The following is a 287657-nucleotide window of genomic DNA, read 5'->3' as shown; positions in this document are numbered from 1 at the left end:
TCAGCTTTGATATTAATGTGTTTTTTGGGTTCATTGAGAACATGGTTGTAGTTCAATAATAAAATTATTCCTCAAAAATACAACTTGCCTAAACAGGTAAACCTGTTTCTCCATCACCAGTTCAGCTCTGATGATTCAGTAAGGTCATCTCCTGGTTTCGACAGCCGTTCTACAGCTGTGGCTCCAGCAAACATCAGCTGATACTAGAAATTAAAATCAAATGAATTCTAACAACAGCTGATCAAGCTTAAACGTGCTGCTGCTGTTTAGCGCGACAAACAAACAAGAGAGAAAAGCCGATCATTGATCAGTTTCATGACTGAAGTTTGAACAGGCGAGAGAATGACAGGGGAGGCTGTCATAAAGTTCAACATCAGTAACTTAGCGCGCACACAGCTGTATAGAAACTCCATCGTGCTAGCTACCACGCAGTACGAGTTATTATAACTGATTGTAAAAAGTCAGCACAACGAAAATAAACTACACCTAAACTCGGTTTATATCTGACCCAAATAGAGTGCAGGTCATAACTTCTTACCTGAAATTCGTTCACCTCACGCTCCGACCGGCAGCCGCCTGCTTCTCCTGCCTTCGGTTTCCCTGATCCACGATCTACCACCGGTCGATCGGCGGTCGCCTCGCCGCCTCGTTCCCCGCATGTTCTTTCTGACACACACCGGTGGATAGCTGCCCTCGGTTGTAGCTCCGCGTCAGCGACTACCAAACAACTCAGTTATTTTTTCCACATCGACCAGCATCTGGACAATCCACCGCCTTTCACTGTTTGTACCGTTACTAAAAAAACCCTCATCGGCTCATAAAAACGAAAAATAAGTCCAGCTATGACCCTGAGTCAAAAGACAGCCAGCTCGGTTAGCTAGCTACCTGTCTAGCTCTTTGCAGGCACCGAAAACATCAGAGCTAATATGGGATGTCTTGGTAACACGAGCAGATATTTGAAGTTTACATCTGGCCAATCCACCACCTTTCACTGTTTATACCGTTACTAAAATGAATAAATAAATAAATCATCGGTCCATATAAACAAAAATAAGTCCAGCTAAACACATACTGTCGCGAGCGACCGGTGTGACACGAGTTTCACCCGCCTCATATAAGCCAGCCTGGGTGCTTTTTCACGAAGGGTCGCTAGCGGTGCTAGCTAACTATGCTAGCGGCGCTAGCTAGCTAGCCGGCTATCAGCAACACATAAGAGAACTGCTGCTAAATAAACTACACCTAACTCGGTTTATATTGACCCAAATAGAGTGCAGGTCATAACTTCTTACCTGAAATTCAGTTCACCTCACGCTCCTGCCTTCGCTTTCCTGATCCACGATTGACCTCCGCTTAGCAAACACGGTCGATCGGCGGTCGCGGCATGTCCTTTCTGTCATACACCGGTGGATAGCTGCCCACTGTTGTAGCTCCGCGTTATAGCACCACCAAACAACTCAGTTATTTTTCCACATCCAGCTGTAACTCCGATTCTATGCAAGCATTTGCGAGAGACCGGGGAGGTGAAACGACAGAGAGAGTCCCTCGCTATCCATTTGCAGCCAAGTGCGGCAGCTAGCTAGGTAGCCAGCTAGCTGTCAGGCAGGACCGACGTCGTCAGAGCACTGTCGCTAAATATGGATGTCTTGATAAAAAGCAGATATTTGAAGTTTACACACCTACATTCTCGCCTGAAAATATCTTAAAAGTTTATTTTGTGACCTAGAAACACGAATAAAAGACATATAAACGAAGTGGTGGCCGCATTGTTCACTCTGTAGAGGCGTGCTATGAATTGTGGGATATGGAGTTTCAACACAAGGATAAAATCTTTTCGGCTGTACTACTCCCGGTATACCACTAGAGAGAGCCAAGACACCACAAATGAAGTCTGTTTCTATGGTGCCAAAAGCAGAATCTTTCTCAGGCCTAGAAATTGGCCTAAATTTGCACTAAATCTAAATATTTCAAAAACTATAAAAGTTATAAACACCAAAAGTCACACCATACTAGCCCAGCTCCAGCCGCACAAAATGATGTAACATATGTACCCTATTGTCAAAACTGTTTGGCAGAGGAGCGCGGGAAAATTTTCACTAAAATATTAATATTTAAAAAAACTATAATATTCATAAACACCAAAGTCATAGCACACCATTCCAGATCCAGCCGCACAAAATGAGGTAACATATATGAAGCTTGTCCAAAAACTGCGGGTCGAGATACACTGCAAAATTTCAGCGGAAAAAGGAAATAATAATAATATAATAATAAGAATAATAAATCCGACGAATAGTAATATGTGTGCCTCTTGGCATAGGCACACATAATAAATCTGAGGAATAGTAATATGTGTGCCTCTTGGCATAGGCACACATAACAATAATAATAACTAGAAAGCGAAAATTTCAGAAGAAATTTTATGTGTGCCTATGCCGCTGCTAATCTGTGTAGTTTTCCATTCATACGGCTACAGACAGCAAAACTCAGAAGAGCAGCCATTCTCCACCATGAATTATGGTAAAAACAAACACCGCTCGCGCCTCACAGATGACAGCTTACAGTTTTGGGTAAAGATGAGGTCACTTTGTACAGCCCGGATTTGCAGACGCTGTGCACACAGGTTCATAAGCAGAAGTCCCTCTGTACCACGGCAGACCCCGACAATGTTTGCACGAACACACTTTGAACCAGTACGTTATGGACCACTTTTCACACATGGTTGGTGTACCCTCCCAGCCAGCTGTAGCTTTTCAACTCACAGCCCGACACACACCCAAAAAACAGCCAAGAGAGCACAGACTACGCCCGAGAGGTGTGATTGCAGATGCCCCTCAGGTGGGTCCACCTCCCCTGCAGCGCACTGCAGACCACGCCCCGCCACACATATCAAACACGTAAAATAAATATTATGCACTTTGCATTCACTTTTGTTTTTTGTTATTTTACCCAGTGTTCTGAATGATGAACAATGTCTACAGCCAATCTTGTGTATTATTATACAAACTTGGTTGTAAGATTCAGATAACTATTTAATAAAAGCTAAATATTTTATACAGGGAGTGCAAAATTATTAGGCAAATGAGTATTTGTCCACATCATCCTCTCATGCATGTTGTCTTACTCCAAGCTGTGTAGGCTCGAAAGCCTACTACCAATTAAGCATATTAGGTGATGTGCATCTCTGTAATGAGAAGGGGTGTGGTCTAATGACATCAACACCCTATATCAGGTGTGCATAATTATTAGGCAACTTCCTTTCCTTTGGCAAAATGGGTCAAAAGAAGGACTTGACAGGCTCAGAAAAGTCAAAAATAGTGAGATATCTTGCAGAGGGATGCAGCAGTCTTAAAATTGCAAAGCTTCTGAAGCGTGATCATCGAACAATCAAGCGTTTCATTCAAAATAGTCAACAGGGTCGCAAGAAGCGTGTGGAAAAACCAAGGCGCAAAATAACTGCCCATGAACTGAGAAAAGTCAAGCGTGCAGCTGCCAAGATGCCACTTGCCACCAGTTTGGCCATATTTCAGAGCTGCAACATCACTGGAGTGCCCAAAAGCACAAGGTGTGCAATACTCAGAGACATGGCCAAGGTAAGAAAGGCTGAAAGACGACCACCACTGAACAAGACACACAAGCTGAAACGTCAAGACTGGGCCAAGAAATATCTCAAGACTGATTTTTCTAAGGTTTTATGGACTGATGAAATGAGAGTGAGTCTTGATGGGCCAGATGGATGGGCCGTGGCTGGATTGGTAAAGGGCAGAGAGCTCCAGTCCGACTCAGACGCCAGCAAGGTGGAGGTGGAGTACTGGTTTGGGCTGGTATCATCAAAGATGAGCTTGTGGGGCCTTTTCGGGTTGAGGATGGAGTCAAGCTCACTCCCAGTCCTACTGCCAGTTCTGGAAGACACCTTCTTCAAGCAGTGGTACAGGAAGAAGTCTGCATCCTTCAAGAAAACATGATTTTCATGCAGGACAATGCTCCATCACACGCGTCCAAGTACTCCACAGCGTGGCTGGCAAGAAAGGGTATAAAAGAAGAAAAACTAATGACATGCCTCCTTGTTCACCTGATCTGAACCCATTGAGAACCTGTGGTCCATCATCAAATGTGAGATTTACAAGGAGGGAAAACAGTACACCTCTCTGAACAGTGTCTGGGAGGCTGTGGTTGCTGCTGCACGCAATGTTGATGGTGAACAGATCAAAACACTGACAGAATCCATGGATGGCAGGCTTTTGAGTGTCCTTGCAAAGAAAGGTGGCTATATTGGTCACTGATTTGTTTTTGTTTTGTTTTTGAATGTCAGAAATGTATATTTGTGAATGTGGAGATGTTATATTGGTTTCACTGGTAAAAATAAATAATTGAAATGGGTATATATTTGTTTTTTGTTAAGTTGCCTAATAATTATGCACAGTAATAGTCACCTGCACACACAGATATCCCCTAAAATAGCTAAAACTAAACACAAACTAAAAACTACTTCTGAAAACATTCAGCTTTGATATTAATGTGTTTTTGGGTTCATTGAGAACATGGTTGTTGTTCAATAATAAAATTATTCCTCAAAATACAACTTGCCTAAACAGGTAAACCTGTTTCTCCATCACCAGTTCAGCTCTGATGATTCAGTAAGGTCATCTCCTGGTTTCGACCAGCCGCTTCTACAGCTGTGGCTCCAGCAAACATCAGCTGATACTAGAAATTAAAATCAAATGAATTCTAACAACAGCTGATCAAGCTTAAACGTGCTGCTGTTGTTTAGCGCGATAAACAAACAGAGAGAAAAGCCGATCATTGATCAGTTTCATGACTGAAGTTTGAACAGGCGAGAGAATGACAGGGGAGGCTGTCATAAAGTTCAACATCAGTAACTTAGCGGGCACACAGCTGTATAGAAACTCCATCGTGCTAGCTACCACGCAGTACGAGTTATTATAACTGATTGTAAAAAGTCAGCACAACGAAAATAAACTACACCTAAACTCGGTTTATATCTGACCCAAATAGAGTGCAGGTCATAACTTCTTACCTGAAATTCAGTTCACCTCACGCTCCGACGGCAGCCGCCTGCTTCTCCTGCCTTCGGTTTCCCTGATCCACGATCTACCACCGGTCGATCGGCGGTCGCCTCGCGCCTCGTTCCCCGCATGTTCTTTCTGACACACACCGGTGGATAGCTGCCCTCGGTTGTAGCTCCGCGTCAGCGACTACCAAACAACTCAGTTATTTTTTCCACATCGACCAGCATCTGGACAATCCACCGCCTTTCACTGTTTGTACCGTTACTAAAAAAACCAACCCTCATCGGCTCATAAAAACGAAAAATAAGTCCAGCTATGACCCTGAGTCAAAAAGACAGCCAGCTCGGGTTAGCTAGCTACCTGTCTAGCTCTTTGCAGGCACCGAAAACATCAGAGCTAATATGGATGTCTTGGTAACACGAGCAGATATTTGAAGTTTACATCTGGCCAATCCACCACCTTTCACTGTTTATACCGTTACTAAAATGAATAAATAAATAAATCATCGGTCCATATAAACGAAAAATAAGTCCAGCTAAAACACATACTGTCGGCGAGCGACCGGGTGCTGACACGAGTTTCACACGCCTTAATATAAGCCAAGCCTGGGTGCTTTTTCACGAAGGGTCGCTAGCGGTGCTAGCTAACTATGCTAGCGGCGCTAGCTAGCTAGCCGGCTATCAGCAACACATAAGAGAACTGCTGCTAATAAACTACACCTAAACTCGGTTTATATCTGACCCAAATAGAGTGCAGGTCATAACTCTTACCTGAAATTCAGTTCACCTCACGCTCCTGCCTTCGCTTTCCCTGATCCACGATTGACCTCTGCGTTAGCAAACACCGGTCGATCGGCGGTCGCGGCATGTCCTTTCTGTCATACACCGGTGGATAGCTGCCCACTGTTGTAGCTCCGCGTTATAGCACCACCAAACAACTCAGTTATTTTTTCCACATCCAGCTGTAACTCCGATTCTATGCGAGCATTTGCGAGAGACCGGGGAGGTGAAACGACAGAGAGAGTCCCCTCGCTATCCATTTGCAGCCAAGTGCGGCAGCTAGCTAGGTAGCCGGCTAGCTGTCAGGCAGGACCGACGTCGTCAGAGCACTGTCGCTAAATATGGGATGTCTTGATAAAACAAGCAGATATTTGAAGTTTACACACCTACATTCTCGCCTGAAAATATCTTAAAAGTTTATTTTGTGACCTAGAAACACGAATAAAAGACATATAAAACGAAGTGGTGGCCGCCATTGTTCACTCTGTAGAGGCGTGCTATGAATTGTGGGATATGGAGTTTTCAACACAAGGATAAAATCTTTTCGGCTGTACTACTCCCGGTATACCACTAGAGAGAGCCAAGACACCACAAATGAAGTCTGTTTCTATGGTGCCAAAAGCAGAATCTTTCTCAGGAGCCTAGAAATTGGCCTAAATTTGCACTAAAATCTAAATATTTCAAAAACTATAAAAGTTATAAACACCAAAAGTCACACCATACTAGCCCAGCTCCAGCCGCACAAAATGATGTAACATATGTACCCCTATTGTCAAAACTGTTTGGCAGAGGAGCGCGGGAAAATTTTCACTAAAATATTAATATTTAAAAAACTATAATATTCATAAACACCAAAAGTCATAGCACACCATTCCAGATCCAGCCGCACAAAATGAGGTAACATATATGAAGCTTGTCCAAAAACTGCGGGTCGAGATACACTGCAAAATTTCAGGCGGAAAAAGGAAAATAATAATAATAATAATAATAATAACTAGAAAGCGAAAATTTCAGAAGAAATTTTATGTGTGCCTATGCCGCTGCTAATCACTGTAGTTTGCCATTCATACGGCTACAGAGAGCAAAACTCAGAAGAGCAGCCATTCTCCACCATGAACTATGGTAAAAACAAACACCGCTCACGCCTCACAGATGACAGCTTACAGTTTTGTGTAAAGATGAAGTTACTTTGTACAGCGCCGATTTGCAGACGCTGTGCACACAGGTTCATGAGCAGAAGTCCCATTGTACCACGGCAGACCCGACAATGTTTGCATGAACACACTTTGAAGCATTACATTATAGACCACTTTTCACACATGCATTCACTTTTTGTTTTTTGTTATTTTTACACAGTGTTCTGAATTATGAACAATGGTCTACAGCCAATCCTGTGTATTATTATACAAACTTTGGTTGTGAGATTCAGATAACTATTTAATAAAAGCTAAATATTTTATATGAGAGTAAGAAAGAAAAGTATATCTTTGTGTCCACCTTTCTCTGTAATGCCCTAGCTCCCCCCCCCCTAAAAGCTTTGCTAGATCCGCCCTGCACAGTTACCAGCTGTCAGCTACACAAAAAAGGAGCTTGGTCTTTGTCTCTCAGAAACAACTCATAACTTCCCTTCAACTCATTCATGTCACCTAAAGTGTAAACCTGTTTCTCCATCACCAGTTCAGCTCTGATGATTCAGTAAGGACATCTCCTGATTTCATCTTCATGCTCCAGCAAACATCAGCTGATACTAGAAATTAAAATCAAAAGAATTCTAACAACAGCTGATCAAGCTTAAACGTGCTGCTGTTGTTTAGCGCGATAAATAAGAGCGAACAGCCGATCATTGATCAGTTTCATGATTGACGTTTCAACACGCGAGAGAATGACAGGGGAGGCTTCGTAACGACAGAATAAATCATAATGTTTTCTCTGAATGTGGGACGATTCCGTTTGTACGGCACGGCAACTCTATGAACTAACCCTAATGAATAAAATAAAGTCCAACGTCAGTAACTTAGTACGCACACAGCTGTATATAAACTCCCGTGGCATTACGATTGTAAAAGGTCAACGAAAATAAATTACACCTAAACTCGGTTTATATCTGACCCAAATAGAGAGCGACCGGGTGCTGACACGAGTTTCACCCGCCTCAATATAAGCCAAGCCTGGGTGCTTTTCACGAAGGGTTGCTAGCGGCGCGAGCTAACTATGCTAGCGGCGCTAGCTAGCTAGCCGGCTATCAGCAACACATAAGAGAACTGCTGCTAAATAAACTACACCTAAACTCGGTTTATATCTGACCCAAATAGAGAGCGACCGGGTGCTGACACGAGTTTCACCCGCCTCAATATAAGCCAAGCCTGGGTGCTTTTTCACGAAGGGTTGCTAGCGGCGCGAGCTAACTATGCTAGCGGCGCTAGCTAGCTAGCCGGCTATCAGCAACACATAAGAGAACTGCTGCTAAATAAACTACACCTAAACTCGGTTTATATCTGACCCAAATAGAGTGCAGTTCATAACTTCTTACCTGAAATTCAGTTCACCTCACGCTCCTGCCTTCGCTTTCCCTGATCCATGATTGACCACCGCGTTAGCAATCGCCTGCCCGGCCTCATATGTCTCGTTGGCGGCATGTCCTTTCTGTCACACACCGGTGGGTAGCTGCCCTCTGTTGTAGCTCCACCACCAAACAACTCAGTTATTTTTTCCACATCCAGCTGTAACTCCGATTCTATGCGAGCATTTGCGAGAGACCAGGGAGGTGAAACGACAGAGAGAGTCCCTCGCTATCCATTTGCAGCCAAGTGCGGCAGCTAGCTAGGTAGCCAGCTAGGTAGCCGGCTAGCTGTCAGGCAGGACCGACGTAGTCAGAGCACTGTCGCTAAATATGGGATGTCTTGATAAAACAAGCAGATATTTGAAGTTTACACACCTACATTCTCGCCTGAAAATATCTTAAAAGCTTATTTTGTGACCTAGAAACACGAATAAAAGACATATAAAACGAAGTGGTGGCCGCCATTGTTCACTCTGTAGAGGCGTGCTATGAATTGTGGGATATTGAGTTTTCCACCAAGCATTACCGTAACTTTTGAATGATTTGCGCAACCTTAAAAATTCCAAGGGCTCCTGAAAGCAGCGACGCTGTGCGCACTGTTGAAATTGTCATCATTACGGTAATCCAAATAAGGGTACACAGGCTGTACCACTCCCGGCATACCACTAGAGAGAGCCAACACACCACAAATGAAGTCTGTTTATTTGGCGCCAAAAGATGAATTGGCCTAAATTTGCACTAAAATATTAATATTTAAAAAACTATAAAAGTTATAAACACCAAAAGTCATAACATAATAGTCCAGCTCCAGCCGCACAAAATGATCTAACATATGTAACCCTAATGTCAAAACTGTTTGGCAGAGGAGCGCGGGAAAATTTTCACTAAAATATTAATATTTAAAAAACTATAAAATTCATAAACACCAAAAGTCATAGCACACCATTCCAGATCCGGCCGCACAAAATGAGGTAACATATATGAAACTGGAGAATAATAATAATAATAATAATAATAATAATAATAAATCCGACGAATAGTAATATGTGTGCCTCTTGGCATAGGCACACATAATAAGAATAATAAATCCGACGAATAGTAATATGTGTGCCTCTTGGCATAGGCACACATAATAAATCCGACGAATAGTAATATGTGTGCCTCTTGTCATAGGCACACATAATAATAATAATAAATCCGACGAATAGTAATATGTGTGCCTCTTGGCATAGGCACACATAATAATAATAAATCCGACGAATAGTAATATGTGTGCCTCTTGTCATAGGCACACATAATAAAACAAAGAGTGATGTTTTGCTTAAGTGTTGAAGCAGGCTAATACTGCAACATACCGTCTAATGCATGATCTGCGAGCAATATATGAAATCATTTTATTTATCTTTAAATAAACTCCAATTATGGAGACCTGAAGTCACATGCTTAGGGCACACCCTCAGGTGAAGGCAGAAAGCTACTAAACAAAGAAAAGAAGCCATACAAAATGCGCCACAGCCACAAACTAAGCATTCATATTCTTTCTAACTCTTAGTGAGCCTGAGTTATGACCTTGGCTCCCTGTTTTTCTGCCTCCACCAAAGGTGGGGGTGACGCTCCCGTGGCTCTTTACTATCACAAAGAAAAAAAGAGAGAGAGGCCCCTACTCTCTGAATACAATATTCTTTTCATAACTCGGCAGTATGAAATGTCATGAAACAGTGTAACTCACTCACAATAAATCAGCAGTATAGGATAATACAAACCTATCTAATAAATCTAATGATTTTCACATTCTTTTAACTCAGAAGTATGATGTGGCCTACAGCAGTATCATGATTCACTCATTTTGATTATAGGTATAATGTAATATATAACAGCATAATAATCTCACAACTGCTTCAAGCACATTTGCCTTTCTTAACACACGTGAGAGAAAGGCAACTGTTGAGAAAATGTTCTTTTGGGTGAGACAGTCCCAGAGGCCCTGCATGCAAGCTACTAACACACATACATGCAATGAAGAACAGCTTACACTACAGCCAACACATGTGCCTATATCCCTCATTAGTGTTAAAACAGGGAAAACTTAATAGTTTTGTTATCAAATGCTGAAGTTTATCCACTACTAACAAATAAACTCTCTGGGTTGCAGGACAACAACTTCAAAAAGAACGAGACTGGTATGACCAACCAGTGATGAAACAACAAATTTAGTGGTTAAGAGTCAAATTGTGAGATGTTTTCTGCTGATTGAATCATACAAGTGATTACTGAAGGAAGGAAAATTCCTTTTTTGTGCTTTTAAACGTGATCTTACGAATTTTAATATCTACCTGTGTTGTCCTGTCAACTTGGTGGGTTATGAGTTAATTATATTGTGAGGAAAAACAAAAAGGGGGAGAGAAGGCTGACACAGGGCCTGGCCCGGTGTTTCTCCCCTCTCTGAATAACACAGCCAATACAACATCATTTTCCTGTTCGTCTGTTTTTGTTTTGTTTTTGTTTTTTCTCTTTATGTTTAATTACAGGCTGCTTTGCCGGTCCTGAAAGCCGAAGCTGACCTGGACTCCTGCTCTCCCCTCTACCATCTCTGACCCTGACCCTGACCAAATGCTGCAGCAGCTGGACCTATAACAACAATCTAAAAATGTCAACAGTGCTACAGGAGAGCGATCTCATGCAGCAGAGACGGAGAGCGTTAAATCCAAGGCCCGTTTCACTACACGGGGGAGATTTCCAGACAGCTTCAGCTGACAGAGCTGTGACGAGACGCCCATTAAGCCCGAATGAAAAGTAAGGCCGAGCAAAAGAATGCTGACCTTGATAACTCTGCATTAACACTGTACAGGACAGTGACGGACCAACACGGATGATCGGGCAGCAGAAGAAAGGGCGTGCCAGAGACAGGAGGAGCAACTGAGGTCAAAAGGCACCTCAGAATGGACAAAACACAGAAGAAGAAAGGACTGCCCCAATTGGGGCCAAAACCAGGACAGACTGAACTTTGAGCAGCAGCAGCAGCAATGGTCGCAACCGGACTGAAAAGGAGGAGGGCAGGACCCCAGGACACGCTTCAGGCCGTGGTTTACCCAAAACACCAGAACAGGAAAGTGATAAACACGCCAACATACACTAACATACACATCTACACACACTGACTCAGAATGAAGAGAAACACACACCTGAACAGACGTGCACTTGTTGATTGAGTGAGAAATGACACACACACACATCAGACAATGTACACTCATCAAACATGACTGACGCCCTGAACGCCTTGAGACAGATCCAGCAGGCCCAAAATCAGGCCTATGTAAATAATACAAGTGACTGCCAAAAAGACTACTACTCCCTTTTCACTGTGTAATACTTTTTGTTAAAAACCAACGGTGCAATAGACTTCAATACTTGAAATACTTGAAATACTTGAAATACTTGCAATTCCTTTGTATTCTTATTCTTATTTATTCTAGTTATCCCTTTTAGTATTTTTACTTTTATTTTGTGTTTTTGTAACATGTATCCTGCCATGTCTAAAACTCATGATTAACTGTATAATTGTTTCCACTGTTGCTGCATACATAGCCGTGACAAATGATGATGATGATGACCCCGACCTGTTGGAACATGAAGACTTTGTGTGATTAATGATGGTGTGATAGAAATTGTACAACAAGATGTTACATACTGATATCTCACTTGAAAGTTATACTGACAACAGGAGGGAATGTCAATGGAAAATTGTACTTAGTAGTCAGTATAAGCTTTTAATGATATAAGTTTGCATATGATAGAATACTGTATGTTGACCTTTTGATGACTTAGACTGTTGTCCACTACAAGACTGTTTTATAAATTCTTTCTCACAGCGATAATAGCTGAACAAGCAGGAAGAGGAGAGCTGGACACTCTTATCTGACGCTCCCTAACGAGAAGAGAGGCCGCGTCTTTCTGTATCCCACAACACACATGCATACACCTGAACCACTCTTATCTTCACTCCCTACGCACTAACTTTCCTCTGCCTATGAATAGACGTATTCACTGTTGTATTATTTTTGTATATAAATAAAGACAAGTGCAAGAACAGAGCGCGCATCACAGGGCCCCCACTCTGGTGTGAGCGTTCTGTGACCGCCCTTGTATACAAGTGAAAACCACAGCGTCTGTGTGTGTTTCTACCCTTAGACTCTTAGCTGAAGAAGTGTCTTTAGAGTAAATCTCTTGACACTAAGACTGATATTTTGTAGTTCATAAATGTGATATCTGCCATTTCTTTTCCTTTCTCTCTCTCTCTCTCTCTCTCTCTCTCACACACACACACACACACACACACACACACACATACACAGTACCCTATAGACTTACCGCCACTGAAATCCTAAATCAGTCTTCGACACTGAATGGGTGGGAGAATTCCATCGACGTCCTCAATCCTGACAAAGTTAGGGTCATCTACACTGTTTATTTCCAATCACCTCCAGTTGAGCCATGAGTACAGGTGCTGGTCTTAAAATTAGAATATCATCAAAAATTTGTTTTATTTTGCCAATTCCATTCAAAAAGTCAAAGTTGTATAATGTATACATTCAGTCCACACAGACTGACATATTTCAAATGTTTATTTATTTTAATTTCGATTATAACTGACAACTAATGAAAACCCAAAATTCATTATCGCAGAAAATTTGAATATTACTTAAGATCAATACAAAGAAAGGATTATCAGAAATCTTGGCTAACTGAAAAGTATGAACATGAAAAGTATGAGCATGTACAGCACTCAATACTTAATTGGGGCTCCTTTTGCCTAAATTACTGCAGCAATGCAGCGTAGCATGGATCCGATCAGTCTGTGGCACTGCTCAGGTGTTATGAGAGCCCAGGTTGCTCTGATAGTGGTCTTAAGCTCTTCTGCATTGTTAGGTTTTGCATATCACATCTTCTTTTTTTTTTCTTTTTTTTGCATATCGCACCTTCTTTTTCACAATACCCCATAGATTTTCTGTGGGGTTAAGGCCAAGAGAGTTTGCTGGCCAATTAAGAACAGGGATACCATGGTCCTTAAATCAGGTGCTTGTAGCTTTGGCACTGTGTGCAGATGCCAAGTCCTGTTGGAAAATGAAATCTGCATCTCCATAAAGTTGGTCAGCAGCAGGAAGCATGAAGTGCTCTAAAACTTCCTGGTATATGGCTGTGTTGACCTTGGACCTCCATCCATCCATCCATCTTCATCCGCTTTATCCGGCCGGGTCGCGGGGGCAGCAGCCTAAGCAGAGAAGCCCAGACCTCCCTCTCCCCAGCCACCTCCTCCAGCTTATCCGGGGTGTTAGGCGTTCCCAGGCCAGCCGAGAGATGTAATCTCTCCAGCGTGTCCTGGGTCTGCCCCGGGGCCTCCTCCCGGTGGACATGCCCGGAACACCTCACCCAGGAGGCGCCCAGGAGGCATCCTTGTCAGATGCCCGAACCACCTCAACTGGCTCCTTTCGATGTAGAGGAGCAGCGGCTCTACTCTGAGCCCCTCCCGGATGGCCGAACTTCTCACCCTATCTCTAAGGGAGAGGCCAGCCACCCTTCGGAGGAAGCTCATTTCTGCCGCTTGTATCCGCGATCTCGTTCTTTCGGTCACTACCCACAGCTCGTGGCCATAGGTGAGGGTAGGGACGTAGATCGACCGGTAAATTGAGAGCTTCGCTTTTACACTCAGCTCCCTCTTCACCACGACGGACCGGTGCAGCGTCCGCATCACTGCAGCCGCAGCACCAATCCGTCTGTCGATCTCCGGCTCCCTTCTCCCATCACTCGCGAACAAGACCCCGAGATACTTGAACTCCTCCACTTGGGGCAGGAACTCGTCCCCGACCCGGAGTGGGCACTCCACCCTTTTCCGGCTGAGAACCATGGCCTCAGATTTGGAGGTGCTGATCCTCATTCCCGCTGCTTCACACTCGGCTGCGAACCGTTCCAGTGCGAGCTGGAGGCCTTCACCTGATGAAGCCAACAGAACCACATCATCCGCAAAAAGCAGAGATGAGATTCTGAGGCCACCGAAGCGAAAGCCCTCCGCCACTTGGCTGCGCCTAGAAATCCTGTCCATAAAAATTATGAACAGAACCGGTGACAAAGGGCAGCCCTGGCGGAGCCCATCACCCACCGGGAACGAGTCCGACTTATTGCCGGCAATGCGAACCAAACTCTTGCAACGGTTGTATAGGGATCGAATGGCCCGTAGCAATGGGCCAGACACCCCATACTCCCGCAACACCTCCCACAGGACACCCCGAGGGACACGGTCGAATGCCTTCTCCAAGTCCACAAAACACATGTAGACTGGTTGGGCAAACTCCCATGCACCCTCAAGTATCCTTGAGAGGATAAAGAGCTGGTCCAGTGTTCCGCGACCAGGACGAAAACCGCATTGTTCCTCCTGTATCCGAGGTTCGACTAGCGGACGAACTCTCCTTTCCAGCACCCTGGCATAGACTTTCCCAGGGAGGCTGAGGAGTGTGATCCCCCTGTAGTTGGAACACACCCTCCGGTCTCCCTTCTTAAAGATGGGGACCACCACCCCGGTCTGCCAATCCAAGGGTACTGCCCCTGATCTCCACGCAACATTGTAGAGGCGTGTCAACCAGGACAGCCCTACAACGTCCAGAGCCTTCAGGAACTCGGGGCGGACCTCATCAACACCAGGGGCTCTGCCACCAAGCAGTTGTTTAACTGCCTCAGTGACCTCGCCCCCGGAAATTGGCGGGTCATTCCCCTTGTCAGTGGTAAGACATTATAAAACACATTGAAGGAATACAAAACAGTCAGAGTTTTGTTCAGAGAACTACGTGCGCACGGGTGAGTGATCGGGTGATACCCACCCCGAGGCTTTGGAGTCAGCTTTATTTATACTCAAGCATGTTTGCGTCACAGACACATGTAGGAAGAGATAACATACCACTCCTTACACAAGCATAAAACATATACGTTCAACTGTCAGTAAGGAACTGGTCAAGCCTATCTTAAGGGCAACAGAAGCCAGTTGGTTCCTGTTCCCAACGGCAGACTCAGCTAACTCAGCAAAGGTGAGGTTTCCTGTGGCACCCTCCTTATGCCAGTCATTTTCTTAGAAGTCAGCAAGGCTCACGTGCATGTGTAGTGACAAGATACATGTAGTATAAAATATATGAACATCATTGTACATTCGCAAACCTATTTAGGGAAAGCATGTTATTTAATAAAACATTAAACAAAATCTCTTAACATTCCCTGCTGTTGTTCAAATATTTTTTACATACTTCAACTTCTAGTCACTTGTGTATACATTTTCAACCAGAGTATCATTTAGTAAAATTGATATGATCAACATTTAGGTTTGTTTTCACTTTGTTGACAATAATTAAAAATTGTCTTCTTCTTCAAAGTCTGTGTTTCGGTCCTGATGTGTAAGCAACATCATCGTCTCTTGGTGAAACGTAACATGTGGTGTGATGGCAGTTGCTATGAGTCTGTTGATTAATGCTCTAATGCAGGGAATACAACAACATCCACATAGAGTGAGTATTGCTGCAAACACAGCCATGGACACTAGAATTGATGACACCAGAGTACGGTACTTCCCGAACATATCCATCCAGCTGTCCCACATCGAAGTGTCGACTCCCGAATGTTCTTTCATTTTTTCATTTAGGGTCTTTAAACCCTCCAGGGCTCTGGTGAGGCTTCCATCCGCCGCTGTATTGTTGGGTATGAATGTGCAGCATTGTTCTCCAAACATTGAACATACTCCATTCTTTTCACTCAGGAGCATGTCCAGTGCGACCCTATTCTGGAACGACATTAGGGATGTGGCTCTCAGTTGCTCAGCTACTGCGTGGAGTCCGGACATGGTCAGATTGCCTAATCGCTGCACGTTATAGTGAACATAGTTTATTCTGTCCACGTTTTTGTTGATAGTGCACCACCAGCATACTGATGACTCGAAACCAGCAGCCACCTGGTCCACTAGTTTGTATTCATCTGGTACTCCTCTGGGGACTCCTATGGCGTCTATATACGTTGGATCGGGCTCGGGTTGCGCTGGGGCTGGAGCCGATCTTTTCTTCCGGCTTGCAAACCATTGTCGTTCAGCATTCATGGTGATGTCAATCACTGAAAGCTTTATAACCTGAACTGGTAGTAGGAGAGATATCAGGCCACACATTCCGGTCTTATTCCTGGGCAGTCGATCGTAGATTTGTGGATCTCCACACCACCACCAGATGTCAGCTCTGCTCACTGGGTTGAATAGGGGGTCCACGTCTGTGAGAGTCAGGCAGCTTGAGTCATTCAGCGTGCCTATGCGCTCACCTGGTCCGGTCATGTTGATACAGGTGTGATTGGTCGCTGTAACGTCTCGTGCAAATATAGGTTTTCTCTTCTCCGGTCCTGTTAAAGGAAAGATCTTATCCCACTTCGTGCAGTTGATGTCTTCTATGTTAGTGGAGTTCATGACCTTTACCAGGCATTGTTCTTCAATCGGCGCAGGTACTACTCTTAGTGTTGGTCGTGGCCCTAGGCAGACCATACAGTCATCGTTGGCATCTCGAGCTGCCTGTTCTGCCAGCAATAGCCAGTTATTGGAATGTCCTGAAATGCCTGTGGTAATTCTAAACCAGTCGTCGGCTTCCAGTTCTGGTCCGGCTATGACTACTGTGGTCATAGATGTTGAGAGTGGCCCTTTGGTCAAGGCGGGGCCGCTGCTTGTGACGGTGGTCGTATTGGCGTTGCTTTCTTCATTCCTGGTGAGGTTGTTACATATAGATAAGAAATGGTGGGGGTCTTTTCCACTCTTATATATGAACAAGGTTAGGTGGTAGCAGCTAGAGCTGCCCGCCAATGTTCCAGTGTGTGATGATGACGTCTGTGGAACCACATAGGTCCTCTTCTGTGATTTAGGTGGGTTTTCCAGTAGTGGGTGGCTTGTTGTGTGGAAGTTGACCACCAAATGCGTGTTTGTCTTAGTCAGATTCAGCTGTTTAGACAAATTTCTAGCAGATCCTTGTGTTGGCGTTGGTGTCCAGTCGTTTCCAGTATAGGTGAAGACTGTGTCCCAGCCTGGGTTGGTGGCATCTGAGCTTGACAGGTACCAGTCATATCCAGGCCACTGGCTCCCTAAGTATCCTCCGATATGGAATGAGTTCAGGGGAATCCATACTGTTGACGAGAAGCTAGTTTGGTTGTAACACAGGTACAGGTCTGCTGTGGTTGTGACCTGTGTTGCGGCCGTTTCGTTACAGGGGTTGAATCCATTCACCTGGCTCTTGATGGCCACCAACCACAAGAGTGTACATAGTACTGTGATGACAAGTGTCATTGCAGCACTTTTGGTGTCTTTAGATCTTCTTTGTTTTGTGAGTGAGTTTCTTCTCGACCCCTTGTCACTCCCAGGGCCCCTGGTGAGTAGACCTCAGCCAGAGGAGTGGGATCCCAAGTGTTGCCACTGATCACCCTACTCCCCACCGAGCGAACACCGGAGGTTAGGGAGGACTGGAATCTAGGCTGTTGCTCACTTTAGGCTGACGTCGATGAATCCTGGAGTAGTTCGACCTTCTTCGTGTGGCTTTGGTGGATCCAGGAGGGGCATTCAGCAATTTTGCAGGCTGTTGGTGTGGCCAGGAGGACTTGGTAGGGTCCTTCCCACAGTTTTTCCTCTGGAGCACTTTTATCAGGATCCAATCCCCTGGCTTCAACCTGGAAGAGACTGAAAAAGAATCACTCGGCAGTTGATTGTTCAAAACTATTTCCTTGTTTTCCAACAGTTTTGTCATCCATTCTGCCAGCGTTGTTTCTCTGTGGGTGGTATAAGCAGTGATGTTTTATGCTGAACCCTAGCGCTTCGGAGACTTTTGATATTACTTCATTTACAAAGTGTGTGCCATTGTCAGATCTTATTAGATTTGGTATTCCATATGTTGGGATAAAATGATTACACAAACATTTTGCCACCGAGATTGCATCATTTTTCTTCACTGGGTAGATCTCTGGCCACTTTGAGAATACGTCTATGATTACTAGTGCATATTCTACTTGTTGGTGTTTATGTAATTGGATAAAATCCATGTGTATCGTATGAAAAGGATGTGGCGGTGTTGGGAAATGGCCTCTCTTTGGCCTTAAATTTCCCTGTGCATTATGTTTTTGGCATATCATGCATGTTCTTATATATGCTTTAGCTGAGTTTCCAAAAATTAAAAATTTTTTGAGTAGAATTGTTTAGAAAGAATATCTACCATCCCTGCTGTTGACAAATGGCAACGCCCATGTGTCACTAATGCTGCTGTTTTATGTAGGGATTTAGGTAGAATAGGTTTCCCATTACACGTCATGATATCATCTTTCAGAATTGCGCCATCTTTTAACCACGAGGATTTTTCATTTTGTGGTGCCGCCTTTTGTTCGTTTTTAAGGACTTCTATTGGTATCAGGGAGCACGAGGTTAATGCAAGAACATTTGTTTTTTTTTGGGTTTTTTTTCTGTGCAGCTTCTTTTGCTGCTTTATCTGCAAAGTTAATTCCTTTAGTGATGTAAGAGTCATCTTTTTGATGTGCAGCACATTTGCACAGTGCTAATTTTCTGGGTAATGTGATTACTTCTAGTAATTTTTCAGATGACTGCCATGTTGTACTGGTGCCCCTGTGGAGGTGATCATACCCCTATTTTGCCATATTTTTGCGAAATGGTGTACTGCTGAAAAAACATACTAACTGTCCGTGTGTCTCTCTGTCTGTCTGCGTCCTTGACACAGTCAGCTCCTTTCATGGGCATGTAGTTCCTGTTTCTCCAGGCTAACCAAACTCTTTGTTGAACTTTCCATATAGCGACAATAAGTGTCCAACATTTGAGAGTTGTCTCACATGTGTCAGGTAAGACAAATTGGCTTAGATTTAAAATTGAAGTCACTGCATGGGGGCACTTTGATGATTAAAGTGTGTCCTAAAACAATGTCAGCTGACCTTTTACTGCCTCTGCTGCAGCTACACCGGCCTGCACACAACAGAGTCTAATTTGCAGAAGTAAAATGCAAGCAGACGTTGTTTTTCTCCAGATGCCTGTGTTAAAGGCTATTTCCAAGTTACTGAATGCTTCTTCTTCCTTTTTTCTCTGTAGATACAGCACTACATATTTTCTTAAGGCATTTTGGACAATTTCTATTTCGTTTTAAAATGATTCATATATCTCATACATGTTACATATGTCAAACTTCTAAGTTGGGAAAAACTTTGCATTGCTTACAGCTTGTAGCTCACAGCTCTAAAACTAGGCATCAGTAAATCATGTGCCTAATCATTTCGTGTCACTGTGATCCTCAAGTATGATCACAGATTTGTTTTTCAAACCAACAAAACAAACAAACAAAAACAAGTTGCTGATGGCATGAAGGCCTTACACACGAGGTGGGACACAAAAAGAAAAAGAACTGCTGTCAGAAACGGAGCAGAAGTGTGAGAGAAAAACTGAGATCACAGGCTGCTGCATGTGTGAGCTTTTAATATCATACAGCTTCTGCTCTGAAAAACAAAAAAATTAATACAAAAATAAAAAGTGTGTATCTTGCTCATTAGCTTGGTAGTATAGGTTTGCTCTTCATCTTAACAAAATCTCATCTAGGATGACAGGTTTACAAGCGGGTCAAGTGTCTCTATGCACTTAATTAGTTTACATATTTCCTTTATTTTCTTCATCTCATATGTCATTATACTGAATTTGAGCAAACCTTAAGCTTGATACAGATTACTTTTAACAATTATCCACCTCACATCACAACTGACTGAGGTGCCTCTTCATATTTAATATTATTTCATTATTAATGTTATTATCTTCTTATATAACAGCAGTAGTATATTACAATATTTTATTTGTGTCCACCAAGGGCTGAGGGTGAGCTGCAGTCTCACCCTTTCCCAAGCTGGAGACATTTTCCTTTTCACACATTTTCTTTGGCTGAACAATGACACAACCTTAATATACCTTATGCATCTCTCTATTTCATTTAATATGTGTTTGTGTGAATTATCTGGTTTCATGCATTCTATCCATTCTAGGCACGGTCGTCCTGCCAACTATATTTCATTATTAATACCAGTTTACCGGTTGTTATCCTTCTATTATCAATTTGAATACATTAAATAAGCTCTAATTTAACCTTTTGTTTATTCCATTTCATTCCTTTTTCCTGTGGATTTTTCCCCGCATAAGCGACGATGCCTCCCTCTGTTGTTACTACAAAAACTCCGGTTTGTGCTGCTTTGTTTTTCTGCACTTTTACTGCGTGCTCTGCATGCTGTAGGGCATCAGCTAAGCTTCCAGTATTTTGAGTGACCCAGTGTTTATCTACGTGGGCGCGGACTTTTGGGAGGAGGCCTTTTAGAAACGCGTTTTTTAACTGTTGTTCGAAAGGGGTGTTCACGCCCTCATCATATTCCAGACCTGAGTTTTGTCTGAAAACTGGCCGTAGTCTATCCAGGAAGTCAGAGGCAGACTCGTTTTCATTTTGCTTTGTTTCTCCTATTTTTCCATAATCTGGCCTAGGTGCCAGAATGGTTCTTATCCTCTCATAAACTGGGTTTAATGCCTGAATTAAACCATCGCCTCTTAAAGCCTCCCCGTCCGCCCCGTTACCTGTGTACTCTCCTCGGACCCGGGCCAGCTTCAGGCCCAATAAGTCCTGGAGCACCTGTAGCATTTCTCTGCCGTTTAACAGCCAATTGGAGCGTATTATGTCTACTGCGTCCCTCCACTGTTGGTGTCCCTCGTTTAAAGGGGGAACATCCTTTAACACATTTTTCCGATCCTCAGCTGTCCACGGTTGATATGTGTATGTGAACGCGTTCGGATCCCTGGGGATCACACCGTCGACCGCAGGACCAGTTACTCGGCCAAAATTGGGATTTGGTACCTGGATTAACGGAAATTGACCCAGTGTGGGTGGGAACAGCGGTGGTGGACACCCTAGAGTGGATGGGTTTTTATGTGCGGTTGAATTAAGCTGTTGCCTAGCTGCAGCATAGGGGTCTTGTGGTTTCACAAAGGGATTCTTTGAGACTGGGGGATAAAGTTTTGGTGGTTGCTCACTATCTGGGGGGGCTGAGGCAGGGGGAGGTGGCTGATAAGGAGGGGGTTTACTGTCTCAGTAGCTGGTTTTTCGCTCTGTTTGTTTTGCTTCTCTTTTCTCTTATCCTCACGCCTTTTACTTTCCTCCTGCCATGGTACAAAAAAGCTCACATATTCAAACGTTCGCAAATCCTTTTTCTTTCCGCTAGTTTTCCCTATTTCTTCCTGCAGGCACTTGTGCAGCTGTTGTATTGGGGCGGGGTTGGCATTCCCGTCCCAGACAGTGCAATTAGTTTTGTTTTTGGGGTTTCTCCATCTATCTGCACTTATTTGACCTGCACCTGGGTGTTTTCCCTCCATCCACTGTTCGTCGGGTGTTAATTCGGGTTTTGTTGATTTGTTGCCCATTTCTAATGTTATTTAGTCGATGCAATATTTATATTTTTATTTATTTATTAATACTATTTTATTGATTTATTAATACTACCAACACACACACTGTGAGACGTTCTGGCACTAGAGTCAGAGGAGGTTTATTAAGTCAGCCTTCTACCCTGAACTAAATTCAGGGCGGACTTAATTTTTATGCGTTGATGCGCAACCTTTCTCTTCCTCACCATTCAGTACTCACAGGAAAACACTAGGAGTAGTGCAGGAGCCTAGAGTTCCTATTCAATGAAGCACTTACTCCTCAACAAACATTCAGCGCGCTTTAAAAAAACAAAAATCCTATTTTTATTTGACACTCTCATTACCTTTCACTCCCGGAGTGAAATGAAACCACGAGCTACCAACCTCTCTTTTGTTGCGGAATGGGCCCACACAGGGCGAATTAGTCCGTCTTACACAGGCGAGCGTTTACGTGCGGGTCCACACAGGGCCCGGTCCACACAGGACGTTTTACAATAGGACACGTCTGTCCTTTTGGTCCACACAGGACCCTTCTACTTTGAGCAGTGTCAGCCTAAAAATCGATTATTCAACGCAAAGTGTTTCTGGCTGCTTTATATTCACCTTCAATGTTGCGCTGTGTTCTTTTTCCGGCGTCACCGAGTCCTGTCGTCGTGGACCTGTATAAGACACTGGCCAATAGGCGAATTTACGACTCTGGGCTTTTCCTTGCTTCGCTAGAAGCGGTGGTTTACAGTGCAGGTAGTCACGACGTCAGGATCCGGCGGCTCCGTCTGTGAATAGTTAGATGATATAAAATATCAATCAACAATCCGGCTCGAAGGACCAATTAAATGTCAGTGGTAAGACATTATAAAACACATTGAAGGAATACAAAACAGTCAGAGTTTTGTTCAGAGAACTACGTGCGCACGGGTGAGTGATCGGGTGATACCCACCCCGAGGCTTTGGAGTCAGCTTTATTTATACTCAAGCATGTTTGCGTCACAGACACATGTAGGAAGAGATAACATACCACTCCTTACACAAGCATAAAACATATACGTTCAACTGTCAGTAAGGAACTGGTCAAGCCTATCTTAAGGGCAACAGAAGCCAGTTGGTTCCTGTTCCCAACGGCAGACTCAGCTAACTCAGCAAAGGTGAGGTTTCCTGTGGCACCCTCCTTATGCCAGTCATTTTCTTAGAAGTCAGCAAGGCTCACGTGCATGTGTAGTGACAAGATACATGTAGTATAAAATATATGAACATCATTGTACATTCGCAAACCTATTTAGGGAAAGCATGTTATTTAATAAAACATTAAACAAAATCTCTTAACACCCCTCATCCCCAGACTCTGCTTCCTCCTCGGAAGACATGTCAGTGGGATCAAGGAGGTCCTCGAAGTATTCCTTCCACCGCCTGACAATTTTCTCAGTCGACGTCAGCAGCGCTCCACCAGCACTATACACAGTGCAGGTAGAGCACCGCTTTCCCCTCCTGAGACGCCTGACGGTTTGCCAGAATCTCTTCGAGGCAGTCCGAAAGTCTTTTTCCATGGCCTCTCCGAACTGCTCCCACACCCGAGTTTTTGCTTCAGCCACTGCCCGAGCCGCATTCCGCTTGGCCTGTCGATACCTGTCGGCTGCCTCCGGAGTCCCACAGGCTAACCAAGCCCGATAGGACTCCTTCTTCAGCCTGGTGGCTCCCTTCACCTCTGGTGTCCACCATTTGGTTCGGGGATTACCACCACGGCAGGCACCAACCACCGGGTCTGTCCAGCGTCCTCCCCCGCCACCTGATCCAACTCACCACCAGGTGGTGATCAGTTGACAGCTCAGCCCCTCTTTTACCCGAGTGTCCAGAACATATGGTCGCAGGTCTGGTGATACGATTACAAAATCGATCATCGACCTGCGGCCTAGAGCGTCCTGGTGCCACGTGCACTTATGAGTGAGCTGAGTGAGCTGATTGTGAGTTTCTGGTGTGTGAAGAAGTTTTAACATGGCACACATTTGGTTACATGAGAAGAAACTTATGTGATGAGACAACAGGGTTATGCTGTATGTTGTGTGGCTGATTGGATGAATGTTTGAGATTAAACTGGCTGTTGATTTGTCTTTTGTTACTAAGTTGAGCCTGCCAGTTAGGTTTGGTATGATTTATCCCCCTGAGATGAAGAACACGTGTCATGATTTAACAAGGCCTTTCTTTCCTTTGCTTTCCTTTCTTTTCTTTTTATTTTGTTACTTTCATGGTGCACTAAAGTTTTGTTTGATAATTTTTCTGTCATCTAAGTCAGCGGTCTCCAACCTTTTTTGCGCCACAGACCGGTTTATGCCCGACAATATTTTCACAGACCGGCCTTTAAGGTGTCGCGGATAAATACAACAAAATAAAACTAGTACCGGTACCGAAAAAAAGATTTATTCATAACACACGTGAAAAGACCCAGGAAAACCGAGTTAACGATAAAAACGATAACAAAATAATGCTGAAAACCGATAAAAACCCTGAAAACCATACATTTCACACCTGAGACTCAACTCTCGCAGCCCGGTACCAAACGACTCACGGACCGGTACCGGTCCGAGGCCCAGGGGTTGGGGACTGCTGATCTAAGTAGATCCGAACGTTGAATAGGAAGAACTAACTATAAAAATGATGGTCTTGCCAAAAATAAACTATTTGTTTTCAATGATCCCAAATAAGCCATCACAAGATTGGTTCAGATCTCTAGACTCATGTATTTCTAAATTCCTTTGGAAAGACAAACCCCCACGTATCAGCTTAAAAACATTACAAAGGACCAAGGATAAAGGAGGATTAGATCTGCCTAACTTTAATCACTATTTTTTAGCCAACAGGCTTCAGTTCATCTCTAGATGGTTTAAACACACCTTCTTAGATGAACCTTGGCTAGATGTAGAACAGGCACTATGTAATAATCTAGAAATTTCAGACCTACCATTTATCAGTTCAAACATCAAACGACTTGAATGCTTTAAAAGCATCAACATCAGCTCTTCTCTGACAGCATGATGGGAGTTTCTAAAAATGACAGAGTCCTCATTAATCCCATGCAAACGTACACCTATCTGGAATAACCCTGACATATTACAAAACAATAATATGATAAACTTTCCAGATTGGAGTTGCAAAGGAATTAAATACTTGGAACATATATTGGAAGGAACAGACTTTATTTCGTTTGACAGACTAGTTACACAATATGGGATCAACAAGAAACGATTTTTGGAATATCAACAAATTAAATCCATAGTAAAAAAGAAATTTATTCCCAGTGAAGCAGAATTACAAACACCACCAAGTGTGGTACATTTTTTTAATCTAAAACCCCCCAAATTATTGTCTAAAATATACAGAATGCTTTCTAAAATAGATGAGTCAATATCCCTTCCTATTGCAAAATGGGAAGCAGATTTATCAATCAGCTTAGACCAAAACCTTTGGTCTCAGATATGCTTAAAAACCTTTCAATGGATCAGAAATCCCAATTTGCAATTAATACAATACAAAATATTACATAGAGTGCACTATACTGGTCATAGGATGTTCAAGATGGGCTATACGTCTTCCAACAACTGCTCACACTGTCTAGCAAATACACCAGACAATTACATCCATGCTCTTTGGTTCTGTCCACCAGTTCAGAAGTTTTGGCGCGAGATATGTGAAGACTTATCAAAGTGTCTGAAATGCAACATTCCAGCCTCCCCTTTAGTATGCTTGCTGAGCAACTTGGATGAGGTCACTGCAGAAATAAACACAGCCCACATTGTTTTTACAGCCCTATGCATTGCCAAGAAAACAGTCCTCCTTAACTGGAAAAATAAAAATAATCTTAATTCTAATCAATATAAAAACCATCTAATAGATCACATTAGTCTTGATACAGCCTCTGCCACCACATTTGATCAATCCCTTTGGGCTCCTTTGATCGGCTTCATCACCTAGTGGGGTGGGGGTCATGGTTTGGTCCTGCCTTCGCTATTGTGGTTGATATGGGGGTAGGGACGGCCTTAGGGCGTCTGGGGAGTCCCTAGGGATGTTTTCCCTGGAGGGCCTAACCCGGGGGATGTGGCCACGGCCTGGTTAGGGGCTCTGATGGCTCCTAGATGGTGTTATCCTTGTGGCTGCGTACAGCGGAGATGGGGGAGGGTCTGTACTGGCGGACGTTGGTTACTGGCCTGGTGGCCTGGTTGTCCCCGGGTGGGTCCGGGACGGGCGTGGAGGCTTGGGGTCTGGGGGTGCTCCGCCCCCGGTCTGGGGTGCTGGCAGGGCCTTGGGGGCTTGGGTCCTGGCTGTTATGTCGCCGGGGCTGTGGGCGGGTGGGTGCAGGGGGGCTCAGCCCCAGTGCAGGGGACCTCTGGTGCATCAGCCCAACTGGGGGACTCTCTAACTGGTGGGGAGGCTGTTACATCTTTGCAGGTGGTCTCCTCTCTACAGGAGCTCACTTTGCAGGTGGGGGAGAGATATAGGAGAGGTAGAGAATGAACTCAACCTGGGTGTCTATTGTCTTGTGTAGTTTGGGAGATGATTGGATGATGGGGTGGGTGCAGTTTTCTCTGTGGTGGAGTCGGGTGGGCTGCCCCGGTGCTGCTGCTGTGGGCCCCAATCCGGATGGGCCTGGGCCCCCTTGCCCTGGTGGGTTCCAGAGTTGGGGGTGCTTACTGGGGTCAGCGGGGGAGCTGGCCCCAGGGAGGGGCCACTTGCCCCTCCCTTTCTTCCCTCCCCATCCTCAGCTGCCTCCCTCTTCCCGCTCTACCACACCCACCCACACACACAGGGCTTGGGGTGCAGATGTGTCACCAGGGTGCAGGGGAGGCACCCCCCCCCCCTCTGTCCCCTTCTGGCCACCTGTGCCTCAATTTTATTCTGCAACCTAGACATCCACATTACTCACACTCTCACATAACATATACATATAGGGCCTTGGGGGTGGGCACGTTTTACAGCATCCAGAGGATGGTCGGTGTATTCCAACCCACCTCTGGCGCTGGTGCCCTACCCTCAATTTTAATGCATATAGACACTGAGGGTTTTCGGGAGGAGCCGTGCTGCTCTCTGGCAGGAAGCACCATGCCCTCCTGTGTTTTAAATGCACTTTAGAACAGCACACAGCAACACTACATATGAGCGGGCGGAGGGAGGTTTGGGGTCTTCACTCACCCCGGTTCTGTTAGCCGTCAGGGCTGGGGGGCTGGGAGGAGGTGCTGGCCGTCAGATTGGGGTCTGGGATGCGGGGCCTCCCTGCTACTGCAGATGGGGGGCGGTCCGCTTGCCTCCACCCCAGAGAGAAGGGTTACACCTCCTGGGTCTAGGTGCGGCTTGCCCCTCTGGGGCGGGGGTACCTGGACCTGGGATACAGAGTATGTTTGGGGAGTGTGATTGTCTGTGCAGTGTCTATTTGTGTCTGTCTACATGTTGGGTAAGTGCCGAGTATTTGGTTGTGTATATGGGGGTGGGAATGCACGTTTGAGTCTGTGTGCGTCTGTTTGTCTGTGTCTATATGTCAGGTTGGGCCTTAGACTCTACCTCTCTGGGAACATCTCAGGCCCTCCAAAGTACGGAGGCCTATCTCCCCTCACCACACTCCCTGCCGGTGGCTGGTGCCCTCAGACGTTGGTGTGCTGGTGGTTCTTGTCAACTGGGGCTGGGCACTCATGTATGTACCGGCTCACTCCTGGTGGCCGATTGGCAGGGCCTGGCACCTGTGGCCCGGCTGGGCCCCTTCCGGGGGGTGGGGTGCCCTCAGGCCTCTGGCCTCTGGGCCTGAAGCTCGGTCCTCTCTGGCGCAGCCGGCTGTCGGGAGAGCCCGCGGGCACGCCACTGCAACCCCTTCCGGCCTCTGCTCTGTGGCTGCTGGGTGACATCTCGTTTGGGGGTCTACTCAGCTCTTCCCAGGAGGGTGGCACAGTTCCCCCCCTTTGGTGGTCCTCCTTGGGTCCTCATACTCTGGGGCCTCTGGATGTCTGGGGCCTGGATCTCCTCCATAGCTGCTTCATGCCCTGGGGGACGGGGCTATGGCTCCCCACACTCCCTAGCAGATCGTTACATGGAGAAACCTTTGGAATACAAGCGTGCCGATCCACACAGGTGTATACACGGGTGTTCACAGACACAAACTACACCTTTCTTGGCTGCTACCTCAAAGCACATTGTGCGCTATCTATCTTGCGTGCTGCACAACAACATTTAATATTTAGTATCTACTGTTATCTACTGCTAGCTAGTTTATTGTGATGGTGCTGTATTTATTATGTAGCTGTTTTTGTTTGTTTGTTTGTTTGTTTGTTTGTTTGTTTGTTGTCCCTTCTGTTTTTTCTCTCCATACAGGTGATCCAGGTGTTTTGTTTGTTTTCTTTCTTTCTTCTCCCCTTTCTCGCCATCTCTTCTCCCCTCAATTTTTCTTTCTCTCCCTCTCTTTCTTTCATTCTTTCTCCCTGTCCTATCTCCCAGTCATGTCTGTCCCGACTGTAACAACTGAAAATAAAATAAATACATAATTATAATAAAGGTCAATCAAATGGACCAATATGGCAAGGCCATGATGATCCAGTTGGTAAAGTAAATCCGCTTGGCATCTCTCTTGGCCTTAAGACAACAATTCTGATGGCTAAAGATCCAAACGGGACAGGGGGAAAAAAAAAAAAAAAAAAAAAAAGAATAGGAAGAACTACACAACGTTGTTGCGAATGGTTGCAAAGTGAGTTTCTCCAGAATTAAAATGGTCTCAGGAGAAAGCCACTTATCTGGGGCAATTACAAAATGAGTTCCTGTCCAAAAGGATTCAGCGAGGTAATCCAGTCTAAATTCTTTTTCTTTTTGAAATGTTGTTGTTTTGCTGAGGGTGGAAGCGAAATGCGACGATAATTTCCACTATCAGCAAAAGAAAGAATCGTTGAGTGAATGAATGAGAATTAAAAAAAAATGGGGAACTGACTGACTGGTTAAAGCTGACAAAAGCTGACAAGCCTGACTGACTTAACACCATTGTGTGAAGTTAACCCCCACCTGACAAAGGTGTGGCTGTATCTTTGTGTGTGTCTCTGTTGCAGGAACAGAAGGAGACAACAGGAGGAAACTTGGGTCACATGACTATGTGAACTCTGCAAATTTTACCTTTTTAGTTTTAACTTTTCTGTGTCTGTGAATTTACCAAGGGTGTGTTATTCATCACCTTGTGTTGCTCACAGAGATCACTGTGAGAAAGAGTGTATACACCTGCGCAGCGCTAACATCTACATTTCTTTTCTACAACAGATGGTTAATCATGTGATTTGATCATGTGATTTACAGCAGGACACAACTTAATGATGTTTTTCTACCACAGGATTACTGAGATTTTGTGTGAAGAAAACTGTGGTTACAGACTATATGTTGATGATGAAATTACACTGTGTTGTTGAGAAAATGTTGGAGAAAATGTGAATGTTATAGGGAAAAAGTGAATACAGTGTGATACTATGTTTGAAACCAGTGTTACTTCTTTTTACAGTAGAGTGTTAACTTTATGACCTTTTACAGCACCTCTGGAATCTGGATGGCTGACGCCTGACCACCAGGATGAAATGTGTGTTTGGCTAATGTTTGTTTTTCTTTATGAGTGCTTGTAAAGGATTCAGCACAGACAGACAAGTGACAATTGAACAAATGTGCAGTGGTTACAAAATAGTTAAATGGGGCTCATTATCTGACCACAGTTGGGCTCATGGTGAGTGACAAATTTAAGGAAAGTCATTGATTACAATGTGGAATGACGTTGAGATTTTAAATGATTTGGAACAAATTATGGGAAAAAGTAGGAGTTCAATGAGTCTAGAATAAACCTGCAATGATACTTGTCTCTGTGATGCTGAATACTTTATTACACTTATGAGTTGCAGTTGGTGGCAAATGTGAAGATGTTTTAACTTAAAGACTTTGTCTTCTAGGATACAGGCTCTGGGTGGAGCTGGGAGTTAAACAAGCTAAACATTTAATTGCTGACTAATGTTTTTACACAGGGTTACAGGTTGGAGTATGGCTGCTCCAAGTGGGAAACCCTGGAGATTGTTTTAGAGCGAATGTACAACATTCTTGTACATGTCTCATTGGGGAGTTGACAAATGGTGAAAGCCATGTGGCGAGAGGAGTGTCATTTTTTTAATTTGTAGATGTCGTGAGGTGCCATGACGAGAAGGAGTGGCTGAGGGGATCGTCCACAAGATGGGAGCTGAGGCCAGGAGAGAGTCTTCAGGAGGATCAGAGGTCACCTTCAGCACAGAAGACATCACGCAGAGAGCTGTGCTACTGGGCTTCCAGGAGATTGTCATGAGGAAAATAAAATGAAAGAGTTTCGACGTTGACGTTGATGAAGACAACTAAAGTGTACGACGTGCTCTGCCTTAAATCGTCCGCAGCGTTGGAACATGAGAACCTGAGGGATGAAGGGAGCGTGTCAAGCTCCAAAAGTGACAGCGCAGAGGAGGTCCAGCGATGGACTTGTGGTTCTGTGAACAGCACAAATTTCAGGTGACTGTGAAATAACTAACAGCACTTTTTCCACAAATGAAGCCAGTAACTTACTATCCTAAAAGATTAGCTCTAGTTGCTTGTGCTTTACCTCCATGTGTGAGATCAGTATGTGCAGCAACTTAAGCTGTACAATGTTTCAGGAAATAGTTTATTTCACCTTTTGACACTGTTAGTTCCACATGAGGTCGATGTCTACTACTACAGACTAAAATTACATTTCTGCTACCTACAAGACACTTGTTGTCAAGCTCTTTAATTTTGTGCAGGTTCCCCGCTTGAAAGGGATTGATGCATCTAGCACAGGTGTTTAACTGGATTTCACTCAATGACCAGCCAGATCTTTTGTTTTTCTTTTCCTTTAATCTTCTTTTCGGCCATAGTCAGCCATAGGTGAAAAACCTTTAAATACAAACCAAAATACAAATTATGTTTGTTATCACACATCTGAGAATATTGTGAACGATCCCAAACACATTTTCTTTTTTAAACACATCAATGCAGTGCATAAGCTTTGTAGTACAATATTTACTTGAGTATTTTTAAATGCTCAAATTATGTAATTCACTAACAATTGTACATACAACTTGAAAAATACTGCTTTCTATTAAAGTGCTAAATTAAATGACCAATCTGCATTAGAACTTAAGCAGTAACAATAGTATTAATAACCAGCTTCTCTTACCCATAGGCAAGCATTAATAGTCTTCCATACACAGACCAACAATAAACAATGGTACCACTCGTAAACAGCCGACCAACTCGCGGCACAATGCTAATGCTACGAAAGCTAGCGGCAGCCGCGATTCTTTAGCAGCTCGCTTCAACCAGTCTTTTAACATAGTCAGCAACCATTTCCTTACCGGCTGCCTCCCTGGCTTTGTAGATTCATCAGTTCCACACAATATCCAAGTTGGTGACAACTTATTGAAGGAATTATTCTGGGCTTTTCTCGTAAGTGGCAACTTCCTGTTGCTCCCCAGTTCGCCCTCTTTTTCCTCCCCAACAGAAACCCAGACACAAGATTAGTTCCGCCCTCCAGTCTATCACTTTTACTTTTTTACCTCAGGGCTTTCCACCTCCTACTCGGTTTGACTTGACACTTGTCTTTAATGTTACTGTTACTCTCCCAACCACACATAACCATAAAATGGTGCACAATTCTGAATCCATCAACCCTTTTGCCAACGAAAGAAGAGGGCACTTCTCATGAGTGTAGAGAGCACGTGGGAACATAGTGTAAGCCAAGGGATGACTTAATAGATGTGCCACTCGTTGAGGGAAAGGTTTGGTTTGTTGATGGTTCGTGTTTTAAAACAGCAGAGGGACAGGCTAAAACAGGTTTTACTGTAGTAGATAGTGAGAAAGTTATCTGTGCAGGACAACTAGCATGTTTCATATCTGCTTAAGCAGCAGAGATGCTGGCTTTAACGGAAGCGTGTAAAGCTGCAGAGAGACAATATACACTGATAGCCAATATGCATTTACTACATTACATTTCTTTGCAGTGCAGTGGGTGAGACGAGGTGTGACAGCCTCTACAGGGAAGCCCGTAGAACACACCAAACTCCTGCAAAATCTGCTGGAAACAATAATATTGCCCAGTAGAATTGCCGTTTGTAATTGTGCAACACACGTGGGGGAAAGATCCAGTTGCATTAGGGAATGCTTTTGCAGATAAGATCACAAGAGAGGCAGCTTTAGGAGCACACGGTGTTAACATTTTAGCAGTGCAACATCAGCAGACATGCAGGCCCACTCACCTACTGCAGGAAAACGGTTGTGGCTTACAAAAGGAGCAAGCTTGCAGGATGGTGTTATTGTCTGTGCGATAAACCAATACTGCCTTAGAATTTATATAAGACTGCTGCTATTTTGAGCCATGGGCTGTGCCATGTCTCAACAGGAGGGAGATGATGACAGCAGTAGATGATGGCAGCAGTAGTAGTGCAACATTTTTATACTCTAGGATTTAATACCTTTAAAAAAAAAATTTGCAGGTCATGTATGATATGTTGCAAGCACAATTCTCGGGGTAATTTGAGACCTAAGAGAGGGAAATTCCCCAGACCCAGTCACCCATTTCAAGTTATTCACATGGACTTTATAGAGCTGTCCAACTGTAATAACTATAAGTACTGTCTAGTGATAGTGTGCCCTTTTTCAAAGTGGGTAGAAATCGTCCCAACTAGGAAAGCAGATGCCATTTCGGTTGCCAAAGCAATATGTAAGAATATCATCCCGGAACACGGGATTCCAGAGACCATTTATAGTGATAATGGTCCACACTTTGTAAATGAAGTGATTGGATTAATGGCACAGCATCTAGGGATAACACTAAAACATCATTGTTCATATCACCCACAAAGTGCAGGGTTGGTAGAGAGAACTAATGGAACAATAAAGCTAAGACTTAGGAAAACAATGGAGGAGACAGGCAGGACATGGTTAGACTGTATAGAATTAGTTAAGATGTACATGAGGATTACTCCAACAGAGAATGGTCTGACTCTTTGACATTATATATGGTAGACCATTTAGAGTTCTAGTCTTCTGTAGTGATGATAGAAAAGCAGAAGAGAGAGCACATTAGCAGATTGGATGCTTAAAATGTTTAAAAGTAAAGAAGTCATGAGAACAAATGATCCACCAGATGATTCTGTTTCTCCGCAGGAGCAGAGTCTGAAGTCTGGAGATTGGATGCTGTTAAAGGCCATGGAGAGGAAGTGCTGGTCCAGTTTACGGTGGGAAGGTCCCTATCAGGTGCTGCTGACGATGACCACAGCAGTGTAGATTGCTGAGAGAAACACTTGGATACATCATGCGCACTGTAAGAAGGTAACACACTTCCTGGCTGACTGGGTGATGGTGAAAAGGCCAGGGTACAAAGGGGGGAGTATATCTCTAGGACCTCTGGTCTCAATCCTGGTGAAGAAACCAACGGATCCAGAACCCAACTTAGAAGGCTAAGGAATGTGCTGTGCACCTTCTTGAGCCTGTGGACCTTGAGTGGGTTGACAGGAGCGCACTGGGACAGAGCAAACCACACCCAGTACCCGCATGGGTTTTCAACCAACTACTGGTGGCAGTTTATGAACACAACTGCTCACATAAACAACGAGACCAATTGTTATGCTTGTGATGCCACTGTCTACACATTCTTCTGGACTGTGGCCATATAGCATCACTGAGAGCGAGACAGTTTGTTTGGTTGCCTTAGCAACACATCCAGGAGTAAACATACTTGGAACACTGCCAACTCCTCTGAACCTGAATGGAAGGTTGATTCGCTAGTAGCTGGGAAGGTGAACTGCTCTGGTAAGACAGACCTGCTGGCCTGACTCCAAGTATCTGATCCACTGCCGGACATTATACTGCTAAACAAACTGGCAGCAGGCCAGTTACCTATGTATATGAAGGGCAATGGATTAGTCCAAGTTGGAGATTTACCATGGAATTTGTGCAGCGTCACCTATTCTTTTTGTCCTCTGCAAGAAGGGATGTAAACAGAGAAGCCTTTTGTCTACATTTATATCATGAACACTTCTCTAAGCTGGTTGAGGTTTTGAGCCAAGAAGATCAAAACAGCTTAATCCAATTTCCTTTACAAAGCTTTTTCTGCAGTGACAACAGGACAGGAGAAGAGTTGTAAACGCAGATAATTCACCAGTTGACTCTAACCCCCACAGGATGCCTACAGTGAGAAGATTTGGGTGGTTGATAGGAGTCATAAAGAAGGGTGTTGACCAGGCTACAGCTTTGAAGTTAGCTGAGAGCCACATGGACAAACAATAAAGTCAACTGATGTGTTTGAATGCCTATGTCTGTATACAGTTGGATTGTAGTGACATATGATTTTTGAGAATGTTGATTCTTCTTGTTTGACTGTTACATTCAGTTGTTTACTTGCAGAAATGCATGATGAATCGCACACCAGGAGTAGATGCACCACAAGGCTGGATAGCTTGGTTAATGTCTGGTCCTTGGTGGCATCTTCTTTTGAAAATATTAACTCCTGTTTTTGGACTGTTGACACTGATTTGCTTATGTATAGGTTGCATTTTATCTTGTATAAGATCAATGCTAACTAAAATGATTTCTAATACATTTGTTAATTATGTACTTTTACAAGAATATGAAATGACTGAAATGAATGACATGACAGAAGCCTGTGTATAAATGACGCCTGCGCTGAAAATGTTAAGCAAGAGGTGCATGGCTGAGAATATACTACATAGGAATAATTTGGAGCATAAAAATAACAAAACAGGAGGGAAATGTTAAAGTGAATTTTTAAATGTTGTCATTTTTATGCTTACCATCTCTACATTGTTTTAACTCTGTGATGAAAGAAATTCCTTTGTCTCTGACTGGCTGAAGAGGCTTTTATTGCAGATACATCCTATCTGGAAGATCTGTTTCTTGTGATGTTGCTTCCTGCTTTTATGACCCTTTTGGTCAGCAGGAGCACACACACACACACACACACACACACACACACACATTCTCACATAACACACACACACACATTCTCACATGCATACAGATGTTTACACATACACACACATAGTGCCTTGTCTTAGAACCATTTGGGGGTTTTATGGTGGGCGTTGTTTTGCTGTGATGTGTATTGTGTGAACTGTTTTCCCAATAAAAGGCAGCAAGCGGAGGCCGTCGTTGGGGTCATTTTGTGGTAGATACCAACGAGGCCTCCCTTGCAAGTAAATCGATCGATCGCTGACTGTCTTGTTTTCTTCATGATGAATAAGTCTCTAAACCAGTGGGGCTTGTGGAAACACAGACCCAACAGTGTCTATGGCGGAGCTTCCACAGAGGCCAGCAGGTGGATGAGGGAAGGGGAGGCAGGAGGAGGAGAGACTCGAGGCGGCCACCGGTCGGAGCGTCAGGTGAACTGAACGTCAGGTAAGAAGTTATGACCTGCAGTCTATCTGGGTCAGATATAAACCAAGTTTAGGTGGAGTTTATTTTCGTTGTGCTGACATTTTACAGTCAGTTACAATAACTCGTACTGCGTGCTAGCTAGCATGACGAAGTTTCTATACAGCTGGGCGGGTGCTGTGATGTTACTGATAGTGATATGATATTGGTTTGGATATGTGGTGAGAGGGAAACATGAAGATGAAACCAGGAGATGTCCTTACTGAATCATCAGAGCTGAACAGGTGATGGAGAAACAGGGTTACCGTTAAGGTGGCATGAATGAGTTGAAGGGAAGTTATGAACTGTTTCTGAGAAATAACACCAGGATCTTTTTCTATGTAGCTGACAGTTGGTAACTGTGCAGGGGCGGGTCTAGCAAAGTTTTGCCAAGGGGCCAGGTAGGGCATTAACAGGGAAAGGGGGGCACAAAGAAATACTTTTCTTTCTTATTCTCATTTAAAATGTCTGGCTTTAATAAATAATTTCCTGAATCTTACAACCAAAGTTTTTATCTGATGTAAAATGTCTAGAAATCATACATATACCAACAAGACAGTGTACATCACTGTCACAACAGCGTTTGTTTTCATTCAAAGGCTTTATGGCTTTTCCTATAATACCTGGTGGGCTGGTCTCTAGTCAAAATGCCCTGGTCAATTTTTTTGTCCCAGTCCAGCCCTCATACCGACCCAGTACTTGTAATTTTTCTTATGCAGATGAGGCATTATTTCTGTACCATTATTTAATTCCAGAGGTTTTTAAGTTATTTTTTTGCACTTGTTGACTTGTCAAAACCTATATGACATATTTTATTTCACAATTCATTAACCGCACAGAGAAGGCATCGTTTAAATATGTTAAATATGTTTCTTTAAGCAAGTTCTTCATGACTGAGCTAAGTGTCCTCTTTTTTGGAAATCAAATTATGGTCACCCTACCCTACATTATACATGCTTCCCTTAGGCAGTATCATCAGAAGACATAGTATACATTTCCACTGCTATGCAGATGACACGCAGCTCTATCTGTCCATGAAGCCAGGTAACACACACCGATTAGTTAAACTGCAGGAATGTCTTAAAGACATAAAGACCTGGATGGCCGCTAACTTTCTGCTTCTTAATTCAGATCAAACTGAGGTTATTGTACTCGGCCCTGAAAATCTTAGAAATATGGTATCTAACCAGATTCTTACTCTGGATGGCATTACCTTGGCCTCCAGTAACACTGTGAGGAACCTTGGAGTCATTTTTGACCAGGACATGTCCTTTAATGCACATATTAAACAAATATGTAAGACTGCTTTCTTCCATTTGCACAACATCTCTAAAATTAGAAATATCCTGTCTCAGAGTGATGCTGAAAAACTAGTTCATGCATTCATTACTTCCAGGCTGGACTACTGTAATTCATTATTATCAGGATGTCCTAAAAACTCACTGAAAAGTCTTCAGTTAATCCAAAATGCTGCAGCAAGAGTCCTGACAGGGACTAGAAAGAGAGAGCAGATTTCTCCTGTTTTGGCTTCCCTTCATTGGCTTCCTGTTAAATCCAGAATTCAAAATCCTGCTCCTCACATACAAGGTCTTAAATAATCAGGCCCCATCTTATCTTAATGACCTTGTAGTACCATATCACCCTATTAGAGCACTTCGCTCTCGCTCTGCAGGCCTACTTGTTGTTCCTAGAGTATTTAAAAGTAGAATGGGAGGCAGAGCCTTCAGTTTTCAGACCCCTCTTCTGTGGAACCAGCTTCCAGTTTGGATTCGGGAGACAGACACTATCTCTACTTTTAAGATTAGACTTCAAACTTTCCTTTTTGCTAAAGCATATAGTTAGGGCTGGACCAGGTGACCCTGAATCCTCCCTTAGTTATGCTGCAATAAACATAGGCTGCTGGGGATTCCCATGATGCATTGAGTTTTTCCTTTTCAGTCACCTTTCTCACTCACTATGTGTTAATAGTAGTGATGTGTCGGTCGCGAACGAAACGGCTCTTAGAGCCGGCTCTTTGAAGTGAATGAGGTGAGCCGGCTCCTTATTGGGAGCCGTGGGGTTTTTTTTTCTTTCTCTCACCCTCTCTCTTGCACTTTTTTCCGCTTCAATCCGCACACGAGCCTTGTGGTTTGTGCTGGGCAGAGGGGGAGGGGCGGTAGTTACACTCGCAGTAGCACAGGAACAGAGACAGAGGGAAAGAGAGAGAAAGAGAGCCAGGGACAACAACGTCACATTAAAAAGGTATAGTAATCATCCACAACTATTTTCAGTTGCGGATGATAAAGGATTCAGAAAGTTTATTCATGCAGGCCCATATGACAGAGAATGTGCATCTTCTTTTTGTTTTCATACTTTAATTTATATTTAATTGTGTTGTGGTTTGCAGTGTTTTGTGTTGTTTTGCTTTAAATTTGTTTAAAAGGAAAAAGCTGGAAATTTAAATAGTTAAAAGTTGAAATGTAAATAGTTTTTGTATTTTATCCTTTATTTATTACATTTTATGTGGAGTGAATGAATTATATTTACGGTGGCCCCATAGAGACAAAGCACGTACAAACTCCAAAGCACAACAGAAGTGCTCCAGGATGCTAGGCGCAGTGTTGAGCTTTTGTTACCTAGTGGCTACACAAGCCAGGAAGTACCAACGACCGGATTTGGTGTGTGGTAGTAACAGGTAAATGAACTTTTTTTTTTTTTTTAAATTATTTGAATATATATGAGTGTTGGTGTATAACACTCATGTGGGAGCCCAGGTTATCTGCCATTATGCATGCAACAGTACCAGTATACAGCTTGCCCGTTTACTTCCAGCTCACACAAGTCTGACACAACTTTACTGAAAACTTTATCCACACCAAAGTATTTGCAGTCTTCCTCTAGACAGAGGAGGACCAAATGTATCCCAAGGTTAAATAGACAGCTGAAATGTTTTGCTTTCGCTTGGCAGATCCAAGAGGGTTGGCCACTTCCAAGGAATCTTGAAAAAACATCACCTTTAAAGAATCTCTTTTCCCTCTTTCAGCAATGCAGTGAGGCTTTCCAGAACTGGAATGTAATGATAATGCCTCTTCTGCCCATTATCTTCCATAGGCTGAACATAGTTATAGTGTGCCTTGTAATACTGTAGCCCTCTATGGTATGTAGATAATGAACCATTTTCAATCAAGGTTTCATACGTAGGACTCTGCTTGTAAACAGTTTGCTTAAGACATCTTAATATCTCAGCTGGAACACCATAATGTTCAAGTTCTTGAGACAAAACATTCATTGTGTACTCCTCCTGAATATTTCATTTCATTTGCAATCTCTGTAATTGTAGATGCTTGAACTAAATTTGCCTGCAATCTCAAGAAAAACAAAGCTAGATTCGTTGTATAGGCATCTTGAACATCATCATTCTCAACATCTTTGCTTTGGGCTGCATCAGCCACATCAGTGTTTTCAGTTACATTTTCTGTTACATGTGCTCCTTCACCTAGTAAGGGCTGTCTAACTTCACATATATGAGCAGGTGCTATCTGGGTGACAGTCCACCCTCTATGACACCTAGAAATGTGAGATGCAAAGGTTGTCTTTACATGAAAATATACAGTGCATTTGTTTACAACACTGATGTTTACTGTAGGAGCCCCTTTGTTGCACGGCATTTCCAGTAGTTTGCTTTGAGAAACTTGATGTTATGTACATTGAAATTAACAACAGGTAGCCATTTTAAATTAGTCTTCATTTGTTGATTGAAATATTTTATTTTACATTTTTATTTATATGTATTGTTATAGTACTTTTGTATATATAAACAAAAGAAAGAATAAAAGTTAAAAAGGTCCAATATTTCAAAGTCAACAAATGTTATATTTAATTTGGTGTAGCTCAGGAAACTCCCAACTGTGGAGTACGGCTTAGCCTATTTTCTTATGTGTTGGGGATTTGTGCTTCAGCCGGAAACCTAAGTCTGACATCATTAGCCATGTCTGGGCCCAAACTCTGCTGCAGGTCCATAAATCTAACCGGTGTTGCCAACTTAGCGACTTTGTCGCTATATTTAGTGAGTTTTCAGACCCCTTAGCGATTTTATTTTCTAAAAAGCGACTAGCGACAAATCTGGCGACTTCTTCTGGTGTGGAGACTTATTTATGACGACTTTTTGACCTGAAAGCGCGTATCGCTCTTACTCTCAACAAGCAGCGGGTGCTGGCGTGGGCACCTCGCCCGTTCCAAAGTGCTCACGGGCGGAGGATAGTCCTCCCTCAGCTGCTATCAGGGCAGGAAATGTTCACACCTATGCGTCCAAACTGCAAATGAGTCATGCATGAGCGAAGCTGCTGCTCCCGCACTGACTGTAACGCAGTCAGTTCTTCTCTTACTCTTATGCTGTTTTGTGGATCACAAGGTTTAAAACTACTTATAAACACACACACACACACACAAAGTAACTCCACCAGAGTGCCAATTTTGGGTCACTTTTGCCGATCCAAGCCCAGGTAAAGGAGCAGGGTTGGAATTGTGACATTAAAAAAACAATAATTGCGAAAAGGAATTTAATTTGTAGTTCTAAACAAACTCTAAATGCATTTAGGACATTTTTTACTCACTTTATGTCTCGTTCCACGATGTTATTTCTCTGTCCAACAATGTAGGTTACAATTATATTAGCATGACCAATTATGCAAATTAGGCAATGACATCATTTAGCGACTTCTAGCGACTTTTAAGACAACCAATAGCGATTTTCAAAACTGAGGAGTTGGCAACACTGAATCTAACGATCACTGTGGGATCACTGATAGTTAAAAATTGTCTAAATTCTTTCATCTGTAATAAAATGATCAGCGTTGCTGCTCTACCAGGTGTAACAATTAAGTTTAACATCCAGGCATCCATGAAAACAGAACTTATTAAATTTAGTTAGAAGTTAGCGGGAACCTAGCTCGCTAGCTTCCACCTTAACATGATATAGCATGTTCTCACTGAGAGATTTCTGAAACAAATTAAGACGTACAGCTCTGCTATCACTTCCAACATAAATGAAGACAGAAAACTAAACAGCAGTGACGTTTGTAGGGTTACTGAAGTTGGGCTAGCTGGTATATAATGATGTCCTACGTGATCGCTAGCGACACAGCTATGTTAGCATAACATAAACACAGTGAAGCAGGAGGATGAACGCTAACTTTTTTCCACTCAATAAAAGTTAACGTGAGGGTTCCTGATGGTTAGGGACAAATGCAATCGCATGGCAGGATGCTGTAAACCAGGGGTGTCCAAACTTTTTTCACTGAGGGCCACATACATAAAAATATAGGAGGGGCTGGGCCACTTACTAGAAATTAGGTATATAACCTTAACTGTAGTGTATTAAAGTTAGAAAAATCATTTAAAAGTGGTCAAATGTGTTATATTGTTGAATATAATTAAAGACAAAACTGCCTTCATCACAGCTTTCCATAAATGGATCTTTATTGATTTATTCAGAAAAAGCTTTGGTAGCTCATTCTCAGAACAGCAGCAGATTTCTTCTTGGACAGAAGATTTACAGCACAGAGAAAAAACAATAAAGGGGAAAATGGGACGGGTACATTTCAAGCTTGTTATTTAAATTCTTAGGCTTAGCAACACACCTATTTGAAACGATTATCAACATTAACAGACTGAACTGGACTTAATAACAGGAGTGCAAATAATTTTAGTAAATTATTCTGGTGAGTATCAGCTGTGCTGGGTATGTAAATCGGGCCATCCAGCCACGGTGCTGATCGTACGCCACTCGTGCCAAAAATCCAGACAAATGTCACCTGATCAGGGAGCAGATCTGCATCAGATGAGATCAGCTGACTTTGCGTGTGCATGCGCTGTGCACAGCGGTGTGTACTCTGTGTGTTAACAAGAAAAACGCATATAAGAAAGTGGTGCGCAAAAGCAGGGTAGTGACAGAATTGATGCGCATTATTGATATTTGAAGCATGTGTACCTGCACATTAACACACGGGTACTGTGGAATACATTTTTACTCACCTAAAGCACTCGTGCTCTCGTCCCCGCAAAAAAAAATTAGCAGCTGTGCGGTGTCTGTGGCATCGGTGCTCTCATCGCATCCGATGGAGTAAAAATCAAAAGCACAGCTTTATCAGACAGTTGCAGTTTAATGTTGGCAGGCGAGTCTTCAGTGCGTGGCACAACTGTATTTCTGGACATGCTGACGTTGTTGAAGTCCTGCACTTTTTCCGGGCACATTATTTCGGTGACTTTAACGAGTGTTTTATGAGGTCTCCATCTGAAAAAGGCTTGCCATGTCTTGCAATGAGTTGGGCAAGCTCATAGCTGCTATTGGAGCCTTTTCCTGGACCTTTTGAGCACGAAAAAAATACTGTTGCTGACCCCGCAGGAGAGCTACCCTTTGCTTTGATTTCTGCTCTCGCTCAGCACCAGTGTAGGATGCATAGGCCTGATGTTTGGTTTCATAATGACGTCGTACATTATACTCTTTCATAACTGCCACAGTTTCAGTGCAGATAAAACAGACACTTCCCCTTGAATTCTTTGAAGAAATATTCACTCTCCCACCGTGTCTGAAATTTTCTGCACTCACTTTCTACCTTTTGCTTCTTTGGTTCTGCCATGTTTGGTAACTTGGGGGTAAATTTCTTCTGTGATTGTCCTTTTTGGTAGAGCAACTGCCTTGATCAACAGCAGCTCCCCCTGGTGTTAAAACGAAGAAGTGCAATACACTCAAGCAAAAGTTGAAGTGCGGGCCATTTTCTATTCTATTTATAAAATTACTTGAGGGCCAATTAAAAATGGACCGCGGGGGCCAGACTTTGGACACCCCTGCTGTAAACGGACCAAACTTCAGTCAGGAGAACAACTAAGATAATCCATCCACAGTACGAGGTTAGTCATTAATATACTGCTGCATGGGCTGGGCTGTAGTTACATCGTAAGGTTTTAAAAACTGAGCTTTAAAATGAACAGTGGTAATAAAAACCGAGAGAGGCCGACAGTGATCACTGACTGTTTTTAGGGGCTTGAGATTAAATAGAACAAGATACAAAGCATTAAAACATGTTAAAAACACAAAATCCTTATTAAACGCAGGGTAGTTTGGGCCCGGAAGCAGTATTCATCACGTCATCACTTAAAGGAGCTGTGGGCCACTGCTGGCACTGTCATCTCACTGGAGGGCCAATGTGTTCAAGTAGTACAACAAACAAACAAGAAAACACCCACTAATATTTCCTAAAATGTAGTGTTTCGTTTGTTGCAACTCATTGTGAATGCAATTTTTTTCCCCCTCTTAACTAACTGAAGCCTTTCATTGAACTACCAAATAAACGCATTGGTCCTCTCTTTCTGGCCAGACATGTGACAGCACTTCTGCTATAACTTTGTTTATATTTAACAAAATAAAACTGCAGAAATAAGTGTTTTTGACTGCTAGGGAAAACTGTATTCTTTCCAAATAAATCTCTCAATGAACTAACACAGCCAATCCCTCAGCATGTTTGTATTCTCCTGTTACCTCGGCCAGGTCCGCGGCTCTGAACAGTGGTAAAAAGACCTCTGGCTAATAGATTAGATTAGATAAAACTTTATTAATCCCTTGGGTGGGTTCCGTGTCGGGCTCGTAGCCTGTGGGTACATCCACACGTACATGGGTATTTTTGAAAATAGAGATTTCCTGTTTTTAAAAAAATTCAGTCTGCACGTGCAGTTTTGAAAAAATATCTCCGTCCACTTGTAAATGCTAAAAACGAAATGTTGGCCAATCAGAAGTCTAGAAGCCTGGGAGGGAAAGACTGAACAGGGTTTTGTGCCCTCACAAAATCTTAAGTACTTCTGAAAAGTTTTTGTTTTTCTGGAAAGGCAGCTAATTTGGTGTTAATTTTCAAGTGCCTTCATCATTTCAAATGTTAATAACTAAAGACAGTATTTTGGTTGGTGTAGACACACAACTTAGGAATGAGCAAGATGCATACAGCATACATATATTTACTTTTAAAAAAAAGTAAATTTATTCAAAACCAACGACGACATTGGTGTCGGGATTTGGGCTGTCTGTGTTGAATGTAGAAGCCACGTCCAGAGTTCACTCTGACGCCTCTGTCTGTGTAAATGTAGGGACATGTATATGTAAGCGTGTAAAAACTGCAGATAGTCAGATTAACAGCAACAGTATTTTGTCTCTATCCGCCATTGTAGAAATTCAACAATATCGTTGCACACAGTGTGACATCAAAAATGGCACACACCTTTGAAGTTGCGTGAGTAAATCTCCGTATTCCTCGTCCACACCTAAATGCAAAGACTGAGTTTTCAAAAATCTCCACCTTGACAGGAGTTTTTCAAAATCTCAGTTTTCAGTGACCCAAAACGTCATTACGTGCGGACGAAAGGCCCAAGCATATAGAAAAAGTGTTTTAAAATATACCCATGTACGTGTGGATGTAGCCTGTGTTGTGCCAAAGTAGTTACCACCAGCAAAAACTATGAGAGCGCGCAAAGGAGCAGGAGCCACTTGCCCAGCTTCGTTTCTTTACGCTACTTGTCACTGATCTGCAGTCGTTGCAATACAGCACAAAAGCTGGAAAACAACAGACTTGATTCGTGAATGCATTTTAATACTAATTTCGTGACATTGTATTGTGCCATGCAGAAGACTATTAACCTTAAACTGTACACTGAAATAACCTGCTGGGAATCGTTTGTCCAGACAAAGATTTTGATAATATAATACTGTAAAATCAGACATGATCATGTCAACACGTCGCTCCCCAGTGAATTTACCCGGGGTTTACACTTCAGTAATGCACAAAGGAGTTAATTTTCTACATAAAACAGAGTATAACCAATAACCATTTCTCCCTCCTAGCAAAAGTTATGGAGGGGCACCATTTTTATCAGGCTGTGTGGCAGCGTCTGCCAAAATGTGTGCCCGGCTCCTACCCATCTATAATACACATTAGCAGAGTTTTTCTTTGTAAATGCATAAAACTTAAATCAACAAATAAATATACACGTCTTTGTCAGTAACAGGGCGGTTCTTAAATTTTCAAGTCAGTTTTGGCCAACCTTTGGTAAGCCTATGCAACTCCAACACTGACCCATTTTTCCAAAATCTTAGGTCACGTGGGTTTTCCTCGTCAGTTATGGAAATTAGTTTACGTTGTGTGTACAAACTGGAAACCTGAGTGCTTCTGAGCTAACGAGAAGATTATTTTACAGTTTGTTTTCGAAAAATAGCCAACACCACTATAGAGGATGGAACCAGAAGAGTATAAGAGTTTGGCTGCATATAAACTAAACGGTGAGTATCCAGCGCTTTTCATGAAAAAAGAGAAATTTCTTCTTCGAAAAAAGCTGCTATTTATGACATTGAAGGTAATAACAGCAACTTCTTAGTATTTAAAATTGCCATCAATACATATATTAACACACACAATGAAAAAATGTGTAGTCTTAATTAACAGATTTAATTAGCTTGACCTTTCTTTGACACAACCCACATTGTCTTACAGGAAGTTTTCATTTTGTTATGCTTTTGTTTTGAAGTCCATTAACCACTCTCTCTCAACTTCCTCAAGGCCTGAGTCATGGGCTGTGTCCCAATTCAGGGTCTGCACGCTTGAAGTACGCACACTACGCGTACTACGTACGGTGCGTACTATAAGTACGGGAAGTGCGGAAGTGAGAGGCTTGTGAAATGGGACGGTCTAGCCTTCGTCGCGCTGTTCAGGTTGCCTAGCAACCATGATACTAACCGCGAGAAATGTTTCATACAGCTTTGTGTGACAGAAATGAAGGAGAAAGAATGTTTTGTTGGTCATTCATTTTTGTCATGACATCACTTTGATTAGTTGAGACCACAGGACTGTAAAACATGATAGTTGGGCTTCATTCCTGTACTGAACAGTCATTTCAAGATTAGTTAGTAAATAATAATTAGCTCATGTTATTCATGAGACTAAAATCATCTCACTGTGGTAATGTTAATATAATATGGACAATATTATATGTATTGTCAGATTATATATATATATATATATATATATATATATATATATATATATTCGGCCTATGCAGAACAGCAGTGGGGACAGAGCATCTCCTTGGTAGATCCCGCACTTGATGGTGACTTGTGCTATGGGCTTGGAGTTGGCCTCTAGTGTTGTGTGCCACATCCCCATTGAGTTCCTGATGAAGGCTCTTAGGGTCCTGTTGATCTTGTACAATTCTAGGCATTCCAGTATCCAGCTGTGGGGCATTGAGTCATAGGCCTTCTTGTAATCAATCCAGGCTGTGCACAGGTTGGTCAGTCTGGTCTTGCAGTCTCGGCTGACTGTTCTGTCTACCAGTAGCTGGTGTTTTGCGCCTCTGGTATTCTTGCCAATCCCTTTCTGTGCCCCGCTCATGTATTGACCCATGTGCCTGTTCATCTTAGCCGATATGATGCCTGACAGGAGCTTCCATGTAGTACTGAGGCAGGTTATTGGTCGGTAGTTGGATGGGACCGGTCCCTTCTTGGGGTCCTTGGGGATCAGGACCGTTCGACCTTCGGTTAGCCATTCCGGGTGTCTCTCGTTAACTAGCAGCTGGTTCATTTGTGCTGCCAGACGCTCGTGGAGTGCAGTCAGCTTCTTCAGCCAGTAGGCGTGAACCATGTCGGGCCCTGGTGCTGTCCAACTCTTCATACTGGAGACCCTTTCTTGGATATCTGCCACTGTGATGGTTACTGGACCCTGTTCAGGGAGGTTGCTATGGTCTGCCCTCAGATCCACTAGCCACTGAGCATTGCCGTTATGGGTTGCGTCCTTCTCCCATATGCTCTTCCAGTATTGCTCCGTCTCCAACCTTGGTGGTGCTGTTCTGTTATTGTTCCCTTGCCACTGAGAGTACACCTTTGCTGGTTCTGTGGAGAACAGCTGGTTTATTCTCCTGCGGCTGGCCAAGGCTGTGAGTCTTCGGACTGGAGAAGTGTAGTCGGATGGTAACAAAGAGAGGGAAGGTAGTCAGAACTGAGGGGATTGAACTACCAGAAGGCAACATTGCAGACATAGAGGACAGTTACAAGTACCTGGGGATCCCGTAAGCGAATGGGAACCATGAAGAGGCCGCTAGGAAAGCTGCAACCACCAAGTACCTGCAGAGGGTCAGGCAAGTCCTGAGGAGTCAGCTGAACGGTAAGAACAAGATCCGGGCCATCAACACCTACGCCCTGCCCGTGATCAGGTACCCTGCTGGGGTAATAGGCTGGCCAAAGGAGGAGATAGAAGCCACTGACATAAAGACAAGAAAGCTCCTTACCATGCATGGAGGGTTTCACCCCAAGTCCAGCACCCTGAGGCTGTACGCTAAGCGGAAGGAAGGGGGCCGGGGACTGGTGAGTGTCAGCACCACAGTCCAGGATGAGACAAGAAACATCCACGAATACATCACGAAGATGGCCCCAACTGACAGCGTGCTCAGTGAATACCACAGGCAGCAGAAACCCAAGAAAGAGGAGGAAGGCGAGGAACCATCATGGAAGGACAGGCCCCTGCACGGTATGTACCACCGGCAGATAGAGGAGGTGGCTGATATCCAGAAATCCTACCAGTGGCTGGACAAAGCTGGACTGAAAGACAGCACAGAGGCACTAATCATGGGAGCACAAGAACAAGCTCTGAGTACAAGATCCATAGAGGCTGGGGTCTATCACACCAGGCAAGACCCCAGGTGCAGGCTGTGTAAAGATGCCCCAGAGACAATCCAGCACATAACAGCAGGGTGCAAGATGCTAGCAGGCAAGGCATACATGGAACGCCATAACCAAGTGGCCGGCATAGTGTACAGAAACATCTGTGCCGAGTATAACCTGGAAGTCCCGAGGTCAAAATGGGAGATGCCCCCAAGGGTGATGGAGAATGACCGAGCTAAGATCCTGTGGGACTTCCAGATGCAGACGGACAAAATGGTGGTGGCTAACCAACCGGACATAGTGGTGGTAGACAAACAGAAGAAGACGGCTGTAGTGATCGATGTAGCGGTTCCGAATGACAGCAATATCAGGAAGAAGGAACACGAGAAGCTGGAGAAATACCAAGGGCTCAGAGAAGAGCTCGAGAGGATGTGGAGGGTGAAGGTAACGATGGTCCCCGTGGTAATCGGAGCACTAGGTGCGGTGACTCCCAAGCTAGGCGAGTGGCTCCAGCAGATCCCGGGAACAACATCGGAGATCTCTGTCCAGAAGAGCGCAGTCCTGGGAACAGCTACGATACTGCGCAGGACCCTCAATCTCCCAGGCCTCTGGTAGAGGACCCGAGCTTGAAGGATAAACCGCCCGCAGGGGCGTGCTGGGTGTTTTTATATATATATATATATATATATATAAATATGTATATATGAGCTTGAACTCTGGATCAAAGATGCAAGTAGCAGTTATTTATATTTCCTATCACCTTAAATCTTCACTCAAAGACAAGTATCTCTGACAGTGTATATACAGATGTATTATATATAAGAGACAAACATTGTTCTTTCAATATGTTGGCATTACTAAATTTGGCTCAATGCTTACATATATGTGTAAAAAGAAAATGTACGAGCTGTGATAACTGTTTCTGATAGAATGAAGAGTAGACTGATATATGAAATATTCCTTTATTGGGTGAGAAAATCAGACCATGTCATAACTGCTTTAAGTCATACAGAATAGATATCAGAGCCTGAAACAGGCTGACTTCTGCTAAATGGGTCAAACTGGGCAGAAAGTCTACAAACACATAACATCCTTATAGAATATGATGTAAGACTATAGATCAACTTAGCTCAGAATATATAAAGCATATAAACAATTACAGCAATATGATGCAACAAACACAGCAGTGCTACTAATCCAAAATACTCAAAGCTTCATAGAACTGAAACAAACATTTATTTTTAGCTCCATTCTGCTGCTGATACATATGGGGCGATCGTGGCTCAAGAGTTGGGAGTTCGCCTTGTAATCGGAAGGTTGCCGGTTTGAGCCCCAGCTTGGACAGTCTCGGTCGTTGTGTCCTTGGGCAAGACACTTCACCCGTTGCCCACTGGTGGTGGTCAGAGGGCCCGGTGGCGCCAGTGTCCGGCAGCCTCGCCTCTGTCAGTGCGCCCCAGGGTGGCTGTGGCTACTATGTAGCTTGCCATCACCTGTGTGTGAATGGGTGGATGTCTGGATATGTAAAGCGCTTTGGGGTCCTTAGGGACTAGTAAAGCGCTATATAAATACAGGCCATTTACCATTTACTTTAGGTTTCTGAATATTAAACTTGTTGCTGCCTTTCATAGTGTGTAACTTGAAGGCCCTGAGTACTTTCTCCCACACTGAAAACACTGGGATGATAACATTATTTGAACATTACCTAATAAGACTGATTCAGGACAGACAGTTAGTTATGTTAAACTTTCCTAGCAGTCCTTCACAAACAGGGAACAGTCTGTCTATTCTCTCCATCTGTCAGCTGCTGCTGGCTCTTCCTCCTCCTCTTCCTCACACACTGCTGTTTGTCCTGGTGGATCATCAGGGGTGCAAAGCCTCACAGATGATGTGCAGCAGTGGGTCCCTCAGTCTGTCCTCACTCTGGACACTTGCAGTTGTCACACATGGAAATCAAATGTGTGATAAGCTGCAGGATTCAAACACAAGTGTAACTTATAAATACATGTTCATACTTTTATTCCACAATCAGAGAGAAAGAAACAGAGAGAGAGAGTGCAGGACAGACAGACAGGTGACAGTCTCAGGTGTATACACTGCTACAAAACAGCACAAGAGAAGGAGGATTTAGTGTTTGTGTTATTACGAGTGCTGAACAAGAAGAGTTCCCAGATGGTCCAGTGGACACATGTGTGACGCCTGTGATTAAAGCATCTTTCTTTCAGCTTAACGAGTGAACCGTCAGCTCGTTCAAACACACGTTAAAGTCTGTTTGGCTCGACACCACCGAACAGAGGCAGCAATATAACATAGCTAACATTAACAGTGCAGTGAATCCTGCTTGTGCCGTCATATTCAGGACTGCAAACCGAGCAGCATCACTGACTTTCAGCTTGTTGTGTTTGTGGATATATGACTGACTTTAATTATCCATAAAATCATCACAGTCTCTGTAAGATAAGGTCGACTATATGTATATATATGTATATATATATATATATATATATATATTGAGAAGTAGAGGCTTTAAAACCAAGTAAACGCTGAAAGTACAAACATCACTAATGTCACATAACTTTGCCGACATGTGGCCAACAGTAATGTTTTAATGTTCTTAAACATTCGCACATAAATAAGTGACATAATATTCAGTACTTACTTTTGACAGTTCACTCTTCGGCCGCTCCCTTCTGCCGTATTTTGCGGTAAAATTATCCACACCCACCGCCGTGCTATAAATTGTGGGATATATGGGACCACGAAGCGTGCACCGGACCACGCTTGATATTTGGGGAAATCGACGGCGCATTTGGAGTATACATTTGAAGTACACTTCGAATTGGGACAGCCGTCGTCGCGTGGCGGTGACATAATCACACTTAAAATGCGTACTTCAAGCGTGCAGACCCTGAATTGGGACACAGCCATGGAGTGCACACATGATTACGGCCTAATGATGTTCACCTGAAAGGAGTTCTCCAGTTATCCACTGCTAGTGAGCTAAACCATCAGATGAGAGTGGCAGGTGGGAGTGGGCTGACTTTTCAGTTTGATTTGATTTACTTAGTTTGTATATTATTTAACTGGACGGTTGTTTGTACTCAGATATATGTGTGGTGTGTTAGAATAACTGCAGTATTTCACTGAATGGGTTTTTTGTAGCTGGACTATGTCGGGGAAAATCTTTTTAATTTTATTGGTGGTGGTATGACTGGCATCTATTTAAGGAGGGATTTTTGAGAGACTGGGATGTTCATCTTTAGATGTGTTGCTGGTGAGCGTGTTAAACCGCCATAGAGCTCTGAAAAGCGACTGAAAGCTTGTGTGGTTGTTTTTTCCTATCTGGTGCCCTTCACATTACACTGCGACTGCTACACCATCACTTTATTTTTTTAGTTTCACTGATACAGTCTTGTGTATCATCTTTTTGGCTTCTGAAGTAGCCATACTGTCAAAAATATAGAGAACCAGTCCAATGGTCACCCCCAAATTATATCTCATATATAATGAATACATTACATTCAAGATGTATTGTCATGACTTTTACCACATATAGACTTAACATAGTTTATACAGCTATGATAAACTTGTATTTTTTTCTTACTTATGTTTAGCGGAGCAGCTGTTTTTCTGGCGCTACAAAGAAACAGACAAAACTATAAAGACCAAGGCAGTCTGTGATGCTGCAAACATGATTTTTTCATATTTTCATGCCAGTCCTACTGGGGCCCATTGTGGGCAAACAAAAACAAGAGGAGACATTTCAAAGTGTTTGTACTGCCCAGGGATGTCAGTAGACATCAATAATTGGGTCGGTACTCAAAAAAAACTCTGTGTAATTTTACTACAGCTAACTTATTTTAAGATGAACACAGCAATGTTCTGTATCTCTCTAAATAATTTATATAAAACTTGATCATCAACTGTTGTGTTTCTCAATGAATTGCTTTTGTTTTTGATTAGGTTTCCCGGTGCGCAGTTTGCCAGGCAGGTGCTGCAACAATTAAAAAACCAGCGGAATACATTTACTTATTATACTTATTTTCAAAAGTAATTCGTTACTTAGTTATTTTTTAAAAAACTTGATACACAACCTGAATACGTAATAAAGCATAGACCTTTCAGCCCAATTCTATTTTTTCTGCATCATATAAAATAGAATCAAATGGAAAAGTCTCTATTTAAAATTTGTTTTATTTGTTTTAATCTTTTAATTTTATGCACATTGCATCAAACAAAAATTAAATTACATGCAGCAGTCTTTGACTTGAAGAAATTGTTTACCATTTAAACCTATGTTCTGCATATTCCAGCATATAAAATAAACTAATGTTTTGTGTTTACACTCACTTTTTCAAATAGATGCAAGTAAAACATAGCAGAAATAAATAAAATCAGAGACTCAGCAGCTCTGAGTCCTGTCGCTCTTAAATCTACTGTCACCTGTTTAGCTGGAGTGGGGCGGGTGGAGGTTTGCCCACAGCGGTCATGTCAGTGGGGGGGATCCGGGGGTTTCTCTGTGAATGTCACATTCCCGTGGCAGCGTGCTCGGTGCTCGGTCAGACTGGAAGTTTAATTTTTCGCTTTAGAAAGAAGTTTTCTTCCCATGCAGAGCGGACGCTAATGTTTCTGTCACTTTTTATGGACTAAAAATCAAAGTAATGTGATTACTTCGACACGTTAAATGCAGCTTACTTACGGGAAAGTAACAGTGTCAATAGAAAATTGTAGTCAGTATAATCTTTTAATAATATAAGTTTGCATATGATAGAATACTGCATGATGACCTCTTTATAACTCAGACTGTTTTTGTTTCACTGTGACCTGTTATCATGCAGGGAAGGAGCAGTACCTGCTAGATAAGAGCTTAATAAGCAGTTTCACTTTGTACCAGGTAGAGGAGCCTCTCCTGGCACACGCACACATGCGCGCACACACACACACATATCCGCACATGCTCACACATCAACATTCCACTGAACAAATGTATTCACTGTTGTATTACTCTTCTTGTGTATAAATAAAGACCAGGGCAGTGGCAGAGTGCGAGTCCCAGAGCCCTCACTCCAGGTGCAGGTGCTCTGTGGCTGCCCTTGCATGCAAGTAAAACAGTGAGTTTCTCCTCTCTGATTCTCAGCTGAAGAAGTGTCTCAGAGTACATCTCTTGACGAACAGTAATCAAATTACTTTTTTGCAATAGTAATCCCTTACATTACTCATTACTTGAAAAAAGTAATGGGATACCAGTAACGCGTTACTTGTAATGCGTTACTGCCCATCTCTGGTAATCACTAAACAAAAAGTTTTAATGAATGTAACATTAGGTAGGAGTCTTGTTTTAAAGTAGTGCAGCATTGACAGTTCATGTCAATGCACTGCTATGTCGTTCCAAAACCCAGGGAACCTTTTAATGCAGTGTACATAAGTTCTTTAAATTGTTCCTCATCTACAACACCTCTTGGAAGATAAAGGCACACACTTATAAGGAAATCATCTTTCATAATACAAACAAACCCACTGGAGAACACTGTTTTTAACAAAGCAAAAACCTCTTCTCAGTTAGAGAACAGATGAGGGTAAATTCAGTGAACTGTTTACCTGGAGTTAAGCTGTAGTTAACCTATATACTGAACAGCTCTCATCAATGTACATTTGACAGTAACAGCGAGCCGCAAAATTAGAATTTATACATTAGTAAACAGACAAGACACCATTCGTGAGTAGTGACATTAGAATACTTTATTTGTTGAGTTTTGTGAGCAAAATGTGTTCCATTTGTAGGGAGCTATTGTACATTTACAAAATAAAAAAAGAAAAGTCAGAAAAACTTTGTTCATTGAAAACCTTGAGTTTCTCTAAACCCAGGGTTAAACTCAGAATTCCAGCTAGCGTTTGCTAGGAAAGTCCCAGTTTCAGTGTTTTTCTACTAGTCTTAAGCACTCAAATTGCTGGATGTTGTACGCAGTATGTTTATATGGCATACAAACATCGAGCGTACATACATATTTATCCCGCCCTGCATAGTAAGGCTGGTACTAAGTTCAGGAGTACCCTCTAACATAGGCTGGAAGTTGATAACTACTCCATACATTCAATTAAAAAAAAAACCATATGAGAATAACACATGAACAAGAAAGGGAGATGGGGTTCACCTATGTTAAATCAATCTGTCCCCACAGAAAGTCATGACACATAGTTACCAAGTATTACATCTGCATAACTGTTAGACACAATGACTGTAGAAAACATGGATGACGCAATAGTGCCTCCTCCCATTGTGCAAAAATGAAGCCAAAATATCCCGCTTGTGGAGGCTGCCATCTTGCAAATTTGGAGCCAGAGTCTGCGCAGTAGTGACTTGAGGTGGAGCGACTGTGTAACCCTCCCGCCCACACACCTTCTGGACGTGACCGCAAACACGCCCCCCTACACTTTTTACGTAGCCCGGCTGCTCCAGTTTTTTGCTGGTTTACCGCGACTCACGACTCGTTTAATTAAGGTAAATACAACCATGTCACTGTTATAAAAAAGACTCACAGCTTATCATCTTATAGTTCTAAAATCACTCTGTTGTTAATTCGTTTGCTAGATTAGCCGCTAGCATATGCACTGTGTTGGGGGCTTGTTGCTAGCTAGTTAGCGATGCTACACACCTGTTACTCTAATAGTCTGTAGAGTGTGCAGATGATCTCATCGCTGTCTAAAATTGGATAACAAAACCTAAGGAGTGCTGAATCCTTCAATAATACAGAGGCCCAGAGTTACTGTTAATATCAAAAATATAATGCTGTCCTTTGAGATTTTAACATAAGACTGTGAGTGTAATGGATCTAAAACTGTTTAAATCTTCAGAGCCCTCTACAGCCTGGTAACATGGAGACTTTAAAAACATCAGCAGAAGGTTTCAGTAGTGTAGAGTAATTTGTTCTTTTCATTTAATAATAGAGTCCACATTATATCAACAGCTACATTCACCCTGGGGAGAAACTAGTGAGGGAGACCATCAGGACCAAGCTGGGTTTCCTGGGTCCAGAGGTTTGGAGAAACTTCTTGCCTTTCTTTCATCACAGCTGTCCTGTGCCATAAGTTCTGTTGACCCACTCAAAAAGGCATCATTTAAGAAACACCAGGAAGACTGAAGCTCATCGCATTGATCAAGCAGGACTCATGATCTTCACCAGCAGCTCCCTCACAGGGAAATTTTCAGCACTCCTCCATAGGCCCGCCCCAGGAGATGGATAAACCCAGCATTTCATGAACACTGTGATGGAGACCTTTGGATGTGTAATGTTATAAATACTTGGATACTCCCCAGAGGCTCCAGACTTTTACATAAAGATATTATATTCAGTCCTGTAGAAAGTTATGATCCTCTCTCGTTACTCTGGTATGAATAACTCTGAATTACTTTATGGTAAATAACACACTATCTGCAAAAAACTGTTTGTAGTTCAACATACAATTGATGACCTTTGACCTTTGTTAGGGTTCAGAAATTGAGGAGGAAGACCAAAAATAATGACCACTGATCCTGCCGGGTGCAATTAGACGACATTTTAATGAATACACATGTGGAGTCCAACACTGTGCAGATTCAGTGTTGAACTGTCTTACAATAGTCAGAACAAAGACTTTATAGGGGTAAAATAGTACAGCCCCCCTTCTGTTGCCAGGCAGATCCAGTACAGCATACGTCAATCCAAAACCACAACCGTTCAGTCAACCCTTGACACAGTTTAAAGAACACCGTCTTCGGCTCGAACCCAGGTGCTTCCCCCAGCTTCGGTGTCGCTTATCTCTGGGACATCTGGTGTACTTCCTGGAACAGACTAACACGTACGCACCCCAACTTTGCAGTTACAGCAAAACACATCTTAACTTCTTACCTACTAAATGAGTATGTATGTGTATGTGTGTGTCAGCTTCTGCTGCCCTTTATTTCACCCTTCACTTCATCAGCTAAACCTTGTAACCTTTCCACCAGACAGAAGGCCAGCACGTACACAACTGAAACTATGTGTGTGTATGTGTGTCTCGTCCTTAAATGCTCTCTCAACTCACCCGTTGCACTTCTGACCTTTTACCAGAACAGAGGCTCATCCTTACATGTAATAACCTAACCGGAACTATATATGTAATCTACTGAATAAATGTTTTAATCAAGAGCCTCTACTGAAAGCTTAATCCAAAGATATAAATGCATAATAAAATAACCTGCTCTTAGCTTGCACTTAGACTCTGCTTTCGGTTTCACTTCCTGCAAAGCATGTAACTTCAAAAACATGTAACTTCCTGTCTTATTTTGGCACAGAGTTACTCTTTCACACTGCAGTCTGCATATAAACATTTAAGATTATAGATTCAACTCAACAGTTTAAAGTGGTTCTTCTTGGACCTGTAATAAAGACTAATATGATACCAATATGTTTGAACATTTGAACACAATATTCATAGTGTTATTAATAGCATGGTGCTGATGATTATAAAAATAGCAGCAAATAATAGCACCATAATATTTTACTACTCCGGACACTCCCTCCCTCGACCTCTGGACCACCAGAGGTCGCCATACACTATGTGGGGTCACTCCTCGGCCCATTCAGCTGCTCCCATGTCCATCCATGACGTCATGGACATCACGGTCACCGCTCTAACCCTCTCTAGGTGTCCTCTGGCTCAGCAAACCAGACAACCTCAGGTCATCTAGGTGGTCTAGTAATACGACGCCAGCTCCCACTTGAAAACACTTCATGCTTAAGTGGTCTCTGCTCCTTTTCTGGGTCCCTCTCTAGTAGAAATCTTCTCCTGTAAGGGATAGAAAACAAACAGCCTCTCTCTGCTACACCTCACTAATCTACTGTGTTCATCTAATGTTCCTTTAATTATTCAAAGTTGGTTCACAATATCATGTTCTGGGCTCTATCCTTTATATTAACTTTACTTAATCTCAATACTCTTTATGTGTGTGAGCAACGCTTTTAGTTCTATTAAACACACCCAGGGTAAAATATACACCATCCACATGTCAGCCTAAATCTCCGCTAGAAAGCACAATTCAAAATTTCTATCAGGATTTACGCCTCTTTTTGCTTCGAGCATATACACAACATGTAAAAGTTACTGTTAATGCCAGTTAGACAAGTTTCCATTATCTACAACATTTTGTTTCACCCGTCTCACCCCCACACGTTTCCTGTTCACTTATTGCATACTTATCTTTAACACCTTCTACCTCAGTAGTTGCTAAGCAGAAACAAAGCAACATGTGTTCCACCTTTGCCCTATAAAATAAATCTATGTCATGTTTGTAACTGTAAGCATGTTATGCATTCATTCACTACCCTCCACACCATTCCTGCGAGTTAGGAGCTATACAATTAAAAGCTATATCAAGTCTCCTCTACCCTAGAAATAAATTTGTGTAATATCTGTTTTAAAGCCTACATTATAACCACTTATCCTAAAAAGAAAAAAGAAATCAAACATTTTCTACTCCTAAAATCTTCACTAGTTTTCCCCCAAATTATCTAAGCATATCTTTTATTCCCACAGTTTCCCTTTAAGTTTTATATACAGCTTCTTATGAACACCAGCATTTTATCTTCTAAACCGAATTCAATTCATTTTAATTTAAAAATAACTTTATTTAAAAATAACAATTTCTGCCTCAATACTGCCATATCTAAATTATCAAAAAACCCCAAAATGTCATTAAATGATCCTAAAACCCATTTCAAATTAAACAAATTAAACCTTAAATCCCTCTCTTTTTTGACACATCTCATGTGGCAAAAAACTCAAAATGCTTCACCCAAGCTTAGGAAATTAAAACAACAAGGTTAGTCATATCATTTCTCAGAACAGCTCAGCAATCCTCCTCTCTGCTCCGGCCCTGCAAACCTGTATTTAAGGAATAAAATCAATTTAATCATCACGACCCATCTCCTCGAACTCCTTGCTCCTTCGAAATCTGGATCCTTGGAAATTCCTGGAAACAAAACCTGTACTTTACATTTCATACTCAACTCCCCCTTTATGATCCAATCTGTGTCATAACAAAAATAAACTTAAAACAGAACAGTTATCAATCATGTGTTACCTCAGTTACTGGTAACTTGAGTTACATCAAAAAATGTTTCCCTTTTAGCATTTAGCATTTTATAATGTATTAACATAATCTAACCCCAGTCGATAGAACAGAAGTTTTACTCAAAGCAAACATCAGCAACCCAAAATCAACATCCCCAGATTTAAGTCTCCCACTTGTCCTGCTTATGACAAAAGCAAAACAAACATAAGAAACCATCCCCTTTCTCCTTCTGGCATGACAACACGTCTGTCCACATGTCCACATTTATTCATTCCCTCTTTGGTCTAGTCACACACATTCACTCTCCTACATTCACACAAGATTTTTGCTATTACTGGAGCCTTCTGCACAAATAATCAGATACTCCACAATAGCAAATTGAGCTCATTTATTTGTTTTATTTGTTTTTCCTTCTAAAAAAAATAGTTCTTTATGCTTTTGACTGGATTGAATCGCTACAATCCTTTTAGACAGAGACTCACAACCAATCAGGTCTCCACCGGTAGACTCCTCCTCCGCCAATTATGATCTGGAAAGCCCACCTTATGTTCGTACTCGGTAATTTTATCAGCGCCGTCAGTTCACTCTCTTTCAGGCCTGCTTAGAACAAAAATGAGAAAAAAGAGAACTGATTATTAGCTCATCAAAGTACAAAACAAAATCACCTGACAGGTTTTTTCTGAGTGCACTACTACAAAAATTTTGGGCCCCTCTCCGACATATCCATGTTTAATCAAACTCCCTCTCTTGAAATAGAAACAACAGCCTCAAAAATCTGAAACAATCTCAAAGTTCACCCGTTCACTGCAACCTGGACCTCGTCAAAAGATCACAGACCGTTTGAACAATGTCTCCCTTCCTCACTCTGCCATGTTTTCATTCAGCCTAAGATATAAATTCAATTCAATTCAATTCAATTCAATTTTATTTATATACACAACAAAAGTCGCCTCAAGGCGCTTTATATTGTACAGTAGATAGCACAATAATAAATACAGAGAAAAACCCAACAATCATAAACCCATTACAACAACGTATCATCACTACATTATAAATTTCTTCCTATCCTAATCACTTGCTTTGATCAATCAGTACAAGAGCACTCCTAAGTCACTCTTTTAGACTACTTTAATCACTTTTCTTTTGTTTTTTCCATAACTCACTCCCCTGTCATATAACTTCTTTGAGTTATTCCTCAACTTCAAGCTTTAAGTCTATTTTATTAAACATTCACACCATTCTATCACTCATACAATTAGCAAGCTGATCTTCATTGCGTATGCTTGTGTTCTTAGCCAGGTTTAATCAATCTCTATGCATTAATCTTCATGAGCTTGTCTTTGTAAGGTTAATGCATTCTCTATTTGTGTGTGTTATTTTTGCATATGTGGCTTCGTAGTATTTCAGACTCCTTCACAATTCTCCAATTAAACAGTCAGTTTTTCTCCTTCCCCGAATTACTAGCCCAAACTTTTTGATTTCCCACCTTAAATAACAGCCCTCCTGGTCTTCAGCCAGGAGTTAGGGCTTACTTTTCAGGTTCATGGACACATCATTCTGTGAACAATTCAACCAGAAACTTGCCTTAATTTATCCATTGATGTTAACCTATAATTTTCTTCCGACCGCTCGAGTGGAAAATTGATCCAGGTCTGCTTGCCCCTGAAAATAACAAAACTAAGACATTTTCATTATTATCACAAGTGCTTAAACGACCCACTTCTCTCTCTCTCCTGTCACAAATACCAATGATGTCATGTGTATGTCATGAATATGAATATAAGCATTTTCCTCGTTGCATTTCATGTTAATTGAGTGTAAGCTGCTTTCTTCGTTGCGTGTCATGTGATCATGTTAATGAAGTGTAAGCTGCATCTTCATTGCATCCTGTATGGTGCTCTTCATTGCATTTTTATGTATTCATATTTAATTTATGCATCTTTTCACTGAGCTTTAGATTCAAAATATCTCACTTCTGATTTGTTTCAAAAATAATCTCACATGTAACAATTTGTGTATGTGTGTTTTCAATTCGTGTTCACCTCTTTTAAACGTGATATGGTGGACATCCCTAAACAATCATGAGTTCCGGCTTCAATTTTCAATCCAATTATACCCTGTATTCTCTCAGTCAAACTCGTTCGGCTTCACCTGACACTGGTCCTTTTCCTTCACAGTGTCCTGTGTGGCCTTCACATCTCCAGCAAACACAGGCTGGAGCAAACACAGGCTCAACTCAGCTGTTGTCTTCTTCTCTGTTTCTTTACAGTCTTTTCTTTTAGATTTATTCCCAGCATGGCAAATATGACATTCAGTGCCTTCAAACAGTCATGTCACACTGTTCTTCACCAGCAACTGTGTATGTTGCATCACGTGCTTTTTCATACTGCTGGACTATCAGTCGTCGTCAGTGTTAATGCTTTCACTTGCACTGTCTTTTGCCGCTAGTCCACGATGTTCTGTCGGTCTTCATCAGGAGATTGACTGTCCTTTAAGCTTCTTCTCAGGGTCCGGACAGAGTGACAGGTGAAGCTATCAACTTTTAGCCAAAAACTGGCTTATTTTTCCCAATGTTAATCTATCTTTTTTATCGGTTACTCAAAGTTTCATGTTGAGCGAAGTCCACCTGTATTGGCACACTAAAACATTCAATTAATATCCTTTTCATCTTTTTTTTATCTTAAAACCTCCATTTGCTTCATCTGCCTAGAGTTAACTTGTCTGTTTCTCTTCTCTGGGTCCACACTTGTCACAGTGAGTTTCCCTTTTATGGGCATGCAAAGTTCCTGTTCACTATTTCCTGTCACACACCACAGGCACACATATTTCCTGTTTCTGCAGACTCTGTCTCTCTTTGAATTTCACAGTCTACAAACAATCAGTAATTCTACTAAATCTTGATCTAAAAACAATACACCTTCATTTCACTCACACACACTTAAATAGAGCTCTTTCAAACATCAGAACAATTAACACTTCTTCACACACATCACCATTCTTTAGGTCAGTTTTGTAGCATCAGTCACACAATAATTTCTTAAGTGGGTGTACCAAGTGTATATACTTATGTGTTTTTGAACTGAGAGAAAAAGAAACTGAACCTCTCATAACATCACTCATGCATTTCTTGAATTAAAAGCACTTTCAAACTTTAAAACATCCTATTTTACATCACAAAAGAAATATATTTCACACCTTTTGTCACGGCTGGCGGGGTGAGCCGTGTGGTGTAGGAGGAAAGGGACCCAAAATGCAGGCAGTTGACTGGTGATGAGAGTGAAGTTTATTTACAGAAGTGGAGCGACAGAACAGGCAGTGAGGAATGACAAGCGACTGAAAGAACCTAGACTGGGAAAACTAAATGACAACCTAAACATGAGACGGCGAACGGAGAATGCAGAGAGACGTGGAATACACCGAGAAACACAGACGATCCGACGACGAACAGGAGCCAACACACACTATAAATACACACTAGGTAATGAGGAGATGACAAGCAGGGGTGGACACAGCTGACACTAATGGACATGATGAGAAGCAGACCTACAAAGTAAAACCGGAAACACACAGACTGTTTTACAACAAAACACGCAGGGACCTGAACGGGGCACAAAGGGGAGACACAGGTAGGGATGATAAACACGACAACAAACCCAAAGAATTAACACAGAATCAGAATAAACACCAAACACAAGATGAAACCAAAAAGGAACACAAAACGCTGGGTCAGCGACCCAGGACCATGACACCTTTATTTACTAGGTTTACTATCCTGCGCAAATTTGCGTAACTTCCCTAAACCCAATACCCCCTAGAATTACTGGCTTTTTTATTTTCTGGTGCAAGTCCCGAGGTGTTAAGCACCCCTGCTGAGATTTTCACAGGTCGTCAGCTTGTTTCTCCTACAGCTTTTGTTGTGCAAACCACCCATTGTCCTTGAGGCCTGGCACATTTGCATTTGCTCACTCAGAGTTGCTCAGATCCAAGGCAGGCCAAACCTCTGTGTTACAACTTTCAGAAATGCCTGATAGAAATGCTTCAACTTACTCATGAGATTTTGACCACATTTTTTGCAGAAGTCACAACTATACTGAATGCACGACCGTTGTTGCCAGCTGCAAGAAATGCTTGGTAGGGAACAGCTGTTCCCTACCAAGGTTCGTTTCAAAGTTTGAAAGACTTTGAAATAAAACAGACTTGTGTACCCATATATTGTGAATGTCTGTCTTTTGTATGTAGGTTGTAACACAGAGGTTTGGCCTGCCTTGGATCTGAGTAAACAAATGCCAATGTTGCGCACACACACACACACACACACACACACACACACACACACACACACACACACACACAGCAAATCTGCATTTATTTGTCCCACAAGTGGAAAATCTGCATTGTCATTGCAAAAAAGTGGACAGAGCAAGGTATAGAAAGTGCACTATACAAACATTTTATATATATATATGTATATATATATATATATATAGTTATACACACAGACACATCTATATCATATATACACACACACACACATATATATATATATGTATGTATATATATATCACCAGTGTGTGAATGTGTGCGTGAATGGGTGAATGACTGGATATGTAAAGCGCTTTGGGGTCCTTAGGGACCATAAAAGCGCTATATAAATACAGGCCATTTACCATTTTACCATATATATATATATATATATATACACACACACACATATATATATATGTATGTATGTATATATATATATGTGTGTGTGTATATATGATATAGATGTGTCTGTGTGTATAACTACACTTTATGCACATTATATAAGGTGTGGCTATATAAATATATAAATATATGTACAGCTCTGTGTATATATGTTTATGGACAGGCATGCAGGCAGGTAAGGAAGGAAAGCAGCCTTGCAGGGAAGGAAAAACTTGAATCTCTCATGGTTAGGGGTTGGGGGAGGGTGTGTTTGCACAACAAAAGCAGGAGAACAATGGAGCTGACAACCTGTGAAAATCTCAGCGGGGTGTCAAGAGGTGTTAAGGTCGGGGGGAATTTACGCAAATCTGCGCAGGCCAGTAAATCTAGTAGTAGGGACTTGCACCAGGGAAAAAAGGCTCAGTAATTCTAGTGTTAAAACCCTTCTACTCACCGCACTCACACACTTCAACTGTGACACTGAAACTTAGTCACTGATCACACATTCACAGCAATTAATTCAAACTCTATTTATACTCTCATAATAAGCAAAACCAGCCTCTTAGTTATAGGCATTTAGCAAAATTGGCAAACAATAGTTATAAAGCTCAATAACCCTCTAAACTGAAAGCAACACTCTCCATGCGCGTCACCGCTCCTCATTTGCATAAACACACACACCATTAGTGCACATCCGGCAGTGCACTGCTGACACAGAGACTTCTCTCACACAAAGATCTCTTATTTTAGATTTTAGGCCTTATCGCTCCTAGCAAATTTCGATGAATTTAACATAACGGCTCCAACCGATAAAGTCCCAGACTTTTTTGCAACCAATTCACCGGACCAGCTCCAACCGTTCTGTCCAGATTTTCTAGCCCTAACTTAATTTACAGGTAGCCAAACAAGCGCAGATAGGGGCTCCAACCCCTAGCAATTTCGAAGGTTCCCCAGTTCTTCCCGGCTGTCGACCGTACTAACCCTATTCGCCGATAGGTCAAGGGTCAGCGTGCTGCCCAGGCGCAAGCGTTACCAAGGAGAAAAGTGCGCTTCTTAAGGGTCCCAGACTCCTCGTCCTAAAGTAATTTAGAATAATTTGAAACAACAATCTACACCCAAAACAGGATTAAGATTGAGGCAGATCTCCCGTTGTGGACATAGGGGACTCTAACCCACAAAAATGACCATCACACGTAGACCAAATGACCAACGGGACTTTAACCCACACAATGACCAAATTCCCTATCACTCTAAGTTCACTTAGCAGTCCAACTGCTTGGCAGTCCAACTGCCTTAACTCTCTCAGCAGTCCAACTGCTTTAACTTTCTCAGCGGTCCAACCGCTTTAAAACCTCAGTACTGTACTTTATCACTTTCATTATCCTTATTTCAATTTCAATTCCCCTGAGATTTTCACCAAAATCAAAACAGACATTCATCAGTAATTTTCAGTGAGTAGACTTTAATTTTGTAATGTCCAATCTGGCACACTTTGGAAAATTCAACAGGTATGTGCCTTACCTTTGGATAAGCCGGCTTGTCTCTCACTTCTGACCACTGACTCGTATCTCTCCGTCTACACCTCCAAAATTCCCCCTGTCACCGGACGATGCCCCCAAATGTTAAGGGTTCAGAAATTGAGGAGGAAGACCAAAAATAATGACCACTGATCCTGCCGGGTGCAATTAGACGACATTTTAATGAATACACATGTGGAGTCCAACACTGTGCAGATTCAGTGTTGAACTGTCTTACAATAGTCAGAACAAAGACTTTATAGGGGTAAAATAGTACAGCCCCCCTTCTGTTGCCAGGCAGATCCAGTACAGCATACGTCAATCCAAAACCACAACCGTTCAGTCAACCCTTGACACAGTTTAAAGAACACCGTCTTCGGCTCGAACCCAGGTGCTTCCCCCAGCTTCGGTGTCGCTTATCTCTGGGACATCTGGTGTACTTCCTGGAACAGACTAACACGTACGCACCCCAACTTTGCAGTTACAGCAAAACACATCTTAACTTCTTACCTACTAAATGAGTATGTATGTGTATGTGTGTGTCAGCTTCTGCTGCCCTTTATTTCACCCTTCACTTCATCAGCTAAACCTTGTAACCTTTCCACCAGACAGAAGGCCAGCACGTACACAACTGAAACTATGTGTGTGTATGTGTGTCTCGTCCTTAAATGCTCTCTCAACTCACCCGTTGCACTTCTGACCTTTTACCAGAACAGAGGCTCATCCTTATATGTAATAACCTAACCGGAACTATATATGTAATCTACTGAATAAATGTTTTAATCAAGAGCCTCTACTGAAAGCTTAATCCAAAGATATAAATGCATAATAAAATAACCTGCTCTTAGCTTGCACTTAGACTCTGCTTTCGGTTTCACTTCCTGCAAAGCATGTAACTTCAAAAACATGTAACTTCCTGTCTTATTTTGGCACAGAGTTACTCTTTCACACTGCAGTCTGCATATAAACATTTAAGATTATAGATTCAACTCAACAGTTTAAAGTGGTTCTTCTTGGACCTGTAATAAAGACTAATATGATACCAATATGTTTGAACATTTGAACACAATATTCATAGTGTTATTAATAGCATGGTGCTGATGATTATAAAAATAGCAGCAAATAATAGCACCATAATATTTTACTACTCCGGACACCTTCATCAGGTTTTATTTAATTGTGTTAGAGAAAATCTCATATGCTCTTCATGCAGCTGAGTACATCACGTGTTTAAAACGGAAGCTGTGCAGGTCTGAGATCAGCAGTTTTGTGAACCACCAAACTGAGGTCCTGTTAATGCTGATATATAGTGACACAGTTACATGAGTGATTAATCCTTTTGACTTTTTGTCTTTAACTTTATCAATAAAGCTGCAGCTTTCACTGACAGCACATGTGGTACTTTAACCTTTGTACGGTTTTCATCAGTTCATTTCCAGTTAACATGTGAACATGTTGGATGATCTGTCTGCTGTCACTGGGTGGTGCTGAGGTCTGAATATGAGGGCAGCTCCTGTAATCACAAAGAGAACAGAACCATCAAACTCAGATATAAATTTTATCCCTCAAAATTGAAATAAAGCTGATTCTTCTGTCCTCACACACACTTTAATCCATAGTTCCTGATTAATGAGGAGTTACTGAAGTACAAGCTTTTTTTAAAAAAAATTTGATGTTACTGTCTTTACAGATGTGGCAAGAGACTGAAAACATGCTGTTGTTTGCACATATGTAATAATCAGCTCTACACAGGAGCTGAAGCAAAGTGCAGCCTGTTGCTTTACAGTATAATACTTGTAATGAAAGTACAGTAACAGTAATTAGTGACTGAGCAGCCCGGGGCGTTTCTCTTGATTTCTTTAGTCAGGGTAAATCCATTCCCCTTCACGGATTAGCTAAACAAAGTTTATAAAACAAGTTTCCCCAACAACTGAGTGCTCATTTTAGCTAGCTAGGTCTCAGGACCTAGCTAAGGACGGTAGTTATGGATTGGCTTACAAACACGTTCAACTTACCGAAAAAGTGCAGCGGGGCCTCGGGTCCTTCTGTCGGGTAGTCCAGTTTACTGAAGAACACCTCCGGCTGTCAGGTTAAAACAGCCCGTCGTGTTTTCGTAGCGTAAACGCTGGCCCTCCTCTCAGAGCCTACGCTCTATCTGCTACTCCCGAATAGAGATACGCAAGTTTCTCCGTGACTGGAGCTGCCAGTCAAAGCTTCTACGATGTCGTTGCACCCCAATTTAACATCACCGCTGTAGGAATTAGAATCAAACTTATGGGAGAGGAGACCTCTTGGACATTAATCAGCGTGATGAGAACTATTGATAACAAAAGAAAGAATCTATCGAAAAAATTATCTGAGAAGAATTAATTTATTTTAGTCTGACCCCAGTCCCATCCGCTAACATGGAGGAAGTGGGGTTTATGATGTATACTGCAGCCAGACACCAGGGGGCGATAGAGACGTTTTGGCTTCATTTTTGGGAGCTGTCGTATCGTCCATGTTTTCTACAGTCATTGGTTAGACATCTGAGGAAAACTGAAATTTGTTTTAAGATGAATAAATTGTTACTTTGCTTCCAATACTTGAAACATTATCTGAATATAATACATAATATATGGCTTGTCTCATGCTTACCCAACTCTTGTCATAACTGAACCATAAATACAAGTAGATACAGAGAACACAGTCACATTATTTTTAAAACCAAAACAAACTGTTCTATATACTAAACACTTTCAAGCTATACATTTTAAAAATGTACAATTCTGGAAAAGGCAGGGTGCCAGGAGCAATCCCATTTAGAAACACTGTGAACAACCCAATTTCATCCCAAAAGGTCACAAGTTTTAAGCACAGGTTTCCACCACAGTTTTCCAGAGTTGACTGTGTAAAGTAGTGCAGGATTGACACTTCATATCAACGCACTGCTATGTCTTTCCAAAACCCAGGGATCTTTTTAATGCAGTGTACATAAGTTCTTTAAATTGTTCCTCATCTACAACACCTCTTGGAAGATAAAGGCGTAAGCTGCTCGTTGGCGCTGCACGTTGTGGAGCATCCCTGACCCCTGATCCAGTGTTGCCAACTTAGCGACTTTGTCGCTATATTTAGCGAGTTTTCAGACCCCTTAGCGACTTTTTTTCTAAAAAGCGACTAGCGACAAATCTGGCGACTTTTTCTGGTGTTATTGGAGACTTATTTATGACGACTTTTTGACGTGAAAACGCGTATCGCTCTTACTCTCAACAAGCAGCGGTGCTGCCATGGGCACCTCACCCGTGCCAAAGCACTCACAGGCGGAGGATAGTCCTCCCCCAGCTGCTATCAGGGCAGGAGATGTTCACACCTATGCCTCCAAACGGCAAATGAATGAGCGAAGCCGCTGTTCCCGCACTGACTGTAACGCAGTCAGTTCTTCTTTTACTGTTATGCTGTTTTGTGGATTACAAGGTTTAAAACTACTTATAAACACACACACACACACACACACACACACAGTAGCGGTTTTTGATACGGGTGACATGGGCGGTTGCCCGGGCGGCAACGTGGTGGGGGGCGGCATCACGGGCATCGGCAAAAAAAAAAAAAAAAAAAAAAAAATTGCTCGTACTCATGCTGTCCTGACATCAGCCAGCGCATATTGGGAATGTCATAGGCACCGATCGGTTTTCTATCGCCCATTTGCGGGGAGTAAGGGCGCCCTCCGTTTGCGAGGTGCGCCTGCTGTTTGCGGCACAGGGAGGAGAGGGCGGGGCGGTGGGGGATACTCTGACCGGCTGGAGCGGCATCTAATAACCAACTCGCAAAATAAAACAAAATAAAAACAAACCAACAAACACGAAAACACCAGACATCATGATACAGACTTATAATTTCTATACACGAAAAGTGAGCGTGAGAGCCCTCGGTGCACCTGCTCGCTGCTGAAGTCAAAGTAAACTTTATTGTCATCTCCGCTACATACAGTAAAGTATATAGAGAGACAAGACGACGGGGCTCCAGTTACAGCAGTGCAAGTAAACAAACAATAAATATAAGAAGAGTAAGAAAATAAATATACACTTTAGGACTCGGGGTAAAGGGATCAATAACAATTTAAAATGTATAATTTACAGTTTGATGATTTAAAGTCTCACACACAACCCGTCGACAGGGGAGGGGGCAGCTGCTTCCAAATAGAGCACATTTTATTCATAATGATGTCAATCCAAGCCCATTATGTATTCATGATTTGAATCCTGGGTTGTGCAAAATCCCAGAAATACACCTTAGACAAAGTGAATCTGTGAACTAAGGTGTAGGTCTATTAGGATATGTTGTGGTGATCCTCGGGTTGAAGGATGGGTGTTCATACTGGAGTGCAAAATTAAAACCAATGGAAGATGGACAAGAAAAGTTCAAAGCCATGCTCAGTTTAGAAAAATTAGAAAAGAAGAGGAGGAGAAACGAGTAAAAGATACAGGTAAGCAGATGTGTCATTGTGGCAGGTCATCCTGAAACAATCAGAATCAGAATACTTTATTAATCCCTAAGGAAATTATGTGGGTTACAGTTGCTCCAAGAAAAAATGGTAAAAATAGTAACAGTAACAGACTAAACTCCAAACAATACATTATGTTACAGATTTTAATATTAATTAGTCATTGTCAATTGTTGATTTGTCCTGTTCTCATTGTATGACGAATTATGATGGCTGTTTGGTAGCTGTTTGCATACTATGCATACTCTCTCTCTCTTCATATGTGTCTGTGTGTGTTTCTCTGGCGAAATTCAGTATGGTTCCGATAACAGTTTTATGTTATTGTACAATCCTTAATATGTTTTATGTGTGAGTGTGAGTGTGTGTGTGTGTGGGTGGGGGGCGCCAGAGGGAGTGTTCGCCCAGGGCGCCAAACAGGCTAGGACCGCTACTGCACACACACAAAGTAACTCCACCAGAGTGCCAATTTCGGGTCACTTTTGCCGGTCCAAGCCCAGATAAAGGAGCAGGGTTGGAATTGTGACATTAAAAAACAATAATTACTAAAAGAAATTTAATTTGTAGATCTAAATAAATTCTAACTGCATTTAGGACGTTTTTTACTCACTTTATGTCTCTTCCACGATGTTATTTCTCTCTCCAACAACGTAGGTTACAATTACATTAGCGTGACCAATTATGCAAATTAGGCGATGACGTCATTTAGCGACTTCTAGCGACTTTTAGGACAGCCAATAGCGATTTTCCTTACTGAGGAGTTGGCAACACTGCCCTGATCATAAAATTCAATGTTGCAGGACTGTGGGAACCCGAGTGGTGGAAGGAAGTCAGTCCCAGTTACACAGAGCAGCAGATCTTCAAATGTGTGGTCCACCTCTTGCTCTGTTAAAATACATACAAGTAGTAGATAAACCTCAAAATGTATAGGTTAATGAACCAAAGATTTATAATCTGTTACACTATGTGACTGCATAGGTAAGAACAGCTGTATATTAGACAGGTTTGTAACCCAGAGTAAAATCTGTTTTACTAGATTTTAGTAATTTCCTGCACTTTTCCTGCCATTGAACACCTCCAACCACATGACTATGCTCAGCCAATCGGATGGCATGTAGGTTATAGTAAGCCTGTCCCAGCTTCCTCCCGTCCGATGTGTGGAGGCAAGCCAGGTGACAGAGGTGTTGCAGGTTTGTATTGGCAAACACTTGCTTTTCCCGTTTTAATGCATTTTTTATAACACCAACTATAACCTTATGCGACTTAGACGCTGATTACTGTCAGCCAGAGCCGTAGTGTTGTCGTGCACTGAACGGAATGGAATTGGTGAGTTTGAACTTTTAATTGACTGTTTGTGGTGCTACCAGCTGACGCTAATTGGCTGCTGCCGGTTCAAACAATTTGTTATTGAACAAATATCGGTCAAATCAAAAATCAAAATCAAATGTTTTGAAGCTATATAATCTGTATATAGCAGTTGAACTATCTTAGTTAAATCCTTATTGGTTAAATATACTATTTATTTATTTATAAATTGTGTACACAGGAACAAGAATAACTTACTGTATTTAGCTTAACTGGCTGACATTTCCCTATTATTCTTGTGATTTCTTATTGGGCCTGTTTATTTAATGCAGGCCAGGTGACCCTTTTTGGGTATGAAAAAGGATGGCGAGCCAACGAACGGCTAGGAGCAGGAATCATTCTGCATTGAAGCTTCCACTGGTCTGGTAGGAAGTTATCAAAGATGACGCTCTGTCCCCATTTTCCAATTACACTGATTTCCACAATCTTACACACCATTCCCCCCGTTTATGGACAATAGCACTTGGACAGCTCTTATGGACACTCAGATAAAACTCATGGACTTTCTCAGTGTGGATCAGTGTTTTCGATGTTGACGTGTGTTGTTTATGGGGAACATGTTTTTTTTGCGAATCTATATTGCTTAGTATAAGCTAGAAGAATTACTTACGGTTTTTGAGTAATTGAACCGCTGCAGCAGGAGTGATTATTTAAGTTTTCCTTTTCTTTTCTTGTTATTTTCTTTGGTTTTGGTTAAATACATTGTCAGGAGTTTTCCTGTTATGCAACTCAGGTCAGAATAAAACGCTCAGACAGGTTTAACGTGTACACGGTCGAGACTCAGGGAGACTCGCCTCTGCAGCAAAAAGAAGCAGTCTTTTATTAAAAGCACATACAGGAAGAGATACAGGAAGAGAGAAAATAGCTGCTGCGTGCAGGCTTCCTGTGGAGTACAGAGTGTAACTTCCCCATTTAGGAGTCTGCACAAAGTGTGACTTACTGAAAGAGCAAACATAAACATAAAGAGCAAAAGATAAAGTAATAAAATAAAATAATAATAAAAATCCCCAAATCCTGAAATCTTTTGACATTCCCACCTGTTGTTTGATCTTTCCTTCTATATATGTACATAGCAACCACTAACAGTGCATCAGTCTATGGCCACTTGTAGACATTTTTAGCCAAGACATCATAAAATAGGGGGGTTTGTGAGTATGTTATATCCAAGTGTCTATCTCATTATCATCTTCTTCATTCTGTGATAGGGTGATGTAAGCATGAATTGAAGCAGTTACCATTTTTGATACCATGTTCTTCAAACAAGGTATGACACATGAAGTAAACAGACACAACAACAGCAGAAGAACACCAATAAAAACAAGGCCTTTAATCAGCAGGGACTTCCAAGAGCCGCTTAAAAGCCACGTAAGCCAGTCTTCTGTGTTTGTGGCATAGTCTCGTTGTTGTGCATCCCGAAGTTGTCTGAGTGTTTTCAGAGCATCAGTCATGTTCGGTGAGTGCACATTATCTGGAATGTATGTGCAACATGTGTTGTTAAAAAGGATACATAGTCCGCCTTTCTTGGCGAGAATCATGTCCAATGCTACCCTGTGTTGCATTACTGCAATGCGCAGGGCGTCAATTTCCTGATCCTGTTCCTCGTCGATTTTACATGAAGCATTCAGAAAAAGTCCAAAGCGGTAGTTCAGAGTCTCTATCCTTAAAGCGTGTTTTCCTACCCCCACCCATGGGAAGAGTGCGTGAGTAACTTTCTGTCTGTCAGTCCAAAGTTTGAATTCCTCTGGGACATTGGAACCCCACACAGAATCATGCTGCTTGAGGTTCGGGGTGCTTCGTCTTTTCCTTGTTGTTGATGTTGAAGTTGATGTGGCGTCCATGGTTATCTTGAAAGTGTGGTCAGATATGAAAATGGGAGCGCACTGACCTGTCCAATTCCCAGGAAGGATGAAATAGGCCTGTTGGCCACAGATCCAGGCCATCCCTTGCACCCAGAAGGTGCCATTTGAGATGTTGTTGCTTTTCACGGGCCCTCCAGGAGCGTGTGTCTGTACTGCTTTGCAGTTGGTGGTGTTTCCCATTGGTGTGGATCCGTTCTCTTGGTGGTAGCATAGGCTGTGGCTCAAATTCCCATTGTTTTCAAGAAAGACTGGGAATGATTTAGCCTTACTTCTGTGCTTCACTTTCAGGTCAACCCAGAACCATTCGTCACATGTGCCATTTCGCAGTCCTATCTGGAGAGGTTCCTCATGGTTGACCACGATTCCCTGGAATAGATACCCAAGGCTGGCGTAGCTCGCGGCACACTTTGCTTGAATTATGTCCATTCCCTTCGCATACAAGGTGGCGTATTGTGTCGTTGGGGGCATGTAGGAGCAAACATAGCAGTCTTTTCTGGGTGTGCTGTCATGTATATATCGATACCATGCGTTGTTCATCCATGGGTGAATGTGGTCTTGTGTCTGAACGCTACTCCAACAGAGGTCGATTATCTTGTTAATAATTTTACCTCCTCTCTACGTACGACTCTGGATACTGTAGCTCCTGTGAAAACTAAAGCCTCAAATCCGAAGTACCTGACTCCGTGGTATAATTCTCAAACACGTAGCCTAAAGCAGATAACTCGTAAGCTGGAGAGGAAATGGCGTGTCACAAATTTAGAGGATCATCATTTAGCCTGGAGAAATAGTTTGCTGCTTTATAAGAAAGCCCTCCGCAAAGCCAGAACATCTTACTATTCATCACTGATTGAAGAAAATAAGAACAACCCCAGGTTTCTCTTCAGCACTGTAGCCAGGCTGACAAACAGTCAGAGCTCTACTGAGCCAACAATCCCTTTAACGTTAACTAGTAATGACTTCATGAACTTCTTCACAAATAAAATTTTTATCATTAGAGAAAAAATTACCAATAATCATCCCACAGATGTAATATTATCTACAGCTACTTTTAGTACCATCGGTGTTAAGTTAGACTCTTTTTCTCCAATTGATCTTTCTGAGTTAACTTCAATAATTAATTCCTCCAAACCATCAACGTGTCTTTTAGACCCCATTCCTACAAAACTGCTCAAAGAAGTCCTGCCATTAATTAATTCTTCGATCTTAAATATGATCAACCTATCTCTAATAATCGGCTATGTACCACAGGCCTTCAAGGTGGCTGTAGTTAAACCTTTACTTAAAAAGCATCTCTAGACCCAGCTGTCTTAGCTAATTATAGGCCAATCTCCAACCTTCCTTTCATATCAAAAATCCTTGAAAGAGTAGTTGTCAAACAGCTAACAGATCATCTGCAGAGGAATGGCTTATTTGAAGAGTTTCAGTCAGGTTTCAGAGCTCATCACAGCACAGAAACAGCTTTAGTGAAGGTTACAAATGATCTTCTTATGGCCTCTGACAGTGGACTCATCTCTGTGCTTGTCCTGCTAGACCTCAGTGCTGCGTTTGATACTGTTGACCATAATATCCTATTAGAGCGATTAGAACATGCTGTAGGTATTACAGGTACTGCACTGCAGTGGTTTGTATCATATCTATCTAATAGACTCCAATTTGTTCAAGTAAATGGAGAGTCCTCTTCACACACTAAGGTTAAATATGGTGTTCCACAGGGTTCAGTGCTAGGACCAATTCTATTTACATTATACATGCTTCCCTTAGGCAGCATCATTAGAAGACATAGCATAAATTTTCACTGCTATGCAGATGACACGCAGCTCTATCTATCCATGAAGCCAGGTAACACACACCAATTAGTGAAACTGCAGGAATGTCTTAAAGACATAAAGACCTGGATGGCCGCTAACTTTCTGCTTCTTAATTCAGATAAAACTGAGGTTATTGTACTCGGCCCTGAAAATCTTAGAACTATGGTATCTAAGCAGATTCTTACTCTGGATGGCATTACCTCGGCCTCCAGTAACACTGTGAGGAACCTTGGAGTCATTTTTGACCAGGACATGTCCTTCAATGCACATATTAAACAAATATGTAAGACTGCTTTCTTCCATTTGCGCAACATCTCTAAATTTAGAAATATCCTGTCTCAGAGTGATGCTGAAAAACTAGTTCATGCATTTATTACTTCCAGGCTGGACTACTGTAATTCTTTATTATCAGGATGTCCTAAAAACTCACTGAAAAGCCTTCAGCTGATCCAAAATGCTGCAGCAAGGGTACTGACAGGGACTAGAAAGAGAGAGCATATTTCTCCTGTTTTGGCTTCCCTTCATTGGCTTCCTGTTAAATCCAGAATTGAATTCAAAATCCTGCTCCTCACATACAAAGTCTTAAATAATCAGGCCCCATCTTATCTTAATGACCTTGTAGTACCATATCACCCCATTAGAGCACTTCGCTCTCGCTCTGCAGGCCTACTTGTTGTTCCTAGAGTATTTAAAAGTAGAATGGGAGGCAGAGCCTTCAGTTTTCAGGCCCCTCTTCTGTGGAACCAGCTTCCAGTTTGGATTCGGGAGACAGACACTATCTCTACTTTCAAGATTAGGCTTAAAACTTTCCTTTTTGCTAAAGCATATAGTTAGGGCTGGACCAGGTGACCCTGAATCCTCCCTTAGTTATGCTGCAATAGACGTAGGCTGCCGGGGATTCCCATGATGCATTGAGTTTTTCCCTTCCACTCACCTTTCTCACTCACTATGTGTTAATAGACCTCTCTGCATCGAATCATATCTGTTATTAATCTCTGTCTCTCTTCCACAGCATGTCTTTATCCTGTTTTCCTTCTTCACCCCAACCAATCACAGCAGATGGCCCCGCCCCTCCCTGAGCCTGGTTCTGCCGGAGGTTTCTTCCTGTTAAAAGGGAGTTTTTCCTTCCCACTGTCGCCAAAGTGCTTGCTCATAGGGGGTCATATGATTGTTGGGCTTTTCTCTGTATTTATTATTGTGCTATCTACTGTACAATATAAAGCGCCTTGAGGCGACTTTTGTTGTGATTTGGCGCTATATAAATAAAATTGAATTGAATTGAAAAATTGAATTGAATTGTGTCATGTCACGGAGATGTGAGTTGTCATGTGTCCATCTTGTCTGCAGGTGGTGTTGTTCATCTTTTTTCTTTCGGATGAGTGTTAATAAACTCACCAGGAGTGCAACAGTAGCCACTAGGAGGACGAGTGTCTTCATGATGACCAGACACACCTGTGACCTCTGATGAGTAGACTACTGGCAAGAAGAAGAAGGCGGGGTATACCCAATCAGCCCTCCCTCCACCAGTAGATCACCAGGAGTTAGGGGTGTCGGCGTCTAAACGTTTAGGTTGTCACTCACTTTTTTGCAGTGGCTTTGATGGATCCAAGATGGTCTTTCTGCTATTTTGCAGGCAGTAGGTGTGGTGAGCAGCACTTGATAAGGACCTTCCCACCTTGGTGAACTCCAATTTTTCCTTTGGAGTACTTTGATCAGGATCCAATCACCTGGTTTCAACCTGCAAGACACTGGAGAGATGTCACTTGGCAGTTGGTTGTTTAGAACAATCTCTTTATTTTCAAGTAATTTAGTCATCCATTCGGCTAGTGTAGTTTCTCTTATTGACTTATCTATAGGCTCACTTGTAATTGGTAGTGGAAATGGTCTTCCGTGAATGATTTCAAAAGGTGTGAGTTTCTGAGAACCTTGTGTCAGTCTCATCCACATTTTTACTAGGCCTACACACTCAGGCCATGGTCTCCCTGTTTCTTCCATGCATTTTCTCAGTCTCTGTTTTATTGTGCCGTTAGTTCTTTCCACTAGTCCGGCACTTTGAGGGTGGTAAGCACAGTGATGTTTGATGCTGAATCCTAGTGCTTCAGAGACCTTACTGATTACTTCATTAACAAAATGTGTCCCATTGTCTGATCTTATCAGAGTGGGGATGCCATATGTTGGAATGAAGTGATTGCATAAACATTTTGCAACTGAGATGGCGTCTGCTTTTTTTTACTGGATAGATTTCTGGCCACTTTGAGAATACGTCTATGATCACTAGAGCGTATTTTGAGCCTTGGCATTCATTTAGCTCAATAAAATCCATGTGGATTGTATGAAAAGGATGAGGTGGTGTGGGAAAATTGCCTCTTCTCGGCCTGAGGTTTCCCTGTGCATTATGTTTCTGGCAAATCATGCATGTTCTGACAAATACTTTTGCTGAGGTTTCGAAATCTTGGGTGTAGAAATGTTTAGAGAGTATATCTACCATTCCTCCCGTCGACACGTGAGTAGACCCGTGTGTCACTAATGCTGCTGTTTTGTGTAAGGATTTTGGTAGTACTGGTTTGCCATTACAAGTCATCAAATCATTCTCCAGCCGAGCTCCACATTTTAACCACCTCTTTTGTTCTCTAGTTGGTGCAGCTTTCTGTTCATTTTTAAGCACATCAAGTGGTATTTGCATTGAGGAGTCAGACATTAATGTGTCTATAGGTTGTTGTGCTGCTGCTTTTGCTGCTTGATCTGCAAAGTTATTGCCTCTAGTGACCTCTGAGTTGTCTTTCTGGTGTGCAGCACATTTACATAATGCTAACTGTTTCGGCAATATTATCACTTCCAACAGTGCCTTTAAAAGATTCCCATGTTGCACTGGGTTGCCAGTAGAGGTAACCATCCCCCTATTCTGCCAGATTTTTGCAAAATGATGCACAGCAGCAAAGACATACTGGCTGTCAGTGTATATATTTGTCTCTGTCTTCATGCAGTTGACAGGCACGTATGACGGCCGTGAGTTCTGCACTCTGTGCAGAGTATGAGGAAGTTAGTGCTTTCGCTTCTAAAACTGTGTCAACTGTGGTTACCGCATAACCCACACAGTTCCGCCCAAGGCTATTTTTGGACGCTGAACCGTCTACAAAGATATTAATGAAACCAGCCTGTGGGGTGCTGTGAAGGTCAGCGCGTGGTTTTGTTTCCTCATTTAGCGTCTCTATACAGCAGTGTGCGTCACCATCTTGCGAAGTTGGGAGAAGTGTGCTGGGGTTTAATCGTCCACACTTCTCAATCCTGATGTGTGACTGTGAAAGCAGAATGCCTACATAAGAGAGTTGTCTGGCATGTGTGAGGTAAGACAAGTTTGCTTGCAACAAAATGGAGGTCATAGCGTGCGGGACTTTGATAATTAATGTGTGTCCAAGAATGATATCAGCAGACTTCTTAACTGCCTCTGCTGCAGCTGCACAGGCCTGCACGCACGTGGGCAAACCTGATGCAACTGAGTCTAATTTGCATGAATAAAACGCAAGTGGACGTTGTTTGTCCCCGAAGGCCTGCGTCAACACAGCCTTCATGTAGCCTGCACCTCCGTCTACATGCAAACAGAAAGGTTTGTCATAATCTGGCAATGCTAAGACTGTATGAGTTTGGAGTGCAAGTTTTAGATTACTGAACGCTTCTTCTGCTTCTGGTGTCCATTCTATTTTATCTTTCAGTGCCAGATTTTTACCATAAATCAGGTTCTGCAAAGGCTGAGCTAACAAAGCATAGTCAGGTATCCAGCTTCTACAATAATTGCAGACCCCTAAGAAGCTCATCATTTGTTGTTTCGTGAGTGGTTTTGGAGCGTTTTGTACTGCTAGTTTTCTGCTGTCTAACAGTGTTTTCCCTTCCCCAGTGAGTGTGTGCCCGAGGTATGTGACCTTTTGGCTCCACAGTTGTAGTTTGTGCTGTGAGACTTTATGGCCCTGCTCAGCTAAATGGTGTAACACTGTCATTGTGTTTGCTTTACAGTCTGCTAGTGTGTTCCCTGTGATGAGTATATCATCCACATACAGGAGGAACTGTCCCGGGGCGGGGAGTGTGCACAGTGACATGGACCTCTCTAGAGCCTCTGCGTACAGAGTGGGGCTGTTCTGGAAGCCCTGAGGTAACCTCGTATATGTGTACTTTTGACCCTCAAAAGTGAACCCGAACAGATGCTGCGAGTCAGGGTGTAGTGGTACAGAAAAGAATGCATTAGATAGATCTATAACTGAAAACCACTGTTCCTTGGGGGTCACTTGATTCAGAATTGTATGTGGATTTGCTACCACAGGTGGGATTTGTGCTGTTACTTCATTTATTGCCCTGAGGTCATGTACTAGACGGTACTTTCCCGTATTTGCTTTTTTCACTGGGAAAATGGGCGTGTTACAGGTTATTTCAGTTGTTTTTCTCAAAATGCCTGCCTTTTCCATGTCTGCAATTACTGGTTTTATTCCTGCTTTGGCCTCTGTTGTGAGGGGATACTGTGGTTTTACTGGCCTGTAAGTTGTGGTGGTTTTTACTACGACAGGATCTGCTCCTTTAATTAGTCCTACGTCTGTTGGTCCTGTAGACCACAGCTTAGCAGGTAGTTCCTCTAGTTCTGGATGAGAACTAGAGGAAAAGAGTGTGTATCAGCCCTCACTAACTTCATGCATGTGTGCATCTGCGCAGTCAGTCATGTGGGTTGCTGGCTGTGTCGTGCGTACCCACCCTAATGTGTACCTCATACATCCTGTTCTACGGCCCTGAAGCCACCCTTCATGTGTTTCTTCAGTTTTCTCATATCTGTCCCTTTCCACCTGAGTAAGGATGTGGCCTAAGTCTTTCCAGTCCGTGTCGTCATTGCGTGCTGCTGACACATGTGGTTTTGGCATCCTGTTTAGCTCTTGTACCTTTCCTGGCTGTATTACAGAGCACACTGCGTTACCGCTTCGGGTAACATAGAGGTGTTGCAGTGTGAGTTTCTGTGGTCCTAGTTTGTGCACTTGTTGGTCATATATGGGGTCATGACCTGGGCTTTGTTTGTACCTTAAGGTGTTGTGGTACTCAGCAAAGTCTAGCTTTCTTGAATGGGTTGGCAAGTAGCGATTTGCTATACGCTGCAAGGGTTCTAATGGAGGCAGGTCTAGTGTCCAATAATAGTAGGGTTCTCCCTGTCCCTTACACACATTAAGCTGACGGGCCTCAGGACTTTGCTCTTCATGTAACATTAGTTTAGCGTACATGCCTTCTAGCCCTGGCACTACACCAATCCTTAGTTTCTCTAAAGCATCTCTCCCCAGAAGGTTGACTGGGCAGGATGGGTCATATATACATTGGTTTTTACAACTTCTGCCGCTTTCATTGTGTACTAGTAACAGTTCTTCTGTTAGTGATTTAACACTGGTGTGGCCTGACGCAGATTTAACTATCAGGGTGTCACTTGAGTATTTTAGTTTTTTGGGCTTTTGATTTAGCACGGTTTTACATGCTCCAGTGTCACACAACATGGTCATAAGTTGGCCATTCACATGGATTGTTACTGTAGGTTTGTGTTCAGAACCTAGGAGCAACTGTTCTATATTGAAAATTTCTGTTTCTTCTTTTATTTCCTGTTCTAGTCACTTACTCTGACCCTCTCCTGAGTCATCCTCCTTTTTGTACCTACAGTCCCTTGCAAAATGACCTTCTTTTCCGCAAATATAACAGCGATTGTCTCTCTCACCCCTTCGTCCCTTGTCTCCCTTATAACCTTTATAACTTTTCTTTCCCTTTCCCCTCTGCTGTCCTTGTCTCTGTCCTCTGTATCCACCAGCAAATGCTATGAATCCTGTCTCGGGATCCACAGTGAAAACACCTCCTTTCTCTTTCTTTTTTACCACTCGGGTTGCATGTTCTGCATACTGCAGAGCGTCTGCTAGGTTACCGGTGTTCATTGTTACCCAGTGTTTTTCAACGTGGGCTCTAACGGGGGGAAGGAGACCGTTTAAGAATGCGTTCTTTAGTTGCTGTTGGTATGGTCTCTCTGGGGCTTCTTCATAATCTAGGCCTGAATGCTGTCTAAAAACCGGGCGCAGCCGGTCCAGAAAATCAGAAGCTGTTTCGGCTTCTTTTTGCTTTACCTCCCCTATTTTGCCATAGTCAGCCCTCGGGGCCAACCGTACTCTAATTCTCTCATATAAATTTGTTAGGGCATTGATTAGGTCGGTGCTTCCTGGTGCATGTGCTACACCCCCGGCGTTTGAGCCGGTATAATCCCCTCTAACTGTTCCCATCCTTAAACCTAATAAATCTTGCATTACTTGAAGCATTTCATGACCGTTTAAATACCATTGCCTCCTGATCAGTTCTACAGCATCCCTCCATGGTGTAAAACCTTCATTCAGTGGAGGAACGTCTTTCAGGACATTTTGTCTGTCCGTCTGTGACCACGGACGAAAAACATGTATGTGTGGGCGGTCATCTTGCTCTTCCTGTCCTTCTGGCCCTATTATTAGGCCAAATCTAGGGTTAGCCACTGCTACCAATGGGTAGATACCAGTGGCTGGTGGATCGACTGTGTCTCCTATTTCTTCTTGTGGGCTATCTTTGAGTGAAAGTTGGTTTAGCATTGTCTGTGCTTTCACATAAGGATGTTGTGTATGTGACCTGGTTCTTCCTGATATGGGTGAGTGTTTAATGGGTGGTGCTGCAGCTGTAGCTGCAGATGTGGGAGGTGGCGGCGCATATGGTGGTGGATTAATACACATATTGCGAGCACCGCACTGTGTCTCGTCTTCCGGTTTTACTAAACTGGCGGTTAAGTTCTGTTTTTCTGACTTTTTATCTTTCTTCTCTTGTCTTTTCTTTTGGTTTCCTCTCGCCTAGCTGCTTCTACCTTCCAGGCCTTGAAATATTGCAATTCTTGCGAACGTTTCCCTTTCTTTTTTAGGTTTTTTGTTTCTGCTATTTCTTTCAAAAGAGCTTCCCTCAGTTGTGTTAATGCTGATGGGCTACATTTACCTTCCCAAGTGGGACATTTTGTTTTCTTAGGATTTCTCCATCTACAAGCACTAATTTGTCCGGCGCCTGGACATTTTTTCTCTAACCACTGCTCGTCAGCAGTGAGTTTTGAAGCTTCATTACCCATTTTAATCCTTTTAATTTTAATACTTTACAGCTACACAACTGCGGCACCTTCTCTGGCACGAGAATCGAGAGAGGTAGTTGACACGGCCTTCTACTTTCAAGCTATTCTTGAAAGCGGTGTCATCTTTACGTGATGAAACACGACCTGTTTCTCTCTTTTCACCAGTACTTGGGTGGCCAACAGCAAACAAAATAGTGGAATAGTTCAGCCTCCTTATTGTGCTGTAAAATCAACTTATTCCACCAACAAAAATAAAACAACAACAGTACCTTTTCAACGCGTACTACGTCTTACGGACCAGGTTTATCTAAAATAGCTTCCAGCCCCTTCCAGGCGAGCGTTTACTTCTAGAAACCCTACTAAAATAGCTTCAAGCCCCTTTTTCAGGCGAGCCTTTACTTTTAGGAATGCTACCAACCCCTCTGGGCGAGCCTAGACGTTCTACGCGAGGTGTCTCAGAGTGTTAATATTCACCTGGTTGCTGCCGGTCTCTCAGGTCTACCTCATTGACCCCCACCGCCGTGGACCACTTATAAGAACGCCGGCCAGAACCCGAACGTTACGTCTCTGGACTTTATATCCTCTACCTAGAGAGGAGCTGTCGACAGACTTCAGCGCGGGCTTCTCACGACGTCAGGGCTCGATGAGGCTTTCCTGTGGGGTCACACAAAAGTGCTGTGTCCCATCCAGCTCGAAGGACCAAGAAATGTCAGGAGTTTTCCTGTTATGCAACTCAGGTCAGAATAAAACGCTCAGACAGGTTTAACGTGTACACGGTCGAGACTCAGGGAGACTCGCCTCTGCAGCAAAAAGAAGCAGTCTTTTATTAAAAGCACATACAGGAAGAGATACAGGAAGAGATAAAATAGCTGCTGCGTGCAGGCTTCCTGTGGAGTACAGAGTAACTTCCCCATTTAGGAGTCTGCACAAAGTGTGACTTACTGAAAGAGCAAACATAAACATAAAGAGCAAAAGATAAAGTAATAAAATAAAATAATAATAAAAATCCCAAAATCCTGAAATCTTTTGACATACATGGTACCTGCAAAAGCATTTTGTGTTGTCTGTATTGATTAATTACTGCCCATCAGCTCCAGTAGCCATTCCTAAATCTTCTGACTAATAATAACCCAATATTTCACTTAATACCAAGCATGTATTAATTCATTAGCGCTTCAGTGTTACAGGTTGCCTTAATGACAATTTAGGAGCCATTTTTTTTTATAGAGGCTCAATTCACTTTGGTTACAAATGTAGGCCTTTAGGCAAAACCAGTATTGCAAGTCTTTGCAAAGCATTGTATAATGAAACCAAACATTTGCTCCTCAAAGCAATCCCAGCCTCCTAAGACCCAGCAATTCATTTTGTCCTCAGTCTGAGACCTGCATATCAAGCACCCTTTATGCAATGTGTTTTATTCCTTCAGTCCCGTCACGAGGACATCAAGTTTTACCAGAAATCTCAATGAAAATCAAATTATATTAAATTCTATTATTCTGTGAGCAAGCAAGCCCTAATGTCCACTACAGGGGACAGAAGATAAAACCAATCATTTTGAAAAAAGAATTGCTGCAGAATGTTTCCTTCAATTATAATACTTAAATTATCTAAAAGGTCAATTCATTTTCTCCTGTATCCCTTAAGAACCCAGACCTATTTCTACTTTCATGAAAATTACGGGGGTTGTAAGTTATATCAAATGACTCATATATATTTTTTCCCAGTATGCTCGATTTCCAGGCATTTGGCATAGACCCATCCTCAGATGGAGACCAATGAGTATTTCTAGTTCTTTAACAGTGGTATTTACATTTCTCAGATGGTTGGATTTTTGTACACTACATAAATTTGTTTGTTCCATTAACAACAGCAGCATATCATTTGTGATGAAGTTTTTGAAGTACTCCAGTGGAGTGTGGATCTCATCTGGAGGTTTGGCACATGGTCCCTTGAATGTGGTCTCAGGGGTTTCGAACGTTTTCTTTCTCCAGGAGAATTTTTGTCCTTTGATAGCTGCCTTGGGCTGCCCAGTGTCCATATGGCTTGAATGTGGCTCTGTCTCTAAATCACTTGAATCACAACTGTCTGAATCACTGGATTCACTTGATTCATCACTCTCCACGTCTTTGTGGGGGATGTAATTAGGGTCTTCAGAATCTTCATCTGAGCTACTTTCACATCCCTCATACTCACTGTCCTCTGCAGTGATAAACTCCAGCGCATCTTGAACATTATATTTTTTCTTTTTATCCATTCTACAAAAGAGTGAAAATGACAAAAAATGGGGGGTAACTGAAAAACGCCTCGACAAAGCTAAAGTAAAGTTCCATCACAAATGTAGGTAATTTAATAAATTAGTTATGCTTGAATTTAGTTAAATATGACTGAGAATTAACAACAAAGAATACATTTACTTAAAATAACTGAATAAGCTAAACTGACTAAGCAAATGATCAGTTTTTGTCTTTTTGTGACAAATATGTGACATCAGTTTTTTTTTAAGAAAATTTGGAGTTTAATGCCCGATGTGACATATTTGTCACAGCGATATTTAACAAATTGATTCTAGATCAAAATGTTTCAGAAATATTACCAAACTAGGTTACAAGTGACCTATGACATCTTATCTAAAGTTTAGAATTGCTGAATGAGTAAAAGCTTACCTTTGCAAAAAGAAAGTTTTTAAAATTAGCATAGTGGTCTCATTAGCTAACCAGGTGGACCAAGACTTTGAAAATGGTGTCTTGAACACCCAGAGTGCCTCACTTGTCACATGACTGAACTAGTTTGTGCAGTAGACATCACTTAGGGACTTTATTAGTTAAAAGTAAAAGTTAAACCATTATAAATAGTTTTTCTCTAAGTGTAAAGGGGCGGTGACACCAGTGTCACTGTGGGTCCTCAAGCACCCTTTATACATAACTGTTTTTCTTCTGCTCTCAGAAGGCTGGGGTTTTTGTGGATTTTGCAAAGTCGTAAGGTTTTATTGCTTCCAAGTGTTAATATTTCCTCATCTCAATTTTAGATTGCAGACTCTGTATCTAACATGAGATACCTGAAGTAATACACACAGAAACACAAACACAAATGTTGGATTCTATGTACACACCTTGAATGGCCATAAGCTACCATTCCCACTGAGAGATGGTGGCTTCCTCTTCTTAATGTTTGTTACTCCCTGCAGGACTCCAGTCAATGGTGAAGAGATTCTGGAAACCGTTCCTCGTAAGCTTATGTCCAGCATTTGTAAATACAGGAAGGAACTGCTTCCAGAATCTTTTCACCATTTGCCAGAACTGACCACATGAATCCATGTAATCAACAAACTGCTGGATCATGCTGGCAACCCTGTTGACCACAGATTATGCTGTCAATTCATTTGATTTTCAACCACATGCAGGACTTTCAAATGAAAGAAAAAAAATAAATACAAAATTCAAGGTTCATTCTGTTAATTTAACCACTATCGTAAGTAGCTACAATACAGATATCAGTTCAGCAGATTATTGATTTGTTTAAGTGTTAACTGTTAGTCCACGGGGCGGGGGGGCAGGAACACACAAAGGGAAAACTAGCACTGACCAGCAAAAAAAACTTTGTATTTGTCTAACAAATTGTTACCAGTGAAAGACAAAATGAGCTACAATCTCACCCCTTATTCTCTTAAGGTCCAGCAGTGTGGCAGTGAAGATGTCTGGGATACCACAGCCTGTGATCCAGTCCCCAAGGTGACTCTTCAACCCTGCCAGGTCTTGTGGGGTGCTGCAGTTGGAAACCTTGAAAATCAGGCAGCTCCATAAATAAAAATACATAAAGCGTTCACTAAGTGTACTTACATTACATTATTTTGTTTAAAAGATTCCACTAATGAAACAAATTGTTTCATGAAAATTTACCTCAACATGCACACAACTTTACCTTTTCTGTTGCATTTAATGTCATCATCCATGAAGATGTCTGTTGATACAGCGAAGGCCAATAGACCAAGCAGGCAGTTTTCCTGCTGTATAGAATTTATTGCTTGACAGCAAATTTTGACTGTAGTTGAACAAAAATCCAAAGTGAATTCTGAGCTTCTACCATAAGTAACCTGCAGGGAAAGTGAGTAAAAAATTTGAGTCATATAGTGATTTCATGTTTATGACAACAAATGCATGCTTTCTATTACTGAATTGGAGAGATGGCACTTTAAGTCACCGAAAAAACTCCCGCCTTGGGCCTCCATAATCATCTGCCATTTCACCCACAAATTCAGTATTTGGCAACATTTTGAGAGTGCCATGCAGGCACTATGGAGGATTTCCCGGCGTCAAGCAATTACGGCAAAAGAGTTGCTGGTGTCTATATGGGTTTGCTGGAAATCTTTGAGCACCGTGGCAACGTCCATCTCATTCTGAAGAAGGGGGGGGGAAAAAACACATCTGGTCACGACCACATGGTGAAACACATTATACATAGATACAGCAGTTATGGTGGATGTTGTTCATTACACATACATTGGAATCATTTTATTTGTGGGAAGCCAGGACAGCGTCATCCACATCAGGTACTTCAGACTCTGAGAGTCAATTTAAAACTCTTCCCTAAACAGAACACAGATGTGTTTGATTTTTTTAAAATCATGTACAAATATTGAAATGGAATGACTCATCTCATAATGTGATTTCACATTGTTTTACATTATGTACAGATACAGCCACTTAAAATTGCTACCTGGTCCTTGACAAGACCACGCGGGCTCCTTGGCCGGTCCTTGATTGTAATGATTGTATCCGTTTATGCGATTAGACTGAAATGGGTAAATGAAGAATTGTTTACTCTGAATAGTTTGGGTGGTTTGTAGTACCAAATTTCTGAATGGTCAAACTGACTAAAGTATTATCCATGTATTTTCAGCAAGTAAAAATACCAATATCACCAACTGTGGCACAAAAAGAACGAGTGAAGAAATGCCATGTAAGATATGTTGAAAAGCTAAACAGAAACAGAGGGAGGTAATCAAAAACCATGGGGGGAGATTCAGAATATTAGTTCAATACTTGTAACCCTTACATTTTCAAACTTCTTAGGTCTCCCCCCATTATAATTATTTGACTTTTTGATTGTCAATATTTACATCTGCTGTGTTGTTTGAGTTACAGTTGATGCTGAAGTTTTGGAATGTTACTTAATAAGAACCACCACTTGCCTGTTAACCTCTGGTTCCTGGAGGCCATACCTACTGTGGTCAGCTGTCTGGGTTTCACGCAGAACACTGCAGTGGAATAACAGCATCATATTTCATAGCAGGAAGAGCACCCAAATGCAGGACTTGGGCAGATCAAACTAAGGAACATAAAAGAAAAAAGTGTAGAAAAAAAAAATACATACTTCGGCATTTCAGGCTGCACAACTTGACCACCAGTTGAGTCCTCACTGACTTCTGTAATCTACAACATCACAGAAACATTACTACAGAGACCATCTTAAATCAGTAAAAGTTATTTAATGTATTCTCATAACTACTCTGGCTGTTATGGTTTGCAGAGACATGGACCTAAATCCCAGTCTCAGGGCAGACAGTAACAAAACTAATCTTTGTTTCAGTTTTCATACTAAATCCTAAACTCACACTATACGGAAAAATAAATCTCATCCTAGTCCACAAGTAATTACATAGGCAGGATAACAGTACACACAGGGAAAGTTACAGACTGTATGACAAAGGATATACAGAACTGTACACAAGTGATTTGTGGAATTAAAAAAATTAACAAATTAAATTAAACAAATGAGAAACTCTAAGAACATACAAGTCAAAGAAACCAAAAACAGACCAAAGGATGATTGCAGAACCACACAAAGGATACCCAAATAGAACCCGGGTAGGCAGAACTGTTAAGTTATTCAAGTAAAAGATAAGATGACAAAAACAATGTTAAGGAGGGGAAAAAAAGAATAAACTAGAAACGGAAAAAGCAAAACCCAGGAAACACCAGGGATAACACATTGGTTGGGGGGGGGGACAAAAACATTCTCACTACCCAAAAATTGTTTTATGAAACAGACAAACATCAGCCCATATAAAAATTTGTTCCACCAAAGCTCAATCATGCTATACTGCATTTCTGTTATTAACAGTGAATTAACTGATGGGGTGCATTATTTATACATTGCTGTCTCAAGTGATCAGATAAATGTCTCTAAACCTTTGGGGCATCACAGCATTTACTATTCTGAACAGTGACAGTTTCCAAGATAGCTTAGACAATTTTTTGGTGACTGGAGAGCCACTGAGTTACAATAAATGTAATAACAATAAATTATATCGCCATATCAGCCACCTGTGTGAAACATTTGAATACCTTTGGACGGATATAAAGATTAGAGTGACCCAGAAGGTTTCTGGTTCTAATTTCTCTGGGTGTCTCGTCTTTAAGCGGAAGAATGAGCCACTGTCCGTTCACTTTGCAAAGCTCAAATTTCACCGGTATCTCAGGCATGTTGTCCCGTAGTGCCTGCCTGAACCCTCAGCATTTAGGTTTATGGGAACGACCACCCGAGAAGCAGGAGTGCCATCTGTGAACAGATTTAAACCAAGTTATTCTGCCATTTTTACTAAACAGGTTTTTACTGATAACGGCAAAGGCAACATTGTCACATTGTAGCGTGTCAATGTCAATTTATTGGTCCAAAGAAAGCGCAATGAAAGGTAATAATCTCTAAAGTTGCTAAAGTTGTTAAAATTGCTAAACAAATGACACCATGAGAAGATAATTTAAACATGTGTTGCGCTGAAAGATATCACTCCATATAAGCACTGTTAAAATAAATAAGGATTACCCCTATGAGATCGTTAGTGGGTCGGTGTGGGACTCCTTATTACTGACACCTTAAATGTTTTTGGCATGTGGAGCTGAGGCCGGCAGGAAGGAGGTGGACCCAAAAGCAGAACTCAAACACAAAAGATGAACTTAAAGCTTCAGCTTTATTGCTGGAAAAAAAAAAAGTCCAAAAAACATAAGAGCACAAAACAAGCTAATCTAAGAGAAAGGGAAACTCGAAACAAAAACACTGGGAAAAGAAAACTGCAACTCCAGGAAACTAGAAAACACGGGGCTAACACTTGAAACGCGGAGAGACCTGAACACATGAGGAGGTACAACGTGACAAAGGGCAAAGGCAAACTCAGGGTGTAAATATAGTGTTATATCTAAATCTGTCATCAGTAATCAGTAATGATCATGTCTCACCTCTAGTCTTCTCTGTCTTACTTTCAGGTTTTCACCATGTGTTGTAGATAGTTCAGGAGGTTAACTCGACCAAGCAGTCTACTTTCGGGTACTGTTTAGAATACCAGAATAGGGAGGATGGTGTAGGTTTAAGTTTATTAGATTGATACATATATACCAACAAGGCAGTGTACATCACTGTGACAACAGTGTTTGTTTTCATTCAAAGGCTTTATGGCTTTTCCTATAATACCTGGTGGGCCAGTCTCTAGTCAAAATGCCCGGGCCCATTTTTTGTCCCAGTCCAGCCCTGGCAGGCTACATTGTGGAACAGATGCTACCGCTGCGTACTGTAGAGTGTCCGTCTTCAAAAAAAAAAAATTTATTATTTAAAGAGTTTAATGCACCGGAGATGCACCGGACCCAGTAGTCATTTTTACAAAATCTTTATTCATCTTCATTTAAGCATGCATTCTTCTAGAAGGGAAGACGAGGCCGGTGTCCCTCTGCAAAAATCTTCACCCCTTTGTCTGTTACACCCAGCTTTATAGAGGCGACCCCATCATAAATACCCCATGGTGTGCTGGAAACTCTGTATGTCTGTGTGTGTATGCACGAGCACGTGAGTGCCTGTGTGTGCGCGTTCCCGTGGGTATGTGTGAGTGCACGTGAGTGACTGTGTGCGGATACCTGTGTATGTGTGTGCACGTGAGTGAGTGTGCATATAGGTGTGGGAGTATATCAGTTAAAACACTGTGGGTGTGTGTCTCTTCCTAGGGGCCACAAAAAACCATCTCCCTTCCAGACCACAGTTATCAAGTTACGTTGAGACCCCCACCTAGGTATGCCCTGAGGAATTTCCACTTAACATTAACTCCTTTTTGTCTTAGTTTCACAGTTCAACTGGGGAGGGTCTCCTAAGATCTACTCCTAAGTTCATGACACAGTCAGGCCTTTATTTATCTCCAGGGCAGTGTCAGTGTCTCTACCATAATTCTACATTCTATCTAACACATTTCTAAACTTTAAAATAAGCTAAACATTTCTACAAGTCTCCCCTTTTATCTGCCCTATGGCAGATAAAACCACACTAAATCTTTCACCATAATGTTTTCATACTGTGACTCCCCATTTCCCAAAAGTGGTCTCCTGGTGTTAGACTTTGTATCAGATTCTCCCACAGCACGATTGATGAGTCTTACGAACAAGGCTCTGATACAAGGCACACAACAACACCCACACGTCACTAATATTGCAGTAAAAACAGTCAAAGAAACCATAATTGACATAATGAAACCTTTCCATTGCCCAAAGACAGAGGTCATCCACGCTTCCAGCAGGTTATCCACTCCTGAATGCTCATCCACCGTGGTGGACAACGTCTTTAGGCCTTCCAGAGTTTGGGTCACAGAGCTGTTTGGAGCTGTGTTATTTAAAATAAAAGTACAATACATATCCCCAAACATCGCGCAATCGCCTCCTTTTTCCCCAACATCTAACGCCATCCGATTTTGTACTGCCATTAAAGATGTTGGACCCAACTGTTCAGCAAGCCCTTCAACCGCGTACATCATATCCCCGCCATGAACTGTTTAAGCCCTTACATTTAATGACAGCACGAAAATCAAATGTATACTAAGCTGTGGACCCTTTAACGTGGTCCCACTCTATACCGCCATAATAATCAAAACACTCATCTGTTTTACCTGTTTCACTGCGTTTGGTTCGCTTCGCCGTTGCCTGTGATGGTGGAGTCGCCGGAGTGGATTCGGGTCTGTCTATGCGCAATTCACTTAGAGGAAAAATCAGAGTTACAATAGCAACAGTTATCACACCTAACACTACCGTTTCTCTCCACTTTCCCCTTAAACAGCCTAGAGAAGTTGACCTGATGTAAATGTAGATGAAAGGCTTGTCTGTTTACATCTTCTCCCTCGCAGAAGGCTTCTCTGCAGAGCATCAAATCATTTGTTCACAGAATCACAAGTCCATCGCTGGACCTCCTCTGCGCCATCACTTTTGGAGCTTGGCACGCTCTCTCCATCCCTCGATTCTCACGTTCCAACGCTGCTGAAGATTTTAAGGCAGAGCACGTCGTACACCTTAGTTGTCTTCCTCAACGTCAACGTCGACACTCTTTCATTTTATTTAAGATTTTGCTGTGCAGAGTCTCCTCATGACGATCTCCTGCGCGATGTCTGCTGTGCTGAAGGTGATCTCTGATCCTCCTGAAGACTCTCTCCTGGCCTCAGCTCCCATCTTGTGGACGATCTCCTCAGCCACTCCTTCTCGTCATGGCACCTCACGACATCTACAAATTAAAATGACACTCCTCTTGCCACATGGCTTCCGCCATGCGTCCACTCCCCAATAAGACATGTACAAGAATGTTGCACAGTCTCTCTAAAACAATCTCCAGGGTTTCCCACTTAGAGAAGCCACACTCCAACCTGTAACCCTGTGTAAAAACATTAGTCAGCAGTTACATGTTTAGCTTGTCTAACTCCCAGCTCCACCCAGAGCCTGTATCCTGGAAGACAAACCTGTTAAATCAAACTTCACATTTTCAACCAAATATAGATCATAAGAATAATAAAGTATTCAGCATAAGAGACAAGTATCATGTGCAGATTTTCTCAAATCATTAAATCACTATTATTTTCATAATTTGTCCCAAATCATGAATCATCCCAATTTATTCCACAATTTAATCGGTGACTTTCCTTCAGGCTTAAGCAATGTCACTCCACTCATTTTATCACTATGAGCTCAGTAGTGGCCAGCTAATGAGCCCATATTCAACTATTCCATAAACACTGCATCTCTTATTTGTTTTCTCATGTTACTTGTCTGTTTTCTGCTGAATCCTCTACATGCACTCTTAGAAAAACAAACATTAACAACACACATGGACAATCCTGGTGGTCAGGCGCAGGTCGACAGGTTCCAGAGGTGCTGTAAAAGGTCATAAAGTTAAGCCTGCTGTAAAAGGAATGACACTGATTTCAACACAGGATGTGTTTCACACTATTTTCACTTCTCCCCTGTAATAGTCAACATTTTCCCAAGAACACAGTGTAATAGCATAATCAACATATAGCCTGTAAACACAGTTCCCTTCACTCATAAACCCAGTAATCCTGTAGTAGAAAGAACATTAACCATTAGTGTGTCCTGCTGTAACTCACATAATCAAACACATGATTAACTCTCTGCTGTAGAAAAGAAATGTAAATGTTAACGTTGCGCACAAGCCCATGAATAACACACCCCTGATAGATTCACAAACACAGAAAGTGGCATTTAAAAGGTTAAATCGTCACGCAACCTAGGATGCTGCTGTCATCTTCCTGCTCCTGTAAAAAGAAACACACATAAATTCATCCACCCTTTTGTCCTGTCTAGGTGGAGGTTAACCTTGAGTAGTGGTCAAGTCTTGTCAGCTTTTACCAGTCAGTCAGTTTTTCCTCTTTCACTCATTCAGTCATTCATCCATTCTTTCTTTGCTGGTAGTGGAAACTATCGTCGCATTTTCATTTCCACCCACAGCAAAATGACATCATTTCAAAAAAAAGAAAAGAAGAATTTTGGATTGGATTCCCTCGCTGAATCCTTTTTGGGCAGGGACTCATTTTCTAATTGTCCCAAATAAGCGGCTTTCTCCAGAGCTCATTGTAATTTTTGAGAAACTCACTTGCAACGGTTTTCTCAACGTGTCATATAGTGCTTTAAGCAGATCTGCATGACGGGAATTAAAGAAAAGAAATTCACAAACAAAACTCTCAATGTACTGTTCAAAACAAAAAATAAGATAAAATAAAAATAACAGATAAAACTGAAAAACAAAAGTAAATAAAAATACAGAAGCCCGGTCTTTAGGACTTGTCCCAAAATATTCTTTTTCTAATAGGTGAAAACATACCAAGTCTAAGACTTGGTGCCATGGTAAAACCTTCCCCACACATCAGAAACAAAAAACAAAACAAAAAACAAAAAATCTGCTTGTTTCACTCATTTAAACTCTGGCTGCAGGATTCTGTTCACCCCTGTTATCATATTCCCCAAAATAATACTAATTCAGTCGTCTATGTATCACTTCTCAACCCACTCAATAAACCAGACAGGATGATGGTAACAGTATTGCCTACTTAAAATTGTGTTTGATTCTAATGAGCTTCATAGTGTGTGTGTGTGTGTGTGTGTTAGTCGGGTTAATACATTTACTATTTCTGTGCGTTCTTTATGTACCTTCCCCCTTTTTTCTGAAACAAAACTCCGTTCACTCCAAGTTTTGTTTCAGAAACATCTAAATGAAAATCTCTGTCATAGTCAGGCACAGCTAAACCCCAAATGCTTGCAGGTTACCATCGGCAACCACGCTGTGTGTTGTTAACCCCTTCTACCATTACCCTCTTTTGATGTGTGACACTTTCTGTATGATTGTGTGCTACCTCTAGTACATATCATGTGCATGTGTGGTGTTGCCTTTCTGTTTTCTCTAACAGTACACTTACATACCTCAGTGCTTGTCTTCCTCCCCCTTTTGTGGTGGTCTGGACACTTTGTCAATCCTCCACTTCCAGGCAGTCGTTTGTCTCCCCGGATTCCTTAACCCAATTTGATTCCCCACACTAAAACAGCATTCCTCTGTCCTCACCTGCTCCTTTCTCTCCGTTCTCCTCTCCCACTTTGCAGTCCAATGGCAGTCAGTTCTCTTCAGCTTTGTCCCGTGTATGCTCCCACTGTCTCTTTCATTGCCATCTTGCTCCAAACATGGCAAATGTCAAGCTCCAACAATTTTCTCAAAAGTCCTTCACACACAGTGAAGTTGCAGCTTGCTGGAAACGCATCTCCATTCATCCAATCAAGATGATGGATCTTCTCTTTCTGATGTCGTTTGCCCATAGCGCTGCTGGACCTCTCTGCTCAGGACTCTGGTATTGTCTCTTGGACTGCTGTCCACTGTTGATGTTCATGCTTGTGCTTCTGGAACTGCACTCTGTGTCTTCAGGGAGAGATTAGCTTCCTTGGAGCTTGCTTTTTCAGGATGAGGACGGGAAGCTGCATAACAATTCAGCCAAAAATTCTGGCTGGGTGTTTCTATTTTTTATTATTTCTAATGATCTTAACCTATAATTTTTCTTCCGACTGCTGCCCGTGGAGAATTGATCCAGGTCTGTTCCCCACCTGTAATCGACAGACTGAGAGACTTTCATTATTCACTGTGACTGAATATGTTTTCATCACTCCTAAAGCAACACATCTCCGCTTATTTTGTTTTGAACTCTATTGACTTTAAACCCCGAAAATAAAATTTTTATTCATTCTTAACTGCAAATACAAAAAATCTTCTTGATGTTGTTGTTAATTATTTTCACCCACAATACTCCAAATTATGTTTTCTTTTGTGTCCAGCAGGGGAAGAAGATGACCTGTAGTATCACTCCTTCCTCCAGTTGGAGACAATTTCCCACTCACACTTACACACTTTTTATTTTCTTTGTTTTCATTATTATTATTATTTTTTTTTTACCCCATTGTTTCACACCCACACATTAACCTGTAAACTCACTCCTCCAACCTCATTTTCCTTTCACCCCAACAGATCTCATACAGTCAGCAAACAAATTCTCCATTCATCCTTGAGTACTTGGTCACCTTTAAATGTCACTGTTAATTTTATCAATTTATTTATCATTACCTTAACACTAATCCACTGTTTAGTTTTTCTTTAGTTACTTTAGTTCATTTTCTCCTATTTGATCACTTTGATTTCTTAACTATTATTATTTCACAGGAAATCAACTAATCTACTTTTTCTCCCTTTTTGTCATCAAGTAATTCACACACACACACAGGCTGGTCACTCGCCCCCACCTTTCTTTCTCTCTCTCTCTCACACACACACATTTTACTCCTCCTTTGTTCCACCTGTGAACCCGCCCCTCGAGGCTGGCTCACACACACCTCATGCTTCTCACAGTCCCATTCAAACTTTCTGCGAGACACTTCCTCTGCTGTGATTCAGGACAACGCCCTGATCAGCACACAGAGCGGGTATGGTCCGCTTTTTAGAACTCAACAAAAACAAAATTATAAACTCACGATCTTCAGATTGCAGCCTTTAACCGCGATTTCTCTTTTGTCTCAAAACACAGTCAGATTCAATCCCCAATAAACTCAGACTACACAACAATCAGTGGCACGGCCTCCCGTCCACATACAGCACAAAAAACAATCTTAAACTCAAATCTCTTAGTTCCTACACACACTCACACATTTCCCCAAACACACACTTTTAGACGCGAATTCTTTTTGTTACTTTAATTGACTCCCGTACTTCAAATGAGATGCCGACTCTAACGGCACTTTCAAACACACTACACAGTCCTCCTTCTGCATCAGGCACTGGTTCAACTCAGCTCGGAATCTAACCGGCGAAAGCAACCGATCCTGGTTTTATGCATACTTCAGACTGTGACAGGGACCTCTCCCCGACTTAGTTATTTAAGGAGCCACGACCCCCCAGGTGACCATCCTGGACCTCCTGCCCTCACAGGTCTTCCTGACGCGTCCGACGGAAAGTGGGGCTGCCAAGCCCGTGACACGCCCGGACCGCAGCCGGACGACGAGGCCTTTCAGCCCCGCTTTCTAACTAATAGTAACACACGTTTCCTGCTTTAACGCACGGAGGACGGATCACAACACCGCCACTTTTTCCTAATAACTAATACGGATGAAACACCGATTCTACTAATCCGTAACAAGCGTCTCCTGCTTTAACGCACTGAGATTTTCTTACGGGGCGCTAAACATCAACCTGAAGTTCTTAACAAAAGTCTCTTGCTTTAGTCGTGCCGGGACGGACCTAGCCGCCGCTTTATGCTACTGAGTGAATTTACACTGAGATACGCTCAACTTAGCGAACAGATAATTTAGGCTTTAAACAATATGCATGGTTCGAAAATAAACAGGTCGTACTTACCTTTTAATCATGTGAGGTAGCTCTCTGTTCGCCTCGTTTCACGATCTCAGCTCTGCCAATTCCTCCCTGGGCCTCGAGCGAATCCCAGGTTTTCGGCACCAAAACTGTTGGGAAATCAGTTTTACCCCAGTTCTTTTTTTATTCCTCGGGCCTCCAGAGATGCACCGGACCCAGTAGTCATTTTTACAAAATCTTTATTCATCTTCATTTAAGCATGCACTTCTAGAAGGGAAGACGAGGCCGGTGTCCCTCTGTAAAGATCTTCACCCCTTTGTCTGTTACACCCAGCTTTATAGAGGCGACCCCATCATAAATACCCCATGGTGTGCTGGAAACTCTGTATGTCTGTGTGTGTATGCACGAGCACGTGAGTGCCTGTGTGTGCGCGTTCCCGTGTGTATGTGTGAGTGCACGTGAGTGACTGTGTGCGGATACCTGTGTATGTGTGTGCACGTGAGTGAGTGTGCATATAGGTGTGGGAGTATATCAGTTAAAACACTGTGGGTGTGTGTCTCTTCCTAGGGGCCACAAAAAACCATCTCCCTTCCAGACCACAGTTATCAAGTTACATATGTTAAGACCCCCACCTAGGTATGCCCTGAGGAATTTCCACTTAACATTAACTCCTTTTTGTCTTAGTTTCACAGTTCAAACTGGGGAGGGTCTCCTAAGATCTACTCCTAAGTTCATGACACAGTCAGGCCTTTATTTATCTCCAGGGCAGTGTCAGTGTCTCTACAATAATTCTACATTCTATCTAACACATTTCTAAACTCTAAAACAAGCTAAACATTCCTACAATACTTATGTAGTAATTAAGTTACTTTTCTGACACAGTAATTAGATAAGTATTTTAAATACAATATTGACTAAGTAGTTAGTAATTAGTAATGAATTACTTTTTTAAAGTAACTTACCCAACACTGGTGCCTACAGTTACACTATCCGGTCTTTAAGTGATGACATGACGAATCCTGCTTCCGGGCCTAAAGTAGTCTGCGTTTAATATGGCTTTTGTGTTGTTAACATGTTTAATGTTTTGTATTTTCTTCTATTTAATCTCAAAAAGCTCCTAAAAACAGTCTGTGATCACTGTTGGCCTCCCTCGTCTTCTATCACCACTAATCATTTGAAAGCTCAGTTTTTAAAACCTTACGATGTAACTACAGCCCAGCCCATGCAGCAGTATATGAATGACTAACCTCGTATTGTGGATGGATTATCTCAGTTGTTCTCCTGGCTGAAGTTTGGTCCTTTTACAGCATCCTGCCATGCGATTACATTTGTTCCTGACCACCGAGAATCCTCACGTTAACTTTTATCGAGTGGAAAAAAGTTAGCGTCTTTATATTATGCTCACACAGCTGTGTCGCTAGCGGTCACGTAGCACATCATTATATACCAGCTAGCCAAACTTCAGTAACCCTACAAACGTCACTGCTGTTTAGTTTTCTGTCTTCATTTATGTTGGAAGTGATAGCAGAGCTGTACGTTTGAATTTGTTTCCAAAATTCCGCAGTCAGGACATGCTATATTCTATTTAGATAGAAGCTAGCGAGCTAACTTCCTGCTAATTTCTAACTCCGTTAAATGTCATAAATTCCTTTTTCATGGATGCCTGGATGTTAAACTCAATTGTTACACATGGTAGATCAGAACGCTGATCATTTCATTACAAATGAAAGACTTTAGACAGTTTTTCAACTCTGTGATGCCACAGTGATCGTTTGACTTAGGGACCTGCAGTTTGAGCCCAGACAGGGCTAGTGACGTCAGACTTAAAGACCAGATAGCCCCCCTCACCATTCAACAGGCTGGGGAGGTGAACAGAAACAGAAGAATGTCTTTGATCCTACAGTTTAAGGCAAGGCTTACAAATTTAAGTACAATAATGGCAACATTTAACAATTTCAACCTAACAGATCTATTCGTTCTGTCTGTTAAAATGTACAACTTATATTTCTGGTTTTTCAAACACAAAACACAGAAAGCTAAAAGCTACACAATACAGTAATCACCACCAAAGTAGTTCACCTTTGTAGAAGAGAAGTCCACTCTTCACAGTCATTTTCATTTAGTGACATAAGAGAACGAATGAATTCAACCGCATACTGACTCTCCTTCGGAATGCAGCGCTTCGGTCAGACATGATTGTCCATCAAAAGTCCGCCAAAAGGCTGGGTATATGACATCCTGAACATTCAAACTATGGCGGGACAAAATAAATTGTTGTGATTGGATCAGCAAGACTGATGATTTTTATCCACCCCTTACCACGACCTGTGATCAGAATTTGTGAAAAACAATCACAGTCAACCTCATATTTATGTCGTCTCAATAAAGCAATGTGCCACTTTGAATACCCAGATGAATGGATGAGAAGATGTGTCTGCATCTCTGCATCAACACAAAACCTACATTTATAGACTGTAAGTACCCTAGTTATTCTTCATTAATGTTAAAAAATTTTGTAACAAACTCAAAGCGATGATTCTGAAACTTTACTTTGTCCTTTCAACTGCATTTAGCATGTTGGCTTTGTAATAAGCTAATAAATTTGTAATAAGTCATGCTAACCTTCATCCATTAATAATGTTGCAAACATTCATTTTTAGGTGAGACATGTTAATAAAGTGCACCAGATATTTGATATGGTACTCCATTTGGCCACTTACTTGATTGTTTGAAATAGGGTTTTGAGTAATTATCCTAGAGCAGGTTTAACAAACTGTGTCTAACCATGAACTCGGAGGAGTGCAACATCAAGTTGTAATTTCAATAAATTCATCAGAAATAGTGCCGTCAATTCTTTGGATGTTCATCCTGAATAATATGCATATGCTTTTCTTGTTTTTTTTTGTTGTTGTTGCTTGGTTTTTTAAAAAAACAGAATATAGCTAAATCCATTTTTGGTTAGTATGTTTCATTATTTTATTTTAAAATATATAATTTTTTAATACCATTATTGGTTTTAATCTAGTTTAAACCAAATCACTCCACTGGATTTAGCTACATTCTGGACCGTCTTTCTGGAATGCAGTAGCTAGCGAGCTGATTGGAGACTGTAACAGCCAATCGGAATTTGTTCATCCAAGTCTGTGATTGGTTGGTTTTGTGGCACACTTATAATGCTGTACAGAGAACAGAGCACGGAGCAGAGATGTTGAGAGCAGGAGCGACACACTGAGAGCAGATCCGCAGATGTCTGTCAGCACACAGAGGTCTTAGCAAGAGCAAATGCCAACAACTGAGCGAGAGGGGCTGTTATTGTGTGTCTACAAGAATCATAGAAAACACTGAAATACATTTCTTGCACGCAGAAATGAATTTTGTTCACTCAAAATGAATTTTCTCTCCAAAATGTAACATTTGCGCTTGAAATTTTTTTTACGTGCACTCAGAATAGAGGCACAAAAATAAAACCATATTGATCTACACACGTCTGTTGCTGCCACAGGAGTCACACGCTCGTACGTCATTGTCATGAGACACTCTCACAAACAAAATCACAATGGTTTAGTAACACAGTATGCTTACGGAAAAGTAACAGTAATCTAATTACTTTTTTGCAGTAGTAATCCCTTACATTACTCGTTACTTGAAAAAAGATTACAGTAACGTGTTACTGCCCATTTCTGGCCATCATAGGAAAAACTGTAAAATACATCTTTCCCACTAAGGAAGTTTGGGAAGTGATATAGATTATCTTTTCACTCACTGTTACGTCCCGGTCTAGGGGCACAGGAGTGCAACATAAGGATTTCAAAAGGAAGGTGACCCCACCCTGGTCCCCAAACCCATACCCAGAAGCCAGTTTACAAGTCAAGGTGGTTTTATTGTGACTAAACTGAAAGCTTTAACTCCAGGGTGAACAAAGGCCAAAATAAGAAACAAAACAAGCTTATTCAGAAAAAGGAGGTGCTACCTACACCCTGGGCAAAACAAAAACCAAGCAAAAGACAAGTGTTACCCCTAACTCCCTAAATGAATAAACAAGAAAACAGCACAGAAAATAATAAGGCAGTTCACCCCTTCTGCTTCAGTGCCTATTTACAAGAGAAAAGTATCTACAACCTATTAACAAAACTCAGCAATTTTGGGGAAACACACACAAAAGTTATAGAGGATTTGGAGGGCAAGGACAAGTCTGCTGCTGCTGTCAGTTGCTGCCAGGGGGCAACTGCTGGAGAGGGCTTTTTAAAACAGCCACTTAATCAGGAAACTAATCAGGAAGGACCCACATTTAAAGACACAGAACACACACACACAGAACAAAATCCAGCCACCGTGATCCAAAACATGGCCAGGGCTGTAACACTCACCATGTCATGGGCTTTGTAATTATGGACTTTGAAGTTCGCCTGAATAAAGGTTTGTCATTTGGTAATGTTTGCCTGCTGATGAGTCTACATCTTTGCCCTCATATAGCAATTCATGACAGTGACATCACTTATACGATTGTATAAACTTTTTGAAAGGATTTTTTGAAAAGCTTATGTCAAAATATTGAATGCATAAAATATTTCAGGGAAATATGTCCTGAAAATATAACATTAAGTAATTAATTGTTTTATGTTTTTTAGGTTGGGGACAATGCAGAGAAGCCTTCAGTGGGCAAGAGGAAGATTGATCAATGTAACTGCAGCAGATCAACTTCTTAGTGACTTGATTGAATTGATTCAGGAGGTCAGACTGTCTACTCAGCATGGCCAACAAGGTGAGCACATATTGTGGGGATTTCTTAACTCATCAAAAGCATGAAACAAATTAAGACTGTGTCTTAACCTATTTGCCAAGTACACCAAATGCTGATGTATTTTCAGGTTGTTTTGGATACCAGGCACCAGTGTTCTTGAACAGAGGTAGGGGTCGATCCCTTTACCTTATCACTCGGGAACAGCTTTCACTCCAGAAGTCATGTGGCTTTGCTGCACCTCAGATGGCAAATATTCTTTGAATCCTGACAATTAGAAGATGTCTGCGGTCAGTGACTTTTGAAATCAGTGTGACTTTCAATAGTTTGACACACACACACACACACACACACACACACACACACACACACACACACACACACACAGTTTAACCAAATGAAAAGTATTGTGAAAGTCTGGATATGGAAAAGCATGTGAATATGTGTGAATGTGCAACACTAGTCAAGTACTAAAATGCACTTTAATGGTCGTGATAAATGACTTTTTTTCTCTCATTTCAGACCGTTTCCTTTCAACCTTGCATCACTGTATGCAGAATTGACTGACAGTGCCTTGGATGAACTTGTGCAGGACATTGTCACTGACAATGAACAAGTTGGTTCAGGGGCTGTCAGAGCATCCCTGCGAGAACGTGGACTTACAGATAAGGACTGTTCAAGTGGGCATGTTATGGATAAATCCTGGAGCAGCTGCACTTAGAGCAGTTATGCGGAGACCAGAACAAAGATCATATCAGGTGGCAAGTCCAAACTGATTGTGGCACATTGATGGAAATGACAAGCTGATAAGGTAAACAAGCAAACAGATTTCTTGAACACTTATTTTGACCATATATCCTACCAGTGGCTGGACAAAGCTGGACTGAAAGACAGCACAGAGGCACTAATCATGGCAGCACAAGAACAAGCTCTGAGTACAAGATCCATAGAGGCTGGGGTCTATCACACCAGGCAAGACCCCAGGTGCAGGCTGTGTAAAGATGCCCCAGAGACAATCCAGCACATAACAGCAGGGTGCAAGATGCTAGCAGGCAAGGCATACATGGAACGCCATAACCAAGTGGCCGGCATAGTGTACAGGAACATCTGTGCCGAGTATAACCTGGAAGTCCCAAGGTCAAAATGGGAGATGCCCCCAAGGGTGATGGAGAATGACCGAGCTAAGGTCCTGTGGGACTTCCAGATGCAGACGGACAAAATGGTGGTGGCTAACCAACCGGACATAGTGGTGGTAGATAAACAGAAGAAGACGGCCGTAGTGATCGATGTAGCGGTTCCGAATGACCGCAATATCAGGAAGAAGGAACACGAGAAGCTGGAGAAATACCAAGGGCTCAGAGAAGAGCTCGAGAGGATGTGGAGGGTGAAGGTAACGGTGGTCCCCGTGGTAATCGGAGCACTAGGTGCGGTGACTCCCAAGCTAGGCAAGTGGCTCCAGCAGATCCCGGTAACATGCTGGGAAGATGCTTGGCTACAAGTTGAACAGCCACAAGGGGCAGTACCCTCCATGGAGAAGGAGGCTAGAGGGCAAGATCAAAGTAGCACGGAGGGAGGTTAGCCAACTAACGGAGCTGCAGAAAGGCGCGACAAAGAAGGTGCATAAGAAATACAGCAAGCTGTCCATACCTGAGGCCTTGGAAACGGCCAAGCAAAGACTCACAGCCTTGGCCAGCCGCTTGAGGAGGTACACCAGAGAGATCGAAGGCAGGAGAATAAACCAGCTGTTCTCCACAGAACCAGCAAAGGTGTACTCTCAGTGGCAGAGGAACAATAGCAGAACAGCACCACCAAGGCTGGAGACGGAGCAATACTGGAAGAGCATATGGGAGAAGGATGCAACCCATAATGGCAATGCTCAGTGGCTAGTGGATCTGAGGGCAGACCATAGCGACCTCCCTGAACAGCGTCCGGTAACCATCACAGTGGCAGACATCCAAGAAAGGGTCTCCAGTATGAAGAGTTGGACAGCACCAGGGCCCGACATGGTTCACGCCTACACTGTAAAAACGATAACTAGTAATTGTTGATTTGAGTAAAGTTTTCAAATTAAACTGACTTAGAAATAAAACTTTCCATTTACAACCTAAAAAAGCTTGTCTGCCCAACAAATTTCTTCCATTGTTGTCCTAACTAAGATTTTCTAGCGAGCATAACAAAGATTATCAACTTTTGAGTAGAGTTTTTGAGTCGAGTTGGGAACCGGTGGGAAACCCCGTAGGTGACTGGCACACGTCGTGGTCTGAATAAGTTTGAACTAGACCAAACGAGTCTGAGCAGACTGTGTGATAGTGGTTTGTCGATGTGTTCTGAACTGAAAACCTGCTAAGAAACTTTGAACAAACGTGGCCAAAATTGGATGAAAATTACAATTTTTCGACCATTACGGATTTTACCTGGTCTGAAGTTGGAGTGTATTATTTGACCATTTTTTGGACAGGTGCGGGAGCTGCCGGCCATTTGCCCTAGCAGGTAAGCTAACGACATCTGTTATTAGGATTTTCTACAAGCGCTAGGCTGCATACTCCTGAGGACCCAGGAGGGTGGAACGAGTAAAGCACTGAAAAAAAGCCAAACAATAACATATTTAAGTCATCTAAGGGACTTATATATCATGTTTAAGCTAGCGAAGGACCGCGCAGGGGGTTGAAAATGATATGCCAGGAGTTCGCTGTTCTCGCTGCTCTAGCGAGCCTTGAATCCCCAGCTAGCTATCGAAGCTGGTGGTAACAGACGTCTCCGAAAACGTAGAAGCATTTTTGCAAAAATGTGTTGTCTTAATAAACTGAGCAGATATTTGAAATTTACACAGCTACATTCTCGCCTGAAAATACCTTAAAAGTTTACTTTGTGACCCAGAAAGAGTAATAAGAGTAATATTAAAACTAAGTGGCTGCCGCCATTGTTTGAAACTAGAATCGGCTGGGCCGCGCTATGAATTCTGGCATAGGGTGGGCCACGAAGGATACCCATCCTTCAAAGCTGTGGAAAAGTATTGTATTGTTTTGAGAGCCTTTTTGTTGGTGGAGTATTGATTTTATGTACAATTCCACGGGTAGACGCGATCTGTACGGCCCGACTTTGCACATGCGCAGTAAGGATCGGGGAGTCCGATCCGTAACTTTTTTTTCTCGTTTTTTTTTCTACATTATATTGAAATGTTTCATTATTGCAAACATTTTCTCTCAGGCGGAGAGAGGTCGTGGAGTGTCAGCCTATGGTATCTGAGGTCCAGGAGAGATGACCTGCGCTGTTTTCCTCTGAGGAGGTAAGACTGTCCTAATTTATTTATAATTTAATTATTATTCAAATTGGGCATGATTTATACTTATATTGAAGTAGTACGGTATTTGCTGGGGTAATGCATTGGCCAACTTTATTATCTTGTGCTACCACTCCAGTCAAGGCCCTTGCCAGTGTTATATTGAAATCCTTACCCTGAACATTTCTGCCAGTACAAGAGTCCCCATGCTAAATCGAAATTGTGAAACAGAAAGGCAATCTCATAATTTTGACTTAGCATGTATTTTTTTTTCTTTTTGTGCTAGAAAAAAGTTTCTATAGTCTGAGATTGTTAGGGAAAGAATACTAAGGCAGGTCACAGAATCTGATTGGTCACAGATTTTGGTGCAACTTAGAACATAATATGTATTTTCATATTGATACTGGGTTTTGTGGGGGGTGTTTCTATTCCTGTGCAAAAGACGTATTCATGAGAGATTTTTGAAGTAGGTAGGTTTTGCTGTTGATGACACAGTCAGGCATATAACATGGTGCAGACTGTCCAAGACAGCTACCCAGGAATTTTCTGTGCTGAATAAATGACAATATTTTGGTGAATGTATTGTTTAGATATCTGAAGATTTCATCGGATCACAAGCAAAGACCTCCTGGGGACCTTCAATGCATCCCTTGACAAAGTTGTGCCTGGCCTGCTGAAACTGTACTGGTCTAAGAAGGGAGCTCTTGGTGAGGAGATGGAAGACCTCCTGGATAAACTTGATGAACAGGTGAGTGAAGTGCTCCTTTATCTGACATTTTCAGAAGAGTATACTTTTCTCTTAACAGAAACTGAAAAAGATGTTGGCTTCAAATAAAACACATCAGTGGATATGTCAGTAAAAATGAATGTCATGAGTCATTGCTTTGTTCTTATTTGGCAGTATTTTATTTAATTTGTAAAACGAAAGTAAAATTGTTAACATGGTGTTGTTATTGTTTTTTGGGGGGGGGTTGTACGTTTTGCGTGTTGCTGGGTCTGACCTGTGCTTTACTTTCATTACTATGTGAGTTCTGATTTTGCATTGTGTATAGTACACCATGTTACTTCACTAATTGAAATTCTTGTTTTCCACTGACAGTGTTGGGAAGGTTACTTTTAAAATGTATTCCACTACAGAATACTGAATACATGCCCCAAAATGTATTCTGTAACGTATTCCGTTACGTTACTCAATGAGAGTAACGTATTCTGAATACTTTGGAATACTTAATATATTATCATGCTGTTTACAACTACATGAATGTCCTATTGCTGTGATTTATTACTGTTACTGAAGGTCCGCGGCTCCGAAACGTAGTAAAGGGACCTCTGGCTAATACGTCGGGTTCGTGTCGGGCTGGTAGCCGAAAACTAGCTTTACTTTGTTGTCTGGGTCAACTTTTCTTGCGGGAGACAGAGAGAGGCGTTGAAAGGCTTCTCCAACGGAACTTATTTTTTCCGGAGGAAAACACGAACACAGTGTACAGTTGAGTCTTAATAGCTTACTTACAGCTGGGCTCGTCAGGCACTCTTCTTGGCTGCAGTGGTTATTATTATATTTACATGCTTCCAGCTCCCATTTTTGCTCCGTGACAGCTCGGACTTTTCCTTTCTCTCCCTCCCTCGCTCACAGACACATAACGTGTATGGTAGTCCATTCTCGCTGCAGCACGGACTACACTGCCCATCAGGCTACATGCTTTAGAGCTATGCCTGTAGCATTCTGCCTTTTAGCTTAGCACAACAACAACAACAAAAAAGCGCTCTCTCACCCAGGAAACACGCAGAGAGAGAGCGCGTCACCCTGTAACCATGGCAACCGTAACGCTGCCGCCTGGAACAACAGAACGTAGCTGTCAAACAAACCCAAACAGTCCTGACCCGCGACAATATGAAACAGGGAAGTACCGCCGTGTATTCCATTTATTTCAACAAAGTAACTGTATTCTGAATACCACCTTTTTAAACGGTAACTGTAACGGAATACAGTTACTCATATTTTGTATTCTGAATACGTAACGGTGGTACATGTATTCCGTTACTCCCCAACACTGTCCACTGAATACTCTTTAGACATCCAACACTGTGTCCAACGGGCACTGAGAGGCCTGCCCATTTTCCTCAAGAGAAGATGCAACAGAGGTTTTCCTGAAGTGCTTAGTAAGTACAAAAAAGTAATGCAAGTAAAACTAATTGCTATGAGATGTTTTTAAAGGATGAGTTTATCCAAAATGGAAATGTACACTTTCTCAGTGCAGTCCAGATAATTTTATAGTGGGGATTGCAGTTGTCATAACTCTCACTCCTTTTTTTCTGCTGAGCAGCAGCTGGGCATTGTTAGTGGTTGTTCCATAGCAGAAAATATTTTTGTACAAAACTCACAAGGTGGCATTAATTAAAGGAAAATAAGCTTTTTCTTCTTAAAACCTCCATGGGTCAAACGACCAGCATGGTATAGAGGTTAAAGTTAAAATCTTTAGAAATTTGTTTTGTCTTTAGTTTTTCTTAGCTTTCAATAATTCATATTTTACTTTTCTTCAGGACACTGACATTTTGGAACCAGTGTTGAACGGTGCATCAGTTGCCATCCTCACCATCCTACAAGATGACGATGCTGATACGTCTGTGCGAGAACATGCAGTTGTGTTGGAAGGGGACATTGTGCTACATAACATTCCAGATCTCTCTACTGCCCTGGCACACCTCTTTGGCCTTCTGTATGCCCTCAACATTGATTATCCAAAGCAGATGAGTTTTACCTTTGAAGCAATTCAGGCCATCTTATTTTGGCCTGGTCGGACAATATGAAGGTGAAGTGGATAAATCATTATTCGAAATGTAAATTTTAGTCAGATGAATCTGTATTGTTGAGAATATATGGTGAAAATTTGTCTTGTAGTATTTTAAAAGATTTGTTATAGTGTTAGTTTCCTCTTCATTGATGGTAACATTTCTAAGAACTTTTAACTTCCATAGTTCATCATAGTAAGCCTGTGTAAAATGTCAATGTCTGGGTACATAGGCAATCGTTTGTGGCACTACCCTATTTAATGTGCAATAGTTATGTTCAGCTTTTACAAGACGGTCAGGGTGTGTGTGCATGAATTATTAAGTTGCTGGACACTTTTCTTTTTTGGTTCTGGACTCTGGAATTTTAACGTCTCTGCTGGGGTGCTCAAAGCACCCAAAAGAAACTGGCAACACGTTTTTGTTTGTTTGTTATTTCTTTTCTTTCTTTCTTTTTGCTTTTTTTTTTTTTTAACAGAAATTCACCCTACTACCCATGACATTCTGAAATGTACTGAAAAGACTGTTGAACAAAATAAATAAGCTTTTAGATAACATTGAATTGTGCTTTGTTTTATTCTATATCTATTTATTAAGTGTTTTTTCAAGTATAATAACAACATACATTTTCCTTTGTTTATATAGGTAAATTTTCAACTCACTGGAGTAAGAATTGTATGATTACTCAACAAGAATATCTGTGTTTGGTGAAGGCAGAAATACATGGCATTGAAACTAGAATTTCTTCGTTAGACTTCCAGGATTATCCTAATTAGGTGAACAAGAAGATCCAAGTTGGCAGAACTTGTAAATCTTAGTTGAGTCAACAACAGTTGGCAAAAGTTGAGAAAACTCAAAAATCTCTTGCATCATGTTGCCTTGAAATTTTACGTTTTCTCAACATTTTCTTTTTTACAGTGTACTGGCTGAAGAAGCTGACTGCACTCCACGAGCGTCTGGCAGCACAAATGAACCAGCTGCTAGTTAACGAGAGACACCCGGAGTGGCTAACCGAAGGTCGGACGGTCCTGATCCCCAAGGACCCCAAGAAGGGACCGGTCCCATCCAACTACCGACCAATAACCTGCCTCAGTACTACATGGAAGCTCCTGTCAGGCATCATATCGGCTAAGATGAACAGGCACATGGGTCAATACATGAGCGGGGCACAGAAAGGGATTGGCAAGAATACCAGAGGCGCAAAACACCAGCTACTGGTAGACAGAACAGTCAGCCGAGACTGCAAGACCAGACTGACCAACCTATGCACTGCCTGGATTGATTACAAGAAGGCCTATGACTCAATGCCCCACAGCTGGATACTGGAATGCCTAGAACTGTACAAGATCAACAGGACCCTAAGAGCCTTCATCAGGAACTCAATGGGGATGTGGCGTACAACACTAGAGGCCAACTCCAAGCCCATAGCACAAGTCACCATCAAGTGCGGGATCTACCAAGAAGATGCTCTGTCCTCACTGCTGTTCTGCATAGGCCTGAACCCCCTCAGTGAGATCATTGACAAGACTGGCTACGGATACCGACTACGGAACGGAACGGTTGTCAGCCACCTCCTGTACATGGATGACATCAAGCTGTATGCCAAGAGTGAACGAGACATTGATTCACTGATACACACTACCAGGATATACAGCAATGACATTGGAATGTCGTTCGGACTCGAGAAGTGTAGTCGGATGGTAACAAAGAGAGGGAAGGTAGTCAGAACTGAGGGGATTGAACTACCAGAAGGCAACATTGCAGATATAGAGGACAGTTACAAGTACCTGGGGATCCCGCAAGCGAATGGGAACCATGAAGAGGCCGCTAGGAAAGCTGCAACCACCAAGTACCTGCAGAGGGTCAGGCAAGTCCTGAGGAGTCAGGTGAACAGTAAAAACAAGATCCGGGCCATCAACACCTACGCCCTGCCCGTGATCAGGTACCCTGCTGGGGTAATAGGCTGGCCAAAGGAGGAGATAGAAGCCACTGACATAAAGACAAGAAAGCTCCTTACCATGCATGGAGGGTTTCACCCCAAGTCCAGCACCCTGAGGCTGTACGCTAAGCGGAAGGAAGGGGGCCGGGGACTGGTGAGTGTCAGCACCACAGTCCAGGATGAGACAAGAAACATCCACGAATACATCACGAAGATGGCCCCAACTGACAGCGTGCTCAGTGAATACCTCAGGCAGCAGAAACCCAAGAAAGAGGAGGAAGGCGAGGAACCATCATGGAAGGACAGGCCCCTGCACGGTATGTACCACCGGCAGATAGAGGAGGTGGCTGATATCCAGAAATCCTACCAGTGGCTGGACAAAGCTGGACTGAAAGACAGCACAGAGGTACTAATCATGGCAGCACAAGAACAAGCTCTGAGTACAAGATCCATAGAGGCTGGGGTCTATCACACCAGGCAAGACCCCAGGTGCAGGCTGTGTAAAGATGCCCCAGAGACAATCCAGCACATAACAGCAGGGTGCAAGATGCTAGCAGGCAAGGCATACATGGAACGCCATAACCAAGTGGCCGGCATAGTGTACAGGAACATCTGTGCCGAGTATAATCTGGAAGTCCCAAGGTCAAAATGGGAGATGCCCCCAAGGGTGATGGAGAATGACCGAGCTAAGATCCTGTGGGACTTCCAGATGCAGACGGACGTAATGGTGGTGGCTAACCAACCGGACATAGTGGTGGTAGACAAACAGAAGAAGACGGCTGTAGTGATCGATGTAGCGGTTCCGAATGACAGCAATATCAGGAAGAAGGAACACGAGAAGCTGGAGAAATACCAAGGGCTCAGAGAAGAGCTCGAGAGGATGTGGAGGGTGAAGGTAACGGTAGTCCCCGTGGTAATCGGAGCACTAGGTGCGGTGACTCCCAAGCTAGGCGAGTGGCTCCAGCAGATCCCGGGAACAACATCGGAGATCTCTGTCCAGAAGAGCGCAGTCCTGGGAACAGCTAAGATACTGCGCAGGACCCTCAAGGTCCCAGGCCTCTGGTAGAGGACCCGAGCTTGAAGGATAAACCGCCCGCAGGGGCGTGCTGGGTGTTTTTTTTATGTGTATGTGTATATTTATATATACATACACACCCAGCATGCCCCAGGGAGTACGTCCCTCCCAGGACGTACCCTGGGTCCCTCTTTTGGCCAAAATATGTCTCTTACGTCTGGCGGCTAAGGTACGTGTGTTGTGTTGTGGAATAGCCTTTACCTGGTTCCCAATAAGCATGAGCGGAGCTCCCAATCGCACCCTCGCACATGTCCCTACGCTTCCCATAGGAACACGAACTAACAGAGTGTTTTCCCCACAATAATAATAGAGCCCACTTCTTGCCCATGTTCCAATTACCATGTTTGGGTCGCTTACATTATTGGTGGTTCGTCCCTGGAGTGTGACAGCACACCAAGTTGGGTCGATCTCTCCCACCTTGTACTTTTCATTATCTGTAGAGAACTTGAAACATCTGTAGTTATCTTGTTTTGGCATAAATGGTCCCACTGTTGTCTGCTTTGAAATGGGAGGGAAAAGCCTGGACAACAGAGTACAGTTGCCAGTAGTCACTGCACTTCTAGTTAGCTGCAACCTACAATCATAGCCCCACTCATCCTCTAAATGCAACGGTGCGGGCTCTGTAAACAAACGTGGCCTAGCTGAAACACAGGCAACACAGTCAGACACATGTTGTTCTCTAGCATTTTGAGCCACCCAATCAAGCCAAAGATTACTGTCCTTGAAACCGATGGCACGCTCAATCAAATCCTGCGGCTTCAGTCTAGAATAATCTCTTGTCAGAAGTACTCTCCCTTTTGGCTCCTGTTCCTTTTGAGCTACTGTTCCCGAAGTTACCGTCTGATCAGTCAGAATGGTGATTAAGCTTTCTGCGAGCGGCTTAGACTTTGGATCAACTAAATTTACCCTAAGCATATCATGGGGTGATTGCAGACCCATACATCATACGCTCTCCAACTACTCCTAGCTCCTGTACACTTAATGACGTCACACAAATCAAACGTGAATGAGCTGGTAGACCCTTTAACATAGTTCAACTCTATGCCATTATTCATGCTGAGACACTCATCACCTTTACCTGACACCTCGCGCTTTTGTCTTTTTACCGATCCCGTTTTGGCAACTACAGTCTCAGGAAGTGCTGTGCTGGACTGGCCTCCGTGTTCAGACAAGGGGTCCGGAGTGCCCTGCAAAATATAGACAATAAACAACACAGCCATAGTTAATATCATTGCATACAATAAACATGTAGTTGTAAGGAACATTTTAATAAGTTTCTTCTCATTACGTGTCTCTGATTCGTGTGTTTGCATCATGTTGTATAAGCTTTGTGTTCTGGAATGAAACTCCCCTGCCTTTGGAGTTCTCAACTGGTCACCGCTCCTTTCCTCTGGCGTGGCGACCTTCTAAGCTGCCGCTCTTCTTTCTTCGGTCTCCCAGGTGGACTACTGGTTGGCCCGTTGCACAGGTGAGAGGATTTATTCTGCCTCTGCTCGTTATCGTTGACACCCGTGTCAGTTGAAGACGAGTTTTCCTCTACCAAACTCTCATGTGCTGGCGCACACTGCGACCAATGATACCAGGTATCGCCTTTCCCTTTCAGTTGAACTGCTGTAGTTGTTCTGGCAACGACCTCATAAGGACCCGTCCAGCGTGGCTCCTTCCACTTGCGTTTGATAACCTTCAGCCACACTGCCTTTGCCTCTGGGGTCACCTGGTCCGCCGCATGCAGTCCAGAGGTAACCTGTTTTGTGAAACTGGAGACAAGACACTTCAATTCATCCCAATATTCTGCATGAGACCTGTTACTCCTTGTGGTGTGTTCCGCCGGGACCTCTGTCCAAGGTGCTGGGAATGGCCTTCCCGTCTGCAACTCATGTGGAGTGAATCCTATTGACTTATTGACAGAACATCTTATAGTCATTAAAGCAATCGGTAAAGCTGAAACCCAGTTTAACCCCATCGCTGCGCAGATTTTAGATAATTTGTTTTTCAGATTCAAGTTCATTCTTTCTACCTTCCCTTGAGATTGAGGATGGTACACTGTCCCAAACCTGTGTTTTACTCCCAACATCTTCTCTACTTCCTCCAGGTCTTGATTATTAAAGTGAGTTCCATTATCTGATCTAATGCGCCTTGGAAACCCATGCCTGGGGATATAATGATTGATTAAGCACTTAATCACACTTTTGGCATCCTCTTTTCGGGTGGCCCCACGCTTCTGGCCATCCTGTCAAAGCATCTACACACACTAACAGATATCTGACTCCCCCCTGGGCCCACATCAATCATGTCAGTATAATCAATCATAATTTCTTCTCCTGGCCTCTCTGGCAGGAGAAACTTACCTGGTTCTGGTTTTACCACTGGTTTTGGATTGTGTGCTCCACAAATTAGACATGTTCGGGCTTTTTCCTTTATCATAGCTGTTAAATCTGGGTGCCACCAGTGACACAAATTTCTCTCCATCTGTGCCACTCCCACGTGGCCAAGCCCATGTGCCTCAGTTATCTTCTGTCTGGCCAGTTTGTCAGTTAAGACTGGTCGTCCATCAACTCCTCTCCAAAGACCACCCTCTTTTTGGGCTCCTTTGCTCTGCCACACCTCTTTCTCTTCCAGAGAAGTCTCCTCTTGGGCCTGTCTGGCCTCCTCCAACATATTGATGCCTGCCTCCTCTTTAGCAGTTACCTGCACCATTTGCTGTCGTCCTTTATAGCCTGCTGCTTCCTTTGCGGCTTCATCCGCTTTCTGATTTCCTTTTGCAACCATGGTATTTGCCTGAGAGTGTCCTTTATATTTGATAATGCTCACCTCACTTGGGTCGTGCAGGGCCCTCTCCAGTTCCTCCATCTCCTTCCTATGGCAAATAGGCGCATTTGTTGCTGTTCGGAAGCCTGCTCTCTTCCACTGCTGGAGTTCCACGTGGGCTGCTCCAAAGGCATAGGCTGAATCAGTATAAATGTTCACTCTTTTGTCTTTGGCCAGTCTCAAGGCCCTACTCAGTGCAATGACCTCTGCTCTCTGAGCAGACTGTTGTCCCTCAATTCTCCCTGCTTCTTTTACCTCAAATTCAGTTCCTTGTTTGCAGACTATAGCATAGCCTGCTTTCAATCCTTCTTCATCCCGATGGCAGCAGCCATCTGTGAACCAATCCTCAGCTCCAGGAATAGGTTCTGCTTTTAAATCTTCCCTGACTTTCCCTTCAACTTCTGCTTTCTTAGCACAATCATGAGGTTCTCCTGATCCCATTAAATCTGCCATATTGATTCCTTCATGTGTAAATGTCAGATTTGGAGCATCTAAAACTTTACTCAGTCTCTGTTGTGCTAATGTTGTCATAGTGAACGCTTGCGAGTTCACATATGCCACCACACTGTGTGTAGTCAGAACTTTGAGTGGGTGATCTCTCACTACATGTGCTGTTTTCTGTATTATTTTGGCAACCCCTGCTGCATGCTGTGTGCATGTAGGATGCCTTGCTTCTGTTGGACTCAACCTTATGCTGACATACACAAGTACCTGTCTTTCTTTATTCAATCATCTTCCGGAAGAGAGAAACCTCTGCACAGCTCAGACGCCAGTTGCAAGAGTTCTCTAACATTAGAATCATCAGCTGTGACTTATATGGTGTTATTTTGGTACTTTACACATCACACAGTCTCGAACATTGCTTATATGGAAAATTCCTCTTTTCTGTGTCTTGATTTATTAATATGCCTTGTGCACTAAAACTTCCTGTTTTTCAGTCCGGCTGAGCACTTGTTTGTGAGTCAAAGGTGGCCTTGCTCTACAAGCCTTCATTATTAAAGTACATAAAACAAGATAATGAGCAGATACACATTAAAAATACTTCTTTTATTCCTAACAATCCCCCTTTTTCATTTCTCACTTGAGAAATGAACTAATTCCTAATTTATCACATTTAAGTTTACTTCAATACAATCCAATTGAATTTTATTTATATAGCGCCAAATCACAACAAAAGTTGCCTCAAGGCGCTTCATAGATACAGAGAAAAACCCAACCATCATGTGACCCCCTATTGAGCAAGCACTTTGGCAACAGTGGGAAGGAAAAACTCCCTTTTTAACAGGAAGAAACCTCCGGCAGATATTTTAAGCTGTGTGACAGCACCTTGCGTTCACACCGGGCTGTGAGCTGCCCTAAATCTACTTGCTACACCCCCTTTTCACCCAGTTTAATTTTTTCAATCCTAGTTTAAACTATTCCTGACTTCCCTCAGTGCACACTGTAAAGTGTAAAAGATACAATTAGCTTTCTCCTGGTAAAAGGTCCTACATTATTTTCTCAACCTTTGGAAACATCCTCTATCGAGTTAACCCATTTCATCTTTAAAACTTAGGCCTGATTTCTTCGCCCCCTTTAACGGGTAGCGCATATCCGGTCTGAACTCTGTGTTTGGGCAATTTACGAATTGTCGCAGGATTTTTATGTTATGTAAAGTCCCTCTCATCACTTTTATGCTCCCATTATAACCTATGTCTAACACGCTTTTGATCTTCTTTGCAATGTAAACAACTAGGTGTCTTTGCGCTCTGTTTCCGTTCGGTCTAGAAATAGACCCTAGAAATAAATCTATGCAATATCTTGACAGGGGATTTCTTCAAATCACACCGTAGCTGAGGTTCCCCTTTTCTAAGTCTGTATGTTCTAGAAAAGAGGAAGCTGCTAGTTGGTAAATAAGTTTATCGTCACAAAAGTTATTAGGTGAAAAGTCACGTAGACATTTGCTTAGTGATCCTAAAAGAATACATTTCATATAGCTGATCATATATACACGATTTTCCTTTGACATATCTGTATGTGCAAGCCTAAATTATAACCTCTTATTCTAGAAATCAAAAAGAACATGAAAATAACAATTTCTGCCTCAGTTTTACCGTACCTAAAGTATCAAAAACCCCAAACGTCATCAAGTAATCCTAAAACCCATTTCAAATTAAACCTTAAATCCTGTAACTCCCCCCTTTTGTAACACATCTCATGTGTTACAAACTCAAAATCCTTCACTCGAGCTTGGGAAATTAAAAGAAAAAGGTTAGTCATATCATATTAGATATTCATGCTCCGGCCCTTCAAACCTGTGTTTAAGGAATGAAATCAAATTAATCATCATGTCAAATCTTTTCTTGGCTCCATCCACAGCCTGCATCCTTGGAACTTCCTAGAAACAAAAACCTGTATGTTAACCTCAACTTCACATTTCATACTGAGTTTTTCCTCACTTATGATCCAATCTGTGTTATAAAAAGAAAACTTAAAACAGAACAGTTATCAGTCATGTGTCCAACCTTAGTCCAGTCTTTATCTCAGTGTCCAGTCGGTCCTCGTCCGTCCAGTCACCGTCCATTTACGCACGTCCATTTACACGCATTCACACCAGGTATTGCTGATAGTGGAGACTCCCGCACAAATAATCAGAGTCTTCACTCTCAGCAACATGCGCTCATTCATTTGTTTTATTTTGTTTTTTTAGAAAAATAGTTCTTTCTGCTTTTGGACGGGATTGGCTCGCGGCAATCCTTTTAGACAGAGACTTAGCCTTCTCCTCCGCCCATTGTAATCTGGAGAAGGTCACCTTATGTTTGTTCTCCCGGGAATTTTCAGCGCTGTTATTCACTGTTGCAGGCCTGCTTAGAACAAAAATGAGAAAAAGAGAGCTGATTATTAGCTCATCAAAACACAAAACAAAATCACCTGACAGGTTTTTTCTAAGTGCACTGTTACAAAAATAATGGGCCCAATTCTAGATATGTCCATGTTCAATAAAACTCCCTCTATTAAAATAAGAAAACAACACAAATCTAACCGATAGAAGTAACCCATCACTACAACAACAACCTCAACAATCTTAGACACAGAACTTTTTGCCACAAGTTCTTCAGGGTCCTGACACTCTCAGGTCAACTTAACATAATTTCACCTGCTCAAAACACAGAAAATCTCGTTAAACGCCTAAAAACTACTACACACTAAGCGAGTTGGACAAGATGATAAACAGACTCATATGCTCAACATGCTATCTGATCTTCATGAGCTCTTTTGTATTCTAAGCTTAATGCATTTTCTATTTGTGTGTGTGATTGTGTATATGTTTCTTTTTGTGGGTTTTTTCAGACTCCTTCACAATTTTCCACTTAAACAGTCAGTTTTCTCTTTCCCAAATTTGCTAACCCCAATTTTGATTTCCCACCTTAAATAACAGCATTCCTTGTCCTCAGCCAGAAGTTAGGGCCCACTTGTCAGGTTTATGGAGACATGGCGCTGTGAACAATTCACCCTGAAAGACAGGGAGTGTTTTCTCTCTTTGGCTCATCTCTGGTCATTGTTAATGACATTTCCCCCTCCGCCTCAGCCCAGCGGCTTTACCCTTAAAGTCCCGTCTTCTTCACTTCATCTCACCAGTGAGTCTGGGCTCACAGGGACTGAGGCCGAGTAATTGTGACTGTGCCTGCCTTAGGTTGTCCCAGGGTTTCGAGTTGGGATCTTACCCGTCATGGGCTATCCAGCCTTCCATACTCGCCTGATACGGGGACCAAGTGGCCAGGGGTGCTATGAGGGGAGGGGATGCACTGGCTCTGGAAATTTTCTTTGTTTCATCCCAAATTTGTTGAGATGACAATAGCTTGCCCACTCTCCAACAGAGAGTCTACACTTTTATTGTACTGCCCAAAATCTCATTGTGGTCTGTTTTTGAAATAAATCAGATGTAAAATGCTCACTTTTTACTTTTTGTTGCTGTTTTGTTTTTTTGTTTTTTAAATAGCATGCTTCTTATCATCTGCAGTGTGACAATTTTTTATTTTTTTTTTTACAGGCTAATCAACCTCTTATTTTCTGTATTTACAATCTACAAACCCTCTTTAGTTCTACTAAATCTTGATCTAAAAACAATACACCCTTATTCCATGCACACACTTTTCTCTCAGAGTTCCTCTGTTCACACACTCTCCTATGTGTTATTATTACTTATTTATTATTTTGTACAAATCACACAGAATCATTCAAATCGAGTACTCACAACATTCACACACCTCAGCGGATCCACCAAAATTCATGTAAGTATATCAACCATTCACCGATTTATTTCTTTTCCTCAGACCACGCCGGATCTGTTAATATCAACAACGCTGCACACTCAGAATTGTGCAGCTGATTCTTCCCGTCAGACCGCGCCGGATCTGTTACTTCAGCACAATAAACACTGATTTTCCTTCAAAATCAGTTTACCAAGAGCCACAAAACCATTTCTGACTCAATTTTCTGAACTTCTGTGTCACTTAAACATCCTGACAGCACCAGGTGTTTTCTCTCGGACTTCCTCGTCCGAAATTACTCGTTTTACTTACAAATAAGTGTCTCCCAAAATGATCCTCTTGATCATAACCAATTTTAAAACCAAGATGGTCAATCTCCAGTCCCGCACGCCGACGGACCCTAATAGACGTCTCTAATAGGGAGGGGGTCTGCACCCCTGAACTTGACACTTATTAAACCATAAACTGACCAATAAACTCTTATATTCTCTTATTCTTAAACATGCATTGGTCTCTTTTTCTCTTTTACCATGAAATACCATATAACCTTTTAACTCAGTACTGTCTGTTTCTCAAAGTTTCATTATCCTTGCTTCAAAGCTTCTCATTACTTCCAAGTTACTCATTCATTACTTCGACGTTTTACTTTATTCTCGAGAATTCAGTTTTACCCCTACTGCGCCAATTTAATAGTTAAGATCATCTACTCAGCGAACAGATAATTTAGAATTCAGCCAAACTGCACAAATTTGCTTATTGAACAGGTTTGTGCGTACCTTTGTAATCTTTTTAGACCGGTCCTCTGTTCGCCTCATATCAGATCCAACCTTCGGCCACATTTGTTCTGTCTGATCTAATCTAAAAACTTCACAGTCTGCCTCACCCATGCAATACACAGAATCCCTTTTCCCTTTTTCTTTGACAAGAGATACTCAAAAATTCTGCAAATTCTCTGCACTCAGGAGGAGGCTCACAGCTTTATTTATTACTCTGTTTCTGGTTGGATTAAAATAACTCTTATATTAGAATCACCCTGTCTAGTGATACTGTATTTCAAAATCACCAAATGCGCTCACAAAACGGGGAAAATGCTTCAGCAGCCTCAATGGGATCCCCGTGTTTTTCCAGGCACCTAAATATAATGAAACAACGGCACAAAAAGCTATATAATTCTGGTTCTGACTGTCTTATTTCTGCAGTCACTGTAAAACCATAATGGTTCTCTAGCGTTTCAGCACGACATATGCATTTCATATAAACAAAATCCCCTGTACACGAATATTCAATTTGACACGATCCAGAAATGAGCATGCCTTTTTATCTACCCCTGTTTAATCAATGTGTCTGTTCTTTGTTAAAATTAAAAGGGGAAGTGACCGCACCCAAATTTTAACTGCGCACTTTTTCCCCAGCAAGAAAAGAACGGGAAAAGAGACTTTTTACAGCCTCTCACACAGCCGGCTGACACTTTAAATCATTTCAGACAGTTTCCTACGTCACAGCCTCAGTTCAGTTTGACCCGGATATGCACACTGCCGCTCGTCTTTTAGACGCCAACAGGTCCGCAGATTCTCCCGGAATATCAACAAAAACACAGCTTTTCACGGGCCACGGCGGGTCCACAAATGCACAGGTAATGCTTTTAATCGTCTCTCATAACTCACAGTATTTATTCTCAGAATTACTTCAACACAATAGACCTTAGTTTCACTTTACTGCTCGGCTCGGTTTGTTACAAAACCTCAAGCTTACGGCTGGCCTGAGTTTCTCTTAGATCATGTATCAACTCCTCGGACCTTCGCGTCCAGTATTTATTCTTTATTCCTTAAAACAACGTCTCAAGTTACTTTTAGCTCAGTACTGCTTCTTCCGAGCCGAAAGTGAATGCAACAATACTCTTAAGTTTCACTTTTGTTGCAAACAAAGATTTTCATTTCAAACAAAACTCAAAACAGAGATCAACGGATGACCACTTGACTACCTGTTTTAGAATTATAATCCACTACTGCACAATTTCTGTTTAAGAGGTTTGTGCCTTACCTTTTTTATTATGTGGGCCCAGTAGCCAAGCAATCACCGTGACGTCTGCCGTCCGATCACCTGATCTGGCCTCGACCTCCGCCGACAACAAACACCTGTACTTCTTTCTACTGATCTTCAGATGCCTCGCATCCTCCACCAAATGAAGCGAGATCGATCAACTGCAGGCCAGACAACAAACGACGGAGGCACCAGACAAGTGCAATCAAACGATGAGTTTATTAACACAGGAGAGGAAACATCAGCATATGTCTCCCTCTGACAAAAATACATTGAATGCTGGTTTTATAGCATAGAAAATTAACGCCCACACATACATGTCAATACAGCTCAAAAATACATTGTTTACAGACATGAGCACATCTCGTACAGCTTAATAACTATAAACAGTCATATAACTTCTCTTTTCTATAACACCTGCCTTTTAAGGTGATAGGTTTGTAGCTTGAACCTATTCGCTGGAACGTTGAAGGCAATGTAATTACACAGCAAGCAAGACACGAGTAGGCAACATTCTTTATGTTTCACGTGCACGGGAGAGAACTGGACAGGCGCCGTTCCTTCGCTTGACCCCAGTTGCTCTCGTCCGCTCTCCCGTAACACTGCTCTTTTATTATGGTTACATGAATATGCATAGGTTCATTAACATATGACCTCTTTCATAGGTATACATGTGAACAAAGAATACCCTGTGTGTGTGTGTGTGTGTGTGTGTGTGTGTGTGTGGAATGTGACTCCCCAAAGCTGGTGCCAGGAGTCTAGCGGTCCATCTAAACAAAAGGCTCTTAGACTCAAACAGATATACGTGTGTTTGCTATACCATATATCAGCAAGAGAAGATACGACCTCTCCTAGGAGGTGTGTGATCTATGCCGGAACACTCTGAAGAGGAGTGAACACACTCCCCTCTTCATGCTACACAGAGTTGTTACAGACTATTAAGGATCAAACCTCCTATCACTACACAATCGATTATATACTTCTAAGCATATATGAGTAAATATTTCTAAGCATAAATGGCAATAAACAATACAAATCTAACATAAGGTAATAAACTTCAAGCTTCAGGGCCTCTAAGGGCTAATAATGGACCCTCGTCACCAATCACTAAGTAGTCTCAAAAAGAAGCAGAAGACACTTGGACCTTCGCTCAGGCCCGCTACTAGATTTAATGTGTATTGTAAGCATGCATGCAATTAACCTGCTATGTTCTCATCTTCCCTCAACATGTATCACCTGGACACTCTCACCAGTGAAGCTTAAAACCCTCTTGGATGGAACATCAACTCTAAACAAGCACAGATATGCAATGTGTATAAAATGAACTCAACCTGTGAATAGAATGAATGTGATGACAAACATATTCAATGCAATATGAACCCTGTAAGAAATATTACTGATAAAATAATGCTGTAAACCATATTATTAATGCATTCATCATAAGGCAGGTTATATGGTAGCAATAAAAGAATCTCTGAATCCCAACACAAGATAAACTTTACACGTCACGATGACATCTCTGTCAGTCCCTGCATCCTTAAATGTCTCCAGTTGTCCTGAGTTCTCTCTGACTGTCTCCTTGGTGCATTTAAACCCCTGTTCCTCCCTGTCCTCGTCGTCTGTTGTCTTCATCTCCGTTATCAGTCATCATAATTTACCATCTCTGTGCAAGTCTGCAAATTTCTTTATGAAATCATAAGATTCTTAAATTCATCAAGTCTCTCTGTGCCTGGGTCCTCATCACAAAACATGACATCACTGTTTTGTACATTTTAACACAATTTAATCCCCACATTTGTGAAAGAAAAACAAAACACTTTTTTTAAAGTCTGTAACAAAACCATCAAATCTGATAAAGTTTATTTAAATGCAGCAAACGAAGAATGGATTGGAATAAAAAAAACAAACATATCCTAACCTTAATTACTGGGAGAAAATGATGCTCATAGTGAGTAAGAAGTAAACTGAGTGCATTTTTTGGACAGAGATTCACTTTTAATGTGTATGTATAATATAATACAGATGTCGCCTCACCTTGAGGTTGGCAAATCACTTTTGGTGGTCAACTCTCTCAAGCAGTTTAACAGTTTCTGTTTTGCCTGTCACTGTTCCCTGTGTTTTCTTACCTGGTTCTTCCTGACCTTGTACTTTCTCCTCATGTTCCCCTCTTTCCCCTCTCCCTCTTTGGACTGACAATCATACACAAATAGATTGTATTCAATTAGATGAAAAAATTACATTAATATGAAAAAAAAATACTGTTAAGATCACTAATAAAAAAGTCCTCTCTCAGTGTACTTTCAACCAAAAGGCAAATAACCAAACGACATGTACATCTGATAAAAGATATAAATATTGAAACACTGATCCAACATTATCCTTTATTGACGGATCGTTTGATCTTACACTTTTACCTGAATGTGGCTCCTGGGTTTTGTTTTGTATCGGTCTTTCACGTGGAATTCCAATAAAACTGATTCATGTTTGTGGCTGTAATGTGACAAAATGTGGGAAAGTTCAAGGGGGCCTAATACTTTTGCAAGCCACTGTAGTTTCCGGTACCTGGGTGTCCACATCACTCAGGACCTGTCATGGTCCTGTCACATTTACCACCCTGGTTAAGAAAGCCCGCCAGTGTCTCTTCTTCCTCAGAAGACTTCCATCTGCCACTGACGGTGCTTAAGAACTTCTACTCGTGCACCATCGACGATGTTTCCCTGACGGGACACATCTGCACCTGGTTTGGGAACAGCACCAAGCAGGACAGACAAGATCTGCAAAGAGTGGTGCGCTCGGCCGAACGCATCAGTTGATCAGAGCTTCCTGACCTGCTTTCCATCTACACCAAGCAGTGCAATCTGTAAATTTTGTAGTAATCTCTAAATCTCACTGTCATTTCCTACTGTCATTTAATGGCCGGGCATTGCACCGCAATAAGATATTTTACCACATACCGTACTGTGTATGGTTGTGCGTGTGACAAATAAAATTTGAATTTCAACGTTTCTGTCCGTTTGGCACCAACTGTAATCTCCAACTAGCCACATAGATCAAACTCCCTTTAACTCATTAGCGAGCTAGCCTACATTTAGCAAAGTTAAAACCATACGATACAGGGAAAAAAACTGACTCCTGCCATAAGCATTTATTTATACCACTATCTGTCAAACAAAAACTGGTGATTATATAGCAAAACTCTGCCTAACAGCCAAAAGAAGTGTAAAGTACAAATAAAATTAAATGTAAATTATCCTTATTTCATTATTACTCAGCAAATTCCTCGATGTGGCAGACGCGGGCTGACCATTATTAGGACACTTTTAACAAAAAGCACATGAAATTAAGTCTTTTAAGATATACATTTTAAGATGTAATATATACATAAATGCAAAAATCAAAAAATTGTCTCCAAATCCCTACCCATGAAGATGGCTGCCTTGCTTGTAAATTTTCCCGCTTCTTGTCTATTCTTGCTCCCATAATGCAATGCGTAATTAAAGACATACGGAAAATTCCTTCATAGAAAAAAGGTAGATTATACAGTACTTTTACAGATATTTTTTTTTTAAGTGTAACATAGTGATCCATTTTTTTGATGAACTCTATGGCAAGGACAGGAACTCCAATTCTTTGCTTTTGAATTCATTTATGTCTCCAGCAGCTACCTCCAACACCTCAGCTTCGGCTAGGAGCTTCAGTTTCTCTTTGTAGATACATTTTTGGGAAGCACTAATGCAGCAAAATGTTTGTAAGTTACCCAGGTCAAACTTCTGTGGTCGCCATCTTGTCATTCAAGTAAAGAGGAAGCTCGCCTCAAATGTAGTTCTTTTATAGGCCTGTTTGAATTGAGAAGGTGTGGTTTCAGAGTATAAGCTGGCAAGAAATGAAATGGGGGCCATTTTTGGAAGTTGCTGTTTGTATGTGCAAAAGTTTGGCCAATAAACTAAGTACTAACTATTTCAGTTAAGTCAGAGTGATGTCTGCTGTCTTCCACACCACACCTCTCTGCGTAACATTAATATAATCTATTTTGGCTTCTAATTTGACTTTCTTGACTCTCAGTCCGCTGTCCTTTTCTGTGAATGCTAGTCTGGTTTTCATTGCCTCTGCTTTGGGTCGAGCTCTGGCTGTTTTGTAGCTTACTTTGGAGCTTTTTGATGAGTGTGACGAGCATGACCTTTTTGAGGTGTGGTAAGAAGAAATAGACCCTGATTCAACTTCATCTCATGAAGGTACTTTCAGGTCTGTCTTCATTTGGAGCTTGTGCCGAGGTGCTTGCGACCTCCATGGCGACATGTGATGCAGACTGACAATCCTTCACTCTTCTTAACCCCCACATTGAGTGCTCATCCTTTTACTATGCTTTCATCACTAAAGTTTGTTCCAGGCAATGTAATTTCAGCTATACAGCTAGCTTAACATTCTTTATTTCCCAGCACCTTATCCTCTAAGAAATAGGCCACTTGTTGTGCTTGGCAGGATTTAATGAGGAAAATAAATTCTCATCATCAGATGAGAGTTTATCATCAGATAACTATTTTCCACTACTTCCTCAGTCAAAGTTGAGGAAAAGATTCCTTCACCTGAACTCAACCAACTTTGACTGACTCCTTCGCTGCAGCCCTTTTTATTGTCAGCAAGCAATCATTCATGAATATGCAATTACAAATACACGTGACATTCTTAAGCAGGCACATCTGAACAACATCAGTGTCTGTATTCTGTGTGTGTGTGTGTGCGTGTGTGTGTGTGTGTGTATGTGTGTTTCCAGCTATACCATACATAGACATACGACCTTTCATTGAACTTAAACTGTATGCAGAAAAGCAGAAGTAAGCGTCTCGCTAAATTATAAGTACAGGAACATGCAATAGGTCATGTCTCAAACGAACATTTAAAGGTGTGAAGTCTTACACTTTGAGATAACGAACAAGACAGTCGGGTCTCTACAGCTATAATGGAAATTATAACGTCAAGGCTGCTTCTTCTCATCTCATGGTACACAAGTGCACACAGAATCTTATCAGACCTAATAAGGATATGATTTTTATCAGCATACAAATGATTAAATATTTCTAAGCATAAATGACCATCTTAAATTATTAATTCTCACAGTTATCCTCTCCAGTTTAATAGAATGGCACTTTTTTACCACGGTGAAACGACAATTTCTAATATACGATCTGTGACAGACATTGACAATCAGGACAAGCCAAAGATAGAAAAGGAAAACAAATGTTCCTCAGGATCTGTCCAGAGAGTTTAATTGGAGGCAAAGATGTTTTGCTCTGAGTCATCAGTCAGTCACATCTGAATTCAGATGATCATTACATATGACATCATTAAGTAAAAGACAGAAAGGATATCTTTATCTCTAAATAAACATCCAAGAAGTCACTTGAAAATGATAGAAAACAGTCATAGAAATAGAACATAACAGACAGAACCTTTCTGAGAATGATTATAGTTTAAGTATGAATGGTGTTTGCTAACCACCTGGACATGGTAGTGGTGGGTAAGCAGAAGAAGACGGCTGTAGTGATAGATGTAGAGATACCAAATGACAGTAACATCAGGAAGAAGGAACACGAGAGCTTGAGAAATTCCAAAGGCTCAGAGAAGGGCTTGAGAAGATGTGGAGGGTGAAGGTAACAGTGGTCCCAGTGGTAATCGGAGCGTTCGGTGCAGTGACTCCAAAGCTAGCAAGTGGCTCCAGCACATCCCAGGAACAACATTCGAGATCTCTGTCTGACTGGTGACCTGCCCAGTTTGCCAGACAGTCTTTTCTTTATTTTTAATACTTTCTACATTGTAGCTACATACTGAAGACATCCAATATATAAAGCAAGATATAGCAAAGAAAAAATTGAGGAATCTAAAATATAAGACATATTAAGAGTTATTTATCAAAGTAGCCGACCTTTGCTTTGTTGACAGCGATGCAAACCCTCAGCCTTCTCTCAGTGAGCTTCACGATGTAGTCATTTGACATGGTTTCACCTCACAGGTGTGCCTTGTCAGGGTTCATTTGTGGAATTTCTTGCCTTCTTAATGATGTTGGGACTATCAGTTGTGTTGTGCAGATTAGCACCACCCCAGGTAAGAAAGACCAAGAGTCACCTCTGCTGCTGAGGATAAACTCATCTGAGTCACCAGCCTCAAAAATCGCAATTGTTAACAACATCTCAGATTTGAGCCAGGATAAATGCCACATAGAGATCCAGTAAAAAATATTTCACAACATCAACTGTTCAGAGGAAACTGCGCGAATGTGGCCTTTATGATTAAACAGCTGCTAAGAAACCACTACTACAGAAAAGCAACAAGCAGAAGAGATTTGTTTAGGCCAAGAAACACAAGGAATGGACATTAGACCAGTGGAAATCTGTGCTTTGGTCTGATGAGTCTAAATTTGAGATTTTTGGTTCCACTCGCCGTGTCGTTGTGCAACACAGAAAAGGTCAACAGATGGTTTCTACATGCATGTTTGCCACCGTGAAGCATGGAGGAGGAGGTGTGATGGTGCGGGGGGGCTTTGCTGGTGACACTGTTGGGATTGATTCATGACTGAAGGCACACCAAACCAGGATGGCTGCCTCAGTATCCTGCAGCAACATGCCATCCCATCCGGTTTGTGTTTAGTTGGACCATCATTTATTCTTTAACAGGACCATGACCACACACACCTTCAATTCATTTCAATTCAATTTTATTTATATAGCGCCAAATCACAACGACAGTCGCCTCAAGGCACTTTATATTGTAAGGTAGAACCCACAATAATAGATACAGAGAAAAACCCAACAATCAAATGACCCCCTATGAGCAAGCACTTTGGCGACAGTGGGAAGGACAAACTCCCTTTTAACAGGAAGAAACCTCCAGCAGAACCAGGTTCAGGGAGGGGCGGGGCCATCTGCTGCGACCGGTTGGGGTGAGAGAAGGAAGACAGGATAAAGACATGATGTGGATGAGAGACAGAGATTAATAACAAGTACGATTCAATGCAGAGAGGTCTAACACACCTTCAGGCTGTGTAAGGGCTGATTGACCAATAAGGAGAGTGCATAGTGTACTGTGCCAGGCCTCCATAGTCGCCTTACCTAAACCCAATTGAGATGGGTTTCGTGAAGGCAAAAGGGCCAACAAGTGCTCAGCATCTCTGGGAACTCCTTCAAGACTGTTTGAAAACCATTTCAGGAGACGACCTCATGAAGCTCATGGAGAGAATATCAAGAGTGTGCAAGGCAGTAATCAAAGCAAAGGGTGGCTAATTTGAAGAATCTAAAATATAAAACATGTTTTGAGTTATTTCACACTTTTTGTTTATTACGTAATTCCATATCTGTTCATTCCTTCAGCGAGAATCTACAATGTAAATAGGTATGAAATTAAAGAAAAACCATTAAATGAGAAGTTGGGTGTTGGAATGCTACTACACAAGTGACCCCATGGAATCTTCAATACCCAGCATCCAGATTGACGGTGAAACAACTAGTAGCTTAGTCTTGATGCATTGTCAATCATCCAGGTAAGCAAATCTCCAAAAGTTGTAATCTTAACTTCAACACACTAATTTATACTGTTGAATATCATCTTGTTTTGATTTTTTTAGACTCCAGAGAGTCTGTGAGGCCACTTTTACAATGCAACTTCTAAAATGTTGGACTTGGACATTTTATATAGGATTTCATTTAAATGTGAAAGGGATAAACTTGTAAACAGGTTTAGCAGATACAACCACTTAAACCTCACCCAGTGCAGTACAACCCCCCTGATCCCGTACCGTTCCAGTTTATTAATTAATATGTCATGACTGATTGTGTTGAATGCTTTCTTGAGATCCAGAAATAGTCCAGCTGCATACTGTTTCTGATCTATAGCATTTGTAATCTCCTCAGTTGATTCGATTAATGCCAGAGATGTTGATCTTTTTGATCTGAATCCATATTGACTGTCAGAGAGTAATTTATATTTATCTAAGAATTTGTCTAATCGTTTATTAAACAGGTTTTCTAGGATTTTGGAGAATTGTGGTAGTAAAGAAACAGGCCTGTAATTTGTGAAGTGGCATCCATCCCCAGTTTTATACAGCGGCACAACTTTAGCTATTTTCATTTTGTTTGGAACTTTTCCCGTCTGAAATGATAAGTTGCAAATATATGTTAGAGGTCCTACAATTCCTTCTATGACCTTCTTGGCGATTTTTATGTCAATACCATTACAATCAGTAGATGTTTTATATTTACACATGTGTACAGTGTCAATTATTTCTTTTTCCTCCACTGCTGTGAGGAACATTGAGTCAGGCATTCACTACAGTCTACTGATGGCAGTGACAGATTTGGTCCAGTATTTACAAAATAATGATTAAAGCTGTTGACCACATCAGCAGTGTTTTCCATAATATTGCCGTTGTCAATAAAATATTGAGGGTAACTTTGTTGTCCAGAATTATTTTTAATGATACCGTTTAAAACATCCCATATTCCCTTCATATTATGTTTATTGTTGATCAATGTTTTACTATAATACTCCTTTCTACATACACGTATAATATTGGTCAACTTATTTTTGTATTTTTTATATTTATTTTCAGCATCTTTTGTTCTTTGTTTTAGGAATTCCCTATAGAGTGTATTTTTCTTTTTACATGCATTTTGCAAACCCTTAGTGATCCATGGTCTATCTGAAGATTTGTGCTTTCTGTTGTTTTTTATTGCTGGACAGTTTTTATCATACAATTCCATGAATATTCTTAAAAATATGCCATATGCAATATCAATATCAGTTTCTTTGTACACATTGTCCCAGTCCTGATTTAATAGATCGTTCTTAATTGCATTCATATTTTCTTCTGTCCTCACACGTCTGTATCTCAGTTGTTCTTCATGCTGATTTCTCTTATAATTAGTGTCATAAACTGCAAAAACTGGTAGGTGATCACTGATGTCATTAATTAATAATCCGCTCACAATGTTGTTTTCCATATTGTTAGTGAAAATATTGTTGAGTAAGGTGGCACAATGTGGTGCAATTCTGCTAGGCCTGGTTATTTTAGGATGTAAACTCAGAGTTTAGAAATCTGTCAGTCATTTTATGCTTATTAGCTGGTATTTTCACTTGAGGGGCCTGGGGAAACCTTTTTTTGGATGTTGCTCATCATCAGAGTCCATATAACTGTATAGGGGATTTGGTCTAAACAAGGAAAAGAAAAAACAGTAATAATTAATTGCAAACGTGCTTTTGGCTTATTTTTACCAAGACACTCGGACTGAGGAAATAAACTTAAAAAGGCTGCTTTATTGCAGTGCAAAACTCCACAAAAAACAAACACGTAAAAAACAAACCTAAACTAGAAACTGGAAACTCATGCTAGACACAAGGAAACATGGAAACAAGAAACTAAAGACGAGGATCACAGGGAGCACAGTGAGGAACACAGAGCACGAAGAGGGGACGACGCAACACCGACTGAGGGAAACACAGGGCTAAAGGGATAACAAGGGAATGGGACACAGGAGGAGAGCACACCTGGGAGTAATCAAACACAACAAGACCAGGGGAAGCCAAACTAGAAACACTGACATGAGACACAGACTTACAAAGTAAAACAGGTAACATAACACCAGTGATGGGAATAACGGCGTTACAAGTAACGGTGTTACTAACGGCGTTACTTTTTTCAGTAACGAGTAATCTAACTAATTACTATTCCTATCGTTACAACGCCGTTACAGTTACTAGGAAGAAAATGCGGTCCGTTACTATTTTTCAGCAAACAGACGGTTGAAGCTGTGTTCAGCTTACCGCATCTTATATCAGTTGCACGGAAGTAGCTGTAAGTAATCTGGATGCTACAGCTTTAAGCAGCTGCGCGCTCCCGCGGACGGTAATCACGATCACTGTCTAGCACAACACCTGGAGCTCAGGGGGCAAAACAATCGCACGTGTGCTGCTGTTTGACTGAGGAAGAATAAAGTAGTCGTGGTAAGACAATCACATGACCACTTAAAGACAAAGCAACAAGGTGATATATACCAGTTTATAAATTGTGTCGATAGGTCACGTAAAACCAGAGCCATGATAAACAATATATACACGGCGTTTTTTCCTCAATAGTTTCCCCACGTTAGCGCTAGCAAGCACTCTCTGCTTATGAGCAAAAAACAAAACAAAAAAAAAAGTTTTAGAAGTGACGGAGAGAGAGAGAGAGAGAGCGAGAGCAGAAAAAGAGAGAGAGCGAGTTTTGAGATGTGAGATTTGTGACGTTTAGCGTGTTTGGAGTGTGTAGTTAATGTGTTGTCTTGTGTAGTTAGTGTGTAGTGTTGTGGATAGTTTTGTGTTGTGTGTCAGAACAATGAGGCGACTGCTGTCTCCAGGTAGAAACAGCAGTGATACACCTGCTGCTGTCAGACCTGCAGGTATCAGGCTGTGATGTTCTACTTTATAGTGGACAGAAATGATTTTTTGGAGTGGCACAAATAATTTGTGTGGCATCTTATTGAAGAACAGCTGATTGTTCTTTAAATAGTTTGAAATGGTTATTAAAAAAAGGGTAAAAGGTAAATGGATGCAAATAACTTTGTTGTTTGCAAAACTTGTGCATTTTAGATCAATTGTGTTAGTACAGTTTGTCAAAATGAAAACATGACTGTAAATTCAGGCACGTGAGGTTGTGCTGAAAAGAATGATACCAATCAAGGCAAAGTAAATAGTTTTTAAAGGTAAAATGTGGAGGGAAAATCAAAAGTAGTAAAAAATGGCCAATTATACCCTGGACCCCAGGGGGTTAAACGTTTTTTTTTTTAAAGTAACGCAATAGTTACTTTTCAAGTAATTAATTACTTTTAGAATATTGTAACTCAGTTACTTTTTTGAAGAAGTAACTAGTAACTATAATTGAATTACTTTTTCAAAGTAACTTGCCCAACACTGCATAACACATAGACGCGGACTTGACAAGGGGATACTGCTGACAGGGGAGAAAGAGCAACTATGGAACACAGAGACAAAAACCAGAATACTAAGAACGCTAACACTGAAGCCAAAAGAATAGAAATAATAAATGCTAACAAAATCAAAGTTAAAAAAATAATGCAAAACTCAAAACACTGGGTCACTGACCCAGTGTGTATGTCCTTCTCTTTTATACATATATATTATATGTATAAAAGAGAAGGACATACATTTCTGACATTGAAAGTTATTATTGTGAAAAAAAGTGTTACTTTTAAGATAGGTCTGGCTTTCTTATTCAGACTCTAGGTCTGACATATCACAGAGTTCACGCAGATACCTCTGAAGACTTCTTTCTGCTTCCTCAAATGTGTCTGAAAATACAGACATAATATAAGGTCAAACAGAAATTATTACCCAAGAATTTTGTTATGATAAATTGGCATGAAACTAATGCTGATAATACCAACGATGGCTTATGAGAAGCCAGACTGGTTCATACGTTTGCCATGACTCACTGGGATGAACTCTCCTCTTTACTGTGGCGTGGACTCTGGATGTTCCTCGAGGGGGATACTGAGGCCATGACAGTTTCTCCCCATTTATCCAGGAACTGGGGACAATTTCTGTACCACCAGTGCTGAACTGCACAATGCACCAGTCCTCCATGTTTATTTTTTTTTTTTGATTGTCTTTTTGCCCTGTCTAGGATAGATTAATTAAAATTAATAAAAATGTGTACAGGCAACAATTACGGTCTTGGCTCTAAAGCCTGTTAAAACAAACTGATTCATTTTTATTGGCCATGTATGATAGGCATGGCAATGAAAGCTGTAGTGTCAGGACTAAGAAAATATTTCCTAGTAATATTTGTATTAATTGTAATATTATGAATCTTTGTTATACCAAGACTGCTGTTCAGCTGAGACACTCTGTAGCACCCAATTCTGGATGATAGAGGGTACTGGAAGTAAGACTCCCGGTGACAAAACTTGTGGAAAATTACAAATGTGTCACTGTCTACTTTCACAATATTACGGATTATAGCAATGTCATCTACAACTTGCACACAGTTATCCCCATCTCCTAGGACAGGATGTACTTTTCTGTTAGTACCTTTTTGTATTGTCCTGAATTCCCTCATTGAGCTGAAGTGGACCATCATAATGCAGATGCATTAATCTGTGTGCTTTTTCAGTGGTGATGGCTTTACATCTAGTTTTTCTGAAACCCTTTTCACAATTTGCTGTAAAGGCAAGTGAGGCTTTCTCAAGAGACGTTTAATCTGACCTAAGTAATTCTCATAAGGAAAAGCTGTGATGTTATCTAAAGTTCCAAAGAGTCGTGATTCTTCTGACAGGTGTGTTAGCTGGTGTACATGGTATGTAATTTAATGACTACCATATGTGGCAGCACGAGGTGGGAACAAAGTAAATACTCTTCACAGTTTAAAAGACAACGCCACCCTGGGAATTTCACCCAGAGAATACTGGAAGTAACACTAATCACCAAAAGGCAGTTAGGTTCGCTATACTCAGTACAGAGACGAGGTTCAATGATAAAACAAGTTGACAATTTATTAATTATTTAAAACAACGTATAAAAGCACAATCATAAATATCAGTGTATAAATATGCTTAAAAAAAGCTATTCAAAGCTGAGGCTTACCAGTGGAGGGGCAGGGATGCCACGCACAAACAAAAAAAAGAAAACACACCAAGGCACCAGTGCAGCACACTATCACACACTCACACTAATAAACTAAACAAGGCAGGTGTGTACACTTAAAGGATCCCACCACCAAGGCACCCTAGTCTCCTCCACGTCGGCGCTCCGCATCTGAATAAAAGAAACAAAGAAAATTTTAATATATTACAACAAAACTAATATTCACACGCTGGGGATAGCCCAACTGCAGGAACACACTGGTGATCCGCAGCTAGAAAAAGGGCCTCCCACCAGTGGCGTAACAAAAACCCAAACTACAAATCAAAACAACAAAAAAAAGAACATACAGCCTAAATAAAACTTTAAAATATGGAGCCGACGGAATCACTGTAGTACTCCAACTGGCCGTCTGCCCGACTATAAGTTAATCTTCCAGTCAGTCAATCAACATGCACGCCAGCCGACTCGCGTGGCATGCATATGGCCGTTGTCCACGCCGACGTCCACTTTAAAGGCTGGCAGCAATATGAAAGAAACCTCGCAGCCGGAACAGACAGTAAAAGTAAAGCAAAACAAAGCAAAACAGCAGCACTTCAGTTCGCGTAGCGTGGCGTAAAACTAAGGCCCACACTTCCGAGTAAGCCGCGTCATAAAACATGAGCAGAATGGCTCAACGGAGGCTTCTACAGCTACGACCAGCCGCGATGGAGGCTTCAGAAGTGTAACCCGCAAATGATCTCAGCAACACCAAAGGGAAGTCAGGTGACCAAAGGGGAGATCACAGGTAAGCGATCCAGGGACGCTCAAATGGCCACTATTTATACTAGCGCCCCCTAATGCGCCAGGCTGAAAGTGGGTTAAACCAAGGAATAACATTCATCCTGCCACACATACAATTCACCAAAATGACAAAAAAATTACACCAGGAATTCATTGGCACAGTCTACAATTTCATTTGATATACTAGGAGATAACAGCAGATGCATTGCTACAGAAAACAACAAAGTTATCACAGAAGTCTACTGGTATGCTATTCCTAAGCACTACAGGCCCTGCATATAGCATAAAATATTGAAGCTCTGTTGCTTTCCATCCAATTTCTGACAAATCCCTTGTCTTGCGGTTAAACTCATTTGGTGTGTAAGGTCCCAGTCCTTTCAACTTCTCAGAAATTTCCCCTAAAGTCTGACTGGACAGCCTAGTTGCAAGTACTTTGCCCTTCATCCACAGGTTCAGTTTTCTTGTGACTCCAAGACAACATAGATGCATATAATCCAAGGGAAACATTGTAATCATCTTAACTATACCAGCTAAAGGAGACAATGTTTGATTCAAGTGGTAGTCTTCATCGATCATCAACTGAAAATCAGCATCAGTTCTCAGCTTCGCATGAACTTCAGGAAAAGTCATTTTGTTCTTCCATTCACCTACTTGAACACATTTGTCACAAACAGAATAACCATTATGAGCCTTTATGTTTTTAATGAAAGCTCTTGCAGGTGAATCACACACAAATGAACATATTTTAACTGTTATCTGGCAGCTATTGTAAATAGTGCCATACTACAAAATGTGACTTAGGTCCTTAATAAATGGGTGCAAGAACTGAACTACACCTTTTGGCTTACCAAGACCACAGTAGAGACTAACAAGGAATGGTGATTTGGTGTAGTCAACATTTACACTTGCAAGAATAGGCCAGGGGTCCGTTCTTCGTACCTCGCTAAGTAAGTTAGCTGGATTTGATTGTTGACGATTTCGCGTGATCTTGGATCATTCGGTTCTCCGAAGCTCATCCGGGACTTGCTGTCATAGCAACAGATCCGTAAGCGTAAACCTGCTCGGGAGCAGGCTTACTTTATGTAAACAGGATTAGATCGCGGCCACTCAGGTATGTCCGCTTCATTTATACGAAAGCAACAGCGATATTTCTCCACTGTTTTTCCATAAATAAATATTATCAATGTAACTAAAGATAATGCAGCATTTGATTCTTGTATTGATTTCATACAGATACATACGGAAATGTACTATTAATCATTCTATTTCATGTATTTGATTATTTCAGATGTAATTCATATTTTAGAGTAGTAATAGTAAAACACTTCGTGTAATCAAGATGAGAGACCACGGCTATAAAAGCGAAGGTGGATTTGGGAAGTCTGTCGCAGCCATGTCCTGTCCGTTTGTACGCGAGCAAGGAAAGTGCAAGATTGATAAGGAGAGTTTACAGAATTCAGCGGATATTGCGGGATAGACAGGATCCTTTAGCTCAGCGCGACGGTGTGCTCATAGAGAGATATCGATTTTCCCGTGAGGGTATTATTTACTTAACACTCTCTCTCTCTCTCTCTCCCTATATATATAGATATATATATATCTCCCAACTTACTGTGCATGCTTCAGTCACCCCTTGCATGGGAACAGGTAAAAGTGATGGAGTGTTATGTAAAACTACACACAAAAAAACCCACAATGTCAATAAATGTCACAGTACAAAAAGGCGGGGTGTGACGAGGGGGTGCAGGACCACCACCTGTCTTTATTTGCTCTGCCCTTTTCTTGGTTGCTGTTATAAACAAACAAACAGATTATTTCAGGGTCTCTTTTCAAGAGACTAAAAGCAATATAAGTGATAAATATTACCATTCTGTAGAATATTCTTATATTTCACTTTTACTTGTTCCCATGTTCTAGTGGGTCCTGTTGTGGCTCTAATGTGAAAGAGGATATAATGTAATATAATATAATATATTACTTACGAGTTTAATTTGTCAGCAACTTTCTGCCAGCCCTCTCTCCTTGCTTTTGCAGCCTTTGCAGTGTTCCCCTGCGTTTTAATTAAACTCTGAAACTCCTGAAATCCCTCAATCAAGAGTTCTTGCTCTGCTGCCGAAAAATACTGAGCGCGCTCCTTCGACATCTTCGCCGACCAATCACAGGGTTGCCGATCAATGTTTCTACTATCGATGCGTAGCCCCTTTTAAGCCACCCAGTGATCTCAGATTACTTCATCCAGCTATACTAATCGTCAACAACAGGTGTGTTCGGAGAACCGGATTAGCGAACTCAAAGTTAGCGCGATGATTTGATCTTGGATGTGTCATTTGATCTTGGATGTAGTAAGCGAGGTACGAAGAACGGACCCCAGAACTGAAGTCTACTGCTTTTGAAAAGGGGGAGTCCATCTATATTAAACTGCAATTTGAACTCTTTTAAGTTAGTAAACAAGAACAATGATTTTAGCCGTGAGACCAACCCTTTAGCCAGACCAAAATGATGGCAGCTTGAAACAGACGTTTCGACAGTGTGTCGAGCTTTCAAAGCGCAGATATTTCGATACACTGCTCTGAAGCATGGTTCAAAACAACAAATCATGTGACCATGAATAATCCGAGGTTTTGGTGCACTTCACCCCTTTTTTTGTTTTTTTTGCCTGTCCCGTTTGGTTCTTTTGCCATCAGAATTATTGTCTGAAGGCCAAGAAAGATGCCCAATGGATTTACTATACCAAGTGGACCATCCCGGCCTTGCCGTATTGGTCCATTTGATTGACCTTTGTTTTTATTGTTTATTTTATTTTATTTTAAGTTGTTAGATATGGGACAGACATGACTGGGGGAAAGGACAGGGAGAAAGAAAGAGGGAAAGAAAAACAGGGGGGAAGAGGAACGGTGATGAAGGGCACAGAAAAAAGGGTGGGGGGGCAAAAAATACACATTTTTATAAACATATATATATATATATATATATATCTATATATATATATATATATATATATCACCTGGATCACCTGTTGAGAAAAAAAAGAGAAAACAAGAAAACAAGCAAAAAAGAGAGCAATATAATAAACAACATCATCGCGATAATCTACGTGATTATAAGAGTAAATACTATATATTGGATATTATTGTGCAGCACGTAAGATCGACAGCGCACAGTGTGCTTTGAGGTAGGAGCCAAAAAGGGTGTAGTTTGTGTGTGTGATCACCCGTGTGTACACCTGTGAGCATGAACGTGCTTGTATTTAAAAGGTTCCTTCATGTAATGATCTGCTAGAGGGTGTGGGGGGGCCACAGCCCCGTCCTCCAGGGCATGAAGCAGGTATGGAGGAGATCAAAACTCCAGACATCCAGAGGCCCTCAGAACACAAGAGACCAAGGAAGACCAACAGAGGGGCAGCCGCGCCACTATCCCAGAAAGAGCTGAGGAGAGCCCCAGATGAGGGGTCACTCAGCAGCCGCGGAGCAGAAGCCAGGGGGGGTTGCAGTGACGTGCCCGTGAGCTCCGCCGGCAGCCAGCTGTGCCAGAGTGACCGAGCCCCAGGCCGAGAGGCCGAGGGCACCCCACCCCGAAGTGGCCCGAGCGAGCCCCAGGCTCCAGGCCCCGCCAAGCAGCCACCAGGAGTGACCTGGTGCGTACCCGGACGCCCATCCCCGGACACAAAGAACCACCAACGCACCGATGTCTGAGGGCGTCTGCCACTGGCAGGGGAAGTGGTGGGGGGAGATAGTCCTCCATACCTTGGAGGGCCTGAGATGTCCCCAGAGAGGTGGCGTCTGATACCCAACCTGACATATAGACACAGACATACAGGCACACACAGATACAAACATCCATTCCCACCCTCATGCTCTCATATGCAATTACTCAGCACTCACCCAACGTGGAGACAGACATAAATAGACACTGTAAACACAATCACACTCCCCAAGCGTACTCGATACCCCAGGTCTAGGTACCCTTGCCCCTGGAGGGGGAAACTGCACCCAGACCCAAAACTGGGGTGAAGTGGTGCACTTCAGTTTCGACAGGTGGTGCACCTGCTGCTTCTAGGCATTGCCAGGCGCAACCACACCCATTTTTTATTAACTAGAGTCATTTGGACTGGGCCTTGTAATTACTGAACTAATGTTTTACGGCCCTAGCAGGGCCTCCTCCTGAAGTTGCCTGTGTGGGCATGTCCTACCATCTCTCCTGCCTTAGGTGCCACCTTTTTCTTTTGTAAGCTGACTCACATCAGCTATTAAAGGTATTTGAGGGCAGAGAAAGGTGAGCTCTGGTGCCAGAGTGCCATGTGAGTGGTTGCAGCTAGTGAGCTGTGTGAGTGTTTGGTGGTTGCAGCTAGTGAGCTGTATCTTGTGATTGTTTGCTCCTGCTCGGTGGAGAGGAGTGTGTTTGGTCACTAATCTCTTTTCGACTTACTTTTCAGTTTATTGACCAACGCTTGGGTTTTGGTTTTGTTTCTTTAAATGGTGATAGCGGCTTGTCTCTTTTAGTTGAGTTATTAGTAGAAACTTTAATAAAACTCTTTAATTTAACCATTTTGCCTCTCTGTCTCCTTTTTCCAACCTGGACACTTTTTGTTACTTTCCCTAATCGCCTGGACCCTTTTAGGGGAACGTAACAGATACGACTGCTTCAATTTATTAAAACATGTGTAACAGAAATCAATACTTTCCCTCTCATTATTATTTTTGTCTGTGAATTGTGAAACCAATTTAGACTATTCACACAGACTGGAATCAAAGGTGTAATCAAATACTATAAGGATAAATAAATAATATAGAAATATCTTATTCGAATGATTACTTTCATATATATGAGAGAAAATGAGAAAGACAGCGACTGCTGGGTGAGCTCCATTAATGTTTCTGTAACTCATACACCCTGTATATACTGTGCTTATATTGTTGTACTTATATTGTTCTTCTTCCTTGTATATTGTTTTCTGTACTTTTGTACCTTTGTGGTCTTGCTGCCCAATTTCGCTGTGTAAGCAACTGCATAATGACAACAAGTTAATTCATATCAGTAGAGAGAGAGAGAGGGAGCAGCACACTGCTATAAATTGATTAAAATATCTCACTAAAAGCCACCTCTGCTTTCAAGGAGAAAATGAAACAGAGATTTCAGCTCTGACTCCGTCTATTCTATAGTTTTTTCTACTTTCAACAGAAAATGTTATTTGCTGCATTTAAGCGACTTCATCCTCACTATAACCCCTGACTCACACACTGTGCCATCATAAAGAATATATGCATACTTTAAAAAGAAAACCTAGAGAAACGCATTCATTAATTAGAGGTGACCTATTTCTTATCAATTTTCATTACACATGAGTTTTTTCCTATCCTTTTTTTAAATTCCTACTAATGGTTTTGATACGAATATCTCAAAAACAACAAGAGTTATGCAGGTTCACTACGACCAAAACTCCAGACTCACTCAAGATACAAAATGCACAGCAGCATAAAATTATAAAAACTGTGTGAAGATACAGCTTGATTTAGTATTGTTCACTACTTTGTTACATTTATGTCATTTCAGATTTTCAAATAAAAAGCAAAGAGTGAGGAAGAGACAGGGGAGGTGAAATTAAATGGAGGGACATAATTAGGACCAGAGAGACTCAAGTAAAATGAATTGCTGCTTGTGCCATGAGCCAGCTTTTAATTGCTTTAAAATCTAAATTGTGACCTTGATTTAAAGCTACCAACAGTGCACCAATGAAACCTAACCAAACCTTGTTTACAAAGCAAAGATTTTTGTGAAGTCACGCGATGTATTTTATTCATTCTGACAAAAGGGAAATTAAAACGTATGTTTAGGTAGTATGTTGAGGTGAGTCGCATCGCATAGCACCGCTGTTTTTATGTGACTGGAAAGCGTGAAAACGACGCCACTCTTCGCTAGCGGAGTGAGACCTCTTCACTGACTCGCTCCTCTTCTATGACGCCGTAGCAGCCGAGCCTCTGCCGGTTCGTTCCCCTCACTGTGCATAGCTGGCTGCGTGCTGCACATCGCCTTCATCGGGAGACAAAGCGAGGCAGAGGTAACACAGGAGCGAATCTACACCTGTCTGTGGATTTAAAGAGCGACGAAGAGGATTTGAAATTGTCAGTGCTGCGACAGGGATCCGCTCCACACCGCTGGTCAGATAAGAGGTAACCAGATCCGGCGAAGCCGTCTTATTACGCACCCTAAACAGATCAAAAGGCTATCATTTTACGCACAGGGGATATGACATGTGATGTTAAATAAAACAAGGGGCTGAATGCTGACCTAATTGTGAATCGACATGCATTATGGCGGTCAGAATAAACAGATTTTGTCTGGGATTTGGGGGGTTGTAAATCTCCCATGTTTCTGTGCTGACGACTGTTCATTGACATCATGCAATCTCACATTAACTGATTTAGTGCGGGTTTCATATTTGCCTACATTTTTAAATGGAATAGTATATGGATTTTGGGAGGTGTGCCCTCTCCTAGACTATAAATAGCATTTATAGTATTGCTATATGTGTGCATAACTGTTTGAAAACAATGCAATTTCTTGGTTCAAGTCGATCTGGTGTGGCTTTCTATGTCGCTTAGGGTCTCGGTGCAGTCTCTCTGCATGACATTCCTCCCACTCTCTCTTTCCCCCACTCTTTCTCCCACATACATACAGACATACTTTCCTTCTGCCTTGTCTGTCCCCTTTGTTCAGTACAATGAGCTATGCTGATATTTTAGGTCTTTCAGGTACATTTTTACAGTGCAAATCCCACACTCTGCTACCATTTTCCCTGTCTTGGTTTGCATTTATGCTTCTATTTGTGGAGATGCACATGGTTGTGTGTGTTTCTGAAGTCTGTAGAAGAGTCTCAACAGATGTTGCAGGTGAGGCTGTGAAATGCATGTGCAGCAGCTAACACAATGTTTTAGGACAGATGCCATTGCCACCCATGATGTTTAAATCTCTTTCCTGCATATTTACACTGCCCTCTTTTTTTTTATTGACTCCACATTATTTGAAAAGCAGGTGTAGCAGCCAAGTGTCTGTGGGTTTGTGTGAATGTCTGAGAATTTTAACCTCAGTGTAGGTAGCTTGATGGAGTTACCCTGCTCTTCATGCTCAACACTATAATGTTATGGGTGTATAGCTGTGTATGTGTGTGACACATGGAACACACACGCCTCACCTTGTAACAGACCCATATTTATAATATTGAAAGTTATTCATGTCTGTCTTTATTGCATTACATAATTCAGAAACAGTCTGAGTTGCTATCTCAGGCTTAGTCCAGTTCCAGTGGCACATCGATCCAGTTCATCTTATAGATTGGCAGTATAATCCAAGAAAGATGTTAAGATATTCTCAGTTATTCTGTCCCACTTATGCAGAAAATGAGGCACTTCTGTACATATTTTTTTTAAATTCCCTCTGTGACAAATGTATGAACATTTATGTATACATTTGTATTAGGCCTAATCATTTGCCTCTTACTTTTTTGACCTAACAGAATTTTCCACAGATTAGAGGCAGATCCATATATTTGCCCAACAGTAACACAATTTCCAGGGTTTCTGTAGTTTTCTGTGTTCCACTCCCCAATTGGTCCAGCAGTGATTTGTTTAGCTGCACGATGTGCATGGCTGTGTGAGTGATGTCCAGCAAACCATGGGGGGAAACATTCTGTGTAAAACCCGGTGTTGTTCGGAGAGAGAGCGTTTATCCGGCTGGCTGAATATATTAAGCCCCCGAAAATGTGACTATCCTATATTGGACCCAGGCTGGTCTGATTTTGGTAAATTTATTCACAGCATTCTTCATCTGAACTGATTTCCTGGTTAATGTGTGATGTCACACTGCATCATCATCATCTTCATCATCATCATCATCATGTGACTGGAAAGGACCAAAAAGCTGGCCTGAATTAGCTTTCTAACTGCACTAGTGTGGATTTCACCATTGTTTTCTTCCTTTCACATGTCTATCATGTAGCTTTTTCTTTTATTGATTTTATTGACAGCTCTCTGTCCACGTGAGATGTAAAAACAGTCTAGAAAAGCTCTTCAAACTTGATTATCAGTGGAGATCTGATTTAATTGACTGATTATTCCATATGACTGGTTTATATTCCTGTACTATCACAAAAATCTTTGAAAAAAATGCTCCATTGTTCTTTTTCTTCTTTTATCTGGAAATGTTCAATCTATTCCTGGTCCAGATTACAATTTTGACAAGTTCAGTTCAGGCAAATGGAACAGAAAACAACAAGTAACCTTGCGGACGAAGATCATAATGACCAACATGTTTCATTGCAAGCAGGGAACATATATAGGAAGGCAGCAATCCCAGTATTGCCTTATATATAAAACTGTAAATGAGAGTTCCTTCGACTGGCCAAAGCAGGCCATCCTACCTGAGAGTATAACTCACAGTGGTGAGTCTGAAATTTACGGTTAGTGATGAACCTCAGAGAAGCATGATACACAGTCAACCGTTCGAAGACATTGAGCAGAAGCATTCATATATGGAATATCTCCATAATCCAGGCCTCCATACAGGAGGGCAAGATCATTTAGTTTTATACCTGCTACACCATTTAACAATGTGCTCCAGCCTCTTCTTATTTTTCAAGCTAAGAGACCCAAACCAGCAGATTAAAGAAAAAGTTAAAACAGACTCAATAAAACAAGAATAAAACATTTTCATAAAATGTTATTCACATTAATATCACTCAGTTTCTGATACAAATACACACGCTGGTGAGTCTTTGCACATATGGTGTCTGTATTCAATTTAAATTTCAACTTTTCATCAGCAATGGTGCCCAGATATTTGTATTTCTCTATCACTTCAATTTCTTGACCATGAATACAAACAGGGGGCAGCGATGAAAATCAATGTTTATGAAAATCAACAACCATTCCCTTTGTTTTAAACACATTAATGTAAAGAAAGGACTGTCCACACCATGCTACAACTGGGCCATGGTCGTGGTCTGTATCATGGAGCAGAGAGATGAAACAAGTCCCAAACAAGAAAAAACAGTCTGGATAGACTCTGCTGACCACACTGGAGCCAATATTCCACAGTAGGAAAGGAAATTGTCAGAAATGGTTACCAAAGTCCATTTTAAAGGAGTGACAGAACTCTTTTAGTCAGGGTGACTGTTTTGTTAGGGCTGCAGCTACCGATTATTTTAGTAATCGAGCAATCTATCGATTATTCCATCATTTAATCAGATAAGAAATACTTTTGTCTTAGTAATGAGCATAAATATTCAGAAGAAAAAAAAACATGCATCTTTCAGAATGAGCTGCTCATTGGTTTCCATTTTTAAAATGGGAATGATTTAACCCTTTAAGACCTACCATAGAACCAAGTCCACCAGAGTTTACTTTATATTTTTACATGCTGTGGAGCCATTTTTGGGAGCATTTCAAGTTGCTATACATCAATACAACTGTTATAGCCCAAATTTTAATAATATGTATGCATTAAGTCCATAGTAACTACATAAATTGCAAAAAAGTGCAATAAACTACAAAAAAATTGAAAATTGTTTTTGTTTTGTTTTTTACATTTATTTCTACTTAGAGAAATTTAAGAGGTTTATCCCTCAAAACTGTAAATACAAAAAAGTTGCAAAAAATAGTTGACAACAACAGGAAAATTATTTTTGAGTGTCTTCATAGTTTTATTTTTGAGATACACCAATTTTTATATACTGCAGGAAAAAACGAAAATGAATATTATAATGCAAATTTGCAAAGAAAACAGCATGTGCATCAAAATAAACTATTTAAAGCAGTGCAATTTGAGTTCTAAGCATCCCAGAAACTATTCAAAAAAGCATGAAGTCAAACATGACCTTTAAAAACACCAGTATATGCTTATAAGGCCTATAGATTAAAAAACTACATTTTCCGCGAAAATGATGTCACTTCCGGTTTTGGGCAGGTTATGGCGGACATGCGCTGACGTCTGTTCCAACCTAGGAAGTGTTATGAACAGCTGATCGGATCGGCAAACCGTGTTTCTGGAATATTATGTTTTTGTTGCTGTAAGTGGTTTTTATGCAATCTTTGCAAAGCTATATGTGGAAGGAAACCATGACCTAGGACAGGGGTCGGCAACCCGCGGCTCCGGAGCCGCATGTGGCTCTTTAGTCCTTATAGTGCGGCTCCGCCTGGTTTGGGAAAATAAATTAGAAGTATTTCGCTGAAGTGTATTTTATTTATGTTAGTTCTTTTAAACTTGTAGTTCTAAATTGGAAGATTATTGTGATATTGAAATATAAATATAAAATTATATTCTTTTATTTATTTTTATTTATATAATATAAGCGTCACACTCGCGGAAGCCGGTATTCCCGCCGAAACACCGTACATTTATCGAGACTTTCAACCCCGGGTAGGCCAATTATGGATCTTCGGATCCACATTATGTCAGCAGCTGCACCGTGAACTATGTTAAAGACAAACACTGCTCACGCCTCACAGACGACAGATGACAGCTTACAGTCCTGCGTAAACTGACTTCGCACAGCACCGATTAGCAGACGCTGTGCGCAGAGGTTCAGGAGCAGAAGTCCCATTGTAAACATACCACGGCAGACCCGACGATGTTTGCATGAACGCGCTTTTCACACGCGGTTGCTGTACGCATACAGCCGGCTGTAGCTTCGCAGCTCACAGCCCGACACACACCACCAACACAACAGCACAGATAGCGCAGACTTTAAGGCGGCGAGGCGTGATTGCGGGTGCCGCTCAGGTGCGTCCGCCTTCCCTGCAGCGGCGCTGCAGACCACGCTCCCGCCGCACCATTAACCAGGTAAAATACATATGTAGGCAGAATTTTGCAAATATCTATTTTCAATTTTTCAGCAGCATAGTGCTTTTTTTACCAATTATTTTTTAAAAGTCAGGTCAAGGCTCCAAAAGCCCAAAGGCGATATAAGGGAGGCGGCTCACAACAGTTTTTGTTTGCTACATGGATCATTTTAGTTCAGCTGGGTGTCTTTGCTTTTGTTATATTTCTTTAAGAGTTCAAAATGTGTTGATTACATAAATAAAATGTAATTTTCTCTGTAGCACTTCATGGATTTCATAAGCAGCACACCTTACCTCGTTCACACAAAGGTAAAAAACAATATATATACAGTGTTATCTTCATTTTAGATGTCAAAAAGTATTTGCGGCTCCCAGTGTTTTCTTTTTGCGTGGAAACCGGGTCCAAGTGGCTCTTTGGGTGTAAAAGGTTGCAGACCCCTGACCTAGGACAAGCTGATGGCATAAGATGTAAGTACAACTCTGCCGGTTTCATATGCAAAAAAAATTATTGCGCTAGCTTACGTGGTTCCGGTTCTACAAGGATTTAAAAAATAGTTACGCAAAACAGAGCGTGCCCGCTCCGACCGGCTTTAAAGGGTTTTAAAGTTTAACTGAGGGCATCTCTCCAAAAAACACCCCGACTAGATCCTTTGATTGTGCGTACATCCCATGTGGAAATCTAATTTTTTAAAGAAAGTATTTTCTTAAATGCAAAAATATGCAAATAATCTTCAGTAAAGTGAAAATCAAATAAAAAAAGTTATATATGCAATCTAAACCAAGGGATAAAAAAAATGTATCTTTACTCTCGTCTTCTTGAAAGGCTTTCTGAGGTTAATAGGAGGCAAGTTTTTGTGCTGTTGAAAACAGACTTTATGGTCTGTTTTCTTAAAGTCTGTTATGAAGTGATTGGATTTAAGACAGGATCCCTGGATTCAAGACGCTGGCGGTGGTGAAGATGAAGATGGAGGGTTGAATGCAGTTCTAAGTCAGTTGGGTGAGGCCTGTTGCACGAATGACAGAAACACACAGAGATTAGCTTGAGACAAATTTCTGTTATCCTTGAGGCAGCTGTTGATGTTATTTGGTGTTATATAAATAAAAATTTAAAGCAAGCAAAGTAGAAGCTGGCTCAAAGAAGGCAGAAAATGACTGGACTAGATTAGAAGAAAAGAAGAAAAACCCCAACTTTCTTTGGTGTGACAAAGCTCTGTTGAGCTGAATTTTCCTTTATTCTATTTATTATTATTTATTATATTTAATTACATTTGTTATTACTTTTAATAACTCAGAAAATGAAGCGAAAGAGTAAACTTTACCCAAACCAAGTATTTTGGATTTAGACACCATTTCTACAAGACTGCTCAAAATAGGCCTGTATTTGTATAGCGCTTACTTAGTCCAGAAGGACCCCAAAGCGCTTTACAATACATTCAGTCATCCACACACAGGTGATGACTGAAGGCTTCTTGCTGTAGCCATCCAAAGCTTTGTCCCCTTTGAACTTGGAGCGGATGTTGGCCAGCTCTTTATTAATCCGTTTGATCTCAGCCTCCTTGCTCTTACCTGATAGGGTTAAAAAAACAAAAACACTCGTATAGCATCAGCATTCAGATTTGGACAGATCTGGCTACTGAAGGCAACTTTAAGATCGAGAAAACCAACAGCAGCTAATCGTGAGACCGTTTTCATTTTTCTTTGACTGAAACTATTTGACAAAATGTTTGGATAACAGTACAATTCCTGTAATTTCTCAGAAATATAGTTCCAGTTTTAATCAGTGAGAGATGAGAATGACAAATCTATGAGCACATGCATCAGCAATGAGGGACTGAGTGAAATTGATGGTGACCACATACTTGAATTCACCAACAAGTCCACCCGTTTTTACATTTTATTCACACTAGCAGAAAAAGAGCTCCACAGATTTATGAGGAACAACAGCAGCTACAAACTCCAGCTTCTTTACAGCTTTAGCTATAAAATGAAAAATTCTCTCTCAGCTCATTTAGATCCACATTAGCTTCAACTACATAAACTTTACATTTTTATCCACAGCAATATAAACGTCCCAGTTCTCTTTCAACATTCTGCTTGATAAGCATGTCATTACAGTCAGTGATGATAACTCCTCCAGCCTCACAGGCTGTGCTTCCTAGGGCCCAGCATTACAGTCTGTTGTAGATGTTCAAGCAGGCAGGTGTGGACACCACAAAGTCCCCACAACATTCACAGTGTGTCATGTGGCCCCTTGTGAAAATGAATTGCATTTCACTGACAAAAAAAACGGAAAAATACCAGGAAGAGATAAACTAGCATCTCTACAAATGTGCAGTCACATTACGCTTTATGCTTCAAATCAGTCTTTGACATTGTTGATGGCCTAACTTGGCTTAAGCATCTGCCCCTATTGGCCTGTATTTATATAGCGCTTTTCTGGTCCCTAAGGACCCCAAAGCGCTTTTACATATCCAGTCATTCACCCATTCACACACTGGTGATGGTAAGCTACGTTGTAGCCTCAGCCACCCTGGGGCGCACTGACAGAGGCGAGGCTGCCGGACACTGGTGCCACCGGGCCCTCTGACCATCACCAGTAGGCAACGGGTGAAGTGTCTTGCCCAAGGACACAACGACCGAGACTGTCCGAGCCGGGGCTCGAACCGGTAACCTTCCGATTACAAGGCGAACTCCCAACTCTTGAGCCACGATCGCCCTATTGGCAGGTCATGCACCTCCATCATCATCATCATCGTCAACTATGCCATGCTTACTCCAGGACATCAGCCAATGCAACCAAATTCTTGTTATGCCTTTAATCTAAATGGCCTGCATTTGTATATGGACCCCAAAGCGATTTACACTACATTCAGTCATTCACGCACTGGTGATGGTAAGCTACATTGTAGCCACAGCCGCCCTGTGGTGCACTGACAGAGGCGAGCCTGCCGGACACTGGCGCCACCGGGCCCTCTGACCACCACCAGTAGGTAACGGGTGAAGTGTCTTGCCCAAGAACACAACGACCGAGACTGTCAGAGCCGGGGCTCGAACCGGCAACCTTCCGATTACAAGACGAACTGCCAACTCTTGAGCCACGATCGCCCCCTAGTAGTCCTTCCATTAATTAATGTTTCAGTCTTAAATATATGCAGTCTGTCTTTATTAATATCCCATGTACCACAGGCCTGAAAGGTGGGAGGAATTAAAACACTTTTACTTAAAAAGCCTCTACTAATTGAAAGGCTGTTGGTTCAATCCCTGGCTGCTCCTGTCTGCATACCAAAGTAATTTTGGGTAAGATGCTGCACCCTAAGTTGATTACATCACAGCGTGAATGTTAGAGAAAAAGCACTTAGACTTTAAAAAGGGTCTTGTATGAATGGCTATGTGGGTGGATGAAGGAGACATGTTATATAAAGCATAGAAATTAGAATAGAAAGTACTATAAATGAACTGGTGGCTTATTAACACACTCAAGCTAATATGGAGTTCTGTCCTTGGAACAGTTCTATTTACATTTTACATGTTTCCTTATACATTATACATATTGTTAGAAACCATAGCATACATTTGCATTAGTATTTTTAGTATTTTCCTTCCCACTGTCGCCAAAGTGCTTGCTCATAGGGGGTCATATGATTGTTGGGTTTTTCTCTGTATCTATTATTATAGGATATACTGTACAATATAAAGCGCCTTGAAGCGACTGTTGTTGTGATTTGGCGCTATATAAATAAAATTGAATTGAATTGAATTGAGCTGCATTTTAGCCAGTGGTGTTGGGGATCTTTTTAAAAATTAGGGAAATATTAACACAGAAATAAACAATCAGATTTTGATCCACCATGCTGCACCATCTTTAAAGCATTGAATTAGCAACTGCTTCATTTTTCAGCATTATAGTGATCGTACTAGGATAGAAAAACACATGATGGAACATTATCAGTCATGGATTGTGTTAGGTGACTAACGGGTGGACTTATTTACCAAGATAGAAGTATTTACAAGGGTTGGGGCTATTTACAGGGACTGGCTAAACCTGCGAGGACAAGGAGAAAACAAAACACAGAGCCCGGGGCGTACGGGACGATTGGTGGCGTACTGGGGCGATCTAAGGAAGAAAGACAAAACAGAGTTAAGGGGGTGACACTGAAAGCCGAGAGCAAAGCGTATGCAAACAGGGAGAGTTAGAGAGCTTACTTGACACACTGTAAATACAGACACGGGCAGTGACCTTCTGGAACCACAGGCAGAGGCGAGGTATATCTCTGTTTTAGATCAGAGAACACAACAACAGGCAGGCGAGCGGATAGCGGGGCAGGCACTTGTGGAAGCGACAATACTTTGACACCAGACGTCCGTCGCACAGCTCTTTAAAAATGCTCCCTCTGATGATGTCTGATGCGCCGCAGGTGTGCCGGGGATCCTGCAAAGCACCGCCCCGCCTACCTGTGCCAAAAAAGGAAAAAACCCAAGAACGCCACACATACACAACAGCTCCTAATAGATTGATCTCTCCAGAGCCTGGAACTCAGTATTAAGCAGTGTGGGATCATCTTGACAGAGAACAAATAAAAGGCAGAAATATCCAGAGAAGAGCATAGGATGTCCTTCAGGAAGCCTGGACAATAATTCCTGAAGATACTTAAAGAAATTACAGAACGCCACCTCAGAAAGTTCAGGCTGTGTTGAAGCATACAAGTGCCATAACAAATACTGTCTTTCAATATTATTAGGAATGTACAAACTCTGCTTTTGGGAAATACTGCATTTCCATGTATGCATACACACTTTACACTTTAATAAATCATTGCACCTATTTTCTATGTCCCTCGTAAAAACAAAGAAATGGGTGGTTCAAGACTTTTGTACGACACTCTTTACAAGACTAAACATATTTTTCCAAGCCATCTGAATTAGTTACATCTATTTGGACCGGTGCTGGTGCCCGTCAGTCTTGTTCAACTTATAGCAGAAGCTTGTTTTTGAGAGTATGTGCCTTGGATGATGACTTGTGTTCACCAAGATTCCAAAATATCTTTTGCAGGACTTCAAACATGTATTTGAGCTCTGGTGGAAAACTTAGGGCCAGACAGCAGACCATATGCCTCTGCAGTGCTAGCCAAACCAGTGAGGACCACCACAGCTTGAACACTGATATCCAACTGGGCATTATCTGGCTTCATCATGCCATTAGCCTCCATGTCTGTATTCTGTGTGACTGAAAACTATTATATAAGGTACTTTTACAAGAAGAAATACTTCATAAGAATGGAAACATTTCAACAAACATTTGAAGGCAAGATGAAGCTTAACCTGAACATGAATTCTCAAGAATTGAACAAATTACACATTTAACAAAATCTTAATTTGTATTGTAATATGGAACACAGTCTGAATATCTTGAGCAATGTAATTAATGTAAAAATTGCACTGCAATAACATTCATGTGTGCATATGGTTGACCAGGAAATGACCTAAATATTGGCTGATTTGACATGAAATGACTGAGATAACTCAAATGTATTAGACCACCACCCAGTGTAAGGTGTATGTTGCAGCTGACCTAAATTAACAACACTGCTAATTACCAAAATCATTTTTTTCTTTTTAATGGTTAATCCACCAGTAGCACCACCAGTGTGCAAGCTCTTTAGTCAACATGATATTTTTAATGTTAAAATATAATTATTGTTGTTATTCATAAAGTTTCAAATGTATTTTTTTTTTTAAAAAAAGCATAAAAATAGTAAAATACATTAATAAGATGCCAAATTACAATTATTTACTTCCATCTGTGAACGGTGTGACTGTGGGATTGTGTGCATATGAGACTGCACCTCGGGGCTCAGTAGAGTATTGGGGTCAGTTGAGACGGCAACATCAAAGATATGCAAAACACATACGCTCACAAAAATATTAATGCATGCACACATACGCATTATTGCATACTCATTTTAATCTCCTCCCAACCTTCTTCATCCTGGCTGAAACTACTGTGAGATACAGCTATCTGCTATTTACCTAGTCGTTCCCTCACAAAGCAGCCTGTTGAGTATTAACACCTCATGATTTATCATTATTTAAATATATTTGTGTAATTTTAATATATTTTCCATTTTATCATATTAATGTTGTTTAAAATATGACATCTGACAAATTTACGGGTGGTACGACGGTATGGTGGTTCCGCTTGTTGCCTCACAGGAAGATGGTCCTGAGTTGATGTGGAGCTTGCATGATTTAGCTCTGCGACAGGCTGGCAACCTGTCCAGGGTGTACCCCACCTCTCACCCTATAGTCGCTGGCTCAAGTCCCCTGAATTGAACAAGTGGAAAATGACGGTTGGATGGTACAAATTTATATTATTTATAATATTATATTATTATTGTTCTAGTAAATTTATCAATGTATATAGAGGTTTCTTTATTAAAATATTAAATGTTGTGCTTTAATATAATGTAAAACTAATATATTCAGTACCATATATTTAAAACCTTTTACCATGTGCACAGTGTATATCATGTAAATATATTTGCAATATTCAACAGGATTAAGGAATTAAAGGTCATGTAAGATTTAAAATATGACATCGCTACGTCCAGATGAACAAATTCAACTTTTGGAGGTCATGTAAGATTGTTAAACTCAAAATGTTTCACATTTTTAATGATCAAACAGCTCTGGGCCTCGCAAAACCCATCTGTGTGAAATACATATGGATACCAAATTGTAATCCATAAAACATTTATGTAATCACAATTAAAGTAAATTATGTTTTCCTTGACAATTACTGTTTTTTTGGCCTAACACCAAAGCAAAGACCTGCACATCTAGAAACAACGACTGTGACTTGAATTATATGATTTTTAAGTTAAAGAAAAAAAAAATATCCGATGAGCCCCAAAGAGACTCTAAGGACTACCCATGGCAGCCACTATTGAGCGGTGCACTGGAGTACTACTGGTGGTTCAATCCTTGTCTGTTACAATCTGCATGGCCAGATACCAACCCGAAGTTTCGGAGTTTAAATGAATATTAGAAAGTACTTGCAAATGTTTGCAGAAATGTCTCGCTCTGCCTGATGAAGGCTGCATAGACCAAAATGTTGTAATTAAATACAAATAATGGTAAGTTAGACAGTGTGTGGAGGTTATTATTTTTCTCCACAAAGATTTTACCATCTATGCAACTGTCATTGGTTCAGGTGTGTGGAGTTTTCCTAAATTTGTTGATTGGAGTTCCTAAAAGTAAAAGAGGCACAAAAAGAATAGGTTGAATAACCTGTGTTATGTCTTAAAATTTAGATAGATTTTTTTTTTTTAAAGAAGGAAAATTAGCCTTCTAGTTTTGTGGTGGAATATGTCATATATCATACACTCATATCCATGAGACCCAGCCTATTCGTTTATGTCCTCCGTAAGTGACATTTGTCTTTGGTCTCTGTCTTTTGACTTATTTGAGCTACCCTACTAAGGCATGATGTGCTCAATAGAGGACATCCTCGTCTGTCCACTGATGTCTTATGTGTTTGCGTGCCCTCTTTTAGCTCCAAAGACACAGGGAATCACAGAAAATTCACCTATTCATGGGAGAATGTTATTCTATGTTTTAGTAAAGTGCTTTCTTTCTAACTTTCATACTCCAATACACCCACTGGAATGTGACTAGGGTTGGGGTTTAGTATCTTGCCAGGGATTGAACCACCAACCATCCGACCTTCTGACCTACTCTGCCTGAATGTCTTAGTAGAACTGTAATCCAGGAAAATGTTATGACTTAATACTGTTTTATCTGTTTCGCTGAAATTTGTCAGCTTGTGGTCATTAGTTATCGTAGGCTAAATCATTCATCCTTGCAAGCAAATGAGGCTTAACTGCTGCTTTTCTCTATGCTGGAAATGAGAAATAAGCTCACCCTCCTTTTCTTTTGCTCTCTTTCTCTCACCAGCAGCAGAACTGATGTTTGAATACACAGTATGGATTATGCAGGGTGACTGGCTCTAGCTTCAGGTTAGTTGTTGACAATTTCACAGGAATACAATATGAAATCTCTAATAGTCAATCAGACTAGGGTGTGTCCCTACCTGGTGTCAGCTAGGTACATTTGAATGAACCTCCCAGCTGTTTGTTTAATTCCTTCCACCTGTGCACTGCCCACTCTGTGCTCTGCTTTGCACTTGGCATCAAAATACCACACAGAAAAGCAAAGCAAGGTAGGTAAATGCCAAACAGTTGGAGCACTGCTTGTTCTAACTGCCAGGAGAATAGAACATGTACCTATGCTAAAGTATTTCTGTCACACTTTACCTGCCTTCAATACTCTGCTGCCTCATTTGGAAAACTATCCAGCATCATAAGACCAGGCAGCATTAATCCATTCACATGCATCTATCTAATAATCTGGCCTGATATACATAAGGTGGTAAAGAACAATCCATGCTGACAAGCTCACTGTGTCATGTTTAAAGGCACGTGAGCAGAAGGTTGACACAGGATGAACCTGGGATTCTACTGGCTGTCTAAGTTTTATGTCAGTTTCCCATCAAGAAAATGATGCCGAAGTAACAGAGTCCTGCTGCTGCTTGTTGCTATGGCAAACCTCAGAAGATGCTGGTGGTCCTTTCTGTTTGTGTGTGTAAGCAGATAAGAAAGAGGGAAGAAGGAAAGTGTGATTAAAATTTTGCATATTTGCATTTAGAATCCACTCCTCATGTTGCATGCTCTGTGAGCCTCAGTGTGTGTGTGTGTGTTTGTGTGTGTGTGAGGGAGAGAAACAACTACACCAGTCTGCATGATAATAAGCTGTTAGTAGCAGACATTACCTTAAACAGAAACACACTGCATTATCTTTTCCTTCCATTCTAGTATGCATTTCTCTCTATCCCCATTTCCTCCCTCCCCGTCTTCTTTCTCTACTCCTTGTCTTTTTTCAGCCTTGCTCTTATCATTTCTTTCTTGAAGCTTAGCCTTTTCATTTTTACAGTCAAGTGTGATACACACACACGCGCACACACAGAGATGGGGAGAGAGAGACACAAATAGAGAGGGGGACTGTGCATGGCCAGTGGGTGGGCACAAATACATCAAATAAAGACTAGGCCAGTCTGACAGGATAGCATGTGCACACACAAGCACACAGTAAACAATGTGTGTATTCAAAAGGAACAGTGTGTGTGCGCACGCGCAGCTTATCAGGGTTTGTAAAAGAAGTCATGGTGACAGAAAAGGAGCACAAAAAAGAAGAGGGAAATAAATTAGACTGAAGAGGAGAGGAGAGCTAAAAATGAAAAGGGACAGGAAGAAAGGAGAGAGCAGTAGAAAGGAGAGAGGTAGCCAGCAGGCAGGATAGTGTGGTGCATGTGTGTGCAATGGGAGTGTTAGGATGTGAAGTCATGTGTAAAGAAGTAATCATGACAAAGTCTGGCAGTGCTTAAGCTCAGCAGTGACCACATCTATCACATGGCTACAATGTTGATAAATGTTTTTTTCAGTTGGTTAATAAGTGTGCTCCTCATTGAAAAAACTCAAATATCATACCTGCAACAATTTGTGTATTGTTTACATGATCACAATAAACAAACAAACAAACAAAGTTCATTTAGCAAAGAAAAGAAAAAAAATGCTCTGCAAAATAAAGCTAATACATTTCAATATTGCTTCACTTGTTCTGCAACAGTGATCATTGAGGTGTTTGGGTATTAGATGAACAGCCACATGGAGCAGTAGCTTCCATAGAGAAGGATACTAGAGACCAAGGTCAACACAGCAGAGAGCCAACTAACTGCAGGAAGGTACGATGATGAAAGATATGCCTGAAAAGTACAACAAGCTGCCAATACCTGAGGCCCTGGAAACTGCCAAGCAAACAGCCTTGGCTAACTATTTGAAGAGCTAAATCAGAGCAATAGAAGCCAAGAGGATAAACCAGATGTTCTACCCTGAACCAGTCAAGGTTGTGCTCTCAATGGCAAGGGAACAATATGAGAACAGCCTCATGAAGGCTGAAGACGGCACAGTACTGGGAGAGCATTTGTGAGAAGGATGCAAAACATACCAACAATGCTCAGGCTGGACAGTCCTGATCCTCTATGGATCCTCAAGAAGGACCGGACCCATGCCACTACTGACTAATAGCCTACCTCAGCACATGGAAGCACCTGCCAGGCATCATAGTGGCTGGGGTGAACAGGTGGGGCCAGAAAGGAATAGGACAATCACCAGAGGGGCAAATCACCAGTTACTGGTATATAGAGCAGTTGCTTGAAGCTATAAGACCAGACCAACCCATGCACTGCCTAATTGACTAAAGAAAGCCTATGACTCACATGGATTCTGGAATGCCTAAAACTGTTCAAGATCAACAGAGCCCTAAAAGCCTTCATCAGGAATTCAGTGGGAAAGGGGAAGACAACACTAAAGGCCAACTTCAAGCCAATTGCACAAGTCACCGTCAAGTGCATTATTTGCCATGAAGATGCTCTGTCCCCACTGCTGTTCAGCATAGGCCTGAACCCCCTCAACCTGGTCATTAACAAGACTGGGTACCAGCTATGGAAAAGAGCAAATGTTAGGCACCTCCTCTACATGGTCATCAAGTTGTATGTAAAGAGTCAACAAGACATTGATTCACTGATCCACATCACTAGAACATTATTCAGAGTGGAGAAATGTAGTTGAATAGTAACAAAGAAGGTGTAGGTAATCAGAACTGAGGGGATTGCACTACCAGAAGGCAACACGACTCAGTTTTCTAGTTTTGTTCGCTTACACTTGTTGTGAAAAATAAATGTTGTCACTTAAACGTTCTCTGTGCTGCTCTGCATCCTGCATTTGAGTCCAAGCTAATTTTCCCGCTGTCTCTAGTTCTGCCCCAGACACCGCAGGCCAAGCTTCCAGACACAATCTCCATTGCCTCCATCTGCGGCCGCGGCGTCTCTGCCTGCATCGGCTTTTCTGATTGATTGTCGTACTTCTGCTGCCGAGACTGGCTGGCCAGACCAGGCACTGTGTGGTATATTTTTCCAAGCATTAAATGATGATATGAAATATCAGTTGCCTCCCGTAATGAGCCCAAATTGTTTGAAGAACTGGCGTCCCTTCGCATTGACAGCAGGTTGCAAGACAGGGAGAGAGAGGGAAGAACTACAAGTCCTAGCGTGATCTACCTAAGAAGAGAAAAAGCTTCGCCGCCGGTAGAATCGGGGATACGGGTGGGTGGCTCAAACTCTAATCAGAAAGTGGAAGACAGCTTTTAACACCCCCCCCCCCCCCCCCTTGGCCATTTCGAGTAACCTGTCATGCCTTTTGGTCTGATGAACGCACTGCAGGATTTCCTCAACTGGTTTGTATTTGTCTATCTAGATGACATTGTCATTTTGTCTAAGACTCTGGAAGAACATCGTTCACATGTCCGAGCTGTCCTTCAACGCCTCATGGAGAACAAACTAACGGCTAAGGTGAAAGTGGTCACAGACTGGCCTGTACCCTCCACTCGGAAACTACTCGAGAGGTTTTTGGGATTTGCCAATTTTGACCGCCAATTCATAAGAAACTACAGTCAGGTAGCAGCTCCACTTACACGCCTCACTTCCACTAAACTTCCATTCATCTGGTCCACCAAAGCAGATTCACTAGTTCACTAGACTGAAACATCTATTTGCAACAGCGCCCATCCTCATTCTGCCTGACCCAGACTTTTATTGTCGAGGTGGATGCTTCTGTTGTGGGGGTGGGGGAAGTACTCTCACAGCATACTGGTCCCTCTTCTAAGTTGCAGCCATGCGCCTTTTTCTCGCATTGGTTTTTGATGGCAGAAATGAATTATGATGTAGGGGACCAGGAACTGCTTGCCATTAAGTTGGTATTGGAGGAGTGGTGACATCATTTGGAGGGCGCTGAGAAACCGTTCCTAGTGTGGACGTACCATAAGAACTTAACATACTTACGCAGTGCTAAGAGACTGAATGCACGCCAAGCTCGATAGTCACTGTTTTTTCCCCCCTTTTTAACTTTTCTATTTCCTATCACCCAGGCTCCAGAAATGTAAAACCGGATGCCCTGTCTTGGCAGTTTGACTCTGAAACGGAAAAATCAAAATCTCCCCCCATACTTCCGGCCAGCTGCAAGCCCACCAACGTTGCTATGCCAACTGACGACGGTCACCAGCACCAACATACTCACCAGGACAGAAGGTGTGTCTTGCCGCTAAGGACATCCCTCTCAGATCGTCCTCCTGGAAACTGTCGCCTCGATTCATCGGCCCCTATACATTGGACAGCCCCACAGCTGTCAAGCTTCGTTTACCTCCAGCCTTACAGATTCATTCTGTTTTTCACGTCTCCCACGTGAAACCGGTACTGTCTAGCCTCCTGTGCCCACCTCCTGACCCCCCACCTCCCACCTGGCTCATCGACGGACACCCAGCCTTCACCATCTGGCGTATCCTGGATGTGCAGCGGGGTAAAGGGCAGCAGTTTTTGGAGGACTGGGAGGGTTACAGGCCTGAGGAACATTCTTGAGTACCTCGATTGTTAATACTTGACCCTGTGATGATCTCTGGCTTTTTCAGGTCTCGCCGCGGGGCGGATTCTGGTTGGCCACCAGGAGGCGTCCCATGAGGGGTGGGGGGTGGGGGGGTACTGTCATGATCTGGATAAGTACTAGTGTTTTTCCTCCGAGCCTGCTCATTGCTCACACCTGTGGGTAATTAAGCTGTGGATTTATAAGGCCAGCGCGCTCAACCTCTCTTCTTCAGATTCTCAGCTAACCACAGTTAGTGTAGGCCACCTCTGTGTTTTGTACACGTCTTAGCAAACTACCTTGTCTCACCTTGTTCTCTGCCATAGCACCCCCATCCGGACGCTGGACCTCCCGACAGTCTCACAGTTTTACTCACTCCACGGGCCTGCCTGCCTCCCTGCCTCAACGTCCGGAATTTTGGATTACTTACCACTCACCCGGACCACTCTCCCCTCCACGCTACTGATCCACCCACGGCAAGTAAGCAGTGGAAAGGACTATTCAGAACAAATAGCTGCCACTATTCCTACAGAACCATACCTGAACATATGTACTCTTGTTTCAGTGACTCTGACCCTTTCCCAGGACCCAGCCATCCAGTCTGACTCTCCCTTTGGCCCAAACCACAGAACTGCAGTTTCCACAGTTGAAAAATTACTGATTGTTTACATAGCTCAGGTCACATAAGCGCCCCTTAGTTTCGGCATTCGTTCCTATCACAAGTTAAAGACACAAATCAGTTTTCTAGTTTTGTTCGCTTACACTTGTTGTGAAACATAAACGTTGTCACTTAAACGTTCTCTGTGTCGTGCATTTGAGTCCTTTTTCTTTCAAGTCAGCCTCGGCCGTGACAGGATGGAACCCACAACATGAAGACAAGAAAACTCCTTATCATGCATGAATGGTTCCACCTCAAGTCCAGCACCCTCGGACTGTATGGTAACTGGAAGGAGGAAGCAGAGGACTACTGAGTGTCAGAACCACTATGTAGGATGAAACAATAAGATCCCAAGTACAGTAGTTTAATCCACGAATAATACATTTTTGGAATTGGTCTTTATTTTTTAAAAGCCATATGTGTTTAGGTGTTTTCAAAGCAGATGAGTCATTCAAATTGAACATTTTACTTCTTTGAGTCTTTACATTAAAAGAAATTGGTACTTTTTGAGAGGTTGGTGGGGGTATATTATCATGGAGTTTCAGCCTTGTTCAGATTCAGTTCGAGGGTATTTTCACACCTGCCATGTTTGGTCTGTTTAAATCTTGTTAAATTAAATTTTGTTTTACCCGTTGGTGCGTTTGCTTTGGTCACCATCCAAGTGCGATTATTGTTTTCACATCTGCACAAAGACCTTTTGGAGGAGGTGGTCATGGCATGGTTCCAAATGATCTCCAGAGCTGTTCATTTATGGTGTGAGCGTAAGGCAACCCTGATCTAAACCAAATACAAGGTGTAAAAACAGTTTGAGAGGGTGGGAGAGGGCATGAGGAAGTGGCCTAGATAGACAAAGTCTGAGGAAGAAGAGAGAAAGTGATGATGAGAGGAATGATAGAGCAGGCAGCATGATTACGTGTTTGTAGATGCCGAGTGAAGGGAAAGGAAAGCAGAGATAGAGATATACTGTTAAGTAAGACATTGTCACCCATTTAGGGTGATCATGTCAAATACTAAGCTTCTCTCTCTGTCACTCGGTCTGTGTGTGTGTGTGTGTGTGCTTCTTTGACTGACATGGAGGAAAACTAGAAAGCCTGTCTTCCCCTTTTACAATCACACGTTCACCCTTGTCCCTCTTGTTATCTCCTTCCTGCTCAGTTTGTTCTTCTTTATCATGCTCTTACTTCTCCCTGCTCTGGTTGTTTACTCTCCTTTTTCTTTTCTTCTCTATACTTTTTCTTTCTACTCATTGTTAATTATACCCGCCATCTTTGATTCTTGTCTTTCCTACATTCTCAACCAGCACTCCTGGTGCTGAAAATCACACATAAAATCAATGTGTGTTTTACATTCAGTTTATATTGTTAGCCCTTGACATTGTTTCAGGAGTTAATGAGATCTTTTCCCTGAAAAAAAAGTGTCATGATGTGCAGTGTGGCCAGCAGGAATTGGACCCAAAATGCAGGACTCAGAGGAAAAACGTGAACTCAAAAACTCTGATTTAATGCAGGCTTGGAAGGAATACAAAACAATAACAAACTAAACTGGGAAATCCAAGAATATAACTCACGAGAGAAAACACAGCACGAGAGGGGAACCGACGTTAACGACGCGACAACAAGAACTAACTGACAGGGACTAAAATACACTGGCAGGCACATGAGGAAACGAAGAACAGGTGGGCACACAGCTGGGACTCATGGACATAACGAGACACAGACCTACAAAGTAAAACAGGAAACACACAGACTATTTTACAACACAAACGCGGAGACCCGAACGGAGCACAGAGGGAAGACACAGGTAGGGATAATAAACACGCTGACCAAACCCAAAGAACTAATACAAAATCAGAATAAACTAGAAAATGATAATAATAAACTCAAAGCGCTCGGTCACTGACCCAGGACCATGACAAAAAGCCAGACAGTTTTTGATTTTGTATTAGCTAAAAGTCAACTGAAAAACAAAATTTAGAGGTAAAGAAAAACCAAAACCCCAATAATCCTAGGAGCTTGGAAAGAAAGGCAACTGGACTTCAAGTTTCTTGAAGACGTTTCACCTCTCATCCGAGAAGCTTCTTCTGTTCTACAACCAAATACTGCAGATTCCAAGGTATTTAGTGGGAGCAGCAATGGGATTTGTCCCTTAAGACGTTCCTTGACACTCTATTGATCATGTGCCTTATTACCTGAGCCAAGGTGTGAAAAAGGTTGTTGTCATTATCAGCAAAGTTTTCCGGTGAAGCCATTCTGAGACTTGCCTCTCTCTATCATGTGATCTATTGAGATCAACTGACACAAGATGTGAGCGGGCATTAAGGTGCCTGGGAAAGGATCTCAAAACTAGGTGGCAGACAGTTGGTGTCGTAAACCGCCCCCTCAATTCAAGAATGGTCGTTCACAGTAGACATTAATGGCTTCTTTCACTCTTCTTTCATGCTATCTAAAATGAGAACAATGGCGTCCTCAAAAGAGTGACCTTGTACAGCTGAGCCTTGTCCTGTTGAGTTGGCTCTTCTACTATGTTGTTTAGTTTGTTTTTTGGAGTTTTGGGATAAACCAGTTGTTGTCTCAGTGCTAACCACTGTGCCACCATGCTGCCTTTGTTGTTGAGGTTTCCATTCATCCATCCATCCATCCATCTTCTTCCGCTTTATCCGGGACGGGTCGCGGGGGCAGCAGCCTAAGGAGGCGCCCAGGAGGCGCCCAGGGGGCATCCTTGTCAGATGCCTGGACCACCACAGCTGGCTTCTTCCGATGTGGAGGAGCAGCGGCTCTACTCTGAGCCCCTCCCGGATGGCTGAACTTCTCACCCTATCTCTAAGGGAGAGGCCAGCCACCCTTTGGAGGAAGCTTATTTCCGCCGCTTGTATCCGCGATCTCGTTCTTTCGGCCACTACCCACAGCTCGTGGCCATAGATGAGGGTAGGGACGTAGATCGACCGGTAAATTGAGAGCTTCGCTTTTACACTCAGCTCGCTCTTCACCACGACGGACCGGTGCAGCATCCGCATCACTGCGGCCGCAGCACCGGTCCTCGTGTTGAGGTTTCCATTTTCCTCAATGTGCACAGCACAGTCCAGAAACGGCAAACTATTATCCTTTGTATCGTCGCTGGTGAACTTTGTTTCTATCCACTGAGTTGATGTGAACAGTGAAGGCTTATACTTCTTTGGTTTTGAGTTGACCCAGGTGTCATTAACATATCTGTACCAGTGAATAGGTTCTCTCTTTGAAAGAGCCAAGAGCTTTAGTTTCCACTTTCACATTGGGGAGCCCATGGCACATCTATGTTTTTGTCTGTAGAAACCCTCATTGGGTGCTCCACCTGGAGACTCTGTTGTCCTGCTAAGTGACATCAATGCTCACGGTTAGCCTATAGGATTTTGGAGTTAGAGTTAGAGGTACATGGGAGGCCAAGCGGAATGCAACTCGGACAGTGGCTCAAACAAAACTTTGGTGTGGGAGGAGTTCGGTGGGGCCATGGAAAAAGGCTTTTTGTCTGCTTCAAGGCGATTCCAGAAAACAATCAGTCTGAGGGTGATGGACACTAGTCTGATCAGATTTAATGCCCATTAATTCATACAGTTCTTTTAGTGTGCAAGATGTGAACAATGTGCCCTGGTCAGTCAGCGTCTCTTTTGGGATGGCGACTCGGAAGATGACCCGAAACAGGGCCTGTGCCACACTAATTGATGAAATAGTGTGCAGCGGCACTGCTTTGGGATATCACTTTGGATAATCCATTAGAACTAATATAAAGTGATATACCTGTGCACTCCGGTGAAATGGCCCGATGCAGTCCATGCCAGTGTGCTTAAACAAGATCACCAATAATGGTAACAGGTGCAATGGCACTTTCTAAATGGCTGGCTGGTTCCCCAGCTGATACTCTGGCCAGGATCCACATCATCAGCGACTATCTACCTGGATGCCCAGCCAATAAAATCGTGCTGTTATGCGCTTCAGAGTTTTGTTATATCCCAAATGCACAACCATGGGGTTATAATGAGCCCCGTAGAAAATAATTTTCTGGCACTTTTTGGCACAACTGGGTATGTTAGGCTATTTCACTGTGTTATTGGGAAAATGGTGAATATTACAGTGGGAAAATGTGAATACAGTGTGAGACATACTGTGTTTGAAATCTGTGTTACTTCTTTTTACAGCAGAGTGTTACTTCTTTTACAGCACCTCTGGAATCTGGTGACCTAGGCCTGACCTAGGATGCTACTGCTAATGCTTGTTTCTTTTTAAGAGTGCTTGTAAAGGATTCAACACAGACAGACAAGTGACAATAGAAAAAAATAAGAGATGCAGTGTTTATGGAACAGTTTAGTATTGGGCTCATTATCTGGTCTTGGGAGTCTTCTGAGGTCGAGGTCAGAGTGCTGTTCTGAGGTTCCGACCGGACTCCCCTTGCTAGCAAGTAAAACCGATCGATGCTGCTCTGTCTTGCTTTCTTCACGGGAATAAGTCTGAACTAGCAGGCCTGCTGAGGCACAGACTGAAGAAAACTGAAGGCTCTCCCTCCCCCTCTACTTTTAAATACTCTAGGAACAACAAGCTCCCTCACACACTACAACCTGGGTTTGCCACTTATCTGTACTCTAATTTTAATAACTATACAGTACTCTGCCTTGGTAACTATTGTCCATGATGTAAACATGTAAAAATTGTGTTTCTGTTCTGTGTCCTGTTCTGTTTGTATATGTGTTTTTTGCTGCTGATACAACCAAATTTCCCCTTGTGGAACAATTAAAGGATTATTCTATTCTATTCTATTCTATTCTATTCTATTCTATTCTATTCTATTCTATTCTATTCTATTCTATTCTAAGGATGCCTGCAGTGTGAGAGCGAAGTGCTCTAATAGGGTGATATGATACTATAAATAAAGATGAATATACATGGCAAGTATGTATAAAGACACTTACTTGATTCATTGTCTAATAAAACAACAACCATAACCTCACAGCCAAGATAACAAAGGAGTGGCTTTGGGACCACTCTGTGAATGTCTTTGACGGGTCCAACCAGTGCCACGACTTTATCCCGATTAACCATCTCTGGAGAGCTTTGAAAATTCAATTCAATTCAGTTTTGTTTATACAGCGCCAAATCACAACAACAGTCGCCTCTAGGCGCTTTATATTGTAAAGTAGACCCTGATGCTTAGCTCACCCACCACCGCTCTCTCCAACCACGTCCATCACATTTCACAGGATGGGTAAGGTGGATGACCCACAGTCATTTCTTAACATGTTTCAGGCCACAACAGAGGCCTGAAACATGTTAAGAAGAACCACTGCAGAACCACTGCTGCTGCTTCTGTAACTGTCGTCTGGAGACAAGGAACAAGGTTTTTGAGTATGCCCAGAGGCTCTAGGAAGCAGCAGCCACATAGCCACAACCATTGGAGGAGTCATTGCCTATACTGGAGCTAGTGGTCCTTGAGCAGATGATGAGGCTCCTGGTGACTGGAGTAGATTTGGTGTGTTGGAGAGGGCTGTGACCCTTCCAGAGGACCACTTAGCAGCATGGTGGCCTGGAACAGAGGAAGAAACATCCTGACCCCCACAATCTGGCATGGATGCCTCACACTAACACTCTCCTCACTGTTTTTCTCCTCAGATCCCAGTGGGAACAGGTGTTGCTCCTGACTCACGTAAACTTGAGCAAACATCAGCGCAGGAGAGCTGGAAGTGCACACAGCCCGAACTCTTCTGCAGAGGGAGTGTTTGCTCATAGAGGTGGGATCCTTGTGGCCGGCCCAGATTGGAAGGACGTACAAAGTTCTGGTAAGGTGTCAAGGGGCGGTACACAATAGGCTATGGTGGACTCTACCAAACCCTGCTTCAGCCTGGGTTGTTGTTGGGTGGGGATTAGGTGTGTTCATAGTGACTTTCACAAATATCCAGTGGTGTTAGGTCAGAATGTATGGAGTTAGGGCTGCGGTCAGCTCCCTTCTTGGTCACCCCTTATTTCTTGGGATGATTGGGCTGAGTTTAATAAGCTGGTGGGGCAGCACTTATGACTGGGAACAACTTGCGGTATCTGTGCTGTCCAACACTGCTACCAGGGAGGAGAAACCCACAGGGCATTTTCAGGAGACCCTGCCAGTTCCTGTGATTAACTCCAAGGAAGATTTTCCATTGGAGCAGTCTTTTGGTGACACTCTACACTCAACCTTGGTTTAAGAAATAAACATTGAGGGTCACATTGTGTGGGCTGAGGAAGAACAGTTCTTTGTGATAATTAGGCACAGGCTAGTATGACACACTGGAGAGAAAAACTCTGAGTCATTTGTGCTGAAAAGGCATCTCACAGGCAGCTTATTTTAACCTAATGGTTAGCCACATGAGGTCTGAAAAAACTCGATATCCTTTGGTAGTGTCCCTGTGCAGCAATTTTGCAAGAAGTCTGGCACAGGCAGTGTTTCAGATCATGCGTAAAAGATATTTATCAGAACACCTTATTCAATACTTGCACATTAAAGGAGCTGAATGAATAACTGGTTCTTTAGTGAATTCAGACTAGCACCTCAGTACTAGTCCGCAAAGCATGGGAATGAGGTGTGTGGGGATGAAAAAAGCTGTGATTGACAGCCAAGAAGTGGCAGTGTTCTGGTGACAGCCATAGTTAGAGCAACATTGCCAAAAAGCCGAGGGCCAAGTCTTTGAAGCTGGGAAGTGAAATGTGCAAAGCAAAATGAAAAACCTGTGTAAACTGAAACTGCTGTGTCAGACTGTGTATGTTGGACACACACAGTAGCTGTCGTGTTACAATGTTGTTTGACTGAGGAGACAGCTGCTTCTTTCTTGAGCGAGAAACAATGGAGTTTTATATCTGAGAGGCAAAAGGTAGCTGAAAAGTTCATATGAGTGTATTCTATTCATGGAAGGAGGATACAACATAGGACTACCTTTCCATTTAATCACTGGATTGTGGTGAAATGGAAATGGAAAGAGTTTAGATTAATCTTTGCTCGTAGTGCCCCATAGAAAGCTTTCCAAACTTACAAATAGAGCTCTGGGCCTGTCTCAGAAATTATATCTACTGAAAGTCCGTTACTGAGAAAGACATATTGGACCAATACATGAGCTGTTTTAATGGCGGTTTGTAATTTAGGCAAAGCTACAGAATGCACTGCCTTAGGAAACCTGTTTGATGGTTAGTGTTGCCTTCATAGTTCTTTTCAGTGGGGGAAAGATGCTGGGGAAAAGAATCCACAGGGGTGAGTGCTAGAGGTTTCAGTACAGACAGAAAAAAGTTTGGTCTCTTTTCAAAACTAAAACATAATATGCATTTAGAATTATACAAAAAGGCCTTTTTCAGGGAAACACAAAATGAGTTAACAATATAAAGCTGTTCTTCAGCAGTGGAAGTTAATCAAGTCTTGAAAGCTGGAGCTACTAATTCCTGCAGGTGTTTCAACTTTTCTGGATTACTTCCAACCCCCTCTGTCTGCATAAAGCAGTGCTGGAACACACTGTGGTGCCATACCCTCGTGAACATCAGTTGAACAGTATTGTACTGCAGAAAGTAGTGTGTTTAGTACAAAAATGGTGAGAAAAGGAAAACAATGGCAGAGAGACAGACCATCATAACACTTATAAATGTCGGTCTGTCCTACAGAGAAACTGCAAAGAAAGTCAAGGTGTCAGTGAGTACAGTTTCCTTCACCATCAAAGGCTCAGAAACAAACTGTGACAGGAAGAGGTCTGCAGACCCAAAGTTTCTGAGAGTTAACAGCTTGTGTGAGAGGCGGCTCACAGGACAACAGCTTCAAGCACAGCTTAATAGTGGTCGTAGTAAGCAAGTCTCAGTTTCAGCTGTGAAGAGAAGACTTCAAGCTGCAGGTTTGACAGGATGAGTCAAACCTGCCATTGGTAAGACGTCAGAATAAGACAAAGAGGCTTGTCTGGGCCTTGAAACACCGCGATTGGACTACTGAAGACTGAAAGAAGGTATTATGGACTGATGGATCAACATTTGAAATCTTTGGTTCATCATGCAGGATCTTTGTACGCCGTGGAGTAGATGAAAGGATGGATCCACAGTTTGTGGCATCAACTGTCAAACATGGAGGAGGCAGTGTGATGGTCTGGGGCTGTTTGCTGGATCCAGGGTCGGTGACTTGTACAGAGTGAGAGGCTTCCTGAACCAAAGCGGCTACCACAGCATTCTGCAGCTCCATGCAGTACCCTCTGGTATGTGTCTAGTTGGTCAGGGGTTCATCCTACAGCAAGATAATGACCCAAAACATAAAACCAAGCTGTGCCAGAACTACCTCAGGAAAAAAGAACAAGATGGTGAGCTTGAAAACATGGAGTGTCCAGCACAGTCTCCAGATTTAAACCCCATCGAGCTGGTTTGGGATGAACTGGACAGAAGAGTGAAACCAAAGCAACCTACAAGGTCCACATTTATGGGAACTTCTGCTACAGATATGGAAGAATATTTGATTTCTATTGTAGAAAGAATGTGTTGTGGAAAATCTTAAACAAAACTGCAACTACCAGGTGAGCGTGTCTTTTGAAGTGAGGTTTATTCAAGAAAAGGAAAAGAAAAAGAAAAACATTCAGAACAAACACCAAACAGTTTTTCTGAGGATGGACATCCCCCTGAACTATTTTATACCTTCCCAAACGAAGAACATTCCACAACTCTCACATGTTGGCCCATCTCATAGGGGGGCTATGTCTCCTCCCTCACAGAGAGAATTATGACTTTCTGGTTAGCCGTGACCTAAGGATTTACATCCCTGATAAGGAGAAGGAGTCCCACTATCTGTTTAACATCTCCCATTACAATGGCCTCACTGTGTGTGTAGAGCAGGGGTCGGCAACCTTTCTGATGATGAGTGCCATCTAAAATTTCCTCAGAAGTCAGTGTGCCATATGATTGGATTAGCAATAAGTTTAATAACGCTCTATATTAACAGTTACACACTATATAGAACAACTTTATAGAATTATATTTGTTCGCAGATGTTGGCAGCTATCAGCGAATAGTTATCAGCTATTTTAAAGCAAAAAAAGACACTTTTTATCCACAACAAGAACTCCATAACAGCAAATGAACTGTACAACAGAAAATACAAATGCTATTTATGGTCTCCTCACAACAATGATAAGAAAAATAAACTGGGCCAATATGGCATGTTTGTTAATACAGGGATACACATGTTAATGTGATCTCTGGTCTCCCACTCAGGCTACGTCCACACTAATGCGTTTTCGTTTGAAAACGCATCGTTTTCTCTCCGTTTTGGCCTCCCGTCCACACTGAGACGGTGTTTTCCTCAAGGAAAAATGCAGCGTTTTGAAAATGCTTTCGAAAACGCATACATTTCAAAACGGAGCTGCCCCGTCACAGTGTGGACACTCGAAAATGCAGACTTTCTAAAACGATGACGCATTTTAGTCATGTGATGCAGTCATGTGACCAATTAAACAAAGATGGCAGAGGGCATTATACAGCAGTTGTTTTGACTGCTCTCAATTTTGACTGCCCTAAAAAAGATTAATATCAGTTTCTACATGCTCCAGATAGCTTTTTCTTTAAATTCTTTAACTCTCACTCACTTTTGCGCATGCGCAGGACTGGAACGTAAGCGTTTTGGGCCAATTCAATGCAACTCTGTGAAAATGACTGAAAACGCTAGTGTGGACGCGGAGCTGTTTTAGATGAAAACTCTGTTTTCAAATCTATCCGGGCTAGTGTGGATGTACCCTCAGAGACACAGGTCTCCGAGCGTCCAGCATTCAGACGGCTACCTGAGGACACTCTTCGTGTGAGAGAAAATCTGCTCACACAGATATATAGAACCAAATACTGTCAATAAGGCCTCTGCAATGTTCTGAAGACAGTTAAATTTGTCAGGTAGTGATGTCCAGCAGGTGAAAATGCAAGCTCCATGAACACGCACAGCTATGGATTCCAGCTGCGTTCGCACTTCTGCAAACTTTGACCCCCAGAGAGTCGAGCTTTTCAGTTCAATCAGCTGCATTTTGATGTCATTAACTGGCATCAACTCAGCCAGTTAATGCGAGACAAATCCAGCTGCTCATTAAAGCTTTCTGGTTTGATCAGAAAGGAAAACATTGGTCCATACACCTGAAAGTCCTGAAAATGCATTGTGAATTCTGTCTCGAGTCTACGGATGTATCCGTGTATTTCCGTGGTGCTGATGCTGCGCTGAGCGGGCAGCTCCTGAAGCATTTGAAGTGTCGGAATGTGGAAATTTCAACATTGCTCGAAAAAACTGCCAGCTAGCAACGTCCCTCACCGGTAGGTGAGAGGGACGTTATTTTTAGCCCGTTACAAGTTGAATCTGGTAGTTGGGGTTGTTAGCTAAGATACCGTCATTAAGAAGCAGCACAACTAATGTGTGTATGCGAGCTAATTTGCGATGTGCACCGCTGGCCCGGCCATTTACTTTTTAATGCACCTTCTCAGATTAATTCACTGCGTGTCGTGCCCAGGGCTGGACTGGGACAAAAAATCGGCCCGGGCATTTTGACTAGAGACCGGCCCACCAGGTATTATAGGAAAAGCCATAAAGCCTTTGAATGAAAACATACGCTGTTGTGACAGTGATGTACACTGTCCTGTTGGTATATGTATGATTTCTATACATTTTACATCAGATAAAAACTTTGATTGTAAGATTCAGATAATTATTTATTAAAAGCGAGAAATTTTAAATGAGAATAAGAAAGAAAAGTATTTCTTTGTGCCCCCCTTTCCCTGTTAATGCCCTACCTGGCCCCCTGGCAAAACTTTGCTAGACCCGCCCCTGCACAGTTACCAGCTGTTAGCTACATAGAAAAGGATCCTGCTATTATTTGTCTCTCAGAAACAGCTCATAACTTCCCTTCAACTCATTCATGTCACCTAAAAGGTAAACCTGTTTCTCCATCACCAGTTCAGCTCTCATGATTCAGTAAGGACATCTCCTGGTTTCATCTGCATGTTTCCCTCTCACTACATATCCAAACCAATATCATGACCAGCAGCTTTTACAGCTGTGGCTCCAGCAAACATCAGCTGATACTAGAAATTAATATTAAATAAATTCTAACAACAGCTGATCAAGCTTAAACATGCTGCTGTGCAAAGTTGGAGATAAACAAGAGAGAAAAGCCGATCAGCTGATCATTGATCAGTTTCAGTTTCATGATTGAAGTAGCAACAGGAGAGGGAGGGGGAGAGAATGAGAGAAGAAGAAACAGCTGCAGCATAAAGACAGAATAACTCCAGTTTTGTGTCTTTTTTCCATTCTAGCTGAAGTTCGGAACAAACTGTGTTCCTTCTCAGCTCAATACAAAACGAGTAATATTTTCTCTGAATACGAGACGATTCTGTTTTTTACGGGACGGTTGGCAACTCTACTAACTAACCTTATGAATAAAACAAAGTTCACTATCAGTAACATCACAGCACCCACCCAGCTGTATAGCAACTCCGTCGTGCTAGCTAGTACGCAGTACGAGTTATTGTAACTGACTGTAAAAAGTCAGCACAACGAAAATAAACTCCACCTAAACTTGGTTTATATCTGACCCAGATAGACTGCAGGTCATAACTTCTTATCTGAAGTTCAGTTCACCTGACACTCGGACCGGCGGCCGCCTCGGGTCTCTGCTCCTCCTGCCTCCCCTTTCCCTCATCCACCTGCTGGCCTCTGTGCAAGCTCCGCCATAGCCACCACCAAACAACGGAGTTATTTTTACACATTGGCCAACATCTGGACAATCCACCACCTTTCATTGTTTATACTGCTACAAAAAAAAAAAAAAAAAAATCATCGGCCCATAAAAACAAAAAATCACCACCGCTGGTATGCCCGATGGCCAGTCCAGCTATGGTCGTGCCATCAGTTAACCCTTCGCGTGCCAGCTGTGGCATGTGTGCCCAGGGTTGCCGACCCCTGGTGTAGAGCGTAAGGCCCATCTGTAATGCACATGCACAACTAAGTGACAGGAGTGCTCTTGCTATACTAATGTAATATGATTAAAATATGTGATTGATACATGAGAAAAGAAATGTGCTTCCACAAGGTCCACATTTATGGGAACTTCTGCAACAGATATGGGAGAATTTTTGATTTCTATTGTAGAAAGAATGCCACGACTGTGTTCAGCTGTTATATCTGCCAAAGGAGGCTACTCTGATGGGCCAAAGTTTAGAATACATTTTGGTCCATAAACTGATTCCATGATTTCTTTTTTACCTCCAACTGCTTATTTGTACTATGCGTTCATTTCAGAGTGCAGTGAGACATTAAACTGCAAAATTTTCAATAAAAAAATCAAAAAATTGGGGTGTTCTAAAACTTTTGACCGGTAGTCTGAAAAAAGAAAAAAATTCCCCTCTTGCCCCTAAGGGCAGTATATCCTTCTAGCTCGGGTTCTCTACAAGAGGCCTGGGATCTTGAGGGTCCTGTTCCTACGACTGCACTCTTCTGGACAGAGATCTCTGCAGCTGCAGCGTAGCTGCCACCTTCTTCTCTTTACACTGAACTGCTGTTCTGTCTAATTATTTATTTTTTATATAATCCTGGTGATTTACAATCCAACCAAAGAGCGGTCCTCATCAGATCACAGGATCTGTGATTTAATAACAGTTCCAAGCACTTAACTCAATTTCCCTCTGGGAAAAGTTTCTCTGACGAGAAATATTGAGGTGGTACAATATCACAAGATCTCGTTACACCCTTTTTTAAAAATGCAGAAAATGAGTAAAAGTAATACAGGACCAAATAAGAGGAGTTAGACATGGGTAGATTTATCATCAGGAGTCACAATACATTTTATTTAATTAGTGTAACAGTTACCGTGACTGGGATGTCAACCACCTGAGGTTCCTGTGCTTCAGGCAATGATGCACCAGTCGATATTTCCACAGTGCTGGTTGTTGTTGTAGTACTACAGTTGGCATAGACTGAGAGACCAAAATTTTACGATCTTAAAGAGCGGGATGTTGGGGGGATTCTCCATCCACTTGGTGGGCTTCCATTGGTCAAATACAGAGAGTGCATCTGTTTAATGTGGTGAAAGAATGAGTTAAAAAGTTGAAAATCCTGTTTACAGCCATTGTTGGGTTCATTTTTGAGAAACCGAAGACAAATATGTTCAAAGTGTATTTTCTTAAATTTATTAAGCAATTCAAGGTCCAAGTTAAAAACAGCTGCCGTGTCTCTTTGCTCAGTCAGGAGAGCCCAAAAGAACAAAGAGCACCACACCCAGACAGTATACACTTTTAGTGCGATTGGTCGAAAGAGTTAAGGGTGGCATCAGGTCTGATATTGGTTCATGTGTCTTCTTCTGCAATTCACTGGACATCTACTTATATAGAGATGGCCTTTTTGCAGGCAGCACTCCCATGACCATGACAACCATCACTTGCTCTCTGGTCAGGCCTGTAGAGTTCAAGAAGAGGGAAGGAGTGTAAGACCATTTCCTAACACGGGAATTTATGGCCCTGTTTTGGTGTAGGAGAGTCAGCCTTAAAGTTTTGTACCTTTTGGTGCCATCACCATTCCAGGCAGACCACCCCCTCAAATTCCTCAGAGAAGTCTGTGCCTGTTAGTATCAGCCCAAATCGCAAACTACTCCACAATACATAACCTGTGTGCTGTAAAAAAATAAAACAATTGTGTGATGCAAATTATGAGATATATAGCCTTAAAGATAAAAGTAAATACTAACATTATCTAAATAAAGCAAACAATAATTTGAGGTCGGTAACATTAAGTTAATTATTTAATTTTGTGAAAAACACTATAGTACAATGGTGCTATCAAGATAAAATCTCATTTTGTGTGGGCTACTAGTTAGCAAGCTAGCTAACGTTATAACTTTAGCTAAATGATCTTACTCTAGCTGTGAGATTTTACCCACAGGTTCTGTGGGTTAGGTGCTGTGAGCAGAGACTTCAGGAACCGAGCCAAAGGACTGTTGTCACGGCATGGACGAGTTTGATAATGCCATACCGTCTGTGTTGTCAGGTAAGTGGCATTTTTCAGTTTTAAGTTGGGTCATTAGCTAAGCAGCGTTAGCATCTGTTAGCATTGTTTCTGAAACTTGCAACTGGGATTGTACTCTAGTAACAATTTACATGAATCCATGATCATTCTAAGAAAAGGGCACACAAAAGGAAATGATCAGGATATAGTGTCAGTTCATTATCTAAACATATTTAACCTAAACATTAATTGACGTAAATATTAAACTGAAAACAGTAACTTAAAACAAAAAAAAAAAATCCTGCAACTTTATTGAAAATCAGTTAATAGAAACTTTAACACTTGGATTTTGTGAAGTGTAGTAGTTATAACATCTCTTACAATTGTTCTTTGCTTTCCCTAACAGACCATGACAGCCTGAAGATGCAGGCAAGGCACACAAAACTTTGGGCAACATGTACAGGAAATCCAATGCAAAATCCAACCACAGCAACATTGCTCAGATTTTGGACCATCATTGATCATTGATGCAGATGTTACAAGGGAAGAGGACAGGCCCACAACAATAATTTGAGGCATACCCATGCTTCAAAGACATTTAAAATGTAAGTTTAACTACCTTCACTTAAATTCCTTGCTTTTCTCTGAATAGGTTTAGTTCGTTCTTGACTTACTGAGCACAACATACCAGTGACCACTCTCCCCTTAGAGGATCCCAAACATCCTCCAATGGCATATTACTACACCTTGCACTTAACATACCCAAAATGTGTTGCAATGGTCCTCTCTGTCATACAAATTGAGGTAATCCCTGATGCCATCCATGATTGAGATGCCACTAGTGCATATAAGAAAGCAGTAGCTGAGTGGAGGTCAGTCTTTGAGAAATAGGTAGACTTGTAGTCAAGACCGCCTAATCCGAGACCAAGACAAGACCAAGACCAGAGGGTATCGAGACCAAGACAAGACAAAGACCAAGTAGACGAGACCAAGACCGAGACCAAGTCGAGACGAGACCAAGACCAAGACCGAGACAAAAAAGTCTTTAAACTACAGCCAGATGCTGCTTCGTTTACAGGTGTCAGGCATATTTATGTGTTTTTGCTTTCGCACAGCCCTCCTCACCGCTGTCTACTGTCTCACTCACTTACTGAGAGGACAGACGCACGCTCCACTTGACTGTCGCGTCTCTCACCCTCTCTGTTTTTCACACAATGATATTATCCTATATCCTCGCATGTGATTGGCCACAACATGGAGGGATTGGAGCATAGCTGAGCCACTGTGTGAGAGCTGAGCAGAAATTAAGTGAGGGTAGAAATGACTGAAAGATTATAAGGCTCTGTTTTGAGTTTTGTTCAAAAAAGAATGACTTCATATAGGAAAAAAAATAAATATCACATATGCAGGACACCTTAAACTGTATCAAGACACAGGGACTAAACCCCAATTCAACCAGACCCAGAACTGATCCGGAATTAAAACAGGACTACAACAGTTCAAAATCAGGACTACTTAGGACTTAACCAAAACAGAACCAGAATCAAAACTAGATGATAGTAGCACTAAAAATCATCATAGACCTGCACTACACTTATTTTTTAATTCTACCAAAGTACACTATTTAGATTCAGAAAAGTTTATATAATTATTTAGCCTTCATAAGCCTGCATAACTTAATAAATATAGAATTTGAAAAGTAACAAATGGTATCTAAAAAGTTACACTAGGCACTCGATACATGTTCTGATAAGTTTTGGCAAACAACCATTTGACTAACATGTGTGTCTCACCTGCTCTTATTCCATCTCTGTTTTGTCCTCTTTCTCCATCTCCCTCTCTCTCCCTCTCTGCTCCTCTCTCTCCCTCTCTGTTCCTCTCTCTCCCTCTCTGTTCCTCTCTCTCCCTCTTTGTGCTGACAATCAAGCCAAACACCAACATCATCAAATATACAGTTGAAACCAGATATTTACATACTCTTCAGATAAAAACACAAACATTGTAACATCAAATCAGACTAAATGTTTATTTTTTTAGATTGATAAATATAAAAAACATATTTGTTAACTTTTGTATTTTGTATTCAAAACTGAGCCACACTTATGGAGCTCCACGATTCTTTTCCTGGTGTTTTGGTTGACATCTCTTGATTTTCCCATGTCAAAGAAACAGGCTCTGTGTTTTGCCTTATATGCATCCACAGGTGTGTCACCAATTTACTCACATGGACTCTACTAACCTATCAGAAGCTTCTTAAGCTCAGAATGGAATCGTCTGCAGTTTTCTTATTAATTAACAATAAACTTGGTGTATATGTTCTCCTAAATTTGATGAAAGTGATTAAAATAGACAGCTCCCTCTTTTTATTCTGACATTTAACTAATTCAGAAGATATTTCAACATTTATTTATCTAAAACAAAACAAGTTTACTCTGAATTGATGTTTAACAGTAAAAAAAAAAGTTTGTTTTCTCCCTAAAGTGTAAACATCTGGTTTCATCTGTGAATAAACTGCTGTGTATTGGAATTCCTCTTGTTTTGCATAGAAATATACTGAACAACATACAAAGCATAATATATAAAATAACATCTACCTGAGTTTTTTCTTTGAAAGAAGCTCCTTATGTCCATTGTTGTGTACATCAGTACACAATTGAAACTGATTCAGAGAGTTTGTTTAGCCGTGGAGGGAAACAACTGAAAATATGAAATGTAAGCTAAGACTCTCTAAAAAATCAACATTGTTGTTCGGCTTTTTATTTATCCATTTGTTGATTCACTCGAAGAGCAAGTAACGTAACCAAGTGATCAGTTTATATCAATCTTTTGTCATACACCGTCATATTTACATTATTTGTACAGTACGAATGATTTGCTTTGGTACCTGGTCAAACTTAAGCTCTCCTGTCTGCAGCAAACTCGCAGGCAGCAGCTTCTCCCCCCCTCACTTACATGGGTTCATACCAAAATTAGGGGTAATTTACGACGGTGCGCTCTGTGCTTCGTGTGTTGTTTTTGTTTTATACAGTTGTCAGTCAGGCATCTAACTAATAAATTACACTCCAAAAGACCCCATGCTTCTGAAAAAATGACCCTGGCTTAAGTCCAATATCCCCCCCCCCCGCTCCGCTGATGGTTGACTCCAAATCTCCCGAACACTACGTCGATTTCAGAACGCAAGACCGAGACCAAGACCGAGACCAAAGTCAGTCGAGACCAAGACAAGACCAAGACAAAAGTCCGTCGAGACCAAGACCACGTAAAAGTGGTCTCGAGACCGAGACCAGTCTCGAGACATCCAACTCTAGAAATAGGTGAATACCAAACAGGGTTTTATCAGGTCAGTTGCACTTTGTTTTGTCTTTGAGTACCTTTGTATAACTTTGGTTCCTAATTTGCCCAGCAATGTGCTGTTTTTTGCTGAGAAAGTGAATCACTTACAAAGAAAAGTTTATTTTATTTTTTTCTAAATGACACTTACCTGAGGCATGTTGAGGTTTAAATAATTTTTTGGATTATGTCATTATTTACCGCATTGTGTGACTGTCACATAGGTTTAAGGGCAAAAATACTTGATGTTTTTTGTCTCTGTTTAGACCCTTAAAAAGGGTCAATTAACATTTTTCGGGACTGTGCAGCAGCCTTATATTGTTGACCAAAAGGTTTTTTGTCAACATGAGAAGAATAAATGTTGACATATATCACTCTGGTCCTTCTTGTGATTTCAGTAGAAGTCAAGTAATATTTTAAGAAAAAGGTCTGGTTTAAGGTTTTTTGTGCTTAAACTTAATATGGATTATGGTCGATTTCAAGATGAGCCAACTTTAATCAAAAAACAACTAAATCATACTTCACTAATATTGAGCAGATTATAACTATTTTTTCTTGTGTCAATGCATTCTTTTGCTAAATTTGAGAATTCAAAACATAAAAAAGGCTTAAATTTAGTATAATCAACTTTAATTTTGGGGCCTTAATAGTTTGATTTCGAGTAATTCTGTCTCTAAAAAAAAAAAAACTTATATTAACAGTCTTGATTTCTCAAATGAGATCATTTACTTCTGGATTTAAAATCGTATTTCAATATTTCTTAGTAAGTAAAACCAACAACTGCATGGACAGATAATTTCACTTGTAGAAATATGACTTTTAGAAAGTGAAAACAAAAAACCCACAGATCCTTATTCCCTCAGCTGCTGTTTACGACAGGGCTGCAGGGCTTCTGGTAATCCATTAATCTCTTGATTATTGTAGTAATCCATTAATCTCTCAATTAATATAGTAATCCAATAATCTCTCGATTAATGTAGTAACCCATTCATCTATCAATTATTCCATCAATTCATTGAGTAATCAGATAAAAAAATACTTTTGTCTCATTAATTAGCAATAATAAATATTCAAAAGAGGAAAAAAAAACATTGCAATTTTAGAAATCACAATGGTTTTTGTTTCATCTGCCGTGTGGTTTGTCAAAAAACAAATGCTTATTTAGGTGCCGTATTAAATTTTTAAAGAAAAGATTTTCTTAAATGCCAAATTATATAAAGTACTGTTGAGTAGACTCAAACTAAAACTAAATAAAGTAAATACACAGTCTAAACTAAAGCATAAAAAAATCATCTTTACTCTTTCTTCTTAGAAGGCTTTATGACTTTTTCTAGATGTGTTTCTGTGTGTTAAGGTGCGCATGTGAATGAGTAAATTGGTGTCACGGCGAGTGAGATGAGCCGTGTAGAGATAATGAAGTAGGATCCAAATGCAGGCACTTTGTAAAGGTGAGAAGGTGGTTTATTGAAATACACGGCACAGGGAAAACATGGCAAACGGAGACTAAACTATACTGGAAACAGCTAAACTACGGAGGAGGAACCTGAACACGAACATGACAGACGGCGAGCAGAGGTGGATGACGGTAGACAGCAGGGAGACACACAGATGACGCAGGGTGGATACACAGACGGACCAGCAACTACAAACACAGAAGACGCGACTTAAATACACACAGAGAAACACAAGGAGATTACACACAGGTGGGGAACACAGCTGGGAATAATCAACAAGACGAGACAGGGGTAAAACTGAACACACTCACATGAGACGCGGACCTTCACAATAAAACAGGAAACGAGAACACTACACCAAGACGCAGACCTGACACTGAGAGACAGACAGAAAATGACACATGGAACCTGAACTCACACAAAACATGAGAACACAAATCCTAAATATAAATAAACAGAAACATGGAACTCTAATAACAATAATCATCATCACCATCACCAAAACACCAAGATAACTGAAACACAGTACCAGAGAAACATAAAGAATAATCCATGATGCAAAAGTAAACCAAAACATAATAAACTCAAAATACTGGGTCCAACGGACCCAGAACCGTAACAGTACCCCACCTCTAAGGGCTGGCTCCCGACAGCCCAAAGCAAAAAAAAACAGAACGAAACAAGAGCACCAGACCAGGGCGGGCGGAGGGGGTCCAGGATGGAGGGATAGAAACCAAACAAAAAACAAGGAGCAAGAGTGTCCAAACAGTCCAAAAACACAGGAAAACACATCAAAACGAAACCAAACCAAAGCTCAATAAGAGTCCACGAACAGTTCAGGGGGTCGACCCGGAGGTCGGCCATACAGGAGCCACAACAGGTCAGGGGGCCGGCCATGCACACAGCAACGGCGGCGACGGGCAAACACTTCTGGAGGCCGACCGTGCACACGGCAACGGCGGCCCCTGCGCAGGTCCGGAGGTCGGCCGCGATGCCAGCGGTGGCGACGAACTCTGTCCGGAGGCCGTCCTCGACGGCCATGATGCCAACTTAGAGGCCCGGAAAGCGGCCGGCAGAGACGAGGCGGAACAGGACGAGCTGGGTCCCATGGCGGTGTGGCAACCGCAGGACCAGACGAGGCAGGACCAGACGTGGACGAGGCAGGACCAGACGTGGCAGGACCAGGCAAAGGTGAAGCTGAAGCTGGGCCAGGCGTGGACGAAGACACCGAGGCTGGGCCAGGCGTGGACGAAGACACCGAGTCTGGGCCAGGCGTGGACGAAGACACCGAGGCTGGGCCAGGCATGGACGAGTCTGGGCCAGGCGTGGACGAGTCTGGACCAGGCGAAGGCGCGGATGAAGCTGGACCAGGCGAGGGCGCGGATGAAGACACGGAGGCCGGACCAGGCGCGGATGAAGACACGGAGGCCGGACCAGGCGCGGATGAAGACACGGAGGCCGGACCAGGCGCGGATGAAGACACGGAGGCCGGGCGAGGCGTGGACGAGTCTGACGAGGCTGGACCAGACGAAGCCGGACCAGGCGTGGATGAAGACACGGAGGCCGGACCAGGCGTGGATGAAGACACGGGGGCCGGACCAGGCGTGGATGAAGACATGGGGGCCGGACCAGGCGTGGATGAAGACACGGAGGCCGGACCAGGCGTGGATGAAGACACGGAGGCCGGACCAGGCGTGGATGAAGACACGGGGGCCGAACCTGACGGCAGCGGGACAGCTGCGGAACCTGACGGCAGCGAGACGGCTGCAGGCGATGATGCTGCAGGCGATGATGCTGCAGGCGGAGGCGATGATGCTGCAGGCGGAGGCGATGATGCTGCAGGAGATGATGCAGAAGTCGCAGGGGATAGTTCAGCAGGTGACGGCTGAACAGACTTCCCCGGACTGTCAGCTGACATGAGGATGTGCTGGCTGGGTCCTCCAGGGCCCCCAGCAGACGTGGCATGAGGCTGGACGGGCTTCTCGGGCCCTCCAGCAGACGTGGCTTGAGGCTGGACGGGCTCCTTGGAACCTCCAGCAGACGTGGCTTGAGGCTGGACGGGCTCCTTGGAACCTCCAGCACACATGGCTTGAGGCTGGACGGGCTCCTTGGAACCTCCAGCAGACGTGGCTTGAGGCTGGACGGGCTCCTTGGAACCTCCAGCAGACGTGGCTTGAGGCTGGACGGGCGACTCTGGCCCTCCAGCTGACGACACTCGAAGGTGGCTGGGTTCTCCCGAACCCCAGCTAACGTGGCTTGAGACTGGACGGGCTCCTCGGGCCCTCCAGTGGAAACAGACACTGAAGCAGCAGGTACGCAGACCTCTGCCAGTGTGGACACTGGCTGGGACTGAGCAGCACAGTGGCTAGACTCAGGCAGCAACAGTGGGATGCAGTCCTCAGAGGGCTGAAAGTGTTCCCCAATACACTCAGCAGAGGACGGAGCCAGATGGGTGAACTCACTTGAACTCTCAGGGGGTGCTGAGAGCCGAGACTGTTCTAGTGAGTTCTCTGGGGGAGCTGCTGGCGCTGGCGTCTTGACCTCTAGGGGTCCAGAGTTGGCTGGTGAGCGACACCCAGCCTCTGGGGAGGCCCTAGAGGGAGTAACTGTCTCTGAGGTGACCAGCTTAAGAGAACCAGCAGATGTTGTGGTGAAGTGTGTTCCCTGCTCGGAATGAAACAGTGAGGATGGCGGCTGAATGAATGAGTGGGCAGACAGCTGAGCTAGCGGCCACTGGACAGCAGGTAGCGAGGCTAAGGATTGACCTACAGGGGACGGAGATGATCGGAGTGGAGGCGTAACAGGTGATGGAATGGCTAACTGAACTGCGGGCAGCTGGGCTGCTGACTGAACTGCGGGCAGCTGGGCTGCTGACTGAACTGCGGGCAGCTGGGCTGCTGACTGAACTGCGGGCAGCTGGGCTGCTGACTGAACTGCGGGCAGCTGGGCTGCTGACTGAACTGCGGGCAGCTGGGCTGCTGACTGAACTGCGGGCAGCTGGGCTGCTGACTGAACTGCGGGCAGCTGGGCTGCTGACTGAACTGCGGGCAGTGTTACAGGCCAGGCATTTAACTGGAATGGAAGTGAGGATGGGACAACGGAGCGGACATGGTCATAAACTCGGAACGAGGGTTCAGAACAGGCAGTCTTAGAAACTGCGGCCATAGGTGAGATTGAGGAATCATTGTTATCCTCAGTCGAAACACAAAAAATTGCCCCAGAAACAACAGTCACAGAGTGTGACGCAGCAGAAAAAGTGTCCCTTTTACTCACCACAGCCGGCTGCTTACATGTCCCGACATCCGGCTGTGGAGTGCCGCGCCGGCGGCGCGAACGTCGCTTCCTCCTTGGAGACCGCTCCGACGGGCCGGGAAACTCCTCGTCCGGCGGGTCGGACGGCACGTCCTCCATTGAAGCGAGTGGGCGAGCGGTAGCGGCGGGAGGGTGAAGGTGAAGCTCGTGAAGAAGAAAATCCTGTACGAGCGGGTGCAGTGAGTCCAATAACCAGGGGTAACCGGAAATAAGCTGTTGTAGCTTGTCCTCCACAGCATAGAGAAACGCTTCTCCCTCATGCTTTAGCCACAGATTGATTAATTTTGTAGCTGAGTCCGTTATGAGCTCTCGAAGCTCCGTGGGTGGGGTGAATGCCGCTGGATCCATATCTGGCTGGTCCGTACTGTCATGGCGAGTGAGATGAGCCGTGTAGAGATAATGAAGTAGGATCCAAATGCAGGCACTTTGTAAAGGTGAGAAGGTGGTTTATTGAAATACACGGCACAGGGAAAACATGGCAAACGGAGACTAAACTATACTGGAAACAGCTAAACTACGGAGGAGGAACCTGAACACGAACATGACAGACGGCGAGCAGAGGTGGATGACGGTAGACAGCAGGGAGACACACAGATGACGCAGGGTGGATACACAGACGGACCAGCAACTACAAACACAGAAGACGCGACTTAAATACACACAGAGAAACACAAGGAGATTACACACAGGTGGGGAACACAGCTGGGAATAATCAACAAGACGAGACAGGGGTAAAACTGAACACACTCACATGAGACGCGGACCTTCACAATAAAACAGGAAACGAGAACACTACACCAAGACGCAGACCTGACACTGAGAGACAGACAGAAAATGACACATGGAACCTGAACTCACACAAAACATGAGAACACAAATCCTAAATATAAATAAACAGAAACATGGAACTCTAATAACAATAATCATCATCACCATCACCAAAACACCAAGATAACTGAAACACAGTACCAGAGAAACATAAAGAATAATCCATGATGCAAAAGTAAACCAAAACATAATAAACTCAAAATACTGGGTCCAACAGACCCAGAACCGTAACAATTGGTGTTTGTAAACCTTTAAAAGAGAATGTGATGGTTACAATGAAGAGAAGCGAGCATATCAACATTTGGTGGTTTGATGTTGCTGAAAAAAAAAAAGATGTTATGATGGTGTAGATGCTAACTATATTAACACTAATTCACTGTCCAACCTTAAATCCCCTCAGGTCGGTGGCTCAGAGTTTTACTGGCCCATATACATTTTTATTGGCTTGTGAAAAAAGCTGTAACTTTTATATTTTTAAATACCAATGTAATTTAATTGAGACACCATGCCCCCCTTTAGACTCACCCCTGTTCGCTTGTAAAATAGGACGACTGCTGTCAGCCATTACTAAGCTGTATAATTTAAACATAGTATCAGATGAAGTTAACAGTTCATCTGCATATTTTAATGCAAGTTCTGGAGAGTTGCTGGGTAAAACAAACAGCACAGGATGGAGCAACTACAAAGTTTGTTGATCAGGTGCTTTGATGAAGGACTCCCGCTAACTTTTCCTAGAAACACATTTTCTTTCACTTTACCTGCACTCACCATCTCAGTAACGGCTCTGTGTCTTCCTCTTCAGCCCATTTTCCAGTAGTACCTACTTGGATCGACTCGGCATGGTTTGCCACGGCTTTCAGGGTTTTCTATTAGGTTGTACTATGATTTTACTCTGCCGCAGATCCAAGCAGGTATTAAAATGTGAAGTCGTCAGACTGCATGCCACCAATTGGGTACCAGTGCACTGTAACACAGTGCCGCCAGAAACTTAAAAAACTAAAAAAAGCAATTACTGGGGCCATCAGGGACCACAACACCTGAAGTGGGGCAAATCGAATGGATTGGAAGTGGTATAGTCAAATGGACACAATTTACGGGCACTGACCGGCGAGCATCAGGAGGCAGAGTGGCCTCGACCCGGCCATGGCAGAAGCTATGGTGAAGGACGGTGAGTCCTTCGTGTGTTCAAGCATAATAGTACTTATCCCGTGTTGTGTTCACCTTGAACAAGCCTGGACATTTTTTTAATAACACCATTGGCTACTTCCTGCAGTAAAAACTCACTGCTCTCCATGTTGTTTTGCGCTAGCTGTGCATTAACTTCCTCTTCTGAGGGGTCATTGTAAAGCCATATGAGCAACATCTGATGAACACCACTAGTATTACTATGGGTTCATTTTTTCGTTTATGTTGTAATGTCATGTCGTGTGTGTCCTTATGCTATGTATGTCTTATGTTTCAGAAATGCTTTCTACATGTGAGGGGTTTTCATCCACCACCATTAGCCTTGACCTCCCCTGTCTGTCATCCAGTTCTGGTCGACTGCGTCGACATCTACACCTTCTGGCATGACACAGAAACGGCTCATCGCTGGTACGACACGATGATGGTTTCATACTACACTGACTTTAGCAGTGGCGGAGGAAGTGCTCTTTTGTTTACTTGTCTTTCCGACGACCCCATAAATTCTCACATTGCCTTCTCCTTCCATTCTGCTTTTTCTCTAGACAAGAGAAAGAAGTCCAAACCTGACCTCATAAGTGTTCCCATGGCAGATGGCAGATGTGTTAAACCAAGATCAGCGGGAACATCACATCCAGCCACCGCTCAATGAGGCACGGGAGCAGGAAGTCGCCCTGTGAAGGGAGGAAATGGCACAGGCCACAGTCTTCAACCAGGCATTGCTCAGTGTGCTTTGAAACCTCGCACGAGCAATGGGTGGCCAATCAAGTTTCACCTCACCCTTTAACTTTCCACATTGGAGATAAAAAAAAAACAAACTTACACTTTACATAGTTTTGTAGCCCTCTGTTCCAGGAGAGGCTTACCAAAAACTTAGCTGTTGCAAATAATAATAATTACTAATTGTAGTTATTATTAATATTGTACATAGTTTCAAATGTTGCTGCATTTAATAAAGTATTTCAAGCCTATAATGTGTGTGCATCACGGTTTGTTGTTTTTAAGCAGTTATTACTAAATGACATTTTGCACCAAACTTTTGTTGCCCCAGTAATAAAAGCTATGTCTTTGTTGTGTGATGTCACCACACAAAAATGTGGTGTGTCCATAATTCTGTAAATTGATTTACATTACAGGAGATTTATCCCACAGCCGGACAACTCTGTTAGCATTTCAGTGATGTGAAAAATGTAACAGCCCACATGAAAACACAGAATAACTGCAAAAGTAAACAAACTTCATCGTTTATATTTCATTTGGCATCTAACAGCAGTATTCCTGTAAGCACATGACAAGAGGTGAGAATAATATCATTAACTGGACCACAAGTAGTGAAGCAGAGCGTCTCGTTCATGCAGGTTCAGCTCCTCCTCTGTACCACCCTGTGCTACAGCTACCACAAGCTCTTGCCCTGCAGCGGCAGGTACACCCCATTGTCATCATTTTCATTCATTGACTTTGAAATGCAAGAGGAGATGAACAGATCCAGTAAATGTGCTTTTATCCGGTATTGTTTGGTATCGTAATCTGTCTTAATCTATTTTTATTTCAATGTTGTGTTCTGTGTTCTATTTATTTATTATATGGGGGAAAAGTTCTGTCATCCTTGTGCTGAGTAGTGATGGGAATTCCGGCTCTTTTTAGAGAACCGGCTCTTTCGGCTCCAAACCGGCTCTTCAGGTTGTTTTGTTGTTTTAAGTAATTTATTATTAACAATAATATAAAATTATGCACAAAAGGAATTACTAATGTAAAAAAAAAAAGTGGTTTTATTTATATATGTTTATATATAAATATATGCGGTGGCCCCCAGAGGCAAAGCACGAAACACATTTCTAGCATTAACTGAACTTCCAAAACAGAGCTACCTAGATCATTTAAATTACACAAATGAAAGCATATGTATATTGTTTGTGTATTTATACACAAGCACGCATATATATTTAAATAATTTTAAAAAAATGTTCATTTACCTGTTACTACCACACACCAAATCCGGTCGTTGGTACTTCCTGGCTTGTGTAGCCACTAGGTAACAAAAGCTCAACACTGTGCCGAGCATCCTGGAGCACTTCTGTTGTGTTTTGGAGTTTGTATGTGCTTCTGAATTTGTGCGTGCTTCTGAGTTTTTACATGCTTTGTCTCTAAGGACCACCGTAAATATACTTTTATTTCACTCCACATAAAATGTAATAAATAAATGATAAAATACAAAAAACAACTATTTACATTTCAACTTTTAACTATTTAAATTTTCAGCTTTTTCCTTTTAAACAAATTTTAAGTGAAACAACAGAAAACACTGCAAACCACAACACAATTAAATATCAATTAATTGTGTAATCTGTGTAATCCATTAAATGCTATTAAGAAATGAAGAAGAGGGTTTTCAAGAAATACTGTTATGCTCCATTTTATGCCATTCGTCAGAACAAGATCTAGAGTGTGATTAAAGTGGTGCGTAGGTTCTTTTATATTTTGATTATTTGTCTTGTCATATGTAGACAGTTGAGTCTAATAATAGATTAAATGCTGTGCTTCGAGGATTCTGACAGTAACTCGGGGGGGTTGATTCATTTAAACTAACACAATCATCCTGTTGTAACCAAGTTTTTGTATAGCACAGTAAATTTTTTGTTGATCAGTTATTATTCATGCATTAACAGGGTCTTAGAAGAGAGAGACCTAAAGTTTAATAATCCACATTTCATTGTGTTACTCTTTGGTGCAGATGTGGATACTGTATTGTTCTTTCGTTGTGATTTTTTTTATTGCTAATGTTTCAATTGTTTTTTTGCAGATTTTTGGTGTGTTTTGTGGTGGTTTGGAAGCAGACACAGTCCCTAAGGGGATGGGTGTTGGGGGTATTTATCCAGACTCTTTACACCCTATTAGTTAAAAACAGAAGAATCCAGCCCCATAAGACTGTTAATAAGACCGGATCATTCTAATAGCCTTCTGATTAAAACACAAGGTTAAATTTTGTTGAAGACCGTATAAAGTCAACAATCAGTAGTCATGAGAACTTTTCCCTTTATCTATCTTACAGTTAGGGTCAATAAACTTCCTGAGTTCAATTTAATTTTAACTTTTTAATTTTAATGTATTGGCATCTCATCTGACATCATTTAGAGTTCTGGGATAACTGGATTTAGGAACTAGGACTAAAACAGAGAAAAACCCAACAATTATATGGCCTACTATGAGCAAGCCCTTTGGCGACAGTGGGAAGGAAAAACCAGGCTCAAGGACGGGCGGCCATCTGCTGCGACAGTTTTGTGAGGGGAGAAAGACGGAACAAAAAACATGCTGTGGAAAAGAGCCAGAGAATAATAATGTAATGATTCAATGCAGAGAGGTGTATAAACATATAGTGAGTGAGAAAAGTGACTAAAGAAGTAGTACTCAGTGCATCATGGGAATCCCCAGCAGCCTACACCTATCGCAGCATAACTAAGGGAGGATTCAGGGTCACCTGGTCGAGCCCTAACTATATGCTTTAGCAAAAGGTTTTAAGCTTAATCTTAAAAGTAGAGAAAGAACATGACAGCACAGAGTTACAAAGAGAGTTACAAGCTGCTACACATCAGTTGACATTTGAAGTCTTTGGAATGGGTTGATTCTGTGTTCTGACTTCACTGACCTTTATTAATAAATTCTTGGTACCAGTTTACCAAAACAGAGAACAGCTTTGGTCGGGTCCTGGCAGATGCATCATGATAGACTTATTTATTTCTTCTAGACTGAACCATTCATTATTTTTGGGCTGTCCTAAAAACTTCCTGAAAAGCTTTTACCCCACCTGTTCAAGGATTGCTTTATGACACCATTTGTCTGCCACCTAAAAATCCAGTTTTAAGATCCCTTCCCAGACACTTGACACAGTGGGTATCAGAGGCATCATAACATTTCATCACTCATCCATGAGACTGGAGAATACTGAAAAAGTCACTTGGATGAGTAATCAATTGTGTTTTTTTTAATGTTTTAATGCTTTTATGTTTTGTAAAAGAATTACAAAATGAACTTGTAAATTAATTTATTAATGCAGATTTTATTTCACAATTCATTATTAAGCACAAAAGGTTTTATTTTGATGTGTGTGACTCTTCTGGTCCTGCATAACCAGCAGCCTAGGCCTATTGCTGCACAACTAAGGTCAGCTGATGCAGCCCTAACTATATGCTTTGTCAAAAAGGAAAGTTTTAGGCATAATCTTAAAAGGAGAAAAGGTATCTGTCTCCTGAATTCAAACCTGGTTCCACAGAAGAAGGGTCTTAAAGCTGAATGCTCGGCCTCTAATTCTAGTTTCAATCAACTACAATCAACTGAAGGCTTTTTGCTGAGTTTTCAGGACAGCCCAAAAATAGTGAATTACAGTACCACAGCATAGCCCTCCGGTTTTGTGCAGCCCCACCCCCTTACTTTAGTGTTCCCAATCAAAATTGACTGGTCCCTGTTAACTGCTATTAAATTAGCACAAAAAACATTTTTCACCACCAAATTTTTATTCAACATTCTTTAGCTGTGAACAATGTCTCAAAGTAGTGTTTAACATGAATAAATAGAATTAGACATAAAATAACTGCAGTGAAAATACAAATAGGCACTGAAAATGTATTACAAAATGAACATGTAATGTAAAAAACAAATTGAAGACCAAACTCAACATGTATTAATGCACATGAATGGCATGTGACACTCAGGTGAGGTGGACCTTGCAAACATAGGCATCGCATTTGCAGCATCTTAGGCTTGTTTTGTTTTCTCTAGGGGCACAGAGCTCACAGCGCTTCCTTTTCTGCCCATTTGCTTGTTGGCGGAGAGCAGGTGGTGTGCGGGGAATGTGCTGGCGCCGTTGAATAAGAGGAGTCACCAAAGCTTTCCTCAGCTTTGCTAGGAAAAGTCTCCTCTTGAAACTCTTCCCCTGATTCCAGGCTGTCCACACCACATATGCGTTGTAAGCAGACACACCAAGGATGTTGTGGAACAGTGCCACAGGCCAGCGGGCTGTCAGTCACTTGCAGGTGTATGTACCAGTAAGCTGCAATAAAAGGAACAATAAATAAGAGATTAGGAACAATATTTAGTCTGCCGTACACAAAATGCTATGATTCACATAAATAAAAATAAAATAAAATGCATGATGGATGAAACTTTACATTACCTTATCAAGGTAGTCAACGCCTCCTTTGTTCTTGTTGTAGTCCTGGATCATAAGGGGCTTCGGGTCCTCTGTGGTGCCAACAGCGGCGTGTTTGTGTAGCGTGCTCATCAGGATGACATTTCTATTCATCTTAGGAACATATGACACAAGATTGTGTGTGTCAGTGAAAGCAAATTTTGATTAGAGTGCCTCTCTTCCTCTGGTCGATTGCAGCGCAGGGGGAAATTCAGGCTTGTTCTTCCTCACTGTCCCTACCATGGTGAGCTTTCTTTTCAGCAGCTCCTGACCAAGACCATATGATATGAAGAAGTTGTCACATGGGATATTGTGCCCTTGGAGACCAGTTGTCATGTCCAACACAACACACATGCCCTGTTTTTTTTTCCGGCCCTTCCAGTACTGGGTTTCCCCATGTATACCTGCATATTCCAGACATAGCTGCTCCTGGCATCACATGCTACCCAGATTTGTATTCCATATTTCCCTGGTTTGCTTGGAATGTACACCTTGAAGAAACAGCAACCTCTGAAAGGAACCTGGTGCTCATCAACTGTCACCTCAGGGCCTGGATTGTACATAACTGGTAGGCGCTCCACCCACCTGTTCAGTGGCCCATTCAATGGGTAGTTCAGCGGGAGTCGTTTAGTGGGTGTCGTTCAATGGGTTGTTCAGATGCCCATTGAGTGGGGGTCGTTCAGTGGGTGTCATTCAGTGGCCCATTCAATGGGTCGTTCAGTGGTCCATTCAGTGGTTGTTCAGTGGCCTGTTTGCTGAACAGCCCACTGAACGACCCATTCAGTGGGATACCCATTCATTTCTTATGGCGGTCACTGTTGACCGGGAACACCACAGATGTAACAACGTTGATTAAAACATTCAAAATTCAAAGAAGCGATAATCACTGTTATATGTTCAAGTGCACAGTGTGGAGGATGCCATAACGCCTTGAGGCAATCAGATGTAAAACACAATATTTATGAGTTTGTTAATTTGTAAATTGGTCAGATTTGACCTGAACACAGCAGGAAGGTTAGAAGTAATGTATACACTACGAGTTAAAAGTTTGGACACACCTTCTCCTTTAATGGTTTTTCTTTATTTTTACAACTTTCTACATTGTAGATACATATTAAATACATCAAATACATGAAGAAAGATATGCAGAATTATGTAGCAAAGAAAAAATTAATAAATAACCCTAAATATGTCTTATATTTTACATTCCTCAAGATAGCCTTTATTCAATGAGCTTCCTGATGTAGTCACTGGAAATGGTTTCTATTTCACGTGTGCCTTGTAGGGGTTTATTTGTGGAATTTCTTGCCTTCTAAATGGGGTTGGGACCATTTTTTGTGTTGTGCAAAAGTCAAGTTGGTACACAGCTTACACGGTGTAAGTGAGTACACTCTCTACATATTTGACTGCACCCAGATCTACCCAAGCAACTCAATTGTGAAGTTCACAAACAACACAACAGTGGTTGGGCTCATCACAGGTGGCGATAAGTCTGCATACTGCATACAGGGACGATGTGGAAAAACTAGCATCGTGCAATAACAACTTGGTCCTCAACACTAAGAAAATAATAATAGTGGACTTCAGGAGAAGCAGATCTGACCCTCAGCCCACATACATTAACGGGAAATGTCTGGAGATGTTCTGACTTCAACTTTCTGAGACTTAAGAAGGCGAAGCACCAGCTCCACTTACTGAGGCTCCTGACAAAAACATGACACAGGGAAAACAAAATATTGAACACACTTACTGAAATGTATTTATTAATTCGTACAAAAGCCTTTGTTTGTGATAATAGCTAAACTAGCCACAACCATTGCTCAGGTGTTTTTTTCACAGTGTCTGAAAAACTGTAGCCGCTGCACCAATCTATCTCCCACTCCCCTCACTTGTGAATAGGACCCGAAAAAACTTAAACTCCTCGAATGGGGGAAGCAACTAATTTGCTGACCTGAGTGGGCACTCCATCCTTCTCCAGCTAAGGGCCATGGACTTAGATTTGGAGATGCTGATTTTCATTCCCGCTGCTTTACACTCTTCTGCCACTCCAGTGTGAGTTAGAGGCCTTTAGAAGATGAAACCACTTCATCTGCAAAAAGCATAGACAAGATTCTGAGACTACCCAAGTGGAAGCCCTCAACCTCTTGACTACACCTCGAAATTCTGTCCATAAAAATTATTAGGAGAATCATTACAAAGGGCAGCCAGGCAGAATCCAACATCCACCAGGAACAAGTCCGACTTGTTGGCAGCAATGCGGCCCAAGGGCTGGCACCAGTGGCATAAAGACCAATTGGCTCATAGCAACGGGTTCCTGAAGCACCTCCTGCAGAATACTCCAAGGGACACGGTCAAATGCCTTCTCCAAGACAAAGAAGCACATGTAGGCTTTGGGCAAACTCCCATGCACCCTCAAATATCCTCGAGTGGGTATTTGAGGGTGCACTCGAGCTGGTCGAGTGTTCCACTACTGGGATAAAGATTGCATTGTTCCTCCTGTATTCAAGGTACGACTAACAGACTGACTCTCCTTTTCCACTTGCTGGCATTTCCTGGGGAGGCTGAGGAATGCGGTCCCCCAATAGTTGGCGCACACCCTCCAGTCCCCATTCTTGAAGATGAAAACCACCCTAGTCTGCCAATCCAAAGGTACTGCCCCAGATCTCCAGTGTTGTAGAGGTGTGTCAACCTGGACAGCTCTACAACATCCACAGCCTTCAGGAACCAAGGTGAACCTCATCTACCCCCAGGGCTCTGCCACCAACCAGTTGGTTAACTGCCTCAATGACCTCACCCCCAGTGATGGATGAGTCCCCCCCCCTCATCCCCAGATTCTGTTTCCTCTATGGAAAACATCTGGTCACAGCAGATGGCCGCCTCTCCCTGGGCCTGGTTGTGCTGGAGGTTCCATCCTCTTAAGGGAGTTTTTCCTTCCCACTGTCACCAAAATGCTTGCTCATGGGGGATCATATGATTGCTGGGGTTTTCTTTGTATTATTGTAGGGTCTTTATCTTAGAAAATAAAACGCTTTGAGGAAACTGTTCTTGTGATTTGGCACTATATACATAATTGAACCTCCTTAATTGAACTGACACATTTTCAATTCAAAGTATTTCTTCCACAGCCTGACAATATCCTCGGTTCAAGTCAGTCCGACCCACACTATACACTGTGGCGGTAGAGCACTGCTTTCCCCTCCTGAGTTACCTGACGGTTTGCCAAAATTGCTTTGAGGTAGTCCAAAAGTCTTTTCATGGCCTTACTGAACTCCTCCCACACCTGAGTTTTTGCTTGAGCAACTATCCAAGCCACATTCTGCTTGGCCTCCATTGCCTGTCTCCGAAGTCCCACAGGGTTAACCAAGCCCGATATGATTCCTTCTTCAGCCTGATTGCGCTGTTCGCCTCAAGTGTCCAACATCTAGTTCAGGGGTTACCATCCAGACAGGCAGCTCATTGCAGCAACTCATTGCAGCAGCTTCCACAATGGAGGTGCTGAATATGCTCCATTCAGACTTAATGTCCCCAGTCTCCCTCAGAATGCTGTCAAAGTTCTGGCAAAGGTTGGAGGCCTGTTTTAGGCATTCCCAGAGTGTCCTCACAATACATTTAGGTGTGCCAGGTGTAGCGGCTATCTTGTTTCTTCTTGGAGTTCTCTATTTCTCTTATATCTAAAATAAGACTCTGGATGAACAAGAGACTGTTTTACGCGTCGGTTTGTGCAACAACGACGGTAAAACCATTGTGTCGCTCCGCCATCTCTTACAAACTACTTCCAACACTTCAGTGACTGGAACACGAGTGAAGACAGATGTAACATCGTAGGAGACCATGGTTTCATCTGCCTCCATAATGACATCGCTCACCTTCTCAACACAATCCAAGGTGTTCTGGATGTGGTGGTCAGAGCTGCCTACTACTGGATGAGGATTGAAGCCAGAAACTTGGAGATCTGACTGAGTTGATTATATAGACAATTGGTCTTAAAGGTGCACTCTGTTTATGTTCTTTGGTAAACCATACAGACTTGGTATAGATTCCCCTGGGTGTAGCCTGTAGTAGCCTGAGGTCCGGTCAATAGCATTGTCTTGTTCTAACTGCTTCAGACAATCTATCACCCTCTTCCTGTAACCACTTCCAGGGTCTCGTTTCAGGGGCTAATAAGTATTTTTGTCACTGAGCAGTGACAAAACTTTGTAATCATAGCCTTTTTGGTTTAGCAACACAGAGCACCTACCCTTGCCTGCCAGAAGGATGATGATGTTGTCATGACTAACTGATGGGATTGCCTTCCTCTTCTCCATGCTGATGTTGGATGCTGGGGGCTTTGCATTGCTGAGACAGGTTGAAACTTTCATCCATAGTTGCTCTGCTTCCACATCTCCAATGTTGGTTTTTCGAATTGCAGTTTCTGTGGATGTGATCAGTTCCACTAGCAAAATTCAGCCCTTTAGCAAGGATGTTTTTCTCTGTTTCGGTGAGCCATCTGTCAGACAAATTCTTCACCCACTTGTCCACATCCTCGGTGTGGCGTCCTTCTCTCTTCTGGCCACTGAGGACACTCTCCATATTTTGATCTAACATTTTGAAACATTAATAACATTTTTTATTTCACACTCTTTTTTTTACTGCCTACTGTTCATTCATAGTTTTGATGCCTTCAGTGAGAATTTAAGATAAGATAAGATAAGATGGCCTTTATTAGTCCCACAGGTGGGAAATTTGTTTTGTTACAGCAAAAGTGCAAAGTTATGTAGCAGAAATTAGAAAACACTGGAATGCAATAAAATAAAATAAAATAAAATAAAATACTATGTACAATAGAATAAAATAGAATAGAATAATATATACAATAGAATAAAATAGAAATACAAATACTATATACAACTGAGTAGGAAAATACAAAAACACAACTTCGTCAGAAGAAGAATTGCACATATAGCAGTCTTATTGCACATGTGTGGGTTTGTGTGTTTGATCAGCTGCAAAAGTCTTTATTGTAGAGTCTGACAGCAGTGGGGAGGAAAGACCTGCAAAATCTCTCCGTCCCACACCGTGGGTGCCGCAGTCTCCCACTGAAGGAGCTGCTCAGTGCTGTCACAGTCTCATGCATGGGGTGGGAGATGTTGTCCATCAGGGATGACAGCTTAGCCACCATTCTTCTGTCACTCACCACCTCCACTGGGTCCAGAGGGCATCCTAGAACAGAGCTGGCCCTTCGGATCAGCCTGTTCAGTCTCTTCCTGTCCCCAGCAGAGATGCTGCCACCCCAGCAGACCACACCGTAAAAGATGGCTGAGGCCACCACAGAGTCATAGAAGGTCTTCAGGAGTGGGCCCTCCACTCCAAACGACCTGAGTCTCCGCAGCAGGTACAGCCTGCTCTGCCCTTTCCTGTAGAGGGCGTCTGAGTTATGAGTCCAGTCCAGTTTGTTGTTCAGATGAACACCAAGGTACCTGTAGCTGTCCACAGCCTTGATGTCCATACCTTGGATGTTCAGTGGTTGCAGTGGAGGATGCTTGTGCCTGCGGAAGTCTACCACCAGCTCCTTGGTTTTACTGGCATTGATCTGGAGGTAGTTCAGCTGGCACCAGTCCACAAAGTCCTGAGTCAGTCCTCTGTACTCCTTGTCGTCCCCATCAGTGATGAGGCCGACTATTGCAGAGTCATCAGAGAACTTCTGCAGGAAGCACTGGGTGGAGTTGTGGGAGAAGTCTGCAGTGTAGATGGTGAAGAGGAACGGAGCCAGAACCGTTCCCTGTGGGGCCCCCGTACTGCAGACGACCCTGTCCGACACACAGCCCTGAGTCCTCACATACTGTGGTCGGTCGGTGAGGTAGTCCAAAATCCAGGTAGTGAGGTGATGGTCCACTCCAGAGTTCTCCAGCTTGTCCTTCAGAACCGAGGGAAGAATGGTGTTAAAGGCACTGGAGAAATCAAAGAACGTGATTCTCACAGTGCTCCCAGCGGTCTCCAGGTGAGCGAGGGAACGATGTAGGAGATGAATGACGGCATCATCCGCTCCAACGCCAGGCTGGTAGGCAAACTGAAGTGGGTCCAGTCATGAGCTCACAAGGCGCCGAAGCTGAGCCAGGACCAGCCGCTCCAGGGTCTTCATCAGGTGGGATGTCAGAGCCACCGGCCTGTAGCTGTTGAGGTCCTTGGGGCGTGAAGTCTTTGGCACTGGAACAACACAGGAAGTTTTCCAGAGCTGTGGGACTCTTCCCAGCCTCAGGCTCAGGTTGAAGAGGTGCTCCATCACCCCACACAGTTGGTCCGCGCAGGACCTGACGACCCTCGAGCTGATGCCATCTGGACCCGCTGCCTTCTTGGCTTTAATCCTCCTCAGTTCCCTCCGAACCTGGGTGGTTGAGAGAGACAGGCTGGAGCCTTGTGTTGAGTGTGTATTGGATGCTGCTGTTGGGGGTGGGGAGGAGTGAGCAGGGTGAATAGAGGAGGTGTGAAGTGTCTGAGGTGTCAGAGGTGGAACAGCAGCAGTGGGGGTGGGTGAGTCTGCAGCCGATGTTGGAGACTGCCTCATGGCTGAATCAAATCTGTTGAAGAAATGATTCAGTTCATTTGCCCACTTCACATCCCTCCCAGGCAGAGAGTTCTGATGTTTGTGGCCTGAGATCGTTCTGAGGCCTCTCCAGACTTCACCAACGTTATTTTGCTGAAGCTGGTTCTCCATCTTCTGCCTGTAGCTGTCCTTCCCATTTCTTATCAGTCCCCTCAGCTCTCTCTGCACCCTTTTCAACTCCTCTTTGTCTCTGGATTTGAAGGCCCTCCTCTTCTGCTTGAGGACGGCTTTAATTTCTGGGGTAATCCAAGGTTTGTTGTTGGAGAAACACCGTACAGTCCTGGTAGGTACGGTGTTATCCACACAGAAATTAATATAGTCAGTAATGCATGTAGTAAGGCTGTCGATGTCCTCTCCGTGGTCGTCACAGATCACCTCCCACACAGTGGACTCAAAACAATCCTTAAGAGCCTCCTCGCTCTCCTCCGACCATCTCTGCACTGTGCGGGTGGCTGGTGGCTCCCTGCGCACTAAGGGCTCATACACAGGGACAAGGTGCACCAGGTTGTGATCAGATCTGCCCAGGGGAGGGAGAGGTGATGAACTGTATGCCTCTTCAGCATTGGCATACAGTAAGTCCAGTGTTTTATTGTCTCTGGTTGGGCAGGTCACATACTGGGTGAAGGTGGGCAGTGTGGAGTCCAGTGAGGCATGATTGAAGTCCCCTGATATTATGAAGAGGGCTCTCGGAGATTGTGTTTGCAGTCTGCTGACCACAGAGTGGAGAGTGTCACAGGCTGCATCCGCGTTGGCCGAGGGGGGGACATACGCTGTTATCGCGATAACATGCGAGAATTCCCGGGGCAGGTAGTATGGACGCATGCTAACGGCTAACAGCTCAATGTCTTTGCTGCAGAGTTGTTCTTTCACAGTGATGTGCCCAGGGTTACACCATCTGTCATGCACAAACACTGCCAGTCCCCCTCCTTTCCTCTTACCGCTCTCTCTCGTCCTGTCCGCTCGCAGCAGCTGGAATCCCGGTAGTGTCACGCTCGTGTCCAGAGTTAGCGGTGTTAGCCACGACTCCGTTAGCATCATGATGCTACATTGCCGGTACTCCCTCTGTGACCAGGTTAGCGACGTTAGCTCATCCATCTTATTGAGCAGAGATCGTACGTTTCCAATAATTACAGAAGGAAGAGATGGTCGATAACGTCTCCTTCTCGGGTGACGGCGCTCCTTCCCAGCACGACACCCCCGTCTTTTCTTCCTCAGTTCACTGGGAATGTCGGGTCTGTCCGCCGGCAGTACAGCTGCGGGACGTAGCGCTAACAGCTGATCCTTACTGTAAACAAAGGATCCCTGCTCTGGGTCCCCAGACACGGGTGAAAAAAGTAGAAAAAAACTAAGAAAAACAACCAGAACTAGCACAAAACGGTAGAACATGGTTGCAGAGTCTAATTACTAATACGTTAGTTATAAAAATTACGAGAAGAAAAAAGATAAGAAAGAAAGAAACTCAGAATGAGCAGAGCTGCTGTAACAGGCTGCCGCACACGGGGGGCGCCGGAAGTTATTACAATGTAAATAGTCATGAAAATAAAGAAAAAACATTAAATGTGAAGGTGTGTCCAAACTTTTGATTGGTCATGTATCTGTGTGTGTGTGTGTGTTACTGCTGGAGTCTCTGAGACAGTATTGTCGGGAGTTTGACTCTTGACCAGGGCATCTGTACAAGTCGGCAAGAGATGAAAACAAGCGGAAGGGGTTACGTGAAAAGAAAGTTGTGGACCTATGGAATCTTTGATACCCAACATCTAGACTGATGGTGAAGCAACTAGTAGCGGCTGACTGAAAGATAGGATCACGGTGAAGCTGGAAACGTAGACCCTCCGTGGCCAATTACCAAGACTCCATGAAGTACCCTCTGAAGGTCTACTAGAAAATGTAAATGCGGCATTATGCATAATCCCTACAATTGACTACAAGAAAGCCTGTGACTCAATGCCTCACACATGGATCCTGGAATGCCTAAAACTTTACAAGGAACTCATTAGGAATTCAATGGGGAATTGGTGAACAACAATAGAGGCCAACTTTAAGCCAATTGCACAAATCACCTTTAAGTGCGAGATCTACCAAGGAGTTACCCTGTCCCCACTGCTGGTCTGCATAGGCCTGAACCCCCACAGTGACATCACAGACATGACTGACTATGGATACAGAATACAGAATGACACAATTATCAGCCACCTCCTCTACTTGGATGACATCAAGCTGTAGTAGTAGAAATGTAGTTGGGTGGTAACAAAGAGAGGGAAGACTGTCAGAACTCAGGGGATCGTGCTAGCAGAATGCAACATTGCAGACATTGAGGATGGCTGCAATTACCTGCAAATACATTGGTACATACATAGTACATTGGTTCCCATTTGCTTGGAATCCACTTGGGTGCTAGGAAAGCTGCGATGACCATATACCTGCAGAGGGTTAGGCAAGTCCTGAGGAGTCAGCTGAACAGAAAGAACAAGATCTGGGCTATCACCACCTACTCCCTGCTGGTGATCAGGTGCGCTGCTGGTATTATAAACTGGGATAAAGAGGAGATTGAAGCCATTGGCATCAAGCCAAGGAAGGTTGTCACTATGCATAGAGGGATCGACCCCAAGTTGACCACCCTGAAACTGTACACTAAGCGAAAGGTACGAGGCCAAGGACTAGTGAGTGTCAGAACCACTGTCCAGAATGGGACAACAAACATCCATGAGTACATCAGAAAGATGGCCACAGTTGACCGAAAGTGCTTTGTGATTACCTAATGCAGTAGAAACCAGAGACAGAAGAAGGTGGAGCGAGAGGAGGAACCATCATGCAAGGACAGCCCCCTGCATGATATGTACCACCGGCAGATAGAGGAAGTGGCTGATACCCAGAAATCCTACCAGTGGCTGTACGCAGCTGAACTGAAAGACAGCACAGAACAAGCTCTGAGCACAAGATCCATAGAGGCTGGGGTCTATCACACCAGGCAAGACCCCAGGTGCAGGCTGTGTAAAGATGCCTCTGAGACTGGATATGCCCCCAAATGTTCAGCTTATAAAACTGGGCCATCATCATCTTCAGAGTTATGCTGTAACCCATATGATCATTCTTACTGTACATGCACAACGAAATTGTAGGTGCCTCACACCAACTCTGCCAGAATAAAATATAAATAGGACACAACAGGAATGAATGGCAAACAGAAGAAATACATAGAATCACGGGGAATATATACAAAACAAGAGAAATATATGCAACAACAATAGAAAGGCACACAATACAGAAGAAGTTTTAAAGTGCTTGGAAGTAGTTAGACTGTGGCTCGATAGGTTGGTTGGGTGTGAATGGGTGGGATGTGGGGAGGTTGGTGGATGTTTGTGTACTGTCCGAATGGCCCAGGGGAATAAGCTGTTTGTAAGACTGAAGGTGTAGGACCTGATTGATGTGAGGCGCTGACCAGAGGGCTGGTGGTCGGTGGGGTGCAAGGGGTCACTTGTGATTGCCCAGGCTAGTCGGACTAGAGGATTAATCTTGAATCTTTTTTCAAGCCTGTGTGCAGACCTAATGATTCCTGTATTCTCCTGCAGGTGAGAGGTCAGTGAAAGCAGCAGTACCAGTGGATGGAGATGATGTCCATGCAAAGTAAGTATTCTGTCACCATAGCACCCAGCTCTGGCCTAAACTCATTGTGGTGGTAATAGCTGTGGGAGGAAAACTGGTGGTTCTTGGAAGCAGTATCTGCATCATTAGAAGAAGAAAAAGTAAAAGCAGTAGAAACATAAGTTGAAATAGGATTAGTATCTGACACAAGCAGCAGGGATAATTAACAGAAGCAACACTAGTCCTAGTAGTTGATATAGTAAAAAATAGGTGCACTACAAGTAGCAATATGAGCACTGCACTTATTATTAGGACTAGCTGGTATACAGGTACAGGTATATCACTGCTCCTATATTCATAGTATCAGTGATTAGTAGTAGTAGTCTTGTAATTGTACAAGCAGTATATTGCTGCTTTTGTCATTCATTTATCTGTAAATGAATGACACTTCTGTAGTAAAAAACGTGGAATTATTAGGACTACCAGCAGCAATAATCATAGTTACAGTACTTACAAAACAGGCATTAATGGTAGCTGTAATGGTAGCAATACCAGAATCATTTTAGTAGTTTAGTGCAAATAGCAGTATTTTCAGCAGCAGAGGAAGTAGCAGCACTGGCATTAGTTGCTGAATAAGTAGCAGTAGTAGAAGGAACACTAGTGGTAGTACTGAGTGGTAGCATTTAGTATGAAGTTCAGTGTTTAATACTAATATGTATTCCTAGCAGGAAACGTAGAAGTTATAATGAGATCTGGTAATTGCATTAGAAATAGTATATACTCTAGCAATAACACCAGTACCATCTTTAAAGGTAATACTACCAATAAAAGGTTGCACTTGTCACAGAAAGGTTCAAGAATTGGTAGTAGTTTAGTAATAGTACTATTCCATAAATGGTAGAATTAGCAGCACTGCATACAGTGAGACCATTCAGTGAGCTGTGTGAGGCTACTCACTGAAGAGTCTTAGTGCAGCTTGACCTGAGTCAACACCCAGGCTCTATGGCCAGCAGCCCACAAGCTCAGGTTGTGCCCAATAGAAATAATAATAATAGATTGGATTTATATAGCGCTTTTCAAGGCACCCAAAGCACTTTACAATGCCATTATTCATTCACGCACACATTCATACACTGGTGGAGGCAAGCTACGGTTGTAGCCACAGCTGCCCTGGGGCAGACTGACAGAGGCGAGGCTGCCATATCGCGCCATTGGCCCCTCTGGCCAACACCAGTAGGTAAAGTGTCTTGCCCAAGGACACCACGACCAGGACAGAAAGGCCGGGGATCGAACCGGCAACCTTCCGGTTACAGGTGCGCTTCCCAACCCCCTAAGCCACGGTCGCCCCCGTGGAAGAATGCAGCGACTGGGTTATTCTGCCAGAAACAAGACTTTTTTTTCTGAAGCAATGTTTGAAAAACATAATAACTAGTTTAAGTTATACAGAGGAAAGTTTTGCTAGATGATTGTTTAAGCCATTTAACTACCGATTCGTCTGGTTGTATACTTTGCATTCTTAAAACTGTTTACTTTTTCAACTTTTCTGGCAGAAAGTCCTAAAAGCAAACTTCCTTGTTGAGTAAAAAATGCAGATTGTGGTACAAAAAAAGTTGCATGTGCTGGTAATGGCATGAGAAAAATGTTGAAGTAGGTAATATTAGCTATACCAGCTTCAGAAACCCTTGAAAGTCAGACCTGTGTGCATCATAAACAACGACAACAAAAAAACATTGTTTGTTTTATTGTGTTAAGTCTGTGAGAAATTACTATAAGGAAGGGCTTGCACTGAGGTTAACCGCTAGGTTCAGACTTTCATTAGCTGCAGGTGTGCAACCAATGTACCACTTTACAATAGCTGCCGTAGATATTACTGGTTGCAGTAGATGTGTGTTGTTTTCTGCAGTGAGTGAGGCAGACAGCGTGGTGAAGGTGGCAGAGTGGCAGCAGACTTACTATGCCACAGACTCTGGCATCCAATCGGGAGCTACCACAGTGCAGGATGACGAGAGCAGCACTGAGTATAGTGGCAACAAGAAGTACACAAACAGTACTACAACCAGCACTGGCTCTGTACCTGTTAAGGCCACAGTGGGGGGAGGTGGAGACTCAGCATTCAGTGGAGTAGATAGCCCAACAGGTAAGACTTTCTGATCAAAATCATTTGATTTTCTTTTTTGTTTGTACATTCTGTTTGCTTCCTTTAATAACAGCAGCTTTCAGTCTTTATTGATATGCATTTTGTGGCTCTTTTTTGTGTCTGGTAACATCATATAATATATTGGTTCACCTTCTGTTTCATAAATGGAATTGAATGCAGGATTTGATTCACATGATTCAGTATCAAATACCACTGGATAGATCACAAGTAAACAAACAAAAAAAAAAATTACTGCAGCTTTAATGATAATGAAAATGGTGAAATAGCAGCACACTGACATGCACAGGTTATTGTAAGCAGCTGCAGATAACAGATTGTTTTCCATTTCCTGCGATTCATCTGTCTTCAATATGAAATAAATCTTCATGGTGCAAGATAATGCATCATGGTAAGTATGAAGAAACTTTGTGTTTTATCCTCATTTCACTCTGTTTTGCTCTGCTTCCTGCCAATCATCTGACACTCAGGGGAAGAAATAAAAGTCTGCTACAGTGAATACATTTTTTAAAATTCACGCATCGTCACACCTGTGCTGTTTGGAGACAGCTGGCCATTTCAAGCTAAGTTTGACATTGTGTTGCTTTGAAAATTCTATTCAAATATGACATGTGAAGTAAAATGTCAAAGCTAGCTAAATAGAAAACTTAACTACAGGTTGTAAATGTACTTTTATTTCTCCACTGCATGCATGAAAGTTTAAAGTATATATCTAATAATTTAATAAATTGTAGGCTACTTTGCAGCCCCAGCAAATTCCATGAAAATCAGAAAAAAATACTTGCAGTTACTTTGGATTGTGGTTGTCCTCTGTCGCTTCATTCCCGAGCACTGCCTGTTTCCCTTGACCACTTTTCACATAATCTAGAAAAGGTTTAAAATAACACTACAGGTAATTGAACTTATACACTGGTTCATCTCTGCTTTCTTTTAGCATGCCACCCAAATCTTTGTTGTTAAAGTCATTTGGTGTGCTTTCATTTGGGTTTTAAAATCATAGTAATTCAATTGAGTGTTTTTTTCCTTTCCTTTTCTTGAACACTGAACATGGCATGTTCATGGCACATGTAAACTAGCCCATCCTGCCCTCTGCATGTGTCAAACACACCTCCACCAACATACAGTCATTTGGGATTCAGGAGACTCACTAACTACATCTCATGATTCAAAAGCTCACATTTCCTCCTGTTTCTGTAATTCAAGGATGAAATTATTGTTTTACAATAATGTATATGTCTTTGTTTCATCCCAGCTGAATTCTTGCAGATACCTGTTAACAGATGTAAATCATTCATTTGAATTTACTCTTCACAAATCTTGACATCCTTGGACAACAACCTGCTCACCAGACCAGACAGGTGTCTTCACTGCTTTATGTCACCTAAACTTTGGAATGGTCTGCCCAATCAAAAGAGATTAACTTAGAGATTTTTGACAAACTTATATTACTTAGTCTATGTAAATGTATATCATGCACAAGTATTTGACATTCTTCTTTCCTTGGGCCAACTTGCTGACTGACCTCACTAGCATGTTCTCTGTGCACCGCGGTTTGCTTCTGCGTGTGAAACTGACAATGTGTTTGTGTTACAAGTGGAACACAGTTAGAACACATGATTTTCAATTCTACATTGCTCTTTCAAAAATGTTAGCATTTATGAAGGAGAACACTTTAGAAGTTCAAAATATCTCTTTAAAGGAAAGGTAAAGATGATATTTTGGATAAAATGTATTTGTGTGGCTTAAATAATTAAAGACTGCATAATAATAATAATAATAATAATTAGGGTTAGGACTGGGTCATTGCTAATGACAAATAGTCTTTTAGACAATTTTGGGGGGATTTTTCTTGGGACATTCTACTAGAAAGAAAGCCTGCTTTCTGTTTGTAAACTCTTCCAGGCAGATGTTCCAGTACACTATCCTAGCTACTTGGCCTCTGCCTTTCAGTGGTCACTGTCCCAACTTATTATTCTAGTTTTTTGGGGGTTTTTTTTAAAGTATAATAGGAGGCAGAACCTTCAGTTTTCAGGCCCATCTTCTTTGGTACCAGCTCCAAGTTCATGCTTTACATGCACTGACAATATCTTCTCACTTACGTTTTCCACTCACTATGTGTTTATACACCAGTCTGTGTCTATGTGAGTTTGATGGTGGGCATTCTTCATGATCAGTATTGTTTTGCCCTGTGTTAGCCAGTCTGGAGTGAGTACCTGCTATTTATTAGCAGCCCACTTATTTGTTCTGCCAAGTGTTCATTGAGTGCTGTTAGCTTCTTCAGCCAACAGGTGCGGATTTTCCCAGGTCTTGGTGTTATGCAGCTCTTCATTCTGGAGACCCTTTGTTGGATGTCTGCCTTTTTGATGTTGATTGGTTCTTGTTCTGGGAGGTAGCTGTGGTCTGCCCTGGTGCCATTGTTTTCTTTGGATGACTAAAACTTTTCTTAACTTAAAAGAAAATGGAAGTCTTTGTGTCCCCAACTCATTTGTGCCTAATATAATAGAAACTCTAGGTCCCCGTGGCAGAGTGTGGTCTGTTAGGCTATTCTTACTATTATAAACAGCAGTTTTATTTCTGGTGTAGTCCCTGCTAATTTTAAGCGTACAGTAGTACAACCCCTGCTTAAGAAACCCGCCCTGATCCACACTGTATTGGCTAACTACAGGCCTATCCTCAAGCTGCCTTTTCTGTCTAAAATCCTGATATTTTCCTTACCTGATTCTGATAACAGCTGCTTTTGACACTGTAGACCACAACATTTTACTGTCTCATTTACACCATCTTGCAGCCATCTTTTAGTGTTAACTTTTTAGTTTATGAGTACTTATCCACTGCTCTTCAGTTTGGGGTGCCACAGGGTTCAATTTTAGGTCCTTAGAAGGCATGGAATATCCTTCCACTGTTATGATGATGACTGCCTGATTTATCTGCCTCTGAAGCAGAAAGATGCCTTTTCTATTAAACTGTGTCTGGCATGTCTAGTACATATTAAAACTTGGATGTCCCTAAACTTTTTTAAATGTAATTCAAGCAAAACAGAGGTGATTGTGTTTGGTCCCAGCGGACATTGTGATTCTTCCTCTATTGATTTGGGGGCCCCAGCAAAATAATTTAAATATTTTGTTACTAACTTGGGTTTTAAGATGGACAGTGATTTTAAATTGGGCACTCAAATTAAGGCTACTGTCAAGTCCAGTTTTTGTCATTTGAGGCGCTTGGCAAAGGTAAGACCTATTTTATCCAGGTCACATTTTGAAACACTGATCCATTACTGTAATGCTCTGTATTTTGGAGTTAGTCAGTGTCTTCTCTCTTGTTTACAGCTAGTTCAAAATGCCGCTACACGACTTTTAACCAACTCGCAATAGAGAGCACATAACTCCCATCCTGGCTTCACTCCATTGGCTGCCTGTATATCTTGGCGTTCATTTTAAAATCCTATGTTTGCAGTGTTGGGAAGGTTACTTTTAAAATGTATTCCATTACAGAATACAGAATACATGCCCCAAAATGTATTCTGTAACGTATTCCGTTACGTTACTCAATGAGAGTAACGTATTCTGAATACTTTGGATTACTTAATATATTATCGTGCTGTTTACAACTACGTGAATGTCCTATTGCTGTGATTTATTACTGTTACTGAAGGTCCGCGGCTCCGAACCGTAGTAAAGGGACCTCTGGCTTATACGGTGGGTTCCGTGTCGGGCTGGTAGCCGAAAACTAGCTTTACTTTGTTGTCTGGGTCAACTTTGCTTGCCAACGGAACTTATTTATACGAACACAGTGTACAGTTGAGTCTTAATAGCTTACTTACAAATGGGCTCGTCAGGCACTCTTCTTGGCTGCAGTGGTTATTATTATATTTACATGCTTCCAGCTCCCGTTTCTGCTCCGTGACAGCTCGGACTTTTCCTTTCTCTCCCTCCCTCGCTCATAGACACATAACGGGTATGGTAGTCCATTCTCCCTGCAGCACGGACTACACTGCCCATGAGGCTACATTCTTTAGGGCCATGCCTGTAGCATTCTGCCTTTTAGCTTAGCACAACAACAACAACAAAAAAGCGCTCTCTCACCCAGGAAACACGCAGAGAGAGCGCGTCACCCTGTAACCATGGCAACCGTAACGCTGCCGCCTGGAACAACAGAACAGCTGTCAAACAAACCCAAACAGTCCTGACCCGCGACAATATGAAACAGGGAAGTACCGCCGTGTAATCCATTTATTTCACCAAAGTAACTGTATTCTGAATACCACCTTTTTAAACGGTAACTGTAACGGAATACAGTTACTCATATTTTGTATTCTAAATACGTAACGGCGGTACATGTATTCCGTTACTCCCCAACACTGTATGTTTGTTTTTAAATGCTTAAACAGTCTTGCCCCACCTTACATCTGTGAGCTTCTTCATCCTTATTCAACCCCCAGGTTTCTCAGCAGCTTACAAGCTGCTCCTGGAGGTACCCAGGTCCAAGAGGAGGCTCAGAGGGGACAGGGCCTTCTCTATTGCTGCTCCTAATCTCTGGAATAACCTGCCCCTTCACATTAGAGAGGCCTCTTTATTGTTCATTTTCAAAACTTGTCTTGAAACCCATTTTTACTCCTTGACACAGTTTGACCTTGAGTTTACTTCTTTATTTTAATCTAATGTGCTGATTTTATTGTTTTAATTTAATTTTAACTATTATTTTTATTATTTATTTATTTAATACATTTTTTTTATTCAATTTTAATTAGTGTTGTCAGTAGATTTAAAAAAAATCAACTAATTAATCTCACAATTTTTTGTAATTAATCACAATTAATCACAATTACTTGATCAATAACCTGGTTGCAGTTACATTTTTTCAACATTATATTTAAGCTTGTAACTGACATTTATGCAATGTAATGAAGTAAATGCAGAATAAACACAAGGAATGTGTGCTTAGATTCTAAGTGAATTTCAATAGTTTTCTTCAATCTTTTAGCACAGGTTCTCTCCTGTGAAATGCAACTTTAAAAAAAACCCTATATACTAATAGGTAAGTATACACTAATATATAATAATATTAATGCTGCCAAGCAATTAAAATGTTTAATCAGATTCATCACAGGGTTACAGTGGATTAATTTGAATTAATCATGATTAAATATCATTCATTTTTAATCTATATTAATCGGATTTCATTTTGCATGACCATACGGACTTGGGGGAAAAAAAGGGAAAATATACGCACTTAACATGTTTATTAACATCTTTAACATTCATGTTAACAAAAAACACTGTAAACATGTATCCACTCTCTCTCTGTCACCCTTGGGGAGGCACTTCCAGTCCAAGAAACGAGCTATGTAAAGTGCATGTTCTCAACAATATTAACAGGTCTGCAGTGTGTTGCAATCCACTCGGAAATTGTGTCAGTCAATATTTCCGAGGTAGACTTACTGAGTCCCCGATGCTCCGTGAGTGGTTCGTCACAAGTTGGGTGACACGTTAGCCAAAGTCTTAGCAATATCCTGGCTAACGTATGCTTCTGTTAATGTGATATTTTAAGCTGGAAGTGCTTCGATGAAAAGAAAAACTCCTTGTTGCACAATGTGCATAATACTTTATGTCGGTCGACTGCTCCGTCTTGGGTTTTTTTAATACTCCAGTTTCCCATCGAGAGGGCCAATGTGAGTTTATCATCTTCCATATTGGGCTGATTGGTTCAGCTGCCTGTCACTACCAGATCAACTGCCCATTTGCGCATGTGCGAAAGTAACTCTACTTGGACAAACTGGCCGAAATGCGTTGACAGAAACATTTCAGGGACTTTGAGTCATTCTGCGCTCCAGATGCGTTAATAGCGTTAATAATCTTTTTGACCGTGATGGCAGATTAATTTGCGTTAACGCGTTAATTTTGACAGCACTAATTTTAATGTATTGGTTTTTTGTCATGTTAGGTGTACAGCACCTTGTTTTCAGCTGGGAGTTGTCTGAAAGTGCTATATAAATGAACTGCTTGCTTACCTAGTGTTTCTATTTCAATGCATTGGCTCCACATTAACTTCAGAGTCCAAGTTAAGATTCTGATTTTAACGTTTAGATACCAGCAGCATGTAGTACCAACATACCCTAACAGCATGCAGTACCCTCTGGTATGTGTCTAGTTGGTCAGGGGTTCATCCTACAGCAAGTTAATGACCCAAAACATAAAACCAAGCTATGCCAGAACTACCTCAGGAAAAAAGAACAAGATGGTGAGCTTGAAAACATGGAGGTGTCCAGCACAGTCTCCAGACTTAAACCCCATCGAGCTGGTTTGGGATGAACTGGACAGAAGAGTGAAAGCAAAGCAACCTACAAGGTCCACATTTATGGGAACTTCTGCTACAGATATGGAAGAATATTTGATTTCTATTGTAGAAAGAATGCCACGGCTGTGTTCAGCTTCAGGTTAGGATACATTTTGGTCTATAAACTATAAACCATGATTTCGTTTTAACTCGAGTTTCTTATTTGTACTATGCTTTCATTTCAGAGTGCAATGAGACATTAAACTGCATAATTAAAAAAAAACATTGTAACTATTAGAGAATTTTTTTTTTTTTTACATCTGTGCTACAGATTAAGTACAACAACTCTAATAGCTGCTGATATTTACTTAAATTATTTCTCTCTGATTGAGCTTTCTGAATTGACTTTAACTGAATTGACTTTACTTTATTGACTCTTATGGCCTCTGACAGTGCACTCATCTCTGTGCTTGTTCTGTTAAACTGCCGTGCAGTATTCAATACCAGTGAGCACAATATTTGACCCCAGAGATCAGATCACACTGTGGGTATCAACAGAACTGCACTGCAGTGCTTTGGATCATATTCATCTAAAATATTCCTGTTGGTGCATGTAAATGGAAGTACTTTGTACATTATATATGCTTTTCTTAGACATTATCATTAGAAACACTCCATACATTTTCAGTGCTATGCAGATGATACCCAGCGTTATTTATCCATTCAGGCAGATGACACAAATCAATTAGTTAAACTACAGGAAGGTCCTAAATATATAAAGACCTGGAAACCTGTAATTTCCTACGAAGGTTATTGTACTCAGTCCTAAAAAAATCTTAGACATTTTAGTAAAAATGATTATGTTAGAGTGGGTCATACAGTCAAATTTTCCACCTTATATTTATAAATACAACAATTTTTTGATTAATTTTTTGTGGCATTTTTCTTGTTTGATTATAGAGTCACAAATCCAGAAATAAAATTGGGATGCAGTGTAAAATAGATATGCAAATACACTCAGATGAACTTCAAATTTCAGAAACCCATATTTTATACAGAGGACAATAGAGACCTTCAGAGGCTTCATTAACACTCTTTAGTATGCCTTCTTTTTTAACAGACCTTTAGGAGAGGAATGCCATCCTATTGTTTTATTATTTTAATTCATTCCAAATGTTTATAGATGGTCTGGATTGCAGGTTGTTAGGTTCAGCACATGGACTCTTTTACTATGAAGCCATGGTGTAACAGCTATAGTGTAGCTCGGGAGGTAGAGCAGGTCATCTATTGATCGGAAGGTTAGTGGTTTGATTCCTGGCTCCCACAGTTTGAGTGACAAGTATCCTTGGGCAAGATACTAACCCCAAGTTGCTCTCTGATGCATCCATCAGAGTATGAATGTTAGTTCGTGAGCACTTAAAAGCATAGAAGGAAGTGCTTGTGTGAATGGGTTTTCTTGGGTGAATGTGGTGAATTGCGCTTCGAGTGCTCCAGGAGAGTAGAAAAGCACTATACCGGTACAAGAATTTTTCCAGTATGTGGTTTAGCATTGTCCTGCTGTAATATGTCTTGATGAAAGCATATGGTGTTCTAAAATTTATATATACCTTTATATAATATAATAATATATATAATATAATAATTTTATATATACCTTTGAGCATTGATGGTGCCTTTCCAAGCAAACTGGTAATTGCATATACACTAATGCAACCTCTTACCACAATGGAGGCAGACTTTGAACTGATTGCTGATGGACCTTCTCTTCTTTAGTCCAGAGGATGTTTTCCATAAAATAATTACAATTTTTGATTCGTCTGGCCATAGAAAAACTTTTGAAGAGCAAGAAGGTCCTGCGTTAAACTTTTTTAAAAAATCCTGTAAAGGAAGCGTGTCTGCTAGAAGGTTAAGGAGTAGCAGTATTAAGGGTTAAGTATTAAGTATTAAGCCTTTTGTTGTCCCTGTGCCAACTTTTTTGAGATGTATTCTTGTCACCAAGTTCAAAATGAGCTCATATTTTTCATGAAATAAAATGTTTTAGCTTGAGCATTTGATTTGCTTTTTTAAATTCTTCTACTGATGGCAAATGGGTTTATGACATTTGCAGTTTACACACACACTGTGCCATAACTCTTGTTGCCATCTCCCTCCAACAGATTTAGAAGCTCAGTACTCTCTTACCCGGGCTCAGCGGGTCAGGGCTGCTATGTTTCCAGAGACTCTGGTAGAAGGGGAGGCAGCCATGCCTGTCCAGTCAGATCCCTCGCAGCAGAGCAATGTGCAACGACTGGCGGAACCTTCCCAGTTGCTAAAGACAGCTCTTGTCCACCTGATAAACTACCAAGATGATGCTGAACTGGCCACCAGGGCAGTGCCAGAACTCACCAAGTTGTTGGGAGACGAGGATCCGGTACACAGCTCACACAATCAATTACTAAGGATTAGCTTGTTGAACACCAAAGAAACAGTGTTTTTTTAGATGGCTAGCTTCTTTATTTTCTAGGTTGTCGTGAACAAGGCGGCCATGATTGTCAACCAGCTAACCCGTAAGGAGGCCAGTCTCCGTGTGCTGGTGCAGTCTCCAGCCATGGTGGCTGCCGTGGTGTGTGCCATGACGACAGCAGCTGACATGGAGACGGCTCGTTGCACAGCCAGTGTGCTTCACAGCCTATCGCACCAGAGGGAGGGACTGCTGGCCATATTCAAGGCTGGAGGGATACCAGCACTGGTCCGAATGCTAAGGTACAAATACTTAGATTGTTGTTATTAGAATTATGTTTAATGATTTTGCCTTATCAGCACTTAGGCTAAAACATTATGTCAAACTGCCTTCTATACACCAGAGGCTTTGTTGTACTTGGTAGCAGAATTGTCACGGTACTGGGTCATGTGACCCAGTATCTGGGTTGTTAATGTGTCATTTTGTATTCATCTGTATTCTAGTTTCAGCTTAGCTCATCCAGTCAATTTCTAGGTTGCTGTTAGTCCTTTGTTTCTTAATTTCTTTGTGTCATCTTCCCCTGTGTTAAAGTTCCCTTTGTTGTTTATTGTGTGTTATTGTTCATGTTTCTTCCCTGCCTGGTTAATGTTGTCAAGTTCGTGTCATGCCTGCGTCTTGTCATGTTTTCCTGTTTATTTTGAAAGTCTAGTTTTCATGTCTTGTTTTGGTTTACATTTCCTGTGCATCATTATGTTCATCCTAGTCAGCTGTTTCCTCATGTGTCTCCACTTCCCCCGATCACCTCATGTGTATATTTAAGTCCTTTGTCTCTTACTGTTCTTTGTCAGGTCGCCTGTTATCCTAGCCACAGATTTCATAGTTTTCCCTCATTGTTTCACTGTGTTTCATAGCATTCCTAGTTACTCTGTGTTCATAGTTCTTTCACAGAGTGTCATAGTCTTTTAGTTTTCCCAGTTTCAGTGTGTCTCATGCCATCAGCCACAATAAAGGCTCGCTTTATTTTTGGAAACTTAGTTCTGTCTCCACCGTGTCTGCTTTTGGGTCTACCTCATCTTCACACCGGCGCACCCCGCCGTGACAAGAATCTGGCAAATTGTAACTTGTGTCCTGTTATCTGGACGTAGTGATTTTGCTCATTGTCAACGTGGTTTCGCAACGTTACCTTGAATCTAAACCTTGTACATCTGTTGCAAGCAGGACTTTAAAGCGTTGAACATTTCAGTGCTTGAAATATGTTTTAAGGGCTTTGCAGAAAAACTGGTAGGGAAGGACGTTCATGAAATGACGTACATAAAGATGAAATAATAATGAATGAATTTCTACTACTATAATTGATACAATTCAATTCAATTCAATCTTTATTGGCAGACTTCATGTCCATTAAAACAAGACAGAAACACACACACAACCCCCCCCCCCCCAAAACACAAGGTATAAACCTTATATATATAAATATATATATATAAATAAATATATAAAGCATTTGTAAAAATATAAAACCATAATATACATAAAATACAATTACTTAAAAGAAATCAATAAATACACAAACACTTCAACCAGTGCTTTCTCAGACTGGATGAGTAACGGGAACCACTCACTGTCGGATCTGTGAGTGCTAAAATTATACTGTTACTCGAACCATCCATTCGTTCTCTAAAATTGAACATTAACTTTCTTAAAAGTGCTTTAAAAGTCCAAACACCCACAGCTACAAACATCTGGCTGGCACTACCCCTTCTAGGTATCCTGCAAAGGATTCTCATCGCATCATTATATGCAACATGCAGCTTCTGCATGCTACATTGTTTGTAGGATGACCACAAGGGGGCAGTATATAGCGGTGTGCAATACGCTTTAAACCAGGGGTCTGCAACCTTTAACACTCAAAGAGCCACTTGGACCCGGTTTCCACACAAAAGAAAACACTGGGAGCCGCAAATACTTTATGACATCTAAAATGAAGATAACACTGTATATATTGTTTTTTTTTTACCTTGATGCTTTGTGTGAACAACTAAGGTGTGTTGCTTATGTAATCCATGAAGTGCTACAGAGAAAATTACATTTTATTTATGTAATTAACACATTTTGAACTCTTAAAGAAATATAACAAAAGCAAAGACACCCAGCTGAACTAAAATGATCCATGTAGCAAACAAAAACTGTTGTCAGCCGCCACCCTTATATCGCCTTTGGGCTGTTGGAGCCTTGACCTGACTCTTAAAAAGTAATTGGAAAAAAAGCACTATGCTGCTAAAAAAAATAGATATTTGCAAAATTCTGCCTAAATATGTGTTTTACCTGGTTAATGTGTGTGGCGGGGCGTGGTCTGCAGTGCCGCTGCATGGGAGTCTGACGCACCTGAGCGACACCCGCAATCACGCCTCGCCGCCTTAAAGTCTGTGCTCTCTCTGCTGTTGTGGTGTCGGGCTGTGAGCTGAAAAGCTACAGCCGGCTGTATGCGTACAGCAACCATGTGTGAAAAGTGGTCAATAAAGAGATGCTGAAAAGCGTGTTCATGGAAACATCGTTGGGTCTGCCGTGATATGTTTACAATAAGACTTATGGTCCCGAACCTCTGCTCACAGCGTCTGCAGGGGCTGTACGAAGTCATTTTCATCTTTACGCAGGACTGTAAGCTGTCATCTGTCAGGCTTGAACGGTGTTTGTCTTTAACATAGTTCACGGTCGAGAACAGCTGCTGACATAATGTGGATCCAGATCCATAATTGGCCTACCTGGTGTCGAAAGTCTCGATAAATGCATGGCGTTTCGGCGGGTATACCGGCTTCCGCGAGTGTGACGCTTATTTTGAGCGATGAAAAAATAATAAGATATAATTTTATTTTTACATTTCAAAATCACAATAATCTTCCAATTTAGAACTACGAGTTAAAAAAATAACTAAACACAAATAAAATACACTTCAGCTAAATACTTCTAATTTATTTTCCCAAACCACCCGCAGCCGCAAAATAAAGAGTAAAGAGCCGCATGCGGCTCCAGAGCCGCGGGTTGCCGACCCCTGTGTTAGACCTTTGTCTCTTGTGCTTTTTATTTAATTTTACATCCCAGTTAGGTACAAATGTCCTCCCAGGTGTCTCCTGTTGCCCTTATCAGTTTGTGTATTTATTCCCTCAGTTTGTCTTAGTTCTTTGTCATGGCCTCTCCCAGATCCTCATGCGTGAGTGTGTCTGAGCTTTGTTTTTCCTTAGTTTTTTCTTTCCTTGCTCCTGGCTGTCCTATATTTTGTACCGTGTTGGGGTTTAGCATTGAAGTTGCCTTTTTATTAACTATTTTCTGTTTGGAGACAAATAGAGGAACAATCAGTGAAAACTGTAGAAGAAAGTTGGTGGTTGCATTCTTAATAAGTGTTGTATTCAAAATTACCAGCAGTTTTGGTTTTTTTTACATCTTCGACTGGACATCAATAAGTCAAAGATTCATATTTAAAGTATTTGTAATGGCCTTCCTCTGTGTTTTGCTTTTCGGTATGTAAGTATTTTAAGTTGCCATATGCTTGCCTTATTTTTAATTGTACAAATTGTTATTTTTTATTTTTATTTGCATTTGTTTTATTTTTTATTCGTTGCTGCTAACAGCGTGTGCAGACACAACACTGCCTCGTCTTTGGATGGATCAAAGGTCAGAGGTCGCGTACAAGGACCGGACTGACAGATGTTCAGAAAGTTGGAGAGTTATTGCTCAAGAGCGCTTCAGAGATTAGTCTGAAGCCAGAAGCCAAATATAAAGCAGTGAGGGGGGGCTCAAGACTTTTGCACAGCATGCTGGCTGGGTGTTTTAATAAAGATAAAATGAAGATGGCGGATTTAGCAGGTGGTGGTGCAGACATAGCTCCAACTTTCAAATGGTCACGATTAAAACCAGAGATACTGTATATAAAACAACTGATGGGAGGGTAATTGTAGAGGATGAACTACTTAATTTCCTTGCTGTAAAAATCAAAACTTTAAGTCAGGATGAAATTGTGTTGTTGGCCACGAACACATTTGACTGTGAGGGGAATGAAGCCTTCAAGAAAGTTTCATTTGAGCTCTGCCCTGCTACCTCACAGCGGTGCGTTGGATATAAAGGACAGCATAAAGACGCCAACAATATTAAACTCTGTCTTAAAGTGCTGAATGAGTGTGGGGAGAATACCCCAAGATTTGTCTCTCATCACCTGAACTATTTGCCGCCTGTTACATACTCCAGCATGGATGTGTGTTGTCTACTATGGCGAATGGACCAGCTGTGTGCTGAGGTGGGTGCTTTAAAACATGTAGTTAAACTACAGGCGAATGTCTGCAAGCAAGTTATGACCAATGCTGTGGAGGTCAACCAACGTGTGACTGCTCTTGAGTGTCGGTCTGAGGTTTCCCTGGAACACTCTCTCACAGTCTGTGTCTAAAACCTAAAAGAGAATTATGGATTTGATCAACTGGTCTCTGAACGCTATTGACACCATCTTCTCAACGAGAAGCCTGGGCTCGGGAGAGCCCGAGTGCCCTGGAGGGACTTTCCCTGCCGGATACACGATGGACGGGTGGCAGAACTGGAGGGTCGTGTGCCTGGCGGGACTGTCGATCGAGGACGCTGAAGATATCTACCTATTCGGAACCATGGTAACAGGGTTCTTGCTGATCGGAGCTGGCTTGGCCCTGGCTTATCGGAAAATTGAGAGAGCGGAGCCGGCTGTCCAAATCCCCACAAGGCTGCCCGCTGGGATTGAAACGATTGGACGAGGTGCGAGTTCTCAGAAAGGGCTCACTGAAAGCAGCAGCATGGTTAAGAGCTTGGAGGCGCTTACGACTGCAGTGAATGCTCAAACTAACACCTCTGAGCGTATGTTGGATTACATCAGGAACGAATCCACCCGAAACAACAACTCAGGGAGGAAGCTGGACTACATCTCGAATCAGTTGGCTGCGGTCGTGAGGTCTCAGGATCTGCTTTGTGAGCAACAGAGTGACAAGATCTCGGGATCGATGGCTAATAACATCTTGGAGAAACTCGAGGCTATAAAAAAGGAGATTGAGACACCAGTGTCGGAGTGCTAAAAACAGCCTGAAATTCTTATGAGTTGTTTGCAAAGGAAAAATCACCATCATTATACGGCTACCCCCTTCGGCGCCAGCTGCGGGCTCAAGGCTGGAGCCGATCAAAAACAATCCCTGATAACGACTATGTTGTGACTGTTCCTTCCCATCCCATAAGGCCACCTGGGTTGGCTGGTAGACTGTTTACTTAGCCTGGCAGGGCGAAGGACACTGTCTCCGCTGAACTATGGACACGCACACACATACACTTACACTGATAAGCAAACACTGATCCCTCTCCCCTTCCAAACGCCTTCGATGCTTGTTTCCTGCGGGGGAACACGGCGGGCCTATGTGCCGCGCTGGAATGATAGCGCTGTGCAGGGCGGCTGCTGTGTTCGCTTCGGATAACTCCTCACCCCCCACCCATCCCCGTGGCTTGTCATGTCCTTCATAATGTTGTGCTGTGGACATTCATGTGCTTTTTGTGCAGAGGAGTTTTTTTGTTTCCTGTTCTCATGCTGTCCTACCATGGAAGCACAGCATGAGTAGGGGTCTCTTTTTTTCCTCTTGTACTTTCCCATTGTAATGTACATTTCAATGTTTTTCTCTAATGCTACCAATCTCCGACCTGTATCCCCATGTAATGTCTGTGTTTTATGTGTAAGGTCGGGGGGGTCCCATTTCACTGCAGGGCAACCTGCATGTGACGAATAAAGCTTTGATTGATTGAGGTGCCGGCTGAGCCTGTTACTCTGAATGCTCAGGGGTCGGGGACCGCTTCCCACTTTCCCCTGGGTAAACACGCAGAGGATTGGTGGGGGAGTCGAAGTAAAGGTGGCCCGTGCGGAAGGCAGGGAGCCGGAGCTTTGGCTGCTTCAAGGACTGGGACAAGCACAGTGTCAGCGTTTTGTCCGGAGATGTTGCCATGTGGTCAAGATCGGGCTCCGACGACAGCCTCAGGTCGTAATATGGAAACTACAGCAACAACGTGAGACAGTGCTTTCTACATGCTCCCCGCAATGGAGTAAAGTTGTGAAAAATGGCAAGCCTCGTCACAAGCTGGAGAAGGTTAATTCGGGTTCAGGAATGCATGCTGCTACCACTGGACACAATAAGAGGCCTGGACCTGTATCGATTATCGGCACTGGAGCTGTGAGTACAATTAGAACTGTGAAAACTAAATTGGTGAGCGTGTTTGCCACTAAATTTGCCCTGGATGTAGATGCAGAAACTCTTGCGCTGTATTTGAGAGAGAAACTCAAAAGAGATGTGACCTGTCAAAAAATTGCTAGTAAACGTAGCAGGTTCGGCTCTTTCAAGATTACTGCTGAATGTAATGATGTGGGTGAAATGTACAGTCCTGAACTTTGGCCTGAAGGGGCTCTGGTCCGGCGTTTTTATGAACCTCGTAAGCCCGGTACGGTGGTGCCAAGCTCAGGGGATCCAGCAGGGGAGATAACTGCGCCTTCTGGCACCAGCGTAACAACATGAATATGTCTATTCGGGTATTATCTTACAACTGTCGTGGTCTACGTTTGGGACAGAGTGCAGGGGATAAAACTCGACGGATTGTTGTGGACAGTCTGCTTGCAGAATGTGACATTTTATGCTTGCAGGAGACATGGTTGTCCAAACAGGATCTGGGAAAACTTAACTGTCTAAATGCAAGTTTTTTGGGAGTGGGGGAATCAACAACTGATCTCAGCACAGCTATAGTCAGAGGTAGAATACCTGGAGGGGTTGCTGTGCTCTGGGACAAAAAAATAGACCCTGTGATAAAGCCCATTAGACTGAATGTAGACTGGTGTATTGGTATACAATATACACAGAATAATAGTAGTTTTATCATTCTTAATATTTATACTCCCTATGAATCTTGTCAAAATGAGCAAGAATACCTCAGTAGGCTGGCTTTTATTAATGCATTTATTCAAGACAACGATACTTACAGTATATATGTTTTGGGTGATTTTAATGCTGATCTCACAGACAGCAGTTCTCGGTTTGCTAACCACTTAACCCACTTTTTGAAGTTAACAATCTTATCCTATCTACCAAAGAGTTACTGCCTGCAGATAGCTATACATACATAAGTGAAGCCTGGCATAGTACATCATGGCTGGACCACTGTATCTGTACAGCTGATGGACATGCAGCTTTAGCAAACATGACTATTAGGTATGAGGTAACTGTGTCAGATCATATACCTTTTGGTTTTACTGTGAATGTGGAACAAATGCCAGCAACAACTGGAAATAATATTGCTAATATTGCTACCAGTGTAAAATTAGACTGGTCAGCCTGTAGTGAAGATGATTTCTTAGCTTATCATAGTAATACCGATATACATCTGAACAACATTTCTTTGCCCAAAGAAGCTATTTTGTGCAAGGATGTCAACTGTAAGAATGCTGTGCATAAACATTTACTCTGCTCCATGTATGATGATATAGTGACTGCTCTGTATGAAAGTGGTACACTGCTTGATAAACAATATAAGCATAAGAAACCTAACATCAGACCTGGCTGGAAAGAACATGTATCCATGTACCATGATGAAGCTCGCTCAGCTTATAAATGTTGGGCCATGGCTGGAAGACCTAAACAAGGCCCAGAATTTGAACAGAAAAAACGTGCGAATGCCAGATATAAGTACGCTGTTCGCTTTATAACTAAAAATGAGCAAATGCTGAGAGCAGATTCTTTGGCCAGGAAAATGCTGTGTAATAATATGACAGATTTTTGGAAAGAGGTGAAAGCTCTTAATAACTGTAAACCATCTCTACCATCAACTGTTGAAGGTGTTTCTGGGGCAGATAACATTGCAGCATTATGGAGACAGCATTACAGTGCGTTAACTGTATAAAAAGTGATCCATATGAGGACAATTTTGACATGAGTAATGACACAATAAGTGTAAGGACACATGAAGTAATGAAGCCATTCATAGGTTGCCTGATAATAAATCCTCTGGTTTGGATCACATCACTGCAGAACATTTAAAACATGCTAGTTTAAGGCTAGCTCCTCTTCTAGCACTCTGTTTCACTGGGTTTATGATTCATGGCATATTACCAGACTCAATGCTGTGTATTTTATTGGTACCAGTTATGAAAGACAAAGCTTCAAAAGTGAGCTGTTTGGATAATTACAGGCCGATTGCACTAGCCAGTATTTTATCTAAGGTGTTAGAAAGAATCTTGTTTGACAGAGTTAGCGTGTTCATCTCTTCTGTGGATAATCAGTTTGGCTTCAAACCAAAGCACGGCACTGACATGTGCATATATGCACTCAAGGAAATAGTCAGTTTGTATAGGGCTAAACATTCATCTGTCCTCATGTGTTTCATTGATGCCTCTAAGGCTTTTGATTGAGTGAACCACAGAAAACTTTTTGATAAACTGAAGAGACGGGGAGTTCCTCAATACATCGTGAGGATTCTCTCTTACTGGTACGCTCATCAGAGCATGCAGGTTAAATGGGGAAGTAGTATTTCTGCCCCCTTTGGTGTCAGCAATGGTGTCAGACAGGGTGGGATTTTGTCTCCAGTTTTATTTAATCTATATGTTGATGATTTGTCCATACAGCTGAGAGCCTGTAACACTGGGTGTATATTAGGTAAAACATTAATAAATCAGCTTATGTATGCAGATGACCTGGTTGTTTTTAGTCCAAGCAGTGCTGGCTTACAGGATCTTCTTAATGTCTGTACTGAATATGGTGTGCAATATGACATAAAGTACAATGCTGTCAAAAGTGCTGTCTTGATATGTAGAACCAAGCAGGATAAACAGCTAAATTTCCCTTTGTTTAAACTGGCCCAAAAAACTCTTGAAGTTCATAAAAAGGTGAAATACCTCGGTCACTTTATTACTGAGCAAATGAATGATGATGATGACATTTACAGACAACGGTGTAAGCTCTATGTGCAGGCAAATACTATTGCACGCAAATTCAGCTTTTGTTCACTTCCAGTTAAAGTGGCTTTGTTTAAAGCAGGGGTCGGCAACCTGCGGCTCCGGAGCCACATGCGGCTCTTTAGTCCTTATAGTGCGGCTCCGCCTGGTTTGGGAAAATAAATTAGAAGTATTTAGCTGAAGTGTATTTTATTTATGTTAGTTCTTTTTAACTCGTAGTTCTAAATTGGAAGATTATTGTGATATTGAAATATAAAAATAAAATTATATTCTATTATTTTTTCATCGCTCAAAATAAGAGTCACACTCGCGGAAGCCGGTGTACCGGCCGAAACGCCGTACATTTATCGAGACTTTCAACCCCAGGTAGGCCAATTACAGATCTTCGGATCCACATTATGTCAGCAGCTGTTCTCCACCATGAACTATGTTAAAGACAAACACCGTGAGTAAACTGACTTCCTATATCCCCGATTTGCAGACTCTGTGCGCAGAGGTTCAGGAGCAGAAGTCCCATTGTAAACAAATCACTCATGTTTCCATGAACACGCTTTTGAGCATCTCTTTATTGACCACTTTTCACACACGGTTGCTGTACGCATACAGCCGGCTGTAGCTTTTCAGCTCACAGCCCGACATACACCACCAACAACACAACAGCACAGATAGCGCAAACGTAAAGGCGGCGAGGCGTGATTGCGGGTGTCGCTCAGGTGCGTCCGCCTCCCCTGCAGCGGCGCTGCAAACCACGCCCCGCCGCACGCATTAACCAGCTAAAATACATATTTAGGCAGAATTTTGCAAATATCTATTGTTCATTTTTCAGCAGCATAGAGCTTTTTTCCAATTATTTTTTAAGAGTCAGGTCAAGGCTCCAACAGCCCAAAGGCGATATAAGGGTGGCGGCTGACAACAGTTTTTGTTTGCTACATGGATCATTTTAGTTCAGGTTGGTGTCTTTCCTTTTGTTATATTTCTTTAAGAGTTCAAAATGTGTTAATTACATAAATAAAATGTAATTTTCTCTGTAGCACTTCATGGATTTCATAAGCAGCACACCTTAGTTGTTCACACAAAGGTAAAAAACAATATATATACAGTGTTATCTTCATTTTAAATGTCAAAAAGTATTTGTGGCTCCCAGTGTTTTCTTTTGCGTGGAAACCGGGTCCAAATGGCTCTTTGGGTGTAAAAGGCTGCAGACCCCTGTACTAGACTGTCCTGTCTGGAAATATGCAAGTAATGTTTCCTGGCAGAAATCAGACGTCTAGATGTTTGAAAGGCTGACAAAGTCCACACGCAGTCAGGTCCTGTACTGTACTGTCATTTGAAAGACTGGGGTTTTTGTCTTTTATGAAACTTTTGAAATATAATTGCTAGAATCATTTGAGTGGTTTTCATTTAATTACATTTAGCTAGACAGCAGAAATGTCTGCTCAAGTTAAATATTCAGTTTAACATTCTCCACCTTAATGTGGCCATTGTTATGGAAAGATCAGTCACTGTGCAACCGCAGTGAGAGCTTGGTCTCCATTTAGGCAATACGTTGGACCCATTCCACCCATTCACAACAACAGTCACCTCTAGCTGAACCAGGTTTAGGGAGGGGCAGCCATCTGCCGCTACCGGTTCAGGGTAATTGGAAGAAGGCAGATTAAAGCTCTGACTGTTGATTAATAATAATTAAGTATTAAGCATTAAATACAGAGTGGTGTATAAATGCAAAGTGAAAAACAACACGGCGCATCATGGAAAGCTCACAGGAGCTTAAACCTATTGCACCAAAATTAACGGTGATTCGTGGTCCACTGATCCGCTCCTAAACTATATGCTTTATCAAAAATGAAAGTTTTAAGCCTAATCGTAAAAGTCGAAAGGGTCCCTGTCTTCCAAGTCCAAACTGGAAGCTGGTTTGGCAGAAGAGGGACTCTGAAGCTGAAGGCTCTGCCTCCCATTTGACATTTAAATATGCTAGGATCCACAAGTTAATAGCAGAGCAAAGTGCTCTATTGGCGTGTTTTGGTACTACGAGGTCTTTAAAATAAGCATGGGAGGAACAGGGGAAGAACACATGCTGCTAGTGATTTGGCTATGAGCTAAGTTTTTGTAGCAAATCCCTAAAGACAAAGTTAGTATTATGATTCAGCAGGGTGTAGAAGATTATTCTATGAAATTAGTTATTATAAAAGAATAAAAATATATAAGCTACAGAAAAACTTTTGGCCAGTGTAACAGGAACAGGAAATAATACCACACCACAGAGAGAGCCAACACCAAGTAGTACCAAATTCTGTGGTTTGGCATCATCAGTTGGAGACCTCCAGCTTGCAATGGGGCATTTAGCTGCTGAGTGTAATACAGCAGGAATGAGAATCAGCTGTTCCAAGTCTGATGCCAAGATTCTCAGGCAATAAAGGGTAGAGTGCCAACATCAAGGCAGAAATGAGTTGCTGCCCCAAACGGAGGAATTCAAGTATCTCAGGTTCTTGTTTACTTGCAAGGGGCAAGTGGAGCGGGAGACCGACTAATGAGTTGTTGTGGCATCAGCAGTGATGGACCTCTGTATCGCTCTGTTTAAATGAAGAGAGAGCTGAGTGTGGAAGTGCCCGGCTTTACTTAGGGTCACAACCCATGGGTAGTAAGAATAAGATTGCAGATACAAACGGCAGAAGTAAGTATATATACACTTTAAAGAAGTGCATTCATGAATAATATAAATTTTACGAAAAATTGTTTCCAGGGGTTAAAGGGATAGTACTTATTTAAAAGTCCTGAGAGTACTTATGTGCTTAAGATTTTCTCCACCTTCTTTACAGGATATTTTTATATGTGAGTGTCTACTGCATGTTGCCTGCTTAACATAGATATCCTGTAGCCCATGTCCTCTTTACCGACCTACCCAGTGGAACAAGGAGCTTAACAAAGTTTATCAACAGAAAATTGTAGCAGATATGGCTAACAGGCTAGCAATACTGATTATGGGAACTATTCCAACCTTCATCCAGGGCTGCTAAATAATTCCATACACAGGCTTAACGAAGAGGATATTTAACACTCATAATTGATTTGGGAGCTTAATTTGTACAGAAAATGAAAGAAAATTGAATTTAAAGAAGAGAAAATGAAAAAGAGCTTCACAGAGAGAGCCCTGCTGGGTGCATTAATGCTATCAACATGTAGATTTCCTTTCTATGTCCCTCTTTACTTCTGCCTTTTAATACACACTCAACCAACATTACCCTCACTCTATTCTTTCCCATGCAAATCTGACCTATTCATATGTATTATATAAGTTTTTCAAAAACTATTTTAGATATTTCAGATAGTATTGTGATCCACAATAAAATAGCATACATTATTTTCAAGCTAACTTTTGATTCATGTTTTACACATGTTTATTACAATTTTAACATTAACAACATTTTTTTTTTAGGTATTTTGCACAAGTGTTTCCAGGTCATCATCACATTTCTTCAGCCTTTCTTTGATCAATGATTGTATTAAATAGAAATATTAATAGTATTAACGTAATAATCACACACTTTTAAAGTTTGCTTTAATATGTTATTAATGTGTTATTGAATAGAAACAGGCAGTTTTGCATTTTGCAGGGCTTATTACCCAGAAACTGCCAAACATACATAATTCCATTTAACAAGCCTGAATAATAAACACAATATTTACATCATTGCTTTTAAGCAAAGCAGAATGCTGGAAACCTAAGTTAGGATTAATTTAATCACTTTGTTATTATGCTTAAACATCAGCTAATGTAATCTCATTATTATGAGGTTATTACCATTTAAAGCCTTCTCACAAAACAACAAAGAAAAGAAAAGTCTAATGCACAGATATTACCTTTTTATTGCTAGCAGGTTATCATATTATTACCAATGTATTCTGCAACTATTACTATTGTGGAGCTATTATTTCCACATTATTACTCCGTGTTGTTGAACCCTTTTTGTCCAATTAAATTATTTCCAGCATAAATATTAATAATATTAATATTATTTATAATAATTATTACTCCGCTGTAAACATTGTTGCTACCATTATGTTACCTGGTTATTACTTTGGTAATTGAGTGGTAATAACTTAATAATTTCCAAATTATCTTGTTACTACACTATTACACATTATTATTTAGCTGTAATAGAAACTGATGTTATATACATTTTTCATTGATTATTACTGAGCTGTCAGCGCAGTGGTGGTAGATAGGGAAACCATTTGATGAGAAGCTGATGCAAACATTTCTGTGAGCAGCTTGGTCTTACCTTGGGGATGAGTTTGCTGGGACATGCACTCCTGCAAAGATTTTGGCATTGTGATAACACACAGCTGGATGCTCCAGACCAGCAACTGCAAAAACCCCTGCTTGAGCAAAGTGGTCTTACTTTGTGCTGCTGATGGTTCTGAAGTATTGGTGGATTTAGATATTTACATTCAACAGTATAAAAACAGATATCAAAGTAGCCATCAGGGCTGTTTTTCCAAGCTGGCCCATATGCATGCACTATAAAGTAGAAACGTGCAAGTGGGGCACCTAAAGAACATCATCAGTTAATTTCTAGAAGCTCCTAGAAACAAGGCCTGCTACTCTGCAGCCATATTAACACATCTGAGCACCTTTACGCACAGTGATTTTTGGGGCACTACCTTATTTTGCATTTTCATCCAAAATTGGTATTCTACCATCAGTTTTGCTGTTGCACAATTCACCAATAACAGATGCTTCATGAAGGGAATGGTGCTGCTATCAAGTCATGGAAATTGGAAAAAACATCTTGAACTCAAGTCCCAGGGTTTTCTTTAGAATGAGTTATCTGTGTCTGATAGAAGTCAGTTAAGGTCATAAACTGTCTAATGTGCCTTGAAATCTATTAATTTTATGGAATCTCTATCTTTTTCCATTTGTCATTGTGCAGTTCACCAGTAGAATCAGTCCTATTTTACGGAATTACCACTCTTCACAACCTGCTGTTGCATCAAGAGGGAGCTAAGATGGCTGTGCGTCTTGCTGATGGCCTGCAGAGAATAGTTCCCTTATTGAAAAAGAGCAACCCAAAGTTTTTAGCCATTACTACAGATTGTCTGCAACTCCTGTCCTACGGAAACCAGGAAAGCAAGGTGAGAAGAGGACCCTGGAGCTGGAAAGGAGACTATTGGTCTACTTATTTTCCTTAATACATAATCAACACTTCCTACTTCCTGTTTCTTGTCAGCTGATTATTCTAGCCAATGGGGGTCCAGAGTGTTTGGTTTTCATCATGAGAAACTACAACTATGAGAAGCTGCTTTGGACCACAAGTCGTGTTCTTAAAGTGCTGTCTGTCTGTCCCAGCAACAAACCAGCTATAGTAGAAGCTGGTATGTAACTACTGCTGAATATACTGTGGGCTTAGCACGACATGCTACATGTTCTGTAACCATATGTTCACATGTGTGCTCAGGAGGCATGCAGGCTTTGGGGCAACATCTTACAGGGTCTAGCCAGCGTCTGATCCAGAACTGTCTATGGACACTCCGTAATCTGTCAGACGCAGCAACCAAACAGGTACAGTGATGACATGAAGTCACTCGTGTGTATCTAAAGATAAAGAAGCCAAAACAAATGATCGCTGGTCATTAGTTATACTGATAACTTTATATAAGATGATTCACATGTGACGTAGTGAGCAGGGGTTTGAAATGCAATATCAAGCTCCTAGACCAAATATCCCATTAACACATCCCCTTAAAACCCAGAACCCTAAATGGTGCAATCTTGGCCTTGTGGATGCTTCCTGTGGCTATGATCTTCATTTTTTACAAAATCGTAATAGCAATTTCTAGATATGCAACACTTTGAGTGCTCAGAATAGAAAAGGTAAGTAAGTATCATTTCATTTAGTCACTTCAGTTAGTGCAGTTCAACAGTTGCTCTTAACTTGCTAGCTATGACATTAACGCCACTGACACACAATCCTCAAGCACCATGTGATAAATTTACATCAAAATATCAGTTAGCAAACTAACTCATTCAGTGGATTGGAACAGGAAAAGCACTTTGATGTCCCACAACTGCCTTCACAACTGCTTCATGGAGCTATAATCATGATGATCCACAATTAGGAGAAAAACAAATCTATTTGGATTTTCAGAATAAACTAAATATGACATGAGAAGGAGGAGATTACTATATTTTATATGAGTTTTAATAACATCATGACTGTCAACTGATGCCTAGAAAAAAACCTAGTAATACTTGTTTGGTTAGACATCCTGTTCCATAAAATGTATAGAAATGTATTTATCCCAGGACATTTTGTACTTTAACTTTGTTCCAATACATCTCTGCTATGATTGATCCTTTCTTTATCTCTATTGGTTCTGCTCTGTAGGAGGGATTAGATGGTCTGCTGCAGATACTGGTCACTCAGCTGGGCTCAGATGATGTGAACATGTTAACCTGTGCCACAGGCATTCTGTCCAACCTGACATGCAATAACTCACGCAACAAGGTAATCATGATGAGATGGCAGACACACAACCTTCAAGACTACATGGAACTAACATGTAAACAAGTACAATTTTAATGTCTTAAGATATACAAACACACACACTCACATACACATCCAGTATGTTGGCCTGTCCAGGTTGTAGGCTGGACAGGCTCCAGCCCTAACGCAACCCTGAACTGGATAAGTAAAAGAAAAGAAAAATCTATGATGTCACCATTTCTGTCAGGAATACTTTCCACCACTTTCAAGTGGTGTAACAGTAAAGGATTTCTAGAACGCTGCAAGTTCCAACAAAAAGGTGCGATGCTGTGTAAAATGTAAATAAAAACAGAATGCATGAACTCATATTTTTTATTATAACCAGAACACAGAAAACACATCAAATGTTTAAACTGGGACATAATTACTATTTCTTAAAAAATATTAGCTAATTTTGAATTTGATGGCAACAACATGTCTCAAAAGTTTGGACAGGGCACCAAAAGACTGGAATGGTAAGAAACAGCTAGAAAAATGTTTTGAAAATAATTATGTTATTTGAGAAGAGGTTAGTAACATGAGTGTAAACCAATAAATAAAAATGTGCAGAAATCTCCAAACTAGATTTCAGAATAATGTTCTTCATTGCAGAATTGTGAAGATTTTAATACTGCTTCATGTACAGTAGATAACATCATCAGGAGATTAAGAATACTGCATACCTGTGATCTTCGGGCTCTCAAGAGGCACTATGTTAAAAACAGGCATGATTCTGTCATGGAAATCAATGCACTCTCTTTGCCATCAACAAATGCAGACTAAAACTCTGTCATGTAAAGAAGAAGCCATATGTGGACACAATCCAGAAATACTGAGAACGAAATAACATTTTGTTCTGACCAGGCCTTGCACATTTCCACAAGACATGTTAAACCACATACTATAGCTATGAAAAGAGCATGGCTTTTTAAGAGCAATGCCCATTTTCACTGGTTTCTGGCTTTCTGTTAAATTGGTTTTCTTCATACTTATCTGACAGGACTTTCTCTGTTAGAACAAACAAGTGCACCTGTCACACTGCCTACCTAGCCAGTGGGGTTCCAGTAGGTTCTTTGGTCCGTTATTATTTTTATTTTATTATTATCATTATTATTATTTGTTATTATTTGTTATTATTTTCTTTCTATATGCTTCCTTTAGGTGGCATTATTCCCTCTTTTAATTACAACATCATTTTTATGCCAGTGATATTCAGCTGTATACGTCTTTTAAGCCTCATGAGCTAGATACCCCCTACCTCAGCCCCAACCCCCAACCAGTCGCAGCCTCTCCTCCCTGAGCCTGGTTCTGCTGGAGGTTTCTTCCTGTTAAAAGGGAGTTTTCCCTTCCCACTGTTGCCAAAGCGCTAGCTCATAGGCAGAGATGGGAAGTAGCAAAGTACAAATACTTTGTACTTAACTGTACAGATACCTGAAAACTGTATCTGTAATTTACTTGCAGTTTTTTCCTGACTACTTTTTACTTTTACTCCCTACATTTTTAAACAAATATCTGCACTTTCTACTTCGTACATTTTCAAAACAGGCTTGTTACTTTTGCTTTAGCACATTTGGGGAAAGTTATTATTTTGTTACTGTGAGCCTCCAAACATCAACCTGATTTAAGACTAAACAGATGAAGGGCAATTCAGTTCATTTATTAATCACCAGAGGATGTCATACAAAAAGAGATGGTGTGTGCCAAAGTACCAGAATGTGGTACTTCGGCTTCTAGCAAGTCCAACTAAAGAGGAGTGATCATAGAGGGAGTGACTTTTTTTTTAAGTGGCAGGTAATTTCAAATGCAATGTTTCTATCAGCTCAATAGACATCAGCAAACACACAAACTGTCTTTAAGTAAATAAAAGTACGTGTGACTGGTGCACAGTGGCTGTGGTTTCATGAGTCAGAGTAAGGTTACATCAAATATAGCAGAGATTCATATGAATTTGACGATCCTTCATACCAACTTTATACCATCTAGGAAAAAGACATCATAAACAGTGTAGCGTCAGTATAGAGGATGGAAATCACCCAGGAGAACTCATGAAACATCTGCTGACATCTTGTTGAATTCAGTACCCATCTGATATTATTTAATTTTATTTTATTTTATGTTAATATAGCACAAGGTTCTGTTAGCTTTGCACAAAAATCTCTCCAAAGAGCTTCTTTTTACTTTCTTACTTTGAGTACATTTCAGAGCCTGTACTTTGTAACTTTTACTTGAGTAAAGAAGTTGAATCAGTACTTCAAGTTTTTTAACAGTAGTATTCTTACTTCAGTACAGAATATCTGTACCTTTTCCAACTCTGCTTATATGACTGTTAGAGTTTTCTCTATTTTCTTTGTGTTGTTGTAGGGTCTACCTTACAATATGAAGCACCTTGAGGCAACTGTTGTTGTGATTTGGCGCTGTATAAATAAGTGAATTGAATTGGATAGGCTGTCCACACTAGTGTAGTCTTGTTTAACAGAAGTTACCAACTGGCTCTCTAGGAATGATCTTGTTTTAAACACCAACAACATTGAGACCATGGTTATAGCTCCTCCTAAAATATATCTTAGAAACATTCAGGCTCTTGCTTTTGTTTGTTCAACTAAGTCCAGCATTCGACGTCTTGGTGTAATACGGCTTTGACTCACATCTTTCAGTTAGGAACATTTCTAAATTGTGACATATGGTCTCATCGGCCGAACTGGAAAAAATTATCCATGCATTTATGTCATTGCATTTAAATAATTGTAATGCCCTGTTTACCGGCTTGGACTAATCATCTCTTTCACGCCTTCAAGCTATAGAAAATGCTGCAGCCAGACTATTAACACGTTGTAGCAAGCAAGCTCACATTACTTCTTTTTATACTCTTTACACTGGCTCCCAATAGTTTTTAGGATTTGTTTTAAAATTAAGTATACAGAACAAGCTCCAGATTTTATTTCTCAACGTCTTAAAAAAGACACTGCTGCCTTTGTTCACAGGCTCAGAATTTATTAGTTGTTCTCCGTACAGAACATTTCAGCATGTGGGGCGGCGCAATGATTGGTGATTAGCACTGTTACCTCACAGTAGGAAGGTTCTGAGTTCCAACATTAGACCAGGGTGTTTCTGTGTGGAGTTTGCATGTTCTCCCTGTGTTTGCGTGGGTTGATCTCTCCGGATACTCCGGCTTCCTCCCACAGTCCACAGACATGCAGTCAAGTTTTAAAATACACAAAACACACTGCTGGGAAATATCATTTTCTCAATGAGCAGAAACTAGTGTATATTGTACAATATGCAGAAGCTTAGGTGCGATGTTCTGGGCTTTTACAAATCCATTTTTACGCATGCTGGGTAAGCGTATGAAGACATACTACTATGAATATTTCCTGAAATTCTTAAGTTCTTATTGCCAACCAAAGTCATTAAAAATATCTGATTAAATAAATGGCCAACAGATTTTATTTGTTCATGTGTGTGATTGTGTCACAGTGGTCATGAACACCTCAGCTGTGTACACGTTTCAATTCTAAAGAACATCAGTTTAACAAAGTGATGTAACTTAATGTTTACTTGTCTTTGTTTTGATGTGTGGATTTGCATTTGTATTTCATGGTGGAAAAACCCCCAAACTTCTGTTCCCCATGTTTTCCTACAGACACTGGTGACTCAGTATGGTGGAGTGGAGGCATTGATCCATGCTGTGCTTCGTGCTGGGGAGAAGGAGGATGTCGCTGAACCTGCGGTCTGCGCCCTGCGGCATCTCACCTCCCGCCACCAAGATGCGGAGCTCGCCCAGAATGCTGTGCGTCTGCACTATGGTATCCCAGCTATTGTTAAACTACTGGGCCAGCCCCACTACTGGCCTGTAGTAAAGGTAAGGACAGACAGTGATGTATACTATTAGAGATAACATGCATTGGACCTGGTAACTAAATCAGCCTCTGTGGGTCAAAAGAATTGGAAGAAAGGAAAGAAAAGGACGAGAACAGAAAGGAAAAGAGAAAAGCACCTTTGATATTTAACCAACCCTTCATTGATCCAGCTTTCCATTCATAAAAATTCATGATACTGCATTTGTTGAACACATTCACAATGTTCAACATATTCACAAAACGGAAGCCAGTCTGAGACAGGTAAGCCAAGGGCATTGCAGTGTCTCCTCAGCATAACAGAAAATGCAACAGCTTCCTGCTTTTGGATTTATATGTGCCATGTCTTTTTGTAGCATCAGTCCCTTGCACCATTGTCCTCTGGAGAGCTGCACTACATATCTTTATGAGAGGTTTACACGGGGTCCTTCTGCCACCCCTAGTAATGACCTTTATCCCAACACAAAAAATTACCTTTACTCCTGGATATGGGCCAAACATGCTTTGGCCCATGCTGGCTTGCTTGTAATTTCCTCTGCTATAAAGATGTAGAATGGCAGGCACAGCTTTTAGCTTTCAATATAGTCTTCTACAGAACATATTCCCAGTTTGTATTCAGGAGACACCCCCTCTACTTTTAAGATTCGGCTTAAAACTTTTCTTTTTGATAAAGCTTATAGTAAGGATTGGATCACGTGACCCTGAGCCATGCATTAATTAGCTGCAATAGGCCTAGGCTGCTGGGGGCTTTCCATGATGTTGGAGTGTTTCTTCTTCACCTCTTTTCACTCTCAGTTTATACACCACTCTGCATTTCATCATTAGTTACATTTCATCTCTGGCTCTCTTCCACAGTGGGTTTTTTCCCTGTTTCCCTCCCATTAACCTCATTCCAGAGTCTGGTTTTTCCAGAAATTGCTTCCCATTGTTGCCAAATGCTTGATCCTAAGCTACAGGAGGTAGAGCAGGTCCCAGCTGGTAATGGTGAAACAATCATATTTTATATTTTGGCCAGTGGACCTTTGTGGAAGAAGCTGAAGCATCAGTACATCAGTATATGTTGACAAGTTCACTGTGCTTTAAACTTCTTCTGGAAAAGTTCAACCTGTGAGACCCAAAGGCAGGGAGAGGAAATTGCTTTCTTTTCCAAGTCATTATGCAAGAAGATGGAACAGGATTGATACATAAATGAAGTCTATCCAAACTCATTAAGACACTACATTTTAGTAAGCCAAAGGGGATAATTAACAGCCTATATGGAGGGAATAATGGACAATGTGGGAAAGGATGTTGTTGTAAAAAGCTAGTTGGCCCTTCATCTGATCATTTAAACCCTGGAGAAATACTCCTTGTAATGCATTATCTGGCCAGCTCGCTGTGGCGGAAACAGTTTGAAACTCAACTAAGAACTCAACTATGCTGCGGATGCCCTGGCATAGATCAAACAATCTTTTAGCTAAACTGCCCTCAGATATAGGATGAGCAAATTTCTTTCTCAGCTCATTCATATGGGAAGGTAGAAATGGAATGATAAATGACAAAACCTTGGCCCACGCCAGCGCTTTTCCCCTGATTGCATTGAACAGCTTAGTGGCATCATTAGGGAAAGAGCAGGACGAGCAACCCAAAGCTAGCGCACATTGTAACAAAAAACCCCAGATAGGTGAGTTCTCCAACTCCTTTTAGATTTCCCGTAGCCTGTGGGTTGGCATCAGCAGCAGGAAACAGGTGAATAGAAACAGGTTGCAGACCAGCTCCTGAGATCTGAGTAATGAGCAGAACATGCTACGTTCAGTGTGTTCAGTTTAGTGGGTGTGTGGGTATGCAACAGTCTAACAGTTTAGTGGCCCGACTCAGTTTAAAATGTGTAACAGACAACGAGTTGCTGGTACCTCTTGTTAACAAACACAGCTCGGACAATGTGCCACCAACATCTTCTCATGAGGCTCCTGGGATTCAGTCCAGTATTGGAGCATGTCCTGGGAAATACTCTTATCATTGCAGACAACCTGTCACATAGCTAACACTTTCACAGAGACTGGGACACACAGTGATGTGGCATGCAATGTTGCTAGTGGTGGAAGCAATTCAATTCAATTCAATTCAATTTTATTTATATAGCGCCAAATCACAACAAAAGTCGCTTCATAAGCAGAAGAGGGCATCTCTTCGAGGTCCATCACAACACAGCAAAGGACACTGCAATGTCTGAATTGTCATCACCTGCAACCTGGGCAGATACCCCAGCCCCGCAGCAACTGATGAGAATACAAAGATTGAGACTTACTCTAACAAAACAGCTATATCAGAGACTGTCAGTCAGAGTGGGACTTCTATCATGACCCCACTTTATAAACAGCTTGTGATCAGATCTGGATGGCTGTGTAAAGCAGTTAAGAGGCTTGACCTGTAGACTGGTGCTGCACCTTTGGAATGAGAGAAGCACAAGGAACACAAAAGTGAGTTGAAAAATAAAATGTTTTTATTTGTTATTATTTTTTAACCTGTCCTGTCCAGCAGTTGCAGCAAGCAGAATTATGGTATGAATTCTTCGCAGTGTCAGACATATGTGCTTTCCCAAGACACTCTGTGTACACTTTTATTTATTTACTGTATTTTATTATTTATATTATTGTGTAGTGGATAGCAGACGGGGGTAAAGGCCAGATTGGCAAAAAATAAGAAGAAAGTGAGAAATAGGAAAAAGAGAGAGAAAAGAATGGAGGTGGGGGGAAAGTCGAGGGTGAAGTAAACAGACATGCTGGGTCTCCATCTGCTGCCTTGTAATAAAGTGCACTCATTATAGACAAATTATAGAGCGCTACACAAACAAATATACAATTTTGCTGTGTGTGTGTGTGTGAGTATTTGTCATAGAATGTAATATGGACAGGTATACAAGACCATATACTATGCATATAGTTCTTAATGGAATTGCCCGTGCAGTGGGTGCATATTTTTGTGACTGCAAGACCCATTAGGAACATCCTTTGTCCTGTATCGTGTATTCTGTGGAGATTTTTGCATTGTATGAGTTGTAAGTTGGGGTTTTAAGTCATTTTCAAAGTACTTAAACATTTGTGTCTAGAAGTTTTGATCTGGATTGATGGAAAGATTTCACTCCCACTTTGTGGTTTGGAGGGAGAATTATTGATTTTTAATAATAACTTATACATTTTGATAACAACTTAGGGGTGCTGAAATTTAAAAACTCTGTTACCCTAGTAGGTATTTCAAAGTTCTGTCTAGAAATGTTGGTTTGATCAATTTTGAAACATGTAGCAATCTTTAGATAAGAAATAGTAATGAAAATTGGTAGTCCATAAAAATGGACTGTAATACTCTACTGCTATTGTAGCCAACATTTCAAATTCAGGTTTGACAGGTTTGTGAGTGTACACTTTATCCAAAACCTAGTGACGGTTTACTCATGCTTGCCAATGGGTGGCTGTAGCTCAGGAGGTAGAGCAGGTCACCTACTGATCAGAAGGTTAGTGGTTCGATCCCTGGCTCCTCCAGTCTGCATGTCAAGTATCCATGGGCAAGATGCTAACCCAAGTTGCTGTCCGATGCATCCATCAGAGTGTGACTATGTATGAATGTAGTTAGGACACTCAGTTTAGAGAAAGTGAATGTGGCACCATTCACTTGTTGTAAAGAGCACTTTGAGTACTCCGTGACAGTAGAAAAGCACTGTATAAGAATCAGTCCATTCACTGTCTAAACAGAGTTTTGTCATGTTACTTTTGCACTATTATGTTCCAGCAGCATTATTATTTGATATATTGTTAATTATAAATTATATAAATTATTCAATTCAAAATAAATTTTCTGCATTACCTTTGTTGAGAAATTTTTAATCTGTGCTGAATATGGCATGTTGTTATTACATGGCTTGATTAAGGTACACATTAGGCTGACATCTGGGGCCAGAGCTGAAACTGTTCTGGGCCAGCACAGGGCCAGCAGTGTGTCTGCAACTGGCCTTGTGCTGGCCCATGTGTGGGCCACCTCTGGCAAACCTGACCTGTGCCACCAAAGGGCCGTCATTTGTTCAGTGGTTGTTGATCAGTTATCATGACAATTTGCGTATTAATGATCAAGGAACTGACCTCACAGGCAACCTGGTTATGGCGTTCCATGTATGCCCTGCCTGCTAGCATCTTGCACCATGATGTTATGTGATGGATCTACAGCCTGGACCTGTGTGTCTTGCCTGATATGGTAGCCCCCTCCTCAATGGATCTTGTGCTCAGAGCTTGTTCCTGTGTTGTCATTGTTAGTGCCTCTGTGTTGTCTTTCAGCGGTGGTACATACTGTGGAGGGACCTATCCTTCCATGATGGTTCCTCTGCTTGCTCTTATTCCTTCCCAGGTTTCTCCTGCTTGAGGTATTCAGTAAGCAAACAGTGAGTTGTGGTCATTTTCCTGATGTTTTAATGGGTCTTTGTAGTTTATTTCTGGTGGTTCTGACCCTCACTAGTACTTGGCCTTCTTCCTTCCACTTAGCATACAATCTCAGGGTGCTGAACTTGGGGTGAAACCCTGCATGCATGGTAAGGAGCTCCCTTGTCTTGATGTTGGTGGCTTCTGTTTCTTCCTTTGGTCATTATTCCAGCAGGGTATTTGATCACCGGCAGGGCATAGGTGTTGATTACACGGATGTTGTTCTTCCCTACAGCTGACTCATCAGGACTTGCATTACACTCTTGCAGGTATTTGGTGGTTGTAGCTTTTGCCTGTGGAATTCCTAAGTAGTTGTAACTGTCCTAAATGTCTTAGCCGCTATGATCCCTACCTTTTGGTAGCGCAATCCTCTCAATTCTGACCACTTTCCCTCTCTTTTTTTAATATTTTATTTTTGGCCTTTATTTGGTTTTATTGATAGGGACAGTGAAGAATCAACAGGAAAGGAAAGGAAAGGAAAGGAAAGGAAAGGAAAGGAAAGGGAAGGAAAGGGAAGGAAAGGAGGGGAAGACATGTGGCAAAGGGCCACAGGTCGGACTCAAAGCTGGGGGGGGTGCTCTCAACCATATGGAATGTGGGTGCCCACTCAATGCAGTGAGCCAAACTGGTGCCACTACTTTCCCTCTCTTAGTTACCATGCAACTATACTTCTGCAGTCCGAATGACATTCTGATGTCGTTGCTGTAGATCCAAGTGGTATGGACCAGTGAATCGATGTGATTCACTCATGGCATACAGCTTGATGTCATCCATGTAGAGGAGGTGGCTGACAATTGCTCCAGTAGCCAAGTTGTTAATTTGGCTGTGGGGGTTCAGACCTATAACAGCAGCGGGGACAGAGCATCTTCTCGGTAAATCCCGCATTTGATAGTAATTTGTGCTCTTGGCCTTCAGTTAGTCTCTAATGTTGTTTGCCACATCCCCATTGAATTCCTGATGTATGCTCTTAGGGTCCTGTTGATGTTGTACAGTTAAAGGCATCCCAGGATTCCTGAGCAGCTAGGAAAAAAGGATGGTTGAGTAAGGGTGCAGAGAAAACCCCCAGCAAACTACCATCCAATTGACATCTATAATCATTTTTCCACACCTACTGAGGAACAAATTCTGATTACTGGCAATTATGTTTTAAGACGTGAAGCTATAGACACCAGACACCATAGTGAACTGTTCTCCATGGGCCAAAGCAACTTCTTGCGTTGCGTCTTCTTATCTGGTGCGCATCTTTTATTTTGACAGCGAATGCGCACCTGCGGACCACTTATGTGCACCCCTGACTATAGTTCACATTGGCAGTAAGGACACTGTTGTGATGCTCTGGACCCTTCTCAACGTCCACCCAGTTTCACCAATAGGAGGTTAGCAAAATTAAAATAAAATTGGTCTGTAATTTTGTCAAAACAATGTCTGCGATCCCCTCCCCAACTGGACCAAGAGTGGCATGTCAAGGAGCAACTGCATCCATCCCACTTTGGATAGTCACATTTTGGGAGGTTTAATAAATTTAGCCAGCTTTCTGTAAATGAGAGCTGCTCCATCTAGATTTGTGACCAGCCTCTATGCAACTTCTCTTCTTGTGTTATCCCCCCAAAATCCAATCCCCTTAAAGAGTGTGTCTGCACCAGACCACCAAAAATGAAAACCAGCCAAACCAACTAGTAACATACTTAATAATGATGGGTCGATGACACATTTCTTATCTTTTCACATTCCTACTGCCACACACAGATACTAGTCTGCCAAGGTCGAAGAACTCACTTTTCTTTCATCCACCAATTGTTTATACACCAATGCTTAGGCATTTAATCACTAGTAATTAATATTCTCTGTCTCTCTTCCACTGCGTGTCTTTTGCCTTGTCTCTAGTGCTTGCTAGTAGATGGTCCTCTGAGTGTTAAAGTTTTCTCTGTCTTCTCTGTATTATTGTAGGTAGTGTTGGTCAAGTTACTTGAAAAAAGTAATTAGTAATTAATTACTGATTATTTCTCCCCAAAAGTAATCCCCTTACTTTACTTATTTTCAAAAGTAATTAGTCACTTAGTTACTTTTTAAAATATGATATACAACCTGAATATGTAATAAAGCAATAGACCTTTCAGCCCAATTCTGTTTTTTCTGTGTAATCCATCATATAAAATTGAATCAAATTAAAAAGTCTCTTTTTAAAAATTGTTTTATTAGTTTTAATCTTTTAACCTAATGCCCATTGCATCAAGCAAAAATTAAATTATAACTGTCTTTGACTTTCTGAAATTTGTTTAACATTTCCTGTATATTCCAGCATATTAAATAAAATAATTTTTGTGTGTTTTGTGTTTACACTCACTCCTAGATGCAAGTAAAACACAGCAGAAAATAAATGTTACTTGTGACGTGATACTGCCCATCACTGCCCATAGTGTCATAGACACTATACCATAGACACTGATAATTTTTCGTACCATTCCAGATTTTCTCATGTTGTTTTATATGATCCCTTTACCTTTCTCAATCTGACATTGAGTTCCATCTGTATGTAAGAGGTCACACTGGATTGCAAAATCCTTTTCTACTGCAACACAACACAAATGCCCACTGATTATAAATGCTGCAACAGCAGACTGAGCATTTTTAGGTGTATCTAAACAATGTGCCAGTCAAAAAGTGAAAACAATAAAACCTGTAACCAAGTGAAAATCAGTGTCGAGTCCTAATACGCGATAAAAACAGTAAGTTGTAAAATCTTGAATGCGTGTTGCCTTACAAAGTCCACAATTCCAGTACAAACATGTTCGTGCTTTGTTATTTGTGTAGTGGGAATTAGCAAACAGTGAAGTATATTTTACTATTAAATTGTAATCTATGCCACCAGTGGGAATGCAGATATTAGAATTGACCTCAAATCACCACTGCACCTGAACACACACTCAAAGATCAATATTTTCAGGAATTCCATAAAACAGTCGGACATAAGAATACAAATAAATAAATGAGGTAATAGTGCATAATTGTTCACTGCACTATTGGACTGTTTTCTACAATCAATCCACATTTAACGTCATAGGGAGTATTTCTGGTAGCAAGCTGACACACTCAGTTCAGCAGTGGGGCTTTTGGATGTCACAGCTTTAATACCCAAATAATAGTGGTACACACATCATTCAGTACACAGAGAAACACACACACATACATACAAAGAAGTGCTGGTTGCACTTCTGAGGCTCAGTCAGACAGCATTGCCAACTCAATTCAGGCTTATTTTTAGGAAGTGAGGTATGTGATCTGTGTCTGGATACTGGAAGTCTGGATCGGCTCCCTAGGTAAAAAGTGCATTCTCTGATCCTGAGTGCTGCCCAATAGGCAGTGCAGAGCTACAACTGACCAAATTCAAAATGCTGTGATTCTCCAAATTTCAACTACTTCCTACTATGATAAAATATGAAGGTAAATATGTTGCAAAATTTTAGACTGCCAAGTAAAAGAAATCAATTTATCTTAAATGCATGTATTCATTCCTATAAACAAAATTTCTATTTTTGTTTGGTGTAATAAGGCTATATACCATGACAATACAATCGAACCTAAATGTTTATCAATAAATAATTTTGTCAACATATAAATAATTAATAATGACAGGGGAACAATTGTGTTCAAACTGTTTTTATTCAGGAACAAAATATGTTCAACTGTGCTGCGGTTCAGACAATTCCTCTTTTACAAAGTACTCTTCTTTCAGAGGAGCACAGATGAGGCATAAGAACTCCACAGTGGCTTCATTAAAGGGTGAGAGAATGGACTAGAGACAGGCAGGTATAAATGGGCAGGTAACAGGTAGACATCACTGTTAACGGGTGTCCACATATCTGCCTTAATCTAACTGCTGCTACATTGTTGACCGCAGTTTTACAATAGCTTACAATATGTGTCTATGAAAATTGACTAGATTTTGGAATGACCCTCAAGTGACAACTTCAGCAGTGCACTTTTTGGCATTATATTGGCTGAACCTGAAATTCCACCACACAAAAATTGACACACACACACACATATATATAATATCTGCTTTGCAAAGATTACTATGGTCCTGGGGATGTTTGGACCTAAGAATAGTGTGGTGGACTGGGAAGTTTGAACGTTCATATAAATATAACATGTTTTATAAATTAGATTAGTTTGCACTTGTGTTTAGAAGCGCTTGTGAGAGTGGGTGTGAATGAGGCATGTTGTATACAGCGCTTTAAGTACTCCGGGAGAGTAAAAAAGCGCTATATAAGAATCAGTCCATTTACCATTAGAATGTATCTACTTTTGGAGTAAATACTCCCTCTGAAATATCAGCAAGCCTGCATGTAGTGCTTGAAAACTACAGAGCGTTAATAGTAGTAGCAAAACAGCACTGAGCTGTCACTGATGTCAGGATGCTTAACCTCAGCCCAACTTTATCAATGAGCAGCAGCAGAAAACTGATATTTTTTCTCTCATCCTTGTGGTTTCCTTAGATATGTAGCATCACACTCTGGTCAGCAAACTTTAGTGCAGATGAGTGAATGTTCAAACAGTAACAGGATCTACCATTTGGATTTACTACATGTATAACCTTCAGAAACAAGTCTTGATCTCTCTTCTGTGTCCAGGCCACAGTTGGACTCATCCGGAATCTGGCACTGTGCCCAGCTAATCAGGCATCACTGAGAGAGGCAGGTGCAATTCCACGACTGGTGAACCTGCTGCTCAAAGCTCACCAGGATACACAAAGACATGCCTCCTCTACACAGCACACATACCAGGTATGGAGAGCACACACACACACACACACGGAAATTCAGCCACCAATCTTCACATAAGCAAGGAAATGAGGGCAGTGTAGGTAAAAAGAAAATAACAGGAATGCATTGACAGGTTTCATCTGTGATGCGGGCTTGGAATTTAGACATGCATCAGTAGTACAAGTACAAAGACACATTCGCTGTGTCCCTGCACATGTTACAATTAGCACTCATTATATGCACAAACAGAGCAGAGTATAAAATGTGAAATAAAGCAGAAATGTTGAACCTGGAGTGAGCCGCTCTCTTTGGTATCATTTAGTACTGTAGGACCCACTACTGATGCACAAACACTGAAAGTCAACAAGTTATTTAATTTTTATTGCTCACGGTGAGCTGTGACATTGATTTAATAATCTAAGTTTAGATTTTAGTTTTTTTGAGCCTAGACTTCTGCAGTTGATGGTGACAGTTTAAGGCAAGGCAAATTCAGAGCTACTCTAAACATATATAAGGACTAGATGGTTCATCTTCTGTTTTTCATATTAATCTTTGTTTTATTCCATTAGGTTTATAATTTATGACTTCTTTGTCAGTGAAAGTTATAAAAGCTTTTTTATTATAATAATATTAACAATGATAATACACTTTTATTTATAGGTGCCTTTAAAGACCATCAAGGTCACGTCGCATTAGTACGAAAAAATAAAAAATAAAAAAATAAGGTAAATGAAAAATAAAAAACAAGCACGAAAGTATAAAAGTAAGTATAAAAGCTAAAAAAGGTAATAAAAAAATAGACTAAAATGGAATCATGATAAAGGGTATGCAATTTTGAATAGATGGGTTTTGAGATGTGATTTAAAAGTAGAGAGAGAGTTTGTAGTCCGGGGATCTGGAGGAAGTGCATCCAAAGTCTTGGGGGAGAACAACTAAAGGCTCTGAGTCCCATGGAAGTCAGGTGAGCAGGTGGAAGAGACAGAAGGGAAGATGAAGAAGAGCGGAGTGTACGAGGGGGGAGTATGTATAGAGAAGACCAGATAAAGATGGAGGAGCGAGGTTATGAAGCGCTTTGAAAGTGAGAAGAAGGATCTTGACACGGAGGTGAACTGGAAGCCAATGGAGCTGTGTTATATCTTCTGTAATTTGGAACATAATGTGAGCAGCTGTTTTTTGAACTAACTGCAATTTATGGAGAAATTTATGAGGTAGACCACAGAGAAGAGAATTACAGTAATCTAAACGAGATGTGACAAGAGCATCGACAAGTATGGCGGTACTGTGTGGTGTGAGTGAGGGATGAAGACTGTTAATATTACGGAGATGAAAATAGGAAGACTGAGTGATGTTATTTATATGTGCTGTGAAGGACAGAGTGCTGTTGAGGATGACACCGAGACTCTTAACCTGAGGGGAGGATGTGACAACAGAGTTATCAATGGATAATGAAGGACTTCTGGTAAGAGAAGATGACAGTTGAGTAGGAGAAAAAATGCAAGTAGAACAAATACCATATCACATGAACAGGGCAATTGTTGATGAAGATTCACCAATCTTGGTATGAAAAAAAGAGGTTTTATATCTGGAGGTTTAACAATATTGTCTAATGTAGAAAACAAAGTACGAGTGTTTCCTTCAGCAGATTCAATAATAGAAGCATAGTAAGCAGATTTAGCATGATGAATAGCTTCTTTATAATGTTGTATACGACTGCGATACATGTCCTTATGAATAGTAAGTCCTGTTTTCCTAAAGAGACGTTCCAGGCGGCGTCCAGTAGCTTTAAGTTGGTGAAGTTCAGATGAAAACTATGGAGCAGAGAGAGAGAAGGAAACGGTTCGAGTTCTACAAGTAATTGAGCAGTTTTGCTTATTTTTGTACAGTGGGAGACTAACACTGAATAAAACTACAACAGTATATTGGTGTTTGAAATCAATTATTTGATCATGAACAGTGACATTATTGGAACCCTCTGACACTTGGCTGGGAATCCTTGGTATCACATTTTACAGTATTTATGATGCTTTTCTAAACCTAACCAAGCACCTACTAACAATGATATGTCAAAAAATAAAATAAAACAAAAGTTAAAATAATAATTCTTCTATTGTATATAGAGGGTCCTCTGCTTTGTTTCTTTGCTTGATGGTTGTCTGACTGACTTTCTTTACTTTTCCTGGTTTCAGGATGGCGTTCGCATGGAGGAAATAGTAGAGGGCTGCACAGGAGCGCTTCATATTTTGGCCAGAGACCCTATAAACAGAGGAGAGATTTCCAGCATGCAGACCATACCACTGTTTGTACAGGTACATTCACATGCATGCATATTCAATTCAATTTTATTTATAAAATGCCAAATCACAAAAATAGTCACATCAAGGCGCACGTGTTATTAAAATTACAGGCTCCTACAGAAACTGCTGACTTCCTTGCTAAAAACATTTGGCTCCCATGCCACTAAATATACACTGTGGAGTTTAAATCCAGTAGGATTTCATATATTTCCATCCTAAATATACATTTCCAATTAAAGTTGTTCTAGTAGATTTGAACATCAGTTTTTCTGTGGCAGACTGATGTTTCTAGACGAAGTATTTCAACTTCATCTTGCATAAATATTAAATGACTAAATGAAAAAGATTTTACAAGCAACTAAAACTACTAGATAAAACAGAGATAATGTGAGTCCTGCTCATAGCCCCCGTATCTGAGTTCTTCGTCTTTCATTCAATGAATACCTCTAGGATGATAATGTCATTACAAAAATTAAGTTGAACATGTGCAACTGTGGTGCATAGACCACAGTTGGTAGGGCTATCCACATGGCCTTGCTGGCTGTGATGTGCAGTCATCTGTCCCTCCTTTTTATTACACTATAGTCATTACATTTCATGACACATAACCATACACAAAGGACCTTTGGGGGCAGGTTTGTTACCCAGTGGTTGATGGGCAGGGCTGCCAAGGCAGTCCTAATGACATCTTCACTGGTGTCTGCCTCTCAATTTTACATGCACCTTAGACATGGAGGGTTTGGGGGGAGACGTGTAGATGAGCACTGTTGACCAGGGTCTCATGCTTGAGTCCCCTCAGTATTAATAGCACTCGAGTTATACTATAAATCATACTCACTATTTACAGCTCATATACTCACGTACACCAACACATGCACCCAAAAGGCCACTTTCATTAGAAGGCTGGTAATTGGAATGGCTGCTCCAGTCCACATGACAGATATCCTTGAAAGGGCACAAATTTAAGGGATATTTTCCTATTAAATAACCTAAAAAATTACTGACTGTGCCTTTAAAACTCAGGCAAATGTGTCAGAAAAAATAATACTCAATACAGTACAGATACTTAAAAATTATACTTCATTACAGTAACAAAATATTTGTACTTGTAACCACAACACCACTGTCTTATGTCAAAAAACACTCCAGTCGGGCAAACAGAACTTGCTGGGATGGCAAACGTGAAATAAGTGCATCTTGCCTTCTTTGTGCTTTAGTAAGACTTGCCAAAAACAAAGTATACTCAGTAAGGAAAACGCCTCTGATGGCGAACGTTTCCTGCTGTGTGCTGCACACCAAAAAGCCAACTTTAAAAATTCTGACAATTCTGATTGGATTCTCACGACACTGGCATCATTGTGTAAGTGGACTTTTTCCTTATATAGTGCTTTTCTAATGTAACTTATACAAATCCGGTTCTTTTATATTCTTTTACTGACCAAGAAAAAACCCGACTCAGTGTGCTCAAAACTCAAAAAATCATCTTTATTCTACATTTCCGGAAAAGGAGATGTGGACAGGCTAAATCCTGAGCAGATCTGAAGCATTACAAGCCGAATGTGCATAACATAATCAGTCATACATCACACATAGCCGCACATAGTTTCAATCAAAACAACTCCTGCGTTGCACTCTACCTAGTTTCACTTCCTGTACTCTGCAGGCCTGCACAAAGCGTCTTCTGCAGTTTCCTGTCTTACAATGTAGTCTGTGACCTTTAGCACACATTATAACTCAAAGTGGCGTTTTAATACACTAGCCTATATAAAACAATATAAACAGAAAATAAGCACTAAGAATATATATTTATTCCGTAACATTACCCCTTTTGACCTTTCCCCAGAAAGGTCACCATACTTCTCATGCCGCTACTCCCTTCTCAAACAGCCGTCTAGCACACAGGACCAGAGAACATCCACACGTGATCAGGATAGCTTACTTCCTGATCCCCTTTATAATTAGCTTTTTCCTAGTAAAAGGTCCTAAATTACTTTTGTCAATCTATGGAAACAGTCTCTATAGAGTTAACCCGTTTCCTCTTTAAAAAGCACTTCTGGTTTCTAAGCACACAACTTACAGTTCACTTAATTGTCCTTTTGTCCCCCTTTAACGGGTAGACCATATCCGGCATGACCACTGTGTTTGGGCAATTGACATAACATAAAAATCTTACAAACTATTACTAAAGCTAATCCTCCCATTAATTTTCATTACTTTATGCTCACACCATACCCTCTGTCTAACAAGCTTTTGACCTTCTCTACAATTTAAACAACTAATCTTCTGGGACGGGCGATTCTCTGGGATGCTTCTTTTGGGTCCCCCTTTCTTGGCCAGATCCGTTCGGTCTGGTGCTTCCTGGATTCTCGCCAACCCCTTCGTGGTTTTGCTGTGGTTCTGGAATCTGCTCCTTCTTCTGTAAAGGATAGAAAAGGAAAACACCTCTCTGCGACGCCTCAATAATCTAATATGTTAATGGATTGTTCTTCCAGTTATTCAAAGTTGGTTTACAATATCATGTTCGGGACTCATTAGTCTCATTAGCATTAGTCTAATTATTATTTATGTGTGTAAGCATGTTTGCATTTACCCCTCTGCACTCTAAGTCCTTCATGATTGTCATGTGTGTATGAAAATAATTATAACCGCTTATTCTAGTAAAAAAGATTAAAGGAAATCAAACAAGCCTCAATCACCTATACAACGCATCTGCACTGATTTAGGTACTAATGTTTTTGGAAATAAGGAAAGCCAAAAAAGTAATGTGTGTAAAATGTCCGGATTTATGTATCTATGTGTCTGGTTGTGTCTGTCCAGCTGCTGTATTCGTATGTGGAGAATGTGAAAAGAGTGTCTGCAGGAGTACTGTGTGAGCTAGCCCTGGACAAACACTCTGCAGAGCTCATAGATGCAGAAGGAGCATCAGCACCACTCATGGAGCTGCTGCACTCGAACAACGAGGGAATTGGTAGGTTCTGAAAATTTAGCAGGAGAAAAACTTGTTGCTTGAAACAACAAAATTCATCATACACCTAAGAGGTTATGTTCAATTTTTATTTCAACTATGGCTTTTTATTCTTTTGTAAGTTAAAAAAAAAAGAAGTTCTTTGGTAGTAAAACGATGAATATGGGAAAAACCTGTCAGTGTGTCATGAGTGCTATTTGCTGGATTTAATAATGGGTGAAACTGGAAATGTATCTTATGAGTCATTTAGTAGGCCATGCCAAGTGTGCCCGTTAAAATACCTCAGATATATCTATAGCTCCCTCCCACCACTTTGACTATTTTGGACTTACCTTCCACATCTGCTACAGATATTCCTTCAGCCCCTTGTTCTTCTGGATTATTTCATGCTTCTTAAAAAAATAATAAAAAAGGAAAACAAAACAAAACAAAACAAAAGAAAAGGTAAAGTGGAATTGTAAATGAGGCAGCATGGTGGTGCTGGTTAGCACTGTTGCCTCACATCAAGAATGTTCTGCTGAATAGGTGCAAAAACAGGAATGGTGATGCAGACTAAATGGGTGGATTTGTAAAGGGAAGGAACAGCAGACATACAGGATAACTACAAATACCTGGGTCTCCCACAGGCCAATATGAACTCTGATAACAATGTGCAAATCTCAGCAACAGCCAAATGCCTCCAGAAGATGAGACGGGTTTTGAGAACCCAGACAAATGCTATGAATAAAATCCAAGCCATGAATACATAGACCCTACTAGTCATCACATACACAGCAGGAATAATTAGATGGCCACAGGAGGATATAAACACCACTGATGTCAAGACAAAAAACTCCTCATGGTGCATTGAGGTCTCCACCCAAAGTCCAGCACCTTGAGCCACGAGGATTAGTGAACGTCAGAGCCATAGTCCAGGATGAAACATTTAGAATCCACGAATCTGCTCCAAAAATGCCTCAGACAGCTGAAAACAGAAGGTGAGGAAGAGCAGCAATTATGGACAGCCAAGCACCTACATGCTATGTGTCACTGACAGAGTAAGTAGCAGACATCAAGAAATCCTACCAGCACTTATTAAAGCCTGAACTAAAAACAAAAAGGCTCAGATCATGGCAGCACAAAAACAGGCCATAAGCACCAGATTCACAGAGTTGGAATCTAACACACCTGTTAGGACCCAAGCTGTGCATAGGTGCCCTGGAGACTATCCAACTAATGGTAGCATGATGTAACACTCAAGCTGGGACCTTATACACTGAGAAGCACAACCAAATGTCTGGGGTAGTATACAGGAACACTTGTGCAGCATATGGACAAAACACGCCAAGATACTACCAAAGGTTGCTGAGATGAGCAGGATTAAGGTCCTGTGGGATTGCAAGTTCCAGACAAAAAAGCAGCTGCAGGCCAATGAACTAGACAAGGAGCAGAAAACCACAGTTGTGATAGACGTGGCAATCCTATCCAACAACAACTGGACTAGTTCTGGTAAATGGATGGTTCTTATGTAGTGCTGTTCTACTCTACCGGAGCACTCAAAGCGCTTTATTCATCTATTCATACAAAACTTTTATACATTCCTAAGTGCTTTCTATCTAACATTTACACACATTAACGCTCCAATTGTCGGATCGAAGAGCAACCTGGGGTTAGCATCTTGCCCAAGGATATCTGGCGTGCAGACTGGAGCAGTCAGGGATTTCAATTCAATTCAATTCAATTTCATTTATATAGCGCCAAATCACAACAGCAGTCACCTCAAGGTGCTTTATATTGTACAGTACACTACAGCCTGCAGTGTGAGAGCGAAGTGCTCTAATAGGGTGATATGGTACTACAAGGTCATTAAGATAAGATGGGGCCTGATTATTTAAGACCTTGTATGTGAGGAGCAGGATTTTGAATTCTGGATTAAACAGGAAGCCAATGAAGGGAAGCCAAAACAGGAGAAATCTGCTCTCTCTTTCTAGTCCCTGTCAGGACTCTTGCTGCAGCATTTTGGATCAGCTGAAGACTTTTCAGTGAAGTTTTAGGACATCCTGATAATAAAGAATTACAGTAGTCCAGCCTGGAAGTAATAAATGCATGAACTAGTTTTTCAGCGTCACTCTGAGACAGGATATTTCTAATTTTAGAGATGTTGCACAAATGGAAGAAAGCAGTCTTACATATTTGTTTAATATGCTCCACGACTCTGGAATTCCCTACCTCCTGATTTGGGAAATATCTCTTCCTTCTCTCTCTTTAAGTCCAAACTCAAAACCCAAAATAGCTACATATAGTACAAAATAGCTTATCCCACATAACCTCTTCACTCTGCTATTTTATTTGTTTATGTCTTATGCTTTTATGATTCTATAAACTGCTTGCTTTTATGTTGCTTTTATTCTACTGTGTACAGTGACCTTGAGTTTTTTGAAAGGCGCTTTCAAATAAAATGTATTATTATTATTATTATTATTATTAATATGTGCATTGAAGGACATATCTTGGTCAAAAATGACTCCAAGGTTCCTCACAGTGTTACTGGAGGCCAAGGTAATTCCATCCAGAGTAAGAATCTGGTTAGATACCATATTTAACACCGAGAAGACTAAGGGGCTCATCGTGGACTACAGGAGGCAGGGCTCGCAAAATCGCTAGCCCGACGTCCCGGGGCTAGCGATTTTTCCAGTCGGGCTACCAAAATCTATCTCAGCCCTGCCCGTCGGGCTATCATAGGAAGGGAAAATATATGTCAATGCTTTTGCATTCTTTCGAAAATGTAGCTGGGTAATTATGTCATTGGCATCGATGAGCCACTGCCAATATGTGACATATTGAAATCGCGTTTGAATTTGTGCTTGTTTTTTGCTTTCACTTTCACTTTGCGATCGCGCGAATGGTGTGTAGAGAGCGGCAGCACTGATTGGTGAGTGACGATTAATTGCGCACCAATTCCTCTGACATCGTCTTATCACTCATTAGCTTACTATTCAAACGTGCCAAGTGAAATCTCCCACAGCAAGCTTAAACACGTGAGAGGTTGATTGCGCAGAGAATCGCTGACCGTTATGTAAGTACGTGTGTAAAAGCAGCAGGATTTACGCCGGTATTTTAGTTCTGCTGAGCCAAATAAGACAGGTCAGGGTGAAGAAGGCACAGCCAAATAAAAGCCTACCACAAAACGGAAAAGTTATGACAAATCAGACTGAGGCAAAAAGAAAGCTCAGCTTTTTTGGTTTCATGGACAAAAGAATTTCTGTGGCTGGAATATGACGAGCTAAATAACATGATGTTCTGCCAGGTGTGTTGTGAGTTTCATTTCGTTTGAGTCGACAAGCGCCTTTGTAACTGGGACCAGTAATTTTAAGAAAGACCCCATCAGAACCCATGAGAAATGCAAGAAATGCATTATTGCTCAGTCTGCAATATCTTTCCCAGAACAAACAGCAATTGCAAAAAATAAACCAAGCACAAGCAGAAGTCCTGAAAAATCTTTCAAAAGCGTACTATGTTGCAAAGAGTGAACTACCATTGTCAAAATTTAGCAGTCTTTGCAAACTTCAAAAAGCAAATGGCCTCGATCTTGGTTCCACTCACCCCTTACCCTTGACTTCAGTGGAAATTTCAGATTCAGGATCTGACACAGACTGATTCATGTTCTACACAGTTCTTACAAGTTCATAGAAATTTCTGTTCAATTAGAACCAAGTATTTGAGTTGATGACTGTGATTTTTATACAGTTGTTGTGATTTGTATTTCAACAACTTTCTGATTAATTTTTGTTTCCGTTACAATATTATACTTTAATGTATAATATTGTAAAGGAAACAAAACATTAAATTAAATTGCTCTCTTTTTTATTCGGGCTACTTAAATTTATTTTGGGCTACCAAAAACTGAAGAGGGCCTGCCCGAAGGGCTACCAGAGATTTTGAAATTTTGCGAGCCCTGGGAGGAATGCTGACCCACATCCACCCATCCACATTAAGGGGATGGCTGTGGAGCGTGTGAGCAGCTTCAAGTTCCTGGGAGTCCACATCTCCGAGGATCTCATCTGGATGACCAACTGCTCCAAGCTGGTCAAGAAGGCTCACCAGCGCCTCTTCTTCTCTGAGGAAGAACTACCTGTCCTCAGACATCCTGGTGAACTTCTATCGCTGCACCATTGAGAGCATCCTGACCAACTGTATAACAGTCTGGTACGGGAACTGCTCTGCCTCAGACCGGAAGGCGTTGCAGAGGGTCGTGAAAACTGCCCAGCGCATCGCCGGAGCACCACTTCCTGCCATAAAGGACATCTACAGGAAGTGGTGTCTGAAAAGGGCTGGGAAAATCATGAAAGACCCCAGTCACCCATCACATGGACTCTTCACCCTCCTGCCCTCTGGGAGGCGCTACAGGAGCCTCCGGACTAAGACCACCAGGTACCAGAACAGCTTCTTCCCCACAGCTGTCAGACTCCTGAACTCTGCCTCCTGACATCTGACCCACGTTAAACTCATGGACTGAACATACACACACCCACAACCACCTACACACACACACAATGGACAACTGTACCCTCAAACACACAATAATAACATGGACTGAACCACCACTAGCACTTTATCACCACTAGCACTTTATATAGCCTCTGTAGAAATTATCCACATATCTCACTTATCTTATCTGCACTACTGTATAGTTCTGTGTAAATAATCATTCTGTACATACGATAATTTTTAATCCTACAACTGTTCATAACTTGCATAGTTCACATTTCTGTATAACTGTATATCTCATATTTCTGTATAGTTTTTTATTTCATATTCTGTATATGTCTGTGAAGGTTCTCAGTCATCCAGGTCATCGTAGTCAAAGGAGTTTGCAAAGAAAAGCGTCTGGACTTCTTTAAGTTGCTTGAAGACGTTTCACCTCTCATCCGAGAAGCTTCTTCAGTTCTAAGGTCAAATGGCCGAGAGTCCCAGATTTAAACCCAGTGGGAGTATCCCCCCAAGGAGGGACAAAGGACCCCCTGGTGATCCTCTAATCACAATCACATATTCTGTATAGTTTTTCATATTTATATCCTGTTCATAGCCTGTACATAGCTTGTACTCACTACAGCCTGTACATACTTATAGTTATAGAATATTCATAACATACTTCATACCGTGTGCATTATAACATACCATAATAGACCCATTTCTGTAATATACTTACATATCTATATTATTGCTAATATATATTGTAATATATCTATATCATGGCTAAAGCACTTCTGGATGGATGCAAACTGCATTTCGTTGCCCTGTACCTGTGCATGTGCAATGACAATAAAGTTGAATTCTATTCTATTCTACTACTAAACTAATTCTATATTTCTAAGATTTTCAGGGCCGAGTACAATAACCTCAGTTTGATCTGAATTAAGAAGCAGAAAGTTAGCGGCCATCCAGGTCTTTATGTCTTTAAGACATTCCTGCAGTTTAACTAATTGTTGTGTGTTACCTGGCTTCATGGACAGATAGAGCTGCGTGTCATCTGCATAGCAGTGAAAATGTATGCTACGTCTTCTAATGATACTGCCTAAGGTAAATGGTAAATGGACTGATTCTTATATAGCGCTTTTCTACTCTCCCGTAGTACTCAAAGCGCTCTATACAACATGCCTCATTCACACCCACTCGTACAAGCACTTCTAAACACAGTGCAAACGAACCTGCATTCACACACATTCGTACTCCGATGAACGCATCGGAGGGCAATTTGGGGTTAGTATCTTGCCCAAGGATACTTGACATGCAGATCGGGGAAGCCAAGGATCGAACCACCGACCTTCCGATCAGTAGCTGATCTGCTCTACCACCTGAGCCACAGCCACCCCATAAGGGAAGCATGTATAATGTAAACAGAATTGGTCCTAGCACTGAACCCTGTGGAACTCCATAATTGACCTTAGTGGGTGAAGAGGACTCTCCATTTACATGTACAAATTGGAGTCTATTAGATAGATATGATAAAAACCACTGCAGTGCAGTACCTGTAATACCTACAGCATGTTCTAATCGCTCTAATAGGATATTATGGTCAACAGTATCGAACGCTGCACTGAGGTCTAGCAGGACAAGCACAGAGATGAGTCCACTGTCAGAGGCCATAAGAAGATCATTTGTAACCTTCACTAAAGCTGTTTCTGTGCTGTGATGAGCTCTGAAACCTGACTGAAACTCTTCAAATAAGCCATTCCTCTGCAGATGATCTGTTAGCTGTTTGACAACTACTCTTTCAAGGATGTTTGATATGAAAGGAAGGTTGGAGATTGGCCTATAATTAGCTAAGACAGCTGGGTCTAGAGATGGCTTTTTAAGTAAAGGTTTAACTACAGCCAGCTTGAAGGCCTGTGGTACATAGCTGATTATTAGAGATAGGTGGATCATATTTAAGATTGAAGCATTAATTAATGGCAGGACTTCTTTGAGCAGTTTTGTAGGAATGGGGTCTAAAAGACACGTTGATGGTTTGGAGGAAGTAATTATTGAAGTTAACTCAGAAAGATCAATTGGAGAAAAAGAGTCTAACTTAACATCAATAGTACTGAAAGTAGCTGTAGATAATATTACATCTGTGGGATGATAATTGGTAATTTTTTCTCTAATGATTAAAATTTTATTTGTGAAGAAGTTCATGAAGTCATTACTAGTTAACGTTAAAGGGATTGTTGGCTCAGTAGAGCTCTGACTGTTTGTCAGCCTGGCTACAGTGCTGAAGAGAAACCTGGGGTTGTTCTTATTTTCTTCAATCAGTGATGAATAGTAAGATGTTCTGGCTTTGCGGAGGGCCTTTCTTATAAAGCAGCAAACTATTTCTCCAGGCTAAATGATGATCCTCTAAATTTGTGACACGCCATTTCCTCTCCAGCTTACGGGTTATCTGCTTTAGGCTACGTGTTTGAGAATTATACCACGGAGTCAGGTACTTCTGAATTGAGGCCTTAGTTTTCACAGGAGCTACAGTATCCAGAGTCGTACGTAGTGAGGAGGTAAAATTATTAACAAGATAATCGACCTCTGTTGGAGTAGCGTTCAGATAGCTGCTCTGCTCTATGTTGGTACAGGGCATTGAAGATGATAACAGTGGGTGGATTATATTCTTAAACTTAGTTACAGCACTTTCAGAAAGACATCTACTGTGATAAAGTCTACTCTCCACTGCTGTGTAATCAATTATTGTAAATGTAAATGTTATCAGGAAATGATCAGACAGCAGAGGGTTTTCAGGAAACACTGTTAAATGTTCAGTTTCTATGCCATATGTTAAAACAAGATCTAGAGTGTGATTAAAGTGGTGGGTGGGTTCTTTTACATTTTGAGAGAAGCCAATTGAGTCTAATAACAGATTAAATGCCATGTTGAGGCTGTCATTTTTAGCATCTACATGGATGTTAAAATCACCCACAATAATTATTTTATCTGAGCTGAGCACTAAATCAGATAAAAAGTCTGAGAAATCAGAGAGAAACTCTGTGTAAGGCCCAGGTGGACGATAGATGACAACAAGTAAGACTGGTTTCTGAGTTTTACAGCTGGGGTGGACGAGGCTAAGCATCAGGCTTTCAAATGAATTAAAAGTCTGTCTGGGTCTTTGGTTGATTAATAGGCTGGTGTGAAAAATTGCTGCCACACCGCCCCCTCGGCCTGTGCTTCGAGGTTTCTGGTAGTTAGAATGACTCGGGGGTGTTGATTCATTTAAACTAACATAATCATCCTGCTGCAACCAGGTTTCTGTAAGGCAGAGTAAATCGATTTGTTGATCAATTATTAAGTCATGTACTAACAGAGACTTGGAGGAGAGAGACCTAATATTTAATAATCCACATTTCACTGTTTTACTCTTTGGTTCAGATGTGGATACTGTATTGTTCTTTCTTTGTGATTTTTTTATGATTAAGTTGTTTATTGCTGGTCTTTAGTTTATTTTTTGTCTGTTTGGGAGCGGACACAGTCTCTATGGAGATGGGTTTTTGGGGGGTAGCAGGAGAAGAGAAGCTGCAGAGAGGCGTGTAAGACTGCAACTCTGCTTCCTGGTCCCAACTCTGGATAATCATATTTTGGGGGGGTTTAATAAACACTAAACTTCCAATAAACATTACACCAACTACCACGAAATCCAAAAGTACCCACTGCTGAAGGAATATCTGTAGCAGATGTGGAAGGTAAAGTCCAAAGTGGTCCCAGTGGTAGACTTGAAGAGTGGCTCCAGCAGATTTAAGGAACAAGATTGGAGGTCTGTATCCAAAAGAGTCCAGTCAAGATACTGTGCAGAACTCTCATCATCCCAGGCCCCATTCAGAGGTTTAGGAACACACACATACAGTCCATCATGGATCTATATGTACATACACTTCTGTAACACAGAAGCTTCCTTACACTCAAAATATGTTCATTCTTGAAAGGACTTGATAATTAATTCTGTTTGTACATAACTGATGTTGCCATCTCCCTCCAGCTACCTATGCCGCAGCAGTGTTGTTCCGCATTTCGGAAGACAAGAGTTCCGACTACAGGAAGAGAGTGTCAGTGGAGCTTACACATTCGCTGTTCAAGCATGACCCTGCTGCCTGGGAAATGGTAAAAAAAAACTATGTTTGTGGATGTCTGTGTGCTTTTGTGTGCAGAGGTGTTGGCACAAAAGCCATACCCACTCTTAAAGAGTGTTGACCTCATTTTGGTTTGTCTTAATCATCTGTGGACGAACTTCCAACCCGCTCTTTCTTAGCAAAAAATTGGCAAAGGCAGATAATTACTAGTTGACTTGACAGATTCAGAAACATAGCATTCTTGTCTCCTTTTAGATCTACTAATATTATTTACTTGCTGTGGTATAACTGGAAGTCATCACATTTTAATATTAATTAATTTTATTATTTGACTGTAGCCTAAGGTTTATACTGTTAAAGACTAATTATGTGATAATACATCTCAGGCCATATTATGCAGTGATTCCTCTAGGGAATAACTAAGTGATGTAATGTATTACATTTAAATAATAGGTAATGTTTTACTTTTTTCGAGTAAAAAGTATTATTGTATTTATGTCTGACAACGTCTTCACAGGCCCATACTGCAGTTCCTTTGGAGCCTACGTATCTTCCAGATGGTAAGTACTTTGATACACAAGAAAATTGTGTTTCAGAGCACATTGTGTTCTCCAAAACTTCAAAATAGGATTTTGTGTCTTACCCTGTTTATTTACTTTTTGTGATAAAATATCAATTGGTGTGAACTGAGATGCAAGCTCTTGTTCTATTAAAATCCAATCTATATCGATTTTCCCTGCCCAATTTTTGCCTAATCAAGCCATTTCAAAAGAGATGCTATAATACTCTATATTGGGCAGGGCTAATCCCCCTTATCTTTCTTGGTTGGGAAAGTTGATTAATGTTAATACGGGGTTCACCACCCTTCCAAAGAAAATCTAAGCTTAAGGTTCCTTTATTTATACCCATAGATAAATTTGCTTTACAGAAAAATGATAGCATTTGGCATTCCTTCACGAACACACGCACCTAATGAAACCTGACAAAACACATATTTAGTAGTTAAATAAAATGAATTAAATTAAAAAACAATTGTTATTGATTTCAGTGACAGCAACAGGGACAAAGCTGGTTTTATAACGCTTTGTTCTGCATCTTGGAACTAAAAACCTTCATCCTGAGGAAAGAAGCTGAAATTCACCCCGCAGAGGATGGGAACCATTAGAGTACTGGAAGGCTAAACAGGACTGTGACTCAACTACCAGATGGCTGGACCATCTCACTATCTGATTCATTGAGTTTTTCTCTGTGACAGAGGTCTAACCGAACCATGTCACTAAACTAAAAGATAAAAAAGACTTAATGAACGATAAAACAAAGTTACAATTTTTCAGTCAATGTGGAAATGAGCAAGTTTCCTGAGGCAGTAAAGGTGCTGGTGACCATTTTTGCAATTCTCATCAAAGTTAATTTTTTCACTGATTATGATCCCAAGATATTTATATGATTGGACTTGCTCTATTTTCTGACCTTCAATTAAAGTGACTCCATGCCCATTTTGTTTTTTCTTAAAATCAATAACCATTTCTTTTGTTTTAGATATGTTCAATTGGAGATAAGAGTGCTCACACCACTGAACAAAGTCAGCAATGACTATCTTTATTTTTATCATATTATTGTAACTTTGTAACATCTGCTGTAGGATAGGCAACATTCCCATATAATAGTTGATACGTGATGCTACAGCCATTTTTACTGTGTTTACTTTTCCCCACTATGTCAAATTTAGTTTACTCCATTTGTCTAAGTTTTTATTAATTTTGTTTATTAATTTTCCCATATTGTTAGCCATAATATCCTCAATATTTGGGTTCAATTCAATTCCAAGATGCTTCGTTCCTTTGTCCACCCACTTAAAGTTAAGCCCGATATTAGGTTATGACTACAAGCTTGGGAGACTAGCATCACCTCTGATTTATGCCAATTAATTTTGTACCTGGAAAACACAGATTAATTATTAATCCCCTCTAATAGCGTTGTGATAGAATTAGTAGGTTCTTGGCTTAATACCAGGATGTCATCTGCGTACAGGAACAATTTGTGTTCTCTACCTCCCACGAATACACCTTTAATCTCTGCATTTTCTCTAATTTGAATAGCTAATGGCTCTAAAAAGATGGTAAATGGACTCAACCTGGGTGTCTATTGTCTTATGTAGTCTGGGAGATGATTGGATGATAGGGTGGGTGTAGTTTCCTCTGCAGTGGGGTCGGGTGGGCTGCCCCGGGCTGTGTGGGGCTTGGCGCTGCTGTGGTGGGCCCTGGTCCAGATGAGCCTGGGCCCCATGGCCTTGATGGATTCCAGGGAACGGGGGTGCCTGCTGGGGTCAGCGGGGAAGCTGGCCCCTATCAAAAGCCTTCTGTACATCTAAAGATATAGCCAATACAGGATTTGTGTTATTTCTGTTTAGCCACAGCAAGAGTAGTAATCTCCTCATATTATCCTTATATTATATTCTTGACAAACCCTACTTGATCTTTATGAATAATTTGTGGTAGTACAACCTCCAGCCTTGTTGCTAATACTTTGGATAGAATTTTGCAATCCACATTGGTTAAACTTATCGCTCTGTAAATACCTGGATCAGTTAAATCACCTTTTGGAATTAGTGATATTACTGCCTAAATACAACTTACAGGAAGCAGTCCATATCCAAAAGCTTCATGTTATACTTCAGTTAAAAATTGACATCGCAAATCTATAAATTTGTCATAAAACTGCTGAGAAGTCGAGCTGACATTCCTGGTGTCCTTCTGGTTTTCATTGCATGGATAGCTTCCTTTACATCTGTCTCTGTTAGGGAGTTTCCCATTTGTCCCTACCCCCTGTGAAATTTGTGGTATTATCTTTTTATCAAAGAATGTGTTCAGCAGGTCCATACTTACTTTGTTATCAGACATGTATAAGTCTTGATAAAATATTTTAAAAATCATGTTGATTTAATTTCATGAAGGTTACACTTAAGCCAACAAATTTCTTTGAATTTATTAACATCAAATTTTCCTGCTAATTGTCTTTCCATTTACCTATGTTTTCCTCCAAAATTTGTATCTTTTGCTATTTTCCTAATTTTTCTTAGCGCTATAACACTTTCCACTAATAAATACCTTCAGTGGCCGGCCTGTCCGTAGATCCAACATTCATCTTTGTTTCTCTCAAATGTGCTGTAGTCACACCACCACTGAAAAGAAAGGACATAGATCACAGGAGCCAATAATGTGACTTCAATACTGGGGGAACATGATCAAATTTTTGCATACCTATAAGAACTCTGACTGCTACGTATTGAACGAACATCAGGATTTGGATAATCCTGCAAACAGACCTGCTTGATATGAATACATGGACTTATTCTTATAGTCAGTTTGAGACAAGAATTCTCTAACCTTTCTAACCTAACCATATATTTGTAAGTGAAGGAGAGTAATTGTGGTGACCTTTTTTGATCTAATTATTAAAACTGTCCAAAATGATGCCAAGGTTGTTAACTCGTTTCAGAGACAGGAATAGTATATATGAGCAGTTTGTCAGTCTCTAACATTTTGGATCAACAAGAAATATTTCTGTCTTGTCTCTGTTTAATTCCAAAAAGTTTTGAGGCATCCAGCAAATTAATGTCATCGATGCACCTCATTAGTTTGTGAACAGAGGTTCAATCATCAGAAAATAAAAACATTAGCACAATTGTGTATCATCAACATAAGATTGGCGGGATGATTCTTTGTGAGAGTAGTAAGAAGAAGCATGTAGGTTAAAGAATAATAAACAAAGAATAGACCCTTGAGGAACCCCTGATTAAATATTTATATATAGATCTAAAACTGCTAATTGAAACAGAGATTTTGATATGATATGATGAAAAACAATTGAGAACTGGACCTGTTAAACCAACTGAGTCATGAAGTCTTTGAATGAAATTGTCATGATCAACAGTGTTGAATGCAGCAGTGAAATAAAGTAGAACTAAAACTGAAAGTCTCTGTGAGTCACTGTTGTTTAGGTCACTGATGACTTTAGTAAGAGCTGTTTCTGTGCTCTCTATCACTACGGCCATCTTGAGGGGATGATGAAGAGGGGGATGATTCCCTCCATCATACAATCTGATACAATGAAACTATAACAATATGTATCCATGTTTGTGTGGGGATGGGATTTAAAATTTCCAAAACAAATTTAAAATTAAGAGCCATAATGGAGGTGAACTGAAGGTTTTGATTTGATAGTGCTGACAAAAAATCCTCATTGTAACACTAGGAGCAGTGTATTTAATTTTGAGTAGTTTGAAAAATACAAACCACCAGTCACTCAGGTTATGTCTGTCTCTGCATCTCAGAGTTAGATGGCTCTTACCCCCCATATGGCTATGCTGATCTGCCACTGGACACCCTGCCGCTAGACCCTGACCTCCATGAGCCCTACATTCCTGACATGACTTATGATCCAAGACAGACCTACCCTGAGCCACTCTAACAGGTAATCACACCGATGATGTTTACTTTCTGTCCAGGTTAAAGTGTTATTGTGAATGCACACACAGTTGCTAGTGGTCAGACCGAATATATAGCCATCCAAGAAGCTCACTGCAAATGAGAAGAGAAGAGAAGGTTATGCCCAGTATGTGTTCACCCACTGGTTTCTGGATTTTGCATTTTGAGACCTCAGTGTTATCACGTTAGACTGCCATGTTGTTGGTTTTTTTAACCAGAAATTAGCTGATAACTTTCTGACACTCTAATGCTAACATCCATAAATTGTACAACCCAAATTAACCCAAATGCAAGTTGGGTTAATGGAAGCTAACAAAAGGCTAGCCCTTTATTCAGCTGATGCAAAAAGCCATAGGCCAACAGGATTATAAGAACAAAACTAGCTCAACTAACTCTTGGCAAGGAACCACAAGGAAACTAAGACCAGGGAACTGAACAGTATGCACTGACCAAGGGGAGACTAAGATATATCGCAGGGGTGAGAGGGGATTCCTCTCACCCTTGCAGGGTACTCTTTATCCTTCAAGCTTGCGTTGTCTACCAGAGGCCTGGGAGCTTGAAGGTCCTGTGCAGTATCTTTGCTGTGCCAGGACTGCGCTCTTCTGGACAGAGATCTCAGATGTTGCTCCTGGGTTCTGCTGGAGCCACTCACCTCCACATCTTCTTGAGTACTTCTCTGAGCCCTTAGTTCTTCTCATTGAGAGCAGTTTTTTCTTCTGAATGTTGAAACACTGAGCTGCTGGTTCTTTTGCAATCAATCTGGATGCTGGGTAGCGAAGAATCCATAGGTCCCTCATTCTATTCATGTAACCCCTTCCGCTGGGGTTACTTGCGTAGTAGCATTCCAACATTTCCAAAAGCGCCCTATTTTAATCTCTTGCCCACCTGTGCCTTCTTGTTCCAGTAGCCCACTTCTCATCAGTGTGTTTTAACAACCCCAAACACACCTCCAAAAAGACCAGTGCCTTGCTAAATAAAGTAACTTGACTGGCCAAGCATGTCTACAGACTTAAACCCTACTGAGCGTCTGTGGGGCATCCTCAAATGGAAGGTGTAGGAGCGCAAGGTCTCTAACATCCACCAGCTCCATGATGTCATCAAGGAGGAGTGGAAGAGGACTCCAGTGGCACTTTGTGACGCTCTAGTGAACTCCATTGCAAACAGAGTTAGGCAGTGTTGGAAAATAATGGCTGACACACAAAATATTGACACTTTGGGCACAAGTTAGGCGTAGACTTTTGTTGCCAGCAGTTTACACGTTAATGACTGTATGCTGAGTTATTTTGCGGTGACAGCAAATTTACACTGTTATACAAGCTGTACACTGACTACTTTACATTGTATTAAAGTGTCATATCTTCAGCGTTGTCCCATAAAAAGATATAATAAAATATTTACAAAAATGTGAGGTAGTGTATATATGTTAGGATATCATATATGGGCAATCTAAATATCACATTATAATTTGCATCAATATATCCAATATATCATATCACATTTGACCTCTGATCTCACTTTTACATTTCACATGTGCCATTTTTCAAATTGGCACAAGGAAACTAAATGAATATAGACAAAATCCAATAGTATCACCTTAAAATTACATACTGCCCATAAAGTGAGCTGCGCTGCTGGAGGTTTGCACTCCTAGTACTTCTCATTACTGTACTTTTTCCTGTATTGTGATAATACAGATAATATATTTTTTGTAATAATAACACTCAGTTTATCATTCTTGAACATTTGCTCTTTTGTGTTGCAGAAAAAAACACACTGACAGAAAAAGAGAGCACTAATAAATCACAGGAAGAAAGCCTGAGCATTGGATGGAAGATTGGAGGTTTTCATCACAAAGGGAATCAGCCTTTTCCAGCAAGGGAAAAAATCCCATTTGGAAATCAAGAACTATTGAAATTGGTTGGTTATCTAAACAATGTTTATTGTTGCTGTAAATGAAATAAATCTAACTTTATTATAATGTTTTACTGTTGGGAGAACATGGAGGATATCTGATGTTTTCAGGCATTGTTACATGGGTAACTTTTTGAAGCTATTAGATAGGTCAAAGTGCTTTACAATGACAGTTGAGACATGTGAGACAACCTCAGCTGAGAATCCTTACCAAATCTTTTCATCTGCAAAGATCTAGAAACAAGTCAGAAAACTTTAATCTGTTGAACTTTATGACATGAGTGCTAAAATGTGATGCAATGTCTGACAGCTCATTGGTTTAGATTTCTCTCCCCATGTGTATGGCATAAGAAAAATATATGTTCCATTTGCCTCTTATAAATAAAAAAACAACGTGCTGCTAGGGTAAGGGTTAGGTTCTATGCTTGTATAGTGAATATGCACTTATTTCGGACATCCAAATGAAAATCATATCACAGAGGAAGTGTTGGTCAAAAATTGACGCACAGTGGAGATAAAGTCCGGTTATTGAACGTATGCTAGTTTACGTCTTAAATCTAACTTAACCCTAACCATACCCTACATGGTTCATTGGTGAAACTGCAGGTGGTTAAAATTTATACTTAACTATGACCCAGAATACTGATACAACAGCATTACTCATCATAAGAAATTTGAGGTCTTGTGAATACCAAACATTTAATAGAAAACATTTTCCTCCTTACTGGCGGTATTGCTGCCAAATGCTACCCGTGTATCCTAGCCTTAAGCTGCTGTCCAGTAGATGTCTCCTGCGTGTATTTGAACAGTGCACATGTCCAAGGGTGTCCATGTGTGGTTGTTGCATGGTAATATATTGTGTACTGCCCCCCCCCACACACACACACACATATCTGGGTGTAACAAACAATTGTGATCACACCAACCATTTGCAAAACTTGTGAACGGCAAAACCAACCATGGTCCCAGCTTTACTTTCAGCAAGAAGATACTCTTGTCAGGTATCCACAGAAAGTTAATTGCAAATTCCCTCCGCTTCAGTGTCAGACAACAAAGCTCACTTTTACAAATTACTTTTGTAGCAAGGGGCGTGTCCAATATTTCAGAATTTTCAATATGAAACTTGTCTAACTGTATGTCTTTGAAAATGGCGACAGGTGATGGTGGTGTTGCAGAGTGTAATCATACAGTTGTATGCAGAATTTTACATTTCTTCATCATTTTTGGCTTGATTTCTTTGAACTGGTTTTTTTTAAGGTTGGAATGACTTGTAAAGCATAAATCTTTAATGACTTTAAAGAAGAAGAATTGGATGAGCAGGTTTAAATTTATTTTTTTATTTTCTCTAATCCACAACAGGGTTAAAGGTACACAAGCAGGGCAAAAAATATACATACATTCACTTAAATCTTTTAATAATTTGGAAGTTTCTTGTTGCCAATATAAAACGATTTTTTTTTACATTGAACTGACCAGTACTCAGAAAAATGGGAGCTCAGTAACTATCTTAGAAAGAGAATTGTAGATTTACATAAAACATGTACATGTAACTGGAAAGGTTTCTGACGTGTCATCACTTTGCCAATATTACCCATAGTGTCACCCTTGGATCACACAAAATTGTTCAGATGTTCAAAAATAACTCAGGAACCACCAAAGCTGAATCCTGCCATGAACAGGAAACTATTGGAATACCAATGCCACTTTCCACAGTGAAGCAAGCTTTACATTGCCATGGACAGAGGATGCTGACCAAGACCCCTGCTCCAAAATCAGCACCTTCAAGCTCAACTGAAATCTGAAGCAGCCTACATGGACAGACCGAATGCATATGATCATAAAAGTTATGATCAGATGAAATGCAGATTGAGCTTTTTGGCTGCAATGATAAGTGGTAGAGTTCTGTTCAAAAATTTGCATACACTAACTGTAGGAATGAAGGTCATGGTAATTTGAGGTTTTTAATTACATCTTTGAACTACCCTTTTCCTAAAGTGGAATGATTGTTCAGCATGAATCTTTAATGAATTCAAAAAGCAAGAAAAGTTTGAATTTATTTTTGATTCTTCTTTAATCCACATAGTAAACAGTTAGGTCCAGTTTGGACAGAGATGAATTTTAAATGAAACACCTCAGATGCAGGTGAAGTGCAGACTTTCAGCTTTAATTCAGTGGGCTGAACAAAAACATTGTGTAAAAATGTCAGGAACTAAAAGACTTTTAACACAATCCCTTCATTTCAGGGGCTCAAAAGTAATTGGACAAACTAAATAACTGAAAATAAACTGTTCATTTCTAACACTTGTATGAAACCCCTGTTTTGGCAATGACAGCCTGGAGTCTATGTTAGACTGATATGAATACTCCTACCTCCTGGAAAGTGTTGTTCACTTGGTTGGCTGTTTTGAAGGAGTTTCTCATCACCGTGGAAACCATTCTGCAATCATCCACCACTTTCTCTCTTACTCAGGATGTGCCAAACTCTAGATTTTGCCACTCCTAATATTGTAGCACTTTCTCAGATAGTTTCTTTTCCTGCTTTCACATCTTAAGCATGGCATGTTTCACCTGCATAGAGAGCTACTTTGACCGCATGTTTTCTGTCCACAGCAAAATCTTCTCAATTCTCTCTTACAACACCTCAAATCAACTCTATCTGCTTAAATGATAATGACATAATGAAGGAACTGCCCACACCTGCCCATGATATAGCCTTTTAGTAAATTCTTGAATTACTTTTGTCATTTTAAAAAGTGGGTGACACATGTAAAAGAGCTGAAACTCCTAAAACCTTCATCCCATTGGAATGTGGATATGAAAACTGAAAGTTTACACTCTGTCCATAAATGTCCATAAATAAATATAATTGGAATATGTTTCAGTCAACAGGTAAAAAAAGAAAACTTGTGTCAGTGTCCAAATATATATGGATATACTTTTGTTATGATTCTGTTTTTATTAACTTTCCTGCAGCCATTCTCACACACATACACTAACCTGCCAAGTCAGAAGGTGACTCATTCCAACACACACAAAATCCAGAATTTTCCTCACTCAAACTGCATTTCCCATTCATCATATTAATTAGGCTTACACTTTGATTATATTTTTGATCAAGAATTTAATTATTAGATTTACTATTAGCAAACCCATACAATTAAACTCTGTTTTAGCACTCCTTATCACGTTTAACATAAAAAGCTAGATGTAGTCCTTTAACCCTCTCTCAGATGTAATGAGACATAAGCAAGGGGACTTCAATCTTTTTTCTCTAATTCCACCTCTTTCAACAGGCTCAAATATATAAACAGACTCCCACTTTAACTTTTTTAATAAGTGATACTGGAGGCTGTACAATGTCTTTTAACTAGGCAAGACCAGGGCCTATAAACTTCTCATTATTGATGAGTTACTGGTAATTTTTCTTTGTCAGCATAAAAAAAAGTATTTTTAAAAGCACTTATGGGTTTGACAGTACTCAGAACAATCCAATCAGTCCAAGAGCTCCATGAGGATCTAAGTAGATAAACTTAAAGCCATTTCTAAACAACAGCATATTTCAAGATCATGAGTTAAAACAACTGCTGTCAGCGTTAATCTCGCTAAAATGACGTTAATGCCATAACCACATTAACGCGTCAAATCTCCGTTATTGCGTTACTGCGGATCACCCCATGCATTAACGCATTAACGAGCTAACCGTGCTAATGCCTTGACGCCATGCAGCACCACGCACGTCATTTTAACGAGATTAACGCTGAGAACACTAGTTAAAACACTAAAATTAACTAGTCAAATGTGTTACCACTTTGCCAGCATATGGAAGATGTCTGAAATTGTCATGCTCAGATAATAGACATATTTAGAGTCATCAAGTTTTTATTTGCTACATAATTCCATATCTCTTGCTTCATATATTTGATGTTTTCACTTTGTATCTACAATGTAGAAAGTAGTAAAAATATAGAAAAACTTTGAATGAGAAGGTGTGTCCAAACGTTTGATTGGTAGTGTATACTTTTTTATCCTGTTTGCATTAGAGATAATACAAAATTTGTATTAACTCTTGTGCACCCAATACTGTTTTTTTAAGTCATTAAAGAAATATGGTGCACAATCATTCCACCCTGGAAAAGAAACAGTTCCAAGAAAACAGCTAAAGCCTGAAATTAGCCTGACATTCATGTTAATATCAGTGTATATAAACGCGTGACTACAACTGCATGTCTGGAGGAGTGGTAATGGTTTCAAACCCAAGAACACTGTACAAATTGTCAAGCATGGTACTGGTAGCATCATGCTCTGAGGTCATTTTGCTGCCAGTGGTAGTGGTAAATTGAAGGCTGTTAGTGGATGGAATAATGAAGGAGGATTAACTCCAAAGTTCCAAACAAACATCAGAAGTTGTTTTGAAATGGATGAACCAGGCTAATAGTAAGCTTCTGGAATACCCTTGCGACAGACTGGCACCCTGTTGAGTGTCCGTCCTATGAAGGCTGGGTTAGTCCCCCGCCTACCACCCGACCTTGAATTGGATAAGTGGAAGAGTGTAGGATGGATGGATGAAATAGCCTTCCCACGGCCCCCACCTTAACTGTATTGAAAATTTGTGGATTATGTTTAAAAGCCGGGTCCGTACCTGGAAACCAACCAATTCACATGAATTTGGCCAAGAATATTGGTCAATTATCGAGCCAGAATTATGCCAGAAGCTTGTTGATGGCTAGCATCTTGTCAACTTCCTAAGGGATAATTCACCAAATATTAGTGGGGTACATGTATATATTTGAGCATATGTGTACACTTTTTACCCTGTGTGGATTAAAGAAAATCCAAAATAAATTCAAACTTGTGTATCCAATTCTTGTTTTGTGAAGTCATTAAAGATTTATGTTGTACAATCTATCCACCTTGGAAAAAGTCAGGAGCATGTTATGTTAAGAATTTTGGTTTACAACCAGCTGGAGAAGAGACATTTTCACAGAGTATTTTATTTACAACATGTTTTAAGCACACTCAGCAATAAAATGATTAGGCTGAATTAAAATTGTTATTTTTACTGCTCTGTGTGCTGAATCCCAAAATTAATGCATTAATATGTTATCTTATTTGCAACAGTGATGGATTTTACTCTATAAACCTTTTAACAATATCACCTGATTTAACACAGTCTTTGATTTAAGTAAGCAAAACTCACAGGGATCATTTTGTGCGGCTGGAGGGTGTGAGAAGATTGACGACCCCCACACACAGCACTTTGCTATGGGTTGTATTGTTTATAGGTTTTTACAAACTCTCTGTCTGAGCAGCTTTCCAGCTGCCACACCACACTCCCCTCTGGTCCCGGCAACATCCTTTAACGGGGAGACAGGATTGGATGATGGAGGTCACCACACCATCTGCTCCACCACAAACCACACCCAGCCACTGAGGGATATGATCATGACTTTTCTTTCGCAAAACTTGAAATAACCCTTTTTATATGTGCGTTTCTGCAACAGAACCAGAAGGTCCAGCTTATCAGAGAAATTATTCTTTACTTACTCTCAAACCGTTAAAACACCCCAGGGGTGCAAATGACAAAAAGGCTAAAACTATCATTATTGAACCTTGGTGAATTTATCAGACTATTATGTGTTTTAATGACAGATCTGTAAGACTTAGAAGGCTGTAAACCTACAATGTCAGGGTTTTTCCATCGTTCCTTCCTGGCTTTACATAATCTAAAAACTGGTTGTGTTTTTACACTAAATGCAGGATTTAAGCCAAAGAGCACAGAATGTAAGGAATATAAGAGCTAAGAAGCCATAGGCCTCATAAACCACAGTAAAACAAGCCCAGAGAAACCATTCAATTCTAATAGCAATAGAAAGTGAAGCTAAAGAACTAAGGAAATAATAATCAGACAGAATATATGTAATAAGTCCAAGATCCAGGACCATGATGTAACCACCTTCGCGTGACCACTTACCCTGACTGATTAGAGTAAGGAGTAAGGAAAAGAATAAGGAACAAGGGGAAGATACTCTGTGTTTGATGAACTTGCTTCAACTACTGAAGTGTTTACTGCAGTGAAGAGAGCAAGGGAGCCAAGGGATATGTCTCTTTAGGTTCTCAGTCATCCAGGTCATGGTAGTCTTGAGAGCTTGAAAAGAAGGCAAATTGACTTCTTTAAATGTTATTAAAGACTTCTTATCCAGGAGGCTTCTTATTATGTGTTAATTTCATTTATTTGGTCTGCATTTATTCCACTTGCATGGAGGATCATCAGGTTATATGAAACATGTAGAATTCCAAGAAAGAACAAAACTGAAAAAAGGCATGATATTGTTTGTTTTCCTTTTTCATGTGTGCATTAATGTCCTGATTAAAAGAAAACTTTACCTGAAGGGCCAGCTATTTATAATCTTTACTGACTGGATTCTTTGAAGTGCTTTGCATTTAGTTTGGGTAAGTCTATGATGCCCTGAAATGCACTCTCTTTTTGTTTTCTGTGATATGTTTTCATTTTAGTGTGGTGTGGAACATTGTCGGCATGTTGACCAGGAGTGACATGTTTAGCCGCATGTTCTCCTTAAATTGCTGGCTGTCTGAGTGGTGTCCAAAAAACGATGTTGACTTTATAGATAATTGGGAAACTCACTGGAGGAAACCTGGTCTTGTTGGGAGCGACTGCATCGATCCCACTTTGGATGGAGCAGCTCTCATTTCTAGAAACCTGGCCAAATTTATTACGCCCTGCAAAATGTGACTATCCAGAGTTGGGACCAGGAAGCAGAGTTGCAGTCATACACGCCTCTCTGCAGCTTCTCTCCTCCTGTTACCCCCCAAAACCCATCTCCATAGAGACTGTGTCAGCTCCCAAACAGACAAAAAACAAACTAAAAAGGTATGAAAGATTATTTACACATAGAAAAGCACAAAGAAAGAACAACAGAGTTACCAAAAGAGGATAAAAACTGCACCAAAGAGTGAACAGTTAAATGTGTATTGTTAAACATTAGGTCCTTTTCTTCTAAGTCCCTGTTAGTAAATGATAATAACTGATCAGCATGTTGATTTACTCTAACTTATAGAAACCTGGTTGCTGTGGAGGACCAGAAGAGTCGCGCACATCATAATCTAAGTTAGTGAGATGCCATTTCCTCTCAAGTCAGTTCGGTTATGGAACTGACACTCATGAATGGGGTGAAGTTCACCGATTTTGCAAGAACTTTCAATTTCCCTCAGCTTTAGTGAACATTTCAGCATCTAACAACTCTCTTAACCTTAAAAATTTGGATTGAATTCAACTGGACACAGTGGTTTTCAATGCGTGAGACTGAAGAAGTCATAAACACAGTGATAAAACAATTTTCTATGTAAGTGTAACGCAATCTGTACTTACGCCAAACCTTTAATGCTTGGAAATCAGGACTGTTGACCTTGGGCAGTTCACTAGGTGTCGGTATCATCAATTTCACCCCAATGTCTAGGCCCAGAATCACAGTTTCTCTAGAAATAGGTTACAAGAATTCAAATGTGTCCCAAATATCTGTATCCCATCAGAGGCTAGTTTCATAAAGGAACAGTAAGGCTTCCAGCACACAATGGACACCAAACTCACTTAACATAAACACATTTATTAGACACAACTTTAAATAATAAGCCCTTTTTTGTAGTGTCTTTCCACTCAGTGTCCCAAGAAAAATAAAAAACAAATATATATATATATATAGATATATATATATACTTCAAGGTCCTTTGGCCAAAAGAAAACCGCTACACCGATGTCTATTCAGCAACCTGCTAGTAACCTAAGTGAACCAGCTGCATTACTTAACAATATATTAGCTTCAGCAGAGACCATCAGAACTCTGTCAAATGCAACAGCTGCGGGGCAGCTGTCCTGCTAATTGGCAAGTTTACTTTTGTCTGTATGTCATATTTACTATTAAAAATAAGAAAATGTAAAAAGATTAATCAAATTGGATATTGATATTATAGTATGGTAAATCATCATGCAACATGAAACACTGGTAATAGAAGAATCAATATTTCAGGATCACTCCTCCCATCACTACCCCTCAGTCAGTGAGTGAGACGGTGGACAGTGGTAAGGAGGAGAGTGCGAGTGTGTCGCAAAAACACATAACTATGACTGACACCCGTAAACAAAGTAACATCTGGCTGCAGTTTAAAGAAGAAGCAGACACTAACTAAGAGGAGAAACCTCATCAGCCCATCCAAGCTGAGGCATTTGAGTTTTCTGAACATCAACCTGGACTGAGGACAGACTGTTTGGCTACTGAGTTTGTTTCTGTTTCTGTTCTGTGGATTTGTTTGCACTGTTTTGTTTTTGTGTTGAATTAAAATGAAAAAGTAAGAATGCCTGCTTTGGTAACAGAACAAGTACACAAAATTAGGCAATTATAAAGCTTCTCATAAAAAAAAAAACAACTAAATGCATAAGGGTTTATTAAGACACGAAGCATTCATATTCGTTAAGTAAAGCTAAAATATGAGGCTACAGATGATAATAAATTAAGAGCCATTTGTGAGCCAAAAGAGCAGGCTCTTCTTTGGGAGCCGTGCCACAAAAGCCAGTTCTGAAAACAGCTGAACTTCCCATCACTAGTACAAAGACATGCTGTGGAAAACAGAGATAAACACAAAGTGAGTGAAAAAGGTCGAGGCCGAGTACAATAACCTCAGTTTGATCTGAATTAAGAAGCAGCAAGTTAGCGGCCATCCAGGTCTTTATGTCTTTAAGACATTCCTGCAGTTTAACTAATTGGTGTGTGTTACCTGGCTTCATGGACAGATAGAGCTGGGTGTCATCAGCATAGCAGTGAAAATTTATGCTATGTCTTCTAATGATGCTGCCTAAGGGAAGCATGTATAATGTAAACAGAATTGGTCCTAGCACTGAACCCTGTGGAACACCATAATTGACCTTAGTGTGTGTAGAGGACTCTCCATTTACATGTACAAATTGGAGTCTATTAGATAGATATGATACAAACCACTGCAGCGCAGTACCTGTAATACCTACAGCATGTTCTAATCGCTCTAATAGGATATTATGGTCAACAGTATCGAACGCAGCACTGAGGTCTAGCAGGACAAGCACAGAGATGAGTCCACTGTCAGAGGCCATAAGAAGATCATTTGTAACCTTCACTAAAGCTGTTTCTGTGCTGTGATGAGCTCTGAAACCTGACTGAAACTCTTCAAATAAGCCATTCCTCTGCAGATGATCTGTTAGCTGTTTGACAACTACTCTTTCAAGGATGTTTGATATGAAAGGAAGGTTGGAGATTGGCCTATAATTAGCTAAGACAGCTGGGTCTAGAGATGCTTTTTGAGTAAAGGTTTAACTACAGCCAGCTTGAAGGCCTGTGGTACATAGCCGATTATTAGAGATAGGTTGATCATATTTAAGATTGAAGCATTAATTAATGGCAGGACTTCTTTGAACAGTTTTGTAGGAATGGGGTCTAAAAGACACGTTGATGGTTTGGAGGAAGTAATTATTGAAATTAACTCAGAAAGATCAATTGGAGAAAAAGACTAAATAAATATCAATGGTACTGAAAGTAGCTGTAGATAATGTTACACCCCGAGATGAGTATGGATAATATTTTCTCTTGCAGTTCATTACTAGTTCATGTTAAAAGGAATGGTTGGCTCAACAGTGCTCTGACTTTTTGCCATATGTTAAAACAAGATCTAGAGTGTGATTAAAGTGGTGGGTGGGTTCTTTCACATTTTGAGAGAAACCAAGTGAGTGTAGTAACAGATTAAATGCTGTGTTGAGGCTGTCATTTTTAGCATCTACATGGATGTTAAAATCACCCACAACAATTATTTTATCTGAACTGAGCACTAAATCAGATACACAGTCTGAGAAATCAGACAGAAATTCTCTGTAGTGCCGGGTGGATGATGATAATGAATAAGACTGGTTTTAAGTTTTCCAGCTAGGATGGACAAGGTTAAGCATCAGGCTTTCAAATGAATTAAAACTCGGTCTTTCGTTGCTTAATAAGCTGCTGTGGAAGATTGCTGCCATCTCCACCCTCTCGGCCTGTGCTTCGAGGATTCTAATTCTCCTGTACCCTCATCCCTTTTATGTCGACCTGGTTTTTATGTATGCTGGTGGATCTAACCCAGGGGTCGGCAACCTGCGGCTCCGGAGCCGCATGCAGCTCTTTAGTCCTTAAAGTGCTGCTCCACGTGGTTTGGGCAAATAAATTATTAGTATTTAGCTGAAGTGTATTTTATTTATGTTAGTTCTTTTTAACTCGTAGTTCTAAATTGGAAGATTATTGTGATATTGAAATATAAAAATAAAATTATATTCTATTATTTTTTCATCGCTCAAAATAAGCGTCACACTCGCAGAAGCCGGTGTACCCGCCGAAACGCCGTGCATTTATCGAGACTTTCAACCCCAGGTAGGCCAATTATGGATCTTCGGATCCACATTATGTCAGCAGCTGTTCTCCACCGTGAACTATGTTAAAGACAAACACCGTTCACGCCTGACAGATGACAGCTTACAGTCCTGCGTAAACTGACTTCGTATAGCCCTGATTTGCGGACTCTGTGCGCAGAGGTTCAGGAGCAGAAGTCCCATTGTAAACAAATCACGGCAGACCTGACGATGTTTCCATGAGCATCTCTTTTTTGAGCACTTTTCACACACGGTTGCTGTACGCATACAGCCGGCTGTAGCTTTTCAGCTCACAGCCCGACAACACAACAGCACAGATAGCGCAGACGTAAAGTCAGCGAGGCGTGATTGCGGGTGTCGCTCAGGTGCGTCCGCCTCCCCTGCAGCGGCGCTTAAACCATGCCCCGCCGCATGCATTAACCAGGTAAAATACATATTTAGGCAGAATTTTGCAAATATCTATTTTTCATTTTTCAGCAGCATAGAGCTTTTTTCCAATTATTTTTTAAGAGTCAGGTCAAGGCTCCAACAGCCCAAAGGCGATATAAGGGTGGCAGCTGACAACAGTTTTTGTTTGCTACATGGATCATTTTAGTTCAGGTTGGTGTCTTTCCTTTTGTTCTATTTCTTTAAGAGTTCAAAATGTGTTGATTACATAAATATAATTTAATTTTCTCCGTAGCACTTCATGGATTTCATAAGCAGCACACCTTAGTTGTTCACACAAAGCATAAAGATAAAAAACAATATATACAGTGTTATCTTCATTTTAGATGTCAAAAAGTATTTGTGGCTCCCAGTGTTTTCTTTTGCGTGGAAACTGGGTCCAAATGGCTCTTTGGGTGTAAAAGGTTGCAGACCCCTGATCTAACTGGAGGAGATCTGAGGTAAAGCGGGTTAAGTGGGTTATCATTACAGTTTTTCCCAATTGTTTACACACAAGTACTCACTTCTGTCAGGGTTCCTGGGTCGGTGACCCAGTGTTTTCAGTTTTGTCACATTTAGGTTATGTTTAGGTTATGTTGCCACATCAATGTTCTCACTTCCTGCTTTTCCTGTGTCAGCTCGTCTCTTGTGTTATTAGCCAGATTATGTTCAGCCCTCTTCCCATTTATCATTAGTTCATTATGTTCAGCTGTTCACTCACCTATCTCTAATCACTTATCATTCAGCCTGTGTATTTAAGTCCCTCAGTTCCAGCAGTCCATTGTCGTGTCATTGATGTTATGTTGTCGTTTCCGCCTGCGTTCAGCCAGCTAGCCATTCAGTCAGTCAGTCCTTCATTCATTCATTCATTCATTCATTCATTCATTCATTCAGTCAGTCGTCCAGCCAACCAGCCAGCCCTATCCTACTTCTGTTCTGTTTGTTCACTCCGTTGACAATAAACACCAACCTTCACCTACCTACCTGTGAGTCCAGCGTTTGGGTCCTCCTTCTCTCATCCACGACACTAATCCTGACAGAATGACACGACCCCGCGTTGTGGACCCAGCGGACTCGGAACTTTTCGAGCGGCAGGAGGCAGCCGGAGGAGCTTAGGGGGAAGCAGCGGCTCTTCTACACAGAGAGAGCGCGTCTTCGCGGGGACTCGTCTGGCTCTGGGCGGGCCTCGGGGACGCCGCTTCCTTCCGCCTGCTGCCTCTCCTGCATCGGAACATTCACCGCAGGGAGTGGGCCAAGCTTCCGCCGCTCGCTCCCTCGCCACTCTGCTCCTCGCTCGTCCGCTTCACTCTCCAGCCTTTCCGCCTCGCCACGGCACAGCAGCTACACCTCCCACCTCGGCTCAACGGAGGCTACCGCGCCAGAGGGTCAGCTGTTTACCCTGCCCGCTTCCTCTTCCCGGGGAAAGCGGCGCACACGCCGCCATAAAATGGACTCTTTTCAGCAACTCCCGGTGGTGAGTTCCAGTGACTGTTTTCCACACCCTTCATCTGATTATTCACTTAAAATGCACAACAGACTCATTTCTGATTCATGGGGAGTTTCCCTCCTAGAGGATGAAGTGGACTGGGAAGATTTTTTTCTGTTCTGCTCCCCCAAAGACTGTTCAGTCAAAGACTGTAAATAGTGGTGGCAGAAGGACCAGAATGAATCCCGATAAACCTGTCAGTATCACTCACCCAGTCATCATTTCCACTCCTATCAGTCAGCCTACACCCACACCTGTGCCAGCTCCCAGGACGAGGGCAGCTGTGACCCAGTATACCTCCACACCCGCTCCTGTTTCTCGGGTGGGGGTGATTGGTGTCCAGCCACCTCCTGTGCCTGTCCCAGCGCCTAGGCTGAGGGCAGCCAGAATCCAACCTGACCATCCCAGAGGCACAGCCGAGGCTCTCCAGCCAGTGCCCTCATGCTCTGGAGGCTCAGAAGAGCTAGCCTGCTTACCCATCAGTCCACCACTTCATCCACCGCCTGATCCAGCCTTTCACGCACTAGCTCTATCTCTGGTTAGGCTAGCTGAAGTGTCCCCTGCTCAAGCCCCGGCTTTACTAGCCCAGGCTGCCGCTTTGTCCCCTTCACTAGCTCAGTCTGTAGTTCAGCCATTAGCCACACCAACCTCAGCTCCGTCAGTTCACTCGCCTGCTGTTCAGCTTCCACTCCAGTCAGTTCACTCGCCTGCTGTTCAGCTTCCACTCCAGTCAGTTCACTCGCCTGCTGTTCAGCTTCCACTCCAGTCAGTTCACTCGCCTGCTGTTCAGCTTCCACTCCAGTCAGTTCACTCGCCTGCTGTTCAGCTTCCACTCCAGTCAGTTCACTCGCCTGCTGTTCAGCTTCCACTCCAGTCAGTTCACTCGCCTGCTAGTCGCCCCCTGTCCAGTCAGTCCAGTCGCCCCCTGTCCAGTCAGTCCAGTCGCCCCCTGTCCAGTCAGTCCAGTCGCCCCCTGTCCTCCTCCTAGTTCAGTCGCTCATTCACCATCCGGTTCAGTTCCCGGACCTGCAGCCACAGCATCCAGAGCCTGGTGTGAGCTCTCCCGGTCCTCAGCCAGGGGCTTCCGCGCCCGCTGGCCCGGCCTGTCTCCAGCCAGGGGCCTCCGCGCCCGCTGGCCCGGCAGCTGTTGCTCCGTCACCACCGGCTCCCATGCCGTCGCCTGGTCCAGCCTCGGCTTCTGCTTCGCCTGGTCCAGCTCCTGCCTCTGCGTCAGCCTCGCCTGGTCCTGCGGCTGCCACGCCGTCGCCCATGCCACGTTCTGGACATCAACGCCAGCGTGGTCGACGACCGGACCTGCTCAGTGGCCGCCGCCGTCTTCCTCGCGGCCACCCACCGGACCTGCTCAGTGGCCACCAGCGTCACGACCGGCCACGTGGCCGCCCACCAGAACTGTTTTTGTTTTGGACTCCGTCCCTCCGTCCTGGGCCCCCTCCGCCCGCCCTGTTCTGGTTTTGGACTCCGTCCCTCCGTCCTGGGCCCCCTCCGCCCGCCCTGTTCTGGTTTTTCTTTCTTTTGGCCGTTGGGTACCGGCCTTTGAACGGGGGGGGGGGTACTGTCAGGGTTCCTGGGTCGGTGACCCAGTGTTTTCAGTTTTGTCACGTTTAGGTTATGTTGGATGAGAGGAGGACCCAAACGCTGGACTCACAGGTAGGTAACCTATGAGTCCAGCGTTTGGGTCCTCCTCTCATCCACGACACTAATCCCGACAACTTCGGACACAGTGACTACAACATGTAACTGATGCACCAACTCCCTGAACCAATTCTGCTAAACTACAAGCACAATTCCTGCTTTATGCTCAAATTGCAGTTTTAAAACACACTTTTTTCAAAACACTACACACAATTCTCTGCATTTGGCACAATTTTCATGAAGAAAATCTCTTGTTTGCACAAGAAACACTGTCATTCAAAATTGTAAACTCAGTTGCCCTACTTTACAAACTAACTCATCACATGGGTAAACACCTTGCACACATAATTGCAATTAAGAAATCAGAGCTTTATAAAAGGGCAAGAATTTTTCTGTTTTGGCGCAATAGATACAGAGGCAGAGCCAGAGGAGTGAGAGTAAGAGGAGGGGGATGACGAAGGCCAAAGACTGCAATCTCTGATGAAATCAAAGCCACTTTGGTTGACCATGTGGTCAACCATGGTCTAACAGTGAGGGAGGCTGGGCAAAGAGTACAGCCAAATGTTAGTAGGTACACTGTAGCATCCATCATCCGGACTTTACGAAATGAGAATAGGTAAGAAATCTCGCTGTACTCAATGAGTGCATTACTGTAGCACAGAATTGTCTGTTCTGTAGACTGTGAAAATACTGTCAGGTATGTTTCACATATTTGGGAAATGTATACCTACTTTGTATTCCTACACAGCAGGCCTATTCACAGTATTTTACAGTATACTATTTGCATTGCAGAGCTGAAACCTTACCAACACCAGGTGGACTGCAAAAATGGCTAGTCTATATTTAGGAAACAAATACTACATTTGATACAAAAAGTGATGAAAATAAGTGAAATTGTCTGTCCATGCAGCAAGTTTATTGTACTTATTAAGAAATCTTGAAATAAGACTTTTTAATCCAGAAATAAAAGATCACATTTGAGAATTCAAGAGGCTTAAAATAAGCTCTAAAAAGCTCAATTTCAGATAAAATTAGTTAAAATCAAGTCCCCAAAGTAAGTTAAATATGCTAAATGTAAGCCTTTTTTCATGTTTTGAATTGATTTTGAATTGTTTTTTCTTGATTGAGGTTGGCTCATCTTAAAATAGAGCCTAATCCATATTAAATCTAAGCATAAAAACCTTAAAACAGACCTTTTTCCTAGATTATTCCTTGGCTTCTATTGAAAACACAACCAGGACAAGAGTGATACAGGTCCTTCTCAAAAAATTAGCATATTGTGATAAAGTTCATTATTTTCTGCAATGTACTGATAAACATTAGACTTTCATATATTTTAGATTCATAACACACAACTGAAGTAGTTCAAGCCTTTCATTGTTTTAATATTGATGATTTTGGCATACAGCTCATGAAAACCCCAAATTCCCGTAATAACCACGGGATAAAATGTCAAACTTAAAAGAGTTTATGTGTTAACTGTGAGTTTTATCAAATATTTGGGAATGCAATAAAACTATTTTTGCCTCCTGTGATTTAACTCATATGTTTTTTGCCTGCCCGACACTTCAGTTATACTGGACTTTTTATTTTGAAGTGCTCTCTCATGTTTTGAGTGTTACACTCAAACCATGCCCACTAGTTGCCATTTTTGGTGTTTCTGAAGATGCCACCCTAAACCTTAGTCGTAAACAGCTAGATGTTATCGCTTTCAGTTCACTGCTGGCACGACTTAGAAATTTGCTGTCTTGGAAAGCTCCTCACCCTCCAGCCCGATCACTTTGGCTGGAAGATGTTATGTTCTTTTTAAAAATGGAGTAAATAAAATTCAGACTCAGAGGAAATGTTAATAAGTTCTCACAGATGTGGCAGCCTTTTATCATTTACTTTAATTCATTGAAAACACTTACAACAGACTAAACTTTAGTACCATGGAGTTTTCTTCTGCTCTGGTTTTGGGGGGAGTTGTTTTTTTTTTTTTTGTTTTGTTTTTTTCCTTTTCTTTGTTCTTCCTTTTTTTGTTCTCTGTGTGTGGGTTTGTTTGTTTTTCCCTTTTTTTTTCTTTATTTTTATTTTATTTGTTTTATTGTTATCATCCTAATTTTAATGGCCTAATCTGTATTGAGATATGTCTTTGTATCGGTTGGTACTTGCTTTATTGGGCCTGATATGTCAACTTACATGTAAAAACTCTATAAATAAAGAGGGAAAAAACAAACAAACAATTTTTGGCTGTCTTCAAGAATGATGTTCCAAGTCTATTTTGGCAAAAACAGCTCAAGGCTATGATGTGGATAAGGTTCGGTCCAACTAACGCTAGAGTATGATCCTAGCTCCAAGTTTCAGAAACGATGCTAACAGATGCTAAGGCTGCTTAGCTAACATTCCAAAATAACTGAAAAATAAGACTTACCCTTCAACACAGACAGTATGGCATCGTCAAACTCGTCCATGCTATGACAGCAGTTCTCTGGCTCGGTTCCAAAGCCTCCACTCACAGTACCTGGAAATATCCCACAGCTTAAATAAGATCATTTAGCTAAAGTTATCACATTAGCTAGCCTACCATACCTCACAAAATACGACTTCATCTTAATAGCACCGTTGTACTATAGTATTTACAAATCAACTTAATGTTACCAACCTTAAATTATTGTTCTCTTTGTTTAGATAAATAATTTTGATCTTCGTAACGGTCCTGATGGTTAACAAAGCAGGGAAAAGATTTTGTCCCGCGTGAAAGTAACGTCATGACAGGAACTGAAAATTATTCATATTTAATTTTTTTAAGTAAAAGAAAATATAAAAATATAAATTCAGTCTTAAACACTTATTGCCTAAAAATAAATATAACTGATGTAATTTAAACCTGAAAAATTGGATGATTAAGGATACATATATTTTTAAAATTGCCTACCTCTCCCATGGTCCCACGCTCTCATCTGTGGCCTTCAGTGGAGAGCGGTAAAGTATGCCGCATTGCTACAGCGTGAAAACAGTTCACCATGGTGCTCTGGAGATGTATGATCTGTTTTATCTTTGTTTCTTTAACTCTGAAGGTGCTCCTTAGCCACATAAATGCAGCTCATGGTCGAAGGCAGGATTTTTGGGTTTACTGTGGAATAGATGGCTGTGAACAGGATTTCAGAGTTTTTAACTCATTCTTTCGCCACATTAAATGAACGCACCCTCAGTATTTGACGAATGGAAACCCATCAAGGGGATGGAGGATCCCCCCAACATCCCACTCTTTAGGATCGGAAAACTTTGGTGTTTCAGTCTTTGCCAACTGTAGTACTACAACAACAACCAGCACTGTGGAAATATCAACTGGTGGATCTTTGCCTGAAGTGCAGGAGCCTCAGGTTGTTGACAGCCCAATCACGGTAAGTGTTAACCTAAACTAGAAAAAACTAAACTAGAAAAAAGTGGCTGTAAAGCTGAAGCTGTGTGCTGAAACTAGCTGCAAAAGCTCAAAAGATGCAGAAATTGTAAAAACCTTGCTGAAACATAAGAATTTTGCAAAAATATAATTACTTAGCAGAACTGCAATATCTTAGAGGAAACATAACACTTGGAAGAAATACAATAACATAGCAGAACTTCTCAAAAATATTGTAACTTAGCAGAAATATGATAACTTCTCAGAAATACAAGAATTTAGGAAAAATAGTATAAGATAACAGAAATAATATATTTAGCCAAAAATACTTAAACATTATAGAAATACTATGATTGAGAAAAATACTACAACATAGCAGAAATACTGAGATTTAGCAGAAATACTGTGATGTACCACGAATACTGTAATTTAGCACAAATACTATGTTTATGCACAGATGCGATAATTAGCAGAAATTCTATCATTTGGCACAAATACTCTGGCTTTGCTCAAATATTAAAACATAGCAGAAATACCATTATATAGCAGAAATGCTATCTTTAAAAAACAAACACATAATTTTGTAGAAATACTATGATTTAGCTGAATAGTAATAACTTAAATGGAAATACTGGAAAAGTAAAAGGACCAGCTGAAAAAAAGCTGAACATGCTTTAGTTCCCTCCAAACTATTTGTTGTTCACCTTTAAAAGAAAATAAAGAAATTAAAAGAAAGTCTGAATATATTCAATTTGAATCCTACAATGAGATGCTGCCAAAACGGGGTCTCTCTCTCTGTCTCTCACACACACACACACACGCACACACACGCACACACACACACACACACACACAGCAGCAGCAAGTGAACAGTGGCTGTTAAGAGTGTTCCCTGCATGTTTCTAGGTCAGTCAAACAGCCTGGAGCTGCTCAATTTGAATCCACCAATCAGAAAGGCTGACTATTTCCCGCCTAAACAGCTGCTACTGGTGCAGCCCTTTTACACACACACACACACACACACACACACACACACACACACACACACACACACACACACACACAGGCACACAGAGAGACCGGCTTTTTGCTAGTGATGGTAATTTCGATTCTTTTTACTGAATCGAGTTTTAATGAGTCACTCACCAAAGTGAATCAGGTTTCTTGAGTCATTTGAGTCACTGAGTCAGTGGACCAGAGAGTGCAAAAATGTATATTTTCACTCAAACTTAATTTGTTTATCTTTTAATGTAAATCCTACTGTTAAGATGAATGATTGTAAAAGAAAACAACTATTTTTTAGAGCAAAAAAGAGCAAAAAAAAATTCTAAAGGGAACATTTATTTATTTTTATTTTATTTTATTGGTATTTTCCTTAAATGTGTCAAATAGATCTCATCTAAATGTCCACTGAGCTGTGAGCCAGGGGGCGGTAAAGCGCCTTAACATTGGTTGCCAACCAAGAAGAAGAAGCTGTGAGCCAGGAGGGAGGGAGTGAGTGAGTGAGTGATTCGCCTTACGCTATGATTCAGCACAGCAAGGGAGGGGGTGAGTGAGTCAGTGATTCGTTCAACTCGTTTGAGCTGTGAGCCAGGAGGGAGGGGGTGAGTGAGTGATTCGCCTTATGCTATGATTCAGCACAGCAAGGGAGGGGGTGAGTGAGTCAGTGATTCGTTCAACTCGTTTGAGCTGTGAGCCAGGAGGGAGGGGGTTAGTGAGTCCTGAGTGATTCGCTTATGCTATGATTCAGCACAGCAAGGGAGGGGGTGAGTAACTCAAATGTGCTGTTAGCATGCTAGCTGAGTGATGCTACTGTGAACCGAGGAGCTATTGTCTTGATGTGAGCTTCTACTCAGGGTTTTTTCTTCCAGTTCAGAGCAGAAATGTTTTTGTTAAGAAACTGGCTGTTGTTTTTTTCCCCACAATTTTAATTATAAGCTAGATATATTTCTACTAATGGAATTAGCTTGCTAACAGCAACAGGGATGAGTCAGTGAGTCAGTTGCGCTTGTGAATCATGATTCACGAGTCAGTAAAGTGATTCTTGAGTACTGAACGATTCGTTCACGAATCGAACATCACTACTTTTTGTAGTCTATTTCTCATATTGAGGATTCCCCTCAAACAAATGGCCATAATTTCCCAACCTTACGGGCTAGAACTGTCATTCTTAGACCGTTTTGTTCAGAAGAGATGGGGGAATCTTCAAGTGTTAACAATTTAAAATAAAAATATGAATTATTAGAGATATATGACTTAGATGATTGGCTGGCTGGGAAGCAGAGCAGGCCACGATATGTAAATTTTAATGTTGCAGTCCCAACAGAGGATTGGCTGACTGGGGACCTGGCAGAAATATATAGAAATACTATGATTAAGCAGAAATACTATATTTAGTAGAAATACTATGTTTTAGCAGAAATACTATAATTAAGCAGAAATACTATATTAAGCACAAATCCTATAAAATAGCAGAAATACTATGATTTGGTAGAAATACTATAATTAATCAGAAATACTATAATTAGTAGAAATAGTATAATAGAAATAGTAAATAGAAATATTGGAAAGCAAAATGGACAGCTGAAAAAATGCTGAACATGGTTAGGTTCCATCACATGTACTTGTTCGACTGTGAAAAATTGGCAAAAAGAAAAAAAAGAAAAAGAAAAAAAGAAATAACAGCCAGCAGATACACACAATTACAAATATGGACATATATGGAAACACAAATCCACAGAGAGACACACACAGGATCTATGCCAGTCAACCAGTCTGAATATATTCAATTCGAATCTTACAATGAGATGCTGCCAAATAAGGGTCTCACACACACACACATCTAAACACATATACACACACACACACACACACACACACACAGACACACATACACACACATACAGACACAGCAGCAGCAAGTGAACAAACAGTGGCTGTTAATAGTGTTGGCAGCATGTTTCTAGGTCAGTGAAACAGCCTGGATCTGCTCAATTTGAATCCACCAATCAGAGAGTCTGTTTACTTTTTCCCGCCAAAACAGCTGCACCTGCCTCGGCCTTTTACACACACACAGGCATAGAGAGACCGGCTTTTGGCAGGCTATTTCTCATATTGAGGATTGTAATATTTAAAGAAATTAGTTTACTGCTGAACTGTATATAACCACCATCCTTAACATTGTATTAATTATCATTCATCAAAACATTTATTGAAGTTGCTGGCATTATGTTATAATTTGTATTACAGGGGTTATCATAATCAAATATTAACATGTTTATTATAGGTGCAGTTATAACCACTTTAAATCGTTGAGTTAAATCTATAATCTTAAAAGCTTATATGCTGAGTATTTTGTTACAGTAAAATAGTGGCTGAGTGAAGGCCTGAATGTATTCAGCTTCTTGTTGCATTTGAGTCTGCCTAGCAACAGGTGACGCAGAGAGGAAGACAAGTCCATGGGGACCTCACCACCATATTTGGATGGATGCCAGAAAGGGGAACTCCTGTCTCTGCAGTTATCTCTTAAGATTGATCAGTGTCTGTAGAAGAGGCAAATAATGTTCTGAACATGCAAATAATGTGCTTGTAAACGCATGAGGGGGCGTCATAATACCCCGATGTTATAAAAGCAATCTAGAGTGTATTTTGGGCAGAGATGTACAACTGTTTTACAGTTTGCACCTCTCCACGCTGCGTGTATTCATTAAAAATCAATTGTTTGATTGACCTTTTCTGGACCATGATTGTTTTACTCTCGTCCTCAATTTCGGACCCTTAACATTTGGTGCATTGGCCGGTGGTTGAGGGGGAGAGAGATACTTGGAGATTGAGACCGAGAGGGTCCGAGGTGATCGAACGAGCAGACACGAGTCAGTGGTCGAAGTGAGTGGACATAAGCCGGCTTATTCAAAGGTAAGGCACTACCTGTTGAATTATTTCCAAAATGTGCCAGATTGGACATGAGAAATTAAAGTCCAATTACTGAAATTACTGATAAATGTCTGCTTTGATTTTGGTGAAGTTTTCATGAGGTTTACCGGTTGAAGTAATGATAAGTTATAAGTAAAGGTACCGGGTTAAAGTCCCAAAGGAAAAGGAAAAAGAGTTAAAGTGAGTTAGAGTCTCACGTAGAAAGTAGGGAATTTGGTGATTTTGTTGGTTAGAGTCCCATTGGTCACTGGCCCTATTCTGTGATGGTCATTTTGTGGGTTAGAGTCCCCTACGTCCACAAGGATAGGTCTGCCGGAATCTTACTCCTGTCTGGGAGTGTAGATTGTTGGTTCAAATTATTCTAAATTTTTCTAGAACGACAGCGGCGTCTGTTAAGAAGCGCATTGTCCAGAGGTAACGCTTGCCGAGGGTGCGGACGCGTGCCTTCGTCCTCTAGGAGGGATAGTCAGTTGGTCACTGTGGAGCTTGGGGCACTCCAGAATAACTAGTGGTTGGACCACTTGACCGTTTGGAACGGTATTTGCGCTTTTTTGGGTAGCAAAGCTTGGAGCTTGGGCGTTGGACGCTTTTAAATTGAGTTAGGGATTTTAGAGATTAGACCAGAGACAGGTTGGACCTGATACTGGGTAATTGACAATAAAAAACTTGGAGTTTGTCCCTTGGAGGGTTAACTTAAAATTGTCTAAATTGTTTAGGTTTTAATAGGCCTGATAATACTGCAGTTGTAATTATAAAGACGTCTGTTTAAATATATTAAGAGACTTGTCGGAGTCTGTGAGTCAGGCTGGTATTATTTTTAGATTGTGTGTGTGTGTGTGAAAATGCAAATAAGGCAGCTGGAAGGTCCCTAGAGTTTTAGGAAGTTTAGATAGAGACCGTACACTTTGCTGAATGGCTGTGTTTAAGACGCTTATTACAATATTGTAAGTAAAGTTTTTATTTCTTGCCATGACTGTATGACTGTTTGCTGGGTTTTAAGATGGGACATATAAAATGTTGATACTTATGACCGTTATTTGGGGTCTGAAAACTGAAATTGACTTTGAAATAATTTCATTAATAAATATGTCTGTAAGTGATGTCCCTTTTGGTGTGTTCAAGCAAGATGTTTTAGGATTTTTAGATGGGTTTTGTTTCAGTTGAGCTAATATACACAGTTACATTTGGTGTTTCTAATGTATTGTTGACTTTGAGTGATACATATAGGTGTAAGTCATTTGACTTTTGTTGGGCAGAGGAGGACTTTAGAAGATTATAAGTGGTTTTTTAGTCCAATAACATATAAGTAGTTAGATTTGACAGACTTGTTTACATTTTGGCTTTATGTTAATATAGGTTGCAGCGGGCACAGAGGAAACACAGCGCAACATCTTAAGGGTTTAAAATAATAATAAATAAATGAATGAAGTTTCTTAAGGGTTCTTGTGTGTGTTTTTAGGGATAGTTTTTTGTGGGTTTTTAGGGGGAGTGTGTGTTTGTGGTGTTTGTGTGTGTCAAACGGGAGATAACATGAAAACAGAGGAATTAGAGACTAGAATGTCCTAGAAGGCAATAAAATGCAAATTAAGAAGCTGTGAACTGCTTAAACCACAGTTGGTTTCACAAGTACTGCTGCAAACATTGTTGAATGCGTGTGTTTAAGACGCCATTTATGTTTATTAGAGGGTTATAAATAAAGTTTTGAGTTGCTGTAGTGGATGTATAGTAAGTGACTGAATTTTGATAGATGTATATATTTTGAGCCATAAAGGCTGGTGTGTTTTATTTTTCAGTTATGTGTGTGTGGTGAGAAGCTGTGTGTGAGACGATGAGAGGTTTCAGTTTTTTCTTTTTTCCTTTTGAATTGCTCTTTCTGATTATGGAAGGCATGTCCAAGATACTCGTATGAAAGCGTATTTTGAGTGATTTTAACCGTGTGAATGCTGTCAGTATTGGATTTGAATCTCTCTGAATGATTTGTCTGAGTGAGTGAAAAAGGGAGAAGTTTGAGAGAAGAGGCAGTGTCTGTGAGATGATTATGAAAGTATTGTGTGAATGATGTCACAAAAAAATGAAAAATGCAAAACTTAGTATATTTAAAAGTGTGTGTGTGAGAAGAGGGTGTATTGTTTTTAGACCAAGACTTAGTAAAACTAAAAGAGGGTTTGTAGACTGTAAATATGAAAAAACAAGTGTTTGATTAATTTGTAGAAACAGGAAAGAGAAACAGGAAATACTGTGCTCCTGTGTGTGTAAGAGGAAGGTGTGTGTGTGACTGATGATGTCAGGGGAGCACCCAGAGAAATAGACAGAGTTAAATTCTAAGAAGATGAAGCAAATCGAGGTTTTAAGATAAAAAATGAATATAATACTAATTGTATGCTCTAGTGTGTCAATACAGGTGGGCGTCTCTCAACTTTGGAACCTTGAGTTCAGCAGCAGAAAAGTAGATTAAAAGAATTGGGAGAATAAGCCAGTTTTTGGCTCGAAATTGTGCGGCTGGATCTCTCACTTTGTCCCTGAAGCGGAGAAGAAGTTCAAAGGACAGTTAATCGCCTGATGAAGACCGATAGAACATTGTGGACTTGAATACAGCAGGCAAACGACAGTGCCACTGATCCAGTAACACTGATGACGACTGACGACCAGCAGCAGCATGTAAGAGTAATGCAACATGTACTGTGAAAATACAGGCTGGGCAGTTGAACAGTGGGATAAAGAATTGTGGAAGAGCACTGGACATTGAGTGATATTTTGCCATGCTGGGACTTAATCTGAAAGAAAGACTGTAAAGAAACAGAGAAGAAGACAACAGCTGAGTTGAGACTGTGTTTGCTGGAGCTTTGAAGCCCGAACAGGACATTGTGCAGAGAGGACCAGTGAGAGATGAAGCTGGACGAGTTTGACTGTGAGAATATAGGATATAATTGGATTGAAAATTGAAACCTGAACTCATGAATTGTTTAGGGATGTCCACCACAGCATAACAAAGAGGTAAACATTAGAAAAGGTAAGAATAATGAACGAAAATAATTGTCATTACCTTAATGAATAGAAAACACACATACAAATTGTTACATGTGAGATTATTTTTGAAATGAATCAGAAGTGAGATAGTTTGAATCTAAAGCTCAGTGGTGAAATGCATAAATTAAATATGAATATATAGGATGCAATGAAGAAACAGCTGACACATAGTGTACATTAACATGAATACATAGAAATGCAATGAGAAACTCAATGAATTAATTCAATGAAGAAGCAGTTTACACTCAATTAACGTAAAATGCAAGGAAGAACACGCTTACATGCATGGCATAATTGGTATTTCTGACTAGAGACAGAGAAATGGGTCATTTAAGCACTTGTGGTAATAATGAAAATGTCTTAGTTTTGTTATTTTCAGGGGTAAAGCAGAACCGTACCAACTCTCCACAGCAGCAGTCGGAAGAAAGTTAGAAGTTAACATCACTGGATAAGTTAAGGCAAGTTTCTGGTTGAATTGTTCACAGAATCATGTGTCCATGAACCTGGAAAACAGGCCCTAGCTCCTGGCTGAAGACTAGGAGTGCTTTATTTAAGGTGGGAAATCAAAACAGAGGGTTAGTAATTCGGGGAAAAGAAAACTGACTGCTTAACTGGAGAATTGGGAAGGAGTCTGGGAGACTGTGAAGCCATAGATGCAAAATAACACATACCCATACACACACAAACAGAAAATGCATTAACCTTATAAAGACAAGCTCATGAAGCTTGTCTAATCAAAGCTTAATGCATAGAGATATTGATTTAAAACCTGGCTAAGAACATAAGCATATGCAATGAAGATCTGCTTGCTGCTTGTATGAGTGAGAGAATGGTGTGAATGGTTAATAAAATTGATGGAAAGATTTAAAATAGATGGAAAAACACAAGAAAACTATTAAAGCAGTTTTTAAAAGGGTGACTTAGGAGTGCTTTTGCACTGATTGATCAAAGTAAGTGATTAGTATAGAAAGAAAATGAAAATAATTGAATAATATGATAAGTTTAAACATGTATTTCTCTTGTCAAGTTGGCTGTTGAGCTGTGAGTCACTATGCAAATTAGCTCGAGTGAGTGACGACAGAGGAGCTTGCTGTGTGTGTGTGATTGAGGCCTTAAAGGAGGGGTAGATTGTTCAGAGGTGCAAATTTGATTAGGAGGTTTATAAATTAGGGTTGACACATTGTTGTAAGGTGTTAGGCTGAATCTGAGTATGGTAAAGTGCTTAACCGGGGTTATTGTTGTGTACGAAATGGTGTAGCTTTTGGCGAGGTTTTCGGTGTGTTGAACGGGTGAAATTTAAGATGGTTTAAGATTTTTTGGGGCTGTTGTTTTTCATTTTAATAGAGGGAGTTTTGATAAACATGGACATGTCTAAAAGGGCCCATAGTTTTTATAACAGTGCACTTAGAAAAAACCTGTGAGGTGATTTTGTTTTGTACTTTGATGAGCTAACAATCAGCTCTCTTTTTTCTCATTTTTGCTCTAGCAGGCCTGGAAGAGAGTGAACTGACGGCGCGGACAAATTACCAAGTAAGGATTGCAGCGAGTCAATCCAGTCAAAAGTATAGAGAACTATTTTCCTAAAAAGGAAAAACGAAATAAAACAAATGATTGAGCTCATTTTGCTGATGTGGAGCATCTGATGACGTGCGCGGAAGACTGCAGATCAGCAAAAAATATCATGTGTGAATGCATGTGAGTGAATGTGAATGACTGGACGAAGGTGGGAACGAGTAAATGTGGACAGACAATTTACCATGTGAGGAAAACAAAGGGGATGCTTTGTTTTGCTTTTGCCATGAGCAGGACAAGTGGAAGACTTAATTATGGGGATGCTGATGTTTGCTTGGAGGGAATTTTTGTTTTATTTACTGGGGTTGGATTATGTTATTACATTATAAAATGCTAAATGCTAAAAGGGAAACATTGTTTGATATAACTCATGTTACCATTAACTGAAGAAACACATGATTGATAACTGTTCTGTTTTAAGTTTTCTTTGTTGTAACACAGATTGGATCATAAAGGGGGAGAGTTGAGTATGAAATATAAAGTATAGGTTTTGTTTCCAGGAAATTCTAAGGATCCAGACTTTTGCATGGAGCAAGGACTTTGAGAAGATTTGACATGATGATTAAATTGATTTTATTCCTTAAGCACAGGTTTTCAGGGCTGGAGCAGATCCACCGGAGAGGAGGATTGCTGAGCTGTTCTGAGAGATGATATGACTAACCTTTTTCCTTTAATTTCTTAACCCCGGGTGATGCATTTTGAGTTTTTTGAGTTTTTATTTATTTGGACACATTTGGTGTGTCCAAATATAAAGGGGGAATTTAATAGGTAATTTGAGATGGGTTCTAGGATCATTTTATGACTTTTGGGGTTGTTGATAATTTAGATATGCTAAAACTCAGGCAGAAATTGTTATTTTAAATAGAGTTATTTTTAAAGCAAAATGAAACTCTCCTGCTTGATTTAAAATAGGCGAGGCCAAAGGCCTGTAGCTTTTAACTGTATAGCTCTTAACTTGCAGGGATGGCGTGGAGTGTAATGAATGAATGCAAAACATGCTTACAGACACAAATATGACATAGATTTAGTTTATAGGGCAAAGGTGGAACACATGGTGCTTTGTTTCTGCTTAGCAACTAGTGAGGCAGACGGTGTTAAAGATAAGTATGTAATAAGTGAAAAGGAAACATGTGAGGGTGAGACGGGTGAAACAAAATGTTGTAAATAATGGAAACTTGTGTAACTGGCATTAACAGTAATTTTTGCATGTTAGGTATATGCTTGAAGCAAAAAGAGGTGTAAATCCTGATAGAAATTTTGAAGCGTGCTTTCTAGCGGAGAGTTAGGCTGACATGGGGATGGTGTATATTTTACCCGGGGTGTGTTTAATAAAACTAAAAGTATTGCTCACACACATAAAGAGTATTGAGATTAAGTAAAGTTAATAAAAAGGATAAAGCCCAGAACATGATATTGTGAACCAAGTTTGAATAATTAAAGGAACATCGGATGAACACAGTAGATTAGTGAGGTGTAGCAGAGAGAGGTTTTTGTTTTCTATCTTTTACAGGAGAAGATTTCAGGACCACAGCGACCATAGGGGGGCGAGAATCCTGGAAGCCCCAGACCGAACGGAACCAACCAGAGAAAGGAGAAAAACAGAGCACAAATACACCTAGTTGTTTATGTTACAAAGAAGATCAAAAGTTTGTTAGACACAGGTTATAATGGAAGCATAAAAGGGATGAGAGGAAATTTACATAACATAGAAATCCTGCAACAATTCGTAAATTGCCCAAACACAGTGTTCAGACCGGATAGGCGCTACCCGTTAAAGGGGGCGAAGAAATCAGGCCTAAGTTTGAAAAAATGAAATGGGTTAACTCGATAGAGGAGGTTTCCAAAGGTTGAGAAAATAATGTAGGACCTTTTACCAGGAGAAAGCTAATTGTATCTTTTACACTTTACAGTGTGCACTGAGGGAAGTTAGGAATAGTTTAAACTAGGATTGAAAAAATTAAACTAGGTGAAAAAGGGGGTGTAGCAAGTAGATTTAGGGCAGCTCACAGCCTGGCGTAAACGCAAGGTGCCGTCACACAGCTTAAGTTATTTGTTTGATTTATTTTATGACAAAATAATAAGGAAACATTGTTTATCAGTAATATTGTTTACAGGGTTCATATTGCATTGAATATGTTTGTCATCACATTCATTCTATTCACAGGTTTAGTTCATTTTATACACATTGCATATCTGTGCTCGTTTAGAGTTGATGTTCTATCCAAGAGGGTTTTAAGCTTCACTGGTGAGAGTGTCCAGGTGATACATGTTGAGGGAAGATGGGAACATAGCAGGTTAATTGCATGCATGCTTACAATACACATAAATCTAGTAGCAGGCCTGAGTGAGGGCCCAAGTGTCTTGTAGTTCTTATTTGAGACCTGCGCCAATTTAGTTTACTTAGTGATTGATGACGAGGGTCCATTCCACTAGATTTCCACTAGAGAGGGACCCAGGAAAGGAGCAGAGACCACTTAAGCATGAAGTGTTTTTAAGTGGGAGCTGGCGTTTTATTACTGGACCACCTAGATGACATGAGGTTATTGTCTGATTTGCTGAGTCAGGGGACGGCAAGAGAGGGTCAGAGCGAAGGTAGTGGACCTGGGAATGGTGGTTTTGGCGCCCATGGTGCCATTAATGGATGTAGAGGTGACAGAGTGGGTCGAGCGGTGACACAAGACATAGTATAGTGACCTCTTGTGGGCAAGAGGTCAAGAGAGGGGATTGTAATATTTAAAGAAATTAGTTTACTGCTGAACTGTATATAACCACCATCCTTAACATTGTATTAATTATCATTCATCAAAACATTTATTGAAGTTGCTGGCATTATGTTATAATTTGTATTACAGGGGTTATCATAATCAAATATTAACATGTTTATTATAGGTGCAGTTATAACCACTTTAAATCGTTGAGTTAAATCTATAATCTTAAAAGCTTATATGCTGAGTATTTTGTTACAGTAAAATAGTGGCTGAGTGAAGGCCTGAATGTATTCAGCTTCTTGTTGCATTTGAGTCTGCCTAGCAACAGGTGACGCAGAGAGGAAGACAAGTCCATGGGGACCTCACCACCATATTTGGATGGATGCCAGAAAGGGGAACTCCTGTCTCTGCAGTTATCTCTTAAGATTGATCAGTGTCTGTAGAAGAGGCAAATAATGTTCTGAACATGCAAATAATGTGCTTGTAAACGCATGAGGGGGCGTCATAATACCCCGATGTTATAAAAGCAATCTAGAGTGTATTTTGGGCAGAGATGTACAACTGTTTTACAGTTTGCACCTCTCCACGCTGCGTGTATTCATTAAAAATCAATTGTTTGATTGACCTTTTCTGGACCATGATTGTTTTACTCTCGTCCTCAATTTCGGACCCTTAACAGATTCCTCTCAAACAAATGGCCATAATTTCCTAACCGTAAGGGCTAGAACTGTCGTTCTTAGACCGTTTTGTTCAGAAGGGATGGGGGAATCTTCAAGTGTTGACAATTTATGAATAAAATATGAATTATCAAAGATATGTGACTTCTAATGTACCATGACTGAGTAGAGGCGAAGTAAAAACTGCCTTGACTTGCCCTCAAAAAACATTTTGTAACTCTAAATCTATATGGAGCATCGATATCATTCTTTGACCGTAAAATACAGCAGGCTTTGGTGAACGGTCAAGCAAATTTTCAGGTCTCTGTGGAAATCCTGCAAAAAGATATGACGAGAGAAAAAAGTGCCTCATTTCCAGAGTTTGAAATCTGAGCGAGGGACGAATTTCCTACCCTCAAACAAATGTAATTCATGGCAAAACGGTAATAGGTGAGAAAAAAATTCTTGAATTGTGAGCGTCAGGAGTGTCTGAAGATATATTGGCACAAGCCTCATGTTTTAACTTTGTTTCGTTAGGGAGATATGACGATTCAAAAATGCCTCTCATTAGAGAAATCCAGCAGTGATTTTGAACAAACTCTCCATTGACTTTCTATGGAGAGTTTTCAGACTTTGTGCTGCTCTGAGGATATTTGCCAAAATTCTGCAACTCCCACAACAATGATAGTGACATTTCCTGAAAGCCAGCAAAAATACCTGCGTTTTGATGTATATTTTGTGGGGGTTAGGTGAAAATTGAGCAAGTAGTAAGAAGTTGTTCGGACATGAAGAAAAGATTCAGAAAGGACCAGTTGCCACTCAAAGCCAACTGCATAGCAACCATAACAAAGCATGTATTTTCTGAAAAATCATGAAGATGAAACTTAAAACTTAAAGAGGGATAAGATGAAAACGGTAACAGGTATGAAAAAGCTGAATCATACATAAATAGCCCAATAATTTGAGAACATTTTAAAGTTTGAATAGAGTTTCTACGTGAAAGTATGAGGAAGTAGTTAAGTTTCAAAAACAAGGAAGTTTTAGCAGAATTGTGGAAGCTCCCCGTTCATTTCAATGGGACAAAAAAAAAAATGTATAAAAAGCTGAATATTTTAAAAAGTATAATAGTAATAGACACCTAAAGTCATAGCAGGCATTAGCAGAAATAGCTGAATAGTTTAAAATTTGAATGGTGAAAATCAGACAAAAATTGTGGAAGTAGTTAAGCGGCGAAAAACTGGAGCAAGTAGAAGAATAAAGTATAAAGAACTAGAAAAATTTGCATTTCCAGCGGATGCAAATGCTGTGTGAATGCCTTGTAGTGGAATCGGAAAACAGCAGAAGAAGGAGAACAATCTGCTGAAAAGAGCTGAAGAAGCTGAAGTTTGTGCTGAAAATAGCTGAAGCATCTGGAATTTGTGCATAAAAGAGGTGAAAAACTGAAAATTCTGCTGAGAAGAGGTGAAGAAGGTGAAAATTCTGCTGAGAAGAGGTGAAGAAGGTGAAATTTGTGTTGAAAAGAGTTTAAAAAGTTAAAGTGTTCACTGAAAAAAAGATTGCCATAAGCAGGATTTGAACCGGGGCCTCCCGCTCTAAGAACGCCTGCTCATCTCACTGAGCTAAAACACAGCTCACCCCGGAGAGCCAAATCAGCGAAAACACTAGTAATTTCGTCCCAGTGATCAAAATGGGGCAAAAAATGGCATAAAAAGCTTAATATTTCAAAAAGTATAACAGTTAGGAGCACCAAACGATATAGCAGGCATCAACTGAAGGAGCTGAAAAATTAGCTGACAAGAGCTGACAAAGATGAATTTTCTGCAGAAAAGAGGTGAATAAACTTAAATTTGTGCTTGAAAATGGAGAAGAAGCAGAACTTGCTGTGCTGAAAAGAAGTGAAGATACCTAACCTTCTGGGTCAAATACTATGATTAAGCAAAAATACTACAATTTTGCACAAATACTGCAATTTTGTTAAAATATTATCATTTGGCAAAAATACTATTAGCACAAATACTATGATTTGGCAGAAATACTATGATTTAGCAAAAATAATATGCTTTGGCACAAATTGTATGATTTGGCACAAATACTATGATTTGGCACAGATACTATGAATTGGTACAAATTGTGTGATTTACCAGAAATACTGTGACTTATCAGAAACACTATGATTTTCAAGAAATACTGAAATTTACTAGAAATAGTATGATTTAGCAGAAATATTATATGATAGCAGAAATGTGTGCTTGTATGTTTCTACATCAGTCAACTATATTTCTGCTAAGTCATAGTATTTTTGCCAAATCATAGTATTTCTGATAAATCATAGAATTTGTCATAAAATACAGTAATTCGGCAGAAGTAATATATTTTTGCCCATATACTATGATTTTGCTCAAATACTATGATTTAGCAGTAATACTATGATTTGGCTTAAATATTATGATTTGGCTGAAATCCGGTGATTTGTGCTAAAATAAAGAACAGAAATACTTTGCAGTGTCAAATACTATGAATTGGCAGAAATACAATGATTTAGCAGAAACACTGTGACTAGGTAGAAATACTATGATTTACATGAAATACTTTGACTTTGAGCAAAAATACTATGATTTGGCACAAATAGTATGTTTTAGCACAAATACTATGCTTTGGCACAAATACTATGATTTGGCAGACATAATATTATTTAGGAGATAATATGATTTGGCAGAAATACTAAACTTTGGCACAAATACTATAATTGCGTACAAGTACTATAAGATAGCAGAAATACTGTAATTTCGCTCAAATACTATGAAATATTAGTAATACTGTGATTTGGCAGAAATACTATGTTTTAGTACAAGTACTATAACAAAGCAGAAATACTATGACTTAGTTGTAATATTATAACACAACAGATATACTATGATTTTGCAGACATACTATGTTTTAGCACAAATACTATGATTTGGCGCATATACTATATTCAGCACATATACTATAACCTAACAGAAATTCTATGACTTAGTACGAATACTATAACATAACAGAAATATTATGATTTGGCACAAATACTGTTTTTCAGCACAAATACCATTATTTGGCAAAAATAACAGGATTTGGCAGAAAGACTATGATTTGGCAGAAATACTATGTTTTAACATAAATACTATCTTTTAGCACATATTTCTGCTAAAAGACAGTATTTCCGCTAAAAAGCAGAAATACTATGATTTAGCAGAAGTACTATGATTTTGCACAAAGACTATGTTTTTGCAAAAATACTATAATTTAGCAGAAATACTATAACAAATCAGAAATACTATGATTTAGCAAAAATATTACAACATAATAGAAATATTATGATGTCCTACAAATACTATCTTTTACCACAAATAGAATGATTTTGCTGTAATACTATGAATTAGCTGAAATACTATGATTGAGCAGAAGTACTAAGCTGTAGTAGAAGTACTACTAGCAGTAATACTTTAACATAGGAGAAATATTGATACACACACACATACACAGAGCGCAAAGGGAACAGGAGCTGTTAAGAGTCTGGGCTTGGTATATCTAGGTCAGTTAAATTAGCTGTACCTGCTGTAATCAGCCCTTACACACACAGACACAGAGAGAGGTATGAGTTTTCGTCAGTGTATTACTGACATTCAGGATTCCCCTCGAACAAATGGCCTTAATTTCTTAACCGTAGGGGCTAGAACGGTCATTCTTAGACCGTTTTGTTCAGAAGACATGGGGGAATCTTGAAATGTTTACCATTTAAAATAAAAATATGAAATATTATAGATATATAACATAGATGATTGGTTGGCTTAGAAGCCATGCAGGCCCCATTCTGCAAATTTGAATGTGTCAGCCCTCAGGTGTGATTGGCTGGCTGGGAAGTCGTGCAGGCCCTGATATGTAAATTTGAATATTACAGTCCTCTCAGAGGATTGACTCCATGGGGAGATGGCAGATATATGTAGAAATACTATGATTACCCAGAAATACTGCATTTAGTAGAAATACTATGTTTTAGCACAAATAGTATAAAATAGCAGAAATACTATAATTAAGCAGAAATACTATATTAAGTACAAATCCTATAAAAAGCAGAAATACTGTACTATAATTTGGTAGAAAAACTATAATTAATCAAAAATACTATTTGGCAGAAATACTATGTTTTAGCAGAAATACTATATTTAGCACAAATCTTATAAAATAGCAGAAATAGTATGATTTATCAGAAATGCTGTATTTAGCACAAACCTTATGAAATAGCAGAAATGCTGTATTTAGCACAAATACTGAAAAGCAGCAGAAATGCTATGACTTAGCACAATAGTAATAACTTAAATTGTCATGGTCCTGAGTCTGTCTACTCAGTGTTTTGTGTTTCTTTATATTATTTCCTGTGCTTGTTTATCCTATTATATCTTTGGTTGAGGTTTGCCATTTGTTAAGGTTTTGTTCTGTGCCTGCCTGCTCCCACTTCTGTGTTCCCTCCGTCTGTCTATGGTGTCACTGTGTCCGCTCGTGAGTCTGCCTGTCTAGTTCAGTGTCCTGTCTGGTTCTCTGTGTCTGTGTGTTTCCTGTTTTATTCTGAAAGTTCATGTCTCATGTCAGTGTGTTCAGTTTTACCTCTCCCCTGTCTCATTAGCCTCATTTCTCCCAGCTGTGTCTCCCTCCTGTTGCCCATTCCCTGATTACTCCCCTGTGTATTTAAGCCCTGTGTTTTCCTGTGCTCTCTGTCGCGTCGTCTGTTTTACTCCATGTCCGTCTGCAGAATTCTGTGTAACCCGGTGTTCAGTCTGCGTCTCTCTGCCATCTTTCTTTGTGCTTTGTGTTCCTCCTCCTGTGCGTGTTTGGTTTAGTTGAGTTCTTTAGTTT

At 41.4% G+C, this 287657-nt stretch overlaps 2 protein-coding genes and 7 long non-coding RNA genes across 18 annotated transcripts; 4 read left to right on the top strand and 5 right to left on the bottom strand.

Moving 5' to 3' along the window:
• Nucleotides 1-22482: 22482 nt before the first annotated feature.
• LOC112846670 (uncharacterized) lies at nucleotides 22483-23177 on the bottom strand. Its single transcript, XR_003219796.1, has 2 exons — nucleotides 22797-23177; nucleotides 22483-22631 (listed from the first exon to the last, which is right to left on the bottom strand). It is a non-coding gene; the product is annotated as an uncharacterized LOC112846670 (long non-coding RNA).
• Nucleotides 23178-68874: 45697 nt separating this feature from the next.
• On the top strand, nucleotides 68875-70050 carry LOC102075499 (uncharacterized). Its single transcript, XR_002062013.2, has 3 exons — nucleotides 68875-68947; nucleotides 69025-69083; nucleotides 69395-70050. It is a non-coding gene; the product is annotated as an uncharacterized LOC102075499 (long non-coding RNA).
• A 10821-nt stretch (nucleotides 70051-80871) lies between these two features.
• Nucleotides 80872-87179, bottom strand: LOC106097082 (uncharacterized). 5 transcript variants are annotated; one of them, XR_002062020.2, is made up of 9 exons: nucleotides 86744-87179; nucleotides 86266-86479; nucleotides 84635-85350; nucleotides 84418-84504; nucleotides 84119-84314; nucleotides 83840-84011; nucleotides 83574-83697; nucleotides 83031-83269; nucleotides 80872-82176 (listed from the first exon to the last, which is right to left on the bottom strand). It is a non-coding gene; the product is annotated as an uncharacterized LOC106097082 (long non-coding RNA). The 5 variants fall into 5 exon arrangements; XR_002062019.2 differs by having other exon boundaries at nucleotides 84418-85350; XR_002062018.2 differs by having other exon boundaries at nucleotides 84119-84504.
• Nucleotides 87180-100906: 13727 nt separating this feature from the next.
• LOC109202036 (uncharacterized) lies at nucleotides 100907-105070 on the top strand. The gene is made up of 5 exons (XR_002062021.2): nucleotides 100907-101300; nucleotides 102018-102096; nucleotides 102681-102838; nucleotides 104164-104250; nucleotides 104632-105070. It is a non-coding gene; the product is annotated as an uncharacterized LOC109202036 (long non-coding RNA).
• A 31247-nt stretch (nucleotides 105071-136317) lies between these two features.
• On the top strand, nucleotides 136318-251564 carry LOC100701331 (junction plakoglobin). 6 transcript variants are annotated; one of them, XM_025906554.1, is made up of 19 exons: nucleotides 136319-136563; nucleotides 160044-160210; nucleotides 168322-168426; nucleotides 168791-168989; nucleotides 193822-193876; nucleotides 195738-195971; nucleotides 204416-204669; nucleotides 204763-205001; nucleotides 218614-218815; nucleotides 218911-219055; nucleotides 219139-219242; nucleotides 220069-220188; nucleotides 223847-224065; nucleotides 233137-233289; nucleotides 235455-235574; nucleotides 238380-238530; nucleotides 247001-247122; nucleotides 247609-247651; nucleotides 251425-251564. In XM_025906554.1, the coding sequence occupies exons 5-19, from the start codon at nucleotides 193855-193857 to the stop codon at nucleotides 251559-251561; spliced, it is 2265 nt and encodes a 754-aa protein (XP_025762339.1). In that variant the 5' UTR covers nucleotides 136319-136563; nucleotides 160044-160210; nucleotides 168322-168426; nucleotides 168791-168989; nucleotides 193822-193854; the 3' UTR covers nucleotides 251562-251564. The 6 variants fall into 6 exon arrangements, with proteins under 6 accessions (XP_025762343.1, XP_025762339.1, XP_025762342.1 ...); XM_025906557.1 differs by lacking the exons at nucleotides 168322-168426; nucleotides 168791-168989 and adding an exon at nucleotides 196368-196380; XM_025906556.1 differs by lacking the exons at nucleotides 168322-168426; nucleotides 168791-168989 and adding an exon at nucleotides 149182-149243.
• On the bottom strand, nucleotides 142041-146000 carry LOC106097087 (uncharacterized). The gene is made up of 3 exons (XR_001223420.3): nucleotides 145432-146000; nucleotides 145219-145342; nucleotides 142041-142232 (listed from the first exon to the last, which is right to left on the bottom strand). It is a non-coding gene; the product is annotated as an uncharacterized LOC106097087 (long non-coding RNA).
• Nucleotides 173983-176828, bottom strand: LOC109201795 (polycystic kidney disease protein 1-like 3). Its single transcript, XM_025906601.1, has 4 exons — nucleotides 176442-176828; nucleotides 175631-175793; nucleotides 174768-175517; nucleotides 173983-174530 (listed from the first exon to the last, which is right to left on the bottom strand). The coding sequence occupies exons 1-4, from the start codon at nucleotides 176826-176828 to the stop codon at nucleotides 173983-173985; spliced, it is 1848 nt and encodes a 615-aa protein (XP_025762386.1).
• On the top strand, nucleotides 207742-211308 carry LOC112846672 (uncharacterized). The gene is made up of 2 exons (XR_003219798.1): nucleotides 207742-209098; nucleotides 210497-211308. It is a non-coding gene; the product is annotated as an uncharacterized LOC112846672 (long non-coding RNA).
• LOC112846671 (uncharacterized) lies at nucleotides 247971-251415 on the bottom strand. Its single transcript, XR_003219797.1, has 2 exons — nucleotides 250199-251415; nucleotides 247971-249458 (listed from the first exon to the last, which is right to left on the bottom strand). It is a non-coding gene; the product is annotated as an uncharacterized LOC112846671 (long non-coding RNA).
• Nucleotides 251565-287657: the final 36093 nt, after the last annotated feature.

The sequence above is a fragment of the Oreochromis niloticus genome, linkage group LG4 (assembly GCF_001858045.2).
Source record: "Oreochromis niloticus isolate F11D_XX linkage group LG4, O_niloticus_UMD_NMBU, whole genome shotgun sequence".
NCBI lineage: Eukaryota > Metazoa > Chordata > Actinopteri > Cichliformes > Cichlidae > Oreochromis > Oreochromis niloticus.
The sequence above is the reverse complement of the archived record's forward strand: the minus strand, read 5'-3'. Positions and strand labels throughout refer to the sequence as shown.

Excerpts from the sequence above, each read along its gene's own strand:
- LOC100701331 (XM_025906553.1), top strand. The coding sequence starts at position 193,855 with ATGGAGATGATGTCCATGCAAA. Across the intron at positions 193,877-195,737 it reads GGAGATGATGTCCATGCAAA|TGAGTGAGGCAGACAGCGTG; the intron begins GTAAGTATTCTG and ends TGTTTTCTGCAG. Across the intron at positions 205,002-218,613 it reads GCACTGGTCCGAATGCTAAG|TTCACCAGTAGAATCAGTCC; the intron begins GTACAAATACTT and ends GTCATTGTGCAG.
- LOC109201795 (XM_025906601.1), bottom strand. The coding sequence starts at position 176,828 with ATGGATCCAGCGGCATTCACCCCACCCACGGAGCTTCGAGAGCTCATA. Across the intron at positions 175,794-176,441 it reads CATGTAAGCAGCCGGCTGTG|CTGGTCACCTCAGAGACAGT; the intron begins GTGAGTAAAAGG and ends GGTTCTCTTAAG. Across the intron at positions 174,531-174,767 it reads CATGTCTTCATCCACGCCTG|CTTCATCCGCGCCTTCGCCT; the intron begins GTCCGGCCCCCG and ends CGCCTGGTCCAG.